Source organism: Thunnus maccoyii, chromosome 11 (genome assembly GCF_910596095.1).
Source record: "Thunnus maccoyii chromosome 11, fThuMac1.1, whole genome shotgun sequence".
Classification (NCBI taxonomy): domain Eukaryota; kingdom Metazoa; phylum Chordata; class Actinopteri; order Scombriformes; family Scombridae; genus Thunnus; species Thunnus maccoyii.
In genome coordinates this window covers 16,358,844-16,602,636 of record NC_056543.1, presented here as the reverse complement: position 1 = coordinate 16,602,636, position 243,793 = coordinate 16,358,844, and the positions used below count along the sequence as shown (strand labels likewise).

At 39.1% G+C, this 243,793-nt stretch overlaps 4 protein-coding genes and 3 long non-coding RNA genes across 23 annotated transcripts; 4 read left to right on the top strand and 3 right to left on the bottom strand.

Moving 5' to 3' along the window:
- Window positions 1–398: 398 nt before the first annotated feature.
- On the bottom strand, window positions 399–143,631 carry LOC121906721. 4 transcript variants are annotated; one of them, XR_006098724.1, is made up of 18 exons: window positions 143,470–143,631; window positions 136,351–136,504; window positions 133,598–133,764; window positions 58,334–58,547; window positions 55,546–55,656; window positions 54,678–54,847; window positions 53,156–53,280; window positions 49,320–49,402; window positions 47,341–47,505; window positions 46,209–46,353; window positions 45,544–45,703; window positions 29,780–29,872; window positions 29,390–29,508; window positions 27,236–27,283; window positions 26,213–26,313; window positions 17,805–17,885; window positions 2,007–2,233; window positions 399–648 (listed from the first exon to the last, which is right to left on the bottom strand). It is a non-coding gene; the product is annotated as an uncharacterized LOC121906721 (long non-coding RNA). The 4 variants fall into 4 exon arrangements; XR_006098726.1 differs by lacking the exon at window positions 55,546–55,656; XR_006098725.1 differs by lacking the exons at window positions 399–648; window positions 2,007–2,233 and having other exon boundaries at window positions 17,664–17,885.
- Window positions 32,645–45,247, top strand: LOC121906722. The gene is made up of 3 exons (XR_006098728.1): window positions 32,645–32,708; window positions 33,866–34,051; window positions 43,218–45,247. It is a non-coding gene; the product is annotated as an uncharacterized LOC121906722 (long non-coding RNA).
- nr4a2a (nuclear receptor subfamily 4, group A, member 2a) lies at window positions 58,491–66,920 on the top strand. 4 transcript variants are annotated; one of them, XM_042425740.1, is made up of 8 exons: window positions 58,491–58,572; window positions 61,287–61,388; window positions 61,603–62,477; window positions 62,945–63,074; window positions 63,250–63,413; window positions 63,822–64,024; window positions 64,207–64,385; window positions 64,508–65,938. In XM_042425740.1, exons 3-8 carry the CDS (start codon window positions 61,605–61,607, stop codon window positions 64,762–64,764), a joined length of 1,806 nt encoding a protein of 601 aa, XP_042281674.1. In that variant the 5' UTR covers window positions 58,491–58,572; window positions 61,287–61,388; window positions 61,603–61,604; the 3' UTR covers window positions 64,765–65,938. The 4 variants fall into 4 exon arrangements, with proteins under 4 accessions (XP_042281674.1, XP_042281675.1, XP_042281672.1 ...); XM_042425741.1 differs by lacking the exon at window positions 58,491–58,572 and adding an exon at window positions 59,794–60,796 and having other exon boundaries at window positions 63,274–63,413; window positions 64,508–66,920; XM_042425738.1 differs by lacking the exon at window positions 58,491–58,572 and adding an exon at window positions 59,817–60,796 and having other exon boundaries at window positions 64,508–66,919.
- Window positions 143,632–143,691: 60 nt separating the features above from the next.
- Window positions 143,692–184,824, top strand: LOC121906720. Of its 7 annotated transcripts, XR_006098719.1 has the most exons (5): window positions 143,726–143,749; window positions 143,879–144,126; window positions 144,339–144,428; window positions 151,221–151,382; window positions 153,432–153,747. It is a non-coding gene; the product is annotated as an uncharacterized LOC121906720 (long non-coding RNA). The 7 variants fall into 7 exon arrangements; XR_006098721.1 differs by lacking the exon at window positions 153,432–153,747 and adding an exon at window positions 184,742–184,760 and having other exon boundaries at window positions 143,692–144,126; XR_006098720.1 differs by lacking the exon at window positions 153,432–153,747 and adding an exon at window positions 160,776–161,444 and having other exon boundaries at window positions 143,692–144,126.
- Window positions 162,419–187,623, bottom strand: kcnj3a (potassium inwardly rectifying channel subfamily J member 3a). Its single transcript, XM_042425747.1, has 3 exons — window positions 185,945–187,623; window positions 184,717–184,933; window positions 162,419–166,846 (listed from the first exon to the last, which is right to left on the bottom strand). The coding sequence occupies exons 1-3, from the start codon at window positions 186,620–186,622 to the stop codon at window positions 166,251–166,253; spliced, it is 1,491 nt and encodes a 496-aa protein (XP_042281681.1). The 5' UTR covers window positions 186,623–187,623; the 3' UTR covers window positions 162,419–166,250.
- A 7,685-nt stretch (window positions 187,624–195,308) lies between these two features.
- galnt13 (UDP-N-acetyl-alpha-D-galactosamine:polypeptide N-acetylgalactosaminyltransferase 13) lies at window positions 195,309–232,636 on the bottom strand. Of its 5 annotated transcripts, none has more exons than XM_042425742.1 (13): window positions 232,243–232,636; window positions 227,519–227,811; window positions 218,407–218,575; window positions 215,607–215,773; window positions 214,812–215,019; window positions 213,520–213,690; window positions 212,715–212,832; window positions 210,649–210,829; window positions 208,735–208,874; window positions 206,541–206,639; window positions 205,684–205,818; window positions 203,160–203,388; window positions 198,031–198,116 (listed from the first exon to the last, which is right to left on the bottom strand). In XM_042425742.1, exons 2-12 carry the CDS (start codon window positions 227,658–227,660, stop codon window positions 203,203–203,205), a joined length of 1,716 nt encoding a protein of 571 aa, XP_042281676.1. In that variant the 5' UTR covers window positions 227,661–227,811; window positions 232,243–232,636; the 3' UTR covers window positions 198,031–198,116; window positions 203,160–203,202. The 5 variants fall into 5 exon arrangements, with proteins under 5 accessions (XP_042281680.1, XP_042281676.1, XP_042281677.1 ...); XM_042425743.1 differs by having other exon boundaries at window positions 203,168–203,388; XM_042425744.1 differs by lacking the exon at window positions 198,031–198,116 and adding an exon at window positions 199,879–202,862.
- A 3,190-nt stretch (window positions 232,637–235,826) lies between these two features.
- On the top strand, window positions 235,827–236,998 carry rprma (reprimo, TP53 dependent G2 arrest mediator candidate a). The gene has a single exon (XM_042426916.1). It carries the CDS (start codon window positions 236,161–236,163, stop codon window positions 236,467–236,469), a length of 309 nt encoding a protein of 102 aa, XP_042282850.1. The 5' UTR covers window positions 235,827–236,160; the 3' UTR covers window positions 236,470–236,998.
- Window positions 236,999–243,793: the final 6,795 nt, after the last annotated feature.

Here is a 243,793-nt window from a genome sequence, read left to right as displayed (position 1 = left end):
TTTCGCTCTCTTTAATCTCTCTATAAAGCGTCTTAAGTAATATCGAAGCTATTCCATGTTAAGACAGATGTGTTTGCTTTATTAGTGTGGGCAAAGAAAAGCAAGCTCTTAACTCTTAACAACACTATAAATCAAGACAAAAAATGAAATAAATCATAAAGAAAGATGCTAAATGTTACCGCTACAGGATTTAAAATTTAGCTGCACAAAATTTAAAATCAGTTGCTGTCCATTTATCAGCAGTTAATCAAAAGGTAGCTTAGAAGTCTCTTTCCACCTCCCACCAACTTAATCATGTGACTTAATCAGTATCAATGTATTTTCAGTTCCACAGCATTAGAAAACAAATGCACCGCTGATTTATAACAAGACATGCAGGCTGCAGCATTTACCTGGCATCGGGCTAACTTTCTCTCCACAGCCAATAGAGAGGCTCTGCTATTGAGACCAGACATTAATTCATTGTGTCAACCTGTCCCCGTGGAATATTTATGATGCTAAATACATTTAATTAGGCACTGGAGCTCTGATGGGAGAGAAAATACACTGTCAGTATGTAAAAAAAAAAGAAAGAAATTTTGTTACCTCTAATGCTGATCCGCTGGTAATTCTGCTTACTCATTCTCCATGACAGGAGGACTGAACACACTGCAGAGGGAGTTCGAATCACTCAAAATCATTTGTGGCATGTTCATTACAATGTCATTATAGCACCTGAAGAGGATTGTACAGATGCTTATTGAGAGGAGGAATATTTTCCTGAGCAGCACTTGGCCCGCCTTAGCAGGTATTATTAATCCCACTACACTGAGACTCATTCCTAGAATACAAAAGACATTATCAACTCAAAGGAAGTGACAAATAGAGCAATATGTTGTGATTTAATAAGTAGATGATGATGATTTGATGTTGTTTTTTTGTCTTTCCGGGATAAAACGGATGGCTACGGTAGCTCAGCGAGTTCAAAATGAGTCAATTTAATAATAACAAAAAGCAAACAATAAAACAAGATAAAATAAATGCATACTTTGTACTGCTGTACTTGAAATATCGCAATAAAAGACAGGTTTTGATGCAATGCTTGACAGCCTGGAGTAAAGTGAGACATCATGTCTGTCTGTGATAAAAACATGGCTACAGTAAATAATAGCCAGTTTCCATCTTGACATCTGTCATCCGAGTGGAAATGGATGGGGAAATGACCAGCTCTCTATTGGCCAAGCTCTGACTGTGTCACTGGCTGAATGATGCAAATAGAAGATAATATCAGTGCTATACTGAATGGCATTACTCCAAATCTAATGTCATTAAAAGGGTGGGTATTAGTGTTGCTGTCTGGAGGTGGTGGTGTGGGCTGCTCCGGCTTGACTGACACACAGATTAAGTGCAGTGACAGGGAGCACAATAAAGTCATCAGAGAATGTGACATGTCAGTTAGGGGGGATGAAGGGATGAATTGTCACTCTCTGTCAGAGCCCATCCTCTCCCTTATCCATGATGTCCCATATACCACCGTGGGAAAACAGGACAGCACAAGCGCTTTAGACAAATATTTATTCAGGTAGAGGACAAGTAAACCCACTCAAGCTTTCTGGTCACTACATGTTTGTAAATTTACTCCCAGAAGAAGAAGAAGAAGAAGTAGATGATGGAACAGAGGTGTGTCCATTTGCTTTTGGACACCTTGACATGAAATTTTGTCGATGTAATATTTGAATCATAGCATTAAAACAGTACTGAACATAATGTCCAGTTACTTTTGGGAAGCTGCTCTGGTTCCAGACTACAGTATTGAATTCATAGGTGTCTTTAAGACTGTGTTGTCTTGAAAGACATTTATTAAGGAGGATAGCCAATATTTTTGTGTTTTTTTCAGAATATACTTAATTAGAAGTTACATATGGAACCTCCAGAAACAAACATATGAGACAGTTTTATTTATTCTGCTATGAGCCAAAAGATAACGCATCCTTTCTCTGTAACAAAAGAATAAATCCATTACGTACCTTTGTATCAAGCTGTTTTAGGACCTCAGTATGGGTTTGGAGATGGATTATCCCTGGGATTTTTGAGTATACTGTTTGGCCAAAAGATGGCAATGTTGCAGTGCTGAATTCCAAATGAGTTTTCTCCTGGTTGGCCCCCCATCGCAGACTGGCCACTGCCTTCCCCTGCAGCACTCTTCTTCCCAAACTAGCCCAGAAATCTGTCATCCTCACAGGGTGCAACTGCACTGAAGTGTAAGAATAACGTTAGAGTCGAGCACTAAAGTTCCACCAGAAAAGTTGATTACATAGAGGACGAATGAAAAGACAAAGTTTGGTGTGATAGGTTGAGGGAATTGGGCCACAATGTATTGAATGCTTTTTTTTCTTCTGTCATACAGTATGTGCTGCTCAGTCTCCAATTAGTGCTTTGTCTTTAATTGCAATTTAACTGGATGTGGAAACTCTGTCTAGTTTTTGAGTGCATGTTTTATTGAGATTTAGTATTATTTTCACCATTATTCTTGTTCTGTCACACAGAGCAATTTCAGTAAATACGAATAAAGCTACACTATTTTGTCCTTTACAACTCTGGCTTTTAAATAAATTTACCATCACCTCCTCTATCATGTCCATACATTATGCAATTAGGTTTGCACTGGGAGGATTTTCTTTTGAGTGTTTCTGAGTAGTTACAGACAGTAGGAAGGCATCTCAATGCATCTGGTGCAGCCAAATGGACACCCAGCAGGGCAGTAATTGGACAGCTATTACAGCACTAAAAATACTTCCAATGTTCCTTTTTATATGGATTATAAAGTTACTGAAAGGGTTAAAAAGAACAGGTTTCTGAAAATAAATTGTCAATGTGCCATTCTCAGCAAAATTATATCCTTGCTTGCAGAGGAAAGATTGAGGAAAAAAAGACCACAAATGAGACATTTTCATTAATTAAAGAATGGAAGATAAGTGTAAAAGAAAAAAAAGCAACTTAAACTTTTGTACAACTGGTCACAAACTCTTGAGTGACACTTGTTTGCTCTGTTGTTTTGAAGGTAGCAGGAACAGAAATCTCTCCCATGGCCACTTTGCTGGTCTTTATTATTGGCTTATTGCCTTTAAGCTGTCACCACTCAGAGCATTTCTCCTCTCAGGGGATTGTCTTCTGGGACTCGAGAGAGCTCGGCTGGCTGGGACTACTCAGCTCTGTTGCACACTGCTACTGTGTCATGTTGGATGCAATGTACTCCCATAGTGCTTATTTCCCCATATTTACGCATAACACTGTCTCTCTGATATTTATAATATCTGTGACATGTGTCAGGGTCGACTTAAAAAGTGAAATTACAAAATCAGTTAATTAAGCTTTTATTCAGGTGTATTTATTAACACATTCCAATGGTTTCATCATGTTTTCTGATCTAAAAAGGCTTTAATAGTATTAGTTATTTTCCCTTTTTAGAACTGCTTTGTTCCTTAGGCATATAAATTGCACTGTACAATAGGCTGCGGATGTTTCACTGCATAAGGTCAAAACATGCGAAGAACACAAGAGCTGAATGCCAGTCGAGCCTCTGTCAGGTAGGCTCTTTGCCTTGGGCAACTGTTGTTTATTGGCTAGCAGATTAAAGTGAATGTGCGCCAGGTAGAGGTTCAAATAAAAACCCAGAGATACAGAGAAAATGCATAAACATTTGTTATTTGGGGAAAAAAATATTATCAACTTAATACGCTATTTGTAGAATAAAATAATTTTCAAGCTTTTGTTTTGGAAATGTTACAAATGGCGAGACACGACGGGAAATAGTTGATTTGAAGTGTAGAGAAATCCCAAGATTTAGCAAGAGGGTGTGATTTTCTGCTCCCGAGCCTAATCCCACCTTTCCTCCACCTCTCCTCTCTTATGCCAGTCACATTTTCTAATTAGCTTTCCCTGTGGAGGAAGAAGATGGATTATATTTTAATATCTGGGGCCTAAAATTAGTTTATATTTTAGCAAGTTAGCACTTCTTAGAAGTTGATTTACTCTTGAAGCTGTAAAACCCGTGAGCTTGCAATTAATCATTCTCTTTGGTCTTGTTCTCAAGGAAAAGAGGCTGCAGTGTCACAGGCTGGATCATAATAGGTAAACACCTAATTTACACTATTTAGAAATCACCTCTCTAGTGTAGTACAACACATGACACTCGCTCCCTCAATTGTTCTGTCCTGCTTCAGTTATTAATTATGGTACACTTTTAACAAAGCGACATTGTCTATGACTAATCATCGACAGAGAATGATTAAAGATGCGCCTCGCTTTTTTGAATTACTTGCTCTTCCTCTTCATCTGTGTTCATTCATGAGCTACATGTCACTGCTTTTCTCTCCTCTTGGTCAAGAATTTGGTTCGCTGTTATCCGATTACCGGTGTCCTGAAATGCTTTCACAGGCCCATCCATCAAGGCTAAGGGGTTGAGGGAGAGCCTCGACAATGCTGCTGCTGCAGTGATGTAAAGCACTGAGGGATTCATGGTTATTAAAAGGTAAGCACAGTTTTATATAGAAAGACATAACACTTGCCACGTAATATGATATTTGGGATTATTCTTTTTAAATGTGTTAAAAGTCACATGTGTCAGCAAAACTTCAGAGGGTTCATATTAAGATAAAGAATTATTCCTATAAGATAAAAATTCACCTGCTTTTAACCACTAAACATTAATATGAAGCCACTATAGAGTACTGCAGAAAAGTTGCTGAAAAAAAAACAAAACTCCACAATATGGCTTGAGTGAAATGTGCTTTACAGAAGAGCAGGTGTATGGATGCTGCTCTTTACCAAGCAGCCCTCCCTCACAGCCACACAGTGTGAGCAGAGTATCTCCTAAGCCTGGATCTGGCATGGCTTTTGAGAGCTGTTTTGGTGACTGGAGGTAGAGCGGTGTCGGGAGGATCATCAGTGGCTCTCTCCCAGGGAGATGAGCAGCATAGGCCAATTTCATACGCGGGGCTCGGCCCCTGGGTCTGAGTGGAGGTGGGCTGGGTCCACCCAGTATCCTGGCTTCATTAATCATCCCGCCAAGGCTTACCGGCAAACCCCCTCTCCGCCCTCTCCTAGACAACCCCTCGGATTACACAGAGCCAGCGAAATGTCAGCCCAAATCTGAGTCTTGATGCAGATAATCATTTCAATAATATTTCTCCATTTGTGCCCCCGATACCAGGGGAATAAAGCTTTTCCACTGTCAGGTAGCATAAGACTACAGTTGGTGGGAATACTTGACTCTGAGCCAGATGGCTTAGCCATGCTTGCAGCATATGTTCAACAAGCAGTCCTGTGCCAAGCACGCATTAGGTTTTTATTAATTTGAAGCAGGCAGGAATGCATACGTATATATTTACCTGATCCCACCACTCCACGCCACCACTCAAGCTCACTGCTCCCTATAGAGAAGTTACTGGTAGAAACATGGTTCTTGATAGACAACGTTAAACAATACAGTACTAATAAGATATTTATAGTTGCCACAATTCTAATATAACATTTATTTTAATATGAACTCAAAATATGTGTTAGTTATGTCAGAGAAAATTAAATGATAATTAAAACATTTTTCCTCTGGTCTTTTTAAAATGAGAAGTTGCTAATCAAAGGCGATTACTGTGTATATTTATGGCTCTGATTTCTGCCACAGTGCCGTTGTGTGCTGCAAAGCAATTTACCATTTAGATGCATGAATATGCTTGGGTCCAAGACAAAAGAAACAGTACTGCATGGGAGGGCAAATTTATTCATTACCACTAAGTTGAACTTCCTTTTAACAGCCCTGTGCTCTGCAATCCTGGGAGTTCTTCTCTCAGTGACTTATGGTAGTGCAGGGGGGAGGGGGGGGATGGCGCGCCGAAAATGTCAATAGAAATAGTAAGTGTGAGAGGGAAGGCTTGCCTAATTAGTGCCCATTTAGATTTTATGACGGCCCTGAGATCTGCTCTTCCTGACAGAGAGCACTATAGTTGCATATTGTCCTAGCCTGAGGGAACCATAGGAAAATCCAGATTTATTGTACCTATCATACCAGCATATTTCATTTGCCATTATGAGATGCCATCTTGCAATGATGCCAGATTATTTATTACAGATTAAATTGTGGGACCTGGGTGGTTGAAGAACATTTCAAAGTACCATTCCTCTTATTAACTTCTTCATTATCTGCCCCATCGTGATCTAAAAGCTCCCTCCTTCCTACCTACATTAACAAATACATTACTGATTGGACAATGCTTAACTGTTTTTCTGTTCTCTGCATTTTGTTTCCTAACATTAGTGCTGGTGTACAACACAACTCATCTGTTTCCTCTACTTAGGGCAGACTGTGATTTCATTAAGCTTAATTTCAGACAGAGAAGATGTGTTTCTTTTGTTCAGGTTGTTCTTTCTTTTAGATTTTTTGTTAATAACCAACAGCTACACACACAGCACATAGGACACGTTTTATTATTGAGTATTTTTTCCTGCAGCTGAATCACAAAAATATTGTGTATCCTGGATTTAAATTAAGAATTATATTTATGTCCTTGTATCCACAACATGTTTTGGGATATTAAAGGTAGGCATCGAGTGTTGAGCACTTTGTAAAGCTTTGCCGTTCCTCTCAGTCATTCCTGTCTTGCTCTGCAGTATCCAGATGCTTGAGCGGTTTTATATATTTTGTATATTAGGTAGTGTTTATTTACTGTGTCCCTTAAACCCCAGGATGTTGGCATTTATCCTATTTACACATCAATATTACATCTCCACGAAGGCCTTGAGAGTTGCATTTAAGTCATTGTGCGGGGTGGTATTAAAATGTACTCCATACTGTGAGGGGAGCTCGTCAGGGAATAGCTGGGCCCTGGACTCCCATTACCCAGCATAAAAGTGTCAGCCACTTTAATTACATTCATGCCTTCCCCAGTCCCATTTTACTGCAGCCGCAATCAGATTTCATGCACGGATCTCATGCCTCTGTCTCAACCATTTGGACATTGTTGGTGGTGAGACGAGGATCTAACATGATTCCCCCCCACCCCCCCACACCCCCCGCCTCCCCCATCTGTCTATCTGAACTCATGATATATGACTCAGAATAGTGTTTAGAAGTTAAGATATTACAGGTGTTGCAAGCCGGTCACGGATCTTCAGTCACAGGATGAATGCTTTGTCTGGTGTTCGGTCCCTCAATGTGAATTTGAGTATCTGCCCCTGGAATTGTTGATGAAGTTGGCATACCCCGCCACTAAATATCAGTGCACCCCACTGAGAGAGGGAGAATTGGCTGTACACAGGACACCATCACAGAGAAGGGTGACGGCGCAAAGAGGAGGGGGATGTTTGGTGTTGAGGGGGGGGGTTGGTCAAGTTCCACCAGTCAGACTGTTAGCGAGCGCAGAAGAGGCAGTGTCACTTACTGTTTCACGGGGAAGCTTCCTGACCTTCTAGGAGGGGAAAGCGAGATCCTCTCTTGTTTATACTCAGCCATGGATCAGTGCGTGGAATATGTCTACATCCTCTCAGCCAATTTCACACAGAGGAGGCGCAGTGTGGGCGGCCGACACAAGCCGTTTCCCCTGGACGATGAGGCCCATCCCTCACGCACGTCCTCTGTCTGTGACTGGAGGTGTGGAGAGACAGACACAGACAGAGGCACTCTACTGCTCCACTGGGCCACAGAACTATCCCCTCCCTGGGGACCCTCATGTGGGGGACCAGCCTCTAACTCTGGGTCGTCTCAAAGCCAAACAGTAATGAAATAATTAAGAAATGTATAGTTTTATTAGCACTTCCGGGATGTTATTTTTTCTTTTGTATTTATAATATTTTATATTGTTTTATATTTTATTTCTCTATTTTCTCCTCAGTTTAAATTTGGAGCTTTGTCTGTGAAATGGTGGCTGAAAATCCCTGTTTTGAAATGACAAGGGAATGAGTCCTCCTAAAGGTAATTTATAGGCCGAATAAGTGGACATAAAGCACTCAGGTGAATTATCAGAGAAGCCATTAATTACCTCTAATGATTTGAATGTGACAAGCACGTTTGCTATAAAAACTATTTATGTTGCACATTAAAGTCAAGCTTTTCTTAAAACTGCGATTCATGCATGCATCAGTCATTGCAAAATAAAAACAAAACAATCCTCCAAACTCTTAATTAGAAAATAAGGGATTTGTACAGTTGTGGTTAAATCCAATTTTTCATTAACAATCAAAAGGTAATCAAAGCTCAGTCAGTGATCCCACTTCAGAACCACACACTGCTCTTGGATGAAGCCTCTTCACTTCATGCCCAATTGATCTAATTACATAAAGGGAATTATCTCTCTCTGTCTCTCTGATATAGTGGTTCCTGTTAGATCTGGCTGTTCAGTTAATTAAGTCTTCACTCTGTCTCACAGTGGTGGACCTGGAAAGACCATCCAATATTCTGTCTTTCCAGAGCCCTCTTTCAGCGCTTTGTCTTGTTTTTCTGTACAGCCGGAGGTGAGCGCAGCTCCAACCACTGTCCAGTGTCCCTCTATGCCGCTCGCTTTGTAATCAGCGACCCCTGTTACTCAATTATGGGGTGTGAATTTTGGCTCTTTGGTGACCTTCTCCCAGTGATCCTACTACTGACCCTTCAATAAGACCGCAGCCTTCCCAATGCTGCTTTGTGTGTTGCGTTGCCTTTTTTTTTTTTCATTTGTGGGTTCTTTATGAAGAGGGAAATGAAAGGAAGCGGGTCACTCGTGTTGTGTTCTCACATCTACCCACTTCAGAGGCTCTGAACAGGGGCTTGGTGTTTACTTTGATTCTATGTAGGGTACAACTTAAGTTCAAGGGTTGGAGGGCAGGATGCATCACTCTCTTGTAGGTAGGTAATCATATCCAGCTTTGTGCTCCTTGTACCCCGACACTGAGGGTGGCAGCTTAAAGGCTGTCTGGAGCCTTGTTCCACCACCGGACCACACTTTTGATATCCACAGCAGCGGCAGCGAGCGTCCTGCTTCGATCTGTGTGATCCTGGTGGATTCAGCTCAGCTCTGTGTTGATGCAGAACTCTTGTCTGTAGCACACCAGTTCTTTATGTACCGTACCTCATTTCTAGCTCACCACGGTTTTAAGATGACATATTAGCCAGCTCCGGGGTGGTTAAAGGTGATGCAAAGATTACAGCTATTTACTGAATTATCTGTCTGTGAGACTACCCTCATATCTCTGCATATATTACCTTGAGCTTGAGTTTAAAGAGCGATTGCTCAGAACAAGGAAGTTAAAGAGGCAATTACATAATGAAATGGGCCATCAATTCTGTTCGTGGCCTTTTTCTCTTTGAACAGAGATGGCCCAGATATCCCTGGTTTAGCTGACCCAGTAGAAGTACAACTGTTTGTATTAAACTCTCCTTTATCAAGGGACTTGCATGGGAGCTGCATGGGTCTGCCTGGCTTTCTATCTCCGTTTCGTAATTCAGTTATTAATTACCCTTCCTCTCAGAGCAGCCGTGGCCATTGTATTTACAGTGTTTCCATGGTGACCCTAGCCCATTTATAAGGTTTGTGTCAGTATCAAGACAAGACCTGTATTCAAATGGCCTCCGTCTAAATATAGCAGTGTCTCATAATGTGAGGGTTATTATAGTGAAATTAACACTGCTCCATTGCAGGCTGGATTACATTACAGAGTCGTAATATTCAGCAGTACCACAGCTTGCAGGGAGAATGTAGGAAGGAAGCTTTTTTTGGACTATATTGCACAGTTTGTATTGAGATATTACTGATGTCAAATATTTATATTCTAGATTGTGAAAATCTATTTCTTGGCGAATGTGCCATAACATTAAGAGGAATAATATTGCCTGGGAGCACTTTATTTTAGAGTACAATAATTACACAGTATTTACTAAGTAATTGTAAGTATATTACTGCTAATTAATAACTGGGAATTATGTCATAAATTCAGTAGTTAACTAGTATTGTTTAGTGATTTGACAGAAAGATTTCCTTTCATTTAGTAAAATTGTATAGAATATCGGAAGCAATTATTAGTGGTATAATAAACTAATCACTTAAAATGACTAACATTAAATGTTATATAAAAAAATAGTATAGTAGTTACAAAGTATTTAATAGGTAATAATACAGTAACTGTGAGTAATATAGTAAAGGGAACACAAATTCCCTTTTATTCACTGATAGATACTAATAATGTCCAATTTTATGTGATACATAAGATGAAAGTGGACTATTAGATAAAGTAGTTTTAATGATGTTTGATTTCACTCGATCCAGATCTTCTGTTTGATTAATACCTTTATTACAATATACTGTTACAGTATTTAAGTTTATCTACTATGTAACTGGGTTATTAAAGGAAACCAGTTTTGTTGCTTTTTAACAACGAGTTCTTATCATATCCGTAATTTAATTGTTTCTCTATACACACTATAGGTAGTTTATCTTTTTGTTTCAATAATTATCCAGTAAATATGTGTAATAGGTAAAGTAATTACTTTACCTGTTGCTCTTATTTCTTGGAATATCATTTTCTGTACCAAATATTACTCAAGACTACCTTTTTATTACTACACCTACAGTATTACCACTTTATGATATAAAGCACAGATAATTATGTTTTTGCACCATCGTAATCAACATTTAAAGATTATTTATTGTCTGTTTGTACTATGATGTCTAACAACTTAACTTTCTGTTTATGATGGCTTTAGTTTCTGTGGTCTTGTACCTAGCAACAGTAGATACCTACACTAGGTGGCCTTTCAGCAGCCCCAGTTAGTCCTCTGTTCTGCTCAGTATTATGGCTTCAGTTTGCCCTTCTGGTGCGGAGAGTCAAAGAGTACGATAGTTGGTGACTCTTATTCGGGCCCAAACAGGACCCACACCTTCTGTCACAGCCTCCAGCCCTGGGCCCGACGGCAACCTGCTGCTAGGCCTATGTGCGCTGCCAGTTGTAGTTTTTAATTGGCCATCTGGGGAAAGCTGGATCTAGTGCCTGGATATTAATCAGTAAATTAACCCAGCCATAATACAGCTCCCTCCCAGTGGAAGCCCGGCAGCTGTGGGTAGAGAAAGAGAGAGTGAGAGTGCGAAAGAGAGATGAACCACAGGCTGGAGAGGCTGAAAAGGGAGGCTCCCGAATGGGCTGGCCCATGATTGAACATTTCCTCTGTGTCCCTTGCCATGCTCCCCTGTCTGCAATTTGTCTGACAATCACATGGAGGATTATCTCCAGCATGTCAGTGCAGATGTCACAGGTACCTCCTCTCACTAAGGACAAAGCTGCAAATTCTGAGTTAAAGCTTGCTTTTCTGGCCAAAACTGGCAGCTGTATTGAAAGCTGGAGTGATTGGACGGAGAGTACTCTACAAAAGTTCAGGGGGAGGGTTACTTCTGCAAGGTCTTCCTGTGTGGAAGAACTGCTTTGTATATGTGTGTGTGTGTGTGTGTGTGTGCATGTATGTGCAAGTGTGTGTGTATCATTAGTGTATTTGACTGACTGGAATTGCTGGCTGTCCCCAGAGTTAACCAATTAAAAGGCTAATGAATATACAACAGATTATTATTATAATTGAGCTAAATTATCATAATAGCCTGTGCTTACAGTTTCTGTATTTAGTTTGGACATACTGAGAATAGTGACTGAATTCGTAAGAAGCACACACACATGGCTAATGAAATTATGTATGCCATCTACTGTAAGACAAGAGATCCAATGATTGGGCTATTATGCTTATAAACGCACCTTAAAATAAACAAGCTTCTGTTGCATTGTTATACACTTCAGGGTGGCAAATGTTACCAGGGCTACATTACATGTAAAAGTCCTGCATTCAAAGTAAAACTTGAGTAAAAGTACAAGAGTATTAGCTACAAAAGTATCAAAAGTAAAAGTTTCGCAAAAAAAAAAAAAAAAAGAATGCCTCCTCCAAAAGGTCATAAGAGAAGTGTGAGGGGTTGTGAGATGATTAGTGCAATATAAGAGATAAGAAGAAAAAACAAAAAACAAATATAAATGTTTCTGATTTTTAACGAATCTTTGCTTTTTGTGAAATAATTGATTATTTTACCTCTCTGGGCAGCAAACACTTATGTTTGGAATAAAGTTTGGAAAGTACTGGCTAAATCTTAAACAATATGTTTAGTAAATGTTCTCATTTACTCTCCAACACTGATAATGTGACAGTATTTTTTTTTGGACATAAAACTGAAAAAACAATTATAGGTAAAAATAACGGAATATTTGTTTTTGTCTGATCTATTCAGTTAAATACCAAACAAATCCAAGTAATTCATCACATTAATAAAAAAACTCCTTTAAATCCAACATTGCCATGAAGTCATGCTCGTTCATTTGCAACATTGCCCACAACGGCCTGATTCAACCAGATACATTAAAGATGTAGCGACCTCTGGAGAAACAGTATAGCAACATCTCTCCTGGTTGATAAATGTCTGTTGTCTTTCAGTATATATCATCATATCACACAACCTAAAGTCTAGATGTAGAAACATGGCATCATGAGAGAATTTTAATTATGCTTTAGATAAAACTAGAAAAGCCAGTTTGAGGGATTTTTCTTATGCAAACTGTCAGTGTTCATCCAAATGAAATGTGTAGTAAATGAGCATTTATATTATGAAATCAGCATCTTGTTAGAGGGACCCTTCAAGTTATTTCTCTTCAGGAACTCCGCGTGGTCCTCGGCATTCAAAAAAAAAAAAAAAAAACAGCATAGCAGCGGATGTCAAAATACATCACAGGAAAGCAATGTCAACCACTGACCCACTCTACCGCTTATATATTCATGCATAGCAAACACAAAGACTCAAACCCGTGCGTCTTGTGCCATCTGACCCTGCAGAGGGCTTTTTTGGTGTGATGTCATCACGCCCCATTGTCATAAATGAACCACCTCACTTCTCCGCCTGCCCGTCAATAAATTTTCAAGGGGCCTCGGTCATACGTCCCCACTCTACTGTGCTCTAGATGGACATGAAATAATTGCCATGCAAAGAGTTGCACGTTTCCCTTTCTAATTTTAAGGGTCAACAGCATTTTAATACCATTTTAAACACACACACACTGTTTTTTATGATGCATGTACAAGCAGCTTTTGATAGCTTAACCAGCCAAGCATGGTTAAAGAGAGAAACCATTGCAGCTGCTTCCAGGACCCACTTAATTTAGTCCCCTGACCCCCGTTCACCTGAGTCTGCATGGAAATCATAATGCAATTCAAGTGTGAAGAAAAATGATATAGTGTGTATTTACCCCAAATATTTATGCAGGGCCTACTAACAGTCATGCTTACTCCTAATAAAGGGAAAGTGATGCCTTGTAACATTGGCAGTGCTGGGTTGCTGCTACATTGCCTGAGGCCATTGTTTCCACCATTATCATTTTCATTGGATTCTATACAGGGCAGTGTTTCCAGTGTTTACAATGCCTGCCTCATATACTGTAGGCCTTAGGTGTTTTACGGAGACGTTTTGGATTTCTTTCAGAAATTTTGACTTTATTGTCAATAAAGAGTCCACACCGTTGTATTACTTAATCTAAAGGACACATGAGCCCACATTTACTGATACGCTAGTGGAAATATCTGCCGATGAAAACAACCTACTAAGGAAATAGTGATTTTCTATGAGTGTGTATGATCTCTAGGTGTTTTTTTTACCCCTTTTCCTATCACATTCTTCTGTTTACTCAAGGTTGCAGTTCACTCAGACTGACAGTTGCTGCTGGGGGTCCAACAATGTGTCTATTGTTTAACATCCCCACTATCTGCTGACCTGACGCTACCACGTGCTACCTGAGGGATGAAAAGCCAAGTTGAAAAACACAATAGGATAACAGAGGAAATCCTCTGTGCAGTAACACCCCTGAATTGGATTGTTATTCTGCAGTTCAGTTCCTTAAGAAGTGTGTCAATAGCTATTACCTTCCTAACAAGGGGATCAGGTGAGCCCTGTAACAGCAAAGCAAAGCTCCCTGAGGCACAATCATGTTCTATATTTCCAGAGGGGAGGTCTGTACTGCACTGTACTCTGGGTAGCAATCTTCCAGAAGCCTATTAGACTACTGTAGCTGTATAAAGAGTCAAGCAGAGAGGGTGTCTCATCAGTGCTGATAACAGGGTATCTGGTCAAGTCATTAGCTCTCCTCTTATTGAATTCCTCCAGCCAAATAGACCAAATGAAGCTAAATAAAGCTATAGATGGTGAGGAGCCTACAGCCCATTAATATGCCGCCACCTCGCCCTCGCCCTCCTCCTCCTCCTCCTCCCAGAGCCACAGACACACACTGCCATTTCTCCTCTTTTTCTATCTTTCTCTTATTCTCACTTTTTCTCCTTCCAGCACACACGCTCCCTCTTTTCTCTCCCTCTAGCCATCTCTTCCTTTCATTCTTTCCCACCGTCATTCTCTCTCTCTCCTCTCCTCCGTCCTTCCCTCCTCTCTCCTCTCCTCTCCTCCCTCACTTTCCCCTTGTCTGGGGGCCCTAATGGCGAGCATGTACAGCAGCTCTGACACCGTCACATCTGCTGGCAGAGAGGGTCTCTCCCTCACCACACAGCCTGCTAATGAGATCTTCCCCCATTTAATTAATACCATAAGAATTTTAATTCTGACTGAATCAATTTAATGTGATGTGATTTTGTCAGCTCTATTCCCCAAGTAAGGAAAAAAACAGAGCGGGCCCTGATGCTTATTACATACATCATTTCACGGGCCCTGCATTCCCTGCTGACTTAAACAAATTCTAATTAAGACTAATTAAAGCATCATTTATGAAAACGCTTGTGATAGTTATGCAAACATTCTGGGTGGGTATGCTCTGCATGATAATTACCCCCGGTTTAAATTAAGACCTGTTCCCTGGCAATTATGCTAGCCACACACCAGCACCTCATGGAAAACGTTCTTTATTCAATTCCTGCAATTAAATATGAGACCTGGTTCCCGAACTATCCGCTCGGAATGGATTTTTATAAAAGGAAAAGGATGATTATGCGTTGTTTTCCTCCCCTCCTGTCAGGTGGAGTAAATGGAGCCGATCTAGTGTTCTGTATCAGAGTTACATTGGGGTTAAAGTGATGATCATAAAGCAGCCAGTGGTGACTGATATCTGAGCTGACACCCACTGCTTGTGGATGAGGTGATTAGTCTGTGTTTTCTAGGTGAGTTTTTGTCACATGGATGCTGGTTGGGTAGACGTGAGCAGATGTGCTGTTTTAGATCTCCACCTTTGCTCACCAGTGACTTACAATGAATTACTTCAAACACACAGCACGCCTACAGCTTAATTTGGCTCTTTTCTCAGACCAGAGTTAACACCTTTTAAAAAGTTGTCTGTGATCTTAAAAGAAATACATCTGGAGTGTGTCTGTGGTTGTGTGTAGCTCAGTTAGACCTCACCACTTAAGCTTGAATGTATGGAGAACCAGACATACTATATATCAAACATGAATATTGCTGTGGACTAAACAGTTGAATGATTTCCTCCACAATACCTACATGGCTGAGAAATTGCGCATGTTGAAGTTTGTTACGAGAACAGGATTTCCCCTCTGATTCAGAGGCTTATGTCAGCTGGCTGTTAATAGACATGCAGAACGCTGCCTCTTTATCAGGCTTTTAGCAGGAGTTTACAGTATGACATTACAGCTGCGATATCAGCTCTGTTGATATGTCAGCACACTCCCAGCAACACATTGTTTCACAGTGCTGAGGACCAGGCTATTCTTATAGTATTGGCACTATTTAAAGCACTTAAGACATATTTAATGGCCCTGAAACTCAGAAGGTGCTCTATAAAAAGTTAAAATAATATTTCTCTGAGCGATTAACTCACCTGTCTTTCGCAGGTGTTTCTGAGTGTATTTAAGTGGCTTCCTATCACTGTAAACCTGGCTACTCATTACATACATCTTTCATGTCCTAAACGATACTTTGTGTAGCTTTACAAGTATAATGATGAACAGATGTGGAGCTGTACATGTGGCACGGTAATTCATCATACTTTTAAATGCTTTTAATAAAGTTATGGCTTCCCTGCGCTCAGATGGCTCGACACGGTGGTGTTGTTTATGTGTTTGCACAACACTTATCACTTCTGTCATGTTTGTTTACTTCTCTCTGTGTGTTCGATTTTGGAAACGCCGCAGCATTATTGCGTTTTACTTCATGAGAGGCAGCTGGTTCAATAAAATGAGGAAAAAAAAGCAGGCCCTATTCCCAAATCAGTCAGGTTGAGGGAACTGGAGCGGCAGGGAGCAGACCCCGGTTCCACCCACATCCTGTTTTACGTGTGCTGCTTCTCCCTGTACATGCAGATGGCACAGCGCTCCCAGATATCATTTGAGGTAATCTAATCCCTCCACTGCTCCCTCTAGAAAGGAGGAGTATTAGCGGCCATATGTCAACCAGATTTGTCAGATTATTCATTACAATTAATTGCTGTTCCACTTAAGGCCTTTAAGGCTGTGAATTGCTCCAAAATCTATTGCAAACACAAAAATTATGAGTAAAAGACTTTGGCCCTGTCATTCAAATTTCAGGCTGACCTTTAGCGGAGCCTGGCTTTTCTGAGGGAGTGCAGGAGAGAGCGCCTTTCTAATTGGTGTTTCTTCAGCCTTTTTTTTATTTTTTATTTTCCATCTGCAGGTAGAGCGTCTGTCTCTATTGACAAGGAATACAGGGAAGACTGTTGTGCCAGTCCAGGATGATTACACCGACTGCCCACTGAAGTCCACTGTTCTTGGTTTTTGTTGCAGCATCCGCTCCTCTAAATATACTCATATATTGGTTATATTCATATTTGCAATTTGTTTTGCTTATTGTTGGGATGCAGAACCGCCATAGTTAGCTTTCTGCACACTGTACACTGTCAACTGAATTTCAATGTGGACCTTTTTCGAAGGTTGGCTGCAAGGCAGCCTAATAGCCACCTGAATTAATGTGCTGTCCAAGGATATGAGCCATAATACTTTGGTGATTAATGTTTCACTGGTGCTCTGCTTCCATAGTTAGGGCTTACACCCCAGAGATAAACTATTCACTACATACTCAAATCACACTCAACCAACACACAGATTCACTCAAAACCACATTTCTTATTTGTGTAGTTTCGATTTTTTTTTTTTAAGAAAAACGAAACTGACTAAAAAATATTGATTTTTAAATCCCATTAGCCCAAATCACACTAAGTAGTCCTTGTAGAAAAAGTCACAGCAAATTACAAAATTATGATTGACTATGATTATGATTGAAATCCATGGGGCTGATTCATTGCTGATGATGTATTTTGGTTAATTATGGAGTTAAGGCACTAGAGGAGTGACTTTAAGCCTGTCTGATTGGCCCACTTAATTGTGCTTTATGAGATAGGGCTTACCAAGCAGGGCTTAGAGACTCAGTGTTAGGACTGAAGTAGGAGGAGAAAATCTCTCCCAGGTCATATTACCCAGGCCAGAGTTAATGAGAAGGTGGAGGTAAGAGAATCCATCAACATATCAATCTGCACCACCTCTCCTTTCACCTCCGCTCCAACCGTTTTTTATCTTGTCCACATTGATCATCATTAGTATGATACAACATTGTCATATTCCCTGATACATCTTATAATAGAGGTTTATGTAATTTACTGAACAAGCTAATAAATAAAGGAGAAATTATATTTTTTTAATAATGACTGTTGTTTTACACAGTTTTTGTAATGTTATTGCTATTATTGTGTATGATTCAGGAAAAAATGGGCGATTTATTGCTCATCATTAATCACAGAAGGGAGGGTCCATATACCTCTGTCTTGTTTCTTATTGTACCCGACGGCTCAGGCTGCCTCAAGTGCCTCAGAGCAGCTCGATGAGATCTCGTATCCACCTGTATATTGGGAGAAGGAGGTGTTGAAATATTTCAGATTCTCCTCTACACTCATGGTGCCGGCAGATCGATGCTCTAAGCGCCGGTTGCCTGGTCTCGTCTCATCACTGTACTCCTGCCGACTGACACATCCTCATTATATTACAATACGGTTGCCACTAAAGGTCATTCTCCCAGAACATAATCACACACAATCAAAACCACAAACTTCATATATCAAGGAGACAGTAAATAGCCTCAGGGTTTATTTTCTACTGCCACAGAAATGCTTTCAGTCTATTCATAAGCTGTAGTTGGGATGACTTGAATGAAGATCTGATGCCACATAAACTGTGACACAGGAAAAAAAAGAAAAAAAAACATTTTGAAGATGAGCAAGTGGACTTCTCCTTTACTTCCTCATTCAGAAATCATAAGTAACTGTAAATATTCTCTCTACAGCACACCTGTACTTTTGCTTTGCTGTCTCTTTGCAGCTAAAATACGGTAGCCTTTAGTTAAGTGTGATATTCAGTTTAAAACCGCAAAGTCTCTTATTAAATGAGGCTATTAAGATTTAAGTTGCCATTTGTCAGATTATAGTTATTGAAAGAGATGGGCGTTGTGTTCAAGCTCCTAATTTTTTTTTTCTTCCTCCAGCATCAGGAGTAGGTTGTCATGAAAAGAAGTGTCAAAGTAAAAAAGAGCGGAAACACACCCCTCTCCTCCATATTACCATAATGAGGAAAACACACTTAGTGGGCCATGACCTGATGTCATCTGATTATACCCATGATTAATGATATCCTTTTACCAAAACATGCCACTACTGTAACTGTCTGGGATTAAAAGCAGCAGATGGTAATGTATTCATGCTTTCAGTGATGTGCTCTTATATCCAGTATTAACCAATGTGTGTGTGTTTAATATTTGCCAAGATGCGTTGTTTTTAGATGTAATTTTCTGCAGACATTTTATTTCCTCTCTTTAGTCCATATAAGAAACAAGAATAGTTTTTTTTTATGAGCTTCACGTGAAACTGTTGTGTCTCTGTGCTTGTTATTGACTCCTTTTTGCAGGCTATAAATGACATGAACATCCAGCACCATCTGTTGTAGAATTAAACCAATTCACTTTTCATATTAGGTCCAACTGTGGATACACGTGCACTTGCTGTTGGATCATGGATATAAACCTGTTTTTTTTCTCTTCAATTGTGTTAGAAAAACAGTTTGATGTACAGTCCGTAACTGGTCAGGAGTGCACGTTAAAATAACAAACTGGGATTGACGCTTTCTGCTCTCTTTGGTGTGAGGGTGATCTTAATGAGCTGAAATTCATGCAAGGCTTTAAAGTGTCTTGTTTTGTACTCAGACTCCAGTCTCCAGATACCAATGTCCAGTCGATGACTCAGTTGAAAATATTTTCCTCTGGTTTTTCCTCTGTCCAGACGCCATGTCAACAAAGCCCCCAGTGTTGCTGCGATGTAGGAGCTACAATGTCAGTCTGTCCGCTTAATTGCGAGTGGGATGAATGTTAATTTACTCAGTCAAGAACCCTCTTTGTAGCACTTTTATAGCCCAGAGGTGTAGATTTACATCTTAGGGATACAATGAGTTTTAGCTTGTGCTAAAAGGGGGGTGATAGGGCCCACATTCCTCGACCTCCCACTGCATATTGTTCTATTGTATATGAACACCTCTCTGCCAAAGAACAGCCATGGTCAGGGTAGGTGTCAGGGATGGGGGGGTTATCCTGACCTACAGCTGAACTTGAGCAAAAGGCAACACTCTATATTTGCTCAGTGTGCACGGTCGACTTCCCCGAGTAAAGGTGATATAACAGTGCACAACATACCTGTCAACTCAGCACAGTTTCGTCTGTAACGCGCCGTGGCGTGTGCATTTCTGGCTCTGTGAGTTTTGTTTTTAATCTCCGAAATGTACCTGCAGTGTTATACTGTAATGGACAAATTGAATTCCCATTTGAACAGTTCAGACGTTCTGCGACTTTCAGGGAGATCTACCTCACTAGTACAAAGTGTAGTACTGTGTAATTATAAGAGAGGCGGCCCTGGCCTCGGGGGATTGCTGCTAGATTTCACTAGAAAAGGTTCCTGTGCACTACATGAATATGCTCAAGAAATCCACCCTGCGTTTGTGTATTGGGCTGTCAAAAAATTAAATGAAAAGTCATTCTAATAGGTGACCCTTGGCCTAGTTCATATTTCCTGTCAATTATGAAAGTATGAAGTCATGCATAGTTATGAGGCATGGGCGGGCCTATTAAAATTCATAAATGATTTGTGTTTATACCAGGTTACTCTAAACCACTTAATTCCACGTGGTCATGTAGAACTAATGCCGCTCCCCACTGTATACCTTAAAAAGAGGCAGGTGCATTATGTTTCTCCAAAATTTTTATAATTTGATTTTCAGTATTACATAAAAAAAAAACAAATTAACAAATCAGACTAGCTTTCTTCTTGTCTTAATATTGACAGCATGGGATTTAGCTACAGCGTTTTCATAATCAGTTGTTTGTTTAAAGCCAGGAGCTGCATTGGAACTGCATTTTCTCGCCAACTGCCATGACAATGGGCTAATTGTTTTCTGGTAATTATACCTTCTTCACCAGTAAACGTTTTGCAGACCTCTTGGGCTCTTATGTAACTCAGGTGTGTGTAATTACATTTCTTAAGGTCAACCTTTCACCAGGATGAATTAGTGAAATTGCATAGTTGACCACTTCAGGGCATGGATCCAAATGCAATTATCTTTGTTAATAGTTCTGCTCTTCAGTTGTAGAGGATGATTCGGAAAACAACTGATTGACACAAAGCATATAGAAAAATGTAAAAGTTCAATATCTCTGATTTTACGTTTTTCACATAAATGAAGTATCCCTCTTTACTCCAAATGAAGGACTGTGTTTTGGTATTTAATCCTGAGTGCCAGTGTAAATACTGGCTTGAAATACACAAACATTTGACTTGTTTTCTCTCACCGTGTGGGGCCTGGTGTGAGATATTGATCAGAGTATATCCTGGTCAATCAGACTAAATGATTGCCTATAAGCCCCCAGCCTCACCTGCTGGCTGGAAGGCATGAGGGGGATCCGGAGGAAACCGAATTATAGCAGCCTCGATATGAGCTGCCTGGCCACTGATAGTTCCCAGCAGTCTTGTGGAACTGAGCAATGCAAATGTACAATAAACAGGGCCTAAACTGGTGGAGGTCTTTCAATCACACAGGGGCAATAGTTCAACCCCCGCCATGCATAATCCCAGCCTTGAAACCCCTGGGACTCCAGCCTCCAACCTGCTCAATGGCACAAAGATATTAGATAGCCATATGTAGATTCACTAGGTAAACAGACTCTCATGATAACACAATACGCTCTCTTTTCTACCAGGAATATATTTGAAGCTAAGTTCTGCTTTCTTCTGAGGGAAGGCTCAAATTGAAGGCTTAGCTTTACGCCATCAATATTCGATGCAGCTGTTTGCTTTGTTTAACGTCCTTGATATATCTCTTGCTGAGAAGAAATTGGTATCTCTTCTTTGTGAATCAAGTGTTTGCATTATAGACCGAGCTGGACTGAAGAGAGGCTGATAGAGGGCCTGTTTAGGGGGCGTGAAGTGTGTTTATATGAATGGGCAAAAAGATAAAAAGCACTCTAAAATACGGGAAATTAATGTTAACAAAACAGTTATTTTTGGATGCTGCTTTAAAGGATCAAATCTAGTCTAACAAGCTAATGATTTAATTGACATCTGTCTGTAATTTATCGCAAATTATCTTCTGTGTGATTATCTCTTTACAGTATTTGACATTTATTGTTGATGTCTTCCCCCAATTTTTCAGTTCATGAGGTTAGTTCTTCCCTGGGATATGTTTACTCACTCAGTCATTCGCTCATACACACACACACACACACACACACACACACACACACACACACACACACACACACACACACACACACATATACTGAAAATCATTCACACACAACCACACGAGCTGATGTGGTTCTATCAGACCTGTATGAAAACGCGGTCTCTCTCTCTTTTTCTGACACACGCATCCACCAGAGAAGCCCATATGGAGACAAATGACACACACAGACACACACACACACACACACACACACACACACACACACACACATATATATACAGCAGGAAGAGTGTCTGTCTATACGTGGGGGAGGGTGATAAGGGACAGAGGATAGGAGAATAGGATGGGGTGGAGGGGGGAGGTTGTGGGCTGTTGACAATGTTCTCCAGGTCTGTGTAACCCCCGCCTTCCTCCTCGCTCCCCTCCCTCGCCAGCGGCTCAGCGGTCCCAGCAGGAGACACTCCAGCCCCGGGAGAGGGCCCTTCCGGCCGGTGGGGGGCTCCGCGGGGGCGGGTGGCACAGAGAGAGACACGACATGGGCCACTTTAGGCTTGCATCACATGATCCATGTGAAAGGAGGTGGCTGATGAGGGGCTGACACTGATCATCCATTTCGCTCGTCCATTATGTCAGATAGTGTGAAGTGACAGGAGGAAGATGTTTTCAAAATCCAGTAGTTCAACCTCTTTTTGTTTGCAACCAATGTAGCAGAAGTAGCCACAGGAGTCCTGGGTAGGATATGGCTAAGTTGTTCTGAAATAGCTCTCCTCTGATGTGATTGCCAATTTTCTCACTTGTAATTGCTTTAAGAGTTGATATTTTTGAATTTTAAACCTATAACATTGATCTGTCCGAGCATTATATCTGCACATTTGTTGGTAATGATGCCTCTGAGGTACATTTTATTTTGTCACAGATACAGTGCTGTAATTAAGTGGCTCTCAATCCTGCTCCTCAGTACCAAGAGTGCTACTTGTTTTCAGTCCTGGTAGATAGTTAATTTCATTCAGCTGGTGTTCTAGGTCTAAATCAGTCCCTGATTACATGATAAAAATGAAAACCAGCAGGGCTCTGCATCTAAAAGGACCAAGAATAAGAACAATTGAAACTCACTGCGCAGTAGAAAGCAAAGCACAATGCAAATGAGACAATTTAAAGTAGCCAAGTCTGTCATTTTTCCCAATTCTTTGGTGGGTAAGCTGAAGGCATAAGAGCGAAGCTGGAGGCTGTTTGATTTGGTACTAAACACATGTGAGCCTGTTCAGAAATGTAAGCACTCATGAGTAAGAGATGATAATGATGGGATAATAGGAATCTATTAGTCCTTCAGTTTTTGAATGCCTAATAATTAGATTAATTGAATGACACTCATTTAGAGAAAATGAGGGACCCAGTGGTGTTAATTCAACCTGTGTTTCCAGATGCTCATTTCTAAACAGCTAAGTGAACTACCTAATCATAGCCCACCATCTGGGAATTCCCCTCCAAGGCAGCAATAGGAGATGGTGCCATAATATGTTTTAAAGACATCGACTGATGGTTGCCTGCAACTAAACATATTGGGGCTGCCGTTTTAGCCTCTCAAGCTAACAAATAGGGGGTAAAAGTGAGTGCCTTGATTATTAACTCCCTGTTCATTTAGGGAACCTAATGCTAATTTCCGTCTTTTATATGAAGGTAAATAAGGTCATTATGGCTGTGTTGATGATTAGCATATCTCACAGGTGTAATTCTCTGTAAGTATTGCTCTGAGACTCCTTCCCTTCAGTAAAAATCACTCAGTGCCTTGCCAACAAAGATGGGAGACTGACTAATTTATCCCCAAATTTGCACCATGTACAAAAAATCATGCAAATGAACTGGGTTCTCAATTGGAAGACACAGCATTTGGGTGACATTAATCAAAGAAAAATATGCAGACAAAGGTGACAGTAATCCCAATACTCATGCATAAGTGGCACAGCTGTGATTTCAGTCACTGTATAGTTGTACAGTACATGCAAGGATTGCAGCAAAAATGGAAATTCTATATATCATAAAACCACCTTCTCTCATTATTTTTATTTTAGCTCACATTGATCAAGTGGCTATGGACTTTTTTCACACTTAGGTGCTCATGCCTTCCAATTACAATAGCACAATTACAAGTATCTGTTGGTTTTTCCATTAGCACCTGAAGTTGGCAAGAAGAAAAAAAAAATTTCAGCTTGTCAAGAAGGAGGATATCTTGTTGAAAACGAGCGTGTAGTTTTGTAGATGAGATAAGATATAAGGTGCATGACAAAAGTTGACAGAATTCAAATAAATTCATGGTTGAACGCAGGAGACGTCCATCAAGATAAATTGTGCAGGTTCATATATGTTTTTCATTCTGGTTAATGAGGATTGATATAGACATGTGATAATTGTAATTATCTCCCACTGCCTCTTGCTCTCTACACATGTGCATCTTCATTAGCTCAGTTAGCCTATAGATATAGTATGACCATATACAATTCCTTGGAGTGTGAAATTTCCCAACAGTCGTCTATTCGTGTGCTTGGTATACGACTGTTGTGAGAGCGGTGCAGTGCCACAGCCCGAGCTCACCTAAGCTCTCGACTGAGTTGTAGTGCAACGCAGCCTAATCCCCCAACAGAGCCGTCAAGCCAGCCTGCAAACAGAGCTCACTGCTGGCTCTCTCTGCGTGGAGGGAGCAAACCAACATCATAACAAAGGGTGTTTATGGAAAAATAGATGCTGGCGCAGCCGACCAGAAAGGGCTTAGCAGTGATCATACCCCGCTCCCACCTTTATCCTTCACCGTTCACATTGAAATGCAAATATCAAGGCAGGGTTTCCACCCGCGTGCCACTCACAAATTGAAAAGCAGTTTTTATCTATGCAAATGCAAGCATGGTAATTGAAGTTAATCAATCAATGCTAGCTTTCACTAAAACCTTGAACATGATTGAATAAAGTAATTATCATTCAGGAGAAAATGATGAAGTTGTAGACAGCATGAACCTTATTAAAGGAGGATTTTGAGTCACAATGGCTTAATTTAGCCAGCAGCCCCCTCTGTGTCTCTCTCTTCTTCCTCTTGTCCCCTCTGTCTCTGTCTCTGCGTCTCTTTCTCACCCCTCGCTCTATCCCTCTGTTCTTCGCTCTCTGGCTCAATCTTGTGTGAAGCAGAATAGCTCACTGTTAAGAATATTTTAAGGCGGTGTGAAATATGCCCAAGTCAGACCACTTGTGGTACATGGCATGAGGCAACTTTTTGATGGAAGTATTTATTGCTTCTTTAAAACAGTGTTAGTTTTTTTTCTGCTACTGTCACATGAGGATACAATCACATTATGTGCTCTCTTTAAGACACCCCTGATACTTCTACCACGCTATACTTACCTCAGCTGCTATGTTGCAAAAATAACTAGCAAAATGAACAGAAAAAGATTAAATTTCAAGTTAAAGTGCCAGTGGAGACATGTTAAATGCAGACCTTGAAGAACAGACCATAGTGACCCTCTCTGATTCACACTTGATGTATCTGTTCTTTGAGGGTAAAATGACACTTGTACATAATTGTTGAGGTTGGGGATAAAAAAAAAAGAAAGAAACGGTAGTGTCAACCATTTTCGAATGAAGGCTCCCCCCCACCCCCCAGCTTCCACCTGTCAGCCAAGACAGTGGTAATTGAGACTTCCAGTGTGCTGTGGCTGGCTACCTTACTGTCGCTCTCCTGGCTGCTCTCCTCATGGCAGGGCTAGTTAAAGGCCTCTTCGGTTTGTCACAGAGTTTAATATGCACCCTACATAATTATGCAGGATTCACAGTGCTATCAAACTGCAATTCAAATTAGTTCAGGATTAAAGGCACAGAACAGTACTGGTTCCTTAATTGCATTGTACTGTGCTGATCACATTCAAATACCCATTACTCATTCCCTCTGCGGAGCAATAAGTCAGAGGGATTAATACTGAGGCAGGTGACAGGGCCAAGCCATTAAAAGGCAGTTATGCAGAAAGCATGGCTGGTTTTATTCACGTTAATGAAATCAGCGAAATGAAACTGTAATAGATTTATCAAAGCTCAGATGGATTTGCAGTAAATCAGTTTGATTCAGGCAATCAAACTGGACAATGGAGATAGTTTTCAGCTACAGCAGTGGATATCAGGCAGCAGCATGTGAGAAGTGCTGATATTCTTCTTGTGAGGATTTGGTGAACACCCGTTGCCTAGGCCCTATTCCCAGAGCTGGGCCTGCTCATTTTTGTCAGCTAAATGGTGCCAGTGACTGATAAAACATACTGCCTTCCAGTTAAACACCATATTCTTCTACCCCCTTCTCTCATCCCACACTCTGTCTCTCTCTCTGTGCTCTCCTCTTGAATTTATGGACCGTGTGTTGCTGATTCTGGCTTGTTATACAGTGCACAAGCCCATGAATTAGAACCTAAATTCACTTACATCAAACGGATTAGTGTTGAAATCCATCCGTCTGAGCTCGTCTCATGGCACAGTGCTTCAAACTGGCTGTCCAAAACACACGGTGCAACATGGGCAAAACTCTAGAAAGAATAAAAATTGAAGAATTTAAAAAGAATCCTCAAATCAAACACACTTTAGTACAATTTATCTAAAATAAATCACTTTGAAAAAAAAATAAATCAGACCTTAACATAAGTGAAGCGTGAGTAATTATTGAATCAATAAGTGACATTTTGCATTTAGCTGTACATACACTCTGTAGGCAGATACAGTGAGAGAATTACACCAGTTTTTTTCCAAGTCCTGCCTTAGACTTTTTCAATGTAAAAATGGTTAAATGACCTGAGCTCAAACAACATTATTTTTAAATGTGTTCTTAATGAGTCGTCCACTGTACAGTATAAATTCCAATTACATCCAATTAACCCCAATCAGAAGCACCTCATCTCTAGCCTCTTTTTTTATTTAATGGTTCGCTGCGGCTTCAACCATTGATTAGGCTGAATGAGCAGCACCACTAAATGACCACCTTGAAGGAGACGGGAGCTGTTAGCCTTAATAGAGATAGTGTGGCTATTACACCTCTGTGTGCACAATGTCCCTCTTTTAACAGGCTAGATCAACTTTTATATTGGGGTCTGACGGGCCCCTATTCAGGTTGATTTTGACTTTAGCCCATTTGCTACGAGGGAAAATGTTAAGTAGAAACCTCCCATCCATGAACACCGGCCCATTATTTTCTAATTACGATGCATTTAGGTCCTCCAGTAGGCATGCATGATTATACATAACGCCTTTTGAATGTGTACACAATAGCAGTTATGAAGCCAAATGGCATTGTGTCAGTTTGTGAGATGTTTTACTCAAAAAATATATTCACCAAAGACAAAGTAGAAAGATAAAAAAGTGAGATGTGGAAAACTAAAAATATGCTTATAATAACTGGTCACTATTATTTATTCCAGAGACTGTTTCAGGCTGAAAGTGATCACAGCAGCTTACTTAATTTTTGCGTTGCTTTGCTCAGGATCAAGACAAGACTCTGGTCAACTGCATGAGAGAGACAATGAAGATTAGAAATAAAAGCATAAATCCATTCAACATGAAGTATCCTCGAGTGTTAAAACTGGCAACAGACGCTTGGATAAGCCCTCCCACATACTCAGTCTTGAGAATTTCTCTGTTTGTGTTCTTTTGAGGAGTTTGCATTGCATAATACCCACACGGCTAGCCACAACAATCTGTAGATTAAGCCCAACAAAAATATGCATTAGGACTCCCTGGCTTTACGAATAACAGTTTCCTAAGTGCATTCAAAATACAATTCCCTCATAATTTGAGCTTTGTTAAAAGAAAAACGGCGCTTGTCTCTTAATGAAAGCACCCATAGTCGACATTAGAAGTGGATTAACCAGAAGAGAACTAGAGATGCACAATAAGTCTTTGAAACAGCCTACATTTACAATAGTCACAGCAGAGCCAAACACATGAAGCCTTAACTTTGACAGTATGCATAAGAAAATAATTGCTTTATTTATGGATGGTATGAAATTAAGCACACTTAAAAGCCTGGCACAGTATGGTTTAATCAACCCCCTTGATTCATGCTCACAATTCACACTGCAACTGAAAGCAGGGCACATTAAATACATTCCCTTATTACTCTATAAATGCAAGTGGCCAAGCAGACAAAACCCAAGTGATAAATTAATAGTAATAAAAACACCAACTGCACGGACAGATACAGAAATTAAAGCCAGCATCAAAAACAACACGCCGTTCAGCTTAATAAAATGCAAGACAATAACATTTCTCTAAACCAATCACATGCACCTTCTGTAGGATATTTAAACACATTTAATGTTGATTTGTATCTCATTTGGCATTGACTGAATTAATCTAATAAATATTTAGTATTTAGAGTCCTTTTGGGGTGGATAATGAACAGATTTTGATGGCAGTGAGTGAGGGAAGCAATAATTTTCCAATTATGTCTTGAAGTCCCCTAGCAAGAGCTGAAGAGATAAAGAGCCAGTTCACCCAAATCACAAAAAAACACACATTTCTTGTTTGCCCCTGGTGGTATCTAACCATGCAGATAGTTTTGGGTTTGAGAGTCAAGGAAAGCTTTGCCACTACCCCACCTCTATGAAGGTGAATGTAATTTTGTTAGTGATGTTTGACCAATTGGAAACAGTAGGACTATTTTTCTTTTAGTAGAAAGTAGTTCCTATAAAAAACTGCTGTATTATGGTGGCAGGGATAAGGGTGGATATCTGTAGTTTAACATGTATTTTTCAGTATTTTTTTTGATTTGTTTGAACCCTTTAATTGAAATGTAGGATTTGGAAGAAGTATGATGGTCGAGGGACCACAATGCTTCAGAGACAACGTTGCAAATTGATAAAACACAAATTATGAAACACATTCCCCAAATCCACACGTTTGGGTCGTCAAATGTGAATGTGTGTGTTTCTTTTTAAAGTGATATATGTTGTCTTTTCTTCATTTGCTTGTGTTTCCCTGAGCTGCAGGCTCAAAATCAGCCATCAAACAGAATATAGTACAGAATATTATGTTTTCAAGCATGACATTTTTAACAAATGGCACACTAGTACAATTAAAAAAAAAACAGTTGTGTGTATGTAATGAACAATATTGTTTATTTGCAACATTTTGTGCATATATACTGTAATATTTCTAGAATAATCCACAACCAATGGAAAACAATACTCTACAATATCATGCTTTACATGCATGATACAATATATGTATCATGCATGTAAAGCACAACATTAAAATAATTCTTGTTAGGACATTTAAGCTGTTACATTATTGAAAAATTAAAGTATGGTGTTAGAATATCTTGTAGGCGTGATATATGTCATGTCACATGGACACATACAGCATGATGTGTGTGTTAAGAGCTGCCAACACTATTCAATATTTTATTTATCCTTTTGAAAATATGATATTTTATACATTTTTCAAATATAAATGGAAAATAGCAAAATATGGCAGCATTGGAGAAAGTTTTTCTTGACTTAAGCTTTGTATTTGCCCATTCCAATTCTGATGTCTCCTTCATATCTGGTAGTTATTTTATCAATGTTATGCCTCAGTTTGATGTATTTGTACATATAGCACACATCTTACATTTTACTTAAGTGGGTTGTTCAGATTCAATTCTAGGTCAAGTCCAGACTGGATTGCGTCATAGGTCCAGTTCAGGGTCTGTTTTGGCTGGTCAGTTGTCAGACTTTGGCAGTGCAGTCCTGTGAAAAAGCATGTGAACTTTTCAAGAAAAACTGCCCTGTTTTCAGCTTTATAACAATACATTTTGATATATTTTTTTACGGCAAAATACTGTTTAAAATGGTATTTAAAAGCCAATCACACACACACACACACACACACACACACACACACACACACACACACACACACACACACACACACACACACTCTTCCTATGAGTTCCACATTCACTAGAGGTCAATGATTATATTTTAAGAAAGAATTCAAAAAATTAACTGATCTATTCACCTTAGATTCATCACTTTTCACAGCGTGGTAAACCTCCTCTGGCTCGGTGGTACATTCTTCCAATTATACAGCAGCAGCATGATACTTGTAACACTGAGGGACATAAAGTAAGTATACAAGTTTCATCATTTAAAACTAGAAATTCAAAATCAAAGACTCTCCTAATTAGTTAGATTTCAACAGTATGTGTCATCACCATGTCAGAGACTTCCACATTTTAAACATGTCCCTGTATGGCTTTGGACATCTCATGCAAGTAAAACCCACTTATTACAATGACAGCCTATTGCTGATAAAGCACTGCATGGAGAAATAATATAAGACATGGCGCCTTCTCATAATAATTCACCTCTGCAAGGAGGATGAGAAGCCTATAGCCTCATATAAAAGTGTGACCATTTGGACAGTGACTAGAGTACATTCTGTCGGTCCATCTCAAATTTCAGAAAAAAATTGAGATACCCAAGACCTCCTGCTTCTGTAGCAAGGGCCTAATCTCTGGAGGGTCAATTACCATTCACTTTGGCTTGATCTTGTTTGTTTAACTTGACACAGTGAAGAAAGGCCTGACATTGACCAGAATCCGCTGCATTAATGTGTTTCATGTTCTGCATTCATCATTGTCACCGAGCTGGAGACGACTGCCAGTGTCACAAGAGGATGTGTTTGTGTGTGTAGTAAAGAGAGAAAGTGTGGAGAGCTTCAAGTCCAACTGAGATCACATTCAGTCCTCCCTTTTTGCAGTCAAAAACAGTGCCAACTTGTAAATGCATTTTAAATTGTTTTTTTTTTGTTGCTTTTTTAAATTATTATTAAAAAGAAGAAGAAATTGTTTTGGGGGAAATATCAAAAAACATCCTTTTAATCTCAGCGGCTGGCAGTGTGAAACCATTTAATCTCTTATACATTACATATTCTTTAAAAAAGTAAATACATTACTTAACTCATTACTCAACAGCAAAATTAGCTACATCACTCATTACTTTACTACCGTTACTCAGCTGGGCACCTTTAATGTTATAACGTCTGTGTTTAACATGTGTAGAAACAGAAAAAGAAACATTGTGGTTTAACAAGCAGACAGCCTGCAGTTTGGAGGAATTTACTGATCATCAACTTCTAGCTTAACATTAGTCCCGTCTTCACAGTGAAGCTGCATTGTGGTCACAACCTCCAAGTTGTGGAAAGTTTTCACTTTCACATCTCAATAATAATAATATAAACAATAATAATAATGTTGTAGTTATCATGATAATACAGATTTTGTTTCTCTCTGAAAGCTTTAAAAATGGGGGAAATATGTTAAGGGGGACTTAACAATAGATGATTAGAGGAAAACATGATAAAACACAGAAGTCTTCAATAAATACTTGCATATATAATTCAATACAACTGACTTATGCTTACATGTGCTACTCCTGTCAAAATTCACAAATCTGATAACCCTGACACTAAATGTAGTAATGTAGTAATGTCAAAGCTGCACTCTTTCACTGCCTATGAAAATGTTGGTTGGTAAGACATTTCTGAAAAGAGGTACATCACACAATTGATGTTGGTTTCAGTACACCTCCCTTCATAACCAAGAATATTTATTATGAATTTATACCATATGAATTTGAATATAAAACAGGGCCAGTATGTACCTTAATATGACTACTTTAATATGAGTTTGCAAAGAGGCTTATAGATCTTACAGGAAAAGTAAAAATAAACCTTCTATAGGTAAAGTGGATGAAGGAGATGACGTTATGTATGGCAAAATTACATACTGTGAAATAAGATACATTTAAGGAAACATGGGATTTCTTAAAAGGGAAGATAATGGGAGATAGAGTAAGGTGGTAGATATAGATAATTATGATCTTAAAGAAGAGTAATTCATGTAGAGAGCCATACTTATGGCTGAGCCCCCCCCCCCCCCTCCCCACCTTGAGATAATTGTGGACTTTTGTGATTAAGTTGGAGAAGCATTACAGTATGTATTACAGGTTTTTTTTTCTGTTTGTCTATCTTTCTTTTCTTCTATCATTTTATGCCTCTATGTTAGCTTACTCCTTGCGGATGTGAACTCTCAGAATTAATTGTTAGTGTGCTATGAATTCTTAGTATTCATTTTTTAAAAGCACGTACTGATGTACAGCTGCTAATAGACGGGTTAGGTTGGATGTAGTAGACCTCGCTGTGGCGATGAAGTCTCAATGGATTTAGAGACACATGGAGCCTCAAATCTGCACAGAATGGCAGATGTGAGGACAGCTTCAAACACACTTTTTTCACACTAAATGGTGCAGCATAATTGTATTTAGGTGTTTCATTTTTTCCTCTACATGTAAATTCTTCATTAAGGTACCTGTCACACTGCCTACTATAAAGGAACCAAGGTCAGTTTGTGCTGATCTTCATTAATGCCTCTAATTACCATGAACTTTTGTTTGTCTCTCATTTACAACCATAACAAACACACTGCGGTAAGCTTCATGATATTTACAACTACTACTGATTGGCTTTTCACATAAACCCTAAAAACACCAATCATGAGCAGCTTTCTGACAACGTCAAATGATCCAACTAACTCTATAGTTTAAACACTTAAGAAACATAAGTGGGAAAAGTAAAAAAGAAATGAGAGGCTGCCTGGTTGTCTAACATTTGAGTGCTTCTCAGTCCCAAAATCTTCATCTTCTAAGTCCCCAAATCTTTCCAAGCAGGTTTAATGCAGAATAATATAGGCCTTTCATATCAGATATTATGAAAAATTCTTATGAATATGTCTCTTCAGTGTTTGCTGTTGCTGAAATGTGTTTAATTTAGAAATTGTGTTGACAAAACTCCCACACAAGCCCCTACAGCAAACCCACAGCTCAATTAGTAGTGCAGGAGGGATTCATGTTGAGGCACCTGTCACTGGCTGAATCTCTGTTTACAGGTAGTCTATACACTTTTTATCAAGCTGAAGTGAACTGGTTTGAACTAATTACAGGACCAAAATATAGTCCAATGTGTCATACCCCAGTGGCTTAGGAACAGCTCCGATTGTTTCCACTAAAAAATGTTTTAAAACAGTGTTACTACGATACTATACAGCACGCCTGGGTTGCGCCAGCTAATCGTAAATCCATCTCTAAGATTGTGTGTAAAGTTAGTGACTACTAACTAGTTTCAAACTAGTAATTTACTAAATCAGATTCCAAAGTTCAAACTTAAAAAATGTCTTATCTAGTTAACACTGAAGTAACATGTAAATCGGTTGCTAGGAAACATATGTAGCACTGTAGCTAGCATTACAAGCGTTAACATAACTAAGAAAACTAACAGTTTTACAGGCAAGAAGATAAAATTAACTTAACTGCCAATCCTTTGTGAATGTAGCTATGACTTTGTTTTATTCATATCTGCATACCTGGAGAAATGTGTTTTAAAAGGAGTAGTAGTTTAATGCAATTTATGCTAAGCTAACCAACATTATTCGGTCATTTAGTCTAATTTTATTAGTATAAATTTTTCTAATTTCGGGTACATTGTGAATTTTTTTCCTGTGAAATGTTAAGTTTCAGGTCAGATATGACGACCATATTCCATGTTACCGTTTCACTCTTCAATCTAAATGGGTCAGATATTAGCAATCTAACATTAGCTTTGTCAGTTGGTTCATTCTGCTAGCTTAAACAAAAGTTCCTCCTGGCAGTTAGTATAAGTGTAAATATTTAGTTGATATTTTAGTTTTTTAACATTTTTAAATATTTAGTTTTAATTTATGACTTGTTGGAACTATTTTGAATCTCCTCTTAGTAAACACTTGTGTTATAACTCGGCTAAGTTTGAATGAATGAACTGCTGGTTGAACAGCCCAAGCTCCTCCAAACATTTTAATTACTTTTCGAAGACATACAGTGTGAATTCCATTAACAGTTTTTGTCAGTGGCAAAGTTTATTGCTACTCTTTTTAGTTGACTTTCTTGCAGTACATCTTGAACTATGTCAATGCGGAGGTGGAGGAAATATTAAAGTAGGTTAATAACACTTTAAAACTTTTTGAATATGTATGTTTCAATATGTGCTGTTTCATTTCTATAACTTTCTCAGGTTTGGCCAAAAGAACTATGGCAACAGCGTTTAGCGGGGAGACAGAATACGATCAACAGCAACGTGGATGTGCTGTTCCAGCCAACATCTGGGGTGTTGTTATAAATCCTACAAATCAGTCTGAATGTCTGAGTGTCATGGTTACTGAGCTAAAAGAGGATCATCAGCAGAGGGCTTCTATTAAAGGTGAGAAATCTAAAACCTCTCCACTTCTCATAAAGGCACACCAGAGAAACAACGCCAACTGGTAATAATCAGATCTGAGCATGTTTACTCTCAAATACACGCACGTACACATACACACACACATGCAGAGTGTGTGTACGGCTGATGTGAGGTGTCCATATATGATATATAATAATGAGTGGCAAGTTGGGTGTATTGAAGCTACATACATGGATATACTGTATCTACATACCATGATGATGTTGCAACTTTAAGAGCAGTGTGCATGTAATCAAAAAGAGAGAATTAAAACATTTCATCAGATTTTCACAAACCAAAACACAAAACAGGCAGCATGGTACCAACAGTAAAAGTCTGTGTCTGTGACTACATTTTCATGAACCTGAGCCTCACAGATGTCAGTTCGCTGCTCAGAGTAGATTTTGTATTGGTGCTATGAGGCTGCTGCCGGCTCCTCCTGCAGGGTTTCAAGGGAAGAAGGAAGGCTATTCATGGTCACTTCATTTGACAAGTATTTATTTGTGCTAATATATGACAGTTTGAAAGATGCCTTTTTTCTAAACCTGCAATAACAGATTTTTTGGCCAGCTGGGGGCAGTGGAAACAAGCTGTCAACACAACACTGACATATTATCACCTTTTTTAGACCATGTCCACAATAAGCTAAATTCGTAAACACATCTTTTTCTCTCTGTTTTGGTCCTCTGTCAAGACTAAAACAGCATTTTCTCCACTGGATACAGAGCTTTTCCAAAATGGCCTCCTGATGCCGGCTAAGCATTGTAGTTTGTACGAGTAAAACAGTTTTGTAGAAACACTGTCATATTGATGACAAAACAGATGGTGGCAGTAGTGCAGCATTCCATTGTTTTTCACTGACATTTCATTGAAAGACAAAGAAGAAGAAACACGACAATAACAACAATGGCGAACAGCTTCATGTGAGTGTTGTTCTCTTTCTTGTATATTTTGATAGCCGGTTTAGAGTTAAACGTAGCCATCTTTCTCTCGCTGAAACTGTTGTAATCTGCTTGCAATAAACAAAATTTCAGGAAGTCGCCACGGAAACAGAAATTGTATACTGTTTCTTCTTCTCTGGTTTTCTGTGGTTAACTTGCTCGTCTGGCCTGTCTGTCCAGTTGGTCTTCACTGTTTACCTACAAGGCTAGCAAAAATTAGAATACCCTGGAGATTTTCTTTTTTGCTCCAGCTAGTTGCAGGCTTAATTACTTATTTATTGGTGGGCTACAGAACTTTGCAGTAAATACATTAATATGTGTGACATTTGAAAGTAAGTTTAAAGTATTTTAAAATATTTAGCACTCTGGGACTGGTCAATAAAACCCAAGACATGTGGGCAGATACACTTTGGAAAACTCAGAAACTGACTGAATATAACAATATATAGGCCAAATAACAGAAAAACTACACAGCTCACAGATCTAGAGAAAAGTAACATGAACAGGGTATTTCTACCGTTCATCTCCCGATCGTTGCGACAAAAGAAGAAATAATTGCTGCTGTGATAACTTTACAGAGTTGTAAAATGTGATTATATGTGATATTATTGGCCGCTGTGCAGTGTTTTAGCATCTGCTAAGTCTTCAGATTTACAGATCTGTTTACTCAATCTGGACTTCCTGGATCGCATTTCATGTTCAGCATGTACATGAAGTAACAAGGCCCCCATGAACATAGCCCCCTGCATAGATTTAATATCTGAATCCCTGCAAATGAACCAAGACAGAAATGCAGGTTGAAAAACAATAAGCTAAAAGACACAATAAGAGCTAACGAAAACTGCAGAGTCAGGTGATCATTTTCTGTGGGTTCATCACTACAAGCGACCTCTTGCATGTACAAGTTGTCATATGATCCATTGTTAATGTTAAAGTATTTATTATTGCTGCTTTGGTGCCATGAGTGTCTTTCTAGAACTGCTATAGGGCTCATTATTTTAGGTTTTTGTTTTACAAAATGGAATTTATCAGCTTTTGAATAAAAGAAAATCAAATATCTGTGTATCTAGAGATAGCATTTGCAATGCATATTTAAAACCTCCAAAGCAAAGAGTAGTTTCCTGCTCACAAAGGTGCTGTAAGGAATGCAATGACAGCAATCAGACGTATATCTGGGCTGCACCTTATTAAGGAGAGAATGACAGGAAGGGCAAGGTTTCAACTAAGCTCAGCAGAATCAAACTGTATCAAAAGTACTGCAAGGTAGAGTGCTAATAATAGACTAGTACAAACAAAACTCCCGACAGGAATAGAAAGATCAAAACAATGCCTATTTAGTGCTCACGCAGGCAGTGTGAATGGCTTTTGTGTGGCGCTTATTATTGCAATCTCAGTGTAGCAACGGTACAGAGCAAATCTCAGTAATTAACCTATGGTAATGACAAAAGCCAATTTATGGCTCTTAAAGATCAAATGTATCTCGGTTAATGTGAGGTCAATCTAATGCATGCGCGGGAATACCAGAGCTGGAATTGAAGTAGCTGGTTGGGGAGAGGTGTACTGGGATTATTGCCAGTGTGAATAGTGCTGTCAAAAACATCCATAATAAACAGATAGTAATGCACAAGCTGGTGTCAGGCTTAATTTGATACAGTAATAGTTCACATTGTGCATACATTTGTCTACTCAATCATTAGTCTTTATAAACAGTGTTGATGTTAACAAAAGACATAACAATATGACAGGCTAAATTGTAGATTTTCGGCCTGTGTTCACTATTGGATATGTCAGTTTTGAATATACGGCCCAGTAATAATAACTATTTCTATAGCCCTTTCCAAAAGCAAGTTACAAAGTGCTTTACTGAGACATAAAACGAAGAAACACCAGATCAAAATGAAATAAAAATAATTAAATTCTGAAATAAGATTAGAAATAGTACAGTAACAAATGAGTCTTCTGCTCACTTTATTTTGGGTTCCTTGCCCTGAGCTGCCTTAATGTTCAGGAAGCCCAGCACCATCTGCTGCACTGGCTGTGTATACTCCTTAACAGCATAATCACTTCTTCCACTGCAGCAACTTAATGACCCTTAACCCGGAGCTTCCTATTGACCTCATGCATTTCAGCAACAAGTGCTACGACGCCGTTATTTTCTCTTTTAACTTGTTGTGTAGATTGACTTTTGCTACTTGTGATCACCTTGCATTTGCATTTGATCAAATATCTGACCAGTTTCTTCTACAGCGGTACTACTTAGATCAGTTCTCCAGCACTGTGCTGGGATCAGCTGGTCATTTTACTGTTATAATTGTCATGGTGACACACATTTTTAATATGTGTTTATAAGAATATGATATCATAATAGAATGTTTCTTCATCCAAAACAGAGTGCAAAGTAACAAGCTGATTATTCAAAATTATAGTATTGATAAAATATGTCTTATATACTACATACAGTATATAGGTGAAAAGTTTTAATTCATGTTGATAAATCACCTGCCAGACCAACGAGCAAATATCAACTGGTTTAGTGATCATTTGTGAAGAATGCAAATAATGTCTATAATTTAATAATCTGGATCATCATAGATAAATTGAGTCCAAGCTCTTGCAATTTTTTAGAAACATCAAGCTGCTGCTGCACCACAAAGTAAGCTACCTCAGCTTGTTGTAAGCTAGTTAGCACCAAAGATTGTCTTTTTCAATTCGATATCTGCTTTGGATGTGGTGGTGTCAGGTCATATGACCTCCTCAAAAATGTGTTCTCCCAAATGAGTCCTTTGACTTGTATTTACTGTAGCAATAGCAGCAGCAGCAGCAGCAACGGGGAGTAAAAAGACAAACTGGAAATGGAACAAATGAGAAAATGGGCCACATAAGGTCAATTCTCTTAACTTTTGAGAACCTGTGAAACTTTGGTGTTCGGTTCTGTCTTGCGTTTCCACTGTGTTTGACAAACCAGAATGTTTTGGATATACATCAATAGTAATATAGTGCTGTTACCTGAATGTTACTGGAGAACACAGAAGGTACATTAAACTAATGGCATACTCCCCAACACTATGCATACAATCTACTGTTATATACAAATGTATTAAAAGGCATCAAAACAAACATGTTGCATATTATGATTCAGAACATTGCTTGTGCATTGAAACACAGGTACACAGAAACATCCTGCTTTATTAATGCCGTGTTGCCTCTGCAGATGTACTGTTACATTGATAGCCCAAGTACCCACAGCCTCTTTACCACTTACTTAAACACGAATAAATGGAATGAGTTGTGGAAAACAATGCAAACTTACAACACATCTGCTTGACCAATCATGGTTGACATTACTGTCAGAAACCCCCCATGAGTAGCTGGAACTTGCATTTTGTACCACCCCCTGAGTAGAGCAATTTAATTCCAGGAACTTTCCCACAAAGTGTAAACAGAAACCTAACCTATGACAATGATGACACGTTAGAGATGTAATGCTTAGGATTTAAATCCTGGTTAATTTGGCAACACCTATGGTTGCTCCATCATAGAGATTCAGGGAAATGAGGACTCGCGCAAAACAACATATATCACAAGCTTCCTACAGCTTTTCAAATAACCATGATTTCTATCTGAATCATTTCAAATGCTTGTCTCTGAGTCAGACTGAAAGTAAACACAGCAGTTATACAGTCTTCTAATCACAGATTATCCCGTCATTGCTTTTAACAACTTCTTAGAATTTGCTACCTTGCTGAGAAGTTGGAAATGTAACGCCTGCCCCTGCAACTCTTTGTCTAACAGCTCACTGTGGCTGCTCCTTGTTTCATTACTTCCTGCAACATTTAAAAGTCATCTGCTGTCAAAAAAAGGCCTAAAATGACTGTTGTTTTGTAGATGCTATTTTTGATGCACAGATAGGTAATTTGAATCCAGCCAAGGAATGGCGGACTCTGCCACCAAGAATAAATTCTACTATATAGACAGGTAATTACTGAATGTAAATACACTGAATGGCTATTGCTAAAAAATAGACTTTTTTTTTTTATCCATGGATCGCTTACAAAGGGTCCTAAATGCTGGTTCAAAGCTTTAGACCAGGTCCCCTAATAGGTCTCTCTTATATTGGCTTCCCATCACTTCCCTACTTTTAGGGCTCTCCATGATCAGGCACCTGTCTACATTAGACAGCTACAGCACTGCAGCCCTACATCACCCGAAGACGTCTGATCAGAACTCGTTGGTTGTTACTTGCTGCAAAACTATGGAGATGGTGCTTTTGAAGTTGTAATTCCTATACATTACAAATCACTGCATCAGGATTTTAATTTTTTTTATTGCTATTATTTTCCACTCTTCTCATGTCTGTGACATCTGCTCTACTTTTTGTGGGTTATATGAGCTTGACCACTTCCACTGCCTCTGTAGGTAGAGGCCAGATGTTGGGCCACCTGGACATAGCAACAGACAAAACAGGCATTAGTTATTCAGCCAGACTCCAAACAGAGCCTACTGACAGATCATGGCTCCTGGGGAGTTATGCTGCATTTAAATAGCACCTTTTGATATTAGATCAATACGACGGATTAACAGTCAAGTCACTCATGGGCAGATGCTGCAGGGAGACAGCATGCTTTGACTGTGATACATTATGTGCCAGAACTAAACAAAGAAGTTATTTCAATTCCAATGGTTTTGTTACTTTTTTCACAAAAGGTCAAGCGCTGTCAAAAATATCAGCATATTGACCTTTTTAAACATTCCAGAAACATTGGGATCATAGATTATGCTTTCTTCCCCTCTTTCTCACTAAGAAAGGGTTAAAACTCATTCACACCAAAGTCGCAGGGGGCTGCAACTCTCTGTGCTTGTCATTTGCAGGTCATTGTACAGTTCATTTGAAGTCTAACATGGCATTGAGTGTCCTGGTGATAAGTGTGAATTGTCAGGAGGACAGAGACACAGTGCAGGATGACAGCAAGCTCTGTTACTACTTAAGTAGATCCATTCACTTCTCACACACCAATGGCTCATTCCCTCACTAACACCTAAGACAGTTTGCGGTCTAATTCTGAAACTTGTCAAACATTGTTATGTGTTTGGATCTTTGTATTGTATTTTATCTGGGCACGAACTGTTACAAGACACACACCTGTCCATTGTCAGCTTCCAACTCTAGCCTCTTGCAGAAAGTTTTCTGAGGCTGCTGCGGCATCTGGCTTGTCATTATCTACTGCAGGATATTGAGAAACATGTTTCTTGCTTTAATACTTCATGGCTTACAGTGCTTAAAGGATATATCTGGTGATATTCTATATTTTTCTTATTGTCAACAAATCCAATAAAAAAGACCAAAACGAACAATGAACTGATCCCACAAATAAGTATTGTGTGTGCGTCCAAAGCCTGATATAACTTATTCCTCTGTGCTGTAGACTTCCATTGTTGTCCAAAAACTATTAGGAGCACATAAGTGAGCCACACCGTAGTTCCTTTATTATGATGAACATGGCTACCGTTGTTTGAGTCAGGTATAATGTTTACCATGTTCACCATCTTAGTTTAGTGTGTTAGCATGCTAGCATTTGCTAATTAGCACTAAACACAAGGTTCAGCTGAGGCTGGTGGGAATGTCATTAGTTTTGTTGGTATTTGGTCATAAACCAAAGTACTTAACAAATTTAAATTTTCACCCGATGATGGTGCTAGATGAAAAGTCAGGGAATCACCAAAGCTATTACAATTCCTCCTAAGGGGGACATGAATGGGTGTACCAAATTTCATGTCAATCCATTCAAAAGTTGTTGAGACATTTCACTCAAAAACACAAATGTCAACCTCATGGTGGCACTAGAGGAGGAAGTCACGGGATCACCAGAGTCAGTAGGAATCATCCTCTGGGGAACATGAATGTCTGTACAAAATTTCATGGCCATCAAAGAGTGGTTGAGATATTTCAATCTGGACCAAAGTGATGGACTGTCCAACAGAATGACTTTGCTAGAGAGCCACACCGCTAACATGTCTAAAAGGAACACTGTCCTTGTCACTTTCTTTGCTGACTTGATTTTCATACAAATATAACCTGTAGCAGAAAACAAACACACACACCAGGACAATATTAATGTGTTGACCAGAGAATTTGCTGACAATTATTGCATATGCCAGTTTAAGTCTCTCTCTATATATAGGTACCCTATAAGCAAAGTGTTTCTCATACACAGTGTTGCCCCTCCTACTAATAGTGGTAGATATTTACAAGGTTAGAGACTTTTATTGACTATTACAAGAGAAATGAACATGGCCTAGAAAACGACACCTGCATCACACAGAAAGTTTTGTAAGGATGAGTTACATCCTTTATCTGACTTTGAATCAGAACATATTAAGAGAGATCAGTACTGCAGTCTAAAAAAAGTCTGAAAAGTTTTAAATATTTTTCATAAAGAAATTTTCCAAAAAATTATCAGTATCATTCACCTTGGCTGGGTCACATCTGTTAATATGTTTCTCTTTAAACCCATTTTGATATCTATCAGCTATCACCAAGCCTGCATTTTTAATTTTGAGATGCAAGAAAAGTTGTTCTGGTCTGACTATGAGCTTCATTAGATCAAAACATTTTTTATTTGATTGGTTATGCAGGTACCCTCCTTTAGGCAGCAGATTAGGCTTTGTTTGATTTAGTGCAACCTTGTAATTGTGTAGGACTCCTGGGTTGAGATCGAAGATACTGAAAAATGTATATAGACATACAGTAAATATAAATGAGTGATAAATAATTTGTGTCTAAAGTGTCTAATGCAGTTATGCAATCTGAATATGGTTACCATCATTCCTTATACTACAGTATATACACAAAAGTGTACTTTCTCATTCAAAAGACACAACCAGTCACCATGGTTTACACAACTTCCCACCGTTTGCCCCGAAACTAGTTTGTTCAAAAATAAACTGAAGGAAACAACTAGTGCCAAAAGAAACACAAATGTAGACAGTCATCATTGTTATAACACGTCATTTTTTGAGGTCATATGTTTATATTCACTGTATGTGTCTGAAAGTCCCCAGTTTAGTACATGGGTCACAGCCTAGAGAATCAGTCAAAATCATTTCAGTGCACTGGAAGTTTAATAAGTATTTTTGTGAGTGATGTCATGGTTTTGGGGTGGGGATTCATTTTCTCCGACAAGTCAGTCGGTCAAGTCATTTTTTCCGAGGATACAGGTAATGTTCAGAATTGACATTCATGGCAATTTTACTGAAATTGCTTTCAATTGATAATATTAACAGATTTTAAACAAAAGTAGTCAATACAATAGTTTTAGCCATGCATTAACAAACAGTCGGACTAATCATGGATGGTCAGCAGTTCACTGTCACGTGTCAACATTGTTCTGCCTGCAGATTGACAGAGTGTCCTTGGAGTTGGGCTTTATGACTAGAGGACAAAAAGCACTCCAGGCTGCCAAGACATCTCCTCCTGTCTCAGACAAACAGCGGGGACAGGCATATTGGCAAACATAAACATGTGGACACCTACAGTACAAAGACACACACATCCTGCAGATAACAAGTGTGTGTGTGTGTGTGTGTGTGTATGTGTGTACATGCATATTGCTGAAGTGCTACAGAAGGGAAATAAACAAGCTCCAGCTGCTGCTTCTCAACAATCCACTTTTTCTTATATCGTAGTGACATATAAATAATTAAATATTAATGCGCTATTGTGTATTGATTGAAAAAATACCTGCCACTATAATGGGCCGGTTGATATTTCTGAATCAAACAATGACAAACTCGTTATCAAAGGGCATTTTTTAAACATTTATGACAACTGAGTAGCTGTGGAGCAGAAGGCCTCACATGGGCAATAAAAAGCACATAGATGAAGACAATGCCCATTTATAGTTGTTCAAAATGAAAGTTATGCATGATAAACAACGTCTCTTGAGTTGTATTAACCTTGGAAGACCTGGCACAATAGATTCAACAGTCCAATTGATTATTTTGATGGGTGAAAAGGTTCAACTAACACTTCTCCTGAATGCTTACAAGTCAGTACAGTGTGTTGAATGAAGACAATAAAGCCTAGCTTGTAGAATTTTAATGTAAATTACCACAGTGAACAAAGGAGAGGAGTTCCTGTGGACATGAGGGCTAAACGATCGGACTGGAAACATTCAGTGAAAAAAATGTGTTTCATTCTTTAATTCCAGAGGCAGAGTGAGCCTCACCATGCCTCCTTTGTTCGGCTGACTCATGGATGGGGAATGGAACTGTTGTGTGCTGTGGAAAGTTTTCACCATGAAAACAGAAAGACAGTCCACTCCAGGCTGCAGGAGCTGAACAAAGAGAGTCTTTAAACATGCCAGTCCAGTCAGTGGATAGTCCAGTACGGAGTCAAACTGAGTACAGTGGAGTAGGGATCTACTGCTTGACATGCAGAGACTCTGGTGTGACTGTAAGAAGCCATGGAGACCCTTCTCCCTTCAGGGAAGGACTGGGGGAGACACTGGCTGTCCACTGTGGGGGCCAGCAGGTCTTCAGAGGTGTCACCTCCACACAATGTGACAAACCCCTCTGGTATGACCCTTCTTCACACCCCCTATCCCCTTTCCTTCCACGTTCTTAGACAAATGAGTGAAGACCCCGACCCAGGCGCTACCACAGGCAAGGACGGAGACTGCGTGGACTCCGCCAGTCACGGCTTCTCGCTCCATCACTTCACACTTATATCCCCCCTGCGCTTTTCTCCGTCCCCTTCCTTTTTTCTTTTTTTCTCAGGCTTCAGGCTCTCACTGCTCATTTTGTGACTACAGGACTTTTACCAGGGTCTCGCCCAGACATACGCCACATGTCACCCTGCCGTCCGTGGCCACACTGCCTGAAGGCAGATAGTAGTCTGAAGCTTGAACTGGAGAAGCACTGTGACAGATTCCCAACAACCCTTCCTCTGTCTTATTCTTTATCTCTTACTCTGTTTATATCCACCTTTATCTCTCTTTATCTCTCATGTGTGTATCAAACTATCTGTAACTGTCCTCTCTTGTGCGCTTTACTGTAGATTAAATGGATTATGTCCGCTTACTTTTTCTCAATTTTACTCCTTTAGCATAATGAAGGTAGAGCTAATATTGAGGAATGCAAAAAAAAAAAAAAAAAAAAACCCTCATGGACTAATCTTGTGCTGAGTACAGCCATGATAATGATGATGGATTAGAAATACAGCAGCGTATTGGGATTACAGTGCTATTAACTGGCCAGGGGAGGAGGATGAGGAGGCAGACCAGTATCTAGCTAATCAATCAAATAATCGGGACAAGCCCTTGTCTAGTAGAAACAATTAGACCACTTCTCCAAAATCAATAGCCCTGCATTTTGTTTAGATACCCACTGGTCACTCATTCAATAAAGCCTCTGTGGGTTTTGATAAGCCTGCCAGTCGGCAAGGGCCATTTGAGGCTCTGAGTGGGAACAAAACACATCAAACAGGCTCCAGGAAGGCCTCATAAAAATTGCAAATCGAAAACAATATAATTTAATGTGGCAAAGGTTATTTTTCCACTTGTTCATTATCAAATGTCTCATGTGAAAGCATTGCTATGAAGCCGGAAAAAATCTATTTTGTCTCGAGTGTTTGGGGAAAACAGGAGGGACATGTATTATGTCTAAAGGAAAACAAAATAATGATGGAATCAGAGGGGTTCATAAAGTTGCTCTGAGAAATAGTCCTGGTAGTAGAGGCGTCTCCTGTTTCTAGCACAGCTTCCATACATAATTAAAGCAGGAATTTGTATCTGTCTGCACTCTGTGGCCTCCTGATGAATTAATATCTGGTGGAAGTCCTACACAGCCATCAGATTAGCTCATTTATTTCTGTCAGCTGCTTGCTCCATCAGCTATTTGTAAATCAGAGAGGGTGGGTGGGTTGATGGGGGGTGGGGGGGGTTGTTGAGATTGTTGGACGTGTATTTATTATCATAAATGGCTGTTATGAATTAGGTCTGATTCAAACGTCCAGCATACAGTGCCGCAAGTGTAAGTGCACAGTGATGACTCTTTTTTTTTTTTTTTTTCCCTGGGAGAAATGTTATGTTGACGTTGTTGTGCTAGTTATACCTTAGCATCACAGCTGTTCTGGTTCTGCAGGCACAGAGTCTTGAATGCGATATGACAACTTAATGTTTATCTAAACATAATCTACTTAGAGTTCAGTATAGTTTTTTTTACATTTGATGAGGATATGCAATAAACAAACACACCTGCTGAACAGAGTAGAGGTCACGATTCAGTAAGTTTGCGTGTATATCACCCTCTAGGTCCTGGCTGAGGTAGTTGTGGACTTCAGTTAGGTTGAAGTTGATGTCCACAAGAATGGCTCTCTGTGTGTGGGTGTGTTTGAGCATCCTCTCCCAGGTCAGTAAGAAGATGACATGACGGGATCCAGGAGCTCCATGTTGTCAGGACTGAAGGTGTGCGTGTGTTATGTGCATGGGAGGGTGCAGGGGCAGGGAGGGGAACAAACAAGAAGACTGCATTAACCTTTGGTCTGCTGGAGAGGGGAGGGCACAAGCGGGCCGGGCTGGTTGAAGGGACACCCCATAATCAGGCTCCTGTCAGCGCTGTTTCCAGGAGATTAATTCAGCTGGTTTCAATTCCAGCCGCTGCTCCCCTAGCATCAACCCGGGGTGCACATATCGTCCTGTTTAAAACACATGCACGTGGCCCTGACTCAATTTAACACAGGAATAGCTGAGGGGGAAGGCTGGGTCATGGGAGTAGCCTTCCTCCCTTGCAAACACAAATAACATGCATCAACAAGAAAGCAGAAATCCCAGCTCTGGCCGAGGCAGGGAGCAATCCAATCAGAACAGAGCTGCAAATTCCACAAGAGGAAATGATGTTTGATCAGACTGGGCTCTAGTCAAAAGTCTGGATAGACCGCTAAATTACATGCAGGATATACAAGAGATCTCTTACAGTTAACAAAATTATTAAATCAAGCCAAGAGACTCCTCAGCCGTTCTGCTAAACATGTGCCCTGAGCCACTCTTACCAACAGAGCTGCCAGACAGTGCCTGGTTGTTGTGGCCAGAGGCTGAGGAGTCTCTACTGGCACTAGCTAATGAACCGATGAGACGGCAGCGCTAAGGAGCAGGTGATACAGGGGGACAGTGACAGAGACGGAGGGGCCCACCGTTAGTTACCTGTAATAGCCCAGGATGACGATGTGCACCCCAGCACTGGGCTGACAGATGTCGGGGTTCTTCTGATCATCCATTTTCCGCAGCGCGTTCGTAAAAGGTCCCGTGGCATTGATAACACATTTGGCTCTGACATCAAATTCCTGCCCTATGAAAGAAAACAGCATCAATCACCAGGGGCTATTCATCTGTGGCTGGTGACAAGCCGGATTATTAATTTATCAGCGAACGCCCCCCTCTCTCCGTAATAGAGTGGCTCGAGTGTGTCCATGGGAGACTTCCCAGGATTGTAATTAATAGGAAACAGACATACCTAATTTCCCTCTTGCCTCTTTGTGTCACAGAGTAGCTCAGTGGCAGTGACTGAGGGAGTCTTTTGAGATTGTGGAAGGGAAATGTTTGTTAATGTGATGCTTGATGTTGACGAGCTACAGTATATAATGGGACGCATATCAAAAGATACCATGAGGATAGCAAATGATCTGTTTTGACAACAAGATGAATGATGGACTACCCTTTCTAATTTGACATGTGATGCCGCCACTGCTAAGAGAGGGAACGAGGAGAGATGGAATGACGAGGGTCACAAGCCTGAAATTCATATTTTTGTAAGGAAGAAGAAAAAAATAGAAAAAAGACAAAGAAAAAAGAACCGATGACAAAACTGTTTCTATTATCCGTTCAGTCTAAGCCCTCTCTATGTGAGGCCCTCCTCTCACATTATTAAAGTGAGACATCTCCTCCAAGAGCACACTTCCATCTTTTAAAACATCAGGGGGTGGTCATGTGTAGAGATCCTCAAATCTTGGTTATTCATGAAATGTTTCAGAATACCATCTTTTACCCTTAACTGCTTTATTCTTCCAAAGCCGGCCCTATGCATGACATTTAAAAGGTAAGTAAGGCCATTTGGAGTTCGCTAATTCTGTCTTATGTTCCTCCCTACAAGATCTGAAGCAGCCCTCTACACCATAAAACGCTTATAAAATATTAAAAGCCCGTGCATTAGATGTGCAATGACTATGTGCAAACTAGCACTGAGTAAGAGGTGCTGGGAGGGCCCCTGTTGTGAGGGCTAGAGAGAGTGGGAATAGAGTGAGGCAGGAAGGAATGAAACAGCTTTTGTTGGATTTACCTGTGATCACATCCCTGCAGTGCACTCCGCAGACCCTCTCCTTCCCCGTCTGTGGGTCTGCCCTCTTCAGTAGGTGCACCACTTCAGTGTAATTGGCTATGGCAGCCCCATACCTGGCAGCAGTGAGGGCGATGGCGAGGTTCATTCGAGCATCGTTGTGTTGTCCTGCAGCGGGGGGACAGGACCAGAGCAGGGGGATGTGAGTCACCCCGAGCCTGTGACTGGTGGTATGGAAGTGTGTCGGAACCGATATGTCACATCTGTCCCTGTCACTTTGCATCAGCGCGATGGCTGCTCTGGCCACACAAGGAGCACATTTAAAGCCACAGTGGCCCTTTGGCCTGAGTGTGGGCCCCCCCCCCCCCGACCACCCCTCCCATCCCCGTTCCTGCACTGGGAAAGGGAACTGGTCCTCGGGAAAAGGCAGGGAATGCGGGGATAAGGATTAGATGCATCAAAGCCTTAAATATACCAGGAGTTCAGAGGTAGGAGCTGAAAAACCTGTTGTTTGACAGTGTGTGCTGTCTTTTGCCCTTATGTGTAACATGCAATAGTGTTTTATTCCTGCCTTTAGAGGATACTCAGTTATTACAATGTTTTTGCGTGTTTCTACCTACACGCTCACCCATTTTTATGCATTTTACAAAGCTAACTGGGAATTAAAAACAATAAAACACTGATATTTTACATTTCAAAAAGAAAAGCACATTGAAAGATAACTGAAAACAATCACTTCCAGTCCTAATAATCACATTTTTCAATATGTCAGTATGACAGTAAACAGCTCTTGACAACAGCTGATCTGCTGTTGTAGCTGAGGATCCCTTGGCAGAATCCTTTTAATGAACAGAGAAATCTAGTATCAAGATTTATGGATTAATCCCTCTTCAGCTCTAAAATACCAGAGATCTATATTCAGAGTCACAAGGTCACAAGTTTTGTAATTTAAATGAAAGGGTCTAAAAGGTGACAAATGAACAAAGCCCGGTTTCATTAGGAAGTGATTCTTATGTACATCTTTGAAGATTTATTGCTGGACAATCCCTTGGTTCAAAAGTAAAGAGAGAATAGAGATGATTAATCACTTTTAATGTTGGTGTCTCGGGTGACTTTCTTTCTATTTGTTATTGCCAAGGAAGTTCAAGTCCTCATTGTTGGCGAGGGAAAATGTTGCTACTTTGCAGGAATGAGCAGGGTCCTTTGTGCCCTGATTTATTTTACGTTTGAGCGACTTGAGGCTAGCTAGCTGGTGGGCTCTCCTTAATGCTACGGCATGCTGGAAGCCATTCCCCCTCTACGGGAAATAAATAAATAAATTGAAAGCAAAAAGTAAAAAAACAAGAAAACAACAGATTTAAAGGCCACATTTTAGAATGAATTACATACAAGAGTATGCACCCTGCCATGATGTATTAGGAAGACCATGGAATCCACTTCTTCATCTCTGTAGGGTGAATGTGACCATTATATGTGGTTAGCAAACTCATGCCACCGGTGGTGTGTTTGCACGAGCATAAGCACAAGCATACACACACAAACACACACACACAACCAGCTCCAGCTCAAGAGGGGCTATAGCACCAGTAGGCAGTGTCTGATCCTTGGTGATTGCTGAGCCTCATAATGACCTTTGACCTCGTGATTCACAGCTCTCTGTTGTGAGCCTGTCACAGATTGGCACCAGGCAAAGAACAGGAGCATTAATACTACATTAAATGTCAGGAATTCAAGAATTAGTCAGATCGCAGTAACAGGATTTATGAATGAACAGCATAGCACGGCTATAATAACCTGACACCCCGATGAAGATAACAATAATGATGATGATAATTATCATCAGCAATTAAAAGCCAAAATGGCCGAATGACAGAGCAGAGCTAAATGAGCATCAAAGCTCCCTGGAGGACAGAAGTAACCCGCCCCCCCCCCCTCCTCCACCCTCCCTCCCCTCCCCTCTCTCCCTCCCATCCCGTCCCTACCTCCGCTCGGCTCACACTCGTTCCAGCCTCCTGGAGGTACAAAACTCAGTGGAGTGAGAGGAACTCTGCGGCTGGACAAAATGCTGCAAAATGACAGGGACAATAATGACAATGAATTTCATGTCTCCCAGTCATAGAGCCAGAGATGCTTGGCTGGGCTGACTTGTCCAATTAAATTGTTACAGGTACAGCGGGAGATGGAGTTATTATCCCAGATGCTTTTGTCAATTACTCCTCTAGCAAAAAGAAGAAAGGCACCGTTGAATGGTACATAAACACACAACAAGAGGCCGTGTTTCCTTAAAAGTATAAAAGTTTAAATACGGTGCAGAATTGTCATAATGATTAATCTTACTATTTATAAGACATATAAGACTACTGAATATTTAAAAAATGCTTGCTCCTTGTGAATATTTTCAGTTTATTAGGTCCCTTTTATGAGAATATTTGTCTGTGGCATTTATGTGTACAGAGACTGTCAATCTGTTAGTCATTTCCTACTAATTTATATATATGTTTGCAAAGACTATGTTTTCTAAGGCTAAAGGATGTCTACACGTTGAAGCTATCTGACCATGATGGCTTGAAAATCCCGAGGAGATGAACCCAAGCAGTCAAAGCCCAATCCCCAGTAAAGAAGGTCAGGACAGAAAATGTCACTGCCATAATGTAGCCAGTTGCGTATGGGAAAAGGGGTGGAAAAGACACCTTGAGGAAAAATTAAATGTATGTAAATGGTCTAATGCTTTTAGTTTTTTTTATTCCCTTGTCCCTTCTAAAGTAATTATTAGAGAATTTATAATTTTATTAACGTTACAAAACGCTATGCAGAGCTTTTTATATCTTTTTCAGTTGTTGCTGGTTTCTAGAAGTATAAGAGACAAACTGCTATTTTAAAAGTGAACAAATAAAAATAGCTCATGTAAAATACCCCCCTCTCCTACTTACTTCTGCTAAATGAATAAGGTTGACAGATCACTGCTCAGATAGTAGCCGTATTCCCTTAGAAGTACGTTGCCTTTTTGCAGTACATGGGAATCCACATATCCTCAAATGCTAAATGAAGTCTGACAGATAGCCTAGAGAAACAAAGTTGGGAGTTTGCAGCTACAAGGGAGACCTTGAGTGAACAGGACATGCTATGTACACCCTGGCTAACAATCAACATATGCTTTGTTTTTCTGATGCCAACACAAGGCACATATAGCCTGGAGAAAGATGGATCCTGGGACCGGTTGGAACGCAATGCCTACTGGCTATTTTCTGTTTTTTTTTTAAAAAAAATGTTGTTTCTAATTTGTTTATGCTCACATAGACAGCAATTACACAGTCATGTGAGTGAGGCACAAGATATTTTACAGGGAAGGTATGATCTAGAATTGAAGATTACTGTCAAATAAGAATTAAAAACTCACATTTAATTATTTATCTTTCTTCTCGGTGACAAAACACACTCTAATATAGACATCAGCTCTCTTAGTGCTGCTCTCATTTAAATTATGTATTTAAAATCTACAGTTTACAGTTAATAACAACACACATGCCTTCAAATACAAATTCAGCTCCATACATCTGGTATATATTTGTTATGGGGCATTCTGAGAAATCTTTTATCCCTGCAGAACAAATATCTTTTGGTCTAAAAGTCAAATAAAATAGTAAAAGTATTACTCACACTTGTTGTTCATGTAAGACAAAGAAAACAAGTTTTGCAATCACACACAACCAGCTAACAGAACACATTTAGATTTCTACAATTTGCAGTCAGATTGCTGCTACCAGCATCTCCAGCTGTGATAAGTGCTATAATTTTTTAACGTTGTCTTTCGTGGTGCATAGTAATGTGCACAGCACACTATATACTGTTAAAGGAAAGATGTCATGAGGCATCTTTTGAGGATTTGAGCATCATAATAAAACAATGGCTCACACCTTGTGTCTCGTGGAAGAGTACCAGAACCAGCACCTTGCAATACGAGGAAAAATACAACATCTGTGGGGTTGGCCGTATGTGCTGTGGATCACATGTTACTAGAGTCACACTCTTTTATTCAGTACTGCCTGGAGCTTACCTCTCAATGATGGTGTCAGCACTAATATATGATAGGCTTGAACTCTGGTTTGACTGACGATAGTTGGGTCAGATATGGCTTTGTGCGAGTGAAGGAGGGTTTCTGGGATGGTGACAGGTAGCATGATGAGTTAAGACGCTGCCACGGCCCAGCAATGAGAAAGAAATCAGAAAATCTCCAATCCCCTTCTCAGTAATGAGCCACACCTGTACACTGCTTTAAATACCAGAGAGAAGCTTTAAATGTCAGGTGCAATTAAAGCTTATGATTCAAGGCTGCACCAATCAAATCAAGGCCCCAGAGTTCACCCAAGTCTGAGAGAGCAAAGACGAGATGGTGCAGAGATGCCATGGACCGTTCTTCCTTTACCTTACACTTCAATGGGCCTCTCAGCCCAAAGGTAATTTTAAAGTTTACTACTATTGGGCTGAACTTCTCCATCTTCCCAACTCCACGCCTTTTATCAAGGGAAAGGTTTACTGCTTTTTGTGGTACATGAGGTGAAAAATGATCAGAAAATAGAGGGATGAAGAAAAATATAAGTTTTACTTGTACACTTGGAGCATTATGGATAGGGGGTGCTGACAGATGGGGGTTATAGGCAGCAATCTGGGCTCCTTTCACCATCATGTACTGGCAGAGAGGAGAGTCATAATGGATCATTTGTCAGAAATAAAATATTTGAATCAGGGCTGAACTAATGATTATTGTCTTTATTGAATAAATGGTTGATTATTTTCTTGATTACTCCAGCGTGACGTCTACAAATGTCTTTTTCTGCCCAAACAACAGTCCAGAACCCAAAGATATTCAATCTACTATCAAAGAAGACTAAGAAAGCCACCAAATATTCATGTTTAAGTTATCTCTTGCATTAAAAAATGATATAAATTATTACTTGATTATCAAAATTGTTGGATTATTTTTCTTTCAATTAATTAATTGACTAATAATTTCAGTGCTAATTTTAATTCTTACTTTAATTCCTTTATCTAAGCCTTATTTAAGCCTTTATCTAGATACTTAGAGCACTAGATTAAACTGAATCTGTGCGTATATTTGAATGACAGCAATTACCTATTGCAGTTCATATTGTCCCGCCGGTATCAAAACTTTTAATTTCTACGATATCCAATCTTTTCCTATAATTTTGTTAGTAACTGGTGATTTTGACTTATAGACTTATAGAATTATATTATAGATTTTGAAGGTAAATATTTCTGAGCCACTGTGTCATCCAAGACAAGTAGTACATCCTACATTTTACTGTCGAACTGCTGAGTAGGCAGTTGCATTTCCTGCAATCACACTAATTGGTCTCTTCTGCTGCTCACCTCCAGGACCCTAGTATGTTCATACAGATAGAAAAATAAGGATCCTAAAGAAAACACAAGCTGAGAATAATGAGATTTCTCAACTACTGTGAAATGTAACAGAAAATGGTGACATTTCAGTTTGAACCCGGGTGACTCATCTTAAACAATTCACAGACAAAAGGGGACGTATAAGGCTTTCTTCCACCTATTACTGAGAGATAATTTCATGAATTAATTCACAATATGATAACAACAGAGGTTTGCTAAGTTGTAAGAATTCTTTAAAACAACTTCGGGAAATTTCAGGCAGGCAGTCATTCAAGGCAAACATGTCACGGCTTCCCCTGAATGAAAAATGAACATGGGAGGGTAAATAAAGCAATATGACCAGAGGGACCAGGAATTCTGCGGATAAGTGTCAGCTGCGGAGAAAAAATGAAGCATTTACCTGTTTGTAATCCAATTTCATGATGGCTTTCTGTAGATATCGGACTCCTCCGTGAATGAGCTTGGTGCTCTGGCTGCTAGTGCCTGATGAGAAATCGTCTCCTTGCACAGGGGCAGTTTTGAGATCTGACAATGGGAGCCAAGGAAACACATCAACATTTGGATACTTATTGTCCCAAATCTTTAGAATGGATCAGATGCTATTCACATATGCACAACTTTCCACTGTAATATTCATGACGAGAACAATATTGTGAGGCCATACATATTCCATTGGTTAAAAACAACAATCATTTCCACCAGTGTGACAGCATGGACCACAAAAAGGGGAACTGCATGTTTTGAAAACGTAGTTAAAAGAACCAAACTTAGAAAATACATCTTGAAAACATTGATTTTCTTCTGCACATTTTAAATAAACGTATTTGAGGGAAAACATATGACTTTCATAGCATTTTTTAACACTGAGATCGCTCTTTGCTTTGCCTAATAGAAGCTTCTTTGCTGTCCCAGATGGACTGTAAATCCCAGTTTTCAAAAGAAGAAAGGAAGAATAACTGAGGATTAGAAGAAAAGGGTTTCAAAACCCACTCTACACCACCATTAGACAACCCGAGTAAATAAAGGGGCAAAACACATAGCCTCTAACTAGCAGCATAGATAATTGATTTGGTATGTAATGGTAACCACAAGAGGATGCTCTCCTTCACTGGAGGATAACAAAATTGTTATCTTTTTTTTTTTTTCTTGGGTGGTTGGACTACAGCCAATAGACTTATCAAGGGGAGAAATCCTCCAAGTCCAAAAATGCTGCTGCTCTAGACTTCATAGCAGACATGTGAAGCGCCTTATAGATCAAGCCCCAGAGAGGCAGCTTGGAAGAAACTCCATCACAATGGCAAGGAGGTTATGCAACATCAGGATGGAGAATGCCCATTTGTGGTCGCAAGCAGGGGCTGAACAGTCTGCCATAAAAAATCCTCTCAAAAAAAAAACCACGGAGCTTCTGCTGTAACACAAGCTGGGATTTATCTTTTTTTTTTTTTTTTTGCTCATGAAACCCAAATACATTCCTTGTACACAAGACGACAAAAACATTTTTAGTCATAATTAATACAAGCAATTAAAGCTTAAAGGATAACACTGACATTATTCTATTTTTCTTATTGTCAACAAATCCCCTGAAAAGATCAAAACCAACAATGCTTTAGTCTGACTTCTCTACTCTGTTTGTGGCTCTCAGCCCATTAAACCCATTCATCCCTACTGAAGACTAAAATCTTTAAAAACAAGTCACAAATATAAAGTTTCATTTGAAAAAAAGACTGAGTAAACTGTAGTTTTTAGCAAATTGTTCTAAAACATTCTGCATTTGTTGGGAACTATTTTTATGTGCTAAATACACAATTATTTGCTATTTTAATGAGTATTTACAGCAACAGGAACTTATATGTGGGACTGACCCAAAATAAATGATAGGGTTAGAGGTGGATTTTTTAAACCAGTGGACAAAAGCAACTTACTCCCTTTGAGTGCATCCAGGGTATAACCTGAGTCAGTGGCTCCTCCTTCATCGATGAACCTGTCAAACCCCTGTGAGCTCTGTAAGGGCTTATCTGAGCTCGTCTGGATGGAAGCTCATCCATGTAGACCGTTTTACCTGTTCAGCTACCTCCACATGCTTGACTCGGGCCTATAGCATCCATGCAAAAGAAAACCAGTCATCCATTTCATTGTCATATGACTCCAGGGGACAGTACACATTAATAAATGTGTTTCATTATTATGCACATGTCTTTATATTCCTTATGATGGATTTCAGAAAAAAGAAGCCATGCATTTTCTGTGACAAAGCTGTCAGACATCATCAAGCAATAAAAAACAATACATCACATGCTTATTTACATTCCACTCCCAATAACATTTCAAAACATTGTCTTTCAAGATTAATCACAAAATCTGCATGTGGCATGCAGACACACTGTACGGAGACACGATAACAAGCAAAGTTGACTAATTGCAAGACTTGTTAGTAAAGATGATGATGGCTCAGGATTATCTAAAATAAGCAAAAGAAGAAAAAAAAGACAAATGACAGCCATTCTCAAGTTCACTGCAACTGTTAGTCATGTACACATTACAGAGGTGCCATCTGTTAGACAGAAGAGGAGCTGAACAGCAGGGAAAAGGATGCAAAGTAACTAAAATTAGTCCCTGAGTAGCTCCTTTTTATTCATCTAATTTATGGTCTGTGAATGAAATCGTGTATCTGAAAAGTATTCTCCATATGTAATATTAGCCTACTTTCTAGATTTGTAGTCAACAAACATAATCCAAGGCCTCTTAATTCTATTAGGCGTTACTTTGCAACATATTTCCAGAAAATCTCACCTGTTTTCTCTCGTATTTTGCCAATTGAGTAAAAGCTACGAAATGCTAACAAGCCTCCTCTAGCAGTGACAGCAGTTCCCATTACCTCCTTGTGGAATACCATGCCTCCTCCTGCAATGCGCAGATACAGCTCAGTTGGTGATCAACAGGAAAAAAAAGAGGAAAAAGAACAGCAAAAAATGCAGTGTAAGTAATCCATTGCTGAAACAAACTGCATGCAGCAGGCCTAGTGTGGCAGTTAAGCTGCATTCAGATTGTGGATTGTATCTTTTCTTTGATTTTCCAATGTTTGCGGGCTTTTATCTTAGGGACACGCAACTAGTGCAAGTCACTTTGTTGTAGACAATATTACCATCTCAATATGGCCCCCTCGTACTGGTCTAGAACCAGGTCTGTCTCCTTCCGCCACAGCTTGGATTGTGCACCGCGCTAAACTGAAGCCACGAGGAGAAAAATCCTCCCATCCAGCTGCTTAGAGGAGAAAGCCTTGCAGATTAGGCAAAGCTTTATCCAATTCCCTCATCATCCATTCTAGGACACTTTAGTGGGGCCGAAATGGAGTTGCAGCAAATTCCAGTACAAAAAGAAATCTGCCACTGCGTGCCCGCTATGAGTGTACAAGTTCGATGAAACCGGGCTTGTGTCTGTGCAAGCTGCTAAATCTACTCACACCTCAAACAACTTGGATGACAAACTGTACGGCGAAGCATCATTAGAGAGCACAAAAATAATAAATCTGTTACTTTTTAGGCAAAATTAATCAATATATTTTACCAATGATCTTTTAAACACCCCGTAGCCAGTGGCAATGACAATGGTATGTAGGAGTCCTTCAGGTCTGCATTCATAACTATTATAAAGAGATTCACTTTAAACTATTTAGAGTCCTCTGAACCTTTTATAATTCAGATATATTATTAATCAAAGAGATTGACAAAGAAACTAATGGTTTGTCTGATTTTCACTGGGGCACAATCCAGCCAGCAATTGATTGTGGCACCAGGGACACCTGCAGCTTCAGAATACATTTTCACTTTCAGGAGGAGAGAAAAAAAACAGCACCACGAGGAAATATTGCCCCACCACATGAATATGCAGGGACTTGATACCAGCAGTGTCATTACTAATGTTGCTGCCAATTACAGAGCATGTCATGACACTGTGATTCATGAATATTCATCATTGACTGATATAGACAGCAGCAGTATGCAGAGGCCTCTATTCCCATTTTACTGTCTCATTGTGAATGGTGAACAGGTACCTCCATCATGCCATGGAGGCGCCTTCCAGCTGCAAGACAAGCTGTTCCATAAGGCATTGCTAGTTAACAGTGTGTTATATAAAGGTGTATAAAAGTGATGAAGTGCTCCCCGGCTCTAAAGAGCAGGCATTAAAGCATATTAAGTAGACATTTAAGCTTGTAAAGTGGGACTCTAGAAATGGAAAGAAGACACTGAGCAAAGGGATGCCTTCAGGGTCGGGCTGTTCAATTCTCAGAAAGTTTGATACCTGCTAGTGCTTAGAAATGAAATGAGGTTTGTGGGACCTACCTAAGATACAGTTTCAGGAGACTGGAAGAACCCCCCCCCCCCCAAGTTTTTAGTTTCACAAAAAAAAGAAAGAAAAGAAATAACTTAAAAGTCAAACTAATGTTAAGTGGTAACTATAGTTAAGCAATTAAAAGAAGTGGAAAGCACTTGAGTAAAGCACATTTCAGCAGCTTTACCCAAAGTATTTTAGTAGTAGTACTTCAATCTATTTTTCAGGTAGTGGTGCTTTTCTGCTATTTTATACTTGTTCTCCATTATATTTCAGAGATAAATACTCCTCCTCTTACCCCACAAATTACTTCACAGGTAAGGATACTGCAAACAAAACAGAACTTCCTTGGTTAAACTAACAGTACAAACTGTCTCACCTATTGCATCACCTGGACCAGTTAAGTTAATAATAAGTTAATGAGGCAAGAAAACAATGTATAATAATAATAATAATGATAATAATACTCCATTACTAGTAAAACATTCAAAAGCTTACCTAAGTAAGAGTACAAAAGTATTATGAGCATATGATAAAAGTAAAAGTGCTCATTATGAATCAGAATGATGTTATTATTTTATATTAGTGGATTATTAATACTGATGTATGTAGTATTTTGATATTGCAGCTGGTTGAGGTGGAATGATCATGTTTTATATGTAAAAATCTTACTCAGCACAAGTAACTATAGCTGTCAAATAAAGACAGTGGGGTAAAAAGTTCATATTTCCCTCTGAGGTGTAAAGGAGTAGAAGTGCAAAACAACTGAGAATGGAAATACTCAAGTGAAGTGCACATACTGTAAATAAACTGTTTAAAAAGTACAGTAATTGAGTAAATGTACTTTGATACATGTCAGCAATGCACAGTAATAACTCAATCCTTAAACACCCTGATAGTATGTTTACTTTTGATACTTCAGCAGCTACATTTTTATCACTTCTATACCTTCAACAAAATGCAGGACTTTCACTTTTTTCCCCTTGTGCTATTACTACTCTTAATCAAGGATCTGAATACTTCTTTCATCACTGGACATGGTTATAACTCATCACTGCAGGGAGACTGTATAGTCATACACATGCTAGAACAAAAACACACCAACCACTTCGTATCAAACTTTTAAAGGTTTGCATGAGCCAAATGCAGGTGTGTCACATCTGGAAAAAGCCTGAATTGTGCAGCCTCGTGGTCTGTGTGAAAAACACTGTGGGACAAAAGCCAGGTGATGCTGATGGAGGCTACTCACATCGTTATAATGCTGACGTAAGGTGCTGGCTCATGATGGACATCCCGTCCAGCGAATCAGACCCACAGAGGGAACCAGTACTCTTTGCTCACTTTGCTGCTTTGTAGGGCGGCGGATCAGCCGCTGATCTGACCGCAACTTGGATCCATAAACATCCTGTGACCTTGAGATGACGATGCTATCTTATCCACTAATGAGGATTTCTCGATACCACCTGCAGAGAAATTAATAACTGAAATGTAAGCCAATAAAAAAAGATGCATCTCTCTCTCACACACACATACAGGTGCGCACGGTCGCGCACCCACACACTAAAATTGGTAACGTCAGCTGACATCTCTTCAAACAAAGTTAAAAAAAACAATCTCTTTGCCCTTAAAGCTAACTTCTCACTTTCAAATGACAGTCAATTAATTGTGAATATAAATGGGAAGTTAATTATTCTTCAGTAAATGGCTGATTAAACTGCTAATTGTGTTTTCACTCTAAATTCTAAACGCTGAATGAATAACAGTAGATACACTGTGTGACCTGTCAGCGATGTTTTAACACAAAATAGTTTGAATGTTGTCATGCAGATGTTTGTATCAGTAGATTTAGTTACGTTTGTAGCTGAATCACGCACCGACAGGTAGCCTATTTAAAAGACGCAGGTGAAATGTGGTCTAATTACCGTAAAGGCAAGAAGAAGGTCAAGATAGTTACAACTTGTCCAAAAAAAAAGACATACTTTTACTACATTATTTTGCTTCTGAATATTCACAGTGAAGTGTGGAGACTTTGTAATTTACAAATCCTGCCATATAGCCCACCTGAAAGCGACTGGGCGTGACAACACAGCCTTAATGGGGTTAGGTTAATTAAAAGGTTAATTGTAAGAAACAGAAGCCGCTTGATGTATGGGTAGTGAACAATAGTGTCCTCTAGAGGTGAGTGTAACCATAGTATACAGTGTTTTCCAGCCCTCTTGGCTCATTCTGTCATTGTGTGCACTGTGCTCAGGTCAGTAAGAGCTGCTCTGAGACTGATGGCTGTTCTGTGCTTCTCATATGAAAGTATCTTCCCACTAAAAATAACAGCACACTGCGTAAGATGTTGATACAGGCATGTGGGCCCGGATCTTTACAAATCTCTAGTTGCTCCCTTCTTACCTTGGATTGCTGCCCAGGCCTGTATGCACCTATAAAAATTTAGGCCAACTTGATTGGCTCCAAGGTGTTACTGTAAGATTACAATGAGATCAGTAACTCCATCGCTGCAGAACAATAAGACCAAAAGATTATTTTGGCGACTGCGTCAACTTAAGCGTTTTCTGCGTCACTCTCCATTCTGCCCGTCCTATCACGTTTCCCTCTCTGGGGACTAAATTGGTTCCCCCATGACAACTGGCTACAGGCCCACTAATTATCCCCCCTTCCTCCTCCAGCAGCTCACATACACTAGCAGCTATGAATAGGCAGCCCACCCCCGCCAAAACCCCACCCCATCTGAGGTCTAAATTTGGAACACAATTGAAATACAGAAATCCTGTCAAGACGATAACGAAGAATAATATTGACCCCCCCGCTTCATTAGGCCTATTTCATGCAAGTGTTGTGAGTCTGGCATCTCAGCCTCATTGTGACATAACTGTGCCTAGATGTGCCAATGTACACGCATCTCAAATTCAGAAATAACAACAATCAGGCAATAAATAAACTCAATATTAGTCCGTAGAGATGGTTCAGTCTGTGAGCTGAGTGTTATAAATAGTTGGGAGGGAGAAGATTACATGTTGGCCTGCTTGAAACTAAAAGTTAAACCTTTGTTGTATCAGAGAAATGTGTGATATTCAATGGATTATCTGCATTTACAGTCAATGATAGTGCTGTCTACTCATATTGGAGAAAACAAACGTGGCTACAACACGACCTGAAGAAAAAAAAAAAAAACAACCTAAGAGATCATCATAACCTGCATCATTTACTTTGCAGACCTGTGATAAATACAATGACTTCACATAGCACAGAGATTAATGTCAGCCAAAAACAAGCCTGGCTTAAGTCTTGCGCAAACAGAAAGGTGTCTGAACGGAGTTTAGGTGGGTTTACCCTCCACTACATCTCTGCTAATGTCCATGTGGGAAGCAACATAGAACACATACCACAAGACAAACATACTCACCAGAAAAATTGGGGCTTGAGAAAGTTCCCAAGCGGATTGGTCCATGTCTGTGTCGACGCCGATGACGTCGCGCTGTGAAACACGTGGGCCACGGTATCCAGAGCTCACATAAACAAAGCCACATTGGCCAGACTGGGTAGTCGAAGCTTGTGTCGCTATCAGTGCGCGGGAGTCACACGGTTTGCCTGCTTGGCGTTGTTGGGTACCGACGCTCATGATTTGGAGCTTTTACCGAAATTGATGAATACCCCTTACATGCTTATCGCATGGATTGAAAACCACGATCCTGATGTGAAAGAGGTAAGATTCACTCATCTCCGTCTGCGCTTTACTTGCGCCGCCTCCTCCGAGACATTTAAATCTTTTTTTTTTCTTCCTCCACTGTTTAAACTGAAATTACACAGAAGTGAGTCTGGCTGAGCCTGTTCATGTCCGTGTGTGTGACTCATATTTTCACGAGGATTTTCAACTTTCTGCTTCCTAGACAAGTTGTCACTGATGTCAAACGCGCGAAGTTGGTCTGTTCATGCCGAGCAACCTCACATTTAATAAGAACAAAATAAAAAGACGACTTATGTTTGATTTATAGGCCTATATGTAAAGAATCTGTCGGTACCAATTAAACATTTTTATGAGATTATGCAAAAATGCTGCGCGCAAGTAGAAATTGGTTACAGTTTGTGCGCAATTGTGCACGTTGATTCTGGCTTTATGTGAAATCTCGTGTTCATTTTTTAGATATTGTTTTATTTTATGAAGTAGCAAATGTCAAAGTTATGTGTTTTATTAGGGGAAGATCCAGAACAGAGCCGCCTTCTTGAACCCGAACGCCCAAACGACTCCTGACGTTTCTCATTTCAAGTGTCACCGAAAAACTGTCAGAAGACTTGAGGTAAAATATGGGAATTATTTACAAATACTAAATGCTGATTTATTATTGTTTTGTGTTATTGTATTCTGTAAATGCTCACTGATGTAAAGCACACATTGTGTAAAAGAAAGAAAGTAAATGTAGATTAAATTGAATGAAGTATGAAACCTTTTTTTCACAATGTGAACATTTATTTGAGAAATTCTCATCTGTTTTTTGTCTCTCTGGTTTTCAGCCATGCCCTGCGTTCAGGCTCAGTATGGATCATCACCCCAAGGAGCCAGTCCTGCCTCCCAGAGCTACAGCTACCACACCGCAGGAGAATACAGCTGCGACTTCTTAACACCCGAGTTTGTTAAGTTTAGCATGGACTTGACCAACACTGAGATCACAGCCACCACTTCTCTCCCAAGTTTCAGTACATTCATGGACAACTATAGCACCGGTTACGACGTTAAACCGCCCTGTCTGTATCAGATGCCCCACTCTGGAGAGCAGTCCTCTATCAAGGTGGAGGACGTCCAGATGCACAACTACCACCAGCAGAGCCACCTGCCACCTCAGTCAGAAGAAATGATGGCTCACTCTGGGCCCACTATGTACTTCAAACCCTCCTCTCCTCATGCCCCGAGTACACCAAACTTCCAGGTTCAACCTAATCACATGTGGGAGGACCCTGGCTCCCTCCACAGTTTTCACCAGAACTATGTTGCGGCAACGTCTCATATGATGGACCAGCGCAAGAATCCGGTGTCCAGGCTTTCGCTCTTCTCCTTCAAGCAGTCCCCGCCCGGTACTCCTGTTTCCAGCTGTCAGATGCGGTTCGACGGGCCGCTGCACGTCTCCATGAGCCACGATAACCCGGGCGCGCACCGCGGCCTGGACGGCCAGAGCTTCGCGGTTCCCAGCGCCATAAGGAAACAGGCTGGTCTGGCCTTTCCTCACTCCCTGCAGCTCGGCCACGGGCACCAGCTGGTGGACAGCCAAGTGCCATCGCCCCCGTCCAGAGGATCTCCGTCAAACGAGGGTCTGTGTGCGGTATGTGGGGACAACGCAGCCTGCCAGCATTATGGAGTGAGAACCTGCGAGGGCTGCAAAGGATTTTTCAAGGTGGGCTGACTTGACAGCGATGATGAATCAGTATGACTGTTATTACATGAAAGATGTGCTGTGTGGTCCTTATTATACAGCTTAAATAATAATAACAACACAGCCTAAACATTTCATAGAGTCACAGTTTCATTGCGGGCTGCACTAAATATAATCAAACAGCTTAAACTGCGTGCGTAAAAAAACTTTATATGACTATCACATCTGTCGACACGTAGCTGCTCTTAAAGTGTAAGTAAAATATGAATGGCCATGAATGTGTATTTGCTGAGGGTCTACTCCCTCTTGTTGGTCTCATACAACACAGTCCCAAACAGGAGATGAGGCAGATATTATATCCTTATCTTCTTTTCATCTTTCTCATGTTGGTATCAGTTGTGCAGCTTTCCACAGTCCGTGTTCTGCATGTTACACAGTCTTAGAAAATAGGCCCACAGAGTGACTTTATGTTTTTTCTTTCTTTCCAGCGCACCGTCCAGAAAAATGCAAAATACGTGTGTTTAGCAAATAAAAACTGTCCTGTTGACAAACGCCGGAGAAATCGTTGCCAGTTCTGCCGTTTCCAGAAGTGCCTTGTCGTCGGAATGGTGAGAGAAGGTATGTTTAGGCCATGCATTCAATCATTTTAGAGCAGTAGTTTATATTTCCCACACTGAGAAACCCGTGTGCATAATACAGTGTTGGGTTATTTTAATCCTAATTAAGCATTTACGCACGACAACAAAAGTGCATATTAATGTCTTATGTATGTCGAATATTTTTCCTAACGCAGTTGTCCGAACGGATAATTTGAAAGGTCGAAGAGGACGCCTGCCATCCAAACCTAAAAGCCCCCAAGAGCCCTCCCCTCCGTCGCCACCGGTGAGCCTCATAAGCGCGCTTGTTAGGGCCCATGTGGACTCCAACCCCTCCATGTCAGCTTTGGACTACTCCAGGGTAAGTAAAGCAGGCTACAACGATACAAGAAATAAAACACACACACACACACAAAACTTAAAAAGTAAAAAAGTCAGCAGACAGCAGCTATTACTCTTGGGTGAAAACAGAAGGAACAACAAGATTGACGGCCTTTTTAAATTAGTTCTACTTATAGATAACAACGTATTACCTTGAAAGTTTCCTCTAAAAGGCCTACATGGTTGATTTCTTAACTCTGTCAAGACTTTTAATGCAGCATATTTTTTTTCTAAGTAAATTGCGTTGAAATAGAGAACTTAATAAAAGGCAGACATGAATTTTAATAGTAAAAAAGCACCCTCACTCTCTTGGAAATGGGCATTTGCAATTTCACGGATTATATATTTTAAAGGACCTCATTAAGGCGCTGTTTAAATTAAATTCCAGTTCCAGGCTAACCCTGACTACCAAATGACTGGAGACAACACTCAGCACATTCAGCAGTTCTATGATCTCCTGACGGGCTCCATGGAGATCATCCGGGGCTGGGCGGAGAAGATCCCTGGCTTTTCTGATCTACCGAAGCAAGATCAGGATCTCCTCTTCGAATCAGCCTTCCTTGAACTTTTTGTCCTGCGGCTGGCGTACAGGTGAGCTGCGTAATTACTAAATAAAACAATCTAGGCTTTAGATAATCACCAGCCCACCTCCCCCCTCCTCCTTCAAGCTTCATTGCTTTGTTTGGTTTTATTAGCTGCCCAATAATTAGAAGGCTCTTAAATTCGCGTTTATTGCCAAGCGTAATTAATGGGATTTTTGTTATTAATTGCAGGTCCAACCCGGTGGAAGGCAAACTTATTTTTTGTAATGGAGTGGTGTTACACAGGCTACAGTGCGTCCGTGGATTTGGAGAGTGGGTGGACTCGATCGTGGAGTTTTCTTCCAACTTGCAGAGCATGAACATAGACATCTCAGCTTTCTCCTGCATCGCAGCGCTGGCCATGGTAACAGGTGCGTAAAAGGCGGCAGCTCCTTTGCCTCTTTATAGCTCTGCCTGCTTTATAACGCGTGTAAAAATCCTAATTTATAAATTCTCCGACTCATTTTTTTTTCTTGGTGTGTTTCTATTTCAGAGCGACACGGGCTTAAGGAACCCAAGAGAGTCGAGGATCTTCAAAACAAGATAGTCAACTGCCTCAAAGATCAAGTGACGTTCAATGGCGGTGGATTGAATCGTCCAAACTACTTGTCAAAACTCTTGGGAAAGCTCCCTGAACTCCGCACACTATGTACCCAAGGTCTGCAGCGTATCTTTTACTTAAAACTAGAAGATCTAGTCCCTCCGCCAGCAATAATTGACAAACTTTTCCTCGACACCCTACCTTTCTGAGTCTGACTCGATGGCGAGACCTCAAAGAACTTTCAAAAGACTGCTTGGGTCAGACTTGAGAGATTTTTAACATTATTATTTCTGAATATTTGCAAGCTCCGTAGGCTAATAGAACAACCGTACCATATTATGAGTAAGGATTCATCCAAGAAAAAAAAAAGAAAAAGAAAAAAAAGACTAACAGGAGGAAGAGACAGAGAGTTTGATTGCTGTGTAGGCCTTTTAATCCCTTGAAAATGTTTTTTTTTTTTTTTTGTGCCAAACGAGTGAATCATGACGGGGAATTTCTCTCCAGTGGACAAATTGTCAACAAAGTTAATCCGGTCTTGCAATTCCTGTTTATTTAACATCGGCTCTACTGATTCAGCATACTCAGATGTAATATATTCCATTTATATATATGGACACACGCGCACACACACTGTATATTATGATAGATTATGTGATGCCTCCAATGCATCGGTTTATAACATGTGTACAAAGTTTGTTATAATGAAAAGATTTAATTTTTTTTTGTTTTTTTTTCTTTTCTGACTCGTGCCTATGTGTTTCTGACAGGATCCCACAAGTATCCAGAAAAGACAACGCATGTTCCAGGTTGTTTTTTTTGTTTGTTTGTTTTTGGTTTCCCTTTTTTGTTTTCTTTTATAGGCACTTGCTGAGGTGATGTCTATATATAATATATACCGGACACTATGTAGTCTGCTAGATTTGATACAGATTCGTAGTTATGGCACTCCTTTTGACGCATATGTGGAAAAATATCTCATCTGTATAGAAAATGAGGGACCCATGGTGTTTGTAAAACTGTCAGACATTCCTTGTTTGTATGTGCTGTAAGTATTGTTGCTGTTGAATATAAACGTTTCTATATATTTATTATTTCTATTGCCAAGAGCTACACTAAGCATGGTGCAATTTAAACGATTTCAAACCATCCAAGTTCATGCTGAGCACGTTGTCTATGTTTCATGTCTTATAAACGTCTAGGTAGCTATATGATTTGACACGGTTGGAAATGGAAAAAAGAAAACAACAACTCCATCTTATATCAGAGGTTCATGAGTGTGTGATAGGCCCACATCTTTGACATCATGATGTACGTACAACTTCTGTAACGCGTTTGGTGCCGCAATTAAAAAAAAAAAAAAAACTTTAGAGAGAAAGAAATATTTAATGTTTACAAATAAAACTTTTAAATCAAATTCTTTGCTAAATAGTTTCTCTGAAATTAATTCATTCTTCAAATTCTGAGCCAAATAAGATATTTTACAACAGGAAAGAGAATTTTATTTCAAACTTGAAACTTGAGAGATGTGATCAGCGCTTACAGGCCTGTTTAAAACAAATATTTTAAGCATAATAATTATAGTTTTTCTTTTACTTCACCTAAATATGAGATTATGTTTTTAAAAAGGATGGATGTATGAGATGGGCCTTCTCATTTTATTTTAAGTTTTCAATTCTCTATTTTGTTTAGACAAAAAATGTTTCTTTCTAAATGCACATATTAATTATTACAATTTCATCCGTTTAATTTACGCCTGTATTAAGCAAACCTTTCAGTCAAAATTACATTTTAACTCACATCTAATTTTAGGAAAACCTTAAGTTTTCTCCTGCATGCTTGTCTATATTTCTAATATTTGAGGAATGTAAAAGAAGACTCTTTAATTAACCCATCACAGTCTATTAAAAGCCATTTTCATCTTATTTGACAAAGGAATTAAATCATGAGTCGCTGCTCTTCGTTTGGATCCAACATAAAGTAGAAATTTAAAAAACCATTTGAAAGAAGGATTCAGTCTATTTCACTGAATGCTCTTTGCTGCCGTGAAAGTTGATGCAAATTAAAGTTTATAGTCGCCTTTCTGAACAGACTTAACTTGTTGCAAAGGATGAAAATATGATGCCCACTTTTATATCAGCCCCGTTTGTTCAAGAAATCATTTCTACGCTACTTTAAATCTCATTTGGCTTCATTTTATTATCTTATCTTACTGCCGACATGTCAGACAAGAAACAAACTATCTTAAAGTCAGTTTTCCGATCATAAAAGGCCGACTATCTGCAACCTGCTGACACAGAGAAGAACAAAACACATTGAGTGTGCAGGTGAATGTGAAACCTGGCCGCGTCACAGCGCAGCTCCTGTCTGTGTAATTTGAATTGTCAGTGTACAAGAAAGATAGGCCTCCTTCCTTTTCTCTGCGGTTTAAGTTTTTTGGTGGAAAGACTGCGGAGTTTAATAAGTTGCTAATGGGTAGCCTATCGTTTGGTTTATTGTATTTTAATAGTACGTCTGTTATTACCGTCAAACTCCCGAAAACCCCCGATGAGTCCAGCTCCGCGCTGATGTGATATTCTGATTACCTGCAGTTTCTGCCTCTGACTTTACCGACAATTAAATCACACAGATTACAGCAGGTAAAAAAAAGTCTTAGTGTGTATCTTTTAATCCTATTTACCGATTTCCCCTCATACAACCGCAACTCAAACCTCTCTGAAATGCTGCTGCGCATCACATCTGCATGTTGTAAGCTGTAATTGCAGAAATGGAAGTCGTTAAGAAATGTATATAAAACTGCACTGAAGCAGCGCCGCTGTCACAAACCCTTTACTTTAGTCTGTCAGAAGAGAGAAGTGACGCCTGGCTCTGAGGCATGTCTGGGACTTATCCACACTGATTCCACATTTATCACATGATCAAGATGAAGGGAACAGCCTATTTTGCGAGATATTAGCAGCAGGCAATAAATTGTCTAAATAATTAGATCGTCACTGTAAAGTGCTAATTCCAAGGCAAATTGGGATTACATTCAGAACCAGTTTGCTGACATTTAGCAGATCTGTTGAAATGGTGCATTACAATGTCACAAGTTCCCTCTATTGACTCAAAGTACAGTTAGGTTTTAAATATGTCTATCTCAACACAATAAAACATGACATATGAAGCTAATACTTCTGTCAGTGTTTGTGCATGATTATATATGATAAAGGACTTTGAGTCTAAATTCATTAAGATCCTATTACTTAATTTCCTCCCCGTACTTGGCATTAGTGGAGGGTTAGACATGGTTGTGTCAGTATAAGTAGAGCTAGAATATAGTAAAGAAATAACGTTGCCGTTGTTCAGCCCTGTCTTCAAGCTCCTGCTCAGAGAACAAAGTGCTGAAACCAAAGCCAGCAGGTGAAAGTGGCCGTCGTCCAAGAACAGAGCCTACTGCTAAGTGCCTGTAGACAAAGTGAGAAAAGGCATCAAATTATAAGATTGTGTTCCAGCTTCTGCTGCTTCACATTTACACTACAAAAGATTAGATGCTACCACACACATGCACACATGCACTGTGACGATCACGGATTATGTTGCATGCACTGCTGCACAAAGCTACACTTTTGTCTGGTTCTGTGATGCAATTTGACAGATTCACATGTGTGGAGCTTGGTGGATTTGAGGAGAGGAGTGATGCAGCTCTTCTGTAGGTATGTCAGTGTGGTGACTGTGACTGCAGCAGGATGACTGAACTGACCATTAACATAAACATAAATGTCAGGAGCCGTTCCCCAACAACTAAACTGAGCAGGGATCTACTTTATTTTCACTGAAATGTGTAATTTTGTCGACTCTTCTCATTGGGTGCGACTTACAGGTTTAGTGTAGAAGTCTAATGTATGAATTATCATGCTGGGAGGCCAGACCTCTGATTCATTTGATCCCTGTGGTGGGATGACACTTGACCTTTCACCTTTGCACTACATGAGAACTTGGTCAAAATCTGAAGGGGAAACCTCACAGCTGCTCCAACTGCTGCTTGACTTCCATTTGGATGAAGTAGAAATTTGTTATTCTTTCTGCCACAGCAGCAAAGATGCAGTCAGTGGGAGAATTATGCAAAATATACATGCTACAAAGCTTCTATGCTACATTGTGAAAAACTAAATGCTCACATACTGTCTGTTGATGAAAATATATACACTGTATCTGTTCTCTATAGTATATAGAAGATGAGTTTCAGACACAAAATGTTATTTTCTGTGATTTAGATAACAGTAAGCCTAGAGTAAATTACAGCGACTATAATAATGTATTATCTTCCTTTACATTTTATGAGTGGTAGGAAAAGTTATTTTGAGGCACAGAGAATTAGAGAGCTTGTCAGCAAGACCTGTAATATATAGGACGCACAGCTTTATGACTAAAACATGCTCTTTATTGCTTGACTTTGTTTCAAATGAAAATTATTTTAAGTTATGATCCTTAAGATTTTCATTAAATCAAACCTCGTTTTTATACTATTTATGGTCAGCATTTTCTTAGCAACAGCCATTCAATATGTTTTAATTCTGTTATTACCTCTCTATATATTAGTTTTAATTGTTAGTGACAGAGTCTGCCATTCCCGCAATGGATTCAAGACGGATTCATAGGAAATGATGCGCATGTGCATATGCATGTGATCCAGCATTACTGTTTTTAATTTTATCTAATCGTTTCAGCCTCACTGTTTACTGTTTCTCCGAGCTTCTACAGCTGAACCACAGCTGTATTAAGTTACCACTAATGCAAACCCAACTTTTCCTACTGCTGCTAGTTCACGTTAAAAGCACTCAACTGGCGAAACACTGGGTGAAGCAATCACAGGAAAAACAATGAATTTGTCACAGAGGTTAGCGAAAAACTGGAACCGTTCATCAAAAATGTGCCTACAAAGCAAACAAACAATAATTTTCATTTTTTTGTTGTTTTTTTTTGCAAAGGAGTAATGCAGCCCCAGTGAGCTGTTATATGAGAAGTCGCAGGTGACAGAGTACACACCTCAAACTCCTCAGCAAGTGAACCATCTCCTTCTAAAAAACGACTTGCGCCGTGTGCAGCATGAAATAAGATCGCGGTTGCAAATATTATTGACCGACTTGAAAACTATGTGAGTTTGTTTGGCTGCACTGTAAACAGGCACACCAGCTGTTGTACTGTTGTATTTCTGACAAAGTAGCTGCTCAAGGAGTGTTTGCTGTATTAAACCAATCATGCTGTTACCATGGTAACTACGCCAAATCAACTGGGACTGAAATCTTATGGATTATAACTTTAAATAACTCATCTGACTTTTTCAATAGGTGAGCGCACTCTGCTTTTTATGTTGCTATTTACCATCCAGGTTACTTTTCTCTTGTCTCTTCAGAGGTCCTTGGTCATTTACCACTTGTCAATAATTCTGCTACTTATCATTCATTCAATGCATTTAATCTACAGTCTTCAGCAAACCGTAGCATCACTTCCTTTCATGTTACCTTTCCTTCTGTTCAGCCAGTGAAGCACACTGCTCCCAGAGCCCGCAGTAAAACATGTTGATTACACAACTTATGAATCTCATGAGTCCTGCCGACTATAGCTCTAAACAAAATAAATGAATAATGAGCTGAATGATGGCCCTTTGGATACGACTGTCTATAGTTATATTACTGTGACTATTTGATTTACCATATTGAAATGCTGATGATTGTCCAATAAATAATGCAAAAAGCTGATTTCCAAGTGGCGAGGCAGGAAAAGAAATCCACCTTGCATATAGATGGAAGTGAGCCGTGTCTGTCCCTCTCAGCCTGTGGCCCAGAGCAGCTTTATCATTCATAGGACTAAACAGACAATCAATTCAGCAGCCATGTATGAAGGATGAAGGGATGCGACAAGCTGTGAATGATGAGGAGCCAAAAATCAAAGGCCTCACTCCTTCTTAGCTCTAATGGCCATTACCAGCCCAGACAGCACCAGTAAAATGAGGTTAATCATTTGCACAGATCCTTTCAAAGAAGATTGACTGAACTTGATGCCTAGTCAGATCACTCATAAATATTTACTTCAGATTAAACAGCTGTGTATGCTCTGTTATTGCGCATTGATTTCTGACGGATGCCATCAAATTATTGTTTCAAGTGTGGTCAGTAAAATCCATTAATGCAATGCTTGTACCAAGACTCAATTATGCTAACCACAAGAATTAATAATGCAATGAAATTGACAGGACATTATGTTGGAGTGTGGTTTCCTCAGATTTCTGCAGGAAACTATAGATTTGGAGAAGAAAAGAAGGGTGATTTTTTACAAATGATCATATAATCACCAGAAACCACAAGAGCCTGGATAATACATCCAATGCTGATATACTGTACACACATTGAAATTAAATAGCCTTATACAGTTTAAGTTTATGGGCACAGCATGTATCTGTATTGAACACGTGGGCTCAGTCCTTTGACCTTATTGACAAAATGAAATCGGAAATTTCCTTTATAGAAAGGGTTAATGTTTCCTCGGGCAGACATGTTTCCGATTCAATTAGTTTTAATGAAGCCGGTGCTCAGTGGTTACTGAAGTAGAAAAAACAGGCATAAATGCCTGATGGTAATAGAGGACATATTAAGGAGGAAGGGATCGGACACACAGTGCGTGTTTCTAAGTGGCGAAAAATGCCTCCATCAGGCTGGTTGGAGCCAGTGGCTTGGGAAGCAGTGAATTGTATGAGCCTCAAATGATGCATTAGGTCTCTGGGGCGAGGCTGGAGGAGACCGAGGAGAAAACTGTAAAAACACACGAGAGAAGAATCTGATTTTGATGACGCATGTAGGGTATCACCAATAATGCTCATCCAAGAATCTCATCTTCGTAATTTCACCCCATCAGCCCAACATACACATAAATTCATTGTTAGATTTGATTTTGTAATATTGTTACATTTTTTTAACAAAAATGTCCAAAAATGCTGCTCATCATTCCCCATTTACACCTTACACTGTGACAATGTGACTGAACGCAGGGACACAAACTATCCCTCCGTCTGATGTCAGTGTGTAAAATGTCAACATGATCAGATGCACTGGCTCAGTTCCCGCAAGAATATGCCCTCATCCTGTGTTATGGTTTGTGCCACTGCTCCATGTGAAGTGAAACATATTAAACACACCCATGCACATGTAATTTGTTCATGTCTTTGAGTCAAATCTTGTATGTGTGTGTGTGTGTGTGTGTGTGTGGTCTTCTATCATCTTCTCAGTGTTAGTTAATCTGTCTTTTAAAACAAAGCATTTAATCTTGATGAATTGAAGCAAACTGAATTCAAACACAGGCACAAAGTCTCTTAAACATTAAAGAAATTTTTTTTCAATAAACTGCTCGTTCATTGAAAAGAATAGTTACAACAGAGGTTATGTGCTTTGTTTAGACAAACGGCTACATCTATTGAGGGATTTTTTGACGATTCAACCAGAAAATTAGTTATTACGAGCACCAAGCCCGAGACCTCTGTTGTGTCACCTCTAGATTAAACAAGCAGACTTGGGAAATGTTCAGCTACAAAGTCCTCCCCTCAGCGTCTGTTTGCTTCCAAGCAGCTGATTCTCAGTAGAGATCAAATCAACTTTAGAGAAGGAAATGAAAGAGCTCGCTTTAATGTGATTTTTCAAACCAGTTTAGGTCAAACGCTTAGACGACAACAACAGTTTCACCACTTTGCATTGACAGACCGGAGGTAAACAAGCCTGAAATTCACTCACACTGTTGTCTTTATCTACAGGGCGTCTCAGGCCTCTGCTCTTGTTTGATGCTAGTGTATGCATGAATTGTTGTGCGCATGAACACATACAGACACAACACAAATAGATGCATGTAGTGATGGTTTTACAAAGTATACATCTACAGTGAGAAGGTGCAAGTAGATGGAGTGGTGGATTCCTGAAGGGTCAAGAGGGGAATGTGATGCGTGTCTGTGTGTGTATGTGTTGGACAAAAGGGAAGGGGGGTTGGGGGGGTGGGGGGGTTGTGGTGTATGTGTGTGTGTCACAACAGACAGAAGAGATCCAGCCCAGGCTCCTACACAGCTTTGTCATATCACTAGGAGATTAGGAACACACACATGTCAAGCTAGGCAGAGCCTGCTGCAATAATGCACCTGCCAGCTCTCAAGATCCACTCGACCCCTGTTCAACCTCTTGTTCCTGCATGCTAATACAAACGGCACGCACACACAGAAATGTACCAAATTTCTAAGTATTAACCCAGTTCCTTAATGCACATGAAGGAATTGAAGGATAAAATTAGAGGCCAGTGAAAATGAATAGGTTGTCAACCATAATTAAGTATATTAAGTTGTGAATGTGGTTAAGAGGAAAGACGAAAGAAGAATAAATCAAATGCAATGTCGGTATTGATGTATGTTAAAGGAGATGTACTTGAACATGCATACAGTGAAAAAAACACATAACATATCAAAGACATGAAAAGGTTGGGAGCTGGGAAAAGTGGGTATTTTCAATGAAAACCCGACGGGAGAAGGTCGTCGTCTTCCTTCATGTCAGAGTTCCCTGAGAAAAGGAGAAAGGGGGAAGCTCAAAGAGATTCATCTCCACGAGGATTCAAGGTCATCCAACCTAGTCATCCTAGAAGCACTTGAAAAATATGGAGTGAAGACTGTAGATATTCTTCCCCCAAAAAGGAGTGTGGAGGGAAGACTGACTGAAGAGAATCACTGACCTTCAAACAAGCTCTCTATCCATATAGAGTAGGGGAAGACATGCACAATCCATCAAAAATGCACATGAACTTTCCCTCTTCAAATAGTTCCCGCTTGAATAGCAGTCAATGGATCAACTATGAATATTGCATGTATTGAATTGCAGGGGATCAGATTGAATTCATTGAGAAAAAACCCCCCAAATCTTTGGGTTTTGTTTTTTTTAATCAAGATATCTGTGCTTGATTTGGATGTGGAATTCTCGAAAATTATGTTTTGAGTGAAAACATTTGTGACATAAACCTGATCCTTTTGGTCTAAAATAAAAGAGCATTTAAATAATCCAAATGTAAAGTGATGAAAAGATATGACACAATTAACAAAAAGTGTAGAATTTTTTTTTCTAAATTCACACTAGGGTCATGAAATTGCCTTTTGCCAGAGTCCCTCTTCAGGAATGGAAAGATCACTGTTAATTTTCAGCCGTTCTTTGATTGGATGAACCTGCCTCCCTCTTGCATGACATGGCTACCACAGGTCAGTGGCTGGTGCAGTGTAGCATGAAACAAACAAATAGAAAAAGGAACCTTGTGGCACTTGACTCTCACCAGAATGCTACTGCCGGCAAGCCTTCCAGCGTCCTATAATAACCACCGGTGCCTCCTAACCAAAGGATAGGAGAGAGAGAGAGAGAGGGAGGGAGAGGGAGAGAGAGAGAGAGAGAGAGAGAGAGAGAGAGAGAGAGAGAGAGAGAGAGAGAGAGAGAGAGAGAAAGACAGGCTGGGAAAAGAAGGAAAAGGTGGATTTAGAGCTGGAGATGTGGAAGGAGGACAGAGAAATGTGGAGAGAAATCGTTGAAAAAGAAGGTGGCATGACATGTAAGCAGAACAGACTGAGAAAAATAGATTTAATATTAAACAGTACAAGTATATAATATACCCAGAGGAGAAACATAAATAATATTTCAAAAATCTAATGATCAGATAATTCAGTACAGTAAAAGTTTAATGACACATAGAGTGCTTTCAAACACCTGACAGGTATAGTCCCAAACTGAAGCGTTAATAGATTTAATGTTTCTTTTTTCTTTGCACTTATGGGACATGACCACTGCCGTACCGTGGAACTATGAGTATGTTGGCTTTCCTTTAGGGGCAATTTTATGATTTTGGGGTGTAATGTTGTGACCTGCCAGGAAAAATAAACTTAAATCTCAGACTCTCGGGGCGCCTCTGTGGCTTAGAGGTTAAGACAGTGAACTGCAATGTCTCCAGATCGAATCTGGCAGAGGACCTTTGTTACCCATCTCTCTTCTCCTCATTTCCTATCATCTCTCTTCTGTCAGTGTCTAATAAAGGAATGTAATGTCCACAGTATCATTGTAAGTTGTATATATAAAGATAGACATCCAATACAGTGAAGATATGCATAGAAGTAAGAGGACAAAATCGTTTTTCACTGTTTACTCCATCTAAACATAAAGCCTCTTTTATAAGAAAAAAAACCCATCAGCTGGACAGAATACCAGAATAAGGTGATGCGGGTGGGAGGAAAGGTAAAAGAAGAGACAAGACAGGAAAGTGAGGAACGGAGAGCAGGAGAGCAAGCTGATCATCCTGTGATAAGATGAGGAAAATAAGTCTTATTATCACAAAGGCCGGGAGCATTAGACAGACAGTTGGGAGTCATCTCAAAACTCAGGAGGGAAGAGGCAAGACAAGAGGTCACAATTATGCCCCGCTAGCTGCACTCCCCTCCTCCTCATGAAGTCCTTTAATATATTCGGTTAGTTCCTGTATGGCGCGGAGGGGAAATTCTAATTAAAGGGTGGGGGGAATTTTGACACATGTGAGGCAGAGATCAATATTTAGCACCATAATCAGCCATTCCTGATGGCTTGACGGTGTCACTGCGAGCAGACTGCAGCTCTCCATTAGAGTGCTTGCTCGGGAAGGAGCAGACGGGCAGGCGAGCAGGCAGGCAGCCAAGCAGGCAGGATGCAGAGAACCGCCAAACTCCCAGTCATCATGAATCAAAGCAAGTGATGCCTCTCGTGCTCCATTTTGCTTTGCTTTTTATCTTCATTCATCCTTTTAAAAGAGAAAAGTGAACTCTGCCAAGCAGGTTTGGGATAGGGGTGCAGGGAAAGTGGAAAAGAAAAGAAGAAAAATGCCATACAGGGGATACAGTAGATGAGGAAGAAGTGCAGCTGTCATGACTTTGGACTGTAAAATGATTGTAAGGTACACAGATGGTTCTTCATTGTGTGATTTCTCTTTTTGGTTTGGATTCATTTTAATTCGGAATAAAAGGCCTTTTATGGGTATAAAACAAAATTGTAGCGCTCCACAGATGGGCAGCACATTTCATCTTTGAAATCACAATTTACTGTATTAATTTTCCAGGTAGATACACACACACACATGCACACACATGCACACACACGAGCACACACAACATCTGTGGCACATGGACAAGGCTGCTCAGCTGACATGGATAGTGACCACTGACTCAGAATCAGGAACATGGTGTTGTTTCCAGAGGGCACGGAAAGAGGGCGAGGGGCAAAGGAGGGGGCATGAGGAGGTGTGAGTATGCATGTGTGTGTGGGTGAGGAGGTGTGGGGTGGGGGGTGTGGAGGGGTGGGGGCAGCCCGTCCCAGGGTGTCCCCTGTCTCCATGTGTCAGCCCATCTCCTTGTTCTTGCATGTCACTGACACACACGTGGGTACTTACCAACCCAAGTTGCTCCAATTAATGGCTGTCCCACTGCGCTGTCCGTTGTGCGGTGTGCTAGCCGGGGTGACAAGATATGGTCTGGGATCTGTCTCTCCAGTGACATAAGGAAGGAATTTTAAGAGGGAAAAGTGATGCTAACACACACCGCCTCATGCTGCGCCTAGATAGGTAGATAACAAAGACTCTTGTAAATGAGTGGCATTGAGGATTCTCTAATTACTTGCTGCAATCTATCTAAGTCACTGGCCTTCTAATTTGATTTATCAGAATGCATGAAATCCCTTGGAATAATGCCCTTATTAGAAGGACAGAATTGACGGGGGGACAAGAGGTCTGCCGAGAGGAGGAGGGGGGCAGAGATTTAAGCATCAATTACAGTCAAAAGGAGAATTAATAGTTATTAATCCACAAACATTGCTATCGTTCTCTTTGCTACCTCTCTGCCTCTTGGATACAATCCCCTTCACACTTGCCCATCCACACACGCGTACGGTTGCACACACAGTCATACACATAGCAGCGTAAGGAATACATACACACAGACATTCTTCTTTTGGCACATACATGCATATTTACATTTACATGCACACAGATGCAAACACATACATGCACAAACACCCGTGCACATGCATTCCTTAGTCTAAGTGAGCAAATACAGACGCAGACATGCATGCTGCAGAACTGAGTGAAAATGTGCATTTAAAAAAAAAATATTTCACATGAAAAAAGCAAGACAACGGTAACAAAGGCAAGATGCCATTAATATCTCCTCCTCTGGATGGTAGGATCATTTTGCCCACTGCTGGATCAAAGGTCTTTAACTCTTTAACTAAATTCTTGACTGACAAATTCAATTGCTGTCAGTCTTCGAGGGCCCTCAATGTAATATGTGCATTTTGATTCAATTTGCCCTGCAAATACATACATATACATATTGTTTATCTGGTTATGGGCACAAAAAAATCAATACTTATATCTGTGCTTTGTCATTCCTAAGTGCATCATGAAATAGCAAGATATCCCTCTAATTGAATCCAGCAAAACCACATAGATTGTTAATTTCGTGCTATTAAGCTTTTGCAACATTTACAATGTCTTCTTTTGCCTGTTGATGACTCTTGTTTGTCCCCTTGTATGAGAAAAGAACATTTTATATATCTAAAAATTGAATTTAGAAAGGTCAATCTCTAAACAAATAACAATAAATCAAAGATGGAAACTTGCATTGTTTTTAAAGAGTGGAATTCAAAAGTACACAGGAATAGTTTTCATAAGCTTGTATCATTAGGGAACAGAAAAATACTGTATTTTACTATGTGAAGGATGAGTATTTTATAATGTCAAAAAAGCCCCACTTATTAAAATCATCCATATTAATTCATATGTTATGACAACATGTTTAAAAAACCCACAAGGTCATATCACATGCACAACAATAACAACAAACGGACAGCTTGTCATGTTAAATAATTTAAAGAGCTATGAAGGCAGCAATTCTGTATTAGATGACACTCAGTTTTATGTTAAATCCAGTAGCTTTTGTTAAAGGGTGGCTGAGTGGCTGAAAGGAGAATGCCAGTGTGCTGTTTCCTTGCTGTCAGTCACACAGAGGCAGTATTTAGACAGGGAGCTGAGAGGTCTGCTCCGCTGCCAGCTCCTGCCTTTTAAACAGCCCTTTCCTCAGAGAGACAGTTTAGCACTGAGTGCCAGTCAACCTTGCCTGCCCAGCCATGCACCCCTCCTCATACACACACACACACACACACAAACACACACACTTTAGCCTCTTTACTAAAGAACAATTCTGCAAAAGAGGAGAAATGATTGTGTATGGTCAGACCCAAAGGTACATTGTGATGGGTCTATCCCTCCGTTTCAACAAAGTGGAGCAAAAGGCGTCTGGACAGCAGATTCATCAGCATTACTTGAATGGAGGAACAAGCTCATACAGCATTACGTGGCTGACAAGGAAGATGAATCTGGGCAACTCGGCGCATCTGGGATCCTCATAGACCTTCAGTCATGGCCTGTGGTAAAGACTGAAGGATGGGAGAGAGGTTGTGGAGATAACACATCACGCCCTGTCTGCGTCCCATATTATGGCGCTGTCCTGAAGAGTGTCTGGGACAATACTGTGTTAGCTGCCAGAGTGCCGTTGACATCATTGACAAACCTCTATGGTGTCAGGCAGTCACTCACACTTCCATGGCGTGTCTGTCATCATGCTCAAACAGTCAGGCACTGACACCTTTTCACGTGAATGAAAATTCTCCAGTGACTGACAAAAAATAGTGGATGGCCTTTAAGGAGGAGAAGGAGAAAAAAAAAGACAGCAAGAATAGCACCTTTCTTTAAAAGGAGAGACTTATAATTCGCAATAATGGCACACCAATAGCTCTCAGTGAGAAAATTACAGGAAAAACCGATCTGAAATATCCTTTTAACTGGCAGAAACACATCCATTGTAGACAGAAGTCTTGTTTACTTGGTAAAATGGCATCAATTAGGAGCAGATAGCAAAATTAGCATATTCTCTTAATGGACTGGCCTTTCTTGTGCAGCGCTCTCAAACTGATTGTATGGAAGGGACATGTTAAGGGAGACTGAGAAAAGGTCAGGTGTCTGCACCATTCAGGTGATCATATTTTTCACCAAACAGTTGTGCATTCTCCATGGCTATTGTCATGTTATATGCAGCTGAGAGCAACATTCCTGTATGTGGAGAAATCTTATTTTAAATTATCACGGAAAACAAGTCACTCATCCTGACACTTCTAAGATACTGTACATGAGGCACATGCAAATTTCTTCTGTGTAAATATTCTATATGCCTATATTTTACCTGAAAATAATTTGATTACAATTTACTTATCCTTAAAGCATACCAATAAATGTAGCTTAAGAAAAAATATCCACTGAAAATCTTATTACATGTGTCTTAAATGCAACAAACAAATATCAAAAATATATCTAAAATGCACAAGACTGCTTGTCAAAAGTTAAGAACAATCACATCTGCTGTGTGTTTACTTTCTTGATTGATTAACGTCAGCACACTGGTGGGATTTATGCACACGCTTTCATTTCTGAGAAGAAAAATTACAGCCAGAAATTAAAGAAATTAACAGACAATTTAAAGAAGTGTTCAATATTCTTTTTCTAGCACTAAGCCAATCAATTTGAATAATTTGCCAGTTTATTTTCATTATTAACAGCACCAATCTGTTTGGAAGCTAATTAATTCTAAAAATGATATTTCATCATCAGTGCTGCAGTACGTATCTCAAGAAGGGGCTCAGCTCCTCCCAGACCAAAGCCGCAGACTACAAATTCTCTTCCCCGTACCTCCTCCCCCCCTCCTCGCCTCTTCCCTTGCGCCTCTGCTCCCACCACCCCAAATTGACTGGTCTTGCACAGTTGCAGCTGAACAAGAAAGGAATTGCTAGTGTCAAGACACAGTTTACAAATATGACATCTCCTCTGGCATGGCTGGAAATATGAAATATTGATTTATGTGCAGTAAAAGGTCTTATAAAAATGATCACATACACATGAGGGATTAATGCGCAGAAGATCAATAGAAATTTCATTCTTGACACTAGACTGTCACCTATGGTGAAATGCTAAAATAAAGAAATCAATATTATCTATGAAATGTCAAATTTATTATAATTATGTGGATGAAAGCTGGCCAAGTGGCTCCCAGGGGGCTGAGAGGGATAGGTTACCACTCTCAAGCATCCCTCATGTCCCTCCTTCTCATGCTGCCAATTTTGAGAGCAATATTGGTGTAAAGGGTTTTCACCCGTTATGTATGGCCTTGTTGTAACAAATTCCTCCTGGAATATTTAACTGTGGAGAGACTGACAATGGACAGAGCTGCAGTTCATAGCCTGCAGGTTGTGTAGTTAACAGCTGTTAGCTTTGCCACATATTGTATGACTCTGCCCTCTTGATTGAAACCTATTTGGCAGCTGCTGCTGACACGGACAAGTCACAAACCACTAAAGTACGACATCTCAGCATGTGTCCTGGTTCAAAGATGACACATTCAGTCAGGATATGTATTGATCTTAAGGCTAGAGTGTATCAGTAATCATGCTGATTTGTTTTGTCTTGGAAAAAATTATTTAATGAAAGAATTTACATAAAGACATAATAGGACATTAATTGACAAAAACAAGGTCATTAACTTAATTTTCCACACATTTTTTTAACCCAATCATACAGTAAAATGTTTTGAAAAAGCTTCACCATTAAAAATTACATCAAGAGACTTCAGCTCTTTATGTGTTATTGGGCTTTCTCAAATTCCCCTCAATGTTTTATTTGCTATTGCATTTAAACTAAGAGCTATTTGTGTTCATTCACTTGTTTTCCATGTCTAATTAATATCCTTTGAATGTGTGGGGATCAATTTATTTAATCAATGTTGGGTAGTGCCTCTGGCCTTCTAAAGGTCACTTAGATATGGAATGGGAAATCATCAGAGTCAGATCACAAAGGGGAGAGCAGGTAATTTGAATGTGGCAGGCAAACTTTGCATGTATGATCACACATTTCTGACAAACTACGGAAAATTATTTTCTTTTCCGTCTTCTCATTTCAGGCAATAGTCTTTTTTTTTTTTCCACCAGAGGCCCACTGTACACACTAGAGTGTGGCAGCTGTGTAATCCCTTTAACAACCGACGGGGCTATTAAATGAACCGGTGGTGCAGCTGCAAATAGCCAATAAAGCCAGCACAATATCATCCCTATTAAACAGTAATCTCAGCAGGCTTAAGAAGTTCTCTGAAAAATGGGAGGAAAACCATAACAAAATGTAATCAAGCAAAACATGGGGATTTTCCTCAACAAAATAAGCCAAACAATTTTCACAGTGGCTTACATGAAAGGTGTTGAGCAACAGCACTCGATCCTCAGAGAACTTCTCAGCCCCTTCAGGTGACCACGGTTTGCTGCCTTATCACAAATACAGAGGCACACAACATCAACAAAAAAAAGAAAAAAAAAAAACGAGCCTGTCAATCGAAGCAATTTATCACCACAGATATTAACAGAGAAAGGGAAACAGGGGAAAATAACAAATTGTGCAGTTACATTTTAAAAGTGACCAAATCGAATTCATAAGATCACAATTTGAGAGATAGAACCCAGTTTATTTTCCCTCCCTTTCACCGGCTTATGTGCTCTGTCAGATGAAAGCGGAGCAGAGAGCCACTGTTGATGGAGCCTTTGAGCCTGGGAGAGGAGGCAACGCAGCCTCTTGAAGGGGTGCCGGGGAGAGAGCGATAACCGGGGAGGCCGCAGGAGCTCCCTCCGCTGCCGGGGAAGGTGTTCCAACTTATCAGAGTCTGCACGCGGGAAATGATTACCCCTCTGCCGGGCCGATTACTGCTGGCTCTCCGGGTCAAAAGCAGGCCAGGATAAAAGAGAGAACTGAAGCCTCCTATCCGGCCTCCAATCATCCATTAGCACTCAGAGTGAGGGGCTTGTCTGCCCCTCCACTCTCACACCCCCCTCCGACATGGGCTTGTCAGTCTGGTGCATAAGAAGAAGAGGTAATCACAGGCGGGACTCTCACTCCCACTGATGTCATGGAGGACATGGTGAGGCCTGGAGAGGAAATTTATGGATATGAGTATCAGCACTTCCTTGACATATTATTTATTCATTTGGGTTTGTTTAAGAACAATCCTCGTCCTCTGCAGGGTGAGCGAAGTGTTGAGCGGTGTTTACACTATTGATGTATAGTATGCTGATCCGCTCGCATGAATAAGAATGTGAAACAGGCCAGATATTACCGAAACAACCTTACAAACACAGGCACATCAAACAACAATAATGCAATATTCTAATAATGTAGGAAAAGGCATGAGAAATGCGCTCGAGCTGGTCTTTCAGTATTCTTGCTGCCTGTGTAGTATATGTCCCGTTTATGTTTTTATACCATATTCACACATCTCCACTGAATACAAACAGACACTGTATTCTGTGAAATATCACTAAAGTACCTGAAACAAACCACATCAGCCTGAAACTGTTCTACTGGCTCCTGAGTGAGTGAGACACTACAAATGGAGTATCTACATTTAATGCTTCACTTTGTATGCATTCCCCAGCTGATGTCATGTTATGGATGGACAATGGACTAGTGTAGTACAGCTGACCAGATTCACCTCTGCCTATAACAGCACAACCCTTCAGATTAAGGTCAGTGCTCCAGGCACATACCTCTCACTCTCTTCTCTTTGCAGCCACAAAGAAATAGGAAAAACTCTAAGCCAATTGTTGGTGGCATCTCTGATAAACAGAGTGTAAAAATTCTTCCCCCTATGCCTCCATGCACAGGTCAGTGTAGGGGTCTTTACAATACAACAGAATAATGCCTTGTTCAGAAACCTCAATCGTGCAATTCCACTGACCAATCTATTTGGTGATATGGAGAGCTGGGTCTCGGGGGAGTGGGTCCGGCTGTGTGAATTTGGGGCAGATGAGCAGAGGGGAGCGGTGCTGCCTCTCCCACAGGTACAGAGAGGCTGCAGGTCAGTCCTGAGGAAGGAAGGAAGGAGTGGGCGCTGCCATTTACAGGCTGGAGTCACATAGTCACAGGGCGGCCGCAAGACGCAGGGTGCTGCTTAATCTCGCCAACATGGACAAAAAAAGTCTTAAAGAAGTACTCAGACAAATGGAGACTGGAACGTTTATATTTCCACGACAACTGGGAAAACTACTGTATATCTGCTGAGGAAGAAGCTACAAATGAACCTTGAGATTGTTTTTGTCGCCTGCTTAAGAAAAGTTTACCAATGTCCTGCCAAAATTATTTAGCTCCAGGTGCACCTTTCTGTTAATGACCTTTCACTCCTAAGACTCATTTTGCTTCAGGCATCATTTAAGTATCAAATTTGAATCCCAGTGATATAGACTAATTTGTGCAGGATAAAGAGGTAAAAAGCACTTATACGAAGGCGATACAGTACCAACATTAAGTCTAAGTAAAGTAAAGTGTGGTTCTGTGCTGACGTGGAATCAATCAGATAACCCAATATGAGAAATGATTCAAACAGCAATTCAGAGTAATCATCTTCAACCCGTGATGCATATCTTCATTTCAATGAGTAATATCTTCCTGGTTGACAATGAAACTATTAGCAGCCAGATATTTCAATAGCAGGGCAATGATATTACACACAGGTCAAGGACTTCTGTATGATGAATTCTGTAAGATGTGATGTCTGTTCTGCATTTAGGAGATACTGAAACTGTGTCTGAGAGAGTGTTTCCTTTGCTGTAATAGGAACGGCCTGCCAAATGATGACTCAAAATCAGAGTAATCTACACGTTAGTGCAGATAGGCGGCACTGACCTCACCCTTCTGAAGATGAGTGGAAAAAAAGCATGTCAGAAATAGTAACCCACACCACAGCGGTGGTACTATCACTGGGTAAAATCTTAATGCTGATGTTCCTTCAGTTTTGACAACTCCCTTTGTATTTTAAATTGATCCAATCTGAAAATAAATTAAGAAATACATGAAAATAAAACTGAAAGGAAGCGCATTCATCGTCTGGCATCATTTAGATGAGAGTGCAAATTGAACGAGGTAACACATTTCCGAGGCCTGCACAAACAAAGACGGGAGATCTCACTACATGGAAAGACCTGTGGAGATGCTGTTTTCAATGATCCAAAGCATCTTGTCTTGTCCTTTTCACACGCTTCCAATGAATTATGTATCTGCAGTGATTTATGGTGCGCCATGCTCAACCCTCTCCCTCTCCTTCAATGTAGGATCCTACATGGATTTTTCACAGGGAGCCAACTGGGAAAACCAAAATTGCTCAATTTAAGGAAGTAATTAAAACTGTCCACAATCAATATTTATCTTTAGAGGGACCCTGGCGGGGGTTTAGTCTTACCATCCCCCCCCCCATCCTGCTCCATGTCTAGCTCTATGTCTTCCTGCTCTTCTCATTGACAGCTGTTCAGTTCGTCAAAAAAAGCAGAAACAGGAGCAAGCTGTTCCTGCTCAGGACTAAAATGACATGTGTCATGAATAATCAAATGAACATAATCTGTGCGCTAGTGCAAAACATGTTGAGCAAGTTTGGTTGTAGTAGACACATAAATTTTCAGGGCAGTGTATTTATAGACACATGACTTGCCCTTCGTTGTGTATTTAGTGCAATAATTAACTATATTTTTAAAACACTCAATCCATCATTTTCTCACAAACCAACTCATTTGAATATTATGAAACTTTCAAAACACACAAAAGCTGAGCACTCTCCTCTTTTGTTATTTGGCACTCTGATAATTACTTTGACATTATCCTATCACCTGCGCACATGCGGAAGAAGTAGAACAACACAGATTTCTAGAGGTTATTTCTAAATATTACAAAAATTTAAAATGTTATTCATTCTAAATATGAAACATAAAAACACTTGATTCAAATACTGTTAACAAGTGGAAACAATTTATAACAAAATATGTTTAATAAAAGTCTTCAGCAGTTGACACATGCTTTATTTACTCTACACGAGACGGGTGAACTACAATAGAGGTAAAAATCTACAACAGTCCAACAGAAATCACTCACATTAACTTAACAATGATAAAGGGTCATGAGAGGACAATTTCCATCAAAAGAACGTAACCTTCAGTCCCCAGACTGATACATCATACTTTAATTCAATAGAGAGTATTTACTTGCGATCAATTTAGTAAGGTGAAACAGTCATGTAAAACAGAATGGCGGTGGCATGACAGTTTGGTTAGACTGTCTTCGGAGACCTCTTGCTGCAGGCAGAAATCATGTCTCTGTCATTCTATATCATCAATTTTAATTATCCTCACAAGTGCTCATTCTGCTTCAGGCAGCAGTGGGAAAGGAAGAATCTGGGAAAAATTATTTTAATCTATTTGGGACGTGAAGTGTGAGGTGAGAGCCCTGTCTGTCACAACCCCCCCCTTCCTCCCCCCCTCCCCCAATCCAACACCACACCATACCACCTCGCCCAAAAACCACACACACATACACATTCACACAAGCGTGTATTTGCGCTTGGATGCACACACATACAGTAAAATGACTGAATGCATGCATACATCCCACAAAGATATACTAAGTGTATAAATATATCAGTATATCAGATTTATATGTAGTAACACTGAACAAACTTCTATTTTCTTCCCTTTTTCCTTCTTGAATGTCGTTTGTTGTGTTGTCACTGCACCCCACGAGGAGTCAAGCAGTAGGTCAATATAGCAAAGGTCACGCACCTCCTTACCAATCTCCTGCTGTAACCGAACACCACAGACATTTAGTGATCATTATGACACCGGCAGTTCCTTCTGTCCTCAATAACTTGGCGGGGGGTCCCACTGGCCACTGTCCCCACCCGTTGGGTTAGACCACCTTCTATCTTGCATCAGACCATACAGACTGCACAGTCAGTGTTTGCGGGGTTTTCTAATTGGGCTGCATTGGTTTGGATTATTGGCTCGATGAAGATGCGGTGACACTGAGCTCTGGTTTGAAAGGGAAGGGTTGTTGATGATGTTTGGATTTGAGATTACTGGTGTTGATTCTGGAGATTAAGGGATTTTTTTTAGTGGTCCAGAAAACTAGACACACACTAACACTAACCCACTATTTAACTATGAATCTAACTGTGAATCATTATGCCATTAGAATTAAGAAGAAAGGGAAAAGTTAGGCGTCAATATCACCAATAGATGGCTATATTTGTTTGTTACATCGAGGACGTCGCCACGATTGTTCCCAACTCGTAAAGGGATGTTTGTTAAATTCTTTTTTTTTTTAAACTTTTTAATAATAATGGTAATTTGAAGGGATACTGGGCTGAGAAGATTTGACCATATGTTGAAAAACAAGTCAGCAGCTATAATTCAGGATTGTGTTAGGCTTAGTCCAACACAGAGTAATTGTGGTTAATATTACCCTTGGAGATTTCTATGGCATTATGTTTTTATATATGTAGTGTAAACAACCATGAGACACTTACAGCAACATGACATAAAAGTTTGGCTGAAGTTTAACAGGACTCAGAACCTTCTGTCACGCAAATCTCCAGTTTTATGTCATAACATTCAACCATAATATTCCTTGGCTGTTGATGCAGTTATTTACTATACAATGTCTGATGCTCAATCAGACTTTCAGTGATTGGAAATCTCTAGCACATAAGAATACAATAGTTAAATCCCATTGAGGCAAATTGCATGCATTTTTAGGGATCATTAAGTTATTAGCATCACTAGAGGGGGCAGAAAAACACTTGAAAAAATCTCTATGGTAATTGCAATCAATTTCTTCTTTTCACAGAAACTTCTGATGCCTTCCGGTATTCTGCTCTTCATGGATTTCGTGATGGGGCTTCATGGATCTCATCCTAACAACAGCAACTGTGTTGTTGGCCAATGAGAGTGGATCTGTTAAATAATATCTGAGGATGTACAGGTATGTATTGTAGTTCATGGTCAGAGCTATTTAGGTACTGCTCAGCATACAGCTATGCCCTTAGTCATAAAGTGCTGGCTGGAAAGACCCATAAAAAGCCATAATTGATAGAAAATGGGGTACCATATGAGTGGCATCAGCTGAAAAGTGAAACGGACAGAATGAGGAACTGATAATGAGTTCTAGCACTAGTGAAAAATTCCTCTTGCTCCAGGGTGAAAAAGAAAGGTACCTCCCCCTCCATAAAAGGAAAGGATAAAAGAAATAAGTTAGAGAAAATCTCTGTCCAGCTTTTATGTTTCACTCTGTCAGCTGAGTGTCACAGATTTGCTGTCATAAAGATAGTGAAAGCTCAAGAGCTGGTGCTTACTGAGAATTAATCAGTTTAGGTTTTGGTCCTGAACATAAAATGTCAGACATTGCCTCTCAACTCTTGTCGGTGATTTCTTTGAGCTGAACAACACAATAATCCCACTCTCACTTCTATTGAAGGTCAAAGTTGGTCAGTGAGCCAAGAAATACCATATCAGAGCTTCCTTCCTCCTCAATTGCTGCGAGTATAAATTATGGAATTAGTGTATTGATTGTCGACTATGGCTTCAAGCAATCACTTTTACAGCCATGACAAGATTATTTTATCCTACTTTTCCTGTATTATTATATGTTGTGTTTGAGTTATTCTACCAGCATGGGAAGTGACAGCTTGAATTTATTCAATAAAGCAGGGCAGTTAGGGAAGCCAGTGAGGCAAAAAACTGAAGACATGGCATGAAGGAGAGAGACAGCATTCCTGCCTGCAAACCTGCCATCCTAAATAAAGAAAGATATCTGCCCAAATAGAGCGCTGATCAATACATTCATACAAACACAAGCACATCATTTGTTAAGTCTTGGGTGATAACCTCACAGTGATGCACATGGGAAACTGCAGGAGTGAGAAAAAAAAGACATCATAAATTACAGATAATAGAGTTTGCGATGATTTCTAGTGTATGAATGGGAGGTGCCCCATTGTGTTTGAGTCTATATATTACTTTGCAAAATACAATATGTGAAAATAGAAAACAAGTGATATAATTTCACAGATTAATCAGTTGTATCATTATACGAGTAGAAATCATTTTACATGTATCAGATTTGAGATAAAGGCAACCTGTGGGGGTTTTTGACAACTACTGGTGCTGGAGAGCAGTGTTTGGCAGAATAAATCCACCTATTGTTTGTATGTTGTGTGTTCAGGTGCACGAGGATTCACATGCACAGGCACAAGAGCGATGCAGAGGGAAGTTAGTGGCAGTAACGCACAATTTAAGTTACCGATTCACTGATACAGTCGTAGAAGATGATCACACTCTAATTCCACTTAATTCAAAACATTTTTAAAAAGCTATGCAAATGTTTTATAAGGTTGAAAATAAACTGAATGTATTTTTTGGCCTTAAGGAAATATAACACATGCTGACTGTGAGGAAAATTGCATTTTTCATACAATGAATTCTTTTACCTTTAAATAAATCAAACATAAGTGTGCCAAGGAAGGACAGGGTTGCATGGGTCCTTGAATACAAAAGAAAAACTCCTTTAAATGATAATTTAGACAGTCTATTAAAACTGTGGTCTTATACTTTTGGTCATTGTTTCTATTAGTTATATATGTACTCTCCAAAGTAAGTTGCCTTAGATCTAGGAATGTGGTGAATTAGCTACAATTACTGTCTGTCTTACACGCATCATCTTTTGCATGTCTGTCCATCCTGGGAGAGGACCATTTTTTCAACCATTAAAAGGGTTTTTAGGGAGTTTTCCTTATTCAAATCAAGGGTCTAAGGACAGAGGATGTTGTATTGCTGTAGAGACTGTAAAACCCCCTGAGGCAAATTTGTGATTTATGATATTGGGCTATACAAATAAAACTCACTTGACATGTCTGATGTGGCAAAAACCGGACTTCAGTGCACCCAAACTATCTGTAATAGTCTCTCACTGAGCAACAAAACTGTGTGCATGCCCAACTATGCAGTGGCAGTTCTGGATGTTTTGGTGCCCTGCAAACTTCCAGCATTCAGCGAGCCTGAGTTAGTTGTGAGCTAAAACTTGAGCTCTGTCTTTTAGCCTATATTTGTTTACAGTTTGGCAAATTGTCATTATGTAAAGCCATGCTACTAGCAGCTGCTAATGCAACAACAGGGATCTTAGTTGCATAGTAACAATAGGTGTAGATATAACTATCACTGGGTTATTATATTTATCATAAATTGTGGTTTACAACAGATGGTTTGGGAATAATTGCACTGTTCACCTTTGATTTCTCCAAACAAGTATGACCAACTTGGAGGTTTACTTAAAACCTGTATGATCATCTTACTGCTCATGTTTTTTCCTAGTCTGACCTCTTCGCCTGAATACAAGATGATATTTTATTCTGAAAGTTATATATTTAGGCCAATAAGGTAATACCAACTTGTAAAAAATCTGAATTTTCTTTTCAGACAGGGCAGGGAACTGACAATAGTGGGTGATGCTGAATCATGCTCACAGTGTTACTCATTCACTCACACAAACAGTATGCTCAATATGAACCCTCGTACAAAAATATGTGGCACAAAAAATAAATACATAACTTAACATGTAATAAAAAACAAAATTTTGCCTTCCATAAAAGCTATAATTTAACTGAGGATTCAGGCTCTTTTGTACTGCAGCGTGTTGGTCGAGTCAAAAAGCAATATTACATGTGAGCTGTGATTGATGTACCTTCCCATTTATAATCTAATTTGTATCGGCTTTCTCTTATTCCCAAAGTGCTTTAAAATTAGAAAAGGTAAAGCGCATAAAAGGTAGGTTGACAATGAGACATATGAACAAAGACAAACTACAGACATTAAACAAAGACAGTTGTAAATCTGTACTACTGTACTGTATACACTACTGTCAATTTCATTACCATAGATTTGTAATACCAAGTGCTACCCTTAACATAGTAAAGCTTTACGACTTGATAATGTGGGTAATTTTCAAAAACAAGTATTTTTTTTAGAGACATAGCAATCAAGACAGTTTTCTTAATGGCCTGTGACCAAATAAAGCATGACTGTACATTAGACTCACTACAGATTCTCTCTTCAGTTACATTGTTAATAACTGAGATGAAAATCTGGGAAATAATCTGTGAAAATACTGTTAAAGGATCAGTTCATATTTTTTCAAGTCTGTCTTATTAATATTAATATTCAAGTGCCCATATGTACCTTGAAACACATTTTTTTTGTTGTAATCATTCCTCCCAATACGCTTCCAATGTAAGTGATGGGTGACAAAATCCTTATTTGGTCTAAAATGCGCTCTAATGTTCAGCTGAAGCCACAAAGAGGCTTCAGCAGTCTGAGTTAGATAATTCAATGGGTATTTTCCAGTTCCAAGTTATAGTCTTTTTAGATAAAATGTGAACCAATCCTTTAAGGACTGAAACAATGGCTCAGTCTACACATGACAGACAAGCATCTTTAGTCTGTATTGCATCAAAATGACAGGACCCAACAGTAATCTGACACATCTTGATCACAGCACAGTCCTGATCTTTCTGTCACACTGGGGATTAAAACAGAAACGCAGAGCTAACAAGGGTCAGATATGAAATTTCCAGGAAGTGACACATGACAGGACAAACAATTAAGTGTCAGTACGCTGACCTTGGGGCAACAGTTTTACACCATGACCCTCCATGCATAAGTCATTCCACCAGCAGCATGAAGGGGGGAAAATAACGGAGCCTCAGTGTTCTTGTTCAACCAATGCCACGAGCCCAGTGTTGTTCATTGTTTAGTCGTTACGATTAAAAGATGTACAGCACTATGGAAATTGGAAAGCTTGTGATTTGTCTTTGTCTGCTCGAGCTCAGTATTCTGTACGAGTTTCAGAGGTGCAGCTCAAGGTAGTTGTGGTGTTTTATGGCATGCACAAGCATGAATTGCACAACATATTAACACGGACTCGTCACTGCATTTCAGAAGTACAAAAATAACATACATGAATGAACAATGCTGCCATTGTTTTTTGTATTTGGCTATTTTAAAAACATATGAAATATATTTGTTTGCAAGAGCAGCCTGTATCAATCTTAGGTTTTTTTTAAAAAGTGGAAGCCATACCACTGCACCTCAGAAATCAAGGATGTAATTACTCATGCAGCAAGCACAAAGTGAAGAGGAAAAAAGCCATGTTCTGCTGAGTATTGCTTTTAGAGGAGGCAACCAAACAAGCAATGGTGGAGCTATAATCAGTCAAATCTGACTGCTAATTCTTCTACTGGTGAAGACTACAGCATTTTTACCTTAGAAGTACCAGCGTCCCCTTTTGCAGAAAGTACAGTACGAGAATCTGAGAAGTTACATGAAAATGTTACTATTTTTACTCAGAATTAGACAAATATAATATGAATATATAAAGATATAAATGTTTTCTTTAGATAATACAGGCACAGTTATAATGTTAAATACAGCTACTGTAGAATGAGCAGTTGTGGTGGATGGATCAATATTAAACACTTTCACTCTTTCTGCTGTTCAAGCTATTTTTTCTACCTGTTGAACAAATGTTAACCAAAAAGTTAATGTTTCACCGTCAAACAAGTAATTTAACAAGTATTAGTAACAATTTAAAACAAAATAACTTCTCAAAGAACTGAATAATGACCATGAAAATCATCTAATTAATCATTCGTTTCTAAATGTGTGTGTTTTAATCATTGACACTGGCCAGCATGGTCTCATTTCTCTGTGACAGCTGGTGATGCTTTCCTGTGATTCGCAGTAATCCACTTTTTATTATGAAGGAAATACTGGTATTTGTTTTTACAGCCGGGAATGAATAAATATTGGTAGTAGGTAGGGACATATGGTCTAAACAGAGCAGAAATTACAAGCCAAATTTCAGCACTTCCAAAGATACTATCTACAAAATGATGAAACGGCTTTGGTTTTATTAACTTAAGGATATTCACTGGTACATTCAAAACTGTATGATTGTTTTTAAATTAACGCTTTCTATCATACAAAGACTTTAATGTTTTCAAAAAGTTTTGTTTGCTAAAGACAATTGTGTTGGGCTGACTTTCAGATTTCTTGGCTATTTTGTGTGTGCAGATTAGAGAATGCAACATAGCCACATTCAGACCAAATGTACTACAACTTTGGACATGCAGCAAAGAAATGTGTCACAGTCCTTTTCTTAAACAAATTAAGCAAAGCAAACTCCCACAGTGACTCTCGCAGTGTGTAATATCCCCTGTTAGCTGGTAGAGTATATAGTGGAAATAATACAGAATCCCAGAGACATACATTAACTTTCACGTAATAAGGTAACACACCGATGATTAAGTGTAAGCACTTTGCCTCATAGTGTAGTTTACCTGCTTTGATAATGTATACTATTATGTAAATGAACATGACATGACTCAAATCTGCTCTGTGTAAATTAATGTCTCTTACCTTTAAGATAAGATGTTGTAAACCCACAAAGCCATGTGTGGAATTTGTTAACAAGAAGCTAAAAAGTGGCATAAATTACAATAATCTAAAGCTGCTGAGTAATTCTCCAGCTAAATGATTTCCATAAAAAGAATTAATATCATTCTATTAGTAAAAAACAGCATTTTTAAGGTGGAAAACAAATGTCATTACTCATCTGTAGCCTCTACGCTACAGTGGTGCAGCCAGCTTCACTAACTCATTCAGTCAGACCATTCAGTTGACATTGATGTTTTCTTAGCTCAGGTAAAACCGTTTAATAATCCTTGATGTTATGTGAAAGAATACAGCTGCACGTGATAAAAATGTGTCTCCCCCATTTCTTTTTAGAAATGTCAGTTTGACAGAATTACATGACTTTATGTCACAGAGGCACATTGTATTATGATAAACAAGCCAATTCAGGTAGAGAAATAGCTATTTCTTCTGCATAATCTGGCAGACAAAAATAACTAAGAGCAAATAAAGCAAGACAATACCGAGAAATCCTGACAAATGTAAACCTGAATCAAAACCATACAAAGAAAGAATACTGGGCTTTGCAAATGAAAACAAACAAAAACAAACAAACAAACACGCACAAGTTTAAGAAGCAGATAAGTGGGGTTATGACCGCTACAATATGAAGCGGGGAGGTTCACTGGATGGAAACAGGGGGCTGGGGACACCTTTTTTAAACTACTTCTCCTGCAAACAGCATTATCTTGATTAAAGTTTAATTAAGGATCACATTTGGCTGTGCCTTTCATAGCGATCTACATGAGCAGATTTCCTAGGGCTTAACTCTATCGCTGGGAAAATCCTCCTTTATTACTTTCAACCTGTTGTAAAAGCTGTTGGCACGGAGGGACGGCTGCCTCATTCACTGGCCTTGTTTGCTGCTGGAAAAATCCTGAGTCTCAGGAGATCTCCCCACAGTGGTTCAATTTAATATCTGTCCTATCACTACAAGGCTCGGGCTCATTATTAATGATACTATTCATTAATTTCTTGTTGGGCTGATGTTATTTATTAAAATATTAAAGAAAGCTCCTGAGACACTCACACGTAATGAGGGATGTGTCCTCCTTCCATAACCCCCCCCCACCCCCCCCTCCTCCTCCTTCTTCTCCCTCGCTCCAACCCCCCTCTGCTGGATGGATGGTGGGTGGAATTACCCCACTCGGACGCTGCTAGCCTGCGCACCCTCATTAGTCGTTCTCCAGGGCTGAGTGACACCATAAATCCATTCTACATGTCGACCAACGGCAGCCATATACAAACGCACACCGCTCGCCTCGCCCCGTTAATGAGCCATTCCCATGCACAGGGAATTGACTACTGTCCATCCACCATAACTGGACAGTATTTTTTGGAAGAGCTAAATTGCAGCCGTGGTATAGATTTAGGGCGTCGGATAATAGTTTCACTTCTCATTAATAAACTATCATGTTATAAACTTTAAATTGAACTGATTGGCCATGTCTGCGGTAGTAAACAGCAGGCTTGCTGATTGTTAAAGTGACATTACTATAATGCCTGTAGACATGATACAAAGAAGAGCAAATCACATTGCATTTATTATAGAATCTTGGACTATTCACAAAATAGTAAGACATTAAGTGAGTTTATTTTTACCAAAGGATATTTTGGTTTATATATTATATTATATTATATTATATATTATATATAATAGATATTAGATTTGATTATTTTAGGATATTAGAAGAAACAGCTGTTTGAATAGCTGCTCAGAAGTATTTTACTATGTGGGCAAAATTGATTTTTAAAAAAATACAGACGAGACAACTAGATCAAAACTCATATACACAGACTGTAAAAGTCTCTGATGAAATTGTTAAAGTGAGAGGTTCAAGAGGCTTGGGCATTACAGCCTGTGTAGTTCTGGCATCTTAAAATGTGTGTATGTCGCCTGTTTCAAACCCACAGTATTAATGATTACACACAAAAATCCAAGAATCCATTAATCATAATAATTAATCTGATCCAATTATATTGCAAAGAATATAACAAATTGCAGGGAAAAATAATGATCTATCACTGCCATGTCATAGGGATATGGGACTAAAGCAGTAATTACACAGAGGGATTTTAAATAGTACACACCGAGCGAGCAGCTGATGGCTCTACTGTTTGAATCTGATGATGTAATTAGAGACGAAGTTTGACACAGTGTTTTTGCTGGTTCGACTAATAAAGGTCTAGCTACAGCAGAGGTTTTTACAAGCAAGATGTACAAGTAATTAATTTTTTTGTGATTGTAAGTAAGTAACACAATTGTGTTGTTTGTTCGGTGAGATTTGGACAAAGGAATGTAATGAGTTTGCCTTTTATAACACAATTTTATCTGATTTCACACACAAAAAATCCTGCACAGTCAAAGTTAAATTTATTTTAAAGTTAAATGATTATATAATACTAGATATGGTTTTCAAGCTGAATGTTATTGGCTATTTGGTAAGAGATTGCAGAGAATGGTGAGATATGTGTAGTGTGTGATAGGAATGTAACAAGAGGCTTCAGATGATGACGACTTTGATCTCAGCGTTGCGATGAGTACAAAGATGTTGGGCGCTTATCATAGCTGCTCAAGAGCGTCTCGGCAACCAGACCTCAGAGATGGTCAGAAACATGTAAAGATGCAATAATTTTCACAGAGATTCACAAAGCAGGTAAATCCTCAGGAATAAACCAAATCCAATACACAGTAACTCTGTCAATAGATAAAACACCATGTTCAAACCATCTCAGCACATACAATGCTGTATGTACTCTGCACAACATTATCACTTAATCACAAGTAAACTACTCTTTACAGGGAACAATAATAGTAGATATGAGACATAAACAGCCGAGAAAAACAAAAAAGTAAAAGAGATTGCGTGTTCTCCACAAAAAGCCCGATAGAAATCCTCCTCTGCTCCATGTTGTGGAGTTGTTGGCTTATCCTAAGTACAGAATTAATCACCTGCCTGCCTTCCTGGTCTCTGTGCTAGGACCCGAGGACGGAGGTAATAAGACAAGCCCTTCAGGGACACGCTGCGGAGTATAAATATCAGCTGCTGTGCATATGTAAATCACTCCCAGATTTATTTATTTTTTAATTTCTTCTCAAAGGCTCAAGTGTGCTAATATCAAATAGCAAGCTTTTAGGGAGTGTTTAATGGCTGTTGGTGGGTGGTAGGGAGCGGCAGACTCTGGAGCGTGCGCCAGTTCATGAGTAATTAAGGGGTGTTTTGCCGAGCATAAATAATGCTGTTTGTATTGGCCTGATGCAGGAGTGGAGTGCAGAGAGAAGAGAGGAGGAGGCTTGGATGGGGGGGTGGTGGGGGGTGGGGGGTGGAGGGTGAGGGTGGGTTGGTTGGTGGGGGGTGTTGGACAGACAGGAACAGCAGGGGTTAACCCCTCCACACACACCTCTTCTCACTACTCCGCACCTCTTAACGCAACGCACAGGCATGGAGAGGGTCATTTGTTAGTTCTATACCACTCGACATTACTTAAGGAAAATTATTATCCATGAAGTTCACTATGACATAGAGAGAATTACAGTGTTTCTTTTCACTAACCTCCCTTCTTGTTACCTCGTTCTTTGATAAAATAAATGTCATAACTGGGATACTAACACAGCAGTAAAACACCGATGATACACAGTTTTCATGCTAATCTAGCAGAAAAAGCACAAATACAGTACAAATATGAAGAAGAAGGGATCGTATGCATGCATTATTCCTTTTATGGTCATTATTTATCCTTAAGATAAACACACCTTGCCTCAATTTTGGCATCTTTACATAATATCTGTGCCTTTTAGAGTGGATTTTAAGACTTCACTAATGACCTGGATGGCTTGGTTTCTAGTCATATTTCTGTATATGACTAAAGGTGATCATGTCTTTGCCTGTAAGCCTCTGAGGCTTTGGAACAACTGGCCTGAAGAGATCACACTATAAGATCTGTCATATTTTAAATGTCAGCTTAAAACTATTCTTTTTACCTAAATTTGCTTCTCTTCCCTTTATGTTGTTTTTTTCTGTTTTTGTTGTTATTATTCATCTTGACTGTGCTTTTTTCTGTAGATATTAATTACATACACCTATTACAACATGTTAACTTAACAATATCATCATGAGGCTTTTGTAACAAATTCACTATAAGGAAAATCATCTGAACAGTGTGTACTCTAAGTCATGTCAGAGCAGGTGATTTTCACTGGGGTAAGAAATAGAGTTATTTCCTCACACATTAGTAGAGGAGTTGACAGGCCACAGAATGTACTGCACTTGGGTGCACTAATGGTCAGTGAGTAACCCTCCCTTCCCGACACCACCACTGCAGACACCAAAAGGAGTAGGAGCCATTTATAGATCCTTCCCTCTTGTCTCCTCTCGCCAACATGTTCACCTGCACTTAAAAGATATGTGCGGTTCATTCTTGCTAAGTATATCACTCCAAGTGGTGATATTTTCTCCACTGAAAGAGCGCACAACCTTGTAATTTAGACTTAAATTGGAACTGGAGAATTGGATTAAAGTTTTACTTATAATTACAACAAGAACTGGGCTTAATACACATGGAAATTTTTCATTATTGCAATCAACACAACAAAAGCTCTAGAGGAAATAACTGATTCTAAACGTTGCTCTACTTCATGAAACTGTGCTACAATATCGCCTCTAACAAAGAGGGAATACATATCCTCCTCCTCCTCCTCCTTCCAGTTTTAGGTGCCACAAAGGACTATGCTCTTGAAGGAAAACAGACTCACAATATAGGCTTTCAAGTTCCTCTGGGTACAATTATACCATATCTCTCTTGTAACAAGTGGCTTAGGTAAAGGGGGACAAGGGGACAACCTCTTGAGTGAAACAATTTAGCTGTCATGACTGTGTGGCAGGACCCAGTCCTGTTTGGGAAGCAGGCTGATCCCCAGAGTCAGAAGATAATCGTGTCCAGCCCAAAGAACCAATAAATCAATCTGGTTTAACAGCCATGTTTCACAGACCTCTGTTTAGCTCTATCAACAGAAAACATCAGTATGTGCCTTTAAAACAGGCCTTGATTATTTTTCACCGTGCGGCAGCCATAAACACAGATTCACATCAACGGGAGACGCACCTAATGTGATTATTTCTGTGAACATTTCTCTTGCTTCAAGCTAATTAAAAATGATAAATTTGTCATTGCTGATGATGTCAAAGAGCTGTTATTGCTGCTTGATAGAAATGATCGGGGACAGCTAAGAGGACACTAGTTTATACCACTATCACCACTGTGGTCATGCACACAAAAGACTTGTTTATTCATTAGACTTTTAATAAACTGAGGTATCAGAGCAGACACATGCTGGGATTGTTTGTGACTCACTGGGAGGTACTGTAAAGCTAACAGGGACTGGCGGCACCTGTGCCCCCACATTCCAGCTGCCAGCGCTGTGCTGCGGGGCCCAGGAGAGGCGCATTAGCCGGGGGTGCGACTGGAGCTTGACTAGCCTGGTCATGCTGGGCAAATGTCAGCCGCAAAACCAGCCAGGTCCATTGAGCCCTGAGCCTGGCTCTAGCGCCCAGCATGACTCTGACATGATCATGGACAGCGGTTGTGACACATGTAAGCAATGACTCCACACAGCTATCTGATCAGCATTACGCCACTGTCAGAAGACTCTGACTACAGGAGCGTGATGAGAGCGGTGATAGGGCTCCCTCTCTCATATGGGTCAAAGATGGAGGTGGCCGGTCCACCTCCCTGAACGCACTTAGTGCTACACACTACCACCTCAGCCTCGACAGCATTTGATCTGTATGAAAAGACTCAAGGAATCAGACAAAGAATATCTTCTCGTTATTTCATTCATTCATTTATTTTCATTAAACTATTTAGTTATTTTTCACTTGATGTATTTATTTTTAATGAACACACAAGTAGGATTTAAAATACACCAGGAGCAAAACAAGCATTATTTGTCATAAGCCTGTGTGTGCATCAACCATCAATCATTGCCATCAGAATTGCCACAGTCTGCTGTCAGGGCCTATTACCGCTGAATTCATTTCCCTCAATTAATTCAAAATCTAACCCCTTGGCAGCCACCAATGTATGTTTTTTTATATCTATCCACCCACCTATTTGTCAAAATGGGCTCAGTGACAGTACAGTAATGCATTCATTATAAAAATGAGAAACAATACTCCACACATATCATTAATTAACTCAGCATTTAGAAAAGACAAATATACAGCAACAGCATTTCTGCAAACACTGTGGTCCCCACACTTGTAAACATTTTAAACAATGTATTTTGATGTTCCTAGAACCCATTGTTTAATATTATATATAACATATAATAGGAAAAATTGTGCTCAAATGTGTCAAATATGAGCAGTAGAAATTTAGATTTGTTAGAGTTGCTGTGAGAGTTGTTATACTAATGTTTGCTGACCCCCCTTGTGTTTGATGTAGCTATTTTTCAGACGCCAGTGAGCTTATAAAGCCCACACATGAGAAATTCCATCAGCTAAGAAAAGACAAAGAAATGTCATCAGAGTATATTACTTTATGATAAGTCATCTTATCTAAATCACCCCCCACATATACTCACAGACCCAGAGATGAACATAAACAACAAAATAGAAAGACTACATAATTAATAAACAGCACAAAGCACAACTATCCTTATCACTGAGGCTACTGTGTCCTATTAAACAAGTTTTGTCTTGAGGAGGACAAGGAGACTTTCATGCCTAAAATGTAGTGTTTAAATTAATTAAGTGTGAACATGATTTAACTTCAGGATATCATTTGAAAGTATAATTGCCCATAGGGATTAAAATGAACTCGGTGGGCTGTGGTGTCACCCCACTGAGCTCCCCATGTCGGGAAATGTCCAGTTTTAAAGATTAATTTGCATCTTTGAGGGGAAAGTCTTAATCTCAATCTTAAAGGATGTTAAAAGAGAGAGAGAGAGAGAGAGAGAGAAAAAAACAACTTGCAATCAGATGCCACTTCACTAAAAATGTTCACCATGCAGAATCCACGATTACATTTTTTCCTGCGCATGATTCCAATCGCTTTAGCGGCTGTGCAGGGAGCATTTCACCGTGCATATTAATTACACAGGGGCTTTGTCATGTGAGGGTCACAGCAGCCATGCTAGCTAAGCTGGGTCATTTGAACTGGGAGTGAAGCTTTGTGAGCATGCTGTGCACATCATGGCCTCAGTGAGAAGGCGAGGGGCTGAAGAGATATGTTTGCTGGTGTGATTACCAGTTCAGTAATAAATACCAATTTCTCACTGGCACCTGCAGAACTCGTGCGTCCAAGCAGCTCACAATAGGATTAAAATATGCTTGTTTTTATTACAGATTAGAAAAGTTAGGACAGCCAATTGTTCTGACTACTTAAAGTAGAAACCTAACATTTTCTGATTTAGTGAAAAGAACCGAAAACAAATTGATTTCACACAAGTAAGGGAATGAAAATCCTGTTTATAAAACCTGCACTAGAGTTATTGTAGCACCACATGTTGTTTTATTCTCCACTTTTGTAACTCTGCAACTTGTTCTCTTAACTGACTGCGTAACAACTGTATAAACCAATCGGTTTAATTTGCTTCCCGTGCTGTGCCTTCCCCACAAGTGTTGGTTGACATGAGCTCATGTGACATTTGGGAGGAGGGACGGGCATGAGTCGTGGCTGGTTAGGCGTACAGCGATGACTCAGCTTGCTGATGTGTGGGACATTTCTCACATCTCTCTAGGCAAACCCCCTTATACCAAACAGCTCCAAATAGCTCCTAACAACTCCAACACCAGGAGAAAAGAGATTCTCTTCCCGTTTATTCTAAGGATGCAGAAATTTTAAAAATGAAATTTTCATGTTGTGCTCTGTTTTGACCCGTTGCACGCATATTCCGGAGAAAATACATCCCAAGATTTTAAAGTATCGGGTTAGAATTTCCAGCAAACTTACTAATAATAATCCAAATGGTTTGGTGTTGAAGTCATAGTGAAGTCGCTATTATTATCGCTTATAAACACTCACCATAATACCTTCATCTCTCTTTTGCCAGAAAAAAGTGATCTCCACAGAGCTTACTGGTTTTGTCATGTGACATACGGGTGACTATACGTGTGTCTAAATGTAAGGAGGTAATGCTTGTCCACTGAGATTTTAGACTGTAAAGAATAATAACTAGACAGCTCAAAATATACAAAACAAATGATATTTTCTATGATATTTGCATCAGAAAGCCACACCTGCAGCAACTCTGTGTCCTTGAAATAATTACAGTTGTACTTTTATGGAGGTCATAATTCACCCTGATTGTCCTGAACTTTCCTGTGTGGAGAAACATCTCATCAGACTCTGCTAATGTCCGTAACACATTCATTGTTCAGTGGGAAGCATGACTTAGGCTCCACTCAGTATGTAGAAGTGAGATCCAAATCCTCTGATGTGTCCTTTCGAGGCACACCTAACAAGTTTGCCCATTTCTGATAAGCTCAGCAGAAACTGTGATAGTTTACCTTGATAAATTAGAGGAGGCAAGATTTAATGAACGGAACATGGGGGTCACCTTTGTTTCTTGGGGTGATACAATAAGAAAAAAACAAACAGATTTTTCTTACTGCCACATGCCTCTCCTTAATAATCAGATTTCTCATCCTCCTCGTAATAGAGGGTGCACAGAATCTCATTACCTTCTCTAGCTGAGGGGAGAGAGGCAACACTTCTTCTTTGACTTCCTCCGTAAACTGGGGAGGGGAGGCGGAGGAGGGGAGGCGGCAGAGAAAACATGGGACACACAGAGTTCTGCTTATTTGCACATACATCGACATCCCCTTACAGATATGTAAATGACTCAAGCAAAACCCAAATGCTAAAGTCTACACCATTAGTTTTCCACTTCATAATCTCCACATGGGGCCGTTAGAGGGATAATGTACCATACAATACATGGTTTACTTTTAATTAATAGGGAAAACGTATTTTGAAACGAATATTAAATCTAGATTAATGTGGAAAACCTCTCAGTTCTTTATAAATGTGAGGTTCTGCTCCTTTGTGGGAAAACAGTACAAGCAGTTCACTTGAGAAAAAAAAAAATCTAAATTCAAGAGGCGTGAAATTGTTAAATGGAACAAAGAGAAGTTCTGAGTTTATTTTTCTGCAAAATAAAGGGATGGCATGATTATCTTGTCAACAGAGAAAAGACAAAATTGTGAAGGAATTTAAAGAAAAAATCTTAAACTGACGATAAAATTTTCCCATACTGTACACCTGCTGAGCTGTTGTAAATGTTGCTTACATATCCTGCCTTCAAATTTCAAAAGAATACAAGGATTCACTTCACTCACACATTTTTACACCTGTTTCCCAAAGCAGCACTGAAGAGCGAGTGCATGTGCAGGCTGTTAAGAGTCTCTTAACGCTGGCTGTCTTTAAAGAGACGAGCTACATACATTCAAGGTAACTTGAATGTGACTGTGTGCAAGCACTTCTATATATGACAAATACATCAGTCACAAAGCGTTAAGTGTTGTAAATGACACAAAGAAGTTTTATACTGGGAATCTTTCAGCATGGGAACAAAGCTTAATGTTCAGTCAACAGTCAGAGCTTTCAGCTTGCTGTTTTTTATAACTCATGTTACAGTGTGGAAGTAAAAACAAAACTTTGGTGATTTCGCTGCTGCTCTAGGTAGACTTTGATGAATATGCACATCATTAACTGTGGATATCATTCTGTCATCAATTTTGTAGACCTCTATAACCAAATCGCAAATAATGCACGCACCCTAAAATAAAGAGAGGAGAATTTTAAAAAATCTATTAGCCTCCACTTTTCTCCATTAACGTGTTGCAGTCATCACTGTTCCTATCTGGATGATGACAGCCTCACAGTAGATGACAATGAGCAGTTGTCAGATGTAAATCAGTCACAATACACAACATGGGGACAGTTTGGCGCAAATCAATAACTATTAAATTAATCTGTTTATTTTTTTGGTGTGTGTTGTGTGTACATCAATCATTTAACAGAGTAGCAATGATAAAAATATAGACTCTAAGATGCAATTAAATGAACAAAGATAATAAAAACTGGAAGTGACATGACTACTAACAGGTATGATTTTACAGTCATCTTAGCGTTAAGATGCTGTTGAGAAATAGGACATACAACATAGAACAATACTGTTGTATGTCGTTGTGTAAAAGATTTCCCCGACTCTGACTTAAAGGCAAGAAATTTAAAAACAGAAATACTGATATAGAACATCCATATTGACAAAGGCCCTGCAATCTAATAGGTCTGGAACACCAGTCCTGTTCTGAGGTTTTAAGCAACATCTGTTTAATCCCCTTTGATCGTCTTTCCATCTGACAGACGACAAAGTAAAACCAAAAAGGATGGATCCTCCACCACCCAAAGTGACCCTCTGAGTCTTTTTTGTTCTCTCCAAATGCCAGACTTTATTGCCAGGTTGAGCCCTGGTTAGACCAATCTGCACTTCTTATACCTGCACTTCCTTTGTCATAAATCCATCTTTGGAACATCACAAACTTCCTTGATCAATACTCTGCTTGATTCCACCTTTAACTAACAAAAATACATGTCAAGCAAGCTTTACAGCTGAAGGGATGTTTGTTTATATATGTGTCAGCGATGGTGCCAGATCAGACTGTTCACTGTACAAGTGGCTCTTCGTCTCTGAACACACGGGGGTCTACCACTCCCCTAAGCAGGAGGTGACAAAGCATTTAGCGGCTCCTCTACAGTAAGTGACACATTTGGCTTCAGTTTGCATTAAGTACAACAATTAATGCATGTTAATTCTTAATTATGCTAATTTCATTTGAAACGGGCTGTGAGGTTCTAACAGGGTGGCTGGGTGAGAGAGGATCCTTTGGCGACATGGGGTTGTTGTTTTCTCTGGTAATGCTTCTAGCACATTCACATGTCCTCTGGTGTTAGGGACCCTTAATGAGGATGGAAGTTCAAACATGACATGCTCTTGGCTCGTAAAAATAATTGGGCTGTTTTTTTTAATCTGTCAAAAAAAATCTGGAGACATTGTAATTAATTTTCATGCATCCCTACAAAAATTTTTACAAGAGCACAAAACACTACAGTTGTGTTTTTAACACAAAACTGTGGTGCACGCGGGATACTCTGAAGGTCTTTCAACACTCGTTTATGTATGTAAACAAACACATTTCTCAGTATACGGTGTAGTTTTAAGTATGAAAAGAACTAATCATCTTATTCAATAACTTATTATATTTCGGTGGACATTTTTAAAGTGCCCTTATGTGCTAATGTGCCCAAGTTGAGTGAGTACATTCATTTTCTTAGGAAATGTTACTCTGCCTTTATAATTTAATGATTTCCCACAATACCCCCTCAAAATCAAATCAGGACACCGAAGTTAAATGTTAAAACAAAGATCAGTTTAAGTTTTCTCTGTCTCTGCTGGTTCATATATGGAGTTCAGTCCTGTGCCCGGTCATAGCTTCACACCCAACATCATAATTCCCCTAAGGAACACAACAATCCGTCTGGTGGGTAATGTACTGTACACATGTGCCGTAATGAGATACACTCAAATCAAACCGAATTATGTAGACAACTTAGTGTATCTAATTTTCTATTTTTATTGCTGTGAGCGTTTAAATAGATCAAATGTTTGTATCAGAAAAAAATGTGACCCTGGGTTTCTTGAATTAAGTGTGCCATCTTTTTCATGTAATTCCCCAACATGAAGCCTGCAAAACGTGCACTTTAGATTTTTACAGTTCCATATAATGTCTTTAATCCTTTTTATTCTCCTGTGTTTCAGGTATTCAAGGAAAAAATGAACAAGACATGGTTTTGCACTGTTAAAGACTGTGGCAGCCAAGATATTTCACCTGACACGAGCTGTGCAAGTCGCATGGCACAACCAACCACAACTGGGCCATTAAATATATGTAAATGAAGAGAAACACAAGAGAGCCGGGTATAATAGCACGCACAAGGGAGAAATGGATCCTGGGTAGTGATTAATTTATTTGATGATGCCTCTAGTGAGGAATTTTAGGTCACAAATGAAGTGACAGGATGACAAATTACCATTTTAAGGAATTTACTGGGAATCATTAATGAACAATTGTCAGGAAGTTTACAGCAGGCAGAGAAGATGGAATAAATGTAGATATCTTTCCTTATGTGAGATAAAGGATTTTATTCTGTTTTAGCACATCCTTTCTAGAGTGTCTTATTAAATGAAATGCAGCAAGCAATTCTAGCTGAACAGCAAATTTATTCAATATAGGGAACAGGCACAATTAAGTTGCTGTTTGGTAGGAGGTAAAAAATTAAGTATAAAGTAGATAAGAAGCAGTCATCAGCTTGTTAATCTGGATAAACCCTGCTGCGATTGCACATTACAGTTTCTTATCTACAATAACACTCAGAACCATGTTCTTATCAACATGAAACTTTTGTAATTTGATTTTTAGTCATGCCTTGTGCATGGCATGATGCATTAAACTTCTATTAAAGCTCTGTCACTTCTTTAAGGAATGCAGCTTTCAAGTTTCCTCAAGTCCTTGTAGTGAGTTGGGATGTCTTCTCTATTGCCTTGTTCCTAACAACCTAAGAAATAACTCTGATCCTACTGTAGATCAGCACCTGAGCAGCTGTGGCTCAGGAGGTAGAGCGGGTCGTCCACTAATCAGAAGATCGGTGGTTTGATCACCGGCTCCTCCAGTCTGCATGTCTAAGTGTCTTTGGGTAGGATACTGAACCCCAACCTGTGTGTGTGTGTGTGTGAATGGGTGAGTGAGCATTAGAAACATTTTTAAAGCACTTTGGATAAAATGCGCTATATATCGCTCCTGATGAGCAGGTTGGCATCTTGCATGGCAGCTTCTGCCATCAGGTGTATGAATGTGTGTGTGTGAATAGGTGAATGTTGGCATGTGTTGTAAAGAGCTTTGAATGGTGGGTAGACTAGAAAAGCGCTATATAAATGCAGTCCATTTCACCTATAATGATGCTGATAATAATTTCAAGCACATGTCTAATTAGGAAAAGGATTATGCAGAGTGATGTTTAAGCCTGGCATATCTCTTATAGGAAGCAATATATACAGTAGATTGCTTCTGGCATCTTTTGAGCAATTTGGCTTTGTCACTGACAAAATAAATCAATTCATTAATTAAAATTAAGCTCATGTGTAAAAGACGGTATCATAGCTTATCTACGTGTTAAAGGAGACAGATGCTCTTTCAAGAGTCGCTGTCAAGCTTGTCTGTCCTGCTCAGTTTGCTGCCTTTAAATGGCTTTTAAAAGCCAGTGGAAAAGGAGAGCTGAGATGACAGGAGGAATCTTCACTGTGTGTATTAATTCGACAGATTCCTTGATTCCCCTCCTGGGCCCCTCTGGAGGACCCATCTCTTCAGCAACGCGATGGTGCATTACAGTAGGTGTGACAAATATCTTTGGTTTAGAAGTGCTAGTGGTATGTTGGTTCACAGATTTCATGTCACTGGGATGTCTGAAAACACTCATAATTGCACTTTCCAAAAAGGGAAGCAGTGTCCCAATTTGGTCCATGCTGCAGTGATGTGTCCCTGAGAGGAAGCTACTCTGTGTCTGGTATTGTTACGTTTGTTATATGTGAGGCAACATAGCAGAAGAACAGATTTCACTTTGATTAAAGAAATTCAAAGAGAGGGTTGCTTTTGGAATAGAAATGACACAGTGATATGAAAGTTGCTGAAAAATGTTGACACAAATAAGTGACATTTGGCTACTTCTTAGCTCCTTCCTGAATAATTAATGTCCAGTTTATATTAATGTAAATGGAAGTTCCTTTATTGAAATGTAGTAATAGTATCTTTTAGTGTGACAGTAGGAATTGCACATTTGCTTGTCTTTAAATTCATTGATCTTTTGAAAAGCATACAGAGATACATACTGTCCATGATAAAAACATAATTTGTGGGACAATATGAATATCTACAGTTGTCCAACAACTCTGTTCTACATAATATTTCCTTGAAACACTACTCTTGATTTATGTCACAGTACAAAGAGGCAGCGCACCCATATCCCATTCTCTGTCCTAGTATGCTTTAAATCAAATATCACACAGGGGCAACTTAGTGATTCTACGATAGATCTGGGTTATTTTGCTCAGAAGTTTCCTCTAGATTAATTACATGAATGATTACTTTGCCTAGAAAAGCAACACACTTACTGAACATAAGTCTGACAGTAACACAACAGCCTATCACAACTCACTGGTGCAGACACAGCCTATTTTTACTCACTACAGTAAGTATTGCATTAGAGGGAAACGTGGAAATTGGATGCTGAAATTGAAAAGTCTTCTTTGAAAAGCTAGCTCTGCAGAAGAATGAGCCATTTCTCTTGTTCTCTTTCAACAGCCCAAAAATCTAAACTGATTTATTGATTATTTAATGGAGCGGTTTATCATTTGTCAAGAAGTTTGTTGAAACTTTGAAGAAACCATTGTACATTTGTCTTAAATGTTAAATTTAAATTATGCTTTGAGCTGAGAGGTCATCAATTTACAGTTGTACTTGACTGTAATGCAGCTAACAAATGATACAACACTTTATTTTCCCTTCAGACATATATTATTATGCTTTTAGTAGAAATTTCTCTTCCCACAGTCGCAGTCAAAAGTTTGGACACACTATCGCATTCAAGGGAATGGGAAGATGTGTCCAAACATTTGACTGGCACTGAAGGTGAACGCAAAACACTGCACAACAGATAGAGAGAGATAGAGAAAAATGACGGGCAGATAGATGGAGTGAATATGGAATCCATATCTCTGCTGCAAAGCCTTGTATTTAGTTTTTTTAGACATGGATACTCTACCTCTGCATAACCTCTGACCAAACATCTTTGGTGTCACAACTGAACGCATGAGTGACCGGGCTAATGTTCACACTCCACATTGGATACACATTGCATGTACCATGAAAGTGACTATGAGCTTCTTTCCAGATTGTGCCCAATTTCATGGTTCTATACACACAAGGCATCAGTTGATCACACTGATTTGCCATATACTGGGTGTTTTTTTTGCACTTCAAGGTACTGTCTAGCCTTATCATGGATAGTGATGCCAACGATATTAGGATGTATTTAGAATTTTACATTATACACTCAGTCTTTTAATGTGACCTAATCTCCCCAACAATATAAAAGACAACTGTAAAGCAAATTTTATCGAACAATATCTTCTATGTTTTAAAGCAGTTTATGGGACTGTTTATGTGCATATTTAGTGAGAATCTGAAAACCTAGAGAGATCATCTCCCTCAGTGATGAAGAAAAAGTAGCTATCCCTTTTCTTTTTCTTCTCTCCTGCTCTTGGCCTTTGTGGTGAGAATAATAAGCTGAACGCAAGAGATATGTGTGTGGTTGTGGTTTGATTAACCTCTGCTCCAAGCTGTTGCTCCTCACAATATCATTGTCTATTGACCTGCAGGCACTCAGAGGTATAGGGCCAGTGCAAAGGTCTGGAGATGTGGGACTCGCAGTGGTAACGGGCCTCGGTCTAATTGTCTGTTCTTGGTAAGCTGAAGTTATTGGCAGCTGCCACTGTCTCAACCACTCCGTCCTGGCTCCGGCAAAACGAACTAGGGCCTGCTAATTGCAATGGCCTTTTCATCATCTCAAATCAAATGCTTTCATACAAGCCAGGAGAGGCAGCATTCTCTCAGACCATTAGTGAAGTACTGCAAGTATAGCATGGAGCTCAGAGCTGGCCACCACTACCAGGACGTTACACACTCTCCCTCACTAACTATGGGAGTATTTAGCACACAGCCCCATTGACCTCTCTCTCTCCTTACCTGAATGCCATAATGCCGATTTTACCAGTCATTTAAGAAGGTGGTTGGCAGGAGAGCGGCTAGCAGCTCGGATGGCGGGTGTAAGTGGGGGTGTGATGGCGGGTTGGTCGGAAAGTTCAGCGGTGCTGGATTATAAGGGAGGGCAACTGGTCCTCCTGACAAGAGATCAATACTGTCCTCAGAGTGGCTGGAGTCAAGCTGCTGGGTCTGACAGGGGGCCGTGTGGCGTAATTGGATCAGGGGCGCAGCAAGTCGCCTGCCCACCCCCCTTCAGTACTGTCACAGCTGTCACATGTCATCCCCCTGCACTGCTGTCACCCCAGGAGGCTAGTGGTTCTCTCCTTCTCCCCTTCCCCTCGCACCCATGCAAATGTCCACTTAGCAGATGAATGCCGCCGATATTAGGCACATTCTTCATGCTTTTATGCAAAAGTAAAATCTATGTCATTTGAGAATTTCATGGAAATAAAGTCACCATTTATTCAGAGCCGAAAGAGTGAAACCGCCTGTAAAAAGTGAAAATGGTTTGGTTCAGCTTATTAAAAATGGAAAGAAAATAAGGCTTTGGAAAAACAAACAATGAGGGAGGTGAGGATTAGAGGAAATAAAAAGAAAAGCGAAGGAAAAAAAAAACTGTATAGATAACATACAGTAATGAAAAATCTCACACCTCTATATTACCTCATATAACTCACTAGTAACACTTAATCCAAAACTATTGATTGACTGACCTGTAAACTCTGAGAATGTCTTTAAATTTAACTGTGCATTGTTAGGTGTCGGTTGTTTCCCAATAAATACTGCTGCAGCATTGTCAGATATGACTCAAGTCAATAGATAGATCGTCAAGCAGAAACGGACAAAAACAGATGTGCAGGATCTTAATTAACTTTATTTTAAAATAAACTACATGATCACTTTAATCTGTCATTTTTCAGCACAGCACAAGGGAGATGATGATCGATTTCAATAGGGAAGACTGAGCTGTAAAAAGACAATAATGGAGATAATGATTGTCTGCTGTTAATCTAGCCAGTACGGATTCCAGCTGAAAGCCCTTTAAAAGCAGCGCTCTATTCAATTCCTGGAGGAAACCGAGAATGTTTTGTCCACCATGACTAAAATGCTTCTGTAATCTAACTGTTTGAAAGCTCCAGTAATTGTTACCATTTCATCAAAGGAGCCTCTGAGTATTTGGAATAATCACACATCATTTGACTGACGCGGATGTTTCCGACCGCAGACATCACAGAGCTGGGTGGATTAAAAACTGGTTAAACATTAAACAGGAATCCATATGTAAATTTACAGCACCAATTAGGAGATGCTGTCTGTGATGTTATCCTCCAAGAGACTCTCTGCCCTCAATTTTCACACACTTAATCAAATTAAAAGCTTAGGAGCGGCATGATTATCGGATTATCACTGATACATGTACAATTCCTTTTAGTTTGGGCAAATAATGGGTGGATTCTGTTGAAGTCTATCCGATGGCTTAACTCATTGTTGGTTATTTTGGATGTCTATGATTTGGGGGGAAAAAGGAAGAATCACTTTTCTAGTGTCATCCCAATTTACATTTTTTCTCATGTTAAACATACATGTATAATGGCTTTATTTGAGAACAACAGATGCTGTATAAGTGTAGAAAAGCTCATTGATCACATGTGTGTCTCCTATGACAAAGATACTGGATTTAGACATTGGTTATGGCACAGTTCATATTGCGCTGCTTTGATCATGGGGCCTGAGGACTCGTGGAACTTAGGGCTGGAGTGGCTTTTCAAGCAGCAGAGCATGTTTCATACACGCACACACACACACAGAATATGAGGGTTAATACAATAATAGAACATGCACAAGTGAGCTCAAATAAACACACGGGTGAAGCTGAATCATTGTTTCACTGATCTATGACAGCAAAGCCTCCTTCTGGGATTGCATGTTCACCTTGGCAGTCTCAACGGTTCAGCGGCCCCAAGGATGTGGTTAACAAATGGGGAGAAAAGCTCACCAACTTCAGGGCGGTCACAGGCTTGTGCTAAGTGATCTGTATTCCCTGTGAATCTGCTGTTCCTTAACCCTGTGAAATTAAGGACACTTCCTGAAACTCACCCCTCCGACCTCTAACATAATACAAAATTCAGAAAGCACCATGCATCAGTGTCCTTGTGTAATGTAAGAAGGGAAAAACAGGCCAGAGCGGAGCTAGAAAACTTCTACACCAAACATTGTTGGGAAATTCCGATGAAAATCTATAGAATATATAGAGTAACACACTCAAACCGGGCTACAATATGCCAAATAAGATGGCTGTTTAATTTATGTTTATGAGGCTTTTATACACAGTAGCAATTCCACAAGGCTACACCCAAGTTTTGTCAAAGTGTTTTGTAGACATAATTTACCAGATACCACCTGCTGTAAGACAGTTATCAGTATAAAGAACAAGGCTCTTGGAGTATCGAGGAAAGTAAAGATTGGCAGGTGAAAGTGAGGCTTACAGGCTGACCTACACACAAGACCTCTTCATCCGTGACTCATAATCACTACTCTGGGGGAGTCACATGGTCTGCTAAAAGGCAGCCAAAGCCATTATGGGGGTGCTTAAAACTCCACTTAAAGATCACTTTATAGCCTATTACTTTAACTGTGGTTAGGTATTTACATGACACCTCCAGCAGCTTTTTGGTTTGGTAATACATTTGCTTGTGGGTAGCGCATCTTATGTCTCTGTCTGCTGTGATAAAAGTAGTCAACATCCAGTCAATCGCTATATAAAAAGGTGCAGTGTATTTCTATCCATCTATTGCGGATTCTTATGTCATTTTTTAATGGATATCATATGATCATAAAAGGCCAAATATTTGTCGATGCGTACTAGAAATATATTTTAAACAGAATTTTTATATATATTAAATCATCACCTTTTTATAGAGCACCATCACAACGCCTGAAATGCTACATTTATTAATTTCTTGGAGAACATTTGAATGGTGGCATGAAATGCTGCTGCTGTTACATTGTGTATACAGTAACATGACCAGGGCCTGGTCCCCCCAGCAGGGTAAGCTTGGATCAGTGGAGACAGCCCCTACCCTGGGGTCAACCGCGACCGCGCGACCACACCACTCTGACGTGACGTGGAGCCGGGGTGATGGTGTGTAAATAAAGGGAGAGATTTGTGAATCTTGTCATGGCTGCGACGAGCAGAGCAGCTCAAGCAAAGATGGTTGCCCGCAAACCTGACTTGGAGGTGGTTTGTGGCTCTGTGTGGCTGGCTGACTGGCTGGCGAAGAGAATGACTACAAGTCACCGTCACTGTGTCCCTCTCAGAGCCTCCCTCTGGCCTGACAGCTCAGGAGCAATTCACCCGGCTGCTCGCTGCTGACATATGACTTAATCAACCACATGTGCACTAATGAATGGCCATATGAAAACAATTAAGGCTATCAGAGTGGCCATGGCAGGTACTGTTGTTAACAATTCAAGCTTTTTCTCAGCTGCTTAATCATATCTGAGAAAGTATGATGACACACACACATATAGTAGCTTACTCTCATCACTTCCAACTTCCAATTACAACTTTCATTTTTCCCTGCCACTTTAAATGTATGATAGATAATCACGTCAAATAAAAGGCCATTATCGGGCATTTTCTGACAATTAAGCTACAGATGGATCAAAATTATTATTTTACTTCAATATTTCAATATCCTGCTCTGTGTGAACCCCTTGCATTGTGCAAATGTCTCCCTAACAAAGGATTACAATCAATTAAACATTTATGGAAATGGCATCGCTTCCTGTAACGCCGGGCTATTTCCCCTGACATTTTGCACCTATTATATTTTCAGACATTTGATGATGTTCCTGACTCATATTTGGACGTTTTGATAAACACTGAAATGGACAAGAGTGAGACAAGGTAACCCAGTGCATGTCTCTATTTGAGACAACATTTCATGTTTCGCCACAGTTGGAAGCTTACAATAAGCCATTGCTAGTTTGTCACAATGTGTGAGAAATGTCATTGACTAACAAATTGTGGGCTATTCACATAATAATTACAATCATTACCTATTTAACTTTATAAGTTGTTGTTTTTTTTCGAAGGGTGAGCATTATTAATGACTTTGGGTTGAACTTTTTATAGGTTGATGATGCTCACAGTGAGTCAAAGCAATTCATTCTCAATGTGAGGTTTGTAAATGACATAAATGGAAGCGAAGAGAAAATACTATGAATGCCATATTATTAGCTTTTGTTTCTTACATCTCCACTGAACTTTTGTGAACAGTCCTTTCAACCTGGAGCTTGAAATATGCAAATGGAATAAACAAGAGATATGTGAAATTGTGTAGGGAAAGCGCCTATATGGTTTGAACTGGCAGACACCTTTACGAGTAAAAAGATTCATATCCTCTGTTTATCATTCATATCTGTGTTTATGCATAATACCATTTCACATTATATGACTCAGTTTAATCAACAGGATTTACGTGAAGCAGACTCCTTTTCTGACAGAGTTTGTCTAATATGAGTGAGGCCATGGGGAGAGGTTGTCAATGTTTGCCAGTGGGTTTGCTCATGGATGAGACTGTGATGAGCATCTCAGCTTTCTATATACAGCTGACTTTAATTCACTGTAAAAAAAAAAAAAGCAACTCACTTGCCACACAAAGCTTTAAAATTCTTGAATATTTCACAAAAAGAAGATTTTGGTTCGTTTAACAATGCAGTGTCTGTAAAGCTTCCAAACTATAAATTACAAATTATCGTTTAAAATATTTAACAGTGGTCTTATCCTAAGCAATAATAACAGTATTTGGATATATTCATTCTACATTTCCCCTCAGTAATGCATTATTTCAACAGTAAACCTTGAAGTCTTGCTTGCCATTTTATGCATTTGTACATTGACAAAAGGTCTATAAATTCATGCTGTTATTATGAAAAAAGAGGAGTTTGGATAAACAGCATGGTTCATTCCATCGTAATTCTTTATTCAGCAGGCATATCATGGAAATTTCAACAGTCATAGCAGATTAACCTTGTGTGTGCTTTCTATGGGCCCCTCTTTGATACATTTACATGCATCCTGATCAGAACTCTGTTTGGAAAGACACAGGTGACTTATTGGATTTCCATCGGTTTCTCACCAGCTTGACCTTCCTATTGCAAAATAATCACAACTGTTATGTTGAAATATTCGGTCATAGTAATTATATAAATAATAAATCCCTTGAGGTCGGTAGTATTCTCAGTGGACCATGTGCAGAAAGCATGTCTGCAGTCCTGCCTAGTGACATACTGTACTGTATAGGCTTTATATCCACGGTGTTTTAGAAGAATCACAACAGGAAGGTCATGTTAGGTGACACTAAAATAAGAGAAATGGTTTCATTCTGAAATCACGTCCCACTGAAATGTTGGTTTTACTGGCATAGTGTGAAAATGTCATAAGGCTCACAATTTAAAAGGAAAGTCCACTGTAAAGCAGAATTCAGTTTTTATACAGTTTTTTTTTTTTTTAACAGTTTTTGTATATTTATAACAAATATGACATAAATCGTATGTTACAGGTAAAACAGTTATAACGTATTTTGTGTTATGTAAACATGATAGCAGGTAGAAAATACTCTCAGAAGTAGTAATAAGAAAAAAGAGAATAAAGGATACCCATACGGCTTACTTGGAATTGGAATGAATTCTCAAAATAAACAAAATTTTAATTACAGATGGGATTCCCTCATGACTTGGCTTTACCTAAATATTTGAAACCCATGTCATAATTAAGAGAAAAATGTAATTATTATGTCACGCTCTTTGTTTTTCAAGACATAATTTGCTTTCATTTCTTTCTTGGTTTGACATCAGTGAGTAATGACAGCAACGTGAAAAGGTTTGCACTCTTAAATTTAGCTTCTCAAGAGGAAGTGTCAGGTGCATGTAGCCAAGATAAACAGTTCCAGTCCCTGACAAAATATGCTCACATGTTTATGTTCACAATTTTCATCCTGTTTTTTAATCATCTTTTGAAAATGTGATAGGGTGATCCCTTTTTGAATCTGAGGAGCCTCAAGTCTTTGTCAGTGTGACAGCTTTCTTTTTTCCCCACTGTTCATCAATGACACTGTGCAGGAACCTTAAATCACTGGAATCAATCAAGTAAAAACCACAAAACCTGAGGTAGTACTACTTAAGGTTGCTCCATAAGGCCTACAGTCCTATCTCCAACAGCACTTTGAGTTATTACTTAAAGCTAATAATAGTCTAATAGTCATTTTTTTGTATTACAAGATATTGTTTCCTCATAATTATGAGATTTTACGACATACATATAAGTAAATAAGTAATTACTGACTGTTTCTTTGATGAATGCGATCTATGTCTGCAGAATTATATCCAAATCAGATTAAGAATGTCTCATGTAAGCATCTAGATCAGGATGCAATTTGGCCCTTTAAATGACATTTGCTATTTTCCAGAAGACTCTGAATCATGGTGGGTGAGGGGGACTCAACTGACAAACGGATTTTGATTAAACTGTTGATTCCATAAAAATTACAGCATTAAATGTGCTTCAAAAGCATACCTATGAGTAAACCTGAAGTTGCTTTATTGCTTACGTCAGAGCCCTTTTTTCTGATTAGCCTCAGTGAAGCAGGAAAACAGGATGCCATCTCATATCATTTTATTGCTCCATTTAGTGCTCATTTAAACACTTTCACAGGAATCATTAGTTGGATTGACTTCATTTAGATAGCTAATAAAACCAAAGCCCTTTACTGGAACATGACTACATTTTTTTTTGTTTTCCACCTTACATTCAAATAAAACATATCTACAGTAGATACTGACACTACAGTCCAGAACTGTTTAGTATAGATGCACCGATCCCACTTTTTTCTCTCCCAATACAGATCCTGATATCTAAAATTGGGATATTGGCCAATATCGAGAACTAATCTGATACCTGTGGTTTTTTTTCATTTTCAATTCAAAATCAGTATACCTTACTGTGTAGAACTGTTTTGTTTTTGTGATGTTTTTTTCTGTGTGTAAAAGGCATTACTCTGTAAATACATAAATAATCCCTCTAACCAATAAGTGGAGATACAAATTTGAATCATATTGTTTTTGAAGGTGTGTAAAATTTTGTTGTTACAGTTCTATTATACTAGTGACTAAGAGACAGTATTCAATGTGGATTATTTATACCTGAACTATACCTGATGCATTTCATGTGTTTCAGAAAAAGAAATATGTAAGTTAAGTTTTGGATTTTGACTTTAACTTTAGTTAATTGATTCAATCTTTCTCAGTGGGATGAGAAAGATATACAACCATCATTTGTTTTAAGATGCATTTTAAAACACCACTGGTTAAACTCAAAAATGAATGGTTGTCAACCCCCAAAAAAGACTGTGACAAATTGGTTTTAACTTGGATAGATTTCAACTCTTGAGATTGACTTTGTGACAAACAATGAAAACACTTTTTTCTTTTTTTAACTTGACATCAAAATCTATTTTAAGTATTTTCAAAATATGATCTGAGTCCTCACCTTCTCTTTTTAGTAAGTACTGGCTTTTCTTCATGTAATCTGCACAACAAAGAGCAGGCATTATCATGTAGTCAATAGGTCCTCTATATGGTCCTGTGTTTATTTGTTTAAACTCAGTACCATAGTTTAATGCAAATGCTCTGCTCAATGAGCTTTGAATATTTATGTCTGATACATGATTCGGCCATTCCTCTCTTAGCTCCATTTACAACGAGCTATGATGTCCCTGATGTTCTCCTGACAGTAACAAGTAGTACCTCTTTCCATGACATGGTTTGTCCTCTAAAGCAAAGTTACTGACATTGTTGAGGGCTGAGTGAACACATAACAGAGCAGTGCTTGTGATATGCTTCACATTGGACTGTATTCACACCACTTTAAACAAATTAGTAATGGTATCCCCAGGTGTGGCACACAATATACAGCTATGCGATTGCAATATCCATATGCACTGTGGGACCCAATGTATGTAGAGGAAGATAGGCATCCTCCGTACAAATATGAAAATCAACAGTGTCTCCCTATTCCATATATAATCAGTCAACCAACTGTGGGAAGAGATATCAGCCTAGCTTTCCATTTGCTGATAGTGGCATGCGGCGGCATTAAGAAATCACCCTGAATGTGCAGGGGTAGATAACTGAACATGTTGGGTGTCTACGGGAGATATATTTACACAAAACAGGGTAGATCTAATTGACTAGGTAGCAGTTTGCTGGGGTTGGTATGGCAGGTCTCAGAGTCGAGTGGATGAGGGGCTTACAGAGAGGCCGTCAGAGAGCAAAAGATTAGTGCTGACGTCTCTGCCACATCAATTACAACCCGCTGCTTGGCTGGGGAGAAATCCCCACCACTGTCTCTTCAAGGCCACCAAGCACAAACTGGGTGTGTCAGAGGTCATCCAGGAGAGGAAGCGCAAGGCCTCGGCCCTCCCAGTGGGAGTCACTCCTGTGGGTTGGTGGTTCAGAGTCCCCTGTGGAGGGAGGTGCCACAGAGAGTTTCACAGCGAACACCAGACCTGTCATTCACTGGAGCCACATGGTCTTGCACAGTAGGAGGGGAGTGGCAAGGGTGGGGGAAATATAGCTAGGGCTCTGCTATTTTTCACTCTCTGTTTTCATGTTGTTGCACAGACCTGGAACAATGTTCTCATGTCATGTAACTTTTTGCTTTTTTCGATCTTGTTATGTGTTTTAGGAAGTTTAACAGTCCCGAGAAATGTTGAACAAATATTGTTTGTTCTCAGTACAGTTTCCACAATAATCACTTCATCTGTTCATGCAGTGCATGGATGAAATAGTAGATAGATAATTAAAGTTAAATAGCTCAAAGAAGAGAATTACTGTTAAATTTTTTATATTATTTAGTTATGTGAAAAGCAGATAAGAGGTTTATTAAAATGTTTTTTTCATAACACTCACCCTTGTTAAAAATAATGCAAATATCACAGAGAGTCTTCAGTCACTGTTATGCTGTACAACTGTAGTGATACCCTTAATCTACACTGCTGTTAGACCAAAACAACCACTAATTTCAGACATCACTGAATCAAAAAGATATCGCAGTCTCAGCTAACATGAGCACAGTGTCTCGGTGTGCTGGCCACCGGGCCAGAACGACATGAAGCCATCACACAGAGTTAGCCTGCCTACCCTGTCTGCTTGTTGTTGTTGGACTAGTCAGAACCCCCTCCCCAATACTTCCAGATCTGCATCCTTGCCAGTGGGGGGCTGACATCAGGCATTAGCCTGCGGGGCCTCTGATAGCACCAACACCTTCATATTTGGCCTGAACCCCCAGCTAACAGGAACCTCCACCACCAGGCAGAGCAGCATTGTGACTCGGGTGGCCAAAATCTTCCCAGACCACTAAATACCGTTTCTTGATATCAGTGTTATTTCAACTTCAGTGTTTGTTTGTTTTGTTTTGTTTTTTACTTTCATGAATGTTTTACCTTTCCATACATATTTAAATCCAATAACTTTCCATGACACTAATATCAATGGTGTTACATCTATCCTATTCTCTACCATATCAGTCTCAGAGTCAAGTGGATTATCTAATTCCATTATATGTACAAATACTGTCATTCAGTTAGTCATGTACATAAATAATCACACAAAGAGAAAAAGCAGAGTGATGAGGGACTAAGAAGAACAATCCTTTAGTTGCTTGAACAACTATAAAACAGGACATCAGAGACTCAGAGAACGACATCATAATCCCATTAACTTTAATTAGATGAAATGTGATGCTCACCTTTCTTATGTGACAACAAATTAATGATAAGCCAAAGAGAATTAAAACAGTGGTAAGTGAAACCCTTTTCTTCCCCCCAAGGCTCTCTACTGGGTCCCAGCCTCACCTAAAAGCTCATGAGAATTTAGATCAAACCCCTCCTGCGTAGAGCTGAGTGAGACCAGCCATAAATTGCTAATAGACTAAATGAAACGAGGTAGGAGGCTCCTGCTCTGCAGCAATTACCCCTTAGATGTAGTCATTCATATCCCCACATGTCTCGTTTCATCAGGGCAGTGCCGGCACTTTGTCAGGCTGTCTTTGTAGCACAGCTCTTGGTTGGTTAGAAGACTGACCATGGTACTGATATGCAGGGGAGCATTTGAAACAACAAAGTGCCGTTTGACTGGCTGCCCGTTCACAAGAATGGCACCTCTTCCTGCCTTTCATGTAGCATGGGTTTATATAATCAATTATTAATCAAAGTCGCGTTTTGAAACTCAAACTCAAAGACACGTCTGCCACACTTAAGTATCTCCCTGTGTTTTTTATTTGCTTGGCTGCCTTTTCATGGCTTTATTTATGATGCTCTTATGTTTTTCTGATGAGTTGCTATTAAGGTACATCTTCACGTAGTGGTTTTTGGGTGGGTGATTTATACTAGACAAAGGGCACACATTATGACCATGAGTTACTACAGTTTGAATGAATCACTACTGCACATCCAATCAGATTATAGGTCTTAGAATGAAATGTTGTTCTGTTTATTTATAAAGCCATATCTGCAGTAAAAACACCTAAATAAGAATATTAGGAGACAAACAGATAATGTTTTAACTTAAGTGCATAAGCATTATTTGTGGTAATATAACATTTTTCTATTTTACTGTCATTGTATTGTTTCTTTTAGCATGTGAGAAGTTGTTTCACAACAATTTAGCTCCTCTTTACAACAGCTGAAATGCAGTAAGATATATAATGTCTGGTTTTAGAGAAATGCATGACAGGTACAGGATAGAAGCATCCATACAATGTTTTAATTAATAAAAAGAATAAAATAGTCTAGTACTACTTTAAAACTTAAACTTAAAATGTCAAGTTTTATGTTGCAACAAAACATTACACAGATGTCAGTGATCATAGCTGTGAGCATAGAAAAGAGATATCTGCTACATCAATAACATAATGTTTATGTAGCGCTGCCAACTCTGAGTGTGCACTGATCCTTGTTGTGTACTGTATCTTTTGTCATTGTGTCAGGATCATCACATCTTGAAATAATTTAAGTGTACCTCCTCTATGTGTTCAGCTCCACACTAAACATCTGACCCAAACATACAAAACCAGGATGGAAAATCAGACATTTAACTCAATTCATTGATCATGTTTACCCTTAGCTATCACAAGATAAGTACAATCTAACTCACATAAACCTCTACACTTGTTGTATCGTTCACTTTTCAGTGGAATTTCTCTGAATAAACCGCTATGAATAAATATTGTGCCACTTGCAACTCAATTCATCCACTCGATAAAAAATTTATCCATTGTTTGGGAAACTCCAACTCTTCTGTCCACCTTTTATTGTTAGACAAATTGAAGTGTGCACTGGGAGGGAGGCCAGCGGTAAACACAGAGAATCTATTTAGCCATCCCATTCCAGGGCTGAGAGGAGAGCTGGGCCCTTCAAAGGCAGAGGCAACAATGTGAGTGACATCAGGTCATCCTGCCTCCTCACAGTCACCTGGCTGATAGAATTGTTCTGGGGGGAGATAGGAGGGGCCTGTGAAGCACAGCTTTTTTGTCATTGCCATATCTTATGATTGATGGCTCCATGGCCGCAGTGAATCTGCCCTTTTTAAATAATTTATGTTGCCCATCGCTATGGACAAGTAGCTTATAACCGGGTTGTTATTTTTCCATTGACTAGAGAGATCAATACTTTAAAGACATGACATAGCCACTAATGAACTCCTTAAATGGCTCCACTGGAGTGCAAAACAATTGTGGTGTTTACTCAAAGCAAAGAGTGAAAACAGTTTACTGCACTGCATTGTAAAATTATACTTTATTGGCTACACTGTAAACAAAAAGACACTTTCTGTACAAAAAGGTGCAGGCCAGAGTTGGGGTCAGTTCCCTTTGAATTCAACACATAAGTAGAAACTGTAATCCAGATGCAATATTTTGTACGACTGTAGGCAGTGTTATTCTAGAGACAGATATTTTGTGTTACACATTTTAAGTTGTTTGTCTGTGCTCATCGCTGCCCATCCTACCCAGGACACTCTTGAAAAAGATTTTTAATCTCAGTGAGGTTTTGCTGGCTAAATAAAGGTTAAATAAATAATAAATAAATAAATAAATATGACAGATCCTCAGTTGTTTTTTATATACAAGAATAGTATGATGAATATTGTTGTAATAAAATGTGATAGTAATCCACATCTTGATATACAGAGCCAGTCAAAAGTTTGGACACGCTTTCAGAGGAACTGTGTCCAAACTTCTGACTGGTGACCTAAAAGTGATTTTGTTCAAATCCTGATAGAGGACAAAAAAAGTTAGGCCTGATCGCTGGGCTGCTTTGGTGGAGTGCATTAGATTGTATAGGTTTATCTAATAAGCTGATAACTCAGTGTAGAGCGCTAGGATAAGCAGCGTAATTCCCTAAAATAGTCCAGTAGAGTTATGTGTTGTAAATCAAGAGGCCCTTGTTCATTCTGCCTCGAACAAAGTGACAAATTAGCTGAACAATAGTGTTTGAATTCTTATTAAAGTTGATTAATTCATATCATTAGTTAATCGCACAACAGCTCATAAAATATAGAAAATTAATTTCTTTACTGTGATTAATACATGAAACACTTGAATTAACATCAATAAATCAATTTGTGAATCAATTACATTATCATGTTTAAATACAGAGCTAATAGTGTACATTAACTAGTGGTGCAGAAGTGATCATATATCATTTAGCATTCCAAAGAGGAAGAACAGAGGAGCATCCTTAAATGATCAACGATGAAACAGATCCAACTCTGACCTTAACAGGTCCCAATACATTTTGCATGACGCTGTTACTGTGAAATGAGGGTAAGTTATCTACCACCAGAATTCAATGTAAACCATGCTTCCTTTAATCTCAGATTTATTATATAGGTCTGATTACACTCTTCCTATCAAATAAGATACAATTAGCTACTTAACATGGAAGTGATGTGAGAATAAGTTATGTTACATGCAAATACTGTAAGTATGGGAGTTCATTTAGTTCAAATAATTAATGTACTTGAATTGTAAACACAGATCCAAGTGCATCTCATTGAAAATGTTCACATTCAGCCAGTTTTCCTGTATACATTACAGTACAAGTTTAAATTTTTTTTGCATATATGTTAAGCACACTGTAGTCGAAGCAGAGACACTTCAGACTCAAGACACTTCATCCAATTTAGTACTAGGAAATTGCCTTGTATAGGTGACTGCCTGCTCCAGTATGAACAAGCCAGGTATGAAAAGCATGTCAAGGCTTCTTTCTGGTTGCACCGCAGACAGCCACAGACATTGCCGCTCCGTTACAGGGCTGCTGCACAGAGGTGTGAGGGGTCCTCTCAGCCAGCTGTTGTGTGGATCAGTCAACAGAGTTAACGTGACACTCTGTGGAGAATTACACTTCCACAACCACAAGCTTTGGGCCTATATGGTCTCGCTAATAAACCTGGACCTTGTAATGGCTGTCTGATCACTCAAACGTACGAGCGGTAGCAACGAGAGGACAAGGAAATGTCATCCAACATGGATAGAAAATGTACCTCCGCCTTTGTTTAAGGTTCATGTGGGCTGAGTTTGATTGGATTCTGTGTTTGTGCCAGAGCTTGCCTTTTTACATGTTATACGGGCTTGAGTGTTTTTTTAACCACTTGGCCTATTTAGGAACCTGGTTCTCTGATATAGACTGAGTTTATGAATGAAGCTATACTATATCTTGCACTGCCTGCAACTGATCTAAGGGACAGTACATTGAGTTGCATAAATAATGACTTGAAAGCAAAAGCCTGAAAGAACATTTACAGACCATTGTTTTAACTACAGACATAAATGGATCAATAAGCGATAAGGTTGGCAATATCTTAATTTTTTTATCATCAAATCCCATGAAATGACCAAAACAAAAAGCTTGTCTGTGGCTCTGAGCCCCAAACCCATTCATTTCTACTGAAGACATGAAGCTTTAAAATGGGTTACAAATATATACACACATTTTGAAAAAGCTATATATTTTCCTAAAACAGTTAGGCTCTGTAGTTTTTGAAAACGTTAGACAGGAGTAAATATCGGGGACTGTTATCAGCTATAGATTTGGGGCGCTAGAGAGTAGTTACAAGAGCAACACAGTGCAAAATAAACTACAGTGTCCAAGTTTATTATAATGAATACGCTATAGTGAGGCTGTCCTCCCAAGAAAAACAAGAGTATTAGCTGTTTCAGCAAGGCCAAAAACTACAAAAGTTTACATTCAAGTGACAAAGCCATCTAGCAGCCATAGGAATTATGACTCTTATCCACTGGGGGCAAAAGAGGAAACAGTGTGACGTTATTCTGGAGCAATAAAGTTCAAAGAAGGAGGAGGTCAGGGCACATGGTTGGGTCAACAGAACATCGGCCCTTAACACAGGAGACTGCAGTTTGTTTCCTGTCTCTTACCGACAATCAACATTGGTTACTTTTAACCATGACCGCGGCTGTTCCCCAACTGTAACCAAGTTGGCAAATATCCCATAATGAAGTAGTATTTTCGACTCAAACCACAATATTTCTCCAGCATAAAACACTAAACCTTGTGCCTAAACCTAAACAAACCTTAACCATAGTGTTTCCAGATCATAAAATCCTTATAAAGGCTTTGTCATACTGCGGATAGATCAGGAAACACTTTAATGTGTCGTTCTGGAGGGCATTGACCAACCACTGAATTTGGAGGACTTACTGTACATCAGGCTACACAGACAACACTTGTTAGTGGGATAAATTCATTGCTTATTTTGATCTTTTAATGGGATTTATTGACAGTAAGAAGATTTATCCTTTAGATGTCCTTATGGTTAGTCTGTGATTAGTATATGTCTTTTGTGACATGATATCATGTACTTGTCACCTATATCTGACATTGAGACCTACCATGATGACATATGATCAATAATGCAACAACCTATTATTTGCATATTACTAATATATGTTCCTTGTGCCGATTACATTTAATTTTAGATGCTATTGAGTCTATTGTATTGAGACTATTGTACTCTTTTGTTAAAGTGGACTAATCATGAGCTACTTATAATCTTCAGGGCCAATTCAAATGCTACAAACAAAACAACTGTCTTTGCTATACATCTAACAGCCAGTGGCTGCTGGTATCTTCTTCAATAGCTCTTCCCATTGACTCAACTGATGTATTTTATCATGCTCAAAAAGACACACTTACAAATGCATTATCAAAATGCTTACCAACTTGAAACAATACATTACTATGGAGGGGATTGAATTAATTCCTTCTCTTGCACCAAGAACTGCTTGATGCCTCATAAGATAATTTGCCATGTAATTCTTTTCACCTACACAGATGCACTGCCATAGAGCACATGCTTTTTTCTAACCCTGATAACAACTGTTAATTCATCAAGAGTAAATAAAATGTTAAGTTGGGAAGGGACATTAATTATCACATTCATCTGCTTGCTGTTTCCAAACTGGGCTATAATGAAATGTGCTGTAATAGAGATTGCTCTTGGGGAGGCAAGCCGTTTATGAATCGCTAGAGGTGCAGCAGCTGCCTTCCCCCTTGAGAGATAGAAATTTATGCCGTATACCCCGCTGATTGTTGAGAAGGTAAAGAACCAATAGCAGCATGTTCAGAGGTTTAATTTAAAGTGTGTTTCTCACTAGGCTGCTCACAACACTTAATTAAACTCTGCTGTTTTGGCAATGACAAATGCTGTGGTGCAGGAGGAAGCTGGGCTGCTGTGACTGAGAGGCTTTTGTAATTTCTTTCATGTGCAGCGATGGCCAGATCCAGGTCAGAAACTGTAGAATTAAAGAACTAAACAAGATTTAGACACGGGGAATGGGAGAGCAAGGGGGTGGGTGGTTACAGTCATTTCTTTCTCAGGAATACATCTATTTTTCTCTCTTTTTTTATGTCCTCTTTCTCATTTTTTGGAAAGTTTTGGCATAGATTTATGAGGGTTGAGCTTCTGAGCCTGGTTTTCTACGCTTATTGCCTTTTACACTGACGTTTCCTAAGGCATGTGTCTGCTTGATGGAGACTTCAACATTTTACTGAAAGGTATGATGAATAAAATGAATAGTAAGTTCCTGCACAGAATATTGTTCCTATTATTTCATAACAGTCTGGTCTTTCTATTAAGTCTCTAAGCATGACTATTGATTTACCAAACCATATTTTCATCAAAGACAGCAGTAAGTTTAAAATATGGATGTGGGAAATTTAACTTCAGAGGTCCAGTACACAAAAACATCAACCTCAGAGCAGTCAACTAACTGACAGGGAGTGACTAATAGCCTTTTTTCAGGGTAAAAATCCAATTCATGCCAAACAAAAATCTTATTTTGTTTCTGTAATGGTATGACTGTATTACAGTGCATTTCATGAGATCCATTTAAAGGTGGAGCCAATCTAGCACACATCCACTGCACAGCCCGGCCTGCTGCTGTTATGAAGTCGCAGAACTCTGGTTATACTACCAGGAAATAACCACGAAGATGCCTGCGAGGCACAAACAGGAGCTGGAGCATTTCATTCAATAATGTAATCCATACTTTTAAGTAAAAGATCTCAATTCTTATGTCCCTTTTTATTACTTGAGTGAATGGTGCCACATATAATTTTTGTGTCACATGTCAATCTTTTTGCACACAGTTTTATCGCAATTGTATAAGAAAGTGGTAATTTTACTGGCTGTGTAGCCAAGGAAACAATAAAAGCATAGAGCAACTAAGTCTGTGTTCAATTTGAAACAGTGTTGGCTACTACACAGTTACTGCCACCATTTAAACTATTTTGTATTAAGTACACCACTCTTTTATTTTAAGGATTACGTTTGATTTTATGTAATCTTTTACCAAATTGTAAACATTTTAAGTTGCCATATCTTCAAAAATATACCAAATCTTAAGCATTTATAAGCTACAAATTGGCAAATCTGTAGCTTATTAACAAATCTACTTCCTGTCATATGATTGTGCTATTTATAATTTAATAAAGGGGGCACTGTTGGCCAGTCACATTGTACTACTGATAGTCCAATTGTGAAAATGGGTCAATGTAATGCATTAACACTTGGAAAAATATACCGTCATTAAAATGTAAAAAAATGTTATTTCCATCAGCTCATTATGAAATTAAGCAGGAAGTTCCCCAAAAAATTTAAAAAAAAGGCTAATCCAGAGCATTAAATAATAAAAGAAAGAACACACATGTATAGAAAAATAGCATTGTATTTATCCTGTTTTATATAGGGGATGCAAACAGCTCCATATGTATTTTGGTGTTCTGTAAATGCCAGAGAGACACAGCAGCATCCGTTGGAGTTAACAGTGCAGCACTTTTGTGTTCAGTAGCACAAATCATTAATCATGAGGCCGGCCATATTCTTGTAGTGCCTGTGCTTTCATTACTGGGCCTAATTAAACAGTTCTGTGAACTGGAATCTCAGATTCCTCTGTTACAGATTATCATTAATTATGGTGAAAGTGCTCAGAGATGTTGGACTCAATTATATTCTGCTCAACCCTGGCAGCGGGGTGATTCATTGTTCTGAGCACTCCACAGCCGTACTGTCTCTGCTTATCACCAACCTCCACTTTTGTAAATTGGGCTCTGCCAGCCAACAAACTAAGAATTATGTGCTGCTTTTTTCATTACAAACATGTTGGAGGAGCACAGACCAATTAAGGGTGGGATATTTTGTGTGGAGTGATGAGGCAGGCATTGGTGCAGGGAGATGGGGGTTGGATGGGGGGGTTCTATGGGAATGAGCTCACCATGCTGAAGTTGTGGCTTTATTACCATGTGTGGTGCAGCCCTCCACCAGGTCTATGACTGATTATGCTCAGCATGTTTCCTCAATATCCCAAAGCTCTCAGTATTGTAACGGTAAAATTAGAATTTTGACTTAATATTATATTGATATTTCTGTGCAGGTACACAGATTTCCATTCTCCTGGAGGTTTAAATGGAGATTTCTATTATACTAGCAGCTATGAGTGCCCGTATTGCTTAGAGGAAAAGTGTTAACTTTTCATAATATTTGTGTATGACAAGCAAGTTTTCATGCAGCTGAACAATGTCAATATTATTTCTATGGTCTTATGTAGGTTACGTAGAGGTCTATGATCGAAACAGTGTGTGAATGAGATTATTGGCCACCTTTTTTTAGGGTCAGAGAATCGAGAGGAAAATCTGAATCAAAGAGAAGCAGAAGTTCCAATGGTAAGCTTAGGCCTTAGCGGTTTGCACAATTTCATATGCCACAGTAGGTAGTGATTTTAATATATATGAAAATCAGCCGGAGCTGTGTGCATGTGTCTCTTATAATATCACCGGTGGGAGATTTTCACTGCCTTACAAAGCAGGACTGTTTTTGTTTCCCCTCACTACAGTGTTGTCTCTCTCTATCTCTATCTCTGTCTCAGTTCTACTGCTTTCAAGAATTAACGTCTTGCAGTAAAATGGATACAAGTGAGAAACAAAACAAAGCAAAATTTAAGATGTCAAAATTTTATTTTACAATATCTTTGTTTCTCTCATAGTTCCTTAAACTATGGTTGGCCTAATCCCATAATTCCCCTCGCAAAGGAGCAAGGAGAAATGGGATTTTTCCTTCTAGTGACATAGCAGCAGCTCATTGAAAATGTAATACACTACTTCCAAGTCACAGGTCAGCTGGCAATCTGAATTTTAAAAGGACTGTGAATAATATTCTGTTTTATTTTGAAAATGAACTTTGTGGCCTCCATCATGAATCCAATATATGTCTTAATCTTCTGGGCTCTTGAAGCCCACAGCTCTGGAAGAAGGCCTTTGACTCCTGAACCTAATAAGGAAATCACTTGTTTTCTCATCCGTCTTCCCATTCTTATAGAGGCTGACACAAAACAGTCCGTTATTTGAAAGGTAATTGATGAAGCATAAAATGTGTTATATAATACTGAGGCTTTTCCTCACTTTTCCTACTTACAGTACATTAAACAATTATGTTATGCCAGAGCCCTAAAGCACTAACAAAAAAACATTGAATGATAATGATAATAATAGTTATCATTATTTATTTTTTGGTTAGAGTTGCCTGTCTGTTCTATGCATTCTGTGCACAGTGTATTGTAGAGATGAGAAGATTAACATCTGAGCATCTATTGTTATTCTGAACTGAACATGGCTGACAGTGGCAGTGAATTTAAGCGTTAATTACGCACTAACCTTTTCAGAATGGATATTTAGACACGCTGTGTCCTACAACTCTGAATGTTCAGGAAATGAAAACATCCAATGACCAATCAGTATCTACTCACATTAGCATAGTCTTTTAAAGCCCAATGCCCCAAAACATGCCACTGAAATCTTCTCCTATTTATCTTAAAATAGCCACTTAACTTTGACTGACACTAATTCTTGTTACATGAAACTGTAGAAACCCCTTCATTTCCCCCTTCTGTCTTTGTCAGAAAATTACAAAAGACAGAGTTTGTGATGTACCCAGTGTGCAAATTCCTTTATTCTGTCAGATTACAGCATTTAATATGACGTAGTGCGGCATTCTGGCCTCACATGCCTGCCAGATAGAAGGGACCTGTCAGCAGCAGAGGAGAGCAGTGCAGATCATCACTCTGACTGATCCACAGGCCCAGAGACTGTCATCTCCTCCGACTGTACAAGTCAACACAAATAAAAGTGAGGAAGCAAAAGCCATAATGGCTGGGAGAGATCCAGGCTCATTGTGGCCATTACTTTTATTCAAACCTTACAGATGACATGATGTGAAAAATGAGCCTGTCTAGTCGGGTGCCCATTAGTGAGTGAGCACATTATCTCCCCTTTTTCACATTGAATCTCCTCCCTGCATGCAGTGGCAGATGCTCCTGAGGAGTCACTCACTTTTATGGGGTTTTGACTGCCATACTCTTTTAAATACAGGTGCCTGCACCAGGCAGAGATGACGTATGGCTGTCAGTGCTCTTTACCTCACTGACAGATGCTTTCAGTGGATCACTCCTTAAACCTTCTGTCTAAAACTAAGGGGGACAGCTAACCTCTTTGCTCACAGAGCAGACAAGCATGTATCAAATTGATTATCACAGCAAGGGGGGTGATTTCTAAAAAATTCTATTACCGGAAAATTACAGTGCAATTTACTTAAGAACAGTCTAAAGGCAATCATTAAATACAGTTCCTCCAAATCCTTAAGAGTGATACTACTGTGAAAATTTCTAACTTTCTAAGAGTGAAACTACTCTGAAAACTTCTAAATTTATAATGAAAATAAAAAATAATGTTCATATACTATTGTATATGAACATAATAAAAAGTTATTTTTTCCTGAAGCTTTGGTGTTAACAAACATTATGTCTGGGGCCCTTTTCTCACACCCCTAATAGTTGTTAAAACACTTCCCCCAGCTGATGAAGGAAAATCAATTACTTTGTCAAATCACTGTGTTCCAGTCACATTGTTGTGGCTGCAACTGACATAACGAACAAGTGCTTCCTCCGTGCTTCGTTCATTTATCTAGACTGCAAGAAGTTCACATAAGAAAAATCTACTTATATAGAGACATTTCAACAAAGATTTTCACACCCACACTTACATCCTGGCACATTCACACATAAATGAAGCATAACAAATTCACAAGCACTGTGGCTTAAGATTGTCATCACTTTTTTTAAATTATTGGTGAATAAATACAGTGGGACTTCAGTTTAGTCCTTTGCCAACAACATAGTCTGATCACCAACGAGACTGGAAATGCATGAAACATACATGCTATACATGAGGGATTGGGCTGAGAGGAAAACCAACACTGACATATAAATCAGAAAATTGATACATGTATATATAGCCCTTTCCTCCACCAGTGTGCCACAGTTAACAAATATTCAACAGCATGGAAACCCCGAAGGAAGGTCGAGCCTATTTGAAAATAACATATCCGTTATTCTACAATAGGAAATAAATCTGGATATAGTGCTACCGAGCAAAGCTCAGAGGTTGTGGTCAGTGGCAGGGAGTCCTGGCTTCTTTCAGGCATGAGTATGAACCAGAGCCGCTTGGTTCAATCTAATCTCTGACAAGAAACAACAAGCCTTTGGGACACCCCTGCGGTCCACCTCTATGCTGCACAACATCATAAGCAGCTCAACTCAGGGGGTTAGATCTACTGTAGCTGTCAGGGGAGAAATATGTTTCCATTTTACAACTTCAGTGGCAGAGAAGACCATACAAATGCTCCTCTATTTCCCTCACTATTGCTCACTCATTTGAATCTCTCTCCTCTCTCCTCTGCTCCTGTCAGTTTTCCCTCAGTACACACACACTCAAGGGGTTCCCTGGTGACTGCGTCCCATTACTGTCTTGAGACTGGTGCACAACAGAGCTGCAGCGCCAGTGTCCCAATGATACCACTCAGATCCCCACTTTCCCAAGTCAAGCAGTGTGAAAACTAGATTTGGCTGTTGAAGCCCCAGCATAGCGCTGGATTCAACAATTTAACTCTGATTTAAGATCCAACATAAAGATACTGATTTGATGTAAAAACATTCAGTTCTTTAACAACGCAAATTAGTGAGTACAAAACACCTCCACAGTTTTGATTAAAAAAGTCACCATGACAGTCAACTTTCAGTTCAGCAGTAATTCCACAATGTTCTTGCAAAGCAAAGTTAACTAAAAATGCTAAGTCAGTTTTGTTTAACATAAATTATAGGTTAGGTATCATTTTCAGTTATATAATTAACAGAGTTTGGCTTATGTGGATCTAAAACACATTTAGTTCATCATACTTCAAAATATACTCCTGTTTTAGGCTAATATTAGCTTATCGCAGATATATTGGTATGGGCACAGCCTATATGTTAGCCAAGAAGTAACAAAATATTGCAGTACAAAAATTCTGAGGATATGTTTGAGGTCATTTAGGAATATATTAATATAGTTTGTTCACCACAGAGCACATATTTATTTTTCAACTGTAGAATATCCCGTTCATAACATATCTGGGTCATAATTCTTAAAAAGAAAAAAGAAAAAAGAAACAAAAATCAGCAGCAGTCAGGCTTTAGTTTAAATCCGGTGCTTACAAATAGTACTGATGTAAATGGACCTTTGACAGCAACAGAAAACATAGATTACAGATTAGAATTAGAATTAAATAGATTAGATTTACATGTTATCTACTGTTTATCTGTGTGTATTAAAAGGACCAGTCAATCCATTTGAAAGTGATAACAGGTGACAGTCCCGTGTTTTTAGTTTTGGTGGTGGGGCGTAATTAGTCAATTTCAACTGGGAAACTGAAAACTGGGAAACTTTTCTGAAAGTGCCGATGTATCTGACTGGGTGCTTCATAATATGGAAATACTTGAAAATATAGCAAATAGGAACGCCTCACATCAACCAAAGCCCATCACTCATGGTGATTAAACCCAAATTTAATGGATATAGTTTTATGTGGTCAATACACAGTTTTTTTAACCCTCAACCATACAACTGTCTTGAGTTGTCTGATGACATGAAAACTTGCAAGTCATAAACATAGGAATCTTATTCATCTTTACCATCAATCCCGTGACATGAACGTGGCATTAAAGAGATACTGTAGATTGTTCACATGGCTCCAGCTATCACCACAGTCTGTTTGCACTGTCAGTGTTTATCCAAATATACTAAGTTACTATGATTCCACAAGGATCTCAGGCATGATTGTGCTAATCACCTGACACACCTGATTTCCCGATTTATTCTCTCCATTCATCTTGAGCAAATGTAGCGACAGCTTGCAATCTGTTTGTTTTGAGTTGTCAAAAAGGAAGCAAAGGCATGTATCAACATGGAATGAATGCTACTGCAAGATGTCACCAGCTGCACATGATATGATGAATTACAATCATATGTTAATCAGCCGGAGTTGCAGTAATGGGTTGTTTACACGGCGTTCCATCACAAACCTTCTTGGACTGTTTTCTCATATACAGATACGGATTCTTGAACAGACAGGAGTATACTACCATTTGCAGATTTAAGGTTTTTTTTGGTTGTTTGTCTTCCAGCAGCATAGAACAAAAAAAATGTATTTATAAAATAAAAAATGTTTTCAAAGAAACATTAACAGAGTTTGTTCATGCATTTATAATTACTTTATTTAAATCAGTCTGCCTGTTTTTGTTGTTGTTGTGACACAATCTCTGTAAGGTTGCAAAGACTGCATAACAATATGAAAACCCAGTACTGTTTTCATCCTTCATCACTCACTGTATTTCTCCCCGACATGCATGCAAAACCATATAATGTGCATGTGTGGGCGTGTGTGTGTCTGTTGTGGAAGGTTGACCACAGCGCAAACAGCAGTGGGTCCAGCAGCAAGGTCAATACTAGCATAAGTACCTTTTTATTTCCCTAGCCACTCACAGTGTTAGATCCTGCAAACTGTGTTTGTCCTGCAAACTTACTAATGACTGCTTCAATAATGTTTTAGATATCCATAGGTCGGTGAAGGATCTAGCAGGTATTTACAGTAATTAACTGACACTTATATTAGAATACATACATGATCAAAAGCCTATTAGCTAGATAAAAGGGATTTGAGATAACAAAATCAATATTTAGGTTTAAAGAGTCTGTGATGCTGTCATGCTTCTCTACTGGTAGAGACTGGTATTCTTCATGAAATTTGAATGAATTGAAGTTTCAAAAAGCTATATATTTATTTTGGAGTTTTTCCACCTTACAGTATATTCATTAGAGAACATTTGAAATATGAGAACATGTAAAATAATCACACTGAAGTTGAGTGAAAACTCTTTAAATGTGATAAACAAAAACATAAATAACTCATTTTGTTATTTATTAAAATCTAGGAATCAGTGATTTGGACAACAGGATTCGTAAAATGTAATATGACAGGATTTTATCACAACAGGATTAAAGGCAAAGAAGATAAACAATAATAATAAAATATTGTCCTGACTGAATGCTTAAGCTAAAAAACAAAACAAAACAAAACAAAAAAAAAACAAAACACAAGTGTGATTTATCCAAAAGTCAAGCAACACAAGAAACAACACATTTCCTGACACCTTTGGCGGCACTGCATCCTCTCTGACCGGTGCAACACATCCCTCCACAGTTATCTCAAACATACTTTTACTTAACTTGAGGACTTGATTAAGGCTGCTCAATGAAAATAACCATATCCTCATAGGGATTTATTAAATAAGTGGAACTGCAAACAAGGAAATATTTTTATGAAATTAGAAATGGCAATATAACTAAAGTAAGTATTACAATATATGAAATATGTGCAAGGAGGCTACAGTGCGTAAGTAAATGAGAATCAAGAGTAAATAGAAACATCACAAGCACAGACACACTTATAAACTATACTACAACTAAATTGCTTCCACACTCCATAGGCTCAATATGCGATTTAAAAGAGCCTGGCGGTGGCAATATTCCTCTGATATGGTGTTTAGTTTTAATAGGAACCCTCAGCTCAAATATGAGCTGACAAACATGGCAAGACAAACACAGTCTCTCTCCGGCAATGAAATATACACTATCAAATAGACCTGTACCTTTTTGAATCCGCTGTGTGGGTGAAACTAAAGCGCAGAACAAACACCATTCTGATATGGCTTTGAGGGTGATAACAGCGTCTGACAGGGCGGAGAGAGCAGGCTTTGGGCTCGGTGCGAAAACACAACCTGTGATTGACATGATTCCCTGGCCTTAGAGAAGTTTACCTTTTAATAAGAGCTCAGAGAGGCCCTCTCAACAACCTAGTCTAGGCGCTCGCCGACAGCAGGCGACGGCTGGGGAGGTGTGTGTGTGGGTTATTTGTGTGCATGCACGCGTGTGTACTGATGCACAAGTGTGAATGTGCATGTGTGTGTCTGTGCCCACTTGTAGCAGATTTCAATCAAGGATTTCAGCCATGCCCAAATATCCCTTCTCTTTTTGGCCGAGTTGTTTGAAGAAAATGAGTGGATTCAGGATCAAGAGCCTTTCTGGAGGAATTTAAGTCTGTTTGAGGATTATGACTTCTTCATCCTGTACAAAGCCTGCAGAGAGAGCTATATGCTAGCCCTTGGAGGCCAGGCTTACCAATGCATTCCAAACGGCGATATAGAAGTGATAAAACCCAGGAGAGACATCACAGTTTTGGACAAAGATCTTCAAAATAAATAGGGAAGTTGAAAACTTTCCAATTTTACTCTAGAAGAATAATTCTTTTATGGTGTAAAATGCATAATCAAACAATGGTCTTGTAATAATAAAAGGATACAGGATACAAAAAAGTGGTAAGTGTAGAAAGCCTTTTCTCCCAACCGCACATAATACCTGTGGAAGTGTTGTTCTTTGTGATATTCTGCAAACATTTCTCTGCACTTCCAACTCATGATCTCTTGTTTCTGCCATTGCTTGTTTCCTTGAGTCAAACGAACTGCTACAGAAGCCATAACTTCTCTCATTTGACTTATGAATTATAATTAACACACATCTCCTGCCAGCTGTGATCAGCATCCTTAGGTTTCAAACAGAGTTTTCTATATTGACAACATGTCTGATCAGTTTCTGAGAGATGTCACCACTCACCTAGCCTTCATTGGAAAGCCGAAATGAAGGTGACGGCCGCTCCACGGAACCTTCATTAGTTACACAGCTGGTGAGTGAACAGCGTCAGCACAGCCAGCGAGGTCTGGATCATCTCTGATGGGGCCTCTGCTAAAATCTGTCATTATTTACCCCTTTAACAGCGTAAACTGAAAGACAAACAAGAAATCAATAGAAAATGAGGACAAATTACTATAAGTGCCAATATTTAAGACAGCTGAAATAAAGGGCTCTCAGCCTTTAATAGATTCTTTCCATTAACCCTCAAGCAGAGGGTTTGTCAATTGCTGATAAGACCATTAGTTAGTTGTTGATAAAGCAATTTGGTATCATTATAACTCTAAATATAACAAATGGAGGTTGTTCAACAAATAAGATCAACATCCACCAGTTACAGTGGCTTTTTTTTTACAGAATGATTTTATTTTGGCCCTCCCATTTGACACCCACTTTTCAACTTCTGTAACCCTCTATCACAAAGTTTTAAAGCATAGGTTCAAAGTTTTTCAAGTCTGACAATAGTCGGGTGCCCATATGTACACTGAAACAGTTTTTTTCTTGTGTTGTAATTATTCCTCCTGTTCATACTGGCCATTAAGAGATCCCTTTCCTAATGTTCTTGCAATGTAAGTGATAGGGAAAAAAATCACAATCCTCTTTCTGTTCAAAAATACATTTCAAACTGTATCTAAAGTTAATATGAGTTGGACAAATCAAGTGAGTATCTTCCAAAGTTACAGTGTTTCTAGTGCAAAATTCCTTATTATGTTACTATTTCCTCCATAGCTGGTCAACACAGAAACACTGTCCAGGGAAACACAAAGAGGAGACTTTGTACTAAATAAACTAATCGGAAGATATTCACTTGATTTGTCTGACTCAGATTGTTGAAGCCTCATATCAACTTCAGATAAACTTTAGAATACATTTTTACACAGTAGGAGGACTGTGGATTTTGTCACCCATCACTTACATTGGATGCACTTAAAGTATGAGCAGGAGGAATGATTCCAGCAAGCAACAACTGTTTCAATGTGCATATGGGCACCTGACTACTGTTTTACAACAGACTTTAGAAAAATTGCAAACCTATCCTTTAAACACATATAGTGTATGTAATGTAATGTAAGTGGGTCTGTAAGCTAAATATGCAAGAAACAATTAGCCCTCAGACACCAAATTATCTAAGACCATTTGCATAACAGACTAGGAGCATTTAACCTTTTCTTAACTAGTTGGAAATCTCCTGTCAAGAATTATGAATATCACTGATAACTTCATCATATTGTTTAGCATTTGAAAGTATTATAAAAATGACTAAATGCCTAGATAGAGAGATAAAGGGAGGTTATGCAACATACTATGGTAGACAACACATTAATTCAACACTCGCAAAGATGCAGACATACTGATCTCAGCAATCTCCCAACAGTATGCGAGTCTCAAGAGTGCCAGCTTTGTTGAGAAGGTTACGGGACTTTGTCTGACCCCAGAGCAGTGTGACTCTTGGAACTGTGGCTCCGCTGTACTTCACACTTACATCTTTTGTTCTTGATCAAGTGCGCCAACTCCCATACGGAATGCAGCCAAACTGACCAAATGAGATTATCATCCCGCGCAAAGGAAGCTATGAACGAGCAATGGAGGGGAAGTAGCATCTCCTACAGACAGACGCAGCAGGGGACGGACTAACTATAGCCACATCAATGACTAACTCTCACAGCAAGGACACCTCCCTTCACTTTGAAAAGAAAATAAATTAAACAACAAAGGGAGACACTGACATTCACTGCCTTTCAGTTTACTGCACCAAATAACTGGCCGTGCAGCACAGGACCATTGTTGAGTTCAGCGGCCAGTAAGACAACAGTGAAATGAAGAAGCATTTTGAGAACAAAGTTTTTTCCCAGTAGGAATGATGATTGCTATATGGATTCCTAGATGAAGGGGGAAAAAAAAGTTACCTCATCTACTGGCCTAATATGGTCATTCCAGCACAGGAGGAGACCCATCTTTGTACTTCTTCATGCATTACACACACAATCAATAATGGAAAAAAATACACTGCGAAAGGCCTTAGTCGCACTGCCTACAAGCGGCATTGATAAATGATTTTGTGCCAGTTATGACAGCAAGGTGCATGCAGTGAAGAGAGTGGAAGGCCTTTTTAATAGTGCAAGGAGAGAATTAAATCAAACCCAGGAGGGCCTCCACTGGAAAGGAGAGATGCTGCATCTCTCTGCTCTAAATCACAGCTCTACTTAAGCCCAGCCCTCTCTTTCCCCATTTTTCTACATTATCAGAGGAAACCTGTCACTGCTGTCTATGGGAAAGTTTACAAATCATGATTTATCAGAGAGAGAATCTCTAAACACCTGTGTGAGAAAATAAGCATCCCCTGCATTATAGGCCAAAAAGTTTTTTTAGTTTTCCTTTGAGTAAACAAAGTATTTAACATATTGTACATATATTTGTATGTAGATTTTTATCCAGTGTATGGATTTCGGTGAATGCATTCAATTTGAAAAATGCTGATTAAAAACAGTAATAATTGCTATTTTGACCATGGCCTCTATGTACCAATGTAATTCAGGTGCAAACAATGTACCTATGTACCTCAATGTAAAACCCTGTAGGACATAGCTCCTTATTATCCCAGGGTGGGAAAACTAAAAAGGGGACTTAAAAAAGGAGTGAAAAGTTTCCAAAGGTCAAAAATTAATCAAACTTATTACCTGTGAGAGAAGGATCCTGGTTGCTGCTAACTCGTTTAGCAGATTTTTAATCTCTATTTTCTTTTCAAAGGGCTGGAGATTCCCAAAGGAGCAGACGTCCATGACTCCTCATTTACAACTGGATAAATGAATCATAATGATCTTCTTAGGCCTGCTGGAGACACAAACATTGCAGTTTTTAAATAGCGACCTCTTTTATTAATCTATACAAACATCACTATTTCATACAGTCCTCAGTTAAATATTGCATATCTTATTTTTAAACATGTGACTTAATGTCTCAAGAACCCCTAAACCACAACCCAGTTTCTAGCCACTTTGTGCAGTACAAACAGGCAAAGCCACACCAGCTGGGGAGAGAAAATCCTTCTTATTGGCCACCAAGGCCAGTTGCTACCACTTTATCCAGTAAATACTGCAGAAGAAAGCGACAGAGCGAAAGCTGCACGAGGAGAAGAAGTGAACCCAGGGTGAGGTGCACTCAGTTTACTGCCTTGTCTGTGTTCCTAATGCTGAACTTTCTCCAGGGAAGAGCTTCTTATACGTAAAGGAAACACGCTAATGACAGACAGGCAGATGGTTAGATACATAAGCCTGAATAAGCACAGAGCTTTTCATGTATTGGAAATATATTAGACAATCATTACTGCAAATATCTTAAAAACACTTAGCTGTCAATGGGGAACAGTGTGTACATACATGTTGCTGAGTGGAGACTGATAGTAAAACCAAGTATATAATTAATATTACATCTGTGAAAATATGTGATTCAACAAAAACAGCAACAGATAAAATACACACTGAATAGTGTTCTCTACAATGTACAGTACATGTGCATTTAACATTAGCAAGATTTAACATGTGAACATCATTTGCAAAAATGTTTAACATTAATGCATTTTTATTTTAAATATTGTTCTCTTAATATTTCAGTGTCATATTTTATATTTCAATACAGTACCGATTTAAAATAGGAGGCTATAATTAATTTATTCTAAAAACAGGATCAGTGAAAACAGTTTTCTCACGAGGAAAAAGATTCAAGACACCATTATGAGTAATTTCTCATGCATAAATAGCTATGAGCCTAATTTGAGCTGATTTGGGTTGTTAGGTTTACAGCTTAAACATGCCAAATGTTTGACAATTAAATCTTGACTGTCCAAAGAAATGTTAAGACATCATTACATATAGTAAAACCCTCTATTTGGCAACATTGTAAACTGGTCACTGAATCTGATAAAATCTACAGAAATAATTAAACTATTACCCGCTTCCCATCATAAAAGGAGTTTTTTTAAAATTATTTTAATGTTTTCATTTAACAGTTAAAATCAATCCTTGATGCAAAATAATTCAGATTTGTTTTAACATTTACAACATAACAGTAAACTGCATTTTAACATATTACTGTCAGCCTGGACATAAAAAAAATATTTGTATAAATTGTATTATTATTAAAATATTAGTTAAACTGGAGTTGCATGTTTCCTACAAGAAAAAAAAAATCATAAAAAACAAGAAAACCGTTAATGCTCTAAGGGAAGTCCAGGCTGTAAATGTGCACAATATTCCACATTATATACATGTCATTTCAGAGTGCACTCCAAGTGACGCAGTGTCAAATCTGTGTGACAGATTTAGGTGAATGCTGGTGAAGGGAGCCCTGCGTGGGGAGAGCGGCTTAGGGCTAACTCATGCAGCCAGTACAAGATCTCCAGCAGGCAGAAAGGAGCCCTGCTCACCGCGGAGCCGCTGCCTGTCCAGCCCACCAACACTGACAGCCAAGCAAGAACCTGACACCATTGCCATCTTCTGACTATATTCACACGAGTCTTTGTGTCAGCTTCTTGGGCTCATTCTAACTAAGGAAGCTTTGCATTTAGTGAGAGAAAGAAGACAAAACAAGGGAAAAATTTTTAGAATTCTACAAGCACCAGAGTCAAGTGTACTCTGCAAATTAAAAGAAAAAAAAAACATAAAAATAAGAACATATCAAATAATCTGGAAACAGATTTGGTTCATTAAACTTAATGGTATACAAAGAATGAAGTGATGAGAACTGAGACGTTGTGTGAGACACAGTATGTGGAGGTTTCATATGTGGAGCTGATATTTTTCTTTATTTCTAATGTAATGTCTCCCTCTTTTGGCGGATGCGGTAGAATGAAAGCACAAGACTTAACAATAATCATGAGTAGTAACAATCCTCTATGGATGATAAGTCCAAAACATGAAGATTTTGCATTATACCAGAATTTCATTTTGATTGAAACCTGTTCAAAACTGTTCATCTGGCGTTTGAAATGAGTATTTTCATGTACAGTAATATTTCAGATTTCTGTCAAAAAAACTGAATTTAAACATTTCATTGTCACTTGAAGTCACTGGAACATGATGGCATTTTAATTTAACATCCAACAAGATGTTATAAATGTCTTTATTTGGATCATGTTTGGTCAAACTAAACTTTAAACTATAATGTCACTGAGAGCAGGATGCTGGGAAGTTCACTCTCATGTCTGGGAGCTCCCTGACATCTAGTGGACAAAATCCAGACTGCTACAGGAGGCCATTAAATTTCTTTATAAGATTGAATAACTATGTTTTATGCATAATTTGGGTGCACAGACCCTTTAAATGTGATCCTACAGCATTCACAAGCTAATAGTCATTTACCAATAGCAGCATATGGATTTATGAATCTAGTTCGAGACCAGAAGTCTTCAAAAACAGACAACTTTACTACCGATTACCTCATTAAAATTTCTTAAAATTACTTCTGCTCCTTCTCTCTTACTGGAAAATAGAAGAAACATGCAAAATATTGTTTATTTCAAAAGTTTAAGTGCTGGACACGAGATATCTCCTACATAACTGACATCCAACTAAAGTAACAAGAAGTACACACACTGAGTGGAGGAGGACTTTACATTTATCAATGGCTGTAGATACTGTAGGTCTGTACCATCTTCTGTATAACCAGGTGTGCCACTCTGATTAAGCATAGATTACATTGTCATATATTTACATTATATTATTCGGAGAAAACCTGGAATAATTGACACATATTAATAGGACAACTTGGCTCAAAACCAGCCATTGGGAGAAAACAAATGGAACTTACATTTTTAATATCAGTTGGCAAAATAAGAGAAACAGAGACCACCAGAGATGAGCATCTCTGACTAACTCAACAATAACATTTGATTCTATCAGGGCTGAGTAATGCTTGAAATGTTTCCAGTTTTAGTGTTGTAATATCTGAGTTTTGGCATACCACTACAAAAATTTTACTTTTTCGATACCTTATTTTGAGGAATATAAACTTATTTTTCTACAAAACCCTGTTTTTGTTTAACAAAAGACGGCAAGCTTCTTAAATGTTAAATGTTATCTAAATAAAAGCAGTTGTAATCAGCAGTATAAGAATGGGAAAATCACAATTTAAATCAATAACACTCCGATCAAAGTATAAAAGATGAGGAGTGTGAATGTGACCACACATTTGATGCAAGCTTTCGGTACTTGGGGCAACAAACTGTACACATTTCAGTCAATATCACTAAAGTATTGAGGACTGATAGTCAGCCCCTATACACAGACACAAAGGTAGTATTTATTACAGAGCTTCTGTGCTTGATAGGTTCATATTTATACTGTACAGATGTAGCTTTTATTCTGTCCACGTTCCTTAGCAGACATAAACTAATTTTGGACTGTGCCAGAAATCTGTTTTCCAATCTGTCTGCAATATACTATGGTCAGTAGTGTTTAATACAACACTCCACTAGGTCCAGCAGCACCAAGATTGACAGTCTGCCAGGATCAATATTTAAATCAATATACAAACAGCTTCAGTGTTGTGGGGCCAAATCCAAAATTTGAAATTTTGAAAGTAATTGTTTGAGGCCAAGAACTTGTTAAGTAGAAGTAGCTTTCATATGAGCCAGTAATTGTTAATTACTGAGTCATCCAGGTTACAGGCTTAATAAATGTAAATTTCACAGCCTTTGAAAAATTAACCTGAGAGAAAGGAGCCAAGTTTTTTGCTGCCAAGCAATTACAAACATTTTTTTAAAAGCGAACAGGCACAGTATCAAGGCAGCAGGTGAAGGTCTTGGATACGATGCAGCTTCATCAAGAGTTTTGTAGGCAGTGGAATTTAAGTGTGTCATGTTTGCCTAATCAGTTCAAGCTGGTTATTTAGGTTACAGAGAGGGCTTAGTTATTTAATAAGGAAGTAATGATGGATTGTTGAACTGTGTCTGTAAATTAGACAGCAAATCATACATGTCTTATTGGAAAAAAACAGGGGCTACTGGCACTAGAAAGTGGCAAATATATGAATCAATTCTTACCCTTTTTTAAAATTTTTCAAATCTATTGTAATACAATACTCACATGCACAATGTACATTGAAAGAGTTAATCATCATTACTCCTGTTCATACTGGCTGTGAAGTCATCCTTGCGTGACTCAAATTTAAGAGATGGGGGACAAGCTGTTTTTGTTTCATGTTAAAGTGCATGTTTAAGTTCAGCTGAAGCTAATATGTGGCATCAGCAGTCTGAGTTACACAAATCAAATGGGTATGTTCCAAAATTAGTCTTTTTAGTGTGCAATTCCCTCTTTATGGGTTTTTTCTTTTCTTTGCTGCAGTGAAGGGATAGTAACACAAAGAGAGAATTTCATACTCAAAAGACTGTAACTTAATACCCACTTGATGTGGAGACTGCTCAAGCCTCATAATGAAGATTAGTGCAAGTTCAAGCAGGAAGAATATCTATTACTTACTCATTCATCTTATCCCCCCCCTCTCTCTCTCCCCCACTTCTCCTGCTATCATATCAGCTGATTAGGGTTGTTAACTCTTTTAGTAAGATTCTGCTACAGGCTCTATCAGCCTATCGTGTCTTAGCTGTCAAACTTTAAATCTGTTCTTCTCTCTGTTGGTGTCAACTGTCATTTCAGTGTGAATCGTTGCGACCCTCCTCCACCCCATTCACCTCCACTTCATCACGTCCGTGCCCCGTCTGAGCTCACCAGAAGCCCATTCCTCTTCTCATCATCCAGATCTCAGCATTTCCTTCATTCATCACAACCACCAGTGTCTAGACTCCATTGGGGGATATCCTACTCTACGCTAGGCTTCACTTCCACCTATATAAATAAGATGACATCACGATGGGATCTAATTGCCAAAGACTTCTTCACATTTCTTCATTAAGAGCATGTTAAATAAAATAATAGTCACTTAAAAAATGAAGTCTCTCCTGACTGAATTAGCATCGGCTGAACTTTGGAATGCATTTTTGAATTAAACAAAAAATGCTTATATCCAGTATGGAAAGGAGAAATGACAATCCAACAACCCAAAAGAGTCAAAAAATGACTCTTTCAACATACATATGGGCATTTACTTTAAGTTGAATGATGTATTTAAACCGACTTTTAAAAAAGTCAAGTACATTTGCTCCGATAACATTTGGAAAGCCTAGAACACACAGGGCTAACCTGAAGTTAGCCGCTTGGCCAGCGGAAGTCTCTAGTGCGGATGCTCTGTGGGCAGAGCATGCACAGTATGTGTTCATCCGGCCAACACGGGAATGTCACCCCTGACACCAGATTTAAAAACTCTGTATACTGTGAAATACAGAGATTTACCTGGCAGCGATAGGCTTAATCAGCAATGTGTGAACTCCTTTGGCAAGGGCTTGAATGTGAAGGACATTGTTGAACTACTGTTTTTAAGGTCAATCGGTTTCTGTAAAAGATGATAAACTGGCAATGTTTGAAAAACACAGACGGTCATTTAAAAACACTTACCACTTTTCTGATGGCATTTTCAGAATCCTCAAATATTCTTGCAACCATCTGGATAAAAAAATATTCTGTCCGCTGCACGATAACGAAAGATTTTTAATCTGTTTATCCAGTACTCTGTTTGCTATCCAGGAAGCCGGCAGACTGCCATCTTCAGAAACAAAGCCAGGACTTGGGAAACGGGCTAAAAATCTTTTTTTATCTTTCAGGGGGCGGAATATTTTTTCATCTAGATGGTTTAACAAGTCTTTGGGGATTGTGGAAATAAATAAATAAATAGAACAACTGAGCTTAATTGGACAACTTAAATGACCTTCTCGGTTTTTCAATAATTATCTTTCAAAGAAACTGATGGTTACCTCTGTGACCCAAATGTATGCTGATACATGAGAGGCACAAACTGGGGCTGATCCAATCTACGGGATGCCCATGCTGTTGGTGGGATTAGATAATTTTATAAATCATGAGAGGGGAAATTAGTTTGGTAACACATAGCCTACATAATGAAAAAGAGACACAAGTCAGGCAAGTCATAGCAAATAATAAATAAAGCATAACTGATTCATCTTAAAACAGGACCACTAAAATAGGCAATTAATATAGAATGAAACCTTTAAAAAATGTAAAACAATACATATAAAACAAAAGCTTCCTCTGTGACCATCTTGGTATCCACAACCAGTCACTCAACACACTTTCTAGACATTTTGTAGACTACTAAAAGCACCAGACAGGCTATAACCATCAAACTAGAGTATGGTTTGACCATGGGTTTGACCAAAATACATCAGCATGAAACGCACCGGCCATAATACTGTTAGAAAACATTTTAAATATTCCCACGGTCCTCAAAGGACTTAGGTTTCCCTTGAGAAAAAAGTATCCCTGAGGAAAAAACAAGCTAGTCTGTAACTCAGCATTAACATTTTTCTGACCAGTTAAATTTCAATCACATTCTGAAAAAATTCTAAATGTCCCAGAATGAAATTACGTTTTTCAACACGATGAAAACCACCAGTTATACCCCATCAAAGTTGCTGTAAATTGTTCATAAAACATAAAAGAGTTAGCAAATTAATTTCACCTTAAAGTAAGCTAGCTGGTTACCTTTAGAATTTGCACAAAGACGGTCAGTAGCTGTAGTCATGGCGACATTCGCCTCTGGCGTTGCAACCATGGTTATAACGCTGACTAGCCAATCTTTACTTCCTCTCACTTTCGCTCACTGCATTAACTCAAAGCATTTCTTCTCAAAGACAAATACAAGCCAAACTGTCGTTTTACAACACTTACCACTGTTTTGAACACTACTCCACTCTGAAGGACTTGGCACCGTATGCCATTTTTTTCCTAGGATGGCTAAGCCTTTCTCTGCCTCTGAATGGCTAGAACTCGTTGCCTTGGTTGGGTTGGTTATATTCATAGACCGTAAAAAAAAAAATACAGACACCATGTCCTTACCCATTGGTTTGTGGACTGCCGTTTTGAAGCCTCGACTTTACCGATTTGGCCGTCGCCATCTTTGATTTTTGGAGCCAGAAGTGACTATATTTGGACGAGAGGGTGGAGTTGGGTGGGTCTGCGGAGTTAGGACGATTCTATGGGCCTGTGATTGACAGAGGCCCTAAAAATTATTAAAACATTAGGTACATTTTTTACATTTCAATATCAAATTGTCTTTTTCTTTTCTTGTTTTTGGCAGTAAGTAAACATCCTGAGAGTATTGCCTGACCTCCCTCTCTATTCACACGAAATGGTTCGGTCCTGCTCCCCAACCAGGCGCGAACGGTACTTGCTAGTAGTGAATCGCTAGTAAACAGGGGCGGTGGATCTTCATGTCTCAGTTTCCTAAATTAAAATCTGGCTTCTAAAACCGAAAGGACAGGCAAGGAAGACAAGAAAAAGAAAGGAAAGGACGAGAGTATGTCACCAAATTTTCCACAAAGAAAGGTGGGTGTAGTCTGTGAGTGGTGGAAATTAACCTGTTAGCTTAGTGAAAGAGGCTACTTTTGCTCCTCTAACATTAGCTACTTAATATCTTCACAGAAAATTCTGAGTATTTACATTTCACTCCGCTTTTAGCCGACATTTAATCAATACAGGGAAACTTTTATCTAGCTATTCATACTAAATCAGTTGCCCCTCTCTTTTCCTGGTGCCAGGCCCAACAGATGCAGCTTCAGGCTCAGCAGCCCTGTCTCCCCATCCCAGTCCACCTGCCAATGAACCAGCCCTCCGCCCAACTGTAGAAGGTGAGCAGCATTGTTTTGAATGACATCCCAGTTGGCATGATTGCAGTGAGTCAGTGGGAATTGAAATCCTTTTCAATGATAAGAACTATTGGTATGTATACTTAGTTAAAAAATCTGCTACTGATTTTATTCTTTTGTTTGTTATATAATTCTATAGATGATTATGTTAATTTATTTTAATTGGAGAGGTTAATGTATATTCAAGTTATGCTTATTTTAAGTTAATTATTAATGTTATGAAAATTTTCCATTCTATACCATTAAAATTACATTTAGACTGTAAAACATGGCCTTTAGCGCATTTCATATGAAGGGTATCAGTCTTGCATCAAATAAGTGAATTCCACTGCATGCAGAATGTTGAATGCATGTCTGCACAGTGTTATATTTTCACAGCTCACTGTCAGTAAATATTGTACAGTAAGTATTGGACTACAAGAGTGTTGCAAGCCTGCAAAGGAAGAGTTATTTAAAGCTTTGAATGGGTTGATTGGGTTCTGAAGGTGAGGTTACAGCAATTGCACAGGGTTGGCATGGCCTATGGTAGTGAGCTGCTGGGGCCCTATGTGATATCTTTTCATGGGGCCCAAAATCCCTGGTGGCACCCCTGCTTTTACGTGGTGTCAAGGTTCTATCCATGTGAAAAAATTACTCTCAACATTGATTTTGATCCGTTGTGACGTTGAGACCCAGCCGAACAACGAGTAGGTGACACACATCCTCGATTCTCTTTTAAAATGCATTCAAGATATGCAAAAAAGCATTCAAGAGATGATTCAAGAGATGATTGAAATTATTGAAGTTATTAATTATTGACCATGACTATAGGTTAATTTTTCCAATTCACGACCCTATTTTTTAAATGTCAAAATTTATGCCAAATATCCATTCATCTGGAAATCAATGGCGTTTGGGAGCCTCTGTGCAGCACTGTTCCGAAACATCTGTGTACTTGCCTAGGAAACTCTTGGTAGCGTAGCTCCTTTTACGGAATAGGGCAGTGCATAATGTTTGCGAGAGAGTGAGTGGCAGAAAAGTAACGGTGAATGCGAGCGGAGCAGAGGAAAACGAAAAAACTTTCTGGATAGTTTTTTTTTTTTTTACAATTCAACTTTCAAGATTATAATCACTCATAAAACTGTTCCTTTTCATTTTGGGGTTAACATCGTAGAAAGTAAAATATAGAGCTGGAAAAGAGCTTTAAAACAATATGAGAACCATTTCTCTATGACCTAGCCTATATAACGGAAGATATGGCAAGTCAAACTCACAGAGGCACGCTGATTAGTTCAAACTTTGTTAGCTCACATCTCCCTTGATAGCAATCTGAGACACAAGCAATTTCAGTTCGACAGGTTTCTTATATGATGAAATCAGCATGCCAAGTTTAATTAATATCTATGACGATGTGGTCCAAAAGTGTGATGAATGGACCCGGACTTAGCCTAGTCTAAGGTGGTCTGGATGGGGAAAGCAGAGAAATCGCCCTTTTTTCAGTCTTCACAAACAGAATAAAGGTTTCACATATCTGAAAGTGGGTTTAAACAGAGTTAAGGCTTTTGCTACAGTGTCTAACACTTTTTCACAAGTCTAAGTGGTGAAAAAACGGAGAATCGGTCACTAAATATGATTATTTAGGTTTCCCTTAACTTTCTCGTTAACCCCAAATCAGAAGCTGTGAATTGGAAACTAACTTCAGCGTCATCTATAGGCTATGGTAAATTTTGAAAAATTAATTGCATTAACAAAAACAAAACTTGATATAAAATAATAATCAATGACAGAATGTATGACTATTTTGGTCATGGGCTTCATACACTTTCTGTAATAAAACATCTAAACACAAAAGTTTTATCAGATGGGGACCTTGGGACAGAATCTTATCAAATGGGGGTCCGTGGTCTAATTTGTGTCAATTTAGGGGTCCTTGATATGAAGAACTTTGAGAACCACTGCAATACTGTATTTTTAAGCCTTATGCCATTTTGGAAAAATCTGATAACGATATATCAGTTGATATTAATTTCTTAACAGTAACACAACATTAAAAAAACATTTTTGATAAGGACTGAGCAGGACACTATGCAGTTGAAAAATACATTTATTTTATTGTCAAAAACAGATACTAACAGCATTACAACAGTAAATTTCACTGGAATTATTATTATTATGCTCAGGTTATTGATACTGTATCAGTGCTGTGTTAGTTGGCTGTTGTGTTTTCAGTTCTGGTTGTTAAGAGATCATCTAGTCAGACAACAAACAGTAATAGCTGTGAGACTCCTCTGTTACATTTATACTGCCATGTTTGCCGTAGCAACCTGCGCCATGTGGATTAGTTGTTTCCATGGTTTTCATTGAATTTATTAGCATCTAATTGAATTGCCCATACCATCTTGGCATCTTGACTTACGTGAGAAAAATAATACAAATTCAATTTTTAAAATTTGTTATAGCCTATAATGTTATCTTTAACTTTGAATGCATCCCATGTATATATGGAAGGAATACAACTCTTTTAACAATGATCACAATCATCCTCTTATCTTAACCACTTGGTAATTTTTGTAACTATGACAATGAAGGTCCCTTAACCTTAACAAAGTAGTAATTTTAACCCAAACCATGATCTTTGCCTAATCCTAAGATAGTAGTTTTTGTGCCAAAACCATCCAAACATTAGCCATAGTTTTGTCACATCAACATATTTATTTTTCAATAGTGATTTGTTGGATTTGTTGGATGAACGGTTTTGGAAGGCACAGCCAAATGAAGTCATCCTGCCAATAAGGACGTCAGATCAGATAATGCTTGTATGTGTTGTTTTGGAGAGCAGGGACCAACAATGTATTTTGATGTTTAATTTGGAGGACTTGTTGAATTTAAGCCACAGAATGCTACTTGGCAATCTGTACTGTAGAGAAAGGGTCAGGGTAGCATGAGAGTAATTGGTACTATAGCTTACTCAGAATAACATTACAGAGTTCTTATTTCATATCGTGGATAAAGTCCTAAAGAAAAAAGCCGTTGCCTTTGTTCTCACTAATCGCGTTCCAGACTAGGTTGCCCCCTATCCCCCCTTTTATATGTCATTGCTAATAAACGAGGAGAAGGGTTTCGAGGGCATTAACAGGATGGGAACTACTCATAAACTCCCTATATACAGATGATCTTCTTCTTTACATTTTATACCCAGTTTAATCTCTCCCAGTGGTGCAAGGCATTTCAACCACCCACCTGGTTCACCAATTCATCACTCACATAAGGCACAGATTATGTAACTAAATGCGTAATCTCATGAGTAATCTTAGAAAGCCAATTTACAGCCTATGGGTCATACAGCATAAAAGGCCAAGCTGAGATCAAAATGATTCATCCATGGGAGCATAATTTTGTTCAGAGAATGTCATGGTAATCTGATCTATGTCAAAGTAGTAGCAGTTTTTGACATATCTTGTGTGCAAAGTTGACATTAGCATTAGATTCCTCCTCTGACGACAATGATCATCCACAGCAATTTAATGCCATGTTTACTTTTTCACCTTCTTATGAAGAACCGAGGTGTTGGAAAACCTGAAAATGTGACCATATGGTGGCATTAAGGAAAAGTCAGAGCATTTGAATTCCTCTGAAAATAAAAAAAAATGTCCATAACAAATTTTATTCCAAAACCATATCAGAGTTTTGGAGATATTTAATTATAGTTTTGCATGTTTTGCATGATGCTTTCCCTAAAGCCACATTGCTAGCATATCATGTGCAAAGTAAATTCATTTCTTTTTATCCTTCATCAAAAAGTTAAACCATTTGATTTGCATTACAGCACATCTAGGGACTTGTCAAAACAAATACACACACATGGACAATAAACAAAACAACTGTGACAGTGTTCAGTCCTGCATCATGTTCAGCTGTTTGTTTCAGGTTGAAAGAAAGTATATTACTATAAAATAGTCTTGTCAAGTCTACACAAGTACAACAAGAATGTCTAAATAGTTACAGTGACACTTAGAGATGGTCTACCTCAACTCTGGAATCTTCTTTGCCTCCCACAGGCCATGGTTTGAGGCCAACCAGAACATTTTTTGCCTGCGTCAGTAACTACTAGGCTTGATTTTGTTGTAAAAAATACTACAGGATTTTTCACACAACATATTTGCCAGCACACAAAAAGTTTCAGTGTCATCAAAACCATCTGGATAAGGTGTATCAGACACTCTAAGAGTGTTTCTACAACAGGGTAGAGGTAGAGAAAGAACTGAACAAAGGGCTGTCCCGTTATTCACTTCTTTTATACATGTAGTATGGACCTAGTCCCCAAACCACCACGGGTGTCTAGCAAATAGGTGAGCTGGAGCTGTGAACACACAGGAACACAGGAAATACCAGTCCAAAGAAAAAGAAGATGTAAGGAGATGATGACTAAGATGGTGATTGACAAATGCCACTTACTGGGTTATAAGAATGATCAAGGAGGAGCCACATGTTAATATGTGTTGTGCATATGCCCGATGAGTTGTCAAACTAACACTTTCTTACAGTAGATGTTCAACAATCTGATAAAGGAAATGGAGTATATTATTGTAATATAGTATTTTGAATATTAACATCCTGGATGGACACAGCATTTATAAATACTATCATTACTGTTGTAATCTATGCTCAAGAGCAGGATCCTGTCTCAAAATGGCACAAATCAAAATTTCTGACTTAAAAACGATTGATGCAGAATTTGAAGCCTATTAGATCTGAAGACGGTGAACACCTGCTTGACACAACTATATAATGTCTTTGTGTGATTTTGATATTAAAAAAAAATAAGCGAATGACAGCAACAACAAGTTATGCACTGATCTTGACAGAGAACCTGGCCACCTTGTCATCTTTATGTGGTCAGTGTGAGTCAGAGTGCCGTCAGTCATACTGCAACCTATTCGGATTCATGGTGAGACAAACGATGAATAGTGACATATGGTTTGAAGCCAACACGGACTGCCAGTTGCTTGAGCACTCTTATACTTCAAGATGAAAGTGGCTGGGGAGAGTGAGACATGGGAAGAGACTCTGGAGGACTGCAGGAACATCATGCTGAGGTCACCAGCTGGGTGTCTCCAACTGAAATACCTCAAGCCCCGAGGGAGATGAGAAAAGGAAGAGGGATGTAAACACCTGTGTGTGTGTGTGTGTGTGTTTTGCTTTCACCACTCTATATTTCTTTTGATAAAGAAAGGTTAACAAAGGGGCTGTAGATAAAATGATACTGCCAGTAATGTTCCCATCATTAACACTTCCAACAAGGGACTGAAGAGAATTATACAAAAACAGTGCTTTAGCACAGCTGTGTAATGATGTTGACAATTCTCCTTCTGTGCACTAGATGGCACTATTGTCCTTACAATATGGTGGTTAAACCTACAGTCAAATCAGAACGTTCTCAAGTCAGCATAACTGAGACAACACTCAGCATGACTGATATCAACAAGTTAAAGATAGTTTCCATTTTTTCATGCTGTGCACTTGTTGCATAATATTGTGGTATCACAAATGCAAGTTTCAGTAGCGATGGGTGACATGTTTATATAATGACTCGACTGCACAGCAAGGGAGAAAAGCTGTCAACAGCATAAAGAAGCAGTCAGTGCAGTTGGTAGGGAGTATGGTTGACACATGTTATCTTAGCAAATTAGCATTTTATTATTATGATAATTAATACAGTAACATTTCTTGTGAAGATTATGAAATCAATGCATTTTATTTTTCATATTCATTTACTCTGATGCAAAACCCATCAAGGCAAGAGACATCTGCATATGGTTTTGATGATGTATAGAATTTGACATGTCTTAAATAGCCTTTTTTCTTCTGATACCTCCTAATTCTGTAAAGCCTGAGTGGTTTGCGTCATATACCTGGAGTTAATATTGAACAAGCCCACTGTTGTCATTTTAAATGAAGATACATGGTGCTAACAGGCTTACATCCTGCAGCCACTTTGCCTCCTTGGGTTCTTGGTGTACCGAAGGATTACCTTGCATTCCCCTTCTTGTTATACATGCTATAGGTTCTCGGTTTTAGGAAGAGCAGCAATTGTAAACATACTGAGTGCCTTGATTGTGCTCACGGATTATTTGATATTATTCGATCACAGAGGAATAGACTTTGAAAAGAGATTGAGGTAATCCCATTTGCTAGGAAATATCTGTGAAGGTAAATAAAAGTGTCAAGATGGTCTCATTATAAATGAATCAGAGAGCAGGAAAAGAAGTATTTTTGAACAGTGTCATAGAAATGCAGTGTATAAAACACACATATATATGTATATCTTCTATATATATACATATATATAGAAGAGCCATAGAAATATATATATAGAAAGGTCTTTAGTGTCCCAAAGATTATAATAAACACTTCTAATATTTCATGTGAAGACAGCTGGTTAGATTCACACTGCAATTGTCTGAAGAAGTTGAATTATTTGCTAAATTATTCTGCTCACACCCACAAACATTGACTTCAGTATTGATTATTACTATTGCCTTTTTTGCTTGGTTGCTTTTTAACCTACACTGTATTTAAACTTGAAAAGTCAGTGTTTTTCTTTCCCACCTGCATTGAAGAAAGGGATTAGGCTATATTTCAAGTGAAAAGTAAGGCCCTGTGAAGTATACAGTATGCTGAACACAATGTGTTAGGTGTATATGACAAAAACATATGTTGTTAGTATAAAATGCAATACATGCTGATGTTAAGCGCAATATAATCTGAATTATTTCTCCTTGGTTTTGGGATCAGTGGCAGGTATACAGTAAGAACAGCATGGGGGATTAAGCAGGAAAGAGAGAAACGCTTTCTCACAACCCCTACAGAGCAAGGTGGCCTGCACTCCACATCGAAATGGAAAATCGTCTGCACCTGACAGAGCTGGTCTGACAGGAGAGCTGTGTCTCATTATAGGTGACTCATTATCTGCACTACTTGGTGTGTGTGTGTGTGTGTGTGTGTGTGTGTGTGTGTGTGTGTTGGCCTGTGCATTATCATGTGTGTGCACATCAGCGTGATATGACATTGCTCCTTTGAGCACATAACAGTTATGAAGCATCATGTTTTGTCCAAACACACAGTGACCATTAAAGGGGAGATAAGATTTATAAATTGCCCATGAAGTGACAACGAGGAGAACAGAGGTCAGCGTTTTACCAAACGTGACAATTCTCTGACCTTTACTCCACCTCCTTTGATGTGACGCACACATATCCTCACATTTTCTCTCAAAGTGTGACACCCTCTGTCTTTCTCTTCCCATGAACTTTCCCCCTGTATATGTTCACATTGGTTTAAATCTTTCAGCTCTGCTCTTGCTGGAGCTCTGCTTCACTGGAGAAACCTGTTCTCAGACCCCAGTTTTTCTGATTTAGATAGGTGGCGTGGGTATGTGAGCAAAATACCATGTTTTTCATTGGAGTGGCTGTAAGGATGATATTAATTAGCATAATTGCAACGACCATGTGGACTGAGATTATTGTGTGGCTGCTAGGCTGTCTGTTCTATTGTAGCTCCTCTCAGAGCCTGTGGATTGCTCATTGACTCACCCAGCAGTAGCGTTTCCTAGCAACGCCTCTTGAATGTACTGTACAGTACTTCCCCATCTCATGGGCGCCTTTAATAATCTGCTTTGCTATTTCCATGTAAGCTTTGTTAAAAGATTTATGGTGCATTTGAAACGTGTGCGTTTCTTGCTGCAGTTCCTTCGATGTATGTATGTATGTAATGTCAGTAGATTCACAGAATGTAGTTTACAGCAGGGCTTTACCTTGCATGCCTCTCTATGACAAGATAATTAACACGATGCAAGAATGTAAGGAGTCTAGTTCATACAATGAGAGGAAAATGCTGACCAATGTTCATAGTTCTGAATGAATTACCCTAGAATGATAGCAGTGTTCTGCTGAAGAATGGCTTTGACCTGGGCAATTTCATTAACTGTACCGCATGCCTGATAGACAGTTTTAATAAGTGAGGATAATTTCACCGAGGGACCTCGTTGTCATGACAAAGCCTTCTGAGCGCATACATCCCGGTGTTACACAATGCATCCTCACTTTGGCCTCAATCAGGTATATTCTGGTAGAGAAGTGCTGTACGTTTCAACTAATAACTAAATGCAATAGTCCTGGATAACAGCTTCACAAAAGCGCAGTCTATGAAAAGCAGGAGTGCATTAGGTAGCAGTGAGCTAAGGGCAGTCGGAATTGAGAAAGGTTATCTGTTTTCAGGTGATGAATCCTGGCATTATATGTATTGTTGTTGCCTGAGTCCGGCTGCGGAATTTATGGCCCATATAAAGGCTCCTCATCATGTGGCTGTGACAGACAGTATATATTCTCCAGGACAGGAGATCATGACTCCTGCTGCCTCGTGAAATTGAGACTGAGATCTCTCTGAATCACCGTGCAGGGAATCTATTTGCATGTGGGTTGGTGTATAGACCTCAAAGCTTTGGTCTTGGCATGGAATTGCAATATGTATATGCCCTGGTGTTTTTTTTTGTGTTCTATTTTCCAACCCCCTCACCTCCATCACCTTATATTTATCCTGGGTGATGCATTTGGATTCCTAGCACTGTTATTCAAAATGCTCTGACCCGTCCCTCCTTGCACAAATATATACTTCAGGGGGTCTGTCATCTCAGCTGTTACAGTGTCTAACTAACATGACATGTATAAATATTAGGGACTACAGCTTGTCAGCATGCAGCACGAAGCTTCTCAGGAATGCAACATGTTTTCCTGCATCGTGTTCACCTTGCTGCACACGTTTGTTTTATTCGTGTCTCACATTCGACTTCCTTTTTTTAACCTAGACCCGTGATTGCCGCTTGACTGCTGCATCCAACATCTTTTGTGTCAGACCCAGAGTTAGCTCCTCTAATTCTGTTTCAGTAGCTTTTTTCATTCTCTCTCTCTCTCTCTCTCTCTCTCTCTCTCTTCACCTGTTTCTGTCCAGTGCTTTTCCCGGAGGTGAAAAAGATGTTGTCTCCCATCTGGCTGACTTCACAGCAGACTGACAGTCTGTTGCAGTCCTCTTGTGACTCCCGTGCTGGATAGTGTTGAGGCCACTGCCAGAAGCCCCACTGAATTAATCCAGGCATATTTCTTTAAATGTAACACGCAGCCGGACACGTAAAAAGATTCAACTTTGTAGTATTTGGAGAAAAAAAAAAAAAGATCCTTCTTTATCCTAGTATTAGTAACACAGCACATTACTTGCAATCTGTATGAGAATATGCCATTTCATTAAGTAATAAAAGATGTTAACTGAGTGCAGTGGAGTTTTTTTCCCCTTTGAATCGACAGTCATCTTGCATGCTTAATCACTCCTTAGCGTCAGTGACTGCGGGGAAGAAAAGTGACACTGATATTACCCCACTGTGATAAGATTCTCTTCAAATCTGTGCCTATATTTAATTTGTTTGCCCCCCCTCGACATCGCATTCGGAGCCACAGTTTTACAAGGATTCTGAAATCCTGTGACTAATGGCTGGGCATATGGCTCCCAGCATTAGTAAATCTTTTCACTCAAATATTCTCAAAATGCATTTCCCTTTAATGAATGTTCAGACTGCAACAACTGGATATTGTTTGTTGTATTATTCACATGATCAGATTAAGAGAATTTGAAAATGAGATATCTTGTAGATGTGCAGCGTATACTTGCAATTCAACCCTGCAGGATGTCTTAATTAAGCCATTAAGAGGAACGTTTCCTAGACCTGGACATGTCTGGTGTTAATGAGCCACCTCAGCTGTCCACTGTGGTTACTTTCAAGGCCATGAGGTTCTCTTTGGGCGAGGATAAAATGAAATGAGGAAGTGTGAGTCAGCAGTGAGAATTCACAGCGAGGTGATTAAAGGTAGTAGTGAAGGCCCTTTCTGGGAGCAAAAGATTAAGACGATGCTACTCTCTCATCTTCCTCAAAGCCAGAGCCATTTGATGTGGCCCCTACAGGCTGCTCGTCCAAAGCCAACATTTCTCGGCAGCAGATCACAAATGAAAATACACATATTCAAATATGTTTTGATGAGAGTGGACTATCATTAGACGATAAATTGAAAGATTGCCTTGGCACATCATAGAGTGCATTTGAAATTCCTCCTGCTGAGTATTTGGAGATAGAGAATATTTTATGCATTTGTTGCCCAAGAATTTGCAAATATTTAAAGTACTGTAGTTTTTCTAACACTAGACATTATCTTATACAAGCATTTATAGTTTATTATTTCAATAACAGCAAAAGAACATAATTGGAGCTGAAACAATTAGTCAATAAATCGATTAGTAGACTGACAGGAAATTAATTGGCAACAATTTTGATAATCATTTCAGACATTTAGCAAGCAAAAATGCCAAACATTCTTCATAAATTGAAGGAATTGCTTTGTATGTTTTAAAGATTGTTTTTATTTTTGGCATTTTAGCCTTAATTGAGGGTGAATAGAGGCAGACAAAAAAACAGGAGGAGAGAACAGAATGACATGCAACAAAGGTCTGCAGCAGGAATCGAACCAGGGATGTAAACAGAAATCAATCTTTGGGTTTTAAAGTGTTGTTTGGACAAAACAAGGATTTCAAAGAGTGCTCATCCGTGCAGCGCTACTATTTAAATGAGATAGCAGGTAACGCTAAATGCTAAGTTTGGTGAAGCCTCCCTCCCCTTGATTTGGTTTATCTTTAGTTCACACAGTTCGTGGGGTGACAGGCCTTAAGGACTTAAAATTTTAATCCTTCTGTTGAAAGCCTTTTCCTTATATGGTGATAATTTGTACCTCAATCAAAGGAAGGTCAGAGAGAGGAGGTTCAGAAACCTACAGTACACAAGCAGCTTCTTGAGACAGCTTATTTGTGAAATTCTGTTGAGTGTTTGATTGGCGATCATAAAATGTGTATGTGAACATGTACTTTGTGCATCCAGTAGATTGTATGTGCGTGGGTGTACGTGTTGATGTGCATGTTTTATATATCGTATTCATATTGTATGAGTGTATGTATGAGCAAATGTGCCTGAAAGGCCCTTTACATATCCCACTTCCACATGTCCCTCATATATTACTCAGGGGGATAATCATATTAGAGTGAGTCACACTTGACCTCCCTTGCAGAGGATTTAAATAGATCATAAATACTGCTGCGGTATGGTCAGATTACTGATATGTTTGCTAAATGTACTATTTTGATGACAAAGAAGTGAAGTCGTAATGGCCCTTAATTCATGTAATCTATTTCATAGGACCATTATTCATGGTCATTGTCAATTTTAGAAGCAATGGAGCAAATGATTCAGATAAAAGGTTGTTTTGAAGGCATTCGTACAAACAAGGTCTCCCTCCTTCATTGCTTTCACTGATTTCCTGATGTGGAGATGGCCATTGTACTGTACGTAGATGATGCCATTAGCACAGATACATTAAACATGAGCTGTGAGCTGGGTACTGGAAAAAAAAAATTAAACAGATGGTAAGCATATTTTGAGCTGAGCCAGAATGAATAATTACCCCAACTGATGACACAGCAACGTCAGCAGTAGCTTTGAAAACTTCCAACTTGTTGTTAGTAAAGTTTGTACATTTAAATCCTCTTTTTTTTTCGTCTAGATGTCACAAATGTTGTAACAACATATTTAAGGAGATGTTTCCAACAAATCTAAAATGCAAAAAAAAAATGTAAAAGAGTGAAAACTATAAAAGAAAACAACAGCCCCAAGCATGTTCTTAAATCTTATCGCTTTACTTTACATTCACCTCGCAGTAATGATCTTTGGTTTACCTTTGTAAACAAGCTGTTGTGTGTGTTGTGTGTGTGACATTCTGCTTTTACAGCAGCTTAGCTTTTCAGGTTGTGATAACGAATGTTTGTCCTTGAGGGGACAGTTGCCCTCAGACCTACCTGTCAGTTTAAATAAGGGGTGGCAGAGCATTTTGTTCCTGGAAGTACTCTGAGAATAATCTATTTCAAAAGAAGTAACATGCCTTAACTGATTTTTTTCTGCAAAGCGAGGTTAATGTTTTCAGAAACACATTTATTAACTTCTTCATAGAGTCAGTGACATGGTCAAGCATGTGTATATTATTGTCTATTGGGTCAAAGATTTGTTTTTCTACATTAGCTCACAGGTTCAAGAAGGGTGCTGGCACTGACAAATCAGGGTGCGACCTCGAACTGTCATCATTTTGTTTTGACGAGTTCACCGCTGTCCATAAATTACAATTTAGTAGATGTCTATCTGCGAGCCCAATCACTGGCAAGCATCAGCACTGACTCCGTCTATCAGCCTGTTGTTCGAGTCTTATTTTGTTTGGAAAGCTTACTGTTTACTTTTTCTCCATTGCTACATGATGATGGGCTGTGACATTTGCTGAAAAGTCAACCCCAACCAAACCACCACGGCCATTAACTCTCCGGCGTGGGAATATTATTTCACAGTAAAAGTTTTGTTTGACTGCATTATGCATTACAGTTGCTGAATGATTTATTCCATCTGACAAGTAGCCCATAATTGAATATAGCCTTCAAACACAATGCTGTGAAAGCTACCACACTCACCCACGTTCGACTTCATTGCCTCCAGGAAGTCTACTCCCCATTTTATCCCAATTAGAATTGTTTCTCCATCAGTGTAACGCTCTAATAATGAAACAAGGCAAAGATGGGGGAAAAGAAAGATGGGCCAAATGTTAGTTTGCGCAAACCAATTAAGTGTTATTTTTGTACAGCTGCACTTTTCATAAGAATTTTAGTTTTTAATCGTCGGGGCGCCAGGTCATTCAGATGTATAAAAACAGACGAAGTGTTCTTTCTCACTTTATGTGAGGTGCTCTTCAAATCTACTCTGGAAAAGCTATAATTAGCGTATTTAATCAGGAACCTATTGATGTGTTTAAGTGATACAACAGTCATTAAGTCAGCCGCTTAGATTAAAACACATTGGTGAATTATTTGAAACAAGTTTCCTTTTGAAAAACCTCACACGTAAAGGAACATTGTGTCGAAAGTGACCTTACCCTCCTCAGCTTATCTTTATCTTCATTGTCCTAGCTACTGTCACCTATTGATCTCACTAGTCCTTCAAAACAACAACAGGGGAAGAAAATTAAGCTCTTCTGTGCTTACATGACCCCGACAAAAAGGAAGACGGAGAGGGAAAGAAAACAGTGCTCTGCAACATTTAGTCCAATCAGCTCCCTGAGGCTGAACGCCAATGGGAGGTTTGACTCCTGTGGTGAGGGAAAGTGGAGGCTGTAAGCTTGCTCTGTTTTTCTATACAGTAGCATCAAAAATGCATGTGGGTGAAGTGCATTACGAATTACACATGAAGCTCCTTCTAGCAAATCCATACAGCCTAAGCACATGGCTATCCAGCATCACAGTTTACTGACTGACTGGCAGTATCCGTCCTTTATTACTGCTCTGCAGCATCTGTTTTGAAAAATGAACCTGAAGAAACACACAAATCTGACTTTTATTGCTATTTAGAGATTTGGTTGCTTGACAACAACGATGCACTGGCAGTACCCATAAGACTAATATAATAGTTAACTGCATGAAAAACATCTACTAATAACTTAGCAGAAATATGTGAAAGAAACAGGTAAGGATGCCAGAACTCAGTTGTAATGGCATACTAGCTGGTGTGTTTGTGTACAGCGAACTCTGTTTTTTGGCAGCATGTAAACACCTGACTACCTGGGGAAGAGTCCAACACTGTTTACAACCACAGTAACAACTGGAACACATTGCAGACTCTTGAAATATTCATCCCACTGCTACAGCAGACACTGAAATGGCAGTGAAAGACACTGATGAAGCGAATGACCACCAGTGGGACAGAGACTTCACCCAGCCAAGTGAAACCACCCTTCAGTCTGCTGTGGATTTTATTACAGCTGCAGAGAGTAATCATGCATCAAAACCTTCTTCTTATAGGAAACATACGGTATGCATAATAAATCTACATTTAAATTAAAACATGTTAAGTCCTGGCAACATCCGGATGCAGCGTATTGTGGTTGCAGTTGCTAGGTAACAAGCGCTTCAGGGGGAAACCCTCATTATGAAGTATTTAAAACGCGTCATTAATTGCTAATTTGCAGATAGAAGTATTTGAATACTTATCTTAAATACTAGTATCCACATCAGTAAGCTCGTGTGCAGTTAACTTGATTTTCGTCACGTAGTTTGGATCCTTTTCAAAAGCAACACAAGCATGATTTTCACACATGTAGGATGTGTACGGATGGCTGGGTGGCACATCGCACTCTTATCGTATGCTAGATCAAAAGACTTCATGTTCTGTATGTCACGCTTGCAGAGGAACAGAAGCGCACAGTTGCGTTCAATCTCTTTCCTATACTGTAAATCCACACTTATCAAAACAGTTGCCTCCACGGCCACAGAGCTGAGGATGCAGTCGAGAATCCACCACCCTCGTCTGAACAGGCTTATTTTTAGCAGGCATGGATTGTGAGAGAGCTCTTGTTTTATTTCAGTCCTACTGGCTCTGCCTGAAGCACCACAATTATTTGATGCCCTTCAAGTATGCAGAGTCATTTTCCTCAAGCGTACATCCACCACATGGATGAACAAAAGGTGGTATGATTTATGAAGGTTCGCTGCGGCTCACGGAAACATTTCTTGTGGCCAGCTATGTGGATAAGCTTTGTTTTTTGCTCACCTCAGCGAGTTTAAATCATGGCGTAATCCGTTAAGACCGAAATTTAAGTATCTTCATATATTTTCATGCACTGAAATCTTTTTTTAATCTTTTTTTTTCTCTTGTTTAAAGGCACAGAAAAGCAAATTGTGCAAAATCATTACACACCGAACACACATGCAAGATATAAAATTAAACCATAAATCATTCTTCAGAGCCAAATTACTACACCGGTAAGTTTCAAATCATTGTCTGCTGAGGATCATATTCATGCAGCGGCTTCCCATGGCTGGAAAAATATAGATCCTATGCTGCCCATGCTCTCCATGCAGTATTTTTGGCAAAGGAGGAGGTGACAGTTGCTTACTGATCTTAAAGCAAACATGAAATGGAAGGGGGATGATAAAGCGAGCACAGGCTCAGTATTCTAAGAGAGAGAGTGGGCTCGGTGTGATGTGTCCTCCTCAGCTCCTTTTCCCCTGCACTGTTGGTGACTAAAGCACAGATAGATTTTGACTCAGGTGCAAAATGAGCTGTTTTGCAGACACCCACACCAGCCCGTTATCTTACAAATACAATACACCAGAGACAAGGCATCTGTTGTGGCTTTGTGTGTGTGTGTGTGTGTGTTTGTGTTTGTGTTTGTGTGTGGGTGTGAGGATGTAAAAGTATGCGGGGAAGTGTTTGTGTGTCTGTGATTTACGTGGATTTTTAAAGCAGCTGGAGAGATCCAAATCTGCAATCCAAAGACAAACATGATGGATTTTTAGCATCGCTTGTCCTCTCCACCTTCGCGTCACCATAAATAATGCAAACTTCTAACTATACACTGCAGCAAATATGTGTAAAAATGCGGGGATTGATCCCTGTGTAAACGTAAGGATGCAAAACACAGCAGTGCGCCGTCTAGTAGTAGTTGCATTAGGCTGTGGCAGCTGTTTCCACACTGAATTATCAAATCTATTTGTATTGCCAGGATAGGAGCTAAGGGATAAAGAGGGAATGTGTAAATGTAAAACAAGTCATGACAGAATCTGACAAGAGACAGAAATATCCTCTCTCCCCCTCTGGTGTTCGCTTTTACACTCTCTCAACCATTTTAATCCCCCCCTCCTCCTTAATACCATCCTTTCCAGACTCAACTTTGATCACTGTCATTTTGCAAACTTACAGGATTGGAAGGATTGAGACAAATGCATTATTCATCCCACACACCAATTTGGGTCTCCTCTGCTGTTTGTAATGCACTTCTCTCATCTCCCTGTCAGTTTCGTCTTTTGTTCAGTTTGCTCTGTCGTAGGGCGGCACTGATCTTCGGGGATCTGTAATGGACTGCAAACTTTAAACCAAAAGAAAATGTCACAGAATCACACAATATTAACATTTAAGAAAAAAAAATGTAAATAAATAATAGAAATGACCATTTGTAAGATTATATTGAAATGTAATGGCTGGTTGATTGTATAAAACAAATCAGATCACTGGTTAATACTTAATTTAGCAAACACATAAAGTATATCAATGTACACTGAAAATCTTTTCTCAGCCTTTGCCCTTCTCTAGTGATTTGGCGTCAGTATGGTGTAAAGGGCATCTTGAACAACAAACAATAATAACACCCTCATTTTTGTTTCATGGTGCAGGTATTGTCTAACCATCATCATCATCGCCTTGAGCTACAGCACTGAGCTTCCTGACCCAACTAGCACCTCAGTATATCACACCCAGATCTCATGAGTCATGAACTGCTGCAATGAAAATGAACTAGACATCACTACAGGAGCCTTGAAAAGTTGATTCAGTCTGAAGTCAGATTCAGATAGATTTAAGACTAATCTGACCATTTGTAGGAGATCGACTTGTAAAAGCACTTCCATGTGATAGCGCAGCAGCTGGCCTCATACTGACTGATGACTGAATATTATAGAACTACTGGATTTTTAATGTGTGATAAAACACAGATAATCAGTGTTGCCAGATTGGGATTGGGCTACTTTTTTGTTAATTGGGTGGGTAAAAATAGTTTTGAGTAGGCTTTGATCATATTGGCTAAGTTTTGTATCATTTGGGTGCTTTCCACAGACAAAAAAATCAGGCTATATTCCAATAAATCTGCCCCTCTTCTCATCCGAAAAGATTTGAGATTTACTGTGCACACTCAGCAAGCTCAACTCGACATACAATGACTGATAACTGATGACCATGAAAACCAAATGTCATTTCAGTTCATTACAACTAAGCTGCAAGTTTTTTCCTATTTCAATTATTATTCATATTCAGTCATAGTTTTGTAATAAAACACAATCTGTTCATATGAGTGAAGATTTAACTTTAATGTAAAATTATCTAACTTCTATTTTATTTTGGTTTAGGATTTCTGATATAAATCTTTCATTATTGTAACTGTGGTTTTGAGTTTGCCTGATTATACTAATAATTGGGTGGGCTCTAGGCTTTTTTTGGAGCTACTTCTTCTGAGTCCCGTTTGGCAACACTGCAAATAATGATAACAGGAGCATTTCTGGTGTCCCTGTACAGCTTGTGCTCTTGGAGGGGGAAAGAAGAAAAAAAGCAAAAAATATGCTTTCATGAATCGGTAGGATACAGCATAAACATGTCAATTTTTCTCAAATAATAAAGCCTTTAGTTAATATGAGCTTATACATTATGACAATACTAAGTGTCTTAAGCCAGGCTAGCAACTATGTGAGGCTGTTAGCTAAATGCTAATGTCAGCATACTAACATGCTCACAATGACAAACTATTTTTAGATGGTATATGGTTATCACATTTGCCATAGTAGTTTAGCATGTTAGCATGCTAAGATTTGCTAATTAGCTTTAAACATTACTAGTATTGCTACTTAAAGGGGACATATGCACATTTACCGATCTATACTTTTAATCTTGGGCTCTACCAGAATATCTTTGTGTGATTTACAGTTCAAAAAGTGTATTTAACTCATACTGAGCCATTATGCAGCCCCTCAGTTCAGCCTCTGTCTGAAACAGGCAGTTTTAGCTCCTGTCTCTTCAAGGCCCCCTCCCAATGAGCCCACTCTGTTCTGATTGGCCAGCTCTTTGAAGCTGTCCCTCGGCAGACAACAAAGGCTATGAAGAAAATGGTTATGAAGAAAATGTTGCAAACGAAACATTCGGACCAAATTAAGGCCTGGGCTTTTGACTTGCCAGGAGCATTTCTACATACAATACCCTTACTGTTTTGTACTTTGACCATGTTTAGCATAGATATCTAACATCATAAGACCATGTTTAGCATAGATATCCAACATCATAACCGTATATAAGTAAAAGAAAATCAAGTATAATATGTCCCCTTTAAGGTTTCTTTACATCCAGTACATGCTAAGATATCCTCTGGCCACCATGGACATTTGTACCAAATGTCATGGCAATCCATTAAAAAGTTGTCAAGATATTTCAAATTGGACCAAAGTGGTGTTCCGTCTGACTGGCTGTCAGGTCACACAGCTAAAAATACTGTACACCAACTCTCAGTTGCTGTATTAAGGCTTTTTGTCCCCACTTGAGCACTTGGAATTGGATTTTATTGCACACCCTTCCCTTGAATGAAGGCATGTTCCTTCCTTTTTAAAATTACTTTATAAAACAGGTTTATATGTTGCAAGAAAATGCAAAACCACCAACAGTTCAGTCTTATGTTGCACGATTCATCATATGTGATGCGTCATGTATCATCCCATTTTCACGCTGACACATAATGATGTAGAAGTGAGAAAAGTCTTCAAACAACCAGTCAGCATGCCATATGTAACTAACTTTGAATGATCGGTGAAGTTTCACTGTCCTTGTCTATTGTAACAAAAAAAAATGGAATTATATTTGCAAATTTCTCACCAGGGAAACTGTTCCTCAGGACGTAAATTGATTTAATTTGGGACTTTTTAGATGAAACCATTTGGATCCAATAGAAGGGAATAGAAAATGCTCCCATTACGTTGCAAAATTGTGTTTCATTTATCTTGTGTTGCCAGCTGTTTTCTTAGCCAGAGGCTGAGTTAGTGTTAAATATTATTCAAGTAACCTGATAATGGAAATTATCAAAACATCTCTGAACAATTTATTTTTTTCTGGAGTGCTAACAAGATTTTAAACTCTGAATAACCCCTTTCTAATGGCCTCCTACCACAATCTTCCCTCCTACTGTATTTCAAATACACTTGTGTCAATTATTTCAGTATTGAAATGCTATTTTTGTGGAGAGGCATTAATGGCTCTGCTGGAGAGACTCCACTCCTCCTGTGACAAAAGAAAAAAAAAAAAACAAAGTGACATCTAAAGTAAAGATCTCCTTTGTGATAAAGGGTGAGTGTTTTCTGGTAGAGCAAGTGCTGATTTAAGGTGGCCTAAAGGGATTTGCGCCCCCGTCTGCAACGAGTCAGAGGATAATGCCATCAGCACTTTTGATATTCTGATCCATCCCATGAGTTTATTCGAGAGATTCAGAAGAAAGGGTTATCTCAGGATAAAGACAGAATTAACCCAGCTGCCTGTGATACCTACAGCCATGGCACTGACTTTATCTCCACAAGGCCTTAAAGGTACCTCTTGAAATGCAGTTATTATTTACACAGCGTATTTGACAGCGACAAAGAGTGTACTGTGAAATATGAACAACAGCGGTGATTACACAGGGTATGATCAAAACAATGAAAGCGCCAGAAGAAAAGACTTCTCACAGTGACACTGGCTCCATGTCGATGCGGGATCCTTTATCTGACACAGTTTTGGTCCAGATTTAGAAATAGATCACATCAATTTGCAGCCCTGCGTGTGTTGTCAATAAGGCAAGATAAACGTACAAAAATAGCATGAGTGATCCACTGTGAATGTTGTATCTTTCGTGCTTTGGAAAAAAAAAAAGGTCTGTAGAATTCAATACTGAGTCTAAAAAGATACAATCGTTTGCATCTCTGCCCCTGAGATTTTTGACAGGGTTTTGGTCCAGTTATCTGCGAGGGCACATGCTCAGTATCAATCAGCAGAAAAGTGTGGAGGGATCATCCCAGCACGTCATGTTTACCAGGGCCTTCTATCTCCATGTGCATGTGCCTCGGAGACATTTACGTTGTTAGTAAGGGGCCACTGAAATTGTTGTATGAATTGTCTGTTGTATGTAGAGGCATTATTCACTTTCTGGCCCAGAGTTAGAGGAGGAGAGCAGCCAGTTAGCTTAGCTTAGCTTAAACACAGTAAGCAGGCAGAAACAGCTAGCTAGAAACACTAGACCGGCTCTGTTTAAAGGTAAAAAAAAATCCACCTACCAGCACCTGTAAAACTTACTAATTAACACATCTTGTTTGTTTAATTTGTCCAAAAATGCGGGGTTTATGTGTTGGTTTTACACCTCACATCATTTTCTGTACGGATTAAACAAACAAGTTATAAGCCAGGAGAGCGGGTTCTGCCTGTCTCTAGTCTTAATGCTAATCTAAGCTAACTGGTTGCTGGATGTAGCTTCATATTTAGCGTACAGAGGTGAGAGTGGTGTTGATCTTCTCATCTAACTCTCGACAAGAGAGCAAATAAGCCTATTTTTTTACAAAATGCTGAATTATACTTAAGGTGAACAGTCAAAATCGTTACGTCCACAGTGATTTGAAAATTCTTGGCTTTGGGCTATGATCAGACTTAAGTGGTAGACGCACCCACACATGCCCATGCCAGCTCTTTACAGAGAGAGTGTTGGTCTTCCATCATTTTGGCCACCCCCTGTATTAAGATTATTCATAACATTTTATTAATTTGAACAGATTAAGCATGCATTGCATTTAGTCAAAGTAGCAGAATGCTAAACAGTTATGTTAGATCTTTATTCCTGAAGAGATTAGGTATCATACAATGTTTTTGATGCATTTAGAGGAAACCAGATTTCATGGCATGGATTCAGTAAACAGAATGAATATGTGGCTGTGGTAGACCCTGTGGCTATGTAAAGATTATAGTCATTATAATATTATTGCTTTCATCACAGAGGAGGGAGAATATGGGCCCTTAAGATAAAGGTTATGATTTCCTTACAGGCCCACCTCTAAATCTAACCAGTAACACCTAAGTTGAAATTCTAATGGAGTGTCTTGTGTGCCCACACAGGCCTACTGTAGATTAAGTTGATTTTTTTTATATAATGAAACAAAGTGATTGCACAGTACTGCTCTACTGCCCTAAGCAGTTTATTTATGACAAAATGCCCATAAATGCCTTCTAATATCACAGAGTTGTATATAATGATTGCTTTGTGCTTATCGAGTACAAGTATTGACCCTTTCAACTTAAGTGTTACTTTAATAAGCAAGTGAAAATTGCGTAGCATTGTGCCCAGTTCAGACGGGTCATATGATGCAGATGATGCATTTTCAAATGTAAAATGCATCATTTAGCAAAATATTCTGTATTTGATCAACTAATAAAGTCATAAAATCGCACATGGTAAAATAGTCTATATATGAAATACCAAAAATACTGTGAACAAACATGAAAATGGAAACAAGGTAATATAGTTAAGGCTAAACATCTTTGTCTATTACCTTTGTATAGCTAAGTCAATAAGAGGAGCATGCAATCAACATAACATTGCCACAATTTTACATTAAACAACAAAAGCAATCAACTCAAAACAAATGTATGTGCCTTTTGTCACCACAAATTAGAATCATGTAATGTAGGTTTTCCACGTCGTAAATCATATGGCTTTGTGCAATTTTTCCACTGTCAGTAAATTCACTAATGAAATTGTTTTTGTAAAATAATATATCCATAAATGTCATGCCAGAAATTATTGAGATTCTGTCTACATGCGCTGTTTCTTACATGCCAGATTGTGCTAATTGTACATCATCCTAAAAAAAAAAAAAAAAAAAAAAAAATATCAGAGGTCTTTCATCATAGCATGTACACTTACATCCAGGGACAAAATGTGCTCAATTCCATCACCCTACTTCATATAAGGTATTTGTGCACATATTCTACATTTCTTTTAATATAAGAATATTGTCCATTAATAAATTAGGAATAGTACAAGGACTTCAGGTAAGGAAATAAAGGTGGATGGCATAAGTTAAAATATGTTGCCTGCTTTATGTAAAGCGATCTGAATTCATCTTTCTGAGTTTGGGTGGCAGGTGTCCGTCCATCCTGCCTCCTCCTCCCCCAGCCAGTCGCTGCAGCTTGGGAGGTAAGTCCGCCACTGACTTACTGATGGGCTCTGTGCTGATCTTGGAGGCCTTACCAGCCTGCTTATCATCAGAGACGCCGGGAACAGAGCTGATTCGTTGCAGCTTCATGGGCAGGTCTCCAAAGCTGTAAGTCATCTCTGAGGTGGTGGAGCTCATCCTCAGTAGCTTCTTGGGCAGACCGTCCCGCCCTGTGATTTTCTGGAGCTTGGTGGGCAGCTTGGTGGTGCTGTCATTGTCCTCCAGGGTCTCCAGACAGTCCAGAGAGCTGTTCTTCTCCCCGCTGTTGCACAGGGACGGAGCCATGAGTGGTGAGGAGAGGAGCAGAGCCTCCTCTTGTTCCTTCACGCTGTATGGAGGGGTGGGCACCTCAAATGTGGCGTGGAACTGAGAGTAGTCCACCTTGAAGAAGCCTTCCTCTAAGGAGATTACCGGAAAGAAGCGGTGTCCCCACAGAACCTCGTCCTCAGTGTAAGACGTCCTCGCTTGGCAGGTCATCCCTGTTAAAGAGAAAAAATATTCACAAAATGACATCAACTAAATGAATTGCGAGATTTATTTCTATAAATTAACGTCAGGACTTCAGCAGTTATGGCAAATTATGTGTCATCGTCTTGCCACAAACTAACACAGTAGGGACTAATGTTGTGAGATGAAATGTTTCATGACTCCAGTATTAAACAACACAGCCCTGATTTAATTATATGCTTGGAACTGTTCCATATGAATCAACAATACGGTATTCACCAGAATTCATTTTCAGCACTGTAGTACAGACAGCTGCCAAAATAAAGGCTTAATTGATTTTCCGTTTCCGAACGTGATGTTTATGTGCAATTTCCAGCCTAACATGAAAAATAATTAAAAGTTATTTGCTGTGTGTTTTTTATAAGAATGACTAATTATATAATCATAAAAATCCTGATTTATTCCGAAATGACTGTGAGGCAAATGTTCATAAAAAGCCCACAATAAACTGTCATATATTTATATAAATGTATATCAATATAATTTTTATCATATTTAGTTTTGTTTTTTTTCAGTGGATGCTCACCAGAGGTTCCACATTCATGAATATACAAAACAGGTTAAAGTTGATGCATTCACAAGTCAGATAACAAAATTCAATGGATTTGATGGAGGAAAAAGCTTCAGTAAAAAGCACAGGTCCTCTCCATATCACCTCTTATGCTACTTAACAGTTCAGACCGCACCTCGCATTTGGCTAGTCGCTACAAAAGATAGAGGATTAGGATAATCAAATTGCTAGAGAGCCACAGGAGGAATGGCTGCAGGCAAAGGCTTCAGGAGTCTAGCTCACCCTAAGATTTCTTTTGATGGTAGGAGTATTCTTACACAATAACGGGAATTCACTTTAATCCAAAACACAAACGTTACATGAAGTATCTGTGACATGACATTGTTAAGCTTTAGAAAAGTGTTGCAGTTTTGTGAGAGAAAAAAAACATTCAATTCTGTCATTCAGAGATTACAAATTAAAACAAAATGTCCTATTTAGCATGTTCTGGGTTTGTGTATGTGTACCCTTCACTACGCTCTGCCAATTCGGCACAGGATAGCAGATTATGATACACTTGGAATAAATTTCCCCTCACAAGGGACTCTGAATTAAATCCCTGTTTGAAAATTCCCCTCACGTCCTCAGAAACAAATTAATGCAATTAGCAAAATCATGAGGTTTGAATTAATGATCAGCATTTTTTTTTTCACACAAAGTTATTGGATGCTTATTAGTGATTACTCATCACAATTATTCAGCAGCTGCTATCATAACTGCCTGTGCATTATATCACACTACACTTCTTACAAAGCTCTATCTATCTTGGCATAGTTAACATTCTGCTGAGAAATCTATTTAATTTCCTACCGTGAGTGAGATCTATAATTGAGTTTACATATAAAACAAACACACTAAATCACTTATATCAGTCCAAAAAGCTCTCCTCAACATAGAGGAATGACTGCGAGCACTCGTGTTAAGGCTTGTTAAAATCCATTAGGAAATCAGCGGCTGCAGTCGGTTATTATCACATGTTTTAATTGCCAGCTTAATATTGTTCTAGCAGCGACAGTTGGGTCCAAACTAAGATGAAGCGCTCATTCAGAGCGAGACACCGCTGCTGATTGCAAGGATGTCATCATCAAAAACTAGAGGCATCTGTGATTCCGCCTGATTCCCAAGGTCATAAAATAATTCACTGATAACAGCTCTGTACACAATCGCAGATGTGCAAGAGACTGAACATCGAGTGCGTTTGGGGTATTCAGAGTATTAATTCTGCACTATTGCTTCCGAGTCCCGAAGCCTATAGGCATATGGAAGTGTGCTGCAGTGAATAAAATGGGCAAAGCTAATGAGAACTTTAGGGCCAAAGCGATTGAGAGTTAAGTGTGAATGGAAATCTCATTGCACTGTGAGCCTGTAAAACTGCCTTCAGCCAAAACGTCACCATGCGATCATCAACAGGCTTACTGTACGTGCCCTGAAACTGAGAGAACTGTAGTGTGAAATGCTTTCTGTTTAGGTTCCTTTATAACAACTACTTAATCATCACCAGAAGTGTTATTGAATAGTGCAGTCAATGCTGCAGTGCTAACTTGACTTCCATACTGTATATACAGTACAAGACTAAAACGTCAATAGCAACATTACTGGTGCACAATAAAAAAAAAAAAAAAGGTTGGAACAACTGAAATGAAATTGTGCCTGAGGGGAAGGGTTGCTACAGTAATACACAAGACCCAAATAGATTCATCTTACATCTATTAATAATGCTCTATTGTTCCTGCAGATGGTGTAGGAGTTACTGTAAGACTTTGGTCTCTGGAAACCCATGAAACCCTGCAGTCCTGGGGCTGAATCCCTCTATTTAACCTGTTTCCCCTCCTCTAGAGCCACTCAGCCTACAAAAAAAAAACTCAGAAACCTCATTGATGTGGGTTGCCTAATCAACTGTACCCCTCCTCAAAACCTAACAATGGTACTAGACTTAATCATGGTCATTAATATACATTTAATTTCCATACATTATTCAAGGATTGATGCCTGATCCATTGCATAATTATAGACACGGCTGCATCGCATATGTACAATTGTGTTGCTAAAGACCAGCTGTTCTGCAACACCCACATTCACATGGCACACAGAATAACAGGCACTGTGGTGGTGATGAACTGCGTGGCTCCCCATTCAACGAGGCCACCACACAGTTAAATTTGTGATGGAAATTTACACGTGTTTCATGTAGAAGAATATGTTAGACGGATGCCTCACCTCCTAACGGTTAAACATCCAGAAATAGCACGCTTATAAAAAACAAATGAAATGATTTTACTTTCTACCGTTGGTGTGTATTATTCCTAAAAATAGGGATTCAGACAAATGAGAAAACCCACATTGGTGTGTATTTCGTATTACTGGTAAAGCCTTATGTAACTCTAAAATACATGCCTGCCTGAGACTCAGTGTTTCTATGGAAACAAAACTGTAGGAATGTGTGTATGCGACAGCCATAAGCCTTTTCACTGCTGAGTTTGTTCAAAAGTAACAGTGACAACACAAAACAAAAGTCGTGTCTCTCTCTCTCTCTCTCTTTATAAAAATTGATTTTCCACACAAGGCAGGGTCAAATCATCTATATGGCTCCAGAGCCAGACCAAAATGGTTTTACTGTCAGTGAAAAGTGACATTTTACAACGAAAAACCCCCTGCTCATAGTGGTGGAATCAGTAAATCATATATTTTGCGGACTTCTCATCAGTGAAAGCCAGAGCTCATATTACAAATGTCATCTTTAATATAGCACAGTGCAATTTTCTCTTCTTATATCATCTATCACTCTTACAGTATATTGCACAGTTTTTTACTTCATCGTCATGGCGCCCGCATTCAGTATCATACGAGCATTGTGTCATAAATGTACACACACACACAGCAGGGAGAAACACAAACATAATCCTCGACTATCTTTGCTGCTGTGTGCTGATGGGAACATGCAGCTGTAGGACATCACGCCACTGAGACAGAAACACCTCTGATGTGAGGTGTACAGTGTTGTTGCAGGCAGCAAAACATGTTGGTAACATCAGTTAACACATGTCAAAAAGAGAAACCAAACAAGATCATACACGCAACTTCAGATTATTTGTTGTACGGACTTTTTACACACTACACTACAGGGCTATGTTTTTATTTTCTATATAAGACTGTTTTTCTGTTATTTGATAGGATGAGAGTATACAGTAGAAAGACAGGAAACACAGCGTGAGAGAGGGAAGTGGAAGGGAATCAGGTACATGCACAACCTGAAATTATACATTACAGTAAGACTACACTGTATATTGCTGCTATTTTGTGAATATCACGCATCAACAAAATGTCAATTTTTAATGAAAATAGGATGTTTCCTGTCTGTTTTTCAGGCTCTTTAAAGCTTTATGAAAATGCATTTCTGAGTTAAATCCAATGGCCATGTTAGCCTTACACAAAGGAAATTATTTTTAACCCATTTGGGGACATTTAATCCTTCTGTTTATCTGAGAACTTGCAAATCCAAATTTGGAGATCCCAGGTTTTCACTGAACTAATAACAATATTGGTCTTCATCCATGATTAACACATACTCTAAGTTCTATCTAATATGACATTTACATATTTAAAAATTGATATACCAGAATAAGAGCTGAAAGTATTACTCAATTAATTGACAGTTAATTAACATAAAATGAATCTGCAACAACATTGATAGTTGATTAATTGTTAAATTAGTTTTTAAGCAAAAATGCTAAACACCTGCCTGTCCCAGCTTCTCAAATGTGAAGCTTTTCTTTTTCGTATATGACAGTAAATTAAATACTTTTGGGTTTTGGACTGTTTGTTGCAGAAGAAAAGCTATTTAAATACGTCCCGTTGGGCTTTGGAATATTGTGGTAGGCATTTTTCTTTATTCTTTGACGTTTCATTGATTAAAGTGTTAATTTAATCAAGAAAAAAAGAGTCAGATTAATCAACAAAATAATTGTTAGCTTGAGCCTTCATCAGGAGGATCAGCACAATGAAAGCAAATAAACACATGAGCAGAATCATTCATTCTTCAACTCATAAACAATTAAGAAAAAAAATCCAGATGAGTTGCAGAGAAAAACCAGGAGGGAAAAACATCATTGGAATCTGTGAAGGAGCAAATCCTCATTCAGCCCATTAGGAGAGAAATGTGTAACTCTGTGGATCCATTACACTTCTAATTTCAGTAAATGGCTATCTGTTCCCCTCTGTGACTCAGTATAAGCCAAAACCAATAAATTTCAAATTCTCACTGGAGTGCCCCTTCTCAATAAAGTGCAGCACAATGAGAGATTCTTTAACACCCCTGTTATTGTGTTGCTGGGATCTGTTGAACAAATCACTACTGTTCTAGTTGTTCTAATAATATGTTTGATGGTCAAATTAGCAAATAAACCACAAGGGCACTGTAATGTGGTTATATACTGACTTACCACCTACTCCATTACAGGTGAAAAGAAAGTTATGTTAATAAATGATTTTTTATTTAACAATGAATCAAATGACTATGTGAAATGTGAAAGGTGTCCCTCATGGTGACAAACACACAGAGAATTATCATCTTACTCTGCAGTTTCCCTCAGCTCTGCAGAATGCTTTAGTGTCTTTTAGCCCACTGATTTGGTTTTATAGCCCGCAACTTTAGTTCACTCTGACTGTTCTCATCAACAGTGAAAAAGCTCTGATTAACTCACCTGTACACTACCTTCCCAGCACCTAACTTCAGAGAGACAAAGTTAGCAACTAGTTGGTGCACATAGTAGAACATTTAGCAGCTAAAGAGCCAGATATTTCCCATAGGAGTTAGTGGAGACCAAAAATAGAGCTACTGACTCCCATTCAAAAGGCATCAACTTCTCTCCAGAAATACTAAGTCAATCATTTTTTTCAACAAGTCATTATGGTCTCAGTTGCTAAATTCAGGCCTCTAATAAGTGTGCTAGTGGTCAGTTTTTTGACCAAAATTATTGCTCTGTTAATAAGATGTGAAGCACCCCAATAGCCAAATAGTTACTGTGCATGCCACGCAACTGCAACGTCCCTGGTTTGATTCCAGAAAGGGACCTTTGTTGCATGTCATACCTCTCCCCATGTTTCCTGTCTGCCTCTTCATTGCCTGCTATCTAATAAAGGCATAGATGCAAAAAAAAAAAAAAGATTTGAAGACTTATAATAGCTTTGATATCTGTTGTGTGGGTGTTGATTGACAACTGTGATTTGACAGTTGGCTCACCTGCTGCTCTCCCTGGCTCTGGGACTCACACTGAATTAGACTATTGTCACACTATGTCAGTAAGTTTTATGTTACTTGATTATGATACCTGCCCTGTTAACACAATTTAGCTTAAATAGCTAATGTTAGCCCAAGTGTGCACCGCTTGGTATTCCCAGTAAGTTAATGTTTGCTTCAGTCCAAGGTAGTGGGACATGTTTCCATAGCGTGCAAGGCAACAACCCCCACGGACAATATGGTGCCGATTGTACACTGCATCTGCGTCACACCTCACTACATCCATCTTTATATACAGTCTATGCCTTCAAGTCCAAAGCCCAGGCTTCAGCCTACTCTACACTTCGTTTGCAATGTTACCTCTACTTCCTCCTCGTGGTGACATCAGATCATTTGCACATACCCACAAATGGCGGTCCGTCGCTAGCCTTTGTTGCAAAGGTTGTTCCACGGGCTGTTTGATTTGTCCACTCAAATATTCTAATCGAATTTGAGCTCAAACATGTACAGATGTATTTGAGAAGTTTCCATTTCAAGTAAAAAATAAGAAAATGCCACTGGAAGTCTGCCGAGATGCAGCTCTCAGAAGCTGGCCAATCAGAACAGAGTGGGCTCACTGGGAGTGGGGAGCTAAAAACGGCCTGTTTCAGACTGACGCTGAACTGAGGGGCTGCATAAAGGACCAGTATAAGATAAATAAGGAGTTTTTGAACTGTACATCATGCAAACATATTCCAGTAGAACACCAGAATATAAATATAGACCTGGAAATGTGCACGATACGCCCCCCTTTAAACAAGAAAACTGTTCTATCATATTGTCTCTTCAATTTTGGGGTTTTTTAATGCTTTCAGATCAGTTTAGATCACCTATAATCAAGGATTAAGATTTGTCATTTCACCTGAATATACATTTATTTTCTATCATATTGGTTTTCAGATTACTCTTGTCATTGTATACAAATGAATGAAATCTAAGAGTGAACACATTCTTAATAAATAACTTAATTATCACAACACCCGAGCAAAAATGTAAAATATACTAAGCATCCTGTATATCAACAAGCAACCTAAATGCAGTATGAAAATAGAAAGGATGTGTAAAGACAACTCAGTTCGTAAATAAAATATGATCCAACCCGTGTGCAAATAATGTCACCACTCAACTACTAAGAGCTCCTTCTGCTGATTTCCATCATTTTTTTCCCCATAAAAACTATGCTTATGCAGAGTGTGGTATATATATGATTTGACTGGCCAATGTACTGTACAATTCATCTTAATCCCACACAAAACTTTCTAAGTGTGAAATCCCTTCAGAAGTCCCTCGTTGCTGAAGTTCACCAGGCACTTTACCGCTCTCATATGCAATATCCATGTGACAGCATGAACGGCATTAGAATAATCCTCTGCTGAATCCACAAATTCAAGACGGATGTAAAAAAAAAAAAAAAAAAAAAATGCATCTCTTTAAAGGTAAATTTCAGAGGGGAAAGAACATGGGAATCACAGAATAAATATTTTCTGCATCCATGTGTGCAGGTGTTTTAGCTACATGCTGATTTTTTTTTTGTCATCTCAGCAACACTCATGTTTTTAAATGAACTCTCCAGACATAATCCAAATATGAAAATCAAATGCAACTTTAAAAAAAAAATGAACTGGATTTTGGAAATGACTTTACAGCACTGAGATGGAACGTCTGTCTGGAGATTACAGGCACTCTGTTTGTACTGTACTGTATGTGTTATATGAGTACAGGATCCCAGCTGATTCCATTATGGACTGCTAAAAAGCAAAGAGGCAGGAAGTTGTGTCAACAATACACTTTGAAATTTAGATGCCCAAAAGCCATCTCAGTTCGAGGCTCTAAATAAATGCACTTTTCCGTGATAACACAGAGTTGGGTGCTTCTGTGGTTTAACAAAGTGAAGCAGAAGCAGAGTCGGCAGAGTGACAGCTAAGATAAAATGGGTTCTTTGGTGGCTGGAATAGAAAAGCACTGTAAACTCGGAGGCAGCCTGCCAGTGTTTCTTGATAGTAGTTGAAAAAAATCTAAGTGGTATTCACAGACTCGGCCGTCCAAAAGAAGCTTATCCAGGTTGTAGAAGCCAGAGGATCATATCCGTTTGGTGCCTGGCTCAGTCAGATTCTCGACTGCAGATCTGCGCTTGACAAACTGAGGACAGAGTGAGTCAAGAGGCAGACCTGAGAGCCGACATCTATTTATTGCTGCTCTGTCAAACCTTCTAGGCAGAGTCTCAATCAAAATTTTTATGGAAAGGGAAAAAAAAAAGGAATCAGCACTATTATATGATTCAAAAACCTACAGGCACCAAGCAAATGACAGTCAAAATTGACGGCTGTGTGAAAATGAAGGTTTATTCAAATTACTTCTTGAGATGAACTCTCTCAATGTGAATCACTGATAAAAAGAAGTTTGGCGTCTGAGCAGTCTACCCAACCTCCTATTTAGTGACAAAATCACAAATAACCTCTCTATACCCCCCTCTCTCTCTCTCTCTCTCTCTCCTTGTCTCTCTCTGTCTGGCTCTCCCTTTCACTCAAATGGACACACACATACACACACGCATACACACAAACTCACTCCTCACCAGTGCAGTGCTGTCAGCAAAGTCCCCTGACGGTCTATCAGGGCTGTGGAAACAGCTCAAGTGTTATGTATGAGAAAAAATGCTAGCAGAAACAAGCATGAGAATCTGGATGGTGAATACACAGAGCGCCGCCACACATCGCCATCCAAGATTCATCCTTTTCATTCAAGCGCTGCTACCATTGTCGGGATCTCGCTGTGGCCAAGGCTGTCCGCAAAATGCCTTTGTTGCATCGCTGGATCCCGAGGTACAACAATTAATTCGATACAATTATCCCATTCCTCATTTTGCCAAACACAGAGCAGAATTCCCCGTTGACTTATTTTAGGATCTGTGTTACAAAATATTAAGCTGTTGTGCTGAATAAGATTATAAAAGCTGAATGGAAAGCTAAAGAAGAGGAGAATATAAGGATGCTGTTTTTTTCTGAGTTTACTGAAGAGAGGAAACTTCAATTCACGTAGGTCTGAAAGATACAGTTATGAGTAGTTTCACAACTGACTGGTTATTCTTTTCATTGAAACATAGCAAAAGTTAAATCAAATCGTACCCATAATAGGACTATAAAAAATCACATTTTGATACAGATACTGCTACCGTGGCCACAAGTCCCGTCTCATCATCTGTTTCTATGGTGACCACCATCAAGTGGTAAAATGTAGCAAAATCCAGAAGCATTCAGTGACCTGTTTTTCACAGTTTGACTTTTCAAAGATGGAAATAAGTCCTTCCCTCCATTTAATAATGTTTGTGTGTGCGATCTATTTGCAAAGGTGGCTTCCAGTTGTTTGCAGCTCTGAGGTTTATTCCACCCATAGAGCAGCGGCTGAGCAATGAGAACAAGGAGGAAGCTGATGGAGGGAAAAGGCAGGGGAAGTGCACTGCTGTGGGGGAGGGGGCGGCCTGGATGCTGAGTGTGGAGGCTGTTGGAACGGGAAGGAAGGGAAGGGAATAGGAGCAGGGGCTGCCAACCATCTTCACACAAGGTGGGGTGTCAGGCAGGCTAGAGGAACATATGGCTGCAGGCCATTAACGCAGCCAGGAGAGTGCATATTACCAAGTGAAGGCAATTCTGAATACTGCTGTAAAGGGATCCTGTTGAGCATAACAGCAATCGATGGATTTGCTTTAGGCCAAACAACCACGATTGGTCATATAGAAAAATATCACACTGGGGCTGTGTCCAAACCAACAGGGGACATGAATGATTTTCTCCTCATTATGTATTGAGTACAGAGATGATCAGAAAACCATTTTAAAACAGACTGACTGGGCAAAGCTGGAATCTCATATTGATCTTGGCTATTAAATCTACTAAAGTCATGAAGAGGAGTTACAGATGAAGAGAAGGAGGGAAAAAAGGGGATTTTTTTTTTCAGCCTTAAGAGATCTCAAACCTGAATGGCACTAAACACTCGCAGTTGAGAAAGCGTCCATGTTGTTTTTCAAGTTTGTCACTTGAGCTAGAGAGCAGATTATTCCGGTAAACTCGAGCATGTCTGAGTGACAAAAATAGAAAGAGACATCCCAGAGGAAGGCCTAGCAAGAAGACAAGCCTTAAGAACAACATGTTCATGTGGCTCTGTGTTTAGGCTGCAGGATTGATTCACCTGCACTTCAGGGACAGTCGCAGAACCACCAATCAATGCTGATACTGACCAACACTGCAAGTGCAACTCAACCTTCCTCACGACGATAACCTCTCAAACAAGTTAAGCCGCCAATATTACCTCAGTTACGACCATGTAACACTTTGTCCTGAGTGTCCATCCTTCATAATGACAGGGGTTAATATTCAAGTCTCCAGCTTGTGTTTTTAATTACCAAAATAAAGTGTCCTTCTCAAAACACGGCATGCACATCTTCCGAGACAACAGAGATCTAGTCAGTTATTTATAACTCTTTGTAGCGTGACAAGAAGACCGAGGCATTGTTGGTGAATGCATCCCGGGTGCGTTCGTCACACAACAAGTTCATCCCAGGTCTGCTGCCACACCTCCTCTACCAGTGATTTATTACCATCCAACAGGGACTTGACAAATCCCTAAAGACACAATTACCGTGCTCCCCCTTGGGGAGCCAGCACAGTTCATCTAAAAGGGATAATGAATCCAGGATGTCATAGCTGGTTCGCTGCTGTGCCCATTATGTGGAGTTCATTCCCAGTGTAATTATTGTATGTACAGTAGACATAGGAGGTACATTTTCACAGATAACCAGAATACATTTGTTTATCTAAAATTAGTGATGTTATTCAGTACAAAGTGGCTTTGTGCAAAGCATAATGAGTAGTTGTACAGTAGATGCTGTACAGGGGGTGGACAACCTTGCAAAAAATGTTTGTGAAGTGTATAAAGTTTAGTTAACATTTAGGCTGTGTGAGTTGTCGACTCGGGTCTATGGCTTTTTGTTGCTCTATTGAACTGAATTATATTATTAATATTTTGCACAACCCTACGTATACGTAGTAAAGATACAATGTAGCAGTACAACACCAAAAACTAGCCTCAAAAGTTGAACCATTGCTTCTCTGACAGTCTGTCTGAATTGGACATTATAAGTTTCACAAGAGTAGTAGGATTATTCTAATGGATTATATTATATTAAACTATATTGTTGTTCATGATACTGCACTTGTACAGTATGTACAGCTGTAGACTGTAAAGTATCATATCAGCAAGGCCCTGAAATAATTTCAAATCCGATCATGCTGCTTTTACTTTCACAGAAAGAAATATAATCCTAAAACATGTAGCTCCTTCTGAATTTTGATGAACACAAGTAATATTATGTTAAAGTAATAACATACTGTCTGTACTGATTAGAAGATTAATAGAAGTGTGTCATTATATCATTGTATTCTGACCCAGACTTCTACACCTCTTCATGACACTGCAAACGTTATCGATATTTTATGTGCTGAAATATTCAAGGCAGGAAGTTGGGAAATAATAAAGTCAAATGAACCAAAAGCATGAAATACATTTTAACAAGAGCTGTGAGCTATCAAACACGTGGCTACACAGGCGGAGCTCAGCGGGGACAAGACACTGCTCTCCTGAGTTCTCACCCTGAGCACATTAGATTTAATTGGAAAGTCCCGCTCTCATCTGATCCGCAGTTTCAACTTCCCCACTGAACCCTCTTTAACCCTTTGACCCTCGGGGCTGCGGCACGGAGCTCAACAAGCAATCTCAATGTAATGACTCACAATGAATTATGTTCAGTTTTCTCCAGACTTTCGCAGACGGCTCATATCCGGAGTTCACTTGCGCCAGCTTTTACCTAAGTTCTAAAGCTCCTGACGTCAGGCGACCCCAGACATCCGAGTCTACGGCCTCTTACTCATATGATAGAAACTATTAGGCCTCCAGCGCAACAGAAAGCTCTCCATTTTCATTTCAATTACTGCTGCTGATGATAAAACACAGATCAGGCCATGACATTGGCTGCTCTGCTAATCAGTGGCAATAGATGTTTCCAATTAATTATGCTGGCTGTCTTTAATACTAGACAAAGTCTGCCACAGAGCAGTTATTACGCATTTATGTGTATTATTTGCACAACAACGATAACTTAATTGAAGCTATGATGACAGTGTTATATAACGTTTCTTTTTTTCCATTGCACGTATCAGGTAATTACTTTTTTATTCACCTAAACTTAGTAGCAGAGATCCCTTTAATGCCTTTATTATTAAGAATGTCATATATTTCATAAATCTTAAAGATCCATCTGTATATGTAAATTCAAATCATAATATTTTCTGCTTCTTCTCCTTAAACTTTAATACTACACAGGCGCAAACGCAAAGCTCATTAAAAACTTTCAAATACTGAGCATACAGGTAGAGTTGGCAGTTTATTACTCAAAGCTGTACTCTCCACTCACATATGGCATTTATGCACACAAAAACACATGAATAAACATTACCAGTTGATCCTGTCTATATGCAACCAACCCTTGCCACCCACGCTCATTTTAAAATGAGCAGATAGCTGGGATATTCTATCTTTTCATTCTATAGCGGTGAATCATAGGAAAGCCTTGTGGCAGTATGAAATAGAGGGGGCTGACAGAGATCTTTGAAAACAATTAAAATCAACGAATGACTTTATCGGAGGAAAAAAAAAAGTGCTTCTGATCTTTTTTTGCCATCATTTGCCTCATAAGTGAGATAAAATGTGACGCGGAGTTTCATACACAACACATATTCAGTGGAAAATTATTCACCAACATGGAGATTATTAGTTAGTTCAGAAAGCAGTGTTTGCTGTGTCACCAGAACAGTCAAAGTCGATCTGAAACCTCACTGAGCAAATAAAAGAGTCCAAATGAATCCTATGACAGCTGAGTTTATCATGCCGTTATATACCTCTGGCAGTTTTTTCTAAATATGACATATTTACAACATTTTATGAATTTCACCACACATCCTACCAAGTGTAATGATCACACTCACACGCATTTGCATGAAAGTCACATCGCTTGAGAAAAAGAAAAAAGGTTTATGCTGATGATACAGATTATGCTCATGAATCATTGCTTTTCATGGCTGATGAGTGAATTTAAAAACACTTTGCAGAGCCTGTGAAGATCTTAACTCTGTGTTTTGCCGCCGTGTTAGACCCCAAACAGAATTATATACAGAATTTCAGGGATAGACTAATGTGCTGACAGACCTGTTTCTGTTCTCCCATGAAAATGGTTTCCCCTTGAAATAAATCATCAGCTTGTTTATCTCTCTCAGTTATCATTTCTAATCTGAAAACTGCATGGTTTAAAATACATTTTCAGCATACAGGAGCTGCAGCATTCAGACGGGAGTGTTGTGGTGGAACTGCATCCTGTGCAAATTCAACACTGAAAATCATGGGATGAATTTAGTTGCAATATGCTTATTAGTTTCATGGTTGGAGGAACCTAAACGTCTGTTACTGGCAGCTACAGTTGTTTTTTTGAGTTCTCGAGCATCAGCTCCACTAATGAACAGATTGCCTCTGGCTTGGTATTTAAGCCTTTGTGGCGTCGAACAGCATTACTGGTGTTAATGGGACACCTATCTAAAGTTCTGATGTATTTTAAGATGGCGTGTAGTTGTTCTGATTCAGCTAATGAGTCAAAGTCATCGTCAGCTCTGTCGTGGAACAACGTGCAACAATGTTCCTGCAATGTTATTATTTTATTTGCTTTGAATAATTTGCACATGTATGATGTACTTAATGTGACATTATATATGTAGAATGATCACATTTAGTCAGGTTGAAGTTGGGTGGCACTATGCTGGGAAACTCTATGGACCAGTAAAAATGATAACAGGGCGAGTTGTCCCGCCCTAACAGGTGCAACAAAGCTAACAGGAGAGGCAGGGAGATGTCAGTCAAGCCCAGTTTATACAGACCACAAAGAAGTGGTCAAATCAGACAACATAAATGAAAACACCTGTGTGGGTGGACTATAAATGTGTAAGGGCTTTTAAAGGGCAATAATATTGGCTGATATTGGCTTGTAACAGATTGATCCAGTCTCATAAAAATGTTTTTATGTGCTGCCTGGCAACGGTTTGTCTAGGGTAGGAAATACTACATTTATGCACTTCATGGTGCTCATAAGGAGGCGGTCAAGGTGGATGGTGGTCAAACAAAGCACAGGACTTTTATACCATAGACCGGGTTTCTCATCCTTAGTCCCGCATCTGTTTAGGCAACAAAAGCACTTCTGTTAAGGTTAGGAAAAGATTTTCAGCCAATGTTAACGAAGTAAACATGTCATGTCTCGCTTTCTGAGTCACTTTTGACTTTTTCGATATCAAACCAAGACCACAACCCTTCACTAACCTTAAACAAGTGCTCTTGACATAAACATAAAAAGTTTAATAGTGCTTTAATTGCTAATTGCTAAAATGGATGTTGTATTGCAAGAGCAAATGTTGTGGAGTAAACAAATGAAATATGTTGTCAGTGAACATTTTGCTGATAAATTCAACATTTTGCAACTTGACTTTGATTAAATACGTTTCCACATTATGTTGACAGAAAATGTTTGCTGTTGCAAATTAGTAGTATATGAACATCATTTCTAGGGATTCTACACCGTAGCCCTGAGGTGCAAAACACAATAACAAAACAGAAAACACAACAACCTTTCAGAAAATGTTCGGAGCCAGCATACATATATGCATAGTATATAATAACTCAAACAAACAGGAGATATCAGAGATCTGTGATCAGTTTTTCCAGCATATCACAACTAAAATCTAATAGGTGCATATTTTTATCACAGGTCAAGTCAATTTTATTTATATAACTAAAAATCACAAATTTGCCTCAATGGACTTTACAGTCTATATAGCGTACAGCTCTTTCTATCCTTAGACTCCAACTCCATCATAACAAAGTTTGAGCTTATTTGTATTTATTATTTATTAGCACATTACACAAACATCTGCAGTTATTATTGTTATTCCCCCAAGCTATATTCATTCAAGTTTTATTTAGACTCGCACATATATTGAGGTAGAGACCTCATTTACAATAGAACAACACAAACAACACTTCCAAGCGCCGAGAAACACAGATAAGATACTTATCGGTAAAAAAAAACAAATTAGTAAAAATACTAACATATAGAACTTAAGGAATAAATAAAGCAATTTACAGCAAATGAGTCAGCTAAAAACAAGAGCATATTAAATTCCTCTTTAGTTTTCCAAGCAGCTGTCCGGCCTGCAGACAGTGCACAAATAATGTAGAACTACTGTAACTCCGCTTGGTGTTATTATGCTAAGAATCACATCAACAAAGTAAGAAAGGGATGAAGTGCTCACACACAGAGCCAGACGTGCATATTTTCTCTGTAGCCAGTGACAGTGTCGTTACTTTAAAGCTACTTATTGTGGAGTGATGTGGTTTTGTGTTATTTACTGATTGTTACTGCGTCCGACATTATCTCTGTTAACCAAAACTTATTATACAGTAGGAGGCGTCTTCTTTTTTTTTTTTTCTACAGCGAGCCTGTTTTTCAGGGCAAGCTGTCAGACAGCATGTACAGTGCATTAATTGCAACGTGATGTAAATCCAATTTATCCTCAGCAGCACATCGACATCTTCAAACAAACATCTTCCTGCAGCCGTGTTAGAAATCTAACTCGGTACCACAACTGGCATTACTCCAGAGGAAAATATGCTGCTACCAGACATCCTGCATGTCTCATTTGGAGTGTGCATCCAACTGAAGTGGTGATCAAAATACCTTGGGCTCCTATTCAAAAGGAATGAGGAATAGTTCATGCCTTTTTATGCATTTTAGAGGTTGTCAGAGGTTACAGTAAAATGGAACAATTCTGGGCTCCTTCATGGTCTTTGCTTTTCTATTCTTGTGTGCAAAGACAACTTCAGTCCGAAATACTTTTTGTGTGATCTAGGGGAACAAAAGGTTACTACACTATGTCAAAAGGGTACAGTGTTGTGTCTCTTATTATCTAGTAGGAGGACCAAAGAGCCAGAGATTGTGCAGCTTTAATCTGTAGTGGAGACTATTTTAACTTGTGTTCCAGACTCTGGTTTTTCCTCACATTAAAAACAACAAAAATACAGATGTGAGGAGTTGAGCAGCTTCTTCACAAGTAAACACCAAGCCTCATACATATTTCATTTTATTCTTTCTCTTCTGTATCACCTGTTCTTGCAAGCGCTTCATGGTACAGTAACGTCTCTGTGTGCTTTTCATATTTCACAGGAGATCCTCCTTAATACCAGGTGATGTTGTCAGCGACGCAGTTTCATTTCATGTTCGGCATCGCATGTTTGCATGGTTTATTACTGAAATTGTGTTATGATTCCTATACCATAGGAATAAAAACCTAAGTTTAGGTGCAGTGCTGCAATCCTGAATACTCAAGGAGAGGTTGCCATGGAAACAGAGTTACATTGGCCAGAAATGAAAGCGTCTGAGGATTTAGACTTTCACTGTACATCAATTTTTAACCATAGATTGTTTCTACATCAGCCTTTCCACTAACTTCACACAACCACAACTGCTCCTTCATGCAGATATTTCTGTGTAAGTAAGAACATGAGCATTACGATCCCAAACCAGTTTAATTAAAACTGAGATGGTGACTGTTATGAACGAGGACGATATGATGACACATGCCTCTGGGACAGTCACTGTAATACTATAAATACCTACTAATACAACAGTGGTAATTAAATCACATCACTACGCTGAATATTTTCATACTTTACAATCAATGGAACTAATGCAAACAGCAACGGGCAAGTTCAAGTTAATTAACTGTACAGAAGATCATTTTTACACCATATATCATGGTTTACATCTGTGTTAATAAATAATTAACTGAAACAAAAAACACATTAAAAAAAATACTGCAATTGAGAGAAATTAGCTATTAAATCAAATGTAACCAACACTGTATCCAAACTGTGCAGATACTTGGCCTACATACCGTAGTACATTAACATCTTTTAAAGATGTGTACCACTGTTGTGAATATGTCAAGTCTCATCAAAACAACATGACGTACAGTAAATGCTGCACGTCAGATCCATCTCAGCCACAAAGAGACTTTAATAAAACCGCATCAAATTACTATCAAAACTGCCTGTTTGCTAATTGCCGTTTGCAGTGTCAGCCACCCTGTCACATCTCCACATGCTGTTTTCTCTCTGAACCAACCTACAACTGCTCCTCTGCTCACTCTATAACTCTGAGAGAGCCCCCCACCACCACCACCACCACCCCCCACACACACACACTACACCAGCTGTGTCAAATAAACGGTTGAATTTAAAATGACCACAGTGGAGAATTTTACTCGGGGCATTACTCATCTTGTGGAAATGGAATTCCCTAATTCCAAAGGGACCTTAGAAAGGAAATTATTATCCCCTCTAAGGACAGCAGCCACAAGGTAAACTCTGTATGGGCACAAAGATGGAGGAATGGAATTTGTTTCAGATGAGTAAAAGAAAATGTATATAGCCTCACTGCTGCCCCGCTGGAGTTTGACAGTGTTCAGCGCTCATACACACCTTGAAACTCAGCTCTACTTCCCCAAACCAAGAGATGTTAAAATACATGGATTTAAAAAATTGTTTCACTTAATGCCTGCAACACAAAATCAATCATTTATGATGTATAAATGCTAACCACTACTATTATAAGCGACTCTGTATGTTTGCCACAGAGCAGAAAATCAATAACATGCAATCAAGAGGTCAATAACGAGCCCATTCAGATGTCAGCTATTAACACCTTTGAAAGAGCTCAATATTATTCATAAGACTCTTTATAGAAAAAGATATCGCAGCACCTTGAAAGACAATACAATATACTCAGCTACTGTACTATGTAGCCTTCAGCCATAACTGCAGTAAAACAAGCTACAGGCCAATAAAAATGAATGTTTGTGTTTACTCACCTGTGGTCTCTACTATTCCTTCTAGTATCACCACAATTTCAAACTGCTCTGTTTGCATGGACCTCTGGGAGAGGTCGTAGAAGGGGCTTTTGGTGTCAATCACATGGCAGATCGTGAGTGGTGAGACGAGAAAGAGCTGGTCTGCCCCGGTGCTGAAACCTACGTCCAACTCCAATTGATCCAGCGGAAGAAACTCACCTTCGGGCGTCTGCCGAGACTGAGGAAGCGTGCAGAAACAGAGACAGAGACAGAGATGTTTAGTGGGGGTAAGGAAGGGGTAAGACAGACTTATCCAAAGCTATCAAGAGTCTTTGTCAAAGCGTGTCTCATCAATCTGAGCAACCAGTCAAAAAAATGACTATAATTTTCTGTAATTATTTCTTAAGAGACATCTGTACTCCAAGGATATCCATCTCAGCATGTGATCTGATGTACCACTGAGTCTTAAAATGTGTCTTTCTTGAAACAACTTAATCAAATCAGTTGATGCATCTTTTGAATAAAGTGTAATTTTCTTGATGTCATATACTCACCTGCTATGTCAAAACACAGCCATAAGAAACAAGTGGAGTACCCACTTTTCTTGATTTAAAAACTATTTTCTGGATATTCCCGCAGTGTGTCTGCTAAAATCTGCTGAGTTCATACTTACCTTAAAGCTTCTGGGAACCTAGATGTTATATCCTACATTATCACTGTATTTCTATGTGTATAATCAAGATGATTGATACGTTTTGTAAAGCATTGCTAAATGGTTTTTAGAGGTTTGAACCAGGAGGTGGACAGCATGGAAATCCATAAATGAGTTCCTCCTATAATAAGGGACAGCAGCACATTTACACTAAGTTTGTACCACACTGCTGCTTTGTCATTCAAAAGTTCAGACAGCTTTCTTTAAAAATTAGCATTTGAACAAATTGTTCCTCTCAAGGTTTGAGTAGAGACATTTTGTTATGATGAAGGTCTCTTGGCAAACTTGGTGGATTCTTTTTCCTCTGCCAGTTATGCAATATGTTATTGGTGACAAAAAAAGATACAAGATCTTCTGTGCAATTGCTTTGGAGCTAATGATCTTGTAGTTTTTCCACTATTTGTATTATTTTCAGCCATTTTTATGGACATGAGAGTGATCTTTTATCCATTAAATGCAGAAGATTGGTGCACAGTTAGGAGTAGCCCTTTTGGTGCCAGTTTCCTTTTATACTATTATAAAAGTACCATCACTTACTTTCAGCAATTTGCAGCGGATCTGTGCAGAGACCATATGGCTGTTACGCAGGTTGCCGACCCTGAACATGAGAGTTAGTTTCCCATCTCGCATAGAAATCGCCGCATGTTCACTGAACATCAGTGTCTCGGCCCTTTTTTTAGGCTGAGACATCTTGATAAACATGCAGCCGATCAAAAAGGCATCGACGATCGATCCGAGGATCGACTGGAAAAGAAAGAGAATGATCCCCTCGGGGCATTTGTCTGTGATATATCTATAACCATATCCTATAGTGGCCTCGGTCTCTATGAAGAAGAGGAAGGCTGATGGAAAGTTGTAGACATTGGCCACACATGGAGTGTACTTGTCATTGTGCGCTTTGTTGAGGTCTCCTCTGATGTAAGCGATGAACCACCACATAGAGGCCATGAAAAGCCAAGCGACTGTGTAGGTGAGGATGAAAATAAATAGATTCCAGCGCCATTTCAAATCTACTAGTGTTGTGAATAAGTCTGAGAGGTATCTGCTGGTTTCACCACCCAGGTTCCCATGCTGGACGTTACATCGCCCGTTCTTGTCCACGAACCGCTGCCTCTTCTTCTTTTTCTCTGGGGGAGGCTGATTGAATCCAGACCCGCTAGATGAGGTGGTCACTACCTGATAATCGTCCCCAAATTTCTTTCGAAGTGCAGACATACTACGATGACAGCAGCGAAAGAAATAACAAAGGATTCAATGGTTTTTTTTAAAAAAAAAGTCTCGCTTGTAGTTGCTGCAGTCCTTAATGCCCGTGCGCAATGTCTCCTGTTTGGAAATAAGGCGAGAAAAGTGCGCTGTCTTCGCCCTAGTTAGTCTTGCACCGTCCTCTTTCGCCACACACTGTTGCTACACTCTACAGCCATGAAATATCAATAATGTAAGATGAGTTTACAAACCCCGAAGATAAAAGCCATATGAAAAAAAAGACTAAGCGACGCACAGGATAAGGTATCCAAACGCGCCAGTCGCAGTCCAGGTTTTTACAGGTTTATCAGTTGCTGCGTCGTGGATTACTCATCGCCCGTGAAGGTTGGGGCTATATCGACCCGTTCAAAACTGTACTCACGGAGTAAGTTTTCATGCGAAAGTTCAAAATCCCTCAAGTACCCCCATAAAACATCAAAATCTCTGCGAAATTAGTGGTTGGAAACGATGTCCAGGATGAAGCGTCTCTGTGCGCACTTGCGGCTGCGTTGGAGATTATTCGGTTTCCAGTCCTTCCTTTGTGATCAGCGCACATAAGAGACGAATTGCATCCAAGCATATGACTGTAAAAAATGACGAGCTGGAGGAAGAAAATCACTGTCCCACTGTCGTCATTTTTGGCTGCGCGCATCGACGCTATCCGCCAGGCTCTTTTCGGGCACCTTCTCCCCCTCTCTTAGAGAAATGTCGACTGGATTGTCATGGTTTCAGCGACGGAGATCCACCAGATGCTCTTTTGGCTGCTCGGATCCTGCTTTCCCTTCGATTTCCCTGCGCGGCTCCTGCGCACTTCCAACGTTTCCAGTGATGCACTCACTGTTGCCTGGTGGTACTACAAAGACAGACAATTTGGAGGAGGAGGGAAGTGGGTTCGCCTGATTTGGCAGTTGTTGTTTTTTTTTTTCTTTGTCAAGTGATCAAATATGTGAATTTGCGGCTAAAATAATCACACTGAACGCCACATTTTAGCCTCTGAAGGCCTTGTTGGATTTCCAAATGTGATATAATGATAAAATTATTAACAACAAATAACTGTTAGGTCACACTATGTTTCACAGATACAGCCATGACACATCCTTATTTTATGATGCTTAACAAATATATTTTTATTATTAATCTGTTTGTTTTTTCAACATTATATCTGCTGTCCTCCTATCTATAAGTGGACAGTTACAAATTCACCTGGTTTAGTGTTTGTTCATTTTGGTCACCTGCGCTAAAAGCCACTGATGACCCCACCTCCATCCCCTGGGTGAGTGTACTTGTTTTATTCCACGAATGCTTCACAGGAGATCCCAACAGAGTAACGAGTTCTGCTGGAAAGCTGTTGACACTCACAGCAAACTGTATTAGATCTCAGGGGGGGACAAAGAGCTGCAACCAGGAGGCACCGCACAGGATTCACTCATCATATTACCAAGATCATAGACACAGAGGAATACACCCACACCATAGTTACCCAGACTTACCCACTGTCTCTCAAACAACACGAGGGAGGATGAACACCATACCACCACCTCTCTCTCACACATCTCTCCCCACCCCTCTCCATCTCTCTCTCCATCTCTCTCTCCTTCTCTCTCTCTCTCACTTTTTCCTTCCTCCACTCAATATTGTGATGTGTAGTTTTCTAAATCAGTGGGTTCTGGCAATGCTGCCTTCTTTTAAGATCTAATTATCGCTTAATTATCATCAATGATTAAAAATCATTGATGATTGCAACTTTGAAATTTACACAGAAACCAGTTTTTACCTAGAGACGTAGCATATCAGCAGTAGGGATCAGTTCAATTTGATTATTTTTACCTCAGAAAGAGTAAATTAATAAGTGAAAATAGAATAAAATACAGGCTTGTTTGCATACAGTTTCATGCACAATCATGTGTGATTTTTTTTTTTCACACAGCATCTTCTCAGCCTCTTTATGCTAAAATATATTGTAAATATCTAGCTTGTTGATTTGATTTTTCTGGATCCATTGCCTGAGCTTCCAGCGATCAATATGCTGTAGAGTCAGTCTGATTCCAGGCGAAATCCAACTCTGCTATTATACTGTAGCTCCCTGCGGTTTACCGCATGATATTCCTTGTCCAGTCTGAGCCCAGCAAGCCCTACTGTACAAATGGTAGTTTCTAAAAAAAGCACTAAGACCTGCCTGACATAACCGTTTCCAAATGAACGATTGCGTGGCAGCACAGTGCAATGTTGATGTGCCTCCAAGTGTTGTCTGGGAGGCTCTGTGATTCAGTCCTCTTGAGGGGGACAGACAGGAAAAGATTTCCCCATCAGTCGCCAAGCCGTCATAATTGCCAGGTGAACATTAGCTACAGTTCTGCGGGACTCTGCTTTTATAATGAGTGCAGAGGGACACGGGTCATCCACCATGCATGCTGGCCCTCATTAGGGGGAAAAGGCTATTCATATATTTGCAGAGCAAAAATAAGACTATTAGTTTGCACTGGCCAACAGCCGGCCATGAGCTAGAAATTTTTAATTGCTGTGTTTCACAGATACACTCATTGAAACAAAAGTTTTCTACAGAAGTTTTGTCTAAGTGTCTGTCTCGCATGTAAATTTTTAAAAAATGCAATTAACTCCAGAATACAGTGTGTTGTGGGATCTCACAATCCGTCTGCATTACTGTCTAGTGTTCTTGAGTTTTAAAGCCCCTGAAAACTTGGTTTCAAATCAAAGTATTTTACCATAACATTAAATATTCATGGCTGAATATGCAATAATCAAAGTAAAAAAAAGTGTCTGCTGTATGCAATGATGTAAATAAGTGCACCACTGCTAGTCTATAGCCTCTAGAATGATCATCCATTTGAAAATCTATAGGAACCCTTATTTGAACCATCATTCAAACATTCCCAATCCAGCTCAACACACGGGCTGTGTCGCTGACAGCTAAATACAAGAAAGAGGTTAAGGTCTGGGCTTGTTCTTGTCACACACCAGGAGGCTGCTGATGTGTAACATTGTGCACTAAATTGGAATATATGCAGATTAGCTCTTGCCCTAATAATGGGTGGCTTTTACATTTTGCTTCTACAAAGTTAAAGGGCATTTTAGCATCATCCCCACAAAATGTTTTTTCCACAACAAAACACCATCGTCCATCACCATCAATGCCCAGCGTCCCGCACTGAATGTAAGTGAACACTGACATCAAACTTTCATTAGTCAATAATGAAAAATACTTTTATGATCTTCTGTAACCCATTTCATAAAAATAGCCTGAGCTAAAACCTGATGGGAGGGTGGGGATGGGATTGATTTATTAATCTAATCAGACCAATGTAGGACATGAGACGCATTTGTCCCCCTCTCTGAATCAGCTAGGATAGCACTTGAGGTCAGTCTCCGGGAAGATCAGCCAATCACTTCAGACAGTCTTCTCTAATTTTCCATCTTCTTTTATAATCTCCACAATCAGAGACAGGGCAGGGAAAACTGCCTCTGCTTTGATGTTAGCTTTGATGGATTTGCTCTTCTATTTCCCCCCATAAATTTGCGACTTCCTCACTAAAAATTCTCTGTAATCTTGTTTTGCCGCTGCAGCATTGATTTTTTGAACTTAAAGCAAACAATCCTCTTCTCATGAAAGACGTGCACTATGATTTTTTTTTTCCCTGCAGAGATGAGGATTTAAAATGATCTGAAAGCATGCTGAAGCACTAACTGGCTCTCCACCATCCTTGGCGTGTAATGTGAAACCATATGGTGGATGAGCAGAGCAGCATCCCTAAACCAGTGATTCCATGGGGTACAGCAACTGGGTCAAAAATATGGAGCCTCCAAGGGACATATGAAATTGTCAGCATCTTGTGGTAATCAAAGGACATTACAGCTGTTCTTGAGATAGAGGCAGCAGCATTTAACCACCAATTGAACCCACAGTGAAGGCAAAGTAGCATCTGATCATGAGGATAATACCTCCTATCGCCACATATTCATAGATGAAAGATTATTATAGATACAGTCCTTAATGGGCACATTTACAACACAAATGAAAATATCGTTCCGGTTCAGTCTGTTGGTTTTTCTTCCCCAGCCAAAAAAACCTTATTTGCTGTCGCTGTGGTCAAAAATAGCATTCGAGCAGGAGTGTTTTTTGCAGAACAGCTCCTGGAGATTGATGATTGATTACTACACAATTACTGCTGAAAGCGGCAGGGCCCCTCCTCCTAATCACTACTTTTCGTCTCCAAATGGAGATTATCACATAGGAGAAGCTTGTTAGAGCCACTTCCTCCCTGCAAATCAATAAAAATTACTCAAGAGATTGCACGCATACATCAAAAATGTCTCGATTGAATCCCCAAGCTGGCTCTGCACATTTACAGACAGGTACTGTATATTATTGTGTGTGTGTGCGTGCCTCCTGTGGCAGTGGACCTGACCCCCACTGATATACTGGCCTTAAACCACGACTAATTAAAGCTTCTTTTCGATGCGGGCGCTCTGGAACTTCAGGTCCCCTCAACAATTAAGTGCAGGATTTCTTCTCTGGTCTCCAGTGAGAAGAAAAAGGCACAAGGCACATCCAGAGGGTTGATTATCCCCCCCTCTCTCACTCTCCCCCCTCCCCATTCTGCCTCTACCTATTATTGGATTCACTTAGTTGATGGAGCCCCTTATATTGAGCAGGGACAGACAAGCAGGCCTGCATACGATCAAGCACATTGGACCTACTTGGAGAAATCGGACAGACATTGTACAGCATGGTGTTTAAAGTCGAGGCACGAAAATGTTGAGAGCTTCTTGTCATGATGGTCTAATGGAAACAGGTTAGAGAGACAATCACATAACATGAAGGGAAGAGGTTCAATGCCTGCTGCTGTGTCCTTGAATGTTGCCGGGATAAGAGAGCCAGCAAACTAGAAATGTAAGCTTTTGTGTAAGGAATGCAACAGCAGGGTGAAAAGCAAAGAAACTATCAGTGTTTTTACATCGCCATACCTCAGATTCAACTACTAATTAAAATATTATTGCTTGTTAATATTTCAGAACATAGTATTATTATCAATAATTCCACTCAAAACATATTAATCCCATTTATTTTGTTTTCAAACATTGTCTAACCAAAATGTTCTCTTCAAAAGTATTGATATCGTTCAACGTAGCCTATTATATTTCATGTTTGTTTACATATTGTAACATAAGTTTCATGACCGGCATTTACCAAATTAGGCAGCACAAATTACAGTCACTGTCTTGTGGTGATTGCAGCTTGGCTGTGCAGTGGTTTTGCTGTCAAGCCCATGACCTCATGAACAGCACTGTCGTACTCATACAGTACCCCAAATCTGCTTCTAAATGATTTGATTGATCAGCTGGCACAAAACATACAGGTAACAGTTTACTTATAGTGTATTTAGCATTTATAAGTAAACATTTAAGAAATGGTTTATAACACACTGTAATGTAGTTGTAAAGCAGATATAAGTGTATTTTAATGACAATATATTAGAACACTTATAGAAAGCCTTCATATAGAAGGTTTCGACAAAAAAAACTGACATTTGACACTGTTGACACATATTATACATAAATAAACACTTACCTATATCACAGTGTGTTATAAATTAATGATTAAAAGTTGTGTACTGCTTATGAATGATAAATTGGGGGACTTCTTCATATTGGATTACTTCAGAATTATCTTTGTTTTTCAGTTTTAGTCATCATAATCCCTCATTATCAAACTTGAAATTATTTCAAGTCTGTCTTAAACCAATAGCCAGATGCCCAAATGAACATTGACATATGTTTTTTCTTGCTGTAATCATTCCTCCTGTTCACACTGACCAGTAGAAGATCCCTTTATAATGCACTTACAATGTAAGTGATGGAAGTCAAAATCCACAGCCGTCCTTCTGTGCAAAACTGTATTTAAAAGTTTATGAGGATAATATGAAGCTTCAGCCATCCAAATTAGTCAAATCAAGCCAGTATCTTTTAAAGTTACTGTCTTTTTTAGTGTCAAATTCCCCCTTTTTGTTACTATCTTTCCATAGCTGCGAAAGAACAAAACACTGTCTGTCGAGACTCAGAGAGACTGTAACTGTGGAAGATATCCACTTTATATGACTAACTCAGACCTTTATACCATAGGGGGAGGTGGGGGGATCTTACATTTCTCCGGTTTCTAAAGACTTTTTGAGAAAAACAATGATTTTCAAAAATGTTGACACCAGAGCATTGTTAAAATAACAGTTACATGGCTAGGAGGGACATGAGAGGTTAACTGAATAAAATGAGGGAATTACTCAGGATGCAATATAGTCCCAAGTCTCTAAAGACCACAGGATGTAATATAGTCCCAAGTCTCTAAAGACCAAAGGTATGTGTTTAAAGCTTAAAGACATAGCCACAGTTTGATCACTCCTGAGCATATATGAGCTCATGCTTTATATAGTTGTGAAGTGTACAGTCTCCATGGTGAGAGGCTCTGATTATGTTCCACCTTTGTGAGCCATGGTGAGCCACAGATAGCCACAGATAAGGCTTCCATTAGAGCTATTATTTTAAAGCATCTCACCCCTTAATGGACTCCCCCTGGCCCGGCCGCAGACCCACTATCTTATCCTCACGGGCCCAGTTAACCAGCCTGGGTTTTGATTCCTACAGGTGTGAGACTGTCTGAAACCACAGTGAGTCCCCACAGGGCCCCTGCTAAGAGTGTGGTGAGGCGCTGACGTGTTGTCAGTTCTGCAGCAACTACTATTATTACTTCTACTTGGCTACTTGGAGAGGTTTATAAGTATTGTGAATGAGAAGGAAATGAGAGAAATGGTATTCAGGAAAAGTGTGTTATTAAAAAGGTAATGCTTTTTCATGTGTCGTGTACATGCAAACTGCTTATCTGCATTTTTTTAGTATGTGCCATAAACATTTATAGTTTGTCACTTTGTTTAGAGTGACAAACTATAACTATGTGTGGGCGTTGATTGACAGCTGTGATTGATAGGTTGGCTCACCTGCTGCTCTCTCCCTGGCTCCGGGACTTGCACTGAGTCAGACTATTATCGCAATATTTTGGTAAGTTTAATATTAGTTGATTATGGCATCTGACCTGTTTGCACAATTTAACTGAAGTAGCTAATGTTAGCCGAAGTTTGCACCGCTTGGTGTTCCCAGTAAGCTAACGTTCGCTTCAGTCTGAGGTAGCGGGGCGTTTCCAGAGCATGAAAGACAACACCCCACACTCCTTATCTGGAAAGTCCTGGCTCTGAACAGAAAATATGGCGTCAACCATAAACTGCAACTCTGGGCTTTAAACCAGCTCAAATGCAAAACATATGGGTAACGTCACACTTCGCTACATCTATCTTTATATACAGTCTACAGTCTGCACGCTAAATATGAAGCAACAGCCAGCAGCCAGTTAGCTTAGCTTAGCATAAACACTGGAAACAGTAGGAAACAGCTAGCCAGGCTCCGTTCAAAGGTATCAAAATCCAGCTACAAGCACCTCTAAAGCTCACTAGTTAAAACATCCAAGAAGTGACTGCACCTGGACAAGACATTGCCACACACATGACCCCGGTATAAAACTAGTGTCGTTTTTACACTTCCGTTTTTATACAGAACAAAACAAATAAGGTATATGTTTTAGTGAGCTTTAGAGGTGCTGGTAAGCTAATTTTGTTACTGACAAAGCCAGGCTAGCTGTTTGACCCTGTTTCCAGTCTATGCTAAGCTAAGCTAGCTGGCTGCTGTTTTTAGCTTCATATTTAGCATTCAGACATGAGAGTGGTATGTGCTTATCATCTAACTCTCTGCACAGAGCGCAAATAAGCACATTTCCCAAAATGTTCTCAATCAATCAGCAGTCAGATATTAAAATGTTATGCTAATAACATTTGCTGGTTCCAGTTTCTCAAATTTGCAGATTTGTTCATTTTCATGTCTTATAGCGATGTAAATTGAATCTTGTTGAGTTTTAGACTTTTGGTCAGACAAAACAAGCAATTTGAATATGTTCCTTTAAACTATGATAATTGCTGATGGACATTTTCAGTCTTTATTCTATAAATGTCAGAACTAACATTTTGTAGAATAAACAATGCATAAATCAGTCAAAAAATAGAGAAAATAATCACTAGTGAAAATAATCATTAGTTGCAGCCCTTTGGTGTCGCAATGTTCAGAGTAGGCTATTACCTGTTCTCCATCTTCATTGCCCTCTGTTGACCTTCTAGCTCTCTTTCTTTCTGTGTCCCATTCAGGGAGAGTAATTTTGCCTCTCAGATTTGAACAAAGCCAGAGTCACCTGAAAGGTCAAGCCTTCGTTCCTTAAATGTACACAGAATAATGAGCCTTGTCAGAAGTACCTTCATCAGCTGACAATGGCAGGTACCTTTACAGATACAGCGCAAAAAAGGGAAGGAACCATGTGGCTCTTATGGCATGTTGTACGTGAGTTGTCCTCTAACAATCACCATGAAAGACAGGCTGCAATTTACCACCTTTAAAAGCCCACGCACTGAACCCTGCTAATGAGATGTACGGGGGTCTTAAAAGCTTCAATAACAAGGTTTATTGAACAATTGATGCATCGGTGTGATGTACTCCAGTCCACATTTTCATCAGCTGCTTGTCACGGAAATTAATCATTTTTATATGTTCAGTCGAAGTTTTATTTATTTATTTTTTCTACAAAAAAGGCAAAATGTACAAACAGGTAACATCACTTTGAAACCAGTACATTGAAACATTACATTCCTATTATAACACCATGCACTTTAAGCTAATGAAAAACAATAAATGTGTGTGTTTGTGTGTGTAGTATGAACGAGGTGTTTGAATTTTTGTCTGAATGCCAAGCAGGCACTTGGCAAGGATTCAGTATTCAAGCAGCATTGATATTATTTCACCATTTCGTGGGACTGATGGTGATTTCCAAAACACACCGCAATTTTAAAAACCCAAGGTAAGCACTGGCTTTTATTACCACAATTCCAAATATACTGTAACACAGAAATACCTTGCGACCTTTCTACCATTCAATGTCTTTCTCTCCGGGGAGTGTTCAAGTTTTACAGCATCTTAGAAAAATAATTGGTTCTGTATGTACAACAACAACAACAACAAAGGTGATAGAAACATGTTAACAGTATTATATACAATAACATTTCTTGCCAGATCCAGGTCAACAATGTAGTGAAAAGTACCTGTCACATTTGCTGGAGTGAATACTGATATATTGAATACTGACTTGATGAACTATTAACAGATAACTGAATGTTTGATAAAGCATTAATATGACAGTGACCTATTCATGAAATATGTTAATATCAATATGTTGTAGTTTTGTTTTTTTATATATGGAATGAAAAAAAGACTTAACATTCCTCTTTTTCAACAACAAAATTGTCTAAAAACCGATAAACAAAATACAAAACAACATTCTAAAGGCACACACAACTATTCGGCCCCAAGACATGATTTCAAAGAAGAGGGCAATGTCTTAGTAGAAAGGATCTGAAATCTTGTAGAATCTGACAAAGGTGATGTGTTTTTATTAATGACACTCTCAGATAGCCGTGATACAGTAAGTTGTCATTTTCATGAATTATATTATGATTACTTGCTACTTATTTTCCCGCAGCCACTTCCCCTCTTTTTTTCCCCAACAGCCTGTTTTAAACTTCCGTATAGTATGTAATCTGTAGATCCAGAGAGCTGCCTCAAATTTTCAAATCTGTACGTTATATTTCCTGTCTCACTAATACAGAACACTGTCATTAAGTTTTTCTTTTCTTTTTAAAAGGGCAGGATGTTATAGCTGCTCTTGACTTTTATTCATTGCAATCTTTTGCTTATCATTGTTCTCCCAACATCTCAAAGTCCTTAACAACTAGAGTAATTAGCTTATCTGTTAATATATTGTCCAATAATTATCAAGAAATTGCAGTACAGAAATTCCAAAGATGCTATATGCTTTAAGTAATTTAGAAACAGCATTGCCATTATATAGTTTGTCTACTAGAGAGTGCTGACATGTTGTATTTTTCAACTGTAAAATATCGCACTCACCACATATCTTATTCACGATTCTTTACTAATCAAATTTAAGGGATCCTGAATTAAAATATTTAGTAAAACTGGAATAAAATTGTATTTTTGCCAAGAAATCAGTATATACTTTATATCCTTGGTGTTTGACTTGACTTATCTGGTCAATTTAATCAAAGGATAAATTAAAATTCTATCTATTTTTCTGCGGTGACACTCCCCCCTTAGCGCCCTCCAGGGGGCGTACATTTTTGGTAGCAACTGACAATGTTGGCATTGGTACAACATCTGTGTGGGCGGGCACTAAAAATACTACACAGTTAACCTGCTGGGAGCCAATGTTGTTTGCTGTTGAAAATGCTGTAACCCACAGAAGTTTACAGTGCGTCTCCTAGCAACACTGGCCCTCAAATGTCAGTCAGCCGCTGTCATGGGAAACACCCACCCAGAGGCTTTAAGCTTAGACTCTCACTTTCCACAAATATGTCCAAAAACTGTTTCATCCGCTTTTGAAAAACAGGAAAATGTGCACAAGTTGCTGCAGTATCATTAGAGTTTATAGTTCCTTACAACAAAAGTGAGGAAAATTCATATTTCAGTTCGACTTTAAAACCAAATCAGCTGATATATCATTATCAGATAGATACAGTATCTGCCTTCAATATCCAGTACTGGTTGGGCTCTATTAACAACATCACCTTCCTCTTATTTTAATGTAAATCAAACACAGATATGGAAAACGGATGAGCAGCAAACCATCTTGTTTTAAGATTGTACCTAAACACCAATGCACTGCATGTACACAGCACAAGGAAGGTCATTTACAGCGCAGACCATCGCAGAGACGTGCCTTGAAATATTCTTGTCATAGATGCTCTTCTGTTTAATCGTTTGTCCAGCAGCTAAGCAGCAGTCTGAGAAGCACAGTGGATGCATGGCTAGCAGCTGGCCTGCACAGTGTGAGTGGTTTGATATCAGTGTCCTCCATGTACACAATCAGACCTCACACATCGTTCTTACTGTGTGGACGTGACGAGATCCCCGATGCTACAGCTCGTCACGTCGCCTGAACGGCAGGTGCAGCTTCTCTCAACTCTGAAGTGAGCTGTAAAAGTAGACGCCTCCGTAATGGATCTCTGTATACGCTGGCCAGGCTGTTAGAGAAAGAGGCGATGTGCGTGGTAAGAGCCACCTGGTGAAGGTGTGGAGAGCCTGGACTGGTTAATATGCGGACGGAGTGGCAGAAAGGGAGGTTGGGGGGGTGGGGTTGTGAGGTGAGGGATCAGACGCTCAGGGTCATGTTACGGAGCAGCCACTGCTGAGAGCGGCTGCCACTGCAGTCTCTCAGGGTGGGGACCATCTTGTCTTCCTCGGACGGCATGTCTAAACACTGGTTGCTGTTCACATGCAGCAGGGTGAGCCGCTGGAGAGAGAAGGAAGCAGACGAGACGATTACACAGATGCAAATATGTACAAATCAATGTACAAGCATGACACAAATACAAGTTAAAATATGATTTTGTGTTTGAAAACTCTATAATAACTATATACATTCCCTCAGCCTGCCTCATCGACTGCACTTCAACTCTTGTCTAGAGAAAGTTGAGTCCACCTGGATGACTGAGATGAACCTTCACACACACTTCAACTATTGATTTCCCACATCTCACAGCAAACCTTTTTTCGACCCAGTAAATGCCCCGAGTTTGTTACACTCAGAAACTGTAGCTGGAGCAAGCAAAAACAACAGAGAGCATCAAGAGAGCAGGATGTTCTAGTCGAGAAAAGGTGAGATTCCTGCCCCCTTACAACAAAACATACATCGTGTCCGCTCTGTGAATTTGAGGCTCTTGTGGGCGGAGAAGTTGTTTGTCTTTGCCACTTCATGGGAAGGATTTCTCTGTGAATTACTGTTGAGTGTCAGTGTAAAATGTCAGAGTCTACAAATAACTATGTTCTCTGCTTCTGCAGAATTGAAACCAAATGTTTATGTTTGCTACTGCACTGAATAATATTTTGGGCATTTTTGTTAATCAGATGAGTTGCTGTAATGTTCAATACCGTTGATGATCAGCACCCCGGTCTGCAGCTTTCTGTTGCTTTCAGCTTAATGTTTTGGCTTGCAAACCGATTGACAGAGTGATTTTAGGCTCCCTGCCCAGCATGAAAAAGTGGGGAGACAAAGTAAACAACTTTCATGAAAAAGTCGAATATCTGGCAAGCCAAAGAGATATTTTTTTTCTCAGGAGTTGGCGGGCCAAATCAGGAATAAAATGACTGAAAATATTAGATATCTAGGTGGTGTCAGGAGACTTTGCTGAATCTCTAAGTAGGAAAAAGTTTGCCCACACATTTTCCATAAGAGCTTAGATATCTTAAACAGACCACACAGACATTAGATCTAGATGAAGAAATACAGATTTGTTACACCTTTCCCCAAAGAGACTCTCATTAATTTTGCAGTTTATTAAAATGACTTTGTGACCAGATGTGTATTTTATTGCTGTGACATAAAAAACTTAAGTTAAACTGATACAATAAGTGACAATAATGCTGCTGCTCCTGCTTCTTACTAATTACCACATCACTATTACTGCCACTTGTTTAAACCTAACACAACATCATGCAATCTATACACTTTATATTTATTATAGCAACACTTCACAGTGGCTTTGAGCTGACCTGTGTACAGCAGCAAAACTACACCTAAATGCTAATATTTGAAGAAACTGGCAAAACAGAAATGATGAGTGGTTACTTGATGATACAGTACTCATTTGACCAAGCTCAAATATCAAAGTAAGATATCAATCAAGCACTGAAGTGTACCAGTTTATGTTTAAAAATGACTGAACTATGATTAGCTACTGCGTTTTATTGATTTTTTTTTTTTTGCAGTAAAAGGATTTGAAGCAAAATAATTTTCTTGTTGGATGCACATTAAATACACGCATGAAGAAAATACATACAGCACATGTCATTCCTGTGAAGCAAGAGCAAATACTTTGTTGGGTGAGATAATTTTTTGCTTCACTACTCTACATCTATTAAAGAGCGCTGAGAAGGAAAAACGAGTCCACAATAGGCCTTTTTTTCCCCACAGAAGACATTTTGACATGTCACAGTAGGAAAAGCAATGATTGTAAATAATAAAATGAATAATAGCTTTCATTTAGCTGCTTCAGTTTCAGGGTCCTGATATTGTGCATGCTGGCTCGCTGTCACACTGTCAAGGCTTACTGAGACTCTTCAATAGAGCAGAGCCGTCATTGACGTTATTAGTAACACCTGTGCTTTTCCTACTATGACAAGTCAAAACATCTGCTGTGAAAATGTCCTATTATTGATGAGGCCCTATCAAAATGTGAAATGATTAATTTTCAGTCAAGGGATACATCAATCTATCATGTGATAATAACTGTTTCAGCCATATGTTTGATGATTAATAAACATGGGTTTAACTGTCACAGATCATGGGAGTCATTTTTATTCCATAAATGGTTCTGTCCTCAAACATCCTCATTATTTTTGGAGTTTACTCTGCAGTAGCATACTGTGTCCTCACAACAATATGACCTTGAATGTATCTCCTGCTCCACTCAACATATTGTCCCCTCTTCGCTGTCAGTCCTATCTGTGTACAGCTCTGTCACATGGAAGTGCCAGAAGTGCTTTTAAAATGTCCAGACACAAAAAAAACACACACACCTGTTGTGATGAGCTGAATTTAAACACTGCATGAGCATGTACAACAAAAATCTGTGGCTATCTGCCACATATACTCTAAAGACCACCCGCTAACAACTGGAGGAAAGCTCTCAATGGCCTTGATTGACCATTTATGTTCATTCCCTCAGAAGTAACACGTTTCCGCAATTTCATTCCTCCCTTGAGTTGCTTTTCTTGGCCTAATGATCACATGCAGTGAAGTGGAGGACTTGCAGTGCCTCTGCTGAGGAAAACAATGCCATGACAGAAATTGGAAAAATTATGTTAAATATAAAATGATGTTTATGTTAGGTGCTACTAAGACATCATGTAGCTCTGTCTGTAAACGTAAAGATGTTCAAAAGAAAACCTGCTTCAGAGTTCTGCAGCCTGTTATCTTGGAAGCGATTTTCATGCTAAACAGCACAGCACACATGAAAGAAAATACATGTTAACAACTACAAACCACAATTTACTTCACATGTGGCACTAAAACATGTGCATTGGCATGATTTTTTTTATCCTGTGGTCAAGGGATAATTCTTCATTAAAAGGAGATTGTGCTTTGACTGTTGACAGAGGATATTCAGACTAATGAGCACACAGAGACGCTCAGGCCATGTTTGATCTTAAGCTATAAAACACAAGGACCTGACATTCTCTGCCTAGATACAAAGAAGTGCATGCACGCGCACACACACACACACACACACACACCTTTCCTGAAGTGCACAGACCACCCTACAGGGCACATTTGTTCAAACAGAGCAAGAACAAAGAGAGCAGGCAGCGTACGACCTTACACACCTGCCAAAAAACTAAAGAAAAGAACAATAAGGTAGCTCAACACAAGAGACATTTGACTTTTCTTGCTTTATTAAAAAAATAACTCCTTTTTCACCAGCAGCTACAACTTAGGTAGTGCTTCTGTATAGTTCTCCTTCCTCTGTGTTAAGGGTAAGTAAAGAAAATCCAAAATTTCATTTAATCTAGACCGTTAAAGAAATAAGGTGATGGTTTAAAATAAATTTTTGTAGAATGTGCAAATGAGAAGCAGTAAAATCAACAAATACTTTTCTTTAAAAGGTATATTCATGCAAAGAGCTTCTCTGAACGGGTGTGGACCAAATCTATAAATCCTAAGAACCCAGCTTTGGCAATAATGAGAACAATATTTTTTCTTTCATTCAAAGATCCAAACCCACTCTAGTGGCAGAGATGATAGAAGAGGAGTATAACGGCGGAGTGTAGAAAAACCGTTCCACATTTTATGAAAATACTAGAAATGTGGAGGTCCTGTCCTTTGCTCATAATTATTTCATGCCTCCTTTGAGGCAGAGAAAACTCCCATCTCAGCCTCCCTGCAAACCAACCAGTGTCTCCAGAGCAAGTCGTTGAGTGTATGCACAGCTGAGACCAGCTAATTAAATGAAGACGGTTTCTAACCATAAGCCCTGGTTGAGGAACATTATCCTCCCTGTCACCAGGCAGCACACTGGACTCGCTGAAAGGCACAGACTTCCCTTTCAACGTGTGCTTGTGATGACTCTAGGAGGGGATCTGGAGGGCTGAGCCGCTTTGTGGGGAATATAAAAACAGCAGATTCCTTTTGTCTCAGGAAAGAGTCAGGCAACAGTCTCATTTGCTCTAATGGTGCCCTACACTAGTGTATATGCTCTCATCTTGTGCTGGCTATGCCACAAGGAACTCTGAATGTGAAACAGCAAATCAGGCCATCTAACAGCAGGTCACTTCACTGCCGCAATTCTGACACACACCAGCGCCTTCTTACCCAATTTACCCTGCTTGGACACAAAAACTCTGGCATGCTACAGTGAAATTGATCGTTAGCTTTTTGAAAGATACAACAGTACAGGACTCAGAGGTGCAAACTCCAGATAACTCAGCAGAACAGAATTGGCCGCACAGAAAATGAATAACTTGAAGCGGACAGAAATGCTGAGCCAAAAAAAAAACAGTCTTTACAAAAGTATGTAAATAAGCAGGCAGAATGGTGAAAAGCACTGATGATTGGGATTCATTTGTGCTACAATATGTACATGGCACACAGTGTACACAGCTGCTTCAGGCCAATGAGAGAGTGGCGTGAGAGGCCAGGTTCACAAAAGGTGGGTTCACAATGAATGATCACTTCAAAAGAACTTGTAAACAATGGCAAGCCCATTTCAATCAGCCATGCACGTAGATAATAAGCTAAAAATAAACACGTTCTCCTCCATCTCAGGCATCACTCGCCATTCCCTGGCGGATCAGAGCACAGCCAGTGGATTTTCACATCAAAATACAATATTTATAGTTAGAAAACAAATGCCAAATGAGATCTAATTCAGCATGAAGACTGGCTAAAGGTCTTGCTGATAGCATCCTATACACAGAGCCATCTTGATGGGACATCTGTCATTGCTTGATGTGCCTCTGCTCTGGTCTTCATGCCTTCTTCCTGAAAGGTCACCAGTAAAAGCTACTTAATGCTTCCTGAAACGATTTGGACGCACATTATGAATAAGACCTGAAAGATCAACATCATGACAACACACTCTGCATTTATCTGTTCTCACTGACAAACACAAGAAAATAAAAAAAACAACTCGAGAAACACAGACCACAATCAGCTACAAAAGGAGCCTATTAAAGCCCCAACAGATCGAACTAATCTACTTCAAGTTCTAACAACTACATCACTACAGAGCAGCTCAAATGTCCACCAGCTTCTACTTTAATCCTAATTTGTACTAACCTGCTCACCTCAGGCCCTATAGCCCTCCAGAGCGCACGGGAGCTTAGAGAAAATAATCAGTGGGACTGTAGTAAAGGTGTCTAGCGACCTCCAGGCGCGTGTAGTTGTGGAGGATCCAGGCCTGAATGGGACTGTTGTTACAATACTCCACAGTGGGGCCGTAGGTGCCGTCCTCGAGGCGGCTGATGGTCAGACATGATTGGGTGATGATGTGGAGAAAGGTGTGCTTCTGCGGCAACCCGGGAGTGAAAGGGACAGATGGCAGTGAAGGTAAGTCCGAGAGTGGAGAGAATTGATCCATAAAAACTGTGTTGTTTATTTGATTATGAATCGAACAGCTGACCTTTAAATAAAGTCTGACAATTCTGCTGTGTTAACATGAAATATTTTAGACATTCAAGGCTTAAAAAAAAGAATGTTTTCTTAAATTTTGGCAGCTGATCTTTCTTTTAGCAATAAAAAAAAGCTGTTGTCTAACTTCACAGTCCAGGTATCATCGGATAGTTCGTAATTCATTTAGCTTCGTCTTCACCATAGCAACGGTCGCTGAGGATCATGGGTAGGCTAACGTAGCCGCTTCCGCTACCGTACAAAACTGACAAAAAATACTTGATTTCTAAACCAAAATTGCACGGTCTTTTGAATTTGGTTTTCTGGATTTTCGTTGGGAAACAAAAAAAGTAATAGATCACGTGATTTCGTTTTTCGTTTTTGGTTTAAAATGAAAAAAGGAAAAAATCATATGACTTCCGTTTTTGGTTTCAAACGCAAAAACGAACTGGCTGAATGTCCGCAGTCCTGTGCAATATTCAATCCAAAAAGGAATAGCGATAAAACGAAACGGCAAAAAACAAAAACGGGCCGGGTTTGATTGGTTTCTCGTTATTTGATTTTGACACCAAAAACGTCTTTTTGTTTTTTGTTTTGAAACAAATAACAGATTTACCGTTTTTTTGGTTTTTGAATTACAAATGAATTACGAATTATCCGATGATACCCGGACCCTTCACATATATACCCAATTAAAAAATACAGCCAGATAACTGGAAAATTCACTTGACTTTCCAATTTAAATTTTAAATTCTTTGCGTGAGTAAGAGTAGTGGAATAATTTTGACTGCCATCATGTGACTGCTGGAGCTTATTTCTGGCTGAAACAGCAGAGCGGGTGAAAAAGAAGGAAGGCTGTCTGTCACGGCTGTGAAAGAGGAATGAATGAGGAATATGGAAAAGTCAGGTATTCCTGTGAAACCGATGATGAGATGAAATGTTAATGATACTGTAGTCACCCAAGATTCAGCCTCCGTCCGTCACACGTGGGCTAAAAATAACCTCGACCACTGACAGCTGAGAAACCCCAATGCTGTTTACAACAGAGACTATTCCTCTTCCTTTATGAATTATTCACTTTCTCATATTAGGAATGCACCCGCAGAAAAAAAAGTGTAATGAATGGATTCCTCTAAGGGTTTGTTCAATGCTTGATGGAAAAGTCCTCCAGGCTTCTCTGTGTCATATCTACATGTTAGCAGATAGGACATCTCAATCACTGCGAGATAACACTGTATTGAGGGCAGTCTTCCTTTCCAACCATCTCCCAGTGGGTTAAAAAAACTGGCATAAATTGTTAATATAAAGGATGCTTTTTGAGTTGTATAATCCATAATGCACTTTGAGTTGGGAGTCAACAGGGCTTGAGGAGAATATTTTAGTTCTTCCGTGAGATTCAAAATGTCGTTCTGTTTTCCATTTAAGTCTGAAATATCTGTTTCTGCATTTGATTGAATATTGTAATTGTGAGATTATTACAGCTTGCATAACCAGGAATGTTACTTAATATGAAATTCTGATGTTTAAAACAGTTTGTTCTCTTAATTAGTCCAATTTATTTTTCACTTTATTGCTATTGCAGATGAATAAACTGTGACCCACACACATTTGTATGTTGGGTGACTTCAGTTCTGTGTGGCAAAATTATTTATAATGGACCACACAACACTGAATAGCATTATGATAAAAATCCACACAAGATTAGCACTTCTAGCAATTAGGCTCCATTTCACATCCAGATTTAAATGCTCTAATCTAATGACCACTGACACAGTCACAGTCCACACAGTGTTAGGGGATATATCACTATGACGGGAGCACAGGACTCAAACTATGGGGCAATATTCATAAGTGATGGCTTTTACCTCAAAATCATATTCCCACTTGCCAACATACTGCGTGAAAGGAGAGAATATGAGAGGAGAGACACAGCTGCTGGGTGGAAAATGCAACTCAAGGTCTGTGCTGCCAAAAAAACCCAAAACACTGACATACAGCGCCATCTGGTGGCAGAAAACAGGTATTCTGTTTCCCCACTTTGTATTACCAGCACATGCAATCTCCTCAAACACAGTAAGACACAATCAATCAGCATTTCATCATTTCTTAACATATCAGCCACCAGGTAGCAGTAATGGCCGCCTGTACTGTTTTACAGAAGATTGTACTCTATCACAGGGAACATGGATCCTACCTCGGCATCGTACTCAAACATCTGATTGCCCTTCATGTGGTGACACTTGAGCATGACGACAGGCCCGTTGAGGCGGGAAACGTCCAAACAGAGGTCATCTGTCCTAATTTCTTTGTCCGCCGTGTATGAGAACACCTGGAATCAAGATGTCCATGAAAAACATCAGTAATGCCAACATTATTCATCATTTTGAAATGTAAACTGCACATATTTTTTCCTGATTTTATTTCTATTTTATGTGTAATGCCAAACCTGATTCGAATAGAGTTTTTGCACTCTGCCAGGGAAGTTTTTAGTGCTTTTCTAAACAAACTCAGTATTTAACTCCCCTTTCCTGTTTTTCTGATCCTTCATGATCACCCTGAAATTCTGTCTCATAGGATGCAGTGCAGATACCCCATAATGAGATTAGTAAAGACAGAGGAAACAAAAATAATCAAATTCTTGGCACAAACCTGCTTAAAATGCCAAAGACTCATCAATGAACCCCTGCAAGACTTGGCAAAAACCTGAACTTGAATTGCATTGAAAATCTGTGGATTGATTTAAAGTTGGCAATTCACACACACTTTGCGTCCAACCTCACCAAGCTCAAATCCCAAAGCTCATGTATTTAAAATAAAGATGTATTAATGGCTCAGCGCGTTGAACTTTAATTCGAGAAGAAATTGATTTGTTTCCACATTCCATTGGGTATATTAGTAGTCTAAAAAATCTAACATAATCCATTTTACAGTATAATCCTATTACAACACCACCAAGAAACACTGTTTGAAGACACTGTTATGTACAGTATGAATCATGATATCTAAAAAAGAATAAATATTAAAATATCAATATAATATTTTTCTCCTCACCTGGTTTCCACCCATGCCGTGACAGTTGAAAAAGCCAACTTTCTCGTTCTCCTTTCGTCCCATGTTGTCAACGCACTGGTTGGTCTCAACATTCCTGATCTAACAGCAACAAATACACACAAGTTACTTTAAACTCTAATTTGAAATTAACTTCTCACTCTAGATTTATTTTTATAGTTACTTAGGGCACAAATTTCACAACTCAAAACATATTTTTTCAAACACTTTTGCAAAATTGTCTCTATATTTCATAAATTCTAGTATTACAAGGTATTGCAAAGTACAAAGTATTGCACTGTCTTTTAGTCATACCAGTGTATAATCCATACATATAATTTATGTATTACTTGACAGCACTTCAAGCTGCATGTCCAAACAAAATGAGGATAATCTGTTATATTCTATTTCAAAAACAAGCCAGTCAGGCTCTGCTCAATACTTATTAATAAAAATGTATCATCTTTTCTACACCCCTTCTTTATTCATGTTAATGTTCATGACTGTCCTTAATTTCAATATCCTGAGATCTTTCTGCATAACATTCAAGCCTCATTCATGCCTTTATATTGTGTTATTTTGTTTTATTTAATTCTATTATTATCTCTTTTGTTTTACACCCGGTCTAGCTGGCATCATTGCTGCTTTAACCAACCCAATGATAACAGCTTGCTGCTCAAGATGCACGAGCTGCTGATGTTGAAGCCACATCAGATCACACACAAGTCACAGTCTCAGTGTTGTTAGAGGCTTTCCTCTCAGAGAAACCAAGTGACAGACAAAACTGACAGTTACGCAGTTTTCATCCACATTTGTCAAGTTAGTTTTTCCCATTACTGAGTCAACTGTTACTGTTAATTCATTTCCAGATAGTGATCATGAAAAATGCACGCCTGTCACCATGTCTTTCTGCCAGAGTCCGCTGTCTGATGTCAGAAGATTTTAGAGGTATAAAATCACACATATAAGAGATATTGTGTCATAAAGTCATACTAATACAGCTCCTACTCGGCACTTTTAAAGCAGAAACAGATATGTGATCTGACAGCAGAGCTTTGGGTGACGCCTGTTAACACAGCTCTTACTGGCTTTTACAGGCAGCTCAGCTATCTAATGAACACATGCATTGTAAGGGTATGCAAAAAAAAGTGCTAAAGATGAGCTGACTCTATATGTTGCCTACGCAATATATTATGCCCATCATGCAAGAATAGAATGGCGTTCATAATTAAGCAATATAAAACCTAATGGTTCCAGCTGTTAAAGAACGGCTGACTGTGTTTTATGGTGGACGAGAATCGGTCAGATTTCTTGGGGGGGAAGATGAGAGCTGAGGTGCTGCAGTGGCTAAAGAGAGAGAAACAGACAAAGCCAGTTTGTACTGCAGTACAGCAGAGCAGCACAGATGAAAAATCCTCTCATCCTCAGCAGTATGAATGGTGGAGGATTACAAGCTCATTTCACCATGAGTTCTTCATCTGGCATTACTTTTATATGGCCTCCATCTATCGTGCAGACAGCACACTGCATGTCAGCACTGGCTTTACATCATGCCGCACAGAGGCAAGTTCAGGTCAGATTCAGGTCACTTAAAAAAAAGGTTTTTTTCTTGTGTGAGCAGATAAGAACATAAAAGGAACTTTTATTATCTGAAGAACATTAACTATGAATGATCAAACCTTAGCTGCAAATCATCAACAATGTATTTTTAATTTCTACAATCTGTGTTCCATCTCTTTTTATTAAAGTATTCATCTCAAAAATTGACTGCTCAGATTCAGGAGGGAAGGATACATATCCTCTATTACAAAATAATAACTTGCTGGGTAATAATTGACTAATATTTGCACTTTTGTGTGTTTTACAACAAAAACAAAATTGTGCTATGAGACTGTGTAGAATCTATGCATGAGCCTTATCTCACCAACCCACCATGCATAGGATAATAATGTGGCTGGGATCAATACCTACATCTCCTTGTTTGTTTACCATACAAGTTCAATACGAGCAGTTGGAGATGTTTGTTCTTATCTAGTTTTTTTTTAAACCCTTGCTGGATTCTGAGATTTGCAGATTTTTTTCAGTGATATCGTCCTCTGAATACACAGCCCAGCAGCAAGGACATATCTGACTCATTGCAGACGGAGGCAGTGTATCTGCTGCATTATGGGTGATCAGAGTACAAGAAAGCTCATACTTCACCAAGTGAGTAGTATCTTCTTGGGATCTGGGAGTCTGGGTAGATGTTCTCTAGATACCAGGAAAACGGTTTGCACTTCAAGGCCTCGCGGAGGGCTTTACGGGAAGAAATGTCTCCATAGTCCACCCGCATCACTCCTGCAGGCGCAAATTCCAAGACAAGCATTCAGCCATATGTATCACGAGTCGGTATTCACCTTCATTTAGTATTGAAATCCACATACAGTTTTATTTGTTCTGAAAATGGAAGGGCAGTCCTTTTTTGTTTTGCAACACCAAAGCTGAACACCAGAGGGACCCTTTATAAAAAAAAAAAAAGACACCTTGCAAACCTCCCTGAAAACATGAAATTACCTAATTTCAGCAAACAGAGCATGTGTTGAAAAGTCCAATCAAGACCAATAAGGCAAAGCATTTCCTTCAGATGCATGAATCCAACAACTGTGGAGCACGTGTGCTCCATGATGTATGTTACTTTAGCCAAATGGAAACTACATGATGTATCAGCCCTGATGAAACTGAAGACTGAAGAAGGATTAAACAGCAACTGGGCAAAGACACTTAAAAACACATTAGGCAGATGGTTTCTCCCCAGAGTGCCTCTTGAGGACTCATAGCTTGCATGTAGATAGATCCGGGGGGGGTAATTTATCACTAAAGACCATGATTGCAATAAAATAGAATATAATTTTCACAATCAACCAACATGTTAAACCTGCAGCACAGTATATTTATCCATCAAACACAAGCAAGACAATGCCAGCAGCACCTTCAGTACCATCAACGTCTTACACTTTAACCAGCGGGTATTGAAATTTCAAGTTGGCAGATAAAAGCTGTGAGCTGAATGCCACTTTATTTCCCCTGGCTCTCCATTTCTCTTTCTCACTCCTTCACTCTCTCTGTAGGGTCTGAGCATCACATGTTGCGGATGATGAATAGCCTCTTTGATCTTGAAATCACCAGTGCAGAGGAGGGACGAGGAAGGAGATGCACTTTTAATAGGCTCTTTTAATAGGCTCACTAGATGCCACTCCCCAAACTCAGCCTGAGCAACATACTGTGTTCCTCTGCGCCTATAAGTGAGGTCTGGCACAGCAGCATGGCCCAGATCATTCTCCCTAATGTCCTAGAGGAACAGGCAGTCATTGTGGGGCCGCAAGACGCAGAAAGACTCATCCATCACGGCGCCGGCTCTGTCTCCGCACCTGCCCCGTGGAGAATCCTGCCTGACTGAGTGAAGGGGGAAGGTCAAAATTTGTGCCATAAGACCGGCAGATTACAGATGATCCCTTAAAGGTTGGCTGGCATCTAAAACATGTAACCGGAGATTTCTGGGACATCGCTGTCTGCTAAAGGGTAATCACATTACTAAGTCGACAGATGGAGGGGTACTCATGTCTCAATCTGCACAGTCGTATTGTTCTAGTTCGTCCGTGTGTGGATGAGTTCTGTTTGAGTTTCCCCTAAAATTTGTCAGAGATGGTCTTCTGATGTAGATTTCTGAACTCAAGTCCAGAGTACCTCTAAATGTAGAGTGTGTGTTAATTAATCCCCGTTTGTGGTGACAAAAGCGACATTAAATTCAAATGTAAGACAGTTAAAAGGAGATATATAAATTTTTAACTAAGCTAGAAAAAGTACAGTGCAAGAGAATGAATGAATGAATAAAAGACAGCAGGCAAGTCTTTCCTTTTCACACCAATTTGCTAAATGTAATATCAGCAAGTAGCACAGAGGAGCTCATATCTGCTTTTGAACAGCACTGCACTAAATAAAACATCTATTAAACTCCTGGTGGACTATATATATTTCTGAAATGCAGAATTCAGGCCATTTTAGCCTGTGATTCTACCATCGCAGAGGCAGAAAGATACAATCTGACAGTAGCGGTCTCACCACAGCTTCGTACCTGGTGAGATGATATAAAAGAAATCTTTGAAGTCATCCATCCAGACTTCGGCCAGCCGCCTGTTGTTCTTGTTGATGACTTGGCCCGTTCCTCCAGGGAAGCTGTATGGGGTGGCCTTCCGGAAAACATGGCCAACGTGGGAACATGTAACGATCTCCAAAGAGCCGCCACACTGCCAGATCTGCAGACATATAGAGACAATGTAGATTTATACAGTATGTGCATGAAAGAAGATAAACACAGTTATTTGGGGACATGCCAATTCCTTTATTTGATGGATCCTCACTGTTTGATCCTCAGGTGAACCAGAAATCTGCCATGAGGATGTACTGCTCTTAATACGAAGGAGTGTAGAAACAAGAGACCTTGTTACAGGGAAGTCTTATATCATTTATATGTCACTTGCTGGACATTTGTCAGCAACTGGAGGCTGCAGCTGATCGGGCTGCTTTGTAACTACGTCACCGCAATACCACAATTTCATACCAGCGTGGACAGACATTATTATTATATTATATATTATTACTAATCTCTAAGATTTGATGTGTAAAAATAGTTGATATGGGTCAAATTTTATTTCATCATTCATCAAGAGATTTCTTCTCATCTTCTTTAGCCATGATTTATGTCATCACTACTGCATGTTGTCTTTCAGCATTAATAACATTCTCATTTTCTATAATAAATTACTGTCATTCAGTCACGTGAAGCTGTAAATAAATCACTATGTACTGCAGAGAAACAACATTTTAATGTGCACTAATATTACATCATTTTCATAATCATAACATGTACAGTTAAATAATTAATTTATAAGCAAAACATTAAAAATGTGAATGCATGTAAGTCATGAGAAATAAATGCTTTGCTCCCAGTAGAAACCACTCATGTGCTTCCAGCGTCAGCAGTGAAACACAGTCACAAACTGGTTTGACTGATGTGTACACAGTCTAAATGGATGTTTGGCATACAGTTATCACTGTGTGTGTGTTCCAGTGGTCAGGAGGGAACATCCACACTCAAGTCTGAATGGAAGTTTATTGTACATGAGTGGATGCTAGTTAAATATCTTCTACATTGTCCGCTGTAGTAACTTAAAGGGGAACTCAATCGATTTTACACATTAAAGTCTGTTTACAGGTACTATGTGAAAAAAGTTGGATAAAACCTTTAGTGGCTCTAGAGGGAGCTGCAAAGTCTGATAAACTGCCTCAAGGATCAAGTGATGTCACTTGAGTCAACGTCAGTTGGAGCTGAAGACTATAAGTTTGAAAATGAAAAAAATCTGGCAGTGTGTATTTACAAAGATTATCGGACCTCTGTAGACCTCTCCTCATCTCTGCTTGAGGCTAGCAGCTACTAGTATAACACACTTGAATCTGTACAGTAGAGTGAGTTGAGTTGCATTTTGGGTAATGAAGGCCACAGGTTTTTGACAAGGAAGAAAAATGTTTAGATTGAAAAATACACTATCTCTGGGACTTTTTTTATTGTCCATAGCGAGTTTGACGATGCCACAGCAGTGCTAAATCAGTAGAGTCTTCTTTAAACAACCTATAACCCGGAGCTTCACATAACTTGAACTTTTAAGAACTCATAAGGCTTTTTTACTAGTTCTGCCTTGTGTTTCCACTGTGTTTTGCAAACCAGAACTTACTAGATACACAGTCCATCATCAAAAAGGTGACACAAGAACAAACACCATTGTTATGGTCCACTTGTGGGTCCTGCGACAAGTCCGCTACCAGTTCCATTCTCCCTCTGCTCCATACGGTCAAACTGACTCCTTATTCAAAGACAGAGAGTGGACCCTTACTATTATTTAGACAGCACATCACATAATACTGTATGTGCAAATACCAACTTCAAATGAAACAATGCAATGCAGTTAAAGCCAACTGAGCAAGCTGTGCCACCATCATTAGAAACATATTTTTCCTGCATCTAAAGTGGGAGGGCCAACGAGGCAAGGAAAAGACCAGGGTGAGGGACACAAAGTAACTGGCATGTCCCCACAGACACCAACCAAGTACAGTAAAACATCCTCCCTGTTTTCAGTCACTCACTCTGAAAGACATTTCCAGGTTCTCTCCGCCCCAGATATCCATCCCTGGATCGTAGCTTCCTATTTCTTCAAAGTATGTTTTGTCTATAGAGAATAATCCTCCTGCCATGGTGGGGGTCCTGCAAGAGACGAAAAGCAATATTATGTTTCCTCATGCTGTATTTATTAGTACTTCAGTGTAACTCTGAGGAACATTCAGAATATAATAAAAGACCAGTTTGTTTGACAATCTGAAACAAAACCTTAGAGGAGTAATTACTTTTATCTTTTAATTAATTCTATGTTGAAGTCGACTCTGAATTAAGGATACTGTTTTGTTGCTGGACCTGATTTGCATACAAACGACATACTGCACCTTCTTTTGTGTAACCGAAAAAAGGCAACTATAAGCAAAGTTTCCACTTTTCTATTTTAAAAATGTATTAGCTCATACATACTTACACTACAGCAGAGTGAAATAACAATTAATGTTATTGCTTGCATCAGCGGGATACACAGACGAAAAGGATCTATTTCTATCTGCAGATAAAAATGGCACTTTTCATAAGAGTGTTTGTCAGAAAATCTAACTATCCATGTCTTCTCTGTAGTGTGCTGTCATCACAGGTAAAACCATTCTCAGCTCAGATAAAGCTGAAAACTAGCATTGGTTTGAACTTGTCCTTTTTTTTTTTACCTTTTTATGTAATTTGACCTCCTTTCTCTTAATTCTTAATAAAAAGATGTTAAACAAGTGAAAACACAATCACACGTTCCCCCTGATTTAGCTTAAAGGAAGCTAAGGAAGAAATATTTTCTGTCTGTACCTGACAGGAAGTGTTCTGTCACCCTTGCGTCGATCCATCTCCCGCTGGGGAACAGGGTACCAGCGGAAATTCAGCTTCCAGTTGAATCCACCGTAAGTCATATCTGAGCCTGCCATGTATTCAAACGTCTCGTCGCTGATGACATCGATGATAGGGCACACCACTGCTGTCCTGAAAGACCCGAACAATAAAGATTCAACGCTCAGATAAACGACTGTATGGATGAAGCCTTGCATCGTACTGAGGGACAGACCTTTACCATTAGGCAAGCTAGGCAACTGCCTGCAAAATGTTAATATCGTGAACTCAGCTCAGACTTTCTTCGGACTCGTGTCATCAATCACGTGAATTTGCAGTCAACATACTTTATGCTTTCTGCACCGTCTCATCAGTCTGCGCCCTTACTTCTACATCAATACGTGTGCAGCAGAATTCAGTAAAAGTGTAATGGCTCTATAATATAATATTCTGAGTCATGTGATACCAATGTCGTCCTGAGGGAAAATTAATGTGTCTGACCTCAGATAACAGATGGATTGCAGGAGAATCATTATTAATCCATCCATCCATTTATTTCACTCTCACACACACACACTGTAGATTACACCCTGGTTTTTTTTTCTAACAGGCAAGTAACAGCCTGATATAATATAGCTTAATGTTCTTATAAATAACAGCAAATAAATTAAAACCTTGTCACTTTATAGTAACACTTTTGTCTTAATAACCACACAAACACTACAAGCTGCTGAGGAAAATACCTACTGTCAAAACAAAAAAAAAGAGGAAGATCTAATCCTCTGGAACCACATTGTATTTGAAGGTGCGCATGTATCTGTTGTAGCTAGAAAACATGTCTTTGTACACTTTAATTGTGACTCTGCTAGCGTCTACTGGCATCAGTTGTGACAGAGTTAACGCAAAGACAAAGCAGCAGTAATTGGAGCTAATATAGCTTTGCCTCTGAGGCAGCAGCAGCAGAAGCGGACGATGCAAAATAATTATCTTCTCCTATCAGCAGTGTGAGGCTCAAATAGTGTATTCATAACAGATAGTTTGCTGTACCATCAATATTCAAATAGAGCAATCATGCAACTTAAGTGAAATGTGATAATACCCGTATTAATTAAGCATGTTTCAGGGACTGAATAGGCAAAAGATTAAAATGATTGACAAGTGGAAGCTCTTAGGCATTCTCGTGCACTTCTCCTCTATTTGTTATTTCCTGTCAGTGTTAGTCCTCCGTCTGATCAACGTCAGGTTTAAGACATTCTGTATTTTTGGGCTGCTACCTGTCCTCTTTGATGCGAGCCAGCAGGGGCTCCAGCCAGCCGATGGTGCATTCGCAGTGAGCGTCCAGGAAGGTGATGACCTGACCTTTTGTGGCAGCTGCCCCCCTCAACCTGGCTCTGATGAGACCTGAACGCTGCTCCATCCTCAGGATCTTCATAGGCACCTCCAGAGTCCGCGCATAGTTCTCTAACTTTTTCCTCAGGAAGTCTGAAACAAAACAAGAGACATCTCAGAAAATATGCACCTGCAGAGTTATTCAACTCAAAAGAGCTGAAACAATTAGTCAGTTAATGCATTGGTCGATCAACAGAAAATTAATCTACAACAATTTTGATAATAGATTCATCGTTAATGTAACCAAAAATGGCAAAAAAGTTTCAGTTTCAGTTTCTAAAATGTGAATATTTGCCTGTTCTAGTCTTCCTTGGTAGTAAATTGAATGTCTTTGGACTCCTGGTTGAACAAAACAAGACCTTAAAGTATCAATTAATCAAGAAAATAACCAGTAGATTAATCAACAATAAAAATAATTGTAAGTTGCACTCAATTTAGCAGTCAGGTGCTCTAAAGAGTAAACACTGATTCACTGTCTTGTTACCCAGCTCAGTGATTCACTGATCCTGGTTCAGAGTTTAGTGTCACATGTTGTTGACAATGATCGTCTGCCTACTTGAGTTCAAAATGTACATCCTGTATCCGTTACTGCGGTGACAGAGTTCAACCTTCGATACTATCAGATACTGTGTCCGATATCTTTTGTGAGCTCCTTGATAGCCGCAGTGTAGATTACCAACCTCGCTCGCTGTAATCGTCCACTAGCACGATTTCCACTAATAAGTGTCTGGGAGAGCGGTTAATGACGCTGTGGACGGTCCGCAGCAGGGTGCTCCATGCCTCGTTGTGAAACACGATGACGATGCTGGTGTTTGGCAGGTCGTCTGGGTACACCTTGGTCTTACAGCTGAGAGAGCAGCGGAGAAAAGAAAAGAATCAGTGACACAGAACTGAACAAAGGAAAGTTGTTGAGCTTTAGCTGTGACGAATGTTAATGTCGGACTACCAGTTTTAGACTGAACCTCTAACAGATTGTTACAATTAACTCATATTAAAATAATTAGTTGGTTTAATCTTGTTTTACTATAAGAAAATAAATCTTTTGACATTTTTGGTCATGAATTAATCCTTTAATTAAAAAACATTTGGTGGTTAAAGCAAAATTGAGATTGAGTCAAATTTGAGATTTCGCTTTTCTCTTTTATATTATAGTAAAGTGAATACCGATGTTTTATCTGTATTTGTCACTATCTGTGACAGTTTATAGACAAAATTATTAATTAATTCTTCAAAATTAAACTAAAGTTAGACTAAAGTCAACTATTGTTAACCTAATAGCTGAACATAACATTTATATCTGTATATGTAAACCTGACATCTCTTACAACTCACCTAGGCTAAAGTTGTTGGTATAATGCAGTCACAGTGGGTCTCCACGCTTGGAGCTCATTAAATTGTTTGAAAAGTGTCTGAGAACAGAATCTGTGTCTACCTCACTGCTATTCAATGATACCGTCAGTGCAAAAGCATTGCCATTGGAGATTTACTGACAAATTTCTCAAAAGAGTAAAAAAATGTAAAACCAGTGTTGTCAGCTATGTCAGCATGTCCTTGTCTGTCAAACCCAAGGAATGAGAATGTGGCTGTGGTGGATGAGGTTGAATAAAGAATGAACCTGCACTACAAAAGGAGGAGGTGGACAGCCAGCAGGGCAGCCTGGATGGCAGTAGGAGGGGTAGTAGGAGGTAACGGAGGGTGAAAGAAGCCATCGGAGCAGACAGCATTGCTAGTTCAGTCCTGTCTATTCAACGTGACAGGACTGACTGACACAACTAGGCCAGGAGGTTGCCTTAAAGACAAAATGTTATCGCCAGAGGCAACAACTGGCGATTCTGCATAACTCTGGATGATTTTCACCACACAGCTGGTGAAATTTTGCAAGGATAAGCTCTAATAAAGCTGCTGTAATATTTATATTGAGGGAAAGATAGAGCCATAATGGACAGAAAAACTGGAGGAGCTGCAATCAGCTGAATGATCACTTTTTTCTCAGTAATATACATCTTCTTTTGCACTATGGAGGAAAAATAATCTTTATTTGCATCCTCACATTGAAAAAAAAAAAAAAAAGTCTTGAGTTGGCATTTCTTTGGTATGGGCAAGAATAGCAGAGATAAAAATGTAGAATGTAGGTGTGGGGGGAAAAAAAAGATTATCTCGTGGCCTATTTCTCGTTTCTCACATGTGGAGACTTTGGGCTGCACTTAATGAAAATGGTGTGGAGAGCTCATGTTCAATTGGAATATTTCATCATGAATCACTTCAATAAATGTCTCCACAAGAGGCGAATGCCCGTGCATTTCAGCAACCTGAGATGAATAAGCTCATGTTTCAAGCAAAATGGCTCCTTGGATTTTCATTAAGTGCTGAAGTGGATCTTGAGTGACAGTAAACAAAACCCTACTCCAACTGAAATGTCAAGCCTGATGTACACACTTGGGGGATCTGATGGATTCCGCGTTCACACAGTGCCCATAATTAGAGATGTATTTTCATGTTTCATACATTTATTAATACCCAATAACATCTAATGCACTCAACAAATACACTATATTTTAATAATAAGAATAACATTGCTTTGATAATGCTGAATATTTCATCTGCAGCGCCTTTTGTCATTTGCTGCTGTGCGATGCTGTCGAGACTCTTTTAACAAGAGCAAGAATCCCTGCTGCGCTGCTGAGCCATCTGACACATTTTGTCTGAATCCTGGAACACTTTCTTGTGAACCCAGAGTTAAGGTCTACACACATTAAAGAGTAAAAGAAAAACCTAAAAATAAAGAACTAAAGAAACAAAAGGCAGAAAGTGGCAGCCAAAATATCCACTTTTTGAGAAAGAAACTCTTTGGTACTTTGTAGTGTGTGATGGGTATCAAAGGTATCGAAGATTATAGGCTGTGGAGGAGCAAGGTGAGGACTAAAGGCCAGACTTACTAAGAAAATGGCGTAATCTGCATGCATTTAGTGTCTAATTGATTAAGACACACAACTCCACCACCAAAAGTGAAGGAGCGCTCACGGGTGCTGTCAGAAGTGGGATTTCTATGACATTACCAGGCTCAGAAAAGAAATGATAACGTAATCTTGATTACAAAATATTTATTTTGGCTCCACTTCAACTCCACCAGAGAAAAACTGTAAAGGCTAATATAAAATTACTAGATAAATGCAGCCAAACCCACATTTAAATGTCAAAGAAAAGACTTCACAGTTCATTTGTGGTCAAATTCAAAGACTAGTTTGGGTTACAGTGGTCAGATATTGTGCTCAATAATAAAAGCCTAATTGCTTCATTTTGTTTCTAATATTTTTTTTGTTATATGCATTCCTATTTTTTAAAACATGTTCCTTTTTCCCCACTACAACCTTCTTTGTGGTAGAGAATTGTGTCTTTGCACACATTCAGACACTGTAGGTGTTAAAGGGTCGGGCAGTATGATTCACAGCATGCATCTGGAAAACACCCAAGCTTACGCACCCATCCAACCTTACATCCGGCAGACTCCTGTTGAGTGCAATCATGTCACTGGCCATCAAATTGAACTGGTTAATCTTAAAGAGCTCCTTCATTTTCTCCTGGTCCTCCTTGGGGATGTTCACTGCCTTGCCCATTTCACCTGGACCCTCATGGCTCCGTGATATCACCGCTGTAACAAAACAGATGACGCACACGTAACAGAACTGGGAAAAGAGCAAACTCATCATTGGTTATAATTTTGTCTCACTATAGCAGTGAGACATTAATGTCAAACTACATCATAAAATAAATCATTTTGACTACTTCTCGATAAGGAAACAATATGAGAATAACTACTGAGTTATAAAAGCCCATTTCTCCTCTAAATGGGACGGGGAGTAATGAGCACTGACTGACCTCTATGGCCCCAGTCTCTTGGCAGTTTGCCCTCTTCTTACCAGTGGAAAAAAAAGACACTTGTGCTGGTTTTTCAAGAACTCAAAGAAGGAAAAGGGAACAGGTTCAAAGAATATATTATAAATATAGTGCTGGATTGACTATAAATGTAGATTGTAGCTTCAATAAAGGAGAATGATATACATACTACATATATGTCAGAATGCACTTCAGTCTCTGATCATTTATATCAATATATAATCTATTGTGTCTAATCTTGTCTTATCTAAACTAGTTCACAACTAAGGGAATGACCTACAGATAAATTCTGCACAATCACAGCTGTAGCATTTATTATCTGTCTCTTCATGCAGCACATCATTTCACACAGGTAGTTGTGTCTCTGTTAAGTATCATTTGTCTGTACTAGTAAAAAGCCAGAACATAAAATGTCAGTTTCCAGATCAGAGTGCATGAACTAAACTGACTTCATGTGTTTAAAGAGCAAGTCACGGCACTAGCAGAGTGTATACGTGATGTGCAAATACAGTATGTTGTATTCACTTTAATAATACTTAAGAACAGTGTATATACAGAAAATGTGATGCCGTTCTGACTTACACTATTAAAGGCTGGGATAAATATGTTTCCTCATACATCAGAAAATGTGAAAATGTAACTACACATAATGCAGGCACGCAGCTTAAACCGTCTCCTGGTTGCTGTGGCTTGGGTCGACAGTCTGCCACCTCTATTTAATTTTAATTTAATCTATTAGGTGGGTTAGGGTTAGAATTTAGGGTTTTGAATTAAGAGATTTAGCAGAACATATTAATAGATGAAAAAAAGAGAATGAAAGCAAAATCCCCGTCCCGCTGTTACTGTAGTCGTCTTTGCTATATGCTCCTGCAGTGTGCCGCACTGTTTGGTCAAATGGCTGCAAAACATCAGCATTGCTGCTGTTGCTGCTGCTCCGGTCACCAAAGGTAAATAACCTCTCATGGATTTATGACTGTGCTCTCACTGCATCTCTCTCAAATAATCTCTTAGAGCAAAGGCGGTGATTTCCATGAAAGGGGGACACCCAGTCCACATTAGCTGCATGGCCCCGGGTTAAGAGGATTCCCTACGACCCCTCGTCGGGATGGGCTGGTGTCAGCTGATTGTTAACCTCAAGTGATTGCGCTCTTTTCTTTACAGTGCTGCTGACACTCTCCATTCGGACATTGGCTTAAATCTGACGGACACAGCTCGAGAGCTGAGTTGGATGATTGAATAAAGTATCCATCAAACACGCTCAACCCCTCCGAGCTATCAGCCTGCAGGTAAAGATAAACACAGGATGTTACTTTTTTGGGGAAACATCCTGAAAACCATCAACGACAGCTTGGGGTGCCTCAATTTGTTTGATACTATGGGTTATTTAAAGATTTAAGATTATACATATTCTGTTGAGTGTGAACATGGATGACTACTAAATAAAAAAAGAGACACTACTGTCAGATGTGGACAACTGCAGAGAGCGGTATATTTTGTGAATTTTGTAGGAGGAAGTCCTTGGGCCTTGAAATAATGAGGCAAACTGTCATTTTCAGTTCTCCGCTGCATTTTTGGTCTCTTTGTTGCAATTTGAAAGTTAGAAAATATCTGACCAAGTAATTATTTTCAAGCACAGAAAACCAATAAAGTATGTGATACACGCAACAGCCAAAAGTAACACTGACTTTGTTGGAATAATATGGTTCACATTGAACATAGCATGCATTTTGGAAAGGTTAACATTTGATTGTTTTGTGTTAAAGTGCAACTCAGTCAAAACTGCAGAGGATATTTGAGCTTTTTTCCCTCTTACACCTCTATATACTTCTGACTTCTGTCCTTTGTTTTTTATACAACTATTTCATGGATTGAAATGAAGCCATTCACACTTGCAAGCAATTTGGAGTCACTGATCAACCTACTCAACTGCTTGTCTTTGGACTGTGGGAGGAAACCGGAGTACTCAGAGAAACCCACTTGGACATGGAGAGATCATGCAGACTCTACATGTAGAGGAAAAATCTTTTTAATTGTGAGCATATTGAGTCACGTTAGTATTAAGCTCAAAGCACCACTGTGCCAATGTGCAGCCTTACAGAGCCGCTAGCATGGCTGTAGACTCTTAAACCTGAATTAACTGATTTCTGGGCCACTTGGGGGGTAGCAGAAACAAGTTGTGAATCCAACACTGACACATCATCACTTTTTAAATTGATATGTTGAACTTGTTAGTGCTTATTTACACATACAGCACCAACCTTATCATTCATTTGGAGTCGTGTTCATGTCCAATTGATGAATGTAAGTCCAACATTCACTCTCCTTTAGCTCTGTTTGTGGTCTCTATCAACTCCTGAGGGAAACATCTGGTTCTTTAGCTGCTAAATTGTCGACAATGTTCACCAGCCAGTTGCTAACTGGTGCTGAGCAGGTAGTGTACGATGGCTTTTTAGAGCTTTTTCTTTGAAAACAGTTGCCTGCTCCAGCTGAAAATGATGCTATGAGAGCAGTGAGAGTGAACCAAAACAGTAAAGTTGCAGACCGGACAACTAAACAGTGAGCTTAACTCACTATAAAGCTCCGTAAAGCTGAGAGGAGCTGTAGAGTCAGGTGATTATTCTCAGTAGGTTCATCACTGCAAGTGACGCCTCTGACATCACATATTGTCATTTGATACATTGTTAATATAAAAAACAGCGATTATAGCTGCTTTAAATCTTGTTTTTGGGCTTCAGTATGTATTTAGGTCATAAATAAAACAATTCAGTTCTGGGATATATCAACGATCTCGTGCCTCACTAGCAACAAAGATTATGTTTTAAAGCTATTAACTTCATTTATTTCCATTACAGAGCATGTTTATACCAAATGTCAGTCTATTTAACCTGCATTAGGCAACCAGATATTTTTCTTGTTATATCTTGTTTGAAATAATATATGTAATATAATATGTATATGTAATATATGTTCACCCTCAGCACTTTCAAAATGTCCATCTATAAAATCATACAAATAGTCAAGACTGGAAATAAAAGATAAAAAACACTTAAATGTTGTTTTGCTTAGCAACACACAGATCGGAGCAGCCTTAAGACACAAACTGTTGCCACACACTCCCCCTCCTGACACAGAGCATTCATTATAAAAGATGAACACAATCATCTGGGAAGAAAACAGTGGCTTTGTCTGTCCTCGGGTCAATCAATCTAATTCAATGTCCCTGCCTGAAGCTTTATCCCAAGCAATTACAGTGAAAAGGTTCCCCTTACACTCACAGGTAATGAGTCTTCTGTGACGCAATCACTCATATTTCAGCACTGAACTAAAATAAAGTGCCACATGTCTCTCTGTCTGTCAGTGTTACGTGATTGATACGCTCATAATTCTGACAAATTAGCAATACATGTGCAATCCTAGATGCTCCAAACAACATTTGCCACATATGGTATATATCTGATCCTGTGCTATACTATATTTCTTTCTCTTGGATCCCTGTTTGTAAGATTCAAGATTCCTCTTGTCAAGGTGGACTCGGCCATTAATCTGCAGATTGTGCTTTGAGTTCTTCACCCTGTGGCCTTTCCAGCTTTCTTCAACAATTTTCATTTTCATTTACTCTACAGAAAAAGGTCTGTGCAGTGGTGCACAGTTGGAGGTTCTTTCTCAGGCTTTTCTATATTATATGATATTATATTATAACACAAAACCACAGCAGGCCAGGAAAAAAACACCCTGCAGAGTGTTTTTATGCTACTCTGATGTCCATCTTAACCCTAACCCCGTGTCTAGACAGCAAGCCTGTCAGATGTGTTTTTCAGGTGCATGTCACACGCAACAGATATGCTCTCATTGTAATCTGTTTAAAAACAATAATTCATTGTCTGAATTACATTTTTGTGTTCTGAAGAACTAAAAGTAGTAGGAGGTGTCGTGACCATGATCTCCTCAGCTCAGCTCTTTGTGCCATTGCAACATTAATGCAACCTTACGGTCGTACATTGAAATAAATATCAAACTGTGGTAATACAACCATCTGTTCTACAAACAAACAAAGATACAGTTTCTTTACTTGGTTCTCATTGTTACAGTATCAGTATTGTTTTCTGACTGTTACAGATTTTTATGGAGGAGGAACCCTGCAACTGTATACCAAAGCAATTTATATAATGTTGGAAAAGATCTATTTTATCTCCATAAGCCCATCAGTTGATAATCTTCGAGCGACTGATCAATAGATTTTTAAATGCAGGAAAAAAAATCTAAATCCCCTGGCCGATATAGTAGTGAATGTATGCAGCTTCCACCAGATGTCCACTAAAACACAGTTACTGTAGATGATTGACAGTGCAAGTTACACTAGATGGAGATTTGTGGACATCTACAACTACAGTGAGGTGGCTGTAAATGTCCACAAATCTCCATCTAGTGTAAGAGATGGTTGTTAAAAAGAGAGAAAAATATATATTTCTACAAGAAGGCTGATTGTTTATTTGTTTGTTTGTTTTACAAATTTCTACTAAAGTCAGTCATGGATGGAAAATCAATACCCATCACCTTCAAGAAGGATCAACCTGCCAGTTAAGTTGGTATCTGAAGCTGTTCCTATATTAAAATTAGGGTTGGACAATATATCAATATCGTGATATGCGATTAGATATCGTAACATCATGTTATGGCATAAGTGTTGTCTTTTCCTGATTTTAAAGGCTGCATTATAATAAAGTGATGTAATTTTCTGAATTTACCGGACTGTTCTCTAATATCATTTGTATTTATCAAAAATCTCAGTGTGTAAATATTTTGTGAAAGCACCAACAGTCATGCCTACAATATCGTCACAGTATCAATATCGAGGTATATGGTCAAAAATATTGATTTGATTTTGTCCATATCACCCAGCCCTAATTAAAATAAAGCTGCTAATACACTGAGGCTGTAATTTGTGCATTTCCCACAGTACCTGCCTCCAACAGAAAACAAAATAAGTCAGAATGTGGTGTAAAAAAGAACAGAGGAATGAAATCCTGAAATATTGTTAATTAAAGAAAAGCTAAAAAAGTTGATTGTATAGAGGTTAATAAACAGTGAAGAAAAGGTTGGTTTCTGTTTAACATAGAAAAGTATCAATCTAATACTGTGTAAATCAACCTTGTCATTAATATTGAATTATGTATGAATTCATTACTGTATATTATATGACATGCATTGCTACATTCTTGGCAAACAAGGACAGTGAGGAGATAAATTAAATAAATAATCATGGTTCATTAATCCCTTAAGATAGCCAAGAATGAAATCAAATGAATCAAAAAATACTTCTCGGATTTGTTTATATATTCTTCACACGTATGGGGATGAAAGCACTACTGCACGGATGCCTATGGGCTGAAAGATATACGTCTGTTGAACCTCTCACCACACCTGTGATCACAGCTGTGCAAAGAGTCATTAGTCACCCAATATAGTTGCCTGAGAAAACATTTTTTTCCTGGGTGACAGTACTCTTTAAACTGTGTTATTTTGGTACAGTAAACAGATAGATAGTAAAACTCACTGGGATTGAAGAAGATTTCAGACGATACTCATCCCTGCCGGCGATGGGCTCATTAGAGTCGGTTAATAGGCGAACCGTAAGTGTGTTAATGAATGACCAAATGGATGAATTAATAAACCAATGAATCATTTAATCAGTGTCCAAAATACGTTCTGAATCCATGAGGTCGTTTGTATTAAAAAATGCTTGTGAAGCACGTGGCTGCTAATCCTGAAAGCCACGGGCCAATTTCAGGTCCTCTAATTGCCCAAAGTCACTCAATTAAAACAGTTTTAGAGCAAACCTCTTAAAACTTTTAAGTAGATAAAAGATATACAACCTTTAATTGTGCAGGTAATATGATACTTTTAAAAAATATAAATCAGTGTGTGTGTGTGGCTTGACTGTAAATGCACATATTTATGCTGTAGCCAAGAGCCTGTGGTAACATCCGCCTCTGTATAATTAATGCTCCCATGTATATTGTATGTCTAGACCACATTAAATATTAATAAACGGCACCACTTCAACTTTACTCTTACATGAACATTGTGGACAGGGTGGAGTGACTGGTCATAAAGTTTATTCTGTTCAAACTGGGAAGCACTGGCCAGGGAGTGACCAGGTGTTCCTGCTCTAATCAGGAATTCAAGGCAGACATCCTTTCAAAAGGTCATTATCGACCTGATAGTGACCAACATGGAATCACTGACTCCTTATATCCAAAATGGATCCAGTGGAGTAGAAACTGACTGTAAACAACCATATCATCCTGCGACTCATATTAAAAGACTTGATGATATAATATATAATATTTGAGATTATCTGCCGCGAGGTAAAGCTTTCACAATTTGCCCAAGATGTAGGATTATTGAATTTGATTTATAAGTGAGGCAACAATTAGCAGATAATTCCCTTTTTTGTTTTGAGTCTCTGCATTAAATCAATTCCAAACAAAAAGTGAACTTGTGTTGAAGATTGCTTTCTAATGCGAACTTTAAAAACACCCGCCGTATCATGGCAAAACCTGTGTCTGAAAATAATCTCAACACACAGTTCAGAAATTCAGCAAATCATCTATTTCATAAGCAGAGTAACTTCAGTGTAACATTAGTCTTTTGTATGGTAATCAGTCTCAGTAGCTGGAAGCTCTGCCTCACGCTAACCTTAAAAGCAGCTTAGCGAGCCTCTTAGAAACCTGCTTACTTGAGGGCATGTGAGGGAATGAACCACTAAAGAGGGGTTGTGGTTTAGGTTGATCTCAGGCACACACACACACGTTTGTCCAGCTATCCTTGTAAGGACATTGCATTGACTTCCATTCATTGTGGACAACCTAACCCAAACCCAAACCTTAACCAATTCACACCTCAACTCTGAACCTTAACCAGGAAATGACATTTTACATCATTAGGACCGGGCTTTGGTCTCCATGAGGACTACTGGTCCCAACAAAGTCAGTGTTTATACTGGAAAAGGTCCCCAAGAAGTAGCAAAAACACACACACATACAATTTCAAATATGCAAAGTAAAATAAACTAGATCTTTCTCTACTAGTCCAATGTGACAATCAAATTAAATTTCAATAGAGGGTCTCTGTATCAAAAAACTGAATTTTTGTAGTTTAATTTACCACAAATCGTGTAAACTTTAAATTACTGCCAAGGATTAGGCCTATATTTTGAAAAATGTTGTGTTTTTCTGACTTTGGAGGCGATGTTTTGTCCTTAAGTCAACTTCTTTATTCTAATCGGATTTGTGATATAGATCAAACTCACGAAATGATGAACGTTTTAAGTTCAGAGGTTATTGTCAAGCTTGTTTGACTGATGCCAAACAAAAGGTTGATTCTACAAGATCAAAAATGCAGAGACTTAAAATAAAAACAGGAACTATCTGTTTATCTCACGTATAAATTGGAGTTATCACATTCAGTAATCCTAGGTCATTTTAAAAGAAATATAATATAAATATAATAAATAAATAATATATTGGTGCATGCAGATTGCTACCCTAAGAACGAACCTACAGTATGTTCCCTGATTCACATGGTTGTTTTCCATATATTGTTGAAACCTTTTCTTTTCCACATCCACAGTTTTCAAAGATCAATCACTACATTTCATTTAACTCAAAACTGTGATTTATTTTTGATTTTTGATTAACATTAATATCAAGACACTTGTAGTAGAGTTCATCTGAACATTTAAGTTATATTAAGGGAGAGATCTGGCTTCACCTATTACAAAGGAAATTCATTCTGATTGTTTAGCAATTATCAATTATTCATATTTATCCTCTATTTATTTTTGATTAGCTGGTAATTGTTTATTGCTGTGAAAGGCCTTATAAAGACTAAAAGATGAAACATGTCTGCCAATAAATAATGAAACTGATTTTTCAAGACTGCATTTCAGAACAGTAGTAAAATCAGGTTTCTAAAGACTAAAAACTTGTTTTACATGACATAAGTTGGGTTATCTATTAAAGTGACCATCATGTTTTCATTTATTTTTTGTCCAAGTTACTTTTTCATTCTGCGGTAATGCAGCGAAATCAAATAACCTACATTATCCTACAGTGACATTACTGCACTGAAAAACAATACTACTACCATGCATGCTTTGAAAAATGGCACAGAATGCACATTTCCATATTGTATGTACAGACATGTAAATAAGGGTCAAAACATGCAAAACCACACATATGGTCCTTTAAATGAGCATTATTCTAGGAACTCAAATCACTACCTGCTGCACTGCACATCATGTGTGCTGAATGAAGATATGATTATAATTTGATTATGTTGTGAGAAGTTATACTTTAAATTATACAACATTCAAAATCCAGACAGTTCTGGACTTCCAACAGGAAACTGGACTCTCTGTTTATTAAACAATTACTAAGCCCTAAACACTTTAACTACCTCTGAGAAGTCTTACTATTAATTCAGTGTTAATCCCTTTGTTCCCTTAATACTCACTTTATACTGAGCAACAGAATATGTCAATACAAAATCCTGAAAACTAAAATATATGGCACAGTTGACATCAAATCTTTAAGAGAAAGGGAGAATGACTGAGGCAGTCCAGCCTGAGATTAAGTTCATTGTTTAATGGTCTATTCGGTGACTGAAAGGAGTCGCAGCAGTAGTGTGGACTCACCTCGGAGGGCGGGGAGCAGTGAGCGGTCCTTCCTGTCGTCACATTTGTTACACTCGCTGAAGTAGAGCAGCAAGAACACATCCACCAGCACCCACACTAAAGAGGTGGTCAAAACCACCTTGCAGTAGACGAACCGTCGCATCACCTCCCTGGGATGTCAGCCAGCCAGCCAAACTGGGAGGGTAGCAGAGAGCGCTCAGGAGTGCTCAGTCTGCTGATGAGGTGTCTGAACTCTGGAGGTGGGGGGAGGAAACAGAGAGGAGACCGAGCAGGTTTGACCAAGAGGCGTCATCCTAGTGGAGAGAGGAAAAAAAACAAAGATATGATGATCTCAAATAATCAACATATAAAGAAACATGATGTCAGCAAAGTCTGTGGGGAACCATGTTTAAAGTAGATCAATATTTGTCTCTTGCAAAAGTGCACAGACTTCACTTTATGCATTTCATGGCTTTACACAATTAGCAATTAATTAACATTTTTCCATTCTTTGACTTTTTATATCAGTGCAATGTGACAATGACATACAAGAGAAGCTGTAAATGAGACACACTGTAGGTGTAAAGAAATGTACAGACAGTGTCATAAACACATATATATTATAGCCCGACCTATACTGGATTTTTGAGACAACTACCTATATTTGTTCATGTTTGGTCATGTTCACAGCAAACCAAGTTAACAGAAATTATCTGCTTTGACTTCTATGTGTATGATCAGTAATTATCTAGAAATACAGTTAAATGACACTTATTAACACAGGAAAATGTTTAAACTCAGGGTTAGCTGGTTAGCTAGCAAGTGCTAGCAAGTTGATTATTTAACGTTAAGGCTCACAAACATGTTGCTACTGTTTTTACTGACATCCCCTGTTTTGGACAAAATCCACAGTCTGTTTAAAGTTTATCAGTCATCTGACTTAGTCAAACAAAGTGGATATCTTTCACATTTACAGTCTTTTTAATAAAAAAAAAATCCCTGTATGTGTCTCAACTGACTGTGTTTTCCTCTTCAGCTGCAGCGGAAAAGGAAATTTGGCACTAAAATAACTGTAACTTTGAAAGATATTGACTTGATTTGACTCATTTGGACAGCTGAAGCTTCACATTAACTTCAAATGAACTTTTAAATACATTTTTGCACAGAAGGAAGACTGTGAATTTTGTCTCCCATCACTTACACTGTAACTGCATTATGAAGGTCCGTATGAACAGGAGGAATGATTACAGCAAGAAAACCATGTTAAATGTTAATTTGGACACTTAACTATTGTTATAGGACAGACTTGAACACATAATTTAACAATTTCTAAAGCCACAACGCCTCTGAATATATCATCTAATATATGAAACCCAACAGGCTTTAATGTTTGTATGGTTACAGCTAAAAACAGTTATTTTAAGAGGATGGAAATCAAATCAACCTTCTTGTCTTGAGAGGTGACTCAACAATACGGTTTCCTGTCTCTAGAGGTAGAGATTTCATACTCCTAGTCTGACTCTTACTGGACATTAAGAGTTGGGGTCCCTTTTGATGATTGTATCAGAAAGAAAATGGACTCAGCTGCAGTTTAATCTAAGGGACAGAGATGCTGCATTGCTGTACAGATTGTAAAGACTCCTGAGGCAAATTTGTAATTTGTGATATTGGGCTATACACAGAAAATCGACCTGACTGTGATAATTTATGTGCTGCTCTGAGCGTGGCTTTATGTAGAGTTTAATTGAACTGCTTAAGTCACCTTTTCTACAGCACACTCATGGGACATCCCCGAATTGCATCTGTGTTTTTTAGCCTGTATGGACATTTACATTGAACGCTGAATCTACGACTCAGCATGAATGTTTTATTCACTACTCTGGAAACTTCTTTGTTTTGCTTCATTCGACCTGTGTTTTGTTGTTTACATATTGTGTTTTTGTATATACTTTACTATACTTTAAAAAGGGGAAAAAAGTACTAAATATATATTATGTATTATTTTTTACATAAACATACAACTATTTTATTATAAGTATCCCGTAAATTAGTTTTAATTAATCTATTTTTTACATGTAATTTTAGAACAAACTATATGTATTGGTATTTCTGTACTGCAACATCTTGTTATTATCGGCTGCATTTACGCTAATATAAATACATCTGCAATAAGATCTGCAATTAATTGGAATACATAAATACACACACACACACACACACATTTACATGTACATAATGATAATAATAATCATCATTAATCACCATTATTACCGTCATTATTATCATATGCCAACAGAACAGCTCAGACGGAGAAATAACTGTTTACAGGTGTCGTTGCCTTCAGTCACACACACACACACAACTACTTGATGAGGGGGATGGTCTATAACAAGACACACTCAACTTCCCACATTGGACTGACCCCAGACCCTCCACATTTCTCCATCTGAAAGCATGACTGCATGCTCATTTTCCCCTTTACAGACTTCTCCCTCTTCATCAGTAGTGTGACCATCTGGAAGGCTTTTATACCAGAGGCAATTTGTGGAGGTTAGATATCGCACTGGCATTGAATGTATGCCTCACAATATTTCTGATGAAAAAACATCATCATTTTCTGTCAAACAGGATTTCTACTTCACTGAAATTATAGGTTTTTTGTTGACGGAGAGGCTTATGAAAGTATAATCAGAATGAAAGTGGAACGATGGAGGGAAAAAATGCTTTCAGAGCACAAATAGCCAGTAGCCGTTTAGACATTCATAACAGAATTATAGCCTACAATACGTCACACACACCGAGTCAATTCTAGTTTATGCTACAGACACAACCAAGGTCCATAGCTTCATTCTAACCCATAACATGCATTAATGCCAACTGAGCCTCAGCACAAGCTCAAAATTTCACATATATTGAAAATCTGAGTGTGCAGAAGTGAGTGTTTCAATGCAAATACATGTATGTATATTAACTTACCCTTTACTTTTTACAAATAGTGGGAGATGCCTTCAGCATCTCCTGCTGGGAATCTGACAGATTCTCTTATCTTTCACTTGCAGCATGGTAATGAATCCATCACAGGGCATGACACCGCTGCCCTGGGCTCACTCTTATCTCATTCAAAAACAAGGCTGCTTCTGTCCAGCTGCATCAAGAGCATCAAACTCAGATCACAGCGTGGTGGATGATTTCAGACAGACAGCATACTAACCACGATTCATGCACCATTCATAGACTCTTAAGTCAAGTGGATGGATGTTTTGATGGGCTCAGTGGCAATCTAGACTCCGGGGTAATGAGTGTAATCGACAACTCTGCCGAAATCTAAGTATGTTGTATAGCACATCACCTCTATTCACATCGTAGAGAGGTCAATTTGAATCTCTAACCATCTGTTTGGTGCGTCAGTGGCAGAGACATGTTTGGGTTTGGTACCACCGAACCACGCTACCGGCAGCTTGCTGCACAGCGAATAGAGTCTCGTTGGAAGAGGTCAGAGTCAATTAACCCAACCATCTGCAGTGCACAAATAAATATTTCCTGTCTGCTGTATGAGGTGCTATAAACAGGTCTCTCCAGTCTTTACAAGACACTTTTCACTCCTTTCAAGACAAGCGTAAACCACCGGGCATTATTAACAGCTTCCTGATGTGACAGTTAATCGTGACATGTGAGCTTAATTACGTATTCCTCATTCAGGAGTGCTCCTGTGCAATTGCCAGACTGCTAACTAATTGCTGTCTACAGTAATACAATTGGACAGGCCTTGGATCAACTTTTGGCGCTGGTACCGTGACAGTAACATGAGCAGAAAGCAGCAGAAGACAAAGCTGAAAGAAAAGTGATCAGATACGTCCACATTCTCAGAAGTAGCTTCTAAGCGAGCCACAGGTCCTCCACTGGGTGGGGGGGGGGGATTGATTGCAGTTTCGATGTTTTTGCTCATGGGTTCCTCATTCAAACGCTCAGACCAGCAGAACCTGCTTCTCTGTTGTCACCATCAGACAGTAGAGCTGGATATCGAACATCGATACTTTCTGCGACAGCGTTGAAAACTGTCAAGACCTGAAAGTGGGCACTTAATGATTGGTCAACAAGAGAACTTTAAACACTACAGCATTGAGTGGTGGAAAAAATGTTTATATTCTTCAACCTTAAGTATTTAAAGAAAGTACTGGCACCAAAAAAAAGCATCATATTGGCACTGATATTGAAAAATGCAAAACTCTACCCAGCCCTGCCAGGAACAGGAGGTGATTATAGAGCTGATCCCAATAAGCCCATTAGGCCAATTGACTGTAGCTTCTTTTATAACCCAAACAACTCCAAAAACCAAAAAAGGTGTGCTCTGTTTACCAACTGAACACACATAAAATTACATTTATCAGTCTCAGTGTGGTGATTTTAAATAATTATAAGTAATTATAATGTATCCACACACACACACACACAGAAAGAGATGCTGTCATTCTGTCATTCATGTGCATGTACATTTATAGTACATTCTACTAATTGTGGGATGTAACAAGATGGAAAAATCACTGTAAATAAACACTCATTTTCAACTGATACCACACATGATAATCTTGATTAAATGCAACATCAAACCATCATCTCATCATCATTATCACCAACACAACAACTACAGACATGTTGTTGATGATTACAGCCAGAAGTGCGAGGTATTATCTGCCTAATGGAAGGTGTGCAGGGAAGAACAGAAAATAACAATACTCTTCGCTTACCTAAATCATGGATGGAGTGAATCAGTGACCTGCTCCAGCTTTGCTCTCGGGCAACGTGTTGAGCGCAGACAACATGACCTAACGTACAATTATAGCGGCTAGATAACTGAATCAGTCGCTCCTGCAAACGCAAGCACTGCGTCTCAAAACGGCAGCTAAGTTACAGTCCATCTGAAATATTGTCCGTCCGGTAATAACACTCATGGTACCTGTTCAGACACCTTGATGTGATATGTGCCCGGTTGTGGCGCAGTAAACCCGGTGAACAGGCTTCATGAATTTTCCCATTCGTTTAAAAACGGATGATGCTACGCAGGTCTTCATACGCACCTGTTCTCCGACAGAATATTATAGCGGTAAGAGGACAGGCGAGATCATATTCAGCACAATCTAACCTCAGCTGCCAGTGTGTCGTATCTCCTCTCTGATTGGCTGAAAGCGACGTCGATCATGGAATCCTCTTGATGCGGTGCGTCAAGGGGCATCTGGGAAATGTAGGACACGCGATGTTTGTATAATTACACGCAAATTAACGTGTTTTTTTTATTACATTTTTAATTATGTTATTGTGTTTGGTTTTAGTTACACGCTTATAAATTATAATATAATAAAAATTAAATTAATAAAAAGTTCTTATAAAGTGACTGAGGAGGCAACCTTGAACATAACACACATTTGGGATTTTTGAATTAAAAAGACAAAGCTCTATAGTAAGTGTCCATGTCTCAGAGGTACTGTTTTCTATAATTTAATTGTATTGTATTTGTATTTTGTATTTTTGTAAGCCTTTAAATGTTCAGGCTAATTTTGTGTCCAGTTGGCTTTCAATTTTTGTATTTTTGTTGAGAGGAATCCAAACATCTAATAGTTTCAGTTTTTTGAAATTCTTTTTTACTTATCTTTAGGTTAGGTCAACCACAACACAGTAAAGTAGTCTGACCCCTTCATCCTGTCAAGAAAAGCCAAAATGATCATAAATCCATCCCTTTATGTAATAAAAAGTTTTAGTAAAGTGTTTCTTTAACACAGCAGAGTATTAAAATTGCCACCTCCATACTGTATTAACATTCTCATTTTATTTATTCATTTAACAGTGTTTATATTGTAAGAAGCCTCTTGTCTGTTTTCACATCATGCATTCATGGTGTGGGAACAACAGCTGCCACAGCCTGGATTTACCTCAGTGTAGTGTGAATTTATTCACAGTCAGTGGTAAAAAAATAAACAATTAAATCAACAACAGCATAAATTACATACACATGTTTACATCACTTCTTTAGTGTGTGTGTGTGTGTGTGTGTGTGTGTGTGTGTGTGTGTGTGTGTGTGTGTGTGTGTGTGTGTGTTACATTGTTAAATTGACACTGTTGTCTACATCACAGATATTTTAAGGCAGGCTTTTAGTGGATCATGTTGAACAATGCTGCCATCTGCTGCTGTTGATGAGAGACTCTCAGTGTTGCTTTCGCCTCTGGGCAACGTAATAGATCAAATATGAGTATGAGCCCCACATTTAATAAACATTCAACAATTCATGATAACTCTGATCTACTGTCAATGAAGTACACTCACAGACTGTAAACTGCCTATTTACTGGAATCTATTATTGATATTTCATTGAGCTCAGCTGTGATGCAACAGCTGACAGATAGTCAGCATCCTGAGCAATAAATCTGAGTTCAAGTCATAATTGCATATACGGTGCACAGATAAACAAACAACAGATTGTGTCCACTCCTGATTCAAACCATCCACTAGATGTCAGTCCATGTCCTGGTTCATTTTAGTTCCAGAAAGTCATTCATGTCATTGCATTGTGCAACACATGTTTTATATGTGGAAAACATCATTTTGGGGTAAAATTATATATTATTAGTATTATTAGTATATTATTTATGATGTTTACCAACATCGACCTCTACATTTATTTTTCTTTTGCACTCTCCTTGTTTATGTGTAGAATGCAGCAGTTGTTGCTTCTATAGGCTTTTTTTCATAGAAGACATTTTGACATGTCTCAGTAAGAAAAGCACAAGTGTAAATAATAAAAGTGAATGATGGCTGAGTTCCATTTAGCTGCTCCAGTTCCAGGGTCCTGGTATTGTGCATGCTGATTCATTCACACTGTCATGTCTTACTGGGGAACATGAATAGACCAGAGCCATTGTTAACCTTATTAGTAACACATGTGCATTTTCTACTGTGATAAATCAAAATGTTTGCTGTGAAAAAGCTTATTTGTTTATTCGTTAAAATGTTCTCAGCAGAAAATAAAAGACAACTCTCTGTCTGTAATGGCGTCACTTTGAGTAGTCAAAAGGCAAAAAGTTAAAGATTTAGAGCACAAGACAGAGACTCAGAGTTCAGATTTTATTAGCTCCTACAAATGGATTGATTACCAGTGGTGTAAAGTAACTAAGTACATCTATTCAAGTACTGTACTTAAGTACAGTTTTGAGGTACTTGTACTTTACTTGAGTAGTTCCATTTGATGCTACTTTCTACTTTCTACTCCACTTCATTTATTTGACAGCTTTAGTTACTTTTCAGAAGCTTTGACACAATGGATAATATAACAAGCTTTTAAAATACAACACATTGTTAAAGATGAAACCAGTGGTCTCCAGTCTTTTTGGTTTTTGACGTCTTACAAAAAGCAGTGTGTGGTCTAAACTTCTCACATGGTTTAATTTTGATAAATGTTCAAATGATCCAATATTTCACCAAAAATCAAAGATTAGAGAAAAAGTCCAAAAACTGTAAACAGATTTGTGTATCAGATCTTTGTTTCTTCTTTCCTCTCCCATTAATCATCTCACAACCCCTCAGATTTATCTGGTGACCCTTTGGAGGGGCCTGACCCCTAGGTTGGGAACCACTGGACTAAACTAACTAACTGTATATAAAGTAGTTGAAACTAGCTCCACCTCCAGCAGCTACAACAGCAACATGCTGCTTACACACTGATGCTTCAGTATTAATAATATAATGATGTCATATATAATAATATATCATTAAGAGGGACCAAACCACTACTTTTACTGCAATACTACACTACAAACTACATTATACTGCTAACACTTATGTACTTTAACTTAAGTAGGATTTCTCATGCAGGACTTTTACTTGTAATGGAGTATTTTTACATTGCTGTATTGGTACTTTTACTTAAGTAAAGGATGTGAATACTTCTTCCACCATTGTTGTTGTTGTTGTCATTATTATTAGCGTAAAGGCAACTGATTAAATTAGTTATAGAACTTTTTTATTCTGTATGTAATGTGATGTAATGTTTCTCCAAAGAGGAGATTTGCTTTAGAAAGATGGACAGATGTTCACTTGTAGATAGATGTAATGTTCAATTAATGTTTTGTTGTAATTTCAACATAGTGAAAGATATTTCTACCACCAGAAAACCTCTTAGTATGATGCAAGTTGAATCAACATCTCTGACACAGTGACAACAAAACCTTACTGCTGTGTATTAGATTACAGACGATTGTTCAGGTGTACTTAACACCTACAGTACATCATGTCCTACATACACGCTGTAGTACACAGGCACATTGATGACATGCACCCAGTCGTCGTATGGTGGAGCTCTTGCTGTGCTGTCCTGCCGCTTGAGCGCTTAAACGCAGGCAGGTACAGACTGGCTATTTAACCGCGGGTTGGTGGATTCATTCCTCTCTGAAACTGGTTACAGATCACATGAAATCTCCAGTAATGCGATGCCAAAGCAGCTTGTCAAACTCCAGAAGAGCTCTGTGTGATCTGACGGAACTTCTTCAACTCACCTCCTCATCATCTTCACTTTTCACTTGATGACCATTTCTCTGGGATTTGCGCCTCTTTCCCTCTCTGTTTTGAACATCTTTTTACACTGGGTGCTGATAAGTTTTTTCGTTTAAAAGTGGACATGAATAACACCGGGTTCAACCAAACGGAAGGCGGACTCTTCAACAAGACAGAGGAGGTTTTCTGCTGCAACTTTTCATCCGTGGTGACTGATAACGGCTTTGTGGCCGCCGCTCCGGATGAGAGGAGCCTCTTCATCATGAGGGTGGTCCAGATAGCCGTCATGTGCGTTTTGTCCCTCACTGTGGTGTTTGGCATATTTTTCTTGGGTTGCAACCTTCTCATAAAGTCAGAGGGGATGATAAACTTTTTGGTAACGGACAGAAGACCGTCAAAAGAAACGGAGGCAGTTATTGTTGGTGCCTACTGACTGATGAGGACCTTTACATTATGATTGTTCTGAGGTCTGATGGAGAGAGTTGGGAGACAATGCGATGATCCACTGCCTGTTTTCATATTGGTATTTAGAAAAAAAACCTCAGAGGAACAGTCACCATGTAAGAGGTAAATGAACCCTCATGGTAATTTACTCACTGAACATTTCTTGTGGCTTTTTAATGCCAACAAAGACTCATTCATCTCCAAGAGGTATAGTGCGTTTTTACGCGTCTATGTTTATAAAGTATTCAATCACGCACTGTTGTAATTTGAGTAGTTGGAGCACCAGCAACACCCTTTGTCATGTTAGCGGCAAGTCGTCGTATTTGCTGCTTCAAAATGCCCTCTCATATTGCTAAAGCAATGGAGAAATCAATGTTCAACATGTACTGTATGTTGTATGTGTTTTTGCATACAATATGCAACATATTAATCAATGTATTTCTCTGGATTTCCTGGTGATAACTGTATGAGTGTCTGCGTGGGCGGTGGAGAAAGCCCCAACATGCCGTGTATCTTGTTAATTGGAATGAATTCATTCTGTAATTAAAGTTTCCCTCCTAATTGAGGTCTATTCTTCTACCATGAGTATCGCCCTCGCCACGCCCTCCCCTAATGAAATTTAGATTTCAGAAACTAAAATGACGTGCTGTAACATTCCCAAAGACCCATTTAATCCAGACATTTGTATTTTAATTGTTGTTGAATAGGGTATACTGTGGTAATAATAAAATGTTATGTAGATAAGACAGGATGTAGGTGCTTCGTCCTGTTGAACCTGACAAGAAATTTGGTATATATGAGCATTTATTTAATAAGTGGCATTAAGAGGTGTATTTTCTTTACATGTGAGCAGCAGTGAGTATTGTATCCATTAATAGTCAAAAGCTAAATGTGGATTCAATTGAAAATGAATAACAAAACAAGTCCTACATATAAACCTAATATGAAAAAAATGCTATCCATCCACCATCTAAATATGATAAGCAACATTTTCTGTCTGGGTCAAATTTTGGTCCACACTGCATTTTACATCCTCCCTCCATCCGTCAAAGCATCTGTTGTGCTCCTGGCTCACCTGCATGCCAGCTCCCCAGGGTGAAACCAGCAGCTTCAGAAATGACTTGCCGTGTCAACCAAGGGAGAATGAAGCCACAGGGCAATATACCGCTGTCTGATTGCCCACCTGTGCTCCGCATCCAGTTAAATAGTCTGAATCAACTTTCTCTAAAATGTCCTTCACCCCAGTGTCTCCCTCATCCTGTTCTCCCTTCCTGATTTTTCATCTGATGTCCGGTAAGCCCCATGTGTTCTGCTTGACGAGGCCTTTGTCTGTCGTGATGCTGGATGCTGGAGGGCTGCAGCTTGTCAAAACTGAGACACTGACCACTGTTTTAATATGCAGAAATTCATCACAAGTATTGTTGAAATGCTCTGCAAAGCTCAACTCAATAATATAATAATAATACTGTATGCAATTGAAAAAGCATTCTGACAATTTAATTTAGATTTTCTTTCTGTATTTACTCAAAAAAATCCTTCTGAAAAGATTGTGCCTTTGTAGCTTAGGTAAGTTTGTCCTTCACAACCAAATAAGTAGTTAACTGTTGAATAACCCTCCTACAATGCAGTATAATACAATCCAATTCAGGGGAAAGAGAATTAATTCTATGCCCACAAAAAATGAATAAATGAATTCTCAAAAGAAATCAAGGCACACTGCTTCATCAAGGTAGAAAAGTTAAAAAGCCTTTATCATAGTGGCTAAAGCATAAAACCAATGCAAATCGACCACAGAGCAGTAAGATGTATGAATAAATTATACCTTTGTGAAACTAACAATGTTCAATTTCTTGAGGCTGTAATTTATAATGCTACACTGATTGCATTATGTTGTATGATGTCCTGCCTTTTGTTTGGTGGGAAAAAATATAATCTTGCAATACCATAAAACTGAATACAACACCATCAACATCAATGGCATAAAAAATTGCCACAGTTGAAGAAAAACCTCTTTCTGGCACAGTCTGAACAGAAACAGAACATATAACTTAAGAAACATAAAAAAACATTTATTGCATACTGATGTTTTTATTCTACATTGTGGATCTTCAGGCATAACATAATCATCATGTACATTCCTTAAATTCAGTTTAACTGTAACCTTGTCCAATCCCCCAACAGGAAAAGGTTGACGTATTATATCTAAATTTAAACCAGACAGTCAGAGCTGATTAAAAATGGCAAGTGAAATCTATCCGTTACGAGTATAAAAACCACACTGAATAAATTTGCACTCATGCTGTTTATTGAGCTCTCACATCCACATAATCAAGCAGATAAATTTGGTTTATGTGTTGAATCCCATACACATAACTTTACCCCCATTTTCACCTCTGGCACGATTCGGCATAGTTAGAGTAACACATTAAAGCTGTAACCAATTATCCAAAATTACACTTTGTATTGTGGAGATAGGGGTTTAAATTCAGACTGGAGCATTAAAAAAGATCACTAAACTGAATCCAAACCTAATATACACCAGACAAAGTCCTGCTTCATACCTGGCTCTCTAAATTGCAAAAGAAAACCTCACTCCTGACATTTCTTTAATGTTATGGTGAGTATAGAAAAATCAGCAATTCTAAAACAATGCACCAAGTGGAATTACTTTATGTACGTCACATCAAGCGTTTCTCCCTGCTCGGAGTGATTGCTTTCATTAGGGAGTGCTGGGAATAGCTCCCAGGAAAATGTTGTGGCAGTTTAATATCCAGCAGGGAACAATCTTCTGGCTGCAGCCAAACAATCGTTAGTTTACCCTGCAGTGCCTTATGCACATTTATTCAGCTCGGATTCTGACAAGTTCTGGAGAAGAGATAGATGTAAAGTCAGAGATTAAAGTTTAAAAATAAGATTGTGAAAGCATTTCTGTAGATATGTCGCCATGGAGCTAGTTTCTTGATCGGCAGTCGGTGCCGCCAACTCAAAGGCTTCACACACCTGTCACTCCAATGCTCAGAGAGATTTAGGAGATAGCAACCGCAGACAGTCATCTATACCCCTGGCACTGCTGCTGTCAACAAACAGATAGTCCTCTGCCGGGCTTATGAGCAACTCCTCCCCTCATATTTAGGAATGTGCTTGGAGTTTTACTTATACCACAAACCGAAATACCCAAGCCAGGTCATGAAAAAAAGATGGTTCAATTCGTAAGTGTACCCTGGTGTTACAGTGCTGTATGTGCACATTTCTCCCTCAAGGCAGAAGAGGTCGAAAAACAAAAACAAAACAAAAAAAAATCCCTGTCTGCATTATTATCATGAACCTGCAGCCTGGTTAGCAACAGCATCAGCTTACTTTAAGTCTGATCCATGTCTACTGTATGTCCATGTGAGCTGCTGCCCCACAGTTACAGCATCTGCAGGGTGTTGATTGTGGGCTAAAAGAGGCTTCAGGTCCTGGCTTGCTCTATATGATTGGCTGGCTAGTAGAGGTCCAGTCGATGAACTGGATAGTGACTAAAAGCTCCAAATAGCAGCAAGGCAGCCACAATCATCTCCTCTGCTTCCTCCTGTTCTCCCACAGTTCCTCATCCATCCCTCTGCCCCGCTGTTACTTTACTTCTGCTAGTTTGTGATGAGAGAATATAGATGTTTTATACTACATAAGTTTTCCTTCACTGTATCTCTTTCCATAAAAATAATATTTAACACAGAATATTGATTTTGCAGTGTGCTTCCTTTAACGACAGTTCTGGCTAGAGATCTTTGACCCCGGTGGGATCTACACATTCGAACGAGGCTCAATAGATTGAGCACAGGCTGTGAAATGCAGACATCTCCATCAACAGTAATGGTTTCTCAGTCTGAAATAAGCCGTTGCCGACATCATGTGGCGTTGAGATTCTTCGACAACAGCCCTAATTGAGGAAGTCAAGCTGTGATAAATCAACACAGGCTGGTTTTGAAGAATGATTTCATTACTTGACGTCTCTGATTCCAGTTATAGGATGAGTCATGATGACAACGTTGTACTGCTGATTGTTACAAACTGAAACATCACAGCAATTTAACACATTGACTTGAATGGGAAAGTGTATGTTGTGGGAACAAAATTCCTATCACATAGTCGCACTGTGGAGACTCCGCTCCAGTCCGATTCAGGGATAAAAAGTTTATCCTCACAAAGTAAACTATTGTGTTCATGTCAACTCAGTTTCCAGCAAAATAACTCTCAAATAAAACTCTTTGTCTGTCAGACAGTACAAAGTTAGAGGCTAGCTGGTGAAAATATTGGAGCAACTAAAGATTCAGACCTGAAGAAGCCTGTTGGATCAGAGGCGAAACACGTCTAGTTGCTCTTGAGTCAGCCCTTCTGGATATGACCTGGATGAGTGAGAATCTTCACAGACATAAAGATTTATAATATTTCCCTCTGGAGTTAAGACCAAAAACAGCTAAAAGGAAAGTAAATATTGGACTAATATTTGTTTGTCGGCTAGGAACAAGATTCAAAATCAACATTAATGTTGTTCCATGTCTATCATGTGTGATTTTCAGCCTGTTGTGGAGTTCTGACTAATTAATACAGCTTTAAATTTAGGGTTAGGATTAGGATTGGGATTATGCATGTAGTGGTTATTGTTAAGATTAAGGTAAATCTCCAAGGAATAAATATAAGTCAATGTAATGCCCTCCCAAGTGACAAAAACAGCTGTTTGTGTGTGTACATCTGTTTGAGCCACTAGAGAACAGTAAGATAGGACCAGTTCAAAATTACTTGTCTGTTGTTGGATGTAATTTTAGTTCAAGAAGCAAATATGATCCTTTAATGAGAGGCTATACAGCAGATTTTCCCAATCATTTCCTGTTTAAATTATCTTTGCACATCTTTGACACAAGGCAGGATCATTACGGACGACCAGTACGGCCAACTCATTATTCGTTTCAGTCATGCAAATGTGTAATGAGTGCTCAGTGCTTTAAAAATAATAGCCGTGATGATGTGATATTGACCCTGAAATCCATTTCAGTTCTTGCCTGAGCATGTTTCAGGCTTTATTGACCTTCTAATCATGCAGCTCTCTGGCAGCTACATCAGCTTCAGCACAGCCTTGTCTCTCAGTGTGAACTATTACTTTGCTTTCAGAGGAAGGTTTCTCCATACACCATTACCACATAGGTAATAACCTTTTCAAGAAAGCACTCAGAGCACAGATGGAGTTTGAAGTGGTTTTGGGGACTTGTTGGGGTTTTTCTTTTTTTTTTTTGTCTTTTATAATAAGATAAACTTTCAAGAGGCTTTTTAAACTCCGTGCTGAAGAATGTGAGGACTTTGCATTCTTGGCGGTATAAATAAAGTGTGATGTGTTTCCCCTGTTTCCCATGAGGTCAGTATGCGCGCATCCTGGATATATTTTATCTCAATAAAATCATAATCACCTGAAGTATTCCTCAGCCACCATGTTTTAAAGAGCTTACAGTACAATCTGTATAGTGCACTCTTTAAAGCATGCTCATTCAGCTTAATTCCCCCGAGCCTGAGTAAAGACACCATTAGCTGTCAGTTTTTAAATCCACTTCGACTTTACAAATCACATTTTTAAATGCATAACAGTCTGCTGGCTTGGGGGTAGCCATCAATAATGTATAGTGTAAAACTCCCTAATCATACAGCAAGATGTTTAATAAAAATATGCTCATACATGTTTGATTGTTCCCACTTTTCAAACATATATACAACAACGTTTTAGCTTATCCAATCCTCTTGTTGTGGTTGTTTACAAGATGCCTACAAGGATTAACTGTACAACTTCTCGTGTACTGAATACTCTCTCACAGCAATAGATACATAAAAAATGCAGTAAAACTCAAACATTGCCTGATTCTATAGATTCTGTCTGACATTTGGACATTTTCTGCTACCATGGTATTTTTATTTTAAAGACAACATCAACAGAAATCAAACAACCCACCCACACTCTTCCTCCTTTTATAGTTTGCCGCACCACATTTTCTCTGACCTGTCAGCATGACTCAAGTGTATTTGAACATGTATTTTTCATCAAACTGTTGAAAAGGTCTTTCTTTGAGACAACTGTGCCCAGAGCTCTTTGTGTTGAGCTCTGACAGGCGGTTTTCAGTAGCCATGTAGAAAACCTCAAGACCTCAGCTCTACACCTGGTTCACCCTGCATGGCAGCACGGATATAAACTGATCCCCAGGCCGTATGCCATCATCATCATCATCATCATCATCGTTATCGTTATCATCATCGCTAGCTCCCCTGACTAACATAGAGCTGTTATTACTCACTCAGATATTTAATCACTTAACCACAGATGGAGAACGACGTGATTGTGTCTGATGCAGAACAATACAGTAAAATCCTGCCATGACGCATCATTGATAATATTAAAAGATATCTTAATGAACACAAATGTTTCAAGATTTGCGTATTTTCCTTCTTACATACATAACAAAAACAAATCATCATGATGCCACACATAATTATGATTATTACATTTTCAAAAATCCTTCCCAGCACTCTTGGCTGAGCAAAGATACACTGATGAGAAGCGTTCTCTTCAGACCTGACTGTAGAAATCAGCGTTGACAGTTTGGACCTGCCTGCCAAGTAGCAGTGTCCTGCCTGCCTATGTGGCGCTCTCCAATGCCCCAGCTGTCAGCTACACTCAGTCACTGTACCAGTAATGAACAACCTTTGGCTAAGCCATCCTTTACCGCTACATATGTCCTCCCTGATCATCCTCTAATCACAGCAACATCATTTCTATACTTAAGTCTGTTTGGTATGTATGCATGGATTTTGTCCAAGAATTAATCAAAATGTTGATGGGTGAGAATCAATATTTGTTGGAGATTATAGAAGGTTTTGTTTTATAGGCAACCTGAGCACAGCTCACACAGTAGCGTGAGTTCACACAGTATACTGTCTACATACAGTATAGATGTACAAACGGAAGATATAATCTGATTTGCCAGCTGAGCAAAGTGTCCTGTATTTCAGATCTGATGGTCTACCTTGGGAATTCATGCCTAATGGTGCACCTCCTGGTTCTGTCACAGCACATGAAAGTAAGCCCGAGTGCTGTATGATAAAACTTCTACAGGGTCATGACTTATTGAGCTTCCTCAAATTGCTTCTCACGGTGCTGGAAGCTCTTCCTCCCTCAGGCCTGGCTCCATTATCGCCTTGCTCTGTTTGCAGGTGCTTCACGGTCAGACCACAGACTTCATCCTATGCTGCATCTTAGCTCCAGAGAAAAAACCCCCAACACTGTGTGCTGGTGA

Coding starts and splice junctions, on each gene's coding strand:
- kcnj3a (XM_042425747.1), bottom strand. CDS start 186,622: ATGTCTGCACTTCGAAAGAAATTTGGGGACGATTATCAGGTAGTGACC. Junction 184,934..185,944: donor TCCGCTGCAAATTGCTGAAA/GTAAGTGATGGT, acceptor ACGCTTCCTCAG/TCTCGGCAGACGCCCGAAGG. Junction 166,847..184,716: donor AGGAATAGTAGAGACCACAG/GTGAGTAAACAC, acceptor TCTCTTTAACAG/GGATGACCTGCCAAGCGAGG.
- nr4a2a (XM_042425738.1), top strand. CDS start 61,605: ATGCCCTGCGTTCAGGCTCAGTATGGATCATCACCCCAAGGAGCCAGT. Junction 64,025..64,206: donor GTCCTGCGGCTGGCGTACAG/GTGAGCTGCGTA, acceptor TATTAATTGCAG/GTCCAACCCGGTGGAAGGCA. Junction 64,386..64,507: donor AGCGCTGGCCATGGTAACAG/GTGCGTAAAAGG, acceptor TTTCTATTTCAG/AGCGACACGGGCTTAAGGAA.
- galnt13 (XM_042425742.1), bottom strand. CDS start 227,660: ATGCGACGGTTCGTCTACTGCAAGGTGGTTTTGACCACCTCTTTAGTG. Junction 208,875..210,648: donor CTTTTATATCATCTCACCAG/GTACGAAGCTGT, acceptor TTGCGCCTGCAG/GAGTGATGCGGGTGGACTAT. Junction 206,640..208,734: donor GATACTACTCACTTGGTGAA/GTATGAGCTTTC, acceptor TGTTGCTGTTAG/ATCAGGAATGTTGAGACCAA.
- rprma (XM_042426916.1), top strand. CDS start 236,161: ATGAATAACACCGGGTTCAACCAAACGGAAGGCGGACTCTTCAACAAG.